The sequence below is a fragment of the Larus michahellis genome, chromosome 2, assembly GCF_964199755.1.
Source record: "Larus michahellis chromosome 2, bLarMic1.1, whole genome shotgun sequence".
Lineage (NCBI taxonomy): Eukaryota > Metazoa > Chordata > Aves > Charadriiformes > Laridae > Larus > Larus michahellis.
Genome location: NC_133897.1, coordinates 10,337,488 through 10,599,347, shown reverse-complemented (window position 1 = coordinate 10,599,347; position 261,860 = coordinate 10,337,488). Strand labels below are relative to the sequence as shown.

The window sequence follows — 261,860 nt, the reverse complement described above, 5'->3', positions numbered from 1 at the left end:
TGGTCTGTGGAAATATATTATTTTCCTTCCCTAAACCATTTCCTTATCAGCAGGGCGTTACTAGGACCTGAGCTTAAAATGTACCGTTCGATACACAGGGATCACCGAGATCATCAAGGAAGCAGGATTTGTGGTTCTTGGGGAATTCTACACTTTTGATATTTGGTTTTGTTCTGACTAAAAAGAAATCGCAAAACATTGTAAAACTTTCTGAGAAACTACGGCTTTGAAAATATGCTGTCAAGTCAACTAAAAGTATTTTCTTGCAGTTTGGATTAAAATGCTTTGCTGTGTAAAATTTTTTTACAAAGCCAGTTCTGCAATGAAAAGGAGAGTATTTAATCCCAGGACTGTCAGAACTCCCCTCTGAGCGATTGCTGAGGGGCAGCCGATCACGCCGGGGGTTGGCCACCGCTGACCTCTCCCTCTCGACACTGACGTCCTCCTTGCGTGGCTCCCTCCAGATGCTGCCTCCCACTTCTCCGCTACCCCTCCCCAACCCCGCAGCGCAGACCCGGACCCCCATCCTCATCCTCCCAGTGCCTCCTCGCCTCCCACCACCCTCTCTCTCCTCCCAGCTTTAGCATCTCCGGCTCTGCAGTCCCCCCACCTGCCTCCATCACGTCCGGCTCTGAATTTCCCTGCAAGCCCTCGTTGCAGGTGTGGTACCCAGGGTGCGCGGTGAGCATCACTCACCCGGCTCCTTCCTCACTCGCCTCGGCCCGTTTCCCTCGCTGCGGTTGGGTCTGACACCTCGCTCCTCCGGGACTGGCTGCTGCAGCCCGCGGGAGGCAGAAAAAGCGATGACAGGGAGGGAATTCCTGCTGAGTTCCCGACCCGGGTTGTCTCCGGAGCAGAGGCAGTCCCTGGGAAATGCGGCGAAGGAGGCTGCGTATCTCGTGGAGGAGCCACTTCCTAAAGTTTTATGATTTGGGCAAAGGCTGGGTGTGTGGGATCGATGACAGGAGGTGTCCCCCCGTGCCAGGGGGGCCTGACCTGAACCAGCTGCGGCCGTAAATCACGGCTTGATGGGAGTGCAAACACCCGCCCTGGAAAGCCTTTGAGCCGGGCGAAACAATGCCATTATTTCTTAACCTGGCTCTTAGAGATGGCTGAGGCATTTTTGCTGACTTAAAAAAAAAAAAAAATAAAAAAATAAAAAGCAGGCAGGTATTTTAGCTCAGGAATTTCAGCCCGCATGGATCAAATGTGGTGAAATTAGAAGCAAGTAAAAACAGGTCTTAGAAGGGGTGGTTTTTTGGGCATATTTACTCACAGGCAAAATCAGCGGCTCTGCCAGTGGCAGCAATAATTCCGGCAGGGGAAATACAGTGTCGCTCCCGCCCCTTAGGGAGACGCCGTGGTACAAGGCTCAAGGGAAAAATGCAGCAGCATCGACGGGAACTGTGTTGGATTTTATATTGACAACACACCTGTATATCTTCAGAATATTTTCCATCATTTTATTTGCACGAGTCATTCTCCCACGTAAATATCTCCGCTGTAATCAGCAGAGCTGCACGAGCAAAGAAAATTAGCTCTGCTCTTAAAATCAAGCATTTCATATTGAAGTTAATAATATGAACTCTAAATTATTTTTTAGCCTTCTATAAACAAGATCACGCTGTAGAAATTTTAATCAGAGATGTTATTAATTCCATTACCTTCTTGTAATTGTTTCCTATCCTTAACATGGGAAAAACGATGCTACAAAGTGCTACCTGTCCCCAGAAAATTATAGGTGCCACAACGAGTTGCCACGTTCTGCACAAATAAGCCAGTAAAGCAAAGAAACCGCTTAGATTTATCTATTTTATTTGTGTTTGATATTTTCAGTGTGTCTGCATTTTAAATGTATTTTAATGTAAAGGTTAATGGAGTTTTAATAAAGGGCAGATGGCCACTCTAATTGCAGAACACCCAGCATACTCTTTTAAAAACCTCTTTAGCTGGCTAGACAGATATTAATAATTCTGAATGCCATTAGAAAAAGCAGAGGTTTGAATCAAATGATTCTTCGAAGTTAAATTTATTATTCAACCAAAACTGCAATCATTGCATACATTTTGCAAAGAAAAATTGTATTATCAATATATTTCCCATCAAGTGATCCTGTGAACTGTGAATTATCTATTATCTATAGCTAAATTATATATACGGAAGCACCAAATGTTGAACTTCCTATTATATATTGTTTTTTTAATCCAGATGTCAACTTCCAGCCTTTTTTTTTTTTAAACTCTCTAAACATCTCGCTAGCCGCACAGTCTCCTCCCTGCTTCACTAATTTGATCTTTTTTTTTTTTTTTGGCAAGAGCGTGATTCCCGGGTCACATAGCATTATGCATGCTAATCCCTGGTACGTGTCTTAAAAAAAAAAAAAAGAAAGAAAAAAAGGAAATAAAAAGCACGAGCTATTTTGTACTAGGCCCCGTGCCAAGCGGAGCCTCCTGCCTCCAGAAAATAGGGTGAAAGCAGGCTGTTCCTATGAATATCTTCAGAGCAGCCAGTTCACGGGGAGCGGAAGGTGGATAAATGCCACAAGGGAATGAGGAAGCCCCAGGTACAAATCCCATGGGTTTTATCACCAAAATAATTTGATTCTTTGAGCGCTCAGGCGCTTCAGAGTCCCAATTAAATCCTCGGGAGCTCTGGTGCGAATCTGACGTCACAGCAGAATAACGGTGTGTTTCAGGTGTAACACCTGCAATAGCTTAAACTGGACAGCAATTTTCTGCTTTGGAAATAATGTCTATTAACCTCTTCCTGCCCCCACTGCGGACCCCTCCGCACGAGCCCGTGTACGCCATAACCATCGCCGTCACCCTCTGAAAGTAGCAGTTACGTTAACAAGGTTTTGAAATATTGGCTGGAAGGCAGTTTGGGGCTCTACAATGGAAGAGAAGTAAGTTTTATATCATTTTATGAATGGACATTAATCAATGCTATATCACAATGAGAGTCTTACGGAATCACATATTACAATCTCCTAAATCGCACGAGGAACTCGCCGTGATTAATGTTGCTACAACGACATTTGATACAATTAATAGTGGGAGCGGTTCACATTTAGGTTTTACCACATTAGGTGCTTTTTCTGAGCCCGCCGTGGATGAGAGAGACCTTTGGAGCCCAGGCCAAGAAACAATAGTATTTATCACATTATTAATCTGCCCTTATGATTCATCTTTTATCCTTCCTGACATTTATGTTATTCCTCTGACATGCACACCAGAGGCCCAAACAGTCCTGGAGCTGAACAATGTGAAGGCGAAGGAAATCTTCATGTGTCTCCTGGAGAGGTGGCAGGTATCACGCTTCCCATCCACATGGATCTGTTATTTCTCCAAATAATTCCTCTAAAATCAATTGCAAGATGCTTTGCCCCATTGGAGAGGAGTCCCATGGGGGCAGGGCTGGGGACTGAGGTTGGCACCACCTGAATCTCAGAAGTTCAAGGCAGCCTCCAAGATCTACAGACCAAAGAAACTCCTGGGACACTCTTATTTGGAGGAACCAGTGAGACAAGGTAAGTTGGGGACGGCAAAGAGCAACTCTGCCTGCCACAGGGATGACTCCGAGACCAGCTTTTCTCTGCCCAAGCCCACAGCTGTCAGGGAGAGGTTCAGCATCACCCCAGACATGAGTGGGAGGTGACTTCTCAGTCCCAGGTGTTCAAGCACAAGTCAGTGAAGGGCCACCCTGGAAGCCCATTGGGATGAAGGATGTCCCAGGTACCTGTGTACAGACACAGTATCTGAGACAGGCAGCCCTCACAGTGTCCTTCACGTGCTGGGTGTAGGATGGGGTTGGACCTCTTGGACCAGGCAGGAGGCATCAGATGAAAGATGATGAACCAGGACACCTGGAGAGTTTGTGTCCATCTGCACCAAGGGGGAGCCCCAGGGAGAAGGGGGGCAGGGAATGAAGACAATGCTTGTTCCCCGCACTCCCACGCTGTCACAGCCCAGCCACCCCTGCCTGTCCCTCTCAGCGCTTCTGCCAGCCACCACCCTGGAGCCAGCCTGCTGCTGGGGGGCTGCTCCCTCAGCCTTGTGCATGTTCAGGGGCCCCCGGTGGGCTTGTCGTGTCCCCCCCATGCCTTGCAGCCTGGGGACAGAGCCAGCCCAGCTCACGGAGAAGGTGGGACTGCGTAGAGTTGTTGGCTGCTCTGGGAGGGGGGCTACACCGGGGGCAGGATGCCCCACGTTGCCCACCCTGTCTTTTAGGGCAGTTCTCGGGGGTCTTCCCCACAGGGGAGAGGGGACCAGAGAAGGTGAAAGAGCACCAGGCCCCCCATCTGCTTCTGATACAGGAGAGACACACATGTTCCCCTCTGCCCTGCATAGGCAGTGCTCGGGTGGGCCATGGGGGGGGCACACAGACCACCCCTACCAGGAGGGGGATGGTTATTTATTACCCCATTATATGTATTTAATAACTATTTAATACAGAACCACAGAATGGTCGGGGTTGGAAGGGACCTCTGGAGATCCTCTGGTCCAACCCCCTGCCAGAGCAGGGTCACCCAGAGCAGGTTGCACAGGAACGCGTCCAGGCGGGTTTGGAATGTCTCCGGAGACAGAGACTCCACCACCTCTCTGGGCAGCCTGTGCCAGGGCTCTGCCACCCTCAGGGTAAAGAAGTTCCTCCTCATGTTTAGGTGGAACCTCCTATGTTCAAGTTTGTGCCCGTTACCTCTTGTCCTGTCCCCGGGCACCACTGAAAAGAGCCTGGCCCCATCCTCCTGACACCCACCCTTTCAGTATTTGTAAGCGTTGATAAGGTCCCCCCTCAGCCGTCTTTTTTCCAGACTGAAGAGACCCAAATTCCTCAGCCTTTCTTCACGAGAGAGGCGTTCCAGTCCCCTCATCATCTTGGTAGCCCTTTGCTGCACCCACTCCAGCAGTTCCCTGTCCCAAATACCCCGTTATTCCCTCTCTAGTCCCCAGCACAGGCTCCTGCCGGGACAGGCAGCGGGGGGGGTCCCAGCGCAGCCCCTCGCCTGCTGCGCCTGCACTGGGGAGGGGGGGGGCTGCGCAGCGGAGGGTTTGCGGGGGGAGCCCCAAAAGCGTTTCGCAGCCCCCGTGGCACCCCGGGGCTGTGCTGGGGGGGCGGAGGGGGGACCAAACCAGACCAGACCAAACCAAACCAAACCAAACCAAACCAAACCAAACCACGCAGCTTTTCTCCAAAACCGCACGGTTTGTCCTTAACCCTCCGTTTCTTTGCGGCGCCGGCGGAAGAAGCGATTTTCGGGCACCTGCGCGGCGCGCAGCCACCGCGGCCGGGTCTCCGCGGAGCGCGGAGGGGCAGCGGTGCCGCCAGTCCCAAGCGCGTAAAATACCCGCGGTGTTCCCAAATGATGCATTTAGCCAGATGTTTAAGACGTATGAGAGAAGAGTAGTTAAAACCCACATTATATAGTTCTGCCTAGTCTAAAATTGCATGCGCTGACCCATATATTTTAAACTGTAAACGGACTCCAGTCATTTAAAATATTGCAACGTCGATAGGACTAATTAATTGGAAATAAGAAACGAAAGAATACAATTAAACGAGGAGAGAATCATTTTCTAATTTAATAGCGGGACATTTATAAAGATCACAAGCTAAAAGGCATCGAATGATCCTATCGACGGAGCGTTAAATCAGCACAGCTTGGGGGGGGGGGGGCACGGACACGGCCCCCCCCTCCTGCGGGAGGCCATTCCCACCTCGGCCCCCGCGCAGACCCGCACCCGCGGAAACCCCGCGCCGGCGGCACAGCGGCAGCTCCCCGTCTGCGCCGTGCCCTCAAATATTGTGATATTTTATTAGCCCCCATTTCCTAACAGTAATTTATTGCGATAAAACAGACACCCGAGGTCCTCTTAAATTGTCTTTTCATAATGAATAAATTTAAACTGGCTAATTAATATATAAACTAACCCAATTTGTCAGGTTGATTTGTATTTTAGTTAATTGTGAAAGTAATTACCACATGGGCAAATTAACAGCTTTCTGGAAATGACCAAGGCAGGGTTTTTATTTCCTTCCTGGGTGAAGAAAATTCATTTTTCCCAGCTCTTGATGTGATGAATAAAAGTCATAAATCTGGGTGATTGGTGCAGGCAGAGTCTAAATGGCTTCATATTTCATTTTAGGTTTAATAGAAATATTCATGCTCTGTTTTAATGAAATTAAATTGAAGGGGGGTGGACTGAGAGGCTGTCGGTCGGGGCTTAAAGAGGCAGCGCACATTTGGTGGGCTTTTTGTTGTTTTCCTGCGGATGAGCCAAAACTGCCAAGCTTTCTTTATTCCAGACGAACCGCGCCTGATGCGGGGATTCGCAGCAGGAGTGGAATTAAACGTAAAATTTTTGCTTGACTTGTTGTCTAAAGAGAGAGAAAGTCTAACGAGAAGCAAAACTTTGGAAGATGGTTTGTAGGAAAAAGAAAAAAAAAAAAAAAAGGAGGGAAAAAGTATCCCGGCCACCTAATGCAGGGACGGCTTTTTCCCCGAATGCGGGGATTTAGGGTAAAGAAAGATTTTTAGCAGCCCGTTTACAGACCGGCCCTTCTCTCCAGGACTGACATCTTGGAGTGCATTAAGCGCCTTTTTCCCGGGAGGGGACGTGCAGAGACGACCCCCCCGAGCAGCCAGGGCGCTGGCGGGGACCCAGCCGCCTTTGTGACCGGAGCTCTCCCGGGACCCCCATCACCTTTCCCGGCGGAAAGAAAAAAGTTTGACAGCGCATAGGCGTTTTCCGAGTACCTGAGGCTGGTTATGCCAACCCGAGTACCCGGAGGGGCTTGTTTTCTCCCCAGAAGAGCCGGCACCCACCTCCATGCCTGGGGCACCCCCCCGCCTGGGACCGGCCCCCCAGGCCAGGGAGCGGCCCCGGTGCGGGAGCCGCCCCCGCAGCCGGAGCCGCTCCGTAATGGATCTGATCTGTGACTTGTTGATTTCCCCTGAGCAAATAAGGCTTTGATGCAGTCCCGGCGAGAGTGGTTAGCTGATGAATTGACAAAAACTAATCAGCTTTATTGGGAAACAGGTTAAGGGCAGCAGAGTGTCAATAATTCTCCGCCTGACCCCCTCATCCATTAAGAGAGGCAGGCTGATTAGACCGAGAAGACCCTGTGCTTTTTGCACTGAAATTGCTTTCATAAACTCACCATTATTAGCAGTCAATGCAAGCGGCTAATTTAGAGGAGACATCCCGAGGATGTCACATTTATCAGGGAGGTTTATGTATCATTATCTCATTTACAGAATGTCGCAGTGTAATATGTGTTTTTGGCAATAACGCTGGCCCCGCGCCTGAGGTTCGTAACGGCTTCGGAGAGACCGACCGGCGTAGGGACACCGGGGTGGGGGGGTTTAATTCGGAAGAATTAAGACACCCCCCCACCGCAGGGCTCCGGGCGTTCCGCCGTTCCCACCGGGAACCGCGGCCGCCCGGGGTTCACTCCACGCCGCCCCCTGCGTGCACCCACCCCCTCCCGGCTTTTCAAAAGGCGAGATAGGCATCTGTTTGCCCACGGCCGGGGGAGCGGGGGCTCTGCTGAAAGGGGACCACCCGGAGGTGTCGGGGGTAGCGCGGTCCTTGCGCTATCTCCGCTAAGATAACCGCGCATTGTTGGCTCCCGGGCAATATACTGGATCAACACAGGTGCGGGAGCCGCGGGGAGTTCAGCCGTCCCGGATGCCCTGCGGCACCTGGAGAGGGGGAGGGAACACGCGGAACGGAGCGGGGAGGGAAGAAATAATAATAATAACAAAAGAACAAAACAAAAAAAAGGTGAAAATAATAAAAAATGAAAAAAGATAAAATAAAAATAAAAAAGGAAGGGAAAAAAAAAGAAAAGACGGAGAAAAAAATTGTATTCTATTTTAAAAAAATTTTTTAAAAAATTGAAAATCGAAATCTTTCTCTGAGCACTGAATATTCCCCCTCGGGCGGGAGGGCAGCCTGGGAGCGATGAGGAGGGTTAAGACGAGCGGCCCCGGCGGCGGGGGAGCCGGGCTGGCCCCGCTGGGGTGCTGCCGAAGGGCGGCGGGGGCGGATGGAGGACCCCGGCCGCCGCGCAGCCGCTCGGGGCCGGCTCGCTGCTGAGCTGAAGGTCTCTGGTCGCCGTGGGAGGGGGGCTTCTCCAAACGCACGTCCATCAGCCAAACGATGCCTGCATTTGGAAGCGCGGGGTGGCCGGACGGGGGGACGGGCCTGAGCCCGCCCCGGGAGGCGGTGATGGACCGAGGCCGGGGGGGGGATGCGATGCGGCCCCGGCCCTCGCCCCCCACCAGACGGTCCCGCTTTCGCCCCATCACCGCCTGGAGAAACGTTCACGGCATCGGCCACCCTGGCCGGCCACCTCGTCCGGCATCGCCCCCGGCCACCCGTCCCCACCCGTGCGGGGGACAGCCACACGCAGCCCTGCGCTCCCGGCTCCCCACTTACACGGGGTGATTTCCCCTGCAGCTCCGCTCCCTCCTCCACAAAACTGCACCCAGAAGGGGCCCAAAGCGGTCTCCGTATGTGCGGAACGACCCGCGCCCGGGGCGCGCCCGCGCAGCCCCGGCACCGCCGGCCCGGGCACGGTGGTACCGGCTCTGCCCGGTGACAGCCGCGCCCCCGTTTCCAGCGGGCTGGACATCCCCGTGCCAATAGGGGAAGGTGCACTGAAGGAAGGTGACCCTCGGCCCTGCCGGGATGCGGGGACGGAGGAGGCGGGTGCGGGTCCAATACCCGCCCCCCGGCCTCCGGAGTCGGTCATGGGGACAAGCCCCTGTTGGTGACACTGGCTGCCGTGGGACTGCCCCACGCGTGGGGCCCAAGGGGAATCGTAGTTCCAGCTGGGAGCCTCGGCGGAGGGCTGCCATCCCCGGGGCGGCCGCCGTGTTCCCCGGTCCCGGGCCCTGGGGCTGCCCCGGCCCCTGGCAGCCCGACGGTGGCCGGGGAAAACCCAAGCGGTTCATAAAAACGATCCTGGGACTCGGCGTCCCCCTCTCCTCCCCCGGTGCGCGGGGGCCTGCTGTGTCTCCGGGGTCCCCGCAGCGTGTGCGGGCTGCGCCCGGCTGCGTGTAGGGGTTCCCTGTGCGGGTGTTGTTGGGTGCGGGTGTTGTCTGGGTGCGGGTGGCTCCTCTGGGCCACGCGTGTGCGTGTGTGCGGTCGTGCCTCGGCTGTACAGGTGCGTCTGTGTGTCTGCCGTGCTTGTGTCGGCGTGTCTGTCCTGGTCGTGTCTGGGTGTCTGTTGTGGTTGTGTCTGTGTGTCTGCTGTGGTTGTGTCTGTGTGTCTGCTGTGCTTATGTCTGTCCCTTCTTGTGTCTGTCCGTCTGCTGTGTGCGAGTGAGTGTGTCCGGCGGCTCCAATCAGGGAGGTCAAGGAAAAACAGTCGGTGCAGGAGAGGAGGGGAGTCTCGGGGCACAGAGCAAAGGGTGCGTGTCCGTGTGTCTGTCTCTGTGTGCACACACGCCCCGCAGAGGTGCTCCGGGCCTTCTGCCCACGGACCCGTGGCAAGAAGGGAACGAGGAGCGAAGTTGTCGCATATTTTCTTTGCCGTGTTGCATTCCGGTTTTATTTATTTTTCCCTCTTTCTCCCTTTCTTTTCCCCTTTTCCTCTCTCCTTTTCATTGCTTTTATTTTTCCCACCCCAGGGCCCGGGGTGGTGGGGGGGGGGGTGGGGGGGCGGGCAGCACACTTTTGTCACGGTGACACCGGCAGCCCCGGGGGCTCAAGCCCCGCCGCCCCCCGTGTGCGAACCGGCTCCTCCCGCGGGGGTGTGACACGGCGGCGGGGCCGCGACACGGGCGCTTCCCGCATCCGAGCGCCTTCTCCCGGGGGCCGGCAAAGGCTGTCCGAGGGGAGAGCGTGTTTACCTTGGCAGCGCTCCGCGCCACAGCCTGACCTTCCCCTCACACCGCCTCTGCGGAGTCCCCGCCGCCCCCCCCCGGGGAAACGGGACCCCGGCGAAGGAGCGACCCCTCGCCCCGCGCTTTCCCGTTTCTGTCCGGGCCTGTTTGCCGTAGATAAGCGGGTCTAATAACACTGTTGACAAACCCGGGGGTTGGTGGCAGGCGTGACTCCCTGACCCGCAGGTGTTTATTCTTTCCGACTCGTTAAAAAGCGGCCGGCGGCGCGTTTACGGCAAATATTTGCCGTGCGCGGGAAGGGTGGTGGGACGCGGTCACCGAATACGCGGCGGGAACCGCCGCCGTGTGTGTGTGTGTGTGTGTGTGTGTGTGTGTGTGTGTGTGTGTCGGCCCCGCGGAGAGGAGCCGGACACCCGACTGTCCCCATGTGTGTCCCCCCCCGCGTTAACCCCCCGCCCCTCCGGAGTCCCCGGGGGTGGGAGGGAGGGGGCGGGACTCTCCGCCGTGACAGGTGGGCGGCGGGGCCAATGGCGGGCGAGGCCGCAGCCCGGCCGGCCCAATGGGGAGCCGCCTGCGGCCCTTGAAGGGGCGCGCCGGGGAGCGGGGCCGCACTGCCGCCCGCCGCCGCCGGGAGACACGGCCGGCCCGGGGCCGCCCGAACCGCCGCCGTTCCCCCTCCCCCCTTCCCTTCCCCCGTTCCCCAGCCCGCCGGCGCTCCCATGGAAAAATCCAAAAATTTCCGCATCGACGCGCTGCTGGCTGTCGACCCCCCCAAGGCGGCGGCGGCGGGGCAGAGCGCGCCGCTGGCCCTGGTCACCTCGCTGGGCGGCGGCGGCGGCGGCAGCAGCAGCAGCGGGAGCGGCAGCCCCCCGTCCTCCTCCTCCTCCTCTTCATCCTCCTCTTCATCCTCCTCCTCCTCCGAGCATCCCGCCGGCGGCCCCGCCGACTGCCTGCGCACAGACAGCCCCTCTCCGCCGCGCCTCCTGGCCGCCCACTGCGCCCTGGTCCCCAAACCGGGCTTTTTGCCCGGTACCGGCGCCGGTCCCCACCCGCATCACCACGCCTCGGCAGCCGGCATGGCCCTGGGACTGCACCCCGCGGCGCCCGGCGGGCCGGGCATGCCGGCGCAGGCGGCCCTCTACGGGCACCCGGTGTACGGGTACTCGGCGCTGGGCGGGCAGCACCCGGCTCTCTCCTACTCGTACTCGCAAGTGCAGGGAGCGCACCCGTCCCACCCCGCCGCCGACCCCATCAAGCTCAGCGCCGGCACCTTCCAGCTGGACCAGTGGCTGCGGGCCTCCACGGCCGGCATGATCCTGCCCAAAATGCCCGACTTCAACTGTGAGTATTCGCCTCCCTCTGCCCCGCCGGACGCGTCCCCTCCGTCCCCCGTTCCCGGTGCAAGGGGCCTTCCGGGAGCCGTCTCCTCCCTAGAGGGAAGAAGCACCCCCCTGCTGCCCCCCGTGTCAATGAGCTGGGGATTTAAACAGGCGGTGACTTTGTAATTTTTAATTTTAGTTTTTATGAGAAGGAGGAAACAGCGATCCGCCACGGGAAGCGGGGATGTGTGGGTCGCCTCGCCGTTCCCGGCCCCGCACAGCCTGGTTTTTCAGGGCAGGTTAAATAGGAAGGTGGCGAATCCGTTCCTGCCGTTGCGAACACCTTCTCCCACCGTTCACGGGGTGCAGAAGCCACCGGGGGTCGGAGGGGACAGGGCAGGAGCCACCATAGTCTCCCCCAAAAAGCCGGTCTCGGTGTATCGCCCCCTCAAAAGCGGAGTGGCAGGTCCCATCGCCCAGCCACCGTCCTAATTTTATTTCTCATCGGAAATGGTTTTATAATAATTACGGCAGGCTCCTCTAGGCAAACGGGTGTAGAGAGGATCGGGGGTAGCAAAAAATGTGGGGTTCTGCGTTCCCTGGAGATAATGAACGGGGATGAAATAGAGTCGGAAGAGTTTAGGTTTGGGATTAGGGAGGCTGGAAATGCTGCATTAAGGCAGAGAATCCGCAGCCCCAGGGAAGGCGCGGTGCTGAGCACTAGGCCTCACGGCGACGGGGACCTTTCGTGCATCTGTTTCAGGCAAAGATCATTTTCGGAGGTGTGAGCTCTCGGTGGGAACGGCCGATTTAACAATACCGGAGGTGTAGGTTTACGAAAATCACGCCAGGAAAAGAATTGCGATTTTTTTTTTTAATTTTTTTTTTTTTCCTTCTCGTACTCTGCACACACATTCGCAGACAAAAATGTCCATTGTTTTCTCTCGAATTGGGGCTGTTTAAACTGGAACATTCAGGAAGGAAAAAAAAAAAAATTAGGAGAGCTGTCAGAGCTCTGCCCCTCAAACAAGGTGCGGGGAAATAAATAACCGGAGAGAAACCAGAATGGAGCCTCGGAAAATCGCACCGCAGTGAGAAAATCTCCTGGGCGCTGCTGTCCGGGAGCGGACACTGTCCTATTCTCTCCCTGCCCGCTTTAGCGAGCGGGCTCCAAACGCGGCCGGGAGCCGGAGCTGCCAATTCTTAGTTTGTTTGGGTGTTTGTTTTTTTTTTTTGTTTTTGTTTTTTTTTTTTTCCTCCCCTAAACCAAATAAGCCAAAGTGCCAAAATGCTTCGAGAAATAAGCGGTAGTGGCCGCGACGCATCCCCGGGGGTGGCCGGGCCCCGCGAAGGGGCTCAGTACCCCCCGGTGCCCTCCCGCTGGCCCATCGCCATCTCTCGTTATTTATTTTTTTTTTTAATACAATCCTTTATTTTTATTATTATTCCTGAACGCGGAAACTACGGCGATTTTTTTTTTTTTTTTCATTCAAAGACAGTTTTTCGCCCCACGCTGCTGATTTATGCTCTGACGGCCGGCCGGTGCCCGGCGCTCCCAGCCCGCGGAGAGGCGCGGAGAGGCGCGGAGCAGCCCCCGGCCCGCCGGCAGCCCCCGGCCCGCCGGAGGGGTGCCCGCCTGCCATCCCCTTAATTAAAGCCGGAGGGCTGGGAGTGCGGCAGGTTTAACTAAGGCATTAAACGGAGCGAATTGCTGCTCCCCGGAGAGCCCGGTACCCCTTCGCCGCGACCCGTTTTATTGTCTCGCACTTGTTAGGCTCTTGGGAAATCAAGAGACATATTTTTTTTCTTTCTTTAAAAGATTTAATTTAATTATTTTTTTTTTTTTTTTGCCCCTGTGGGGGATCCCTTGACACTGTGCAAGCCGAGAAATCCCGGAGCCGGAGGGGCTGGACGAGATCCCTCCCTGGGTCCGTGATCCGGTGGATAACTCTCCATCCTTGCCTCAATCTCCTCCTCCATCATCTTTCCTGCCTCCCCTCTTCCAGCCTCCGTCCCGGGGGGTGCCCGGCCGCGGCGTGGGGGGCTCACCTCCGCCTCTCCTCTCCTTCCCCAGCCCAGGCGCAGTCCAACCTCCTGGGGAAGTGCCGCCGGCCCCGCACGGCCTTCACTAGCCAGCAGCTGCTGGAGCTGGAGCACCAGTTCAAGCTCAACAAGTACCTCTCCCGGCCAAAGCGCTTCGAGGTGGCCACGTCGCTGATGCTCACCGAGACGCAGGTGAGTCCCCCCGGCCCGGCGGGGGACGCTGCTGGGGATGGGGGGGCGATGGATGATGCAGTGTCTCTGTGTGTCCCTTCTCCCCAGGTGAAGATCTGGTTCCAGAACCGACGCATGAAGTGGAAGCGCAGCAAGAAGGCGAAGGAACAGGCGGCGCAGGAGGCCGAGAAGCAGAAGGGGGGCGGCGGGGAGGAGAAGGGGGATGAGGACCTGCTGCTGCCCGCCCCGGAGAAGAGCGGCGGGAGGAGGATGCGGGAGCTGCCCGACAGCGAGCCCGAGGACGAGGAAGAGGAGGAGGAGGAAGAGGAGGCGGCGGCGGCGGCGGCCGGGAGATGCTGCCCCTACCACTCCTCCGACTGCTCCGAGGGGGATGAAGAGGACACGCAGCCCCGGGGCCGGCACGGAGCCCCGGCACAGCCCCAGTGAGCCCCCCCCGCACGCTCCTCTCCCTCCAGCCGCGGGCTCTGCCCGTCCCCCCGGGGCTGGGGTGGGGGAGCCCCGCTGCTCCCGGGCGGCACCGGCCCCGCTCCCCCCTTGTGCCGATTTCTCCCTGCTTTGGAGGGGGATGGAGAAGAGGATCCCTCGCACGCTGGGCAGGGAAGAGGATTTACGGTGAATACAGTGTTATTATTGACTGAAAATCAGACAAAACTTGAGTCGCCCCCCTCCCTCCCTCTCACCCCATCCCTGCTCCCTGGAAGCGTGCTCCTTTCGCTGACTATTGGAAATGTTTTGTTCTTACTATATATCGGGAAAACTGTTTATGTCATGAACGTTAAAACTGCTGGAAATCTCAATACTGTCTTTATTTTTGTATATTGTATTTATATAAAAAAAAAGTTACCTCTACTTATGCATGCTAAATTATTCCCCAGGCCCTCCCACCTGCGCGATGGGGTGGAAAATAAACGGCGTTTTGTACTTGAGATGTATGAGCGCTCTGTGCGGCGGGGAGCGGGGGGACACGCTGGGCTCTCCCGGGCCGGGGGCTCCCCGTGCTCTGGGCGGTGCCGAAGCACCCGGGAAGAAGCGGGGAAGCGGATTTAATTCGGTGCCGCAGCCGTCGTGCAATATCGGACATCGAGAGGAGCTCCTCGGTACAGGGGAGGAATCAAGAAGAATTCCGCCCCCGCCCCGGGATCTGTTTTGCTACTTTCCAGGCCCCCCTGGCAGCAGAGCTGTGTGTCCCACCGGGTACCCGGGAAGCGGCGGCGACCCAGGGCTGGAGGAGGGGACGGGACGGACACCCGTGCAGCCACGGGCCCCCCCGGGAGCCGGGGCGTAAAAAAGGAGGGAGCAGCGCTGGTTTCCAGGGGCGGTTCGGCGGGAGGAAAGGGGCGAGGGGCTCCGCGCCCGCCCCGGTACGGAGGAAAGGAGCCCCCCCCACACCCCCCACGGCCGCCCCGGCAGCGAAGCGCGGGCTTTTCGATAACTGCGGGATTTATCTCGCCGATAAATTTTGCAGATCAATTCATCCTTGTCACCGCAGCTCTTCCCCAAATCAATTATAGCGAATTTAAATATAATCACTGGCTCATCCCCACCAGCTCGGGGCCACGTCTGGCAATTCATCCCCGCTAATGAATTACTACGGCGCGGCGAAGCTCCCGCTCCCGCGTAGGGCCGCGTATGGGGGGGTGGGGGGGCGGAGGGACCCGCCGGAGCCTGCAGTCCCCGGGTCCCCGCATCCCCCCGCATCCCAGGGGCCGCCGCTCCCCCGTAAATCCCCGGAGGATGAAGAGCTCCGAAATAAGGAGTGTTCCCACTCTTGTAAAAATAAAAAAAGCGCGATTTTTTACAACCTTGCGTTAACCTTTCACATGAGAGCAGCGTGGCCCCTCCAAACGGCCGCTGTAGCAACCCGTGCTGTACAGCACAGGCTGGCGGACACATGACATTATGGCATGAGATGACACGAAGGAAAAGAGTTGTCCATCGCGGAGAGCTCCGGGCGGCGCGGCTGGAGGTGGCATTTCGGGACGATGCAGTTGTAGGTGTCAGTTCAGCGGCCCGGCACCCCCAGCGCGCCGAGGGGATACGCCGTAAATCAGACATGTTCACGGTGTAAATCATAAATTTGGATGGATCCCACATGCCAGAAAACTTAGCTCGGGTTAAACTTGATTTGGGCTTGATCGATCCCTTCCCCCCCGCCTCCCGCAAGCAAAAAATCATGTCTGGGGTTCTGACTTAAATTTGTAAACGATTTCCCTTCGGCCACAGGTTAAGGAGATAGAAAAAATGAAAGCTTTAGTCGCCCTGCGATTTTCCACGCCGCTGGCTGCGGCTGCAGCTTCGTGGGTGAACCGCCGCGCAACGGCCGCGCAGGGCCGCGCAACGGCCGCGCAGCACCACGGCGGCTCCTCCGCCCTACACCCGGCGGCGCCTCCGAGTTACCTCCAGCAGCATTTACCTCCTCTTTACACCTTAAAATATCTGAACTACATCAATATCCGGAGGACGCATCGTTATCTTAAAAAAGTTAGCGACACATAAAATAATAAAAAAATCAAGAGGTGGCTGAGATCACGCACCCCCCCCCAAAAAAAAAAAGAAAGATACTCCCTCAGCCATTCATTTTCAATTAAGTACCAGCTAATTAAACTGGCAGACGTGCTCCTTTGGGCCAGAAATATGCTGTACACCCAAGAGGTGTGTGTCCAAACGTGTCTCGGCCCTATGAAAAATGGCCTTGCGGGGTACAGGCAACTATTCACGGACTCTGTATCAAAGTCCTACCGGTGTATTGTGTCTGTCTCAATAAAATTAATCTCTTTAAAGCCCAGCGTCTCACAAGAATACCTTCAGTGTTCCAGACTACAAGGGCAAATATGTTTTTCAGATTCTGTTTTTATGGACGGATTAAAGTTTATTTTCCATAATAGGGCACCTAATAAAACTCATAAAGCTCTGTCAGTCTTACAGCTGGTGGCCTCATTTAACACTTTCACTTCGTAAATCATTTTACAACTTACCAGGTGTTTCCAAAACTGAAAGGAGAGGAGGGGGGAAGAGAGCAAGGCGGGGGGGAGAAATTAAAATCACTTAAAATATAGATACGGTCCTTTGGCGGTGGGAGCGTTTGCATTGTCGCTTGGAAGGGCTTCAAAGAAGGTGTCGATCCCAACGGGGGAGAAAAGCCTTTTAATCAGGATTTCCCACGCTCTTTTGAAGTCAGGACCCTCGTCCCCACGAGCAGCGCAATCAAAGGCTCAGGGTGATTAGCGGGAGCCCGGTAACGTGGGCGACACGCTCCGCGCTCCCCTCCGCGCCCCCTCCCGGCCCGGGGCGGTGGGTGTCCCCTCCGGCGGGTGGGCGCCCCCCGGAGGATGGGTGTCCCCCGAGGAGGGGGGTGTCCCCGGAGGATGGGTGTCCCGGGGTTCCCCCCGGCCGGGCAGCATCCAAGGTGCCCCGTTATCTCCCGCCGCCCCAGGTCAGCCACAGGCCGGGCTGGGGACGGAGGGGACGCGTTCTCCGGCTGAGCATCACCCTGGGATCCCCCCTGCACCCACCCCCGGGGTGCCCCATTGGTGTTGGTGGGGTGGCGTTGCCTCGAAACCCAGGGCAGGCAGGGCTAGCAAGGCTTTAATCTAACCCCCCGTTTATAATTTCATGATTCGGTCGGTTCCCTCCCCCAGACACAGTAGGTAACAAGCCTCTTAAAACTTTCATTGCTGTACTTGAGAAGTGGTAAGTATGAACATGGACCTTTGCAAGACATTTTGCTTTAAAAAGCAACATGGTTTAGGCATGGATGTCATTAACTGGCAATTTCATAAGCATTAAGTGCTAAAACAAAAGAACCAAAATAGGATCCATATGTTCCAGGTAAACCTGCTAAAAGTCTTTCAAATGGGAAACCATAAATATATAATCCCCCTCAAACTCTCCACGAAACTGCTGGGAATGAAAAACTTCACTAGCAGAAAGCCTATTGATTATTTCTGAAGTCCAAACTGTTACGCTCATCCAAAACTGAGGGAGTAATGTCAGCTTTTTCTCCAGTTCTCAGGGAGACCCTGTCCCACGTTCCCTCCTCCTCCTCCCCTTATCCCCCTTCCCTTTGTGCCCCCCGGGCTGGCAGCAGAAGGGACAGAAATGGGAAGGTTACATGCCCACCGTTCCCCCAGTGACTACGAGTGGCTGCTTTGGACCCATGAATCCTTCCCGCCATGGATTAAATGAGGTGGTTTTGTCTTTTCTGGGACTTTTTGCTTATTTTTCTTGCCCCGAGGAGTGAAGGGTCTTGTAACATCTCCCCCAAAGAATCCTCTTCAAGGACGGTGGGCCCAGGAGTTATTTACTGTCTTGCTCTCCCCACTCTGAGGACTAAAGAGCTTTAATTTAACTGAAGTCCTGGGGCTCTCCCTGTTTGGAAATGGAAGTGCCTGCACGGAAATGGGATCACCTGCAATGTGTAGGAGGTCAGAGTGGTCATCTAGTAGTCTTTCTCTGATCACGAGCTACTATCAAAATTTGGTTTTCGGCTTCCTTTTGGAAAAGAAACAAGTTTTGCTGAGTTAAATCTAACTGGGCTGGTCTCTATAATCGGTAGATGAGAAGAATGATGCCCTTTTCCTCTTGTAAAACCAGCAGAGCCAGTGGCTTGCAATGAATTGTGTAGCTGGAAGGCTTAGCTCCATTTTACGGCTTGCAGGACATTCGTAAGCAGATCACAATTTCCTCTAATTAATCCATTATTTGAAATTATTATTCACAGGACTTCTGCTAATGTTCTTGGCTGATGGTAGCTTTTGGCAGGTGGGAGTTGTGTCTGAAGAAGGAGCACAGATGGACAATGCAGAAGCCTACAATTCGGCTGCCTCCCCTCTTCCCGCACAGAGGAGACAGGGACGGAGAATTCCTGTGCCCATCCAGCCCCGCTGGGCTGTGGGTACCATTTATTTCCATAAATACAAACGAAAGGCAGCCAGCATGGATTTAAACCTGGGGATGGGGCAGGGGAACGATCCCGATTCAGTACAACATCTCAAGGGATGGGGCAGATTGTCCATCGCTTGGTATCCCTGGATGCCCTTTCTGGAAAGTACGTGAAAGCCAAGCACAAGCCGCTGAGCCACCTCCGGTGCTAATTTCTGCAGTGTAATCGCGGCTGGCGATGCGCAGAGGTCTGCAGAGACGATCTAATGATTCTTTCTGGACTTCAACATGATGAATCTATAAAGCATGTATTGCTGTAGCAGCTAGGTGCAATTTTAGAAATGTTAATGAGTAATTACATAAAGGTTGTCCACAGTCATTGATGTTAATCACTGTTCTTTTGCCAGGGATAATTAAGATGACACTTCAGCAGCGTCAGCCAGTGGTTCCCGCTGTCTCTGCTGCCTCCTTCTCCCCTCCCAGCTCCTGCTGTGGCTCTCACCCTCCTTCAGGGATCTTCTTGACTACCTTCATCGCTCCCTCCCACACTCTTAGCCCCCCAACTTCTCCGAAGGGCCTGACTGACTGTGGGCTGAGGATTTTTAAGCTATATATGAGCATTTCACACGGTCTTGAGAGGGTGAGCTGAGGGTACCGGGAGAAGCAGGTTCAGGTGATGCGAGACAGTGATCTGCTGCCTCCGTGGTCCTGCCCAGAGCATCATGGCACTTGGCTCCGTTCTGCAGGTAATTTGCTTTGGCAACGTGTGCAGGTTACTTCACCTTTCTTCGTCCTTCACCTCATGAAACAGCTGGTCTTCCCACCCTTTTTGCCTTTTCGTGTGTCTTAGAAACCTCCGATGAAGTGATCACGGCCAGTGTTAATGGCTACAGAGGAGCTGGAATAACAAGTTGTGTAAGTATATAAAAGTTATAAATTTTATCCACATTTTCACTCTTCAGCCCGCCATCAGATGCTGTTCAGTGTAACGCAGGTTTTAGGTGATGCAAAGCTCATGGAGGAGGTTTTAGCAGAGGGGGGAGATCCTGTCTGTGCCACTGAAACGGGTGGCTGGGTTGGGCTGTGAGTTCAGCTCGCGCCTCTCCCGCAGATTTCCTGGGTAAATGAGCGAAACCAGCGTGCTGGTTCCCTGGCTGTAGGACAGCAAGGGGGGGAGTGTGTGACCTCTTCACCCGCAGGGATCACGGCGTCACGTTGAGATGGGAAGGCCAACTTAGGTGTCTAAAGTTGGATCACTCATGGAGAGAAGGAGCTCCCAGCAGCCTCCACCATGCACCATGAAAAAGATCTCTTCTGGTAACTCTGGAGGCGCCCAGAGAGGACACCTCTCTCATTAGTACGGTTCCTCATGGGTGCTCTTTGCTTTGGGGATGGGAAGAAGAAAGCTCTTTCATCAGCTAAGGATGGCAAGATACCTGAAACCCCCACTCCTTTATTCTTCCAGACCTTCATCTTTAGGACTGATAAATACATCCAGAGGTTGGATTTGAGGGTCGATTTTAGCAGCAGAGGAATACGGGATAACGTTGAAAAAGTTTAACGTGTTCTTCTGCAAAACCTGTTAATCCTGTGCCTCTGACAGCTCCACGCCAGCCCTGCGTAGCCCTGGCCCCTCCCTGGAGGAGGCCATTTCAGGGAAAGTTTTACTCACCATCCGTGAGGGTGTCAAAATCCTGTCTGGGAATAAAGATTTGCTCCTCCAGCCCTCAGCAGCCTGAAGCCCCCTTTAAACTCGCAAGGTTGGTGTAACGTTTCACAAAAGAAGGACAGCCTGAAAAACACCGATGGGTCTAGTGTCCCTCCAGATCCGATTCTCACGTGGCTTTCAGACCACAGATGAGAAAACCCAACCGATTCAAAACCCACAGCAGCTTTCCAGCCTACCTATTGCCTGCTGCTTGAGCTCTGAAGCGCTGGTGAAGAGCTCCCCGGGAGCCTCCCTCGACAGCCTTTATCATCGTAGGAAACGCTTACGATTCGCAATTGCTGTGCCTGCCTTTCTGCACTGCTTCCTAGTCTCTGCCAGACAGCACCTGCAGAACAAAAACCTTCAAGAGACCAACAGACTTATTTTCAAACCATTTAGTTAGGGAAATTTGGAAAGTAAACACCACCTAGTTAAGTTTTAAGGGTGAACTGAACTACAGAGTAAGGAAAAAAAAAACCCTCCATCCAGAATCTATAGCTTTGGCTGAGGAGGAGAGACGGTTTTGTGAATAAGATGCAAGCCCAGAAAATCCAATCAAGATGACTTATTGTTCCCCAAGGTGACACCGAGCATATCTCAGCTTATTGTCTCTATACTGGAAAAATGTGTTGCTCCATCCCCAGACTGTAACTGAAGGTGGTTCCCGCTGTGGGCTTCGTTGCCTCCTAACAATATTCCCTGTTATTTCGCGCCAGGGCCGTGTGTGCCTGCATGCCCAAGAGAGATTTGAGGGTCTGCTTACCGACTGAACGGTAAAAAGGTCCATAATGGAATTTTTAATGAAAAATGTGTCATGCTTGGAAATCTTTCACTTACGAAAATGAAACAACCATTTCACTGTTACTGACAAAAGGCTTTAAAGGAACTATTCAAAAAAGGTCTCTATTCGTAAGTTTTACTCTATACCTCTCATTCTAGCTACGTCATTTTTTAACGTATTCACTTTAAAGCTCTCCGTTTGCACAAAGTGAGCTCGTTTTGGTGCCTGAACCGTATTGTCCTAGGACACCAGTTTTAAGGAATTTTTGGTGCCAGCTGGCTCTCCCTAAGCTTATTCTTGACAGATGCTCATTTCATTTCCTTAAAGCTTTATTAGGGAAACCACGTGATATCCGATTCCGAATTGTGCATGCATTTAAATTAGCGGAAGGCTACTGGAATTAGTTTTAAAGCAAGGCTGCAGGTTGCACCAGAATTTGAGGACAGCAGGGCTGGTTTATACAGGCAGCTGTGATGTCCGTGCCTGCGGGCCTCACGGTAAACTAAGCTTTACTGGAGGGCGAAGGAAAGTTCCTCCAGGAGATGAAATCACAAAAAGTGGCATATGGTAAAAGAGTCATATCTCTCCCTCCAATTTCCTGAAATCCATCCAACCCAAAAAGTCTAGGGTAAAACTTACACCCCGCCCTTGGAAAAGCGACCCTACGAATCAAATTGTCTCCTGAAAACAAAAGTGCTTCACCTACTGCAGGAAAAAAAAAAATCACGTATTGGTTCTCGCACACACGGGATATAGCCGGGCACTAAGCTGCTATTGCACTCAACGCAGCAAAAAACGTGAGTATTAGAGCTGCCACTCGTGTATTTATTAAGCTGAAAGCACTGTCACGCACATTTAGCACCGCGCTGCTCCCGGGCTGGAAGTTTTCACGTGCAAAGTTCACCCATAAGAACAATGCGAATGAAACGATCCCAGATGTGCTTTAAGCACGGTATTGGGTTGCACACCTTCGCCAGCGCCAGGCAGGGCAGACCCGCTTGCATCTGCGCTTTTCCGAGCGCCGCTGATATCAACTCCTCATCCCCAGCGTGCAGGACAATGGAAAAACGTCAAGTTAAAAAAAAAAAGCCCTGCAGATACTTGGCCCATTCAGGTGCGGTGCTAAAACCCTGCCAAAAGGACTCGTGTATGATTTATCGGCATAACACTCCGGCCAAAGCTAAAAACCAGACTTTGCTGCCCTGTTAATTTTGATACAGAAAACAGAGAAAGTTTAAAACATCACTGTCCAGGTTAAAAGAAAACAAAAATTGAAACCCGTGATAATAGCTATAAGAGGATAGTGCTGTTTAAAGGGGGAATTGAAATCTTCTGCTATATAGCTAAAAAAAAATAAAATCAAACATCCGGCTTTTAGTTAGGTGCATCTAAAGCAAATCATGCTATATTTTCCACGGGCTTGTCAGGCGTAAGGATGAGCGCTGCAAGCTCTTGCTTCTCTGGTGTAGTGTGTCTTTACCAATTCAGAGCCCGTTTCTGCTCATGAAGTAGTAACTCCCCCAAATCTCCTTCATGGAAGAATTCTGGAACATTTTAAGTGGCATCTCTCTCATTGGAATGATCAGGGAATGTTTCTCATGGTGGTTTGATGTTGGCTAACAGATTAATACTCAATAGGAAGAAATCGCAACACACCGGCTGTCGTGTGTGTGGTATTGAACATTTATTCCACGGCAGGCAAAGCAAAACGTGTCCAAGCCCAGCGTAACTTCCCCAGCAGCCTCTGCCGGCAGACGGCGCTTCGTGGGCAGCTTTGCGGCACTTGGAGTTGCTGCTGCTACAGAGAGACCGCACAGCACCAACAGCCCTGCTATAAGGAGGAGACGCTTTGGCAGGGCTATGCCGGTGGCAAGTTTTTTCTCCAGGGTTAAAAATATGAGATATATATTAAAAAAATATATTTTTTATATATTATATATATTTTATAAATGTATACATACATTTATATATAGTATCTATACAATACATGATATAAAAATGCAATTTATATTTTAATATAAATACATGAAAAAATAAAATAATCTCAGCTTTCCTTTTCACGTGTGCCTTGTATCCTTGGGATGCGACTGGACCGCAGAAGCGAGAGCTTGCAGATGCGTACGGACAGTAACAGCATGCTCTGACAGGTCTTCCGCCTCCGTCAAGCTCCGGCAGTTTGGTCAGTGAAACCACGGAAAAAAATAAATTGTTAAACGTGGCAAAATCCAAGACTCAGGAATTCAAATTTATCTTAGAATTTTCAAATTTCTGTTTGGCAGTTATTCCTTCACAGAATCACAGCGAAAGGACAGGACTTATGCAGAATCACCTGCAGCAACTGTCCTTGTACCATGACTATGGCACTGTGGACTGGCAGCATATTTTGGCTGCTTTCCTGGAAAATTCAGGTTTTCAAAAAAATTTATGTTTATATATAAACGTGACAAATGGAAAAGCTGCAGGCAGGTAAAATCTGTTTTCTTCAGCAACAAAGCATAATAATGTAACTGTAAGTTTGAACAAAACCTAGTAGCTGTTTGGGATAAAAAAAATAGCTAATGCAAGTCTCTGTTTAAAAAAAAAAAAAGCGCAATTGTAATTTTAGAGTATAAGGTTAAAACCATCTCCTCTAATTGCATAGCAACACCTGCATCACACCGCCTCAGGCAGCTGCAGCAAGTGAATGGATTCAGACCCATAAAACACTATGGGTCTTTCCCCGGGCAGCAAAGCGTGGTCAGTTCTGGTCACCCAGGAAAGCGCTCGACCAAGGAACCGGCAGCCTGTCCCATTTAATTTAAGGAAGATGTTTCAGGATTTATCTCGAGGAGCAAAGTTGCCTCCATCTCCCAGCTACAGCAATGTGTTTCCATTTATGTATTATTAAACCACAAACACGTTGAAATGCTGGGTCTACCTAAACTCCTGCAAAAAAAGGTAATTAATTAGGTGGCTGCTGCAGTCTAGGGGGAGCAATTTTTACTCACCAAGGTCCCGTGCATTCCACAGCAGCCAGTTTCTAGGGGCTTGCACAGATTTTCTCCCGAGTCCAGCCTCCAAAACTAAAACAGGAGGTTCGGCACTGTTGTTTGCAAGGGAGCCGTTCGCATGCAGTCTCTGAAGTGGTGACTTTTGTATCCATCAAAATAGTGTCAGTTCTTCTGCTGCCCATACTTTTTTTAATGGGTATGAATTTTAGAAATATTTTAGCTAAATTTTTTTCCTCTTCTGCCTATGGCAAGTAAGATACAACTGAGGGGAAACGGCCAGTTTTGTATGCTTAAAAGCTGCCAACAATATGAAACAGGCTGAAGAAAGCATCTTGCTTTGTTCTTTGGATAGTAATCTCTTCGGTGTTAGTTGTTACCATGCTCGTGTAACCTGGGATTTTAATACTGGGTCTCTCTGGTCCCAGCACACCCTGTTCCCTACAACTTGCCCTCTCCAAAAGAGGAGAGGTGAGAAAAACAGCTCCCTGGCTGCTGGGGGAAGCGCTCCTCCGCCTGAAAACATTGCTCATACAACTGAGCAAGCAGAGTACTCTACATTCAACTCTTTGATTAAAAAAATAAAAAGAATTTTAAAAATCGTTGTCCATCTTTCTTGCTGCAGAACTGAAAATTTTCTGGAGGACGCCTATGGGAAACAAATTTTCCCAACAGGGACAGATCCAAAGCAGCTGAACAGATCAATTGTTATCAAACGCAATGAGGAGGCACCATAAGTGAGTGGACTATTGAACACTCGAGGGCAAGCCCGGTTACAGAAATAGGGCTGGCAGCTCCAGCACAGGTAGATTATGCCGATGTATACTGCAGACAATAAAGTGCTTCATCCTCTTCCCCCACTTTAAGGTCATTCCCTTCCTGGCAAGTCAGCTAGAGTAAAGCTAATACAAACAGCAAAGCCTTTAGAAAAATCTCAGTTTAATGTGTAGTGGTGAGGTGACAAAAGAAACAAACCATTAACACTGAGTGTTACCGAAAGAAATGTACATGATTTTTTTTTTTTTTAAAACATCTGAACAGAAAATGCGAGCAAATTCTTAAGGAAGGTATTCTCCTACTGAAAGACTCATACTGATATTCTTTATGCCTAGAAAAATCTGATTAACACAAGTGATTAGGCAACTCCGATTTTAAAGTCACGAAAATCAGGCTAAAAGAGCAATAAAACTATGCTGTGATCTCTAAGCCCAATATAATTGGGCAAAGTCAGATCTTCAAGTCGTTTTACTACAGCTTTGCATCCAACTGACCGACAGTCAGGTAAACAATTCACAGAATTAGAAGGTAACTTCAACACTTTAAGAAAAAAGTTGTTTTCTTCCAAAACTGACTCACCCGTACTCATGCCATCTAGTGGCCTGTTTCTTCAGGCAAATACGACAATTAGTTACCAAAAGCCTCTGGCTAAGGCTGCTTCTTTAACAGTGGTCAGTATTATGCTATTGTTTTAAATGAAAGGTTAGAATATGCAACACAGAACGCTACTGCTGACTGGGAGTATCATACAAGAGAAACTCCTGCTCTTCTCCAGATACTACCCAGCAACATGAAGCACTCATGCTAAAAAGGGACGTGACAAAAGAATACATTTTCCCTTTCTTCAAAAAGGCCGTGTATCACCTTCAATTAAACCTGTAACTAGTGCATAGGGCCAAGTAACTTTACGTCAAAAAACAGATCCTTTAGAGTAACATGGCTCTCCTCATTCTCAATTATTTGGGTTTGAAAGACTAACAAAGCTTTGCATCTTCATACAGACTCAGTTTTTCTAAATGTTTTATTAGAAAAACAGAACTATAGCTTCAATTTGGGTTCTTTTGCTTGCAAAGCCTTGTTTGCTAGTTCAACTCTTTCTTTTAATAAGCTAACTTCTTCAGGATTTTTTTGAGCTTGTGCATTTTTCAGTAAGAAGTGAGTAAGGAAGAGTTTCAAGCTTTCCCGTAGCATTCCCAGTTTGGGGTTGTCAGATACCCTGTAAAGATACAGATCAAAAATAGTATTTAGTCTTCTATTGTTTCAGAAGTTTAATTATTTTCTTTATCTTCTTCAAACAGAGACATAGAAAAAAATCCAATTTATAAAAGGAGCCTTCCTGAAGAGGATTTCAAATTACCAGCAAGCCTACGTTGGTTTGGCAAACAGCCCAAACACACTCAACATACAGTTGTTCCACAACAATAAAATGGAATATTCAAGGCTTAGACTTCATGCAAATGATTACATTACAGCAAAAAATGAGGCAAACACCATGTTTGAGCTTCCTTGTGTTGCAGCCTAACGGTTGAAACATTGTTACCTAATTTTTTCTAGCTTTATTCAACATTGCAAGTTTAGTACCACAAAATCATGGAATAGCGGAATAACTTAAGTCGGAAAGGATGTCGGCAGGTCATCTTGTCTGATTCCCTGTTTAAAAGCTGGACCAACATCCAGGTGTGGTCCAGCTGCTCAGAGCCCTAAGCATCTCCAAGGATGGAGATTTTGCAGCAAACCTGGCCATATACAAAAATAAGATTTTTCCAGACAATGTTAATTTAAAAAAAATAAATCCTCCAAACCTTTCCCTCATTTGTATTTCTTTATTTCTCCTTCTTACACTAAAGATACCTTCTAGCAAAGACTGCTGGGAGAGTGAATCCCACTGCACACAGCTGGTAAAGCAATAAGGAAAGCAAGTTAATGACAGAGCTCTGCCCATGAAAATCCTACGACCGAAGCGATACATTGAGTACCTGGAAGCCTTATTTTGTATAACACTTCTGAGTTGTATCTATATCACAGCCTGCACTAACACACAAGTGATACGCTTCCCCCCCCCACTCACCCAGGAGAGCTTACTTTTTAAGGTTTGGATGGCTGATCTTTGGGAGAGGCACGGTATAATTCCAAACAAAATAAGCAAACTTCTTATCTTAATTACTACTCACCAAGGGTTCCCTGGAGATCTCTCTGATCACTTACCTCACAAAAATGTCACAAAGTTCTTCAGGATCTGTTTTGATTAACAGCATGCTTAATACTTGTCGCAAGAAGCGGACTTTGGGTTTATCTAGTTCGCTAAATTCGATTACCTAGTAGGGAGAGAGGGAGAATCAGATTAATTCAAGCATTTCAAACAGCTGAATTCTCTTCTAAATGAACAGCTTTAAGCACACCAACTGACCTCCCATATATACCGAGTCTTAAGTTTGGCACAGCTAAAAAGCGTAGCACAAAATCCACCGACAAAGCCTGTTAATGAAGGGGCCTCAGTTCCAACTCTGGATACTCTAAAGAAAATAATCTTACCATTGCTCTAGATATAGAGCTATAGACTTTCTGTATGCTTGGGTCACCACAGGTTCCCTTTTCTCCAAATTATAGCAGTACTGTGATCAATTGGATTAATATAGTAATTTTATAAAATGTTTTGCCTTAGCTTATGACCATGAATAGCTTAAGTACCAGCTGGGTAACAGAGAAAATACAGTTTCCACAGGACTAGCAAACATAAGGAAAACACAGACATATTTTGAAAAGAAAACACACCAACCTTGAGAACTGAAAGTGGCAACGATTTTGTCCTTAATAAGTGAGCCAACAGTGAAACCAAGTTGGAGACAGCAGCAGCTGACAGGTTTTCTAAGTCTTTGATTTTGTCCCAAATACTAAACTGAAATGTCACCTAGGTGTCAACGGAAAAAAAATTCCTACAAATCAAGTGACTGTTTAAATAAGTAACAACATAACAAAACCTTTTGACCTTCTATTCTTTATGACCCCTCTGTTAATTAACACAGATGCTTGATTAGACTGTTCAATTCTTTTAAAATGTGTAAAACAGAGAAAAGCAAAGCTTCTGCAGTAGTTATTTTATTTCCTATTCAGATCTGACCATGAGTACGCCTTACCGAATGCATAGCTATAATGGCAGAATTTTTCCTCCAAACCAAGATCCTACCAGGTATGCATTAATCTTCAGGTATTTAATAACTGTCTTCCAAACCACGATAATGACAAAGTAGAAACAGATTTTTCTTCACCTGAAATCGTCTGTCACATTCACAAAACTTGCCAGCCAAAAATGCATAGAAGGGGTTATATGTCTTCTCCTGTAGGCAGCAGTAAAGGATAACATGAACAATTTCTCTCTCCTGCTTATCTTTCAGTCCAAGCCTAAAATTTAGCAAGAGAACGAGAACCATTTAGTAAGGAAAAAAATTACTGCCACAAAGTAAGAGCTACAGTCAGCATCAGAGAGTAATACTTAAAAAAATACCCTCCAAACATCACATTAAATTTTACTTGTCAGAAAGTTCTTACAAAGTCTTTAAAATGCTGAATGGAGTCAAACCCTTAAGACAGCAGGCTAAATCAGTATCCCAGTATGGCAAGATGGAAATACTGCAGTATTATTAGCGTTAAAGGAGTGGCTGCAAAAGTAAGACCATTAACAGGCAGAAGTGCAATGATACAAGTATAATTACCCCCTGTGGAAGGAAAGATGGCCCACTCCATGTTTATAGCTCTCCAGGAAGAAAAACAGAGGAGAGGGCACTGTCATCATGCAGTCTTGTGCCTTTGAACGCAGCAGTAGTACTGCAGCAAGCGCTGCTGCACGGTGTACCAATACAACGCTTAAATAATAAAACAAGAACGCTGTTCTTGTAGGACTGACTCTGTTGCGGTTATCTCACACTTGTACCTATGGTCATAGAAGCAAAACCAGCCTTTGGAACAGTATAAACCTATCGAGAGAACCATTCCCAGGGCCCTTCACTTCTGTGGTACTTACTAGGACTAAGAAAATATTTTAAGATATTTTTTCTACTTGGTGATATGCATCTCTTCATCTCTAGGTCAACTCCATGCTACACGATACTTGAAACTCGTTATTGTTTGACAGTAGCCTAAGAGGATGTAGTCAATGATTTCAAACCACCTTAAATAAAAAAAAGCAGCAGCCTAAAGAAAAACATTACCAATGAGTACTTATGTTGGCTGCCTCAGCATAAAGGCCGAGGACTGAACAGCTTTCCCACTTGAACAGCTGACCAGCCTAAGAGAGGCCTGAGACACTTTGGCAGGGAATGGCAACTAACTCGCAATGCACCTGTTCTGTGAGTAATATGATTTAGCTTCCAGGGCTGTCAAATGCTTGGCAGCGTTAAAACCAATTAAAATGAAAAATGCTTCGTATTATAATCTGAAAAACGTCAAACAAAATTCTTTTCATTGCTTCAAGCTCAAGTTTCATATGGCGTTAGTAACTCAAGAGTATTTTCTAACTAAGTTTGACTCCACTGGAACTTACTTTACAGACAGTAGAGTAGAGTTTGTCATTGCTTGAGTCTAATACCCCCATTTGTATACACCTCCAGACATCAGCCATTGCATTTGACCACAGACACGTACCAGATTAACAGAAAAAATATTGTCTTCCAGCCAAAACCCCCCAGAATTTAAGGTTTTACAATATGAAAATCTGGGATGATTTCTAGGCTGACTGCTAATGCACAGTGAAAGCTTAGAAGTCTGCTTCTCCAAGAGAGACCAGCGCTATAAGCACTGTGCCTGTGATATAATTCGCTTGTTCTCTTATCAGCTAAGTTCTATCTGATTTTAATACAGAGCAACAAAAGCTGGTTTTTGTTTGTTTGTTTTAAATACACAGGTCTCAGCCACCAGACAGACATTTAATAGATGACTTGTGAAGTTACATTGCAATCACTAATTCGACACACCCTCCTTTTCCTCGTTCACCATCACTTCTATCATGACTTGCCTATCTAGGAAATATTCGTATTGCCAGATCATTGCAAGCAAGTAAATCAGCACTCTGACGTTCAACTTTGTTCTTACCTTCACTTCTTCACAGACCTAGCAGTATTTTCTCTTTCCAGACCTATCATTCCTAAACATCTAGATTTAAAAGTCAGGATTTGCCTTTCACTGCTGAGTTTCACCATAAGCCTGTACAGATTTCATAAACCTAATAATCTTAGGTAAAGAATATGCAACCACTTCACCTATTAAAATCATTCATGAGTGACAGTACTCCCACGGACTCGTGTGTCTCGATCACTTAAGAATTTCTCCCTGTATACGGGATAACTACCTCTGAAGTACATTATTTCTCACCAACAGAAGCCTGTCTCTAAGTATGTTAGTTATCATCAGCCGAAGTCCAAGACCATCATTGCCTTTAGACCAAAGACAGCAATACTCAAACCCACCTTTCAAAAGGCAGTTCATTGATTTTAGTAGATAGTCACATACTCTCTACCCTGAACTACACACCCCACTAAACAGGATATCCAAGATGTTTACAAGTTTCTATTTTTTGAGATGTAAATATTCTTCAAGTTCTTCACCTCTACAAAATAGCTTAAAAATTGCCCCTTCATCAAACTTAAGAAGCATTCATTCCCTGACATGCGTGAGTTTGTTGTTTGTGAAGGAGGTGCGGCCATTCAGCTGATGAAACAGATCAAGTCTCACTCTCTTCTCTTTGTCTCCAGTGATGTTCCCAGTTCTCCCTTTACACTGCCACTTCTGCAGTCACAAGCTGAGCCACTTCAGGGAGCTCTTGTGGCTTCAAACTAATTACTTTCTTTTGATGCAAGGAGAAAGACAAGCAGAACTATAGCAGCATGTATTTAAAATGGTTTAAATTACCACTTAACCGCACCTCAACTCTGCCAGAGATCCAGCAGCAGATCAATCAACAACTGCAGTTAAGATATTCCTTTCTGTATTCCTCAGGCTCTTGCTCATGAGACTGACATACAAATATAAATTCCCAAACACTCTGGAACGCATGTTCACATTGAAGTTAATTCCCTCACTGAAACTTCTGTGTACTTTCCATTATTCTCTCCCAGATGTGGGGAGATTTGAGAATTCCTCTCTCTGAGTTCGCTGTATAAAAATCAGTATCAACACACACCAGATAATCTGCAGACAGAGTTTTTCTGCCAAGGCTGTTTGTATACAGATATGTGTACTAATTTAAATAGCATGGATGAGAGTCAAGAATCAATTTGCAAATTGAACTACCAGGTCTTGGCAAGAACTGCAGCAGCAGCAGCTAATTTCTTTTAATTGAACAGGCCATATTAAGATATTGGAATGGCTCCATTACAGTCTTAAATCCAAGCTGTGTTTTGCAGAAGTGGCATTTAATCAAATATTAGTTGAGTTTATTACAAAGTCTGTTTTGGTTTGGTTAGCAAATTAAATAATTGCATGCCATCCTGGTAAGACAATTCCCTTAAATTACAAGGCTGCAATAGAAAAGTTCAGACGTGCTCTCTCCCCTCCCAGTTACTGTAGACTTAGAGTTAATATTCTGACAAACACAAAGAAAAGCTTAGTTTGAGCTTTTCCCTGATGGCATTTTCTTCTGAAGAACTGTTTGCCAAGTGGTAAGGAAACTGGTCTTAACATGAAATGTGACCCTGCAGCAAATCCAAAGCTAATAAATCCTGCAAGAGGAAAGCGGAGGTGCTAGAACGCTACCAGGTCATGCAAGTATGGACAGAGACCTATGAGATTGCTTAACAAGGCAGCAAGAAGCAAAGGAAGTGGCAGTTGTACAGAAATCCAGCAACAAAACCAAGAGATGTTCTGAAGGGGCTTCTAGTCTGTCTCTGCGAGGAAGCAAGCTTGCAACAGACTTCCATCTGCTAGACTGGGATGCACATCTTCAGTGCAAAAATATACAGGCTTCTTAAGTCAAAAGATGCTGTAAATCACAGTTACAGACATGAGTGACAATACCAGAGGCTACTCCTTTCCTCTGACTGCCAGTCAGTTCTGCCTGTCCCCTACTAGTCCTTACACCAGGATTTTGGTCCTTCTCCTACCCTTTTACCCTACGTGCATCCCTAGCTATGCACTTATTTAATTGTATTATCAATTAAATGCTCTTAAGCCCAGACCAGCAATATTATTTTTCCAATCCAGCTAATGCTATTCTTAGCTCTGGGCTGCCTTACGTGCCAGTCTGTACTTACCCGAGAAGCTTTTCAAAAGCATCCAGAAAGTCTTCACTTGTCATCAAGACACAGAAAATACTTCTCCTGATATCAGTGTTCATTCTCTGCTTACGAGCAAGCTCCATTATCTTTGAACTCACCTGAAAAAAATAATTAAATGCTAATGTATTTATGCTTGCTTTAAGAAAGCTACTTCTGCGCAGCCCTTAAGATGACCATTAATGAAGATCTCCAGTAAACTATGAAGCATCAATCCAAAGTCCTGAGCTTTTCTCCAGGGGCACAAGTATCATTAGGAGCTTTTTCAACTAGGGAAATATATTTTAATGTATTTTAATTGTGCCAATTATTTTAAAGACATGCTTCTCTAATGCAAGTCACCATGACCATCTCACCACACTACTTTTAGCATCAGCTTAGAAAGAAGCCACCCACAGACAGACACTACCTGTCAGAATTCATAGCAGCAAACCTGCTTTAGGTCAAGACTCTTCTTCCACTTACACAAGTTACTTCTGCAATTCCATAAGATAAGAAAAAACACACTATACCACAACATTTGTAGTAACAGCTCTTACAAAGTACATGAGTACAACATTTTGGAAAGTGTAAGAGCAGAATTTATAGTACAAAATCTTAAGTCTTACAAGAGCCCATGAAGGTTTTTTTGGTGGGCTCTGAAATGAACTTATTCACCTGTGTGAAGAATATTCAAAAATTCACACTTAGACTTATAAGTAGCACTGCTTGGATTTACCTTTCCTATATGCAGTTTTTGCTGAGTCTTCTTGTTTGTATCATCGATCATTGGTGCTCCACTCCAGGATGACCCTACGATCCACCAGCGACCAACCTGATCAGCACTGAGGAGAGATTCCAGGGAGACACGGAGTTGAGTTTCTTTTCCGCTGCTGCGAACCTTGAATTACAAAATACAAAAAACCCCAAAATCTTTTATTTGAAGCTTTCTTTACCAAAAAACAACAAAAAGGGAGATATCAAATACTTTATTTATTTTAAATTACTTTAAACAAATAACTTATTCTCCATAAAAGTCCTCACATGTTTCCCCCCAGTCTTTAATTTCAGTCAGCAACCGGAAAAGAATTTACAAGTTTCCCATATGCTCTAATTTCTCAAATACAGTAAATTGCTTAAATCTGCATTTAGAAGCTCTTGATTTTTTTTTTATTTAAAAACCAAAGAGATAATAAATTAAAAAGTAGCCATCTTCCAATCATAAAACTTGATTAGAATTCAGACTTGATGCTGACATTCAAAATTAGTTGCAGCCTTTATAATCTGGTCATGATTTTCCTTTCAAATACTTGCGATCAAACAAAATGACATGACAAACTGCCTTAAGTTTTGTACAATTAAAACTACAAAAAGCTTAAACTCTTTGAACAAAATAAGAATTTTCAACAACAGAGTCTAGAAGCGTTGCCTGGCCTATTATCACTGATGTGCTTATCCTGCACTTACAAATTTCTGAAAAATAAAATGCTCTAGGTGTTGTAGACAAGCAGTGTGACTTTCAGGTTGGAGATACATGGACTCTAAAGTCAGATTCAAGTCCTGTGAAAATGAATTAGTTCTCAATCCAGAGAGACAATTACTTTCATGCATTTTACACTGGGTTGTTCTGGACAAACTGTCCCCTCTCCACCAAAAAAATCCCAAGAGAGAAATATCCAGGTATTCAGAAGTATTAAGACTTCCAAAATAATTCTGATGAAGTTAGGAGCAGGTGTCTGCATCCAAAATCTACGGAAAAAAGAACTTGTCATAATGACTCATTTCTTCTGCACAATCATTAAACATCCCACAATCTCTTTTTCAAGCATAGGACTCTGAGGCAAAGTCTTTGGCTAAGTCCCTTCGCAAACTGTTCTGCAGAAGGCTGGTTGTCTGCTGACTTAACTTGGACACAGGAGATAATGATCTAAGAAGTGATTTTTGTCCACAAGAGTTTCAAGACTGTTAAACAAACTGAAAAATACTATAGCCCATCAAGCTGACGTACAATACAAATGATTACGTCTGGTTTAAGAATAGCTATACCACATATGTCAAGAAAGTTCTCACCAGTGTTCTTTGCAATTTGCGGAGTCTTTCAACTGGTTCAGGATCATATCCAGGAATCTTACGCATGTCATTATTCCTCAGTGCCAACATAGTCTCCAGCATAAAGCGAACCTATTGGGAAAATAAATATTTCTGTAGATTACGTGCTATTTATTTAGTAGAGAGAGTACTTTGAAATTACTATTCTGTGAGAATAAGCAGCTCAGCTAGCAATACACACCAAAATTTAGATTACGTGAATGGAAATACAGAGAAGGATGTTTACTTTAACTCTTATTATGTTCGTGTTGAACCTTCAATTCAAAGCTTAATCTGCTAAACACCATGCCCCAGCAACCATTTTTTGAAGTGTACAAAGTATCACAAAACAGAAGCACTGTCCACTGCATAAGACAGAAAACTGTCCCAGTCTCACCCATTACAAGCAGTTTGGTGTCTGTGTCCTAAGAACTAATGGAGAAAGACAGACAAGAAGAATGCAAATAACTGAATGCAACAACTGAACGCTAATGGTAACTTACAATTTAAACAGACTGTAGCAGAAAACATTGGTAAATGAACATGTGTCCAAGAGCTTATTAAAGTCTATTCATAATAAACAGAAAATCTTTAAAACACACACATACCCTAGTCTGATCCTGGAATTTCTTCTCTGCTGTGTTTGCTTTCCTCTGGGCTTCAGTAATCAGCTCCTTCAAAGCCAACGCATCATCTTTTCTTAAGGAAAAGCCCACGTTTTTCAGAAGAAACAAAATCAACTCAATCTCTTTTTCAGTGAAAGCGCTAACAAGCTGTTTCAGAATATCAAAGATCAGCAGGGAATGAACCACATGGAAGTTATACAGATGAGCAATCAAGGCAAGCAGATTTTCACATTCTTTCCCTTCAGCGTCACTTTTACAGATTTCATCAAATTTCTTCACCACGGCTTCCAAAAAGTGAGCACCAACCTGGCAATAGTTCCATTAAAAGAGGGGGGAGGGGGGAAAATCCAGCAGTTAACCATAAGTAGATTTTACAGACATCTGTAAAACATTCATTTTTGGGGCACTGCCACTATTAATTTTAAAGAAATATTGTTGCTCTTCTCAACCAATACGGATGTTCTACATTTACATATACAAATATCTAAGTGGTGTGACATTTTCTTAAAGTATATGTTATTTACACCTCATATATGCCATACAGTTGCCTTTTAAAGTCTGTGCAAAAAAAGCAAATGTTATGAACTTACAGTACACACACATCAGAATTTGTTTACATAATTTTAATGAACACATATTAGCACCTTCCCAGCTGCCAGGCTGGCGTGCTGTTACTGCTAGTCATTCATCCAGTAAAAGCTGGATGTCAAAAAGAAAATGCATCACAGAGTTCAGCATTCTGGAACAAAACCTTTAACAGGGTGATAAAAAATAAAATTGTAAAACAACCCCCAACATACCAAGTTTTCACAGTTGCTGAGCATGAGCTTAGGCTGATTTTGAAGTGAGGATTAAGTCTTAGCCATTTCTCAGCGGTACTAAACAAGACACCCTCCCGCAATGACTATGGTGCTGTGAAAACCAGAAGTTCCAGTAGCAGTACTGACTTGTATTATGGGCCTTGACCAGCTTAGATTTTAACTATCCAATGACCATATTGCATAAATGTATAAACACAGTTATTGGAATCCCAAGTTCTGCATCGCTCAAACTAATCTTAAATGCAGCTGTACTATTACGCTTTTGTGTAATACATATTCTACACTTTTACAGAAAAAATAGTGAGGCTTCATAGTATACCTAAATACTTATGTTCAAAGATGCTGCGTAAGAGAGTCAGTAGCACAGAAGACAGTCTGGGTATCATCTATTTCTAATACCTATTAGTATATCTATATTTAAAACCTATTACTAGGTATTTTGCAAAGTTTCAACTTCTAAAAAGATTATGTTTCTCTTCTTAAAACAGCAGTGTAATATTACATTATATTTGCAGTGAGAACTGCCTTTCAAGTGTCAAAGAGGAAAAAAAAATTAATGGCAAGGCTGCATGGAGCAAGCTGCTGTAATTGCAGCCATCTGATATTTTGTATGCTTTCAGAGACAGCATTCAGGTCACTACATGACAAACTGAAGAACTTGCATCAATACATCTTTTGCATTGAGATGCAGAAAGAAAACTTAACTTGATGGGAACACGGGGCTGAAACACCTCAGTATCCTGAAAGACGTTTCACTAAAATTAGCTAAAATCTTCCCGTTGACATCAGTAGTTTCAGCTTCTTCTTAATAGTAAGCAAGAGATATTTTATCTCAATCATTCATCAGGCTTAAAAACACAAAAGAAAAACCTCCAAAAAATCTGGCATGCTTTTTGAAGTTTTTTATATTCTGGAGTCATTGATATACCTAGTTAATTCTGCTGATGATTTGCATGATTTGGCTTAAAAAAGGACTTTTTTCACTGATGTAAAAGGAATTGTGTAACTGTAGCACTTTCCTTATCTGGATACACATCGTTCAACAACAGCCTCATATAGCCAAGAGAACGGTGATGGATTAGTGTAATTAAAGAGAAGAAAATTCAAAGCTTAAAAAATTCAGTTATATGGATGCAGAAAGATTTTGATGAAAAAAATTAGGTTTTTATAACTGACCTGTGGTAACTCATGGAGAAAATAAATTAATCAGATAAAGCAACAGACTTGGTCCCTTTCACTTGCGGACACTGAGCAAATAAGCTACAAATACTGATGAAATTCAACTAGAGATGGTTTTTAGTGATATACAATCAAAAACTAAAAGGCGATTCAAACAAAATACCAAGGAAAACACTCTACAATATGTATTATTAAACAAAATTAGTCCCAAGCACAAGAATTACCTCCACTCCTACATTATGATGAAGAATGCTGACCAAAAGGACATGCTCCATCATCAATCTTGAAGGCATGGCAACTGCAGTCACACAAGCATTCATGAGAATATCTGTCAGAGTTTCATTCATGTCCTTTCTGCTGTTGGCCATGTAGAGGTCTTCCATCTGTCCACTAATGGAGGGCAAATTCGGTTCGCTCAACCTATTGAGAAACAATATCCAATGTTCACTTTTTCTTCTCTTTACATGGTTCCACAATTTTCAGTTCACCCAATTTACTCTATTCTTTTCAGAGAGACCAGCTCGGCTTAAGAAGAAACATTGAGAAGATGACTGGAGGGGACGTTTTGTATTTTACTGTGTTTACTAAACTAAAAAAAAATACAACATATGTTTAATTCTGGGGTTATTGGGTTTTTTTTTTAGTATTTACATATTAAAAACAGATTAGCAGCAGTATTTACAAAGCACTGTCAATGTGCTTACTGTCACGCTGAACAATCTTATTAAGAAAACAGACTTTGTTCTTAGCAGTTGTAACTATGGCACATCGCAGTCTTTGGAGAAACTGAGTATGAAAATACCTTACATTTTTCTAACATATAAGGTTAAATCAAATCCTAAACGACTGAGCAAACTGCATACTCTATTTTACAGAAGTCTGCATTTTACAGATAACATAGATAAAATGCCTATAGATTTCTTATTTTAAAAATACTCCAAAATTAAAATGTGTGACACTATTAATTACTTTTTCTGTTCTTCAGTACTGTAAGCTATGAAGTTTTGCTCCTCCTCAGTTGTAGTATTGCAGAAATTTAATTGTATTTCATTTAAAAAAAAAGAAAATCATGGGGTTTTGGGGGTGTTTATAACTCCCACTATGACGTTTTTTTATCGGCATATTCCAACTGACAGTGAATTATACCTAGCACTTGCAGGCAACTGCTGTGGGGAATTCTGCCCAATCTTAAATTTATTTTCTAGATTTTTCAACTTCTATAATGACCAACTTTGAAAAATTTATATCAACAAAGACAATTATTATTAAGGATAGCAGACATGATTGCCAACTTAAAATCAGTTTGTGAAGAAAAAAAGTCACATCCTTGCCACTTTTCTTTGAATGATGAGCACTGTCACATTGAACCAGAAAGATTAACGACTTTCCTTATTACATTACCTATTAATGAGGCCATTCACCATTTTCTTCAGTCTTCCCAATTCTTCTCTTTTCTTGTCATCTAGTATCTCCTGAGATTTCCTTACTTGAGGGGGAACATACTTCGTAGCACTGTGATTATGACTCTTATCAGGAAAACAATAAAGTAAGATACCAAATGAGACTAGCATTTTAAATATTTGAACACAAATATTAATTTCTATTTAAGATTAATATACCAAACTTTTAGTTAAGTATATATTTTACCGTCTAATAACCAATGACAAAGGAACAACTTCACATAGAAAAGAAGCATACAAGTTACTGCTTATGACCAACTCAACAGCGGCAAAAAGCCTCTTCCCTTTACATGAAGTTTTCTTTAAGCTAATGTTATTAAAACGTGGCATCTTAGGTCTTGGTTTTATCCAGGCTTTATCAGTTGCAGAGATACTAACAGTTTAAGTTTGCGCCATGCAGGCTACAAGACCTAGCACAGGCAGAACTCCAGGGATCATAGAATTGTCCAGGTTGGAAGGGACCTTTAAGATCGTCTAGTCCAACCATCAACCCAACTCGGCCAAAACCACCACTAAGCCATGTCTCTCAGCACCACGTCTACCCATCTTTTAAATACCTCCAGGGACAGAGATTCCATCACTTCCCCAGGCAGCCTGTTCCAATGTTTGATAACCCTTTTGGTGAAAAAATTTTTACTAATATCCAGTCTAAATCTCCCCTGGTGTAACTTGAGGCTGTTTCCTCTTGTCCTATCGCCTGTTACTTGGGAGAAGAGACTGATGCCACCTCTCTACAACCTCCTTTTTGGTAGTTGTAGAGAGTGATAAGGTCTCCCCTCAGCCTTCATTTCTCCAAGCTGAACAGCCCCAGATCCCTCAGCCACTAGATCATCCAAAAGCGAAACACCAGTTTGCAACAGACAGTAATTTTAACATAAGCTCTCTTTGCTCTTAGCAGTAGTGCTCGTATCCAGGTTGTGACATGTCCCTTGAGAAGCAGGTTTGTGTTATCTGATGCGAACACCCTACCTCCTCCTCCTCTTCTTCCTCCTCGTCTTCGCCTGGGGGCTCGCTGGCCTCTGACCCCCCGCCGTCCTCGGGGGACGAGCTGTCACTCTCCCACTGTCCCTCCACATCATCCCCGTCGGAGGAGTCTGAAGCGTCTTCTGGATCCTCCTCCTCCTCGTCCTCCCTCAGCCCCGGCGGGTCCTCGGCCGGCGCGGGCCGGCCCTTTTCCCGCGGCCCCGGGGCCTCCTCCTCGTCGCTGCTCTCGCAGAGCTGGCTGAGGCCGGCCCGGGAGCCCAGGGCGCCCAGCACATAGCCCAGCCCGTCCCGCAGGAAGCTCTGAGGCACCTTCTCGAACGCGGTCCCCTCCTGCTTCTTCTTGCGGCGCTTGCCCAGCCCCAGCCGCCGCTCCAGGCGCCGGATCTCCTTCTCCTCCTCCTCGTTGGCCTCCAGTAGGGCCCGCTTCCGCGCCGAGACGGTTACGGCGGCGGGGGGAGCCAAACGGGTTGGCGAGGCCGGCCCCGGCCGCTGCTTCCCGGTGGCGGCGGGCGAGGCCGGGGCTCTGAGCCGCGCGGCAGGAGTCGGCTTGGCCGGAGTCGGCTTGGCCGGAGCCGCCTTAGCAGGGGCCGCCTTAGCAGGGGCCGGCTTGGCCAGAGCCGGCTTGGCCGGGGCGGCGGGAGCCTCCACCGGCTCGCCGCGTTGGAGGCGGCGGCGGCGGCTCCGCTTAAGCCTGCGCTTCTCTTTCCTTGCGTCCCGGCGGCTCCTGCGGTTCTGCCTCTCCGCGTCTTTCAGCGGGAGCAACGGCGGCTGGTCGCCAGCTGCCTGCACGAACTCCTGCACCGAGTGCCACAGCCTGGCCAGCTTCCCGCCGCGGCGAGCGCGGGCGGCCGCTGGCCGCTTCATCTTTCCCCTGGCCACGCCGCCCTTGGGCGCCGCCATCTTGGGGAAGAGCCCACCTTCCCCTTCCGCCCCGCCGCCGCCATTTCGGGCAGCAGCGCCCCCTGCCGCGCACTGGCCGCCGGGCGGCCCCGCAGGCCCGCCCAACTCCGGCGGGCTGGGGTTCACTTGAAACCTGTACCAAAGCCGCTAAATCCGTCGAGATCCGCCCTTTTTTTTTTTTTTAAATTAATACATATTGAAGGCAATGTAAGGCTTGTCCGTCGTGTTACAGAAGGGACTGGAGCAATTCGTCCCTCATAGCCCTGGCTGCGGTCGTAAGGCCCTAATGCCCATGAGGCTCTCACGGGGCTGCAGGATCTGAGGGACATCAGCACCTCTGGCCTCTCCTCCACCTGCCCTATCCCCCATGTTAAACCCTTTCCAGCCCTGCCAAGCTCCGGTGTCTCTTCCTGAGCATGCCAGGGACAACCTCCGTGTCTATGGCCTCTGCTCTGTCCTGACTTCTCTTGGGGCATTTCCATCCACAGCCGCATGTGGGATGAGGTGATGTGGCTGCTAGGACCGGTGGCCCCTGCCACAGGGAGGGGATCATCCCCGCTCTGCCTGGCCGGTCGTACACAGCAGGTGACAACTTGTCTGTCATTTATGTGATCAGAGGGAATTAAATGTCCCATGGCAGTTCGCTGCTGTCAGCAGGAAAACCAATTGGTTAGTCTTATTTATAGTCTCTTTGCTGTACTCTAGGCTTATGCAACCTGCTGGGTTTGTGTCTGTGTCTGTGTCCTGTCCTCCCACCAGCTTGAACTCTAGTGCCCATTTCAGTCATGTCCGACAGATGCCTGGAGTTCTCCAAAACACTGAATTTCCCCAAGTTTCATCAAAATAGGTGGCTGGGTAGAGGAAAGAATTTCTCAGCTGAAGAAAGTGCTACAAGATGATCTTGGACCTCAGCAGACACCAGAAAACACAAATGAAAGCCAGGACACATGTCCCACTTTCAGAAAAAGGGTCAGTCTTGAAACTCCTGTGGGGACCAAATTCATAGGAAGTCAGGCCTCATTATTTTATTCTTTGGTGTTGCACTCCTGACCTCTGTTGAACAATGAAGTACTACACAGGACTTGTATTTTACCTGAAAATTTAATACGGTTTTATTATTCAGAAGATTATTTTTGTCTTTCTGTGCATGTTTCCATATTCTGTCATTACATCATATGTCCTAGATGACCCATGCTTCAGAAATCCAGCTTTCTCAAGGCTGATGCATAATGAATCTTTCACCCTCAGTGACAAAATATGTTGCATTGATTTGTCAAGGCATTCCTTTTGCTACATTTTAAACTATATATTATTCTATAATTTATCGCTGGGACGCTCTTTATTAATGCACAGACAGCTCACATGCATTTCACATCCTATTTATAGATTTATTGATAACAGTAATACAGCAGCATGCCAGAATGCTAGATAAATACAGCTGAATATAACTTGAGAAAATATTAGATGCTTTTAAAACTCCAATATTTGCATCTTCCTACTGTCTCATCATGTAATTTGTCATTCAGGCCAACAGAGGTTTCCAATAATGGGATGTTTCATTTACCTTAAAAGAGAGAAAATGTCAATATTTGCCTTCTTCAGTATATCACAACACAAATCAAAATACGGAAAGCATGTATTTTGCTGAACTCCATAATCCCAAATTTAGGTGAAAATGGGTGTGCTACTTTTGCAAAAAAATATGCTGATACAATTATTATCACCTGTTTGTGAAGTAAAAATACTTTCTAAGAATCAAAGCAGTATTTCAGACAATATAAATATCATCAAGAAAATGTAATATGGAAAGAAATATCAGTCTGCTTAATAGACTAATTCAGCATTCAAATCTAGTGATGCCATATCTAAATAAATACACTACAACAAATATTTCAGATACTGTCCTGGAATATTGTGGTTCATTATTTTACATTTACTAATTTGGCTTCAAGTACCAGGTAAATACAGTTGTCTTAAAACCTAAAATGTGAATAATTAGGAACTCCTTCCAATTTTCCTGTGTTGTCTAAATACCAGAAAAGGGGAGAAATCCAGTTTCCATTTTACAAATTTCACATTTAGATCTCTGCATCACATGGGCGTCACTTACCAAATAGGAACTCTGAACTGAGGGAGCATTTTGTAATTGTTCTTTGTTTTGACAGCGATCCCACAGCAGAGAACAAGCCGCAAGGGCAGGTTTCGCATTTAGGATGAAATTGAACATAATGGCATGATTCACTGGAAATGAACGTTCATATAGAATTGTTGCTTCAGTAAATTTTTGCTTCCTGCTGCGATAATCTTTGTCAACAGATTTCCTTTTCTATTAAATTACATTCATGGATTATTTTTTTCCCCTTCTGCAGAATAAGCGGAATACAATTCCTTTAGCTGTCTGTCTGCTATTGTCTCCTGGTGACCTCCCACATGCCATGAAAATGTGATTTAGTGACTACATAATATACATAGGTAGATTCTGTCTGTTTTGTAATTTGCAACTATTGAGAATATTGTGCTATTTATCACCACAGGAAATATCAAAGCAGCACCATACTTTTAGACCGACCTCATAGGGTCATTCTTTGTTCTCATCAATGGAGGAAACAGCCTGATTCATGTAAGAATATCGCTTTACATCCAAAGCCTTTTTTGACTATGCAGACTGAAAGCTTTGTGGCAAGATGAATTTATTCTAAGCAGTGAGAGCCTCAGAACAGCGCAAGTTACTTGAGGACTCTGCTGTGCATCTCTAGGCACGACATTCATCTACTTGAGGTATTGTTTCCCCCCATGTCATACTGTCACCACTGGGATCAGCAGAACTGAAATTTGGTCTTGTGTGAAAGGGAAGGGCTGCTGGGAGAGATTGTCTGTGGAAGGATACTTTTCCTCTGGAAAACATTTTCCGAAGTCGCAAGGCAGTACAAAGTTGTTGGCTCTTCAAATGTACATCAGTTCCATCTATTTCAGAAAGTATTGGCAGATGAGGAACGTTATTTCCTTAGTATTATGAAGACACATCCCTGTTGCTCAGAATGTTGGTGTGTTGTTTTGGTTTTTTTTTTTCCAGAGGGTATGTGCTAAGCAATTTCTGAAAGCTCGGTCCTTATAGAGCTTAAATGTCAGGCATGATGAAAAATGAACTACACAAATACTCTAGAAAAATCTCTGGTCTGGCACTTATTCCCACAGTTTCCACAATCTTTGTACCTGACCTGGGGCTAGTCATTTATCTTCTCCATGCTGCTTTTGTAAAAAATGAGTTCTTTTCCCTCATTCTGAGACTAAGGCCATTCAAATATATCTTCCCGTATCTCCGGGTTTGCCTGTTGAAGAAGTTACCACCCACAGCACCTTCCCTTAAGGGCGTTTAATTACTGCCTCTTTTCTGGGGCTGCCCCAACAGATTTGCTGACTGAAAGCTGTCTGCTGAGTTTTTCATATAATTCTGTCTGCTGAGTTTTTCATATAATTGCTTTCTTTTTGTCACTGAGATCAATGTCCTTTCAGTCAGTGCTGACTGGTGATGCTCACTGACTAGTTAGTTTAAGCTAACTTAGGCTGCTTTGATCGAGACAAATTAGGAAGTAACCGTATGAGTAGCTCTGCAAGAGGATGCCTGTATCTCCCACCTCTCCCAAAAAAGCAGCAGAGCAGCTGAAAGTGGTAACCTCAGCTGGCAAAACTAGAGTAGGGAGATGTGTATTCACTGACTTTAATCATTAATGTCTTTTAGTTCATTGGAAGGAAGGAGTGGGCACTAAAGGTTATTATTTAGATAAATGATCCAAAAGACAAGCATAAAAAAGACAGATATTCTGGGTGAAAGCAGAAACCCATTTCCCCAATCCATTAGCATTTTTAGTTTTAAACTATAAGGAGATTATCTAATATGTGACACAAGGATTACTGAAAAAATGTGATCAGATGACTTTCTTGTTATTAAAAGGAAGAGGTAGGTTGCAACTAAAATGAGCTTTTAAATTAGTCCTTTGTGCACATCACTGTTAAAAAAACAATTATAAATCAGGATAGCGTCATTGATCAGTGTCCCACATTATGGCACTTTGCATTTCCTATATGAAATTTTTATAATCAAAGTTTCTGTGCCAAGAAATGTAAGTCTTTATGGGAGACTTACTCTATACTGAATGCTGACCTTATCTAAGGAACACTTGTATTATATTGTCATTTACAAGGTAGTTTTCATCAAAAAAAAGGTAAATATTTAACAAGGGACACTTCCTTTTCCATCTGTTCTTTCTCCTTTGTTGTAGATTGCTTAGCTTTAATATACCAATTGTAATTCTATTCCCTGAAGACCAGTCTCTTTATTTTTATTAGCTATTTCTTTAATTCTGACAAGGCAACTCTAAAAAAAGAATACTCGGAAGTAGGTGTGACACTCTGGAATAAATACCTATGAATGTTTGAATTCAACATACAAATCCCCTAAAATTAACAGTTACTGTTACTTCGTAAAAATCACCTTTTACCTGCTTATTTATCTATAAAAAGTGAAAACACTGGCAAGAATAAGTATTATGCCACCGACACAGGAGCAATTGCAACAGGAGTAGTGTGCGTTGTTACTGTTCATCCCACTGCTAACACTGTCTTTTCTGGACATGGTGCAAGGTGATTGTTTTCAGGGACAATTAATTTCCAGCTGCTTTTTCTAGCTCAGTGGGGTGCTGCTAGCTATTAACAAAGGTCTTAACTGCATTTTTCCCGAGGCTTTGCTAAACATGCAGAATATGATATGTATCTGAGCCAAATACAGTGAAATATTTGGAGGTCTTTCTGGGATGACAGCAAACTTTGGATCTGGTAACTTATACTGTGACAACATCGATTTGTTGGTTGCCATTCCACATCTTAATCTCAGTTACTATAATGCATTATGTTATTGTTTGTAATGTAGCGTTAATTTAATATACAATTCCTGTTCAGGAACTCCTTACCTGACCATAACCAGAGTGCAGCAGTGACTTGTGCGTACCACATTTCTAGTTAAAGACCCTTCTCTCAAAGTACTTTGAAATAGCAACACTGATTTAACCCTGACAGAAAAGATAGATAGAGTGATTCTCCCTCAGTTTAGAGACATATACAGCAGAGCCAGTCACCCTACTGTTTATAGTCAAATGGAGAGAAATAGTCACTTTCAGAGAAAAATCTCATCTAATCCATTTTAGGCTTCTGATTCAGGATGAGATGGACGGTGCCTTAGACTCTATTAACCTGATGGTTTAGATCTCCGCTGATTTATAAGGGAGTCTCTATATAAACCTTATAAGGCTTAGATGCAGGCAACTGCATTGTAGATACCTAGTTAGGTGGTGCGTACGCAAAGGACAAGAAAACACATACACATGAGCTTGAATAACCTCATCTTTTTACAGTTTGTGTCTGGTACATATCTGACATTAGAAACCACCTGAATCTGCTCCTACACCTGCTAACACCCCTTTCAAGCAATCGTCGTCTTTCAAGACTGCAGTTTTGTGGCTACTTTAGGACAACCTCAATCTGCCATACGCTTGTCCAGGTAATGCATTTCCTCATCCTTCTTCATGTTAACACCAGGATTTGTGGCATAATCCACCAAATCCAAGATTTGATCCAAACAAAACTAATAAATTTTTCAATTGGGCTATGTTAATTTCCTGATTCAGCTACAGAAAGAGGTACTTAGCAATGGGAAAGTGAAGAGAACTGCTCCTTCCAATGATAGCACAGACCAGGATCACCCTAAATCAGTTATGAAACTACACAATTAGCAGATTACAAAAATTATTAAATCAGGGTAGCCTGCTGGTAGGACAGTTATTTCCAATGCTGCTCTAAAGGGGAATTCATTACTCTTAACAACTACAGCTGGTCCTTCTGTTGTGCAATCTGTAAGCGTGTACACCTGTGCCCAATATAAAATAGGTTTTGAAACACAGGTAAAAACAGGAGCAATTACAAAAGCCCCTTTTGTATAATTACGTTGTTTATCATGAAAGGATTTGTCTTTTTTGCACTCCTGAATAATTTTGCCAAAAAATAGCATAACAACAAGTAAGCTAACATTAAGAAACAAATCCCTACACAACTGGATTACGTATGTGTATGCCTAGGGAGCTGGCTGGTTCTGTACAGCTTGAGTTTTCTTTTTCTCAGTGGAAATTTCCTGCTTGCTTACTGGTGGCAAAGGTATGATATCTGTTTTTAGGACAATCCACATTTGTCTGGATGCACTTTCAGAGTGGTGGTGTTAAGCTTACTGCAGCTCATTCCTGTACGTAATCATGGGAAAACACACACTTAAAATGAGGTACGTGTTGGTGTCATTTAAAATATTATGATTACAGAAATCAACTGAAGAGACATTTTTATTCTTCATCTTATAATTGCAGTTGTAAATTCTTAACTGCAGGTGCCATATTTTCATTAAGTGTTTAAATAAATCCTCACAATATGGGGCCCTGATCCCTGATGGGGGACTCCTGCAGCACCATAATGAAAAAGAAACAACAAGAATAAGCAACTGTGCCCTTGCTTACAAGCCATACCAAGATGTTTGTTTGAATTCTAGCTCTTTAATTAATCCTGGGTCCTGCATGTTAGTGATTCCAGTTCTAAGACCTGTTACCAGTGCAGTGATATTACTGCCTGGTTTTGAGGTCTGTAGACAAAAGAGTAAACTTGAAGAGTAGCATACTGGCAATTTGACCATATATATATGTGTTAATTTTTTTTCAGTAGAGAGGATAATTAAATGTATAATAATACATGGCAATATTGATGATGTTACCTGTCTACAGATGAGCTACCTATATGCAGGACTCATTTCCTTCCTTGGCATTCAGAGAAGTAGAACACCACAGGCTATGTGATCCTAATGCTGCTTTGTAAATTGATTGCGGCTTCTTTCCATTTCAATTTCAGTAGAAAGAAACTTGATCTAATGTGTTTGAACACAGGACCAAAGACCAGATACAACTGAGTTCCAGTCCTGACACAGTAACATCCTCTTTGTAGCCTCAGGCAAGTCATTAAATCTTTGAATTTTGAAGCTTCAAATTTTGTTATGTAAAATAATTATAAAGATGTTATGGTGTTAACCTGAGCCACGTTAGTGGTGGGAGAACTGTTTAGATGTTCTTTGTAAAGGATAGTAAAGAAGGAGGGTGCTAGGCAAGAAGTGTTATTACAGATACATCCAAGCAGCAACATTCAGGCACTGAACCTAACCTGGGTGTCCCTAAAGATGAAAGAGCACTGGGATTTAGCGTTCAATATGACCTTGATTATTTTTTTATTCACAGAAGCAAGCGGTTAACCTGTTTTGTTAGAGATTTGGAATTTCTTATTCTTCCATAGCTTTCACATGCCCAAGTTCAATTGCTTTTTCCCATCAGCAGAAAAGGTCATTCTCATTAGGAAACAAATAACGCAAATTGGATTAATTCAATTTGCATATTCAAATATGCAAACGAGCACACTTCTCATTTTTCTTCCCAAGTACTGACCTCTGAGTCAAATGGAATTTCTTCTACTCTGAGCTGAAAGTGAACTTCTATACAATAAAGATGATTGGGTATCACAGGGCATCTGACATATTTTATCTAATTGTGATTACAGATATTTGATGTTGGACAGAAAGAAAGCCTGTGGCTGGATTTCACAAGAATGAAAAATTAGAAGTCAGCCTAGATTCCAGTTTTTGTGTAGAAACAGAGGTGATTAAGCGAAATTATTAGACCTGTTCAAGGCCAACATAAAAAATTGTTTTAAAGACCAGTGCTTAAGATTGATGTTACCAGCAGCCTCTTGATGCAGACTGGGAATGTAGCCATGGAACAATCCCAACCTCCAGCAATAAGGATACAGAGATTCAAGGTCACTTGCAAGCTGAGATGCTTTATATAGCACATTTCAATGCTTGCTTACATTCTGGACTGACCATAGGTTCTTATAGTACCAAGGATTGTCCTTTTATTAGGTAATCACTATGAGTGATTATTAGATGAGAAAAATCTTGCCATCATTACCTGTGATGGACAATACACTATTATTCTGCAATAGAATTTAAAAACATTGTCTCGTTTTATTCTTTAGTAACTAAGTTGAATAAGGGTGTGATCCAGTATTACTCTCCAGTTCCTTCAAAAATAATTACACACTAAAAATGGTAATACATCAAAAATTTAATTACATTAAAAGTGCTTACTAATGTTTTGTTATTACTCTGTTTAATCTTGGCATCTGCATGCCATCCATTAATTTATTTCAGTAAAAACTATAGGTCACATTGTGAAGTTCTTATTATATTTCTATGTAGTCAAAACTCCCTTTTTTTTTTCCGTGGAGTGTAGCTTCAGTGAAGACATTGATTTGGGGTACATGGCTTTGTGTATGCAGCGATGCATCTAGCAGAGGAAGGTAACTAAGATGGTGCTTTAGTTTGTGTATATTTCAGATTTCTATATAATTTTTTTCAATTTATAATACTTAAACTTATTAGTTCTTGTACTTATATCAAGCAGCCATTTAAATAAATAAAAAAAGGACTTTATTTGGGGCACAGGCTTCAATGCTGTTTTTGAAAAAATATAAACGGCATAATAAAATGATACACTGAAGAGACACTTCAACAGTAATTAAACTATATTTTTGTTTCTTTCGTATACATACTCCTACAAACTCATATGAAAGAATACTATAAGCTGCTGCTTCTTTATAAAGACAAGAATACTCTTTTCAGAAAAGTCAATACACAGTGATTTTGTCAAAAAAGAAAAGGCAATACCAGTATCTTGATTCAAATTAATTCAGCGTACAACTTAGTATATTTTGGCTCTTGTAAAGAAATTATATAGAGGACACTATGCAACACTGTCTTCTGCACCAGCTTATTTTAATACTGGGGTAACCATATTTTTCAGATAACTTTAAATATAAATAAAAATAAGCACACACACATATAAATAGGTACATAAGTACACAGACATACATTATGTATAAGTATCCATAAAATATATAAATGCATTTAATGATTTTAAAACGTACCCTTTAAAATCTATTGTATGAGTGAATCTTTAAACAAATTCTTCCAAAAAATGCAATAAACTTGTCCCGCTGACTTTGTGCATAAGTATTTCCCATTCCGTAACGTAAGACAGGAAGAACGATCTGAAAATTATGGTCTATAGTTATTTCTTGACTCATGAATCTTTTATGAGGATTGTGCATGTGTAGAGCAAAAGGACAATATAGTTTCTCACATTTTCTAGTACTCTCAGTACTAAAAATGGCAAGGGCCAGACAGAAGAATATAGCTGTGATTGCTTTGAGTGTGCAGTGTAGCTCACAAGCATTTCTCTCTGTAACAGTGGTGGCCGGAGTGGCTCCCTCTGCTCCGTTATATCATTCCTTCTGCTGTGTGAACATGGAATGAACTGGCTCAGAGAATTCATTCTGATTACATTTTTCATTTTTGCTAGGTTATTTTCCCCAGGTGTGTCTGGCCATGTATTACTGTGTCAATACTGCTGAAGAGGTAGTGGGAACATATTGAACAAGAACAAAGCTGGACAGGATCAGCGCTACAGCCCTAGAGGTACTTGCTTAGGTACTTTTACGAAGTGCTGAAGTGAAATCCTCACTTGAGTTTTTCAGAAGCTCCATGGAGATTATTAGCCTGCAGTAATATAAAAATCAATTAGATGTAGGGAACTTGGAGTTGGTACAGTGTCTGCTGCAGGATTACTTCACCAATGCCAAATTATGTGAAAAATTTTATAATACGAACAGACAAAATAGTTTTTGATTCAGTTATTCTGTAAGGGTCTTTAGGCCACAGAGAAGGAATTTGAGGCTTCCTTCAGAGCTATTTGACAGGAAAGCTGATGTTCCCTCAAACCTGTCATGACTCAAGGCACGACCAGAAAATATGAAGGGTAGAAGGATGTACCAGTAGATCCTGCTGCCTGGTGATGGTGTTGAAGATGGGAGTCAGTGGTGGGGATGTAAGACAGAGGAAGGGAAGGAGTATGGATGGCATTTCAGCCATTGAAAAATTGTACCTCACTAAGGCGCTGCTAGTGTTTTACTGTGGTGCGTGGGGTGAAGAGAACTTGGAAAGGTTATGAGTTCGCTGCTGTGCTACCTCTACCACTACAATAGAAAATCCAAACATATGTCTAGCATGTAGTGTTATTTAGGACAACATCAGTGTTCAGTAATGATTTCCCTTACAGATTTACTGGCAGCCTGAAAGCATTCAAGACTCAACGTCACTTTGGTAATAGAGTTGAAATGCGGAGAAGACCCATCTGAGAGAGTTTGGTTGTTTTCTTACTTTGTTGATGATATGCAGGTGTTAATACACAATGAGACAGCAAATAGGTCTGAAATTATATTTTCATTATGCTAATTCTGGGAGCATGCAACTATAAATGGATGCAAGCATGCTGTGGGCTAGGGTTTAAAAAAAGTGATCGTATCAGGTCAGTGTATGCCCAGAGTAATAGCACTTGGATACCCACAATGATAACAGGACAGAGTGCGGTATGGGGAGGTGCCTGTCAGGCTACAGAAACCGCATTCAGCGCAGACATGGCTGCGTAAACAGTAAAACTCTGCCATGTGCTATGCAGCATTATCTGTACTTCAAAGAATACATCCTATGCAATACTTCATCAGTGACTGCAAACTGCAGAGTTATTTCCTATGATTTGTTGTTTCTCCTAGTCAGGATGAAGTGACCCCTTTGTATCCAGGTTTCCCAGTGTGCCTTATAGTGACTTTTAATGTAGGCTTTTAGTGTATATTTAGCTTTTGACAAATTAACCAACAATACCAAAAATATTGTTTCTGTAAAAGCAATTAAGTTTTGAGACATTGACACACAAAATGCAAAACAATACGAATGTATCCTCTGTAACCTTGTTAATTTTGTACTATCCCTACAGTTTAAGTAAGTGATTACTCACAGAATGACATGATTTAGAAACAAAAGACCATCTGTCTCAAACAGATGACACCTTTGTAACCTTATCAGTACTGAAAACAGAAAAACTAGATTCTGCAAGTTTATCAGTAACCAGTTTATAGGGAATATGCTTCAAAGAAGAATGAATGGATGGTGTACCTGGTTTTACATTGAAAAGTAGGTCTTGTCTTTGTCTCTCTGCTTCTCTAAAAGCTCTGCAGCCTTCTCTCCTTCCATGTATCATACAGAGTCAGTGTATTGTGGTGAACTAAGGTCATCAGCAGCCCTGAACTTGTCAAATGGTGGGCCATATGGAGCTCTATGCTTTTTTTCTATATAAGGTGGGACCAGAATTTTGGGAAAGCCTGACTGCAACAGCCATATCAATGTGGAACATGTGAAAAATTGGGGGAACTGGCTAGAGGTAATAAAACTGAAGAACACCTATAGCAAGGCCAAAGGTAGGATTATCTCCTTGGCCCAGGGAGAAGATGCACTCCTGTGTCAGTTAGTAGTTATTACAGGTTGAGCCATGCATGACCACATCTTTGATGAGAAATGGGGTCAGTGACCATTACCACACACTGATGGAGATGAAAGGATGAATATTTACACTTTTAACCTTACGTGGATAAGGCTGGGAGTTGTCCCACTCCTCTCATACCGGCCATTAACAGCGTGTAGGAGAGCAGGGTGTACCTGGTCAGGCAAAGACGGCATCTTATACAGTTCATCAAGTTCAAGATGTATCTTGAAAGCCAGTAATGTAGGCAGACCTTCCCCTCTGCTGCTCCTCTGTTGAAAGACCAGGAGATGCATACCTTTTCCATGTGTAGGATTCAGCTGACAGGGAGAGGGCTTGGGATGACTTCATCCAGGCCATGGATGAGATTTACTGAGGGAATGGCAAACAGACAGGCCAAGGAATAGTGGCATTGTCATGAAGAACTTTTGGCCCTGCTTGCACACCTCTGTTTGGAGCACAGGAAAACCTGAGACAGAATAAGATGGTGGCATTGCATATCCACGATGGCATAGCCTGAACCCACCTCATTGGGAGCAATTGACAGGGTCTGCTTCTATAGTTGACTTATCCGGGATTCAGGTGCCTCCATGAATCCCCCTGTCTAGGCAGCAACCTCAGATATCAGGCTATTAAGAGGCTTTCAGGTATCAATGATATTTGAGTAGACAATACAGGCAGAAGAAGGGACAGAGAGAGCATCTGCAACATTTCTAAAATAGTTGGTGGCATCCCTAGCTTTATGAGATCAGGAGAAAGGGATGCACCAGGACATCATAGCAGCTGACTGATGCCCATACCCTACCACTCTTAAACTGTGATATTGGGTTTTTATTTTTTTTTTTATTTAGCACATAGACTGGCATGTCCATCCCTTTAGAATCCATGTCCCTCCTTTAGAGTTACAGTACCTATAGAGATGTATGCACAGGAACTTTCCCATAGGGTTGCTCACAGCTCCAGGTTACCTTTAGAATCCTGGTGGATACTAAGCCCAGCCACAGAGGCAGATCGCAGCCCTGACGGCTTCTGCAACACCCTCATACCCAGAGTAATTCCTGTTCCCCAGCACCTTCAGTGGGGACCAGGCAGGGTGAGGGTTTTTTTAGCTGGATGTGGCTAATCTTTTCCACCTACCCAGAGGTCAGTGGGTGGATGTGGCATAGGTGGATGTTCCTGGTGGAGCTGGTCAGGGGCCTTTTGGGACATTTAGGGCCCTGCCAACCTGTCCAAGCGAACAGGCTGAGTGTGGTCTCTGCTTGTACTTTGACTGTACTTTGAGAGATTCCAGTTATCCCAAGGAACACAGGAAGACAGAACTATGTCTTTCAGCGTGTGATAAGTGTCTGCCTAGTTTGGTCTGGCTTCAGGAAGAAGGGCTGACCTTTATGAGATATTTTCTCTTGTGGTTTTCTCAGTCATCTTTTTAAATGTGACCTGGCATTCAAGGCACAGTCCTTAGCAATAACCTCTCTATGCAAGTCAGAATAGGTGAATTGAAGAAAGCGGATGATGGATGAGAAGTGTGTGGACAGTAGTTTCTAGACAAATCTTGGATTCGGAGTGTTTGTACGACAGCTGCATACTTTACTGTATGTGGTGTAAGTGGACCTCTCCTTTTGCACAAGCCAAGGCTTATGACTCAATAAAATTGAGAAAAAAAACTAAGCAGGCACAGTGTGATAGTGACTTTCAACGTGCTGCCTTATGGAATGGAATGAAGCTGTATCAGCGGAAGTTCAGACTGGACATTAGGAAAAGGTTCTTCATTGAGAGGGTGGTTGGTGACTGGAACAGGCTCCCCGGGGAAGTGGTCACAGCACCAAGCCTGTCAGAGTTCAATGAGCACCTGGATGACGCTCTTAGTCATAGGGTTTAGTTTTAGGTAGTTCTGCGAGGAGCACGGATTTGGACTTGATGATCCTTATGGTCCCTTCTAACTCGAGATATTCTATGGTTGATTCTATGTGACACGCCACATGTAAAATATGGTCAAATACGATATATCTGCCTCGTAGCATAGACATATATGAAATATTCAGCACGAGGTATCTCTGCAGTTGCTATCGCTGGCAGGGTGTGTATAATTTGAATCTAATGTATGGCTTACAGGGCCTAAAATTAGGAAGATAAAAATACTTTAGAGTTGCATGAATCACAACCTATTCCTTCTTCTATCCTCTCACTTTCAAGACAGTATGAAATCTCTGGAGTGCTCCATTCAAATACTTAGATATACCCAAATGTTTAAAGTCACTAGAGATGGCTTTTGCTTTTATATGAGGGCCAGAGGACTATATATCATCCCAGGGGTTGAGGATCCTGCCATATTTTTGTTACTTGGAGGTGTAATTACTGTAATGTAGCATCTACTTGAGAAAGGAAGTCAAACTCTCAAGAACAAATTAGCTAATGTCACATTACTGGCATGATTTTTGTTAAAAGGCCTGCTAGATCTGAGTCCAGTTTCTGAAAATAAGTATCGCCTTATGTTATAAAATAATCTATTCTCATGATGTCAGCATTTTCTGATATACTGCTGGTGGAATGGATGAGTGCTATATGTTCTGTGGATCAAATACTGATCATCGGAGCTCTCCTTAGAGCGTAGTCTGTGATGGGATGAGTGCATAAAGTTCTCCTGGTCAGGAGATCAGACTTGACAGTTGTAGTGTCCCTTTTTGGCCTTCCAGCCTTTGATGCTAGCAATAAGCTTATATAGCAAAGAGAAACTTTAGCATGGCAAATGGCAGATACCGTAAAAGTGCGTTTTACATATGACTGTTGCATGAAGGGATACCTGATGAAATTTATTTGCAATGTCCTTGAACAACATTGAATTCTCCAGATTAGGTGGTGCCTGTGGAGCAAACCTATTCATTTTGCTAATGAGACAGAGGAGGAAGATAAAGATTTAAAAAATGCCTGGCATCATATTTTATTAGTCACCCAATATAATTATTGACAGGGATCGAGGATGTTAAGTTCCAGAAAAGGACTACTTATTATCTTAACACTCCTGAGATGCATTAAACACATTTGAATTTAATTAGAAAGGAGTATCCATGATTTAAGAATAAATCTTGCGCCTATTAATTTTAGAAATTAAGATGATTTATTTCCTTTAAAATTTCTAGCATTTTGGATAAAAGTCCTTCATAAAAGGTGCATGGCTTACTTTCAAAGACTAAATTTATACAACGTGGTTTTGTCAACCAGACTGAAAAACGGTTCTAGTTTAATACTGGATAGATTTTTGAAATGCTTTCCATGTGATATTTAACAATACAGTCATCTTAGTCATGATGAGTCAGATACTGAGTTTAAGTGAGAAAAATAAAATGATTTAACTAATACCAATGGTTTTTATTGTTTAAAGATTTGTCAGTGCAATGCATTTACTCCAAAAATTGTGAAATTTCATTTCTCAAAACTATGTAACTAACAAAAAATAACTTGAGGGTAGTTTAGAATGAGCACAGATCGTCCAGCAGATTAATGATTTCATTATTTTTTGTTAAAGGACAATGAGTACAGCCATGTTAAGTAGTCAGGAACCGATAGTACGTGTGAATATTTGCATTTTCATCATTTATAATACAGCTAACGTATGGTCACATGTTTTAGAATCAATAGTAAATTGGCAGACTAAGATGTCTAATGAAAGATATCGAATGGCCCACAAATCAAAGAAGAGAAACAATGAAAGGTAAACAGTCAGCAAAACTCGCAGAGAAAGCACAGGTGTACTGATGGGTGAGACCCTATAGCCTGTGCAGCATGTTGTGTAGATGTAATGCTATAGTGCTACATATGCAACAAACCGAGGTGGAGCAGAGGCTGGAGTCAATTTAAATGGAACTAAGTAAGCGCTTAAAGAATGGGAACTAAACATAGATTGAAGAGAAAGCACAACAGTGAAGAAAGCACCTGTTCTGTAAGAACAGAAAAATTATGTGTGACACTGGTTTCAGAGACTTATGCTGCTGCTATTATTCAACCAGTGGCAAAACAACATTAAAGCTTCTAATGATTATTTGCTAACACAAAAAATACTGGCTTGGCTCTCAAATAACTCTTTTGGATTCCATTATGAGGTTGCCATGGAACCCACCCATGATATTGGCGAGCTCGTATTCCATATGGGCAAACATAACACTTGATACCAGCAAAATATGTATTATATGTACTTAGTACGTCAGGAAGTCCTCAAAGACAAGAAAAATTATAAGGAAAATGGTTTTGGATAAAAAAAAAATGGGATGCAAATGATTTTTTTTTTTAAAAGGATGTATTTATTCTCGTCGACAAATCACTGCTAATACTACTGGCAGATGACACAAAAAAGTTGGCAAATACTGGAAGTAACAGAGTGGTAAATTACAAAGATAAACTAATCATACAGAGCAATCTGAAATATTTGGGAAGCAGAAAACAAAAGAGGCTTCAGTTCCATGAATGTCCATGGATGCACCAGGAACAAGGAGTCAAGGTCCTGTCTACAGAACCAGGGCTATGTCTGTAGAATAATGATTCAGAATAAAAATTATGCGTGGCTGCTGGTGGGTATGAGCAAAGTTCAGAGGTAGCCACTATTTTCTACCTGAAGGAAATGATTGCTATAGCATTTGGATTACAACGCCCCTAAAACTGGCTTTACTGTATATAAACAAGTAAGTGGACATGACAACCCAAAACAAAGATAAAGAGCTGTTATTCTTACTTTGGGTCCACCATGAGGAAGCCTTTTACCTACAGCCAGACCTCTGATAGCAGGAAGACAGGAGTAGACACAAGTTTCTTCGATTGCACATCCCGTTTGCTTCTGGGAAGTAATCATGTTTTTTCACCTCTGAAGCTGCGTGGTGTTTTCCTCTATAATGACTAAAAAGGTCTGTAATAGCATAAAATAAGGAGGTGTTTTACATCTGTTCATAGAATTGATAAAATCAAGCCTAGAATACTGTTTTCAGTTCTTTTGCTTGTGTTTTAACAGATATGTTAAAAGTTTGAAGAGAATTCAGGGAAGAAAAAAAAATAGGTTCATGGTTAAGAAAAATCTTCAAAGAGTAGATTTACTTAGAGTAAATCTTTTTAACTGCCTGAAAAGGAGATTTTGAGGTGAATTGTGATTATCAGGAAATATCAAGTATTAAAGTTTTTAGTTGTAGCTGGGAAGGACAGAACAAGAACCATAGTTAGAAGCTGAAGGCAGTAAAATTCAAATCAGAAATAAGGCATGATTTTTAATACAGATGGTAATTAAATATTAAACACACCATAAAGAGAAGTAATGAGTTTTCAGTGTTTTGATCCATCCACTCTAGCTGAACACCTTTCAGAGGCTGATTGAATCAAACACTAATTTCTGGGCTCAAAACAGACACGGTAAAAGTAAGGCTTTTTTTTGTTGCAGGGTTTTGTGGTGGTTTGGTTTGAATTTGGTTTGGTTTTGATTCTTCAACTCTGTAATAATATTGACCCTGGCAGGAGTTTAGGAGTTCTACCAATAAATACCTACTTGAAGAATCAGCCGAATCAGCCAAATCAGCCATGGATAGACAGCATGGAGCAGACGTCCCCGGCCTTGTTCATATCTGTATAGCAGGTGAACTTTGAGTTTTATTTGCAGTCACATGTCATTGAATATTTTCTTTTATCTCATTCCTAACTGAGTTTAAGCTGCAATGTGGTGGGTTGGTTTTTTGTTTTGTTTTGGTTTGTTTTTTTTTTTTGTTTTTTTTTTTTTTTTTCCTTTGAGCAGTGTTTTGAATCCTCACAGTGGGACATGAAAGACACAGTAAAAGTGCAAGGAAGCAAAATGAGTTTTCGGTCACTTCATGCTGCCTAGATATGGAACTCAAACTGTTCTAACTTCATGACATGATTTATGCTTCCTTTATGTAACAACGCCGAGCTCCTGCAGAGTTTATGCTTCTGACTATAAACTCTGCAGCGGTCTGACTCTGGGCTTCTATCAGTGAAGCAAAGGTAAGGACCAGAAGGAGTTTTATTCATCACTGAATCCAGTTCCTTGGTTATTGAAAGCAATCTCCTAAACTTTTTATAAATGGACAAAGCTCTAAGTTAAAAGTAGTGGAGATGTTTTACGCAAATGCTCATTTCAAAAGCTTGTTCAAAACTGTATTACTTCGATGAATCATTTTTTTCCTTCTGTTTTTTTTGGGTGTAGATTCATCACACATCAATATATTGATGAATAGATACACCATATCCAGCACATACCTATGTGAGTCTATACTGAACTAGTTTAGATCATTTTTTTGGTGTCAAAATTCGCATTTTTAATTTAATTTTCTTTCCCTTGACTGTTTCAAAAATATATAAGTATTATGCCGTAATATAGCATTTAGCTGGGGAGTTAGTGTTACTGGGTTGACACAATGAAGATACAGGCTGGAAATATTTGGAACAAAAAAAATCATACTTTTTTATTTTAAAAAAGCAAACAAATATAAAGAAAGTACGAATAGAATTGAAGTGCCAGTCAGCAATATTTCAAGTTGAATCCAGATCCAAGTCTGATGGTTCTGACTTTCTCAAATTCTAATGCAATTCTTGCTATGCTTTATCTTACCCAATACAAGACATTGAAATGATCACCCATTATGTATGTAATTATGATAGCATAACATTTCTTTTATACCATGATCAAGTTATTTTAACTTTTCAGTCTTTCTTTTTGTCTTTGTAATTGGCTTCCGTGTATGTAAAGTGCTGGGTATCATCTGTGGCGTCTGTGTACCCTAAGTTCTCTTTAAAATCAATGGTCACTCTCAGCAACATACTAAATTGTGCTTCAGGCATCAATCTGGCCAATTCTTAGTGATATCTTGCATGTAATCATATAAGTAGTCATGTTAACTGGGAGAATAACTTCCTATTTTCTGTGTAGTCCAAGCTGCATTTGGCTGAATAATGACTGGAAAAGAAGGCATCACCTGTTCAAATGCTGCTAGATAAATTGAGATTTAAAGGCATGGTGCCAATTTCACATTTACAGTCAAAGACGGTGATCTAAAATCCATTGACAAATTCTGTGGGAACCTTCCCAGTGAAACAGTTCCAACTTTAGCAACTTCAATTCTAGCCAATTCAACTAATTGTATTAGCGTGAATATCCCCACATTTTTCTGGAGAATCTCAGAGATAATCCAGTGTGCATAAAACCCTCCTTGGGGATTCAGGATACCAGGCACTTACTGGTTTACCCAAAAGCTGAAAAACTGTTCATTTAAAACTAGGCTGAAAAAGAATAAACTGAGCAAAATCTATTAACTTTGCTCAACTTCTATGCTGAGGGGTTAGGCATCACTATATGTAAGTTTAATAGAAGTCTGTTTTTCATTACTGCCTCTGTGTTTGTATATCTGTACATTAGCAACTTGAGAAAATGTTTTATTTGCACCTAAGTCATGTCTAGATTAAACCTAGACCAAGCTTCTTAGAGTTACCGAGGATGTCCTAAGAATTACTGAGGAAGTCCTAAGAATTGCTGAGGATAGTCCCTCCAGCCCTTTGTTACGGCTGAAGTATGGAGGAACAACATAAAGGCTTTTAACCGCCTTCTGGTGCAAGGTACCTCAGGCTTAATTTTCGAGGTTTTTCTTTTGGTATGCTTCAAAATACTACTTTTGTACTCCCATCAAAAAAATCAACGGGTTCATCAGTCAGCCTTCTCGTCAGTTTGCAACAGCTGCCTACTCTAGACTGCACTTCCTTCAATATAAATAGATTTTGCAGTGGTGGCTACCATGTCCTTCCTTCGTGATGTAGACACCTTGGAACTGAGCAATAACATCTGTCCAAGAAAGGATCAAAGCTAGGGGGTTTTTTTTGGGTTTTTTTTGTTTTGTTTTTTTTTTCTCTCCGGTCTTCTTAGCAAATATGAATGTGTATCATGTTTCTGATGATTCATCTGCTAGAAATGGAAGAAAGAACTTGCCAGTCCATAGTATGAGACATATTTATATCTCCTCCTTGGGTATATTTCAAATATATTAATATATTTATATATATATTTATATTATATACATTTTATACATATATTTCAAATATATTAAAAAGAAAACATACAGCCCAAGTAGAAGCTGAAGGTTCAATTCTGCTAAGCTTTAAACTTAATTTTGTTTCTATAAGAGCTACAAAAGTACAGCTCATTTTCCTTACAACCTTCTATTCCAGAGCAGTGTTTACTATGTCTTCACATAAAGTTAGAAATATATTAAATCCTTGATGCCTAGATGCAATGCTCAGACCTCCTTAATGAAGTAAACTTCGTTTCAGATTCAACAAGCTGCTAGATTTCCCAGGTAGCTCAGGAACTAAATCTCAGCTCTGGCCCAGATTCCAAACAACTGGCAGCAGGCGTTGGTATTTACTGGCAGAGATTCCCCAAGAGCCTATGGCATGCCCTGGCCTAAGCTGTGTTCCTTCTCTTGACTCCTAACTACGGCTTTTGCTGTCTCTTCTTCCCCAAACTGCCTCACTCTTCCGTCTGCTTCTTGTGGGTCATCCTTGTTGCCTGGGTCAGCTTGCTGCTTGCCTGTGGCCTGAACTCCAGCAACGCTCCTCGTTTGTCTTGGTGCTAGTATGTGTATTTTAACATACTGATTGCTGGCCTAATCTCTGATTGTTCCCATTTTTCCCCTTTGACTGGACCATCTTGTCTCCCCTGTTCTTAGCTCTGGTTTGTTCTGGCTCCAACAGTTTTTGTTCCTCATGCCCTGCTTCTAACACCATTGCAATTTATTGCGTAGGTCTTTATATAGGATGATGAAAAGTGGGAATCTGTCTGTTCTGTATAAGCGTTAAGCAAGATGCTTTGTAAGAAAAGAGGGTTTCTCTTTGAGACATAATTTCTATAGGCGACTCTGAGAGAATTTGATTGCTCTGGGGACAGGTTCTTGCATACCAAACAGCTGTCTGCTTTTTCCAGTTGTATTTGTTATTATAATAGAAGATATTACTTCTACCTATAAACCTTGGCTTCAGTTACACTGTTCCCTCTGGACTAAGTCTGGAGAGAATAACAGCCGTAGCCACTCTTACAAGCCAAAGTCTCATGTGAAGTTCCTCTTGGCAGCTACAGATGCTTTCACCGCTTTCAGCATCGCAAGAAGAAATGGTGATTGAAGATAAGTGGGAATAGCTGAAGAAAAAAACCCAGCTGAGTAATAATATTGTCCATCAGATACAATCTAGTGCTGCTCGGGGAGTAGCTGTCAAGTAGGACAGCTTTTCCTGAGAATAATCTCTCTGCCCCCTGCTCCTCCAGGTCTGCTTCTAGTGGTCCTCTCCTGTTCCTACAGCCTAGTGAATGCCTAGAAAGTCTCCCTCCTCAAGCAGGGGGCTTCAGAAGGAGAGAGAGTGGGGATATCTCTGACCTCTTGCCCCCATGGCGTGATTCTGCCTGCAAATACCTCATCTGTTCTTCCAGAGTATCAGAAGAACGAGGGTGAAACCGTGGCTGTGCTGAAGCTGAAGGACGTTCTGCATCCATTCAGAACTGCAAGAAGTACGTTAGGCAGTCAAAGATTACTTTTCTAACCCTAGAATTCAGTAAGTACTTCACCATCTGCGTTTAATCAAGAAAATGGGCCAGAGGCTGGGAAGCGAATATAATTGAATTGTGGTTGGCGTGGACATCATGTATAATATATCAATCCGTGTAAACAGGCAGAAAGTGATGATCCTTATTTTTGATACTCCCTTGGAATTACATTATGTATTTGGATAGAAACGAGTGTTTGATTTGCTAAATCACCATCTATAATTTATAGTGTGTCCTAGATTACTAGGTTTTTTGTGTATATTTAGGCAGTTGATCTACTTGCAAACTTGGAAACAAAGACAATTGCGTGTGTGTGTGGAGGGATTGGGGAGCAGCTGGGAGACCGGGCCTTTGCACTGCAGCACAACACCAACACAAAGCTGCTCCAGACAAGCGCAACACGAGTTTTAACTTCACTTTTAAGTACAATCTTCCAAACCCTGGTGCATCCGCGGGCGTTCAGCCCGACCAGGGCACCCCCGGCCTGTCCCGCCCCCGCCTCGGCCACGCCCCCTTCAGCCGAACTCCCGCCTTCCTTCAGCCACGCCCCCGGGCATTGGTTCGCGCTCCCTTCGCTCAAAGACAAGCCCCGCCCCTTCCCCCGCCCCCGCCTCGGGGAGGGTTGACCACGCCTCCCGCCCGCTAGCCCCGCCTCCCCCCCGGGCGGTTGGGGCGGGGCCGCGGTGTGCGCGGGGACGCTGCGTGGTGACGCAGCAGGAGGGGTTGAGGCGGCACTGCCCGCCCTTCCTCCACCTCTTCCTCCTCCTCTTGCCGCTCCGCACCCGCCGGTCAGTGACAGAGCGGCGGACCCAGCCGCCAGCGCCGCCGCCGGGGCCCCGCAGCCGCCGCTGGGCCCGGGGGAGCAGCCGGCGCTGCCGCTGGCCATGGTGGCCCGCCTGCCGCCGGGGGGGCAGGAGCAGGCGCGGCGGCGGCGGCCGCCATTGCGCGCGGGGGCCGTGGGACTATGAAGGATGGAAGCAGACGAGGTGACGATCCGCGAGCAGAACTTCCACAGCCAAGTGCGGGAGTACACGGTAGGCGACGCCGCCCCCGCACCGCCCTGCCCTCCCCCATGCCTCCCTGACCTGTCACTGCGGTGCCCCGGCGGCCGCGCTGCCTCCGGACCCCCGCCTTGGTCTGCCCTCCTCGCCCCCTCCCCCCCCGGTTGGGCAGCCGTGGGGTTGTCCCGCTCTTTCCCTCTTTCCCTGCTTTTCCCCTTGCCCCGGCTCCCGTGTCCAGATTGGCTCTGGTGGGCTGTCCCGTGTGGACTGCGCGGTGCGAGCATCTCCCCCTCCGGGCTGGGGGCGAGGGCGGGCTGTGAGGACCCCCGCTCTCAGCCGGCGTGGGTTTTCCTCTGCCTGTGACTTCAACGGAAAGGGGAAAGGCTGTGCATGTGTGCAGGACACGGTGTGCTCCTGACCCTGCTCCTGTCCCCTGTGTTACGTGTTCAACCCCTCAGCCTTCGAGTGCAGCCCTGTTACTGCACGGTGCGCGTGGGGTTTCGTGTTATCGCTTGTGACACGAACATCCTCCTGCCTTTTCCTGCGCTGTTTGCAGCGGATGCGTGTAACCTCCGTGTTTTCCCTAACCCTTGGTGTCGTTCCCAGTGCTGCTGCGTGCCCCGCGCTCTCCAAGCCGAGCGACGTAGAGCAGATAAGCAGTGCCCGTGCTGTCCCGTCTCCCTCAGCCTTCTGTAGTCAAGTGCAACACTGCACCGTGCGTGCAGATGGAGAGAGCTGTTGTGGTTTCCTCTCCGACTGCCTCATAAGTGTTTTCGGGACTATTGAAAGCTGAAAGAGGTGTTTTGATGGGGCGTATCTCTCTTCTGCCTCAGTTCAAGGAAGGAAATATGTGTTGCATGTAGGAGACGTGCAGTGTTGTCTTCTGTGCACGTGCTATCCTAACTCAGCTGGGTAGTTGCATTCTCGTTGCAGTTACTGCTGGTTAAGAGAGAATAGACTTATTGAATTAAAATATGATTTCATAATTTAGCTTCAATTATTTTTCAGCTGTATTGGGAGACAAATACCACTGTTAACTGATTTATGTAGGTCTATAGCTAGGTTATTTGATAAAAGAGACTTGCTTGGATCCGTTGTGTTAGTTGCTTTTCTGTATTTTACAAATCCATATGTTAACACCTTCTTTCATCTGGTAAAGTATTAGATTTCTGGGATGTTTTTTTTCTGAAGAGTGCAAAACAAGTCTGTATGAAGAGAATTGTCACTTTAGGAGACTTTTCTGGACCTTCTCTTTTCTGTGAGTTGGTGTAGCTTATGTCATGAGAGCCAAGACCAGTGGAGGGGCATAAAAAGGAATATACTTTTTCGTAAAGAAGTCTTTAAGCATTATCTCCTTTGTGCTACGAAAACACAAGTGTATACACAAATTGTGCATCTCTTCTGGATGCTAGCATCTGTCTCTTCCTCAGTGTCTGTTTTCTCATTTGTATTTCTTTGTGCGCTAATGATCTGTTTAGGTCCACCAGGGTCTTGTTTTGATACATCGTATGCTACGTATTGTGCTTTTGTAACTATCAGGATGCACACATTTTGAGTCTGTAGGAATGTCTCTGTGCAGCCTCTCCAGATACTGTTACGAATAGTGAAGGTCTGTTGAATTGTTAAAGAACTAGCTCATCTATACTGCAGCTGCTTCTGTTAAGCTACTTCAGCCCATCTAGAGTAACTGGTAACTCTTCCTGTTGGTGTAGTCACGTAAGAAATCATGTAAGACGTCAACAACTCAAATTTTAGAGGTGCAATGTTGCTTTGTTTGGACAGGGGAGGCAGAATATTCTTGCTCTTGAAACCGTACTTTGATCTTTAATATTAATGACAAGGTATCTGTGTTAATGTTTAATCAATGGGAATAAAAATAATAATAACAATTGTGCCTTTTAAATCATGCATTGGTACAGTTGTGATGTTGTCTTTAATTTATGTTGGAAGACCGGAGGGTTTTAAGAGTGCATAAGCTGCTGCCATCCACAGCTGAGAGTATGCAACCTTCTTCTGGCTCTCGCATTGCTGCAAAAGCATATTGCAAGTGTGATTACACTTGTGGTTAGTTTAAGCATAACAAAGTACACAGTATGTTGTTTACATGTAGCATTATGCTAAACATTCCTGGCCTTGCTGGTCATGAAGTTACATGGTGACTATAATTTCTTAAAATATGCAAATAAACAGTTGTTGTGTGGGTAGTGGGTATAATCACCAGTCCTTCAGCTGGAGGAGGGAACATATTCCACGTTCTGACACGTGCACAAGGCTTTCATTCCAGCTGCAGGTGAGCTGGGGGCAGGGGAGAAGTTAATAGGAGGATTTGATGTTTGTTATGTAATATTACGCAGCCAAACTCCACTAATACGCCTGTAAGAAGTAAGTGAAGTTTATGGAATTTGATAGTATTGTCTTTGGAGACCTAGTTGTGTGGCCCAGTCTTTACTGGAAGCTAAAATGGTATATTCATGAGAGAACAGAAATCAAAATAAGTTGATGTAGTTGAAAAGAAAACCCTTTTCACTTTTCTTTTACAAATTTTCTTCATGTTATTTGAATAGATATAGAATTTCTACGTTGTGCTTTCTGATGGAGTCCTAAGGGCACACTAAGCTTAACTTCAGTGTAATGCTTGACTTCTGTTTCATCTAGTCTCTCTTTGTAGCTGGCAAGCTACAAAGTTTTCCATAAAGTTGTGTTCCATAACAAAAATCCAAGGCTTGTTATTCTTTTGCGGGTGGTGCCTGTTCTTTCTGTAGGTGCCAACTTCTGCTAATTCCACATTGAAAAGACAAATGTTTCTGACACATGTTTACTGATTGAGCAAGGGTGGAAGATTATTTTTTTTTTTTTAAATAAATCCTTCATCTGCTTTTGAGGTGACTGTCTCTGATTTAATGCTTAATTTAACTCAGGCCCGTTCACTCTTGACCTCATTTGGAGTGTCTGTATGGTACCTGTTTTTATTTTTTTTTTTTCAAAAGGGTGCCAGTTTGCAAGAAAATAATCTGTCTTGTGTTTTGTTGCTTCACGAGGATGATCTTTTATTAATAGGAGGTTAACTCCCCTGTTAACTAGGTTAAGCCCCTAGTTTCGGCGTGGCTTTTCAAATGTGAATCTGCTGTGTTGAGGATCTGTTGTTTGGATCAGTTATTGAAAACACCCGGTCTCTTTCAGGCAAACACCCGGTCTCTTTCAGGCTTGTATGAACTTTAAAATTCAGATTCGGTAAGGTAAACATGGAGACTGAGAACTGATGACTCGGTTTAAGAGTCATGGCACAGCCATGAGTTTGCTCTAAGTCAGTGAGTGCCTTTACTTCAGTAAAGCCAGAGTCATACTCAGTTCTAACTAAAAAGGGCATCTTTCTGAAAAGCAGCTTTAGTTGGTTACAATATGTAGAAGTGTCTGTGTTCTGTACTTGAGCAGCATCCATATGAAGGAGTTGTAAAGGCCAGACAATGTTCTGTGCTGGTCTGATACTATCTGTTATTTTTGTACCGTTAATTAGTTGCCTTTCTTGATCCTTTAGGTTCATTTATAGTTTGCTGAGATCTTGCACATCCATGGAAGATACTTAAGCTTTTAGGGGACTGCTTTTCTCTTGTGTCCTGTTGTTATGTCTGTTTATACAACATAATTATAAAGTGTTCTGGTTTCAGCTAGTGTTAGTGTGAACTGTTTATTTCAAACACAAATTATGTAAGTGCAGTGGTTCAGTCTCTTTGTGTTCCCTGGGTTTACTTTTTAGAATATTCTTACACTCTTTTTTTTTTTCTAGTTTGAGTCTTCTATTCTGCAATATTAGTTTGTATTTTTAAAATTCAGTTCTACTTTTTGTTGTTATTTTTCCATTTACATGATGTGGGATTTTCTATTTGTGAAAATATACACATACACTTGGTTATGAGGTTTCCTTGGCAAAATAAATACACTGTGCTTGCATTTGTAGTGTGGGGAAAACTGTGGAAGAAAACAATTTGATGACCATGGAATTATTAGTTAGAAAGCTTAAGAACAAACATAGTGTGTTTGGAAATGACTTTATTATATTAAATACGTTATGAAAAAAATCAGTCCTGGTAGAATAAGTTCAAATAAAAAAAAATTGCTATTATAACTCTAATTGCTTCATACAAGTCCAGGCAGATGTTGAAACTGGTGTAATATATAGTTTTATGATTAATGTCAGATGCTTCAATTTGAAGGACTGAATGTTTTCGGGGTGGAAGCTTCAGATGCTAGATATTTGGTGAAGCCTAGTTTCTCTACTTTCTAATGCAATTTCCTCTACGAGAAGGCTTTTTTTTAATTTTAAATCGTACCACTTTTAAATAGTAAGGGTTTTTTTTTTTGTTACAGGTGATACAATGGTTATTTAGTGTGTGTGTAAATCTGAATCTAAAAATACTTTTCAGCAGTTTAGAAAGGCCTTTTTAGGTAGTTGCAACTGCGTCATGTCTTTGACTTTTGTTTGCAACTTCACACTAATACCACTGACTTTGTTTTCTTCTCTGATTTCTTTTTGTGCCTTTTGTCCTCTTGTCCTGTTTTTGGGGTAGAGAGGTGTTCAAGATTCTTCTGTATGAACTAGTGCAGTGTGGATACTGCTGGCGTTTGTCCCCTATGTGTCTGTAAAATGAGAAAGGTGATTTGAGCACTGGGCTCCTGTTGGTAGTGTGCTCCTGTTCCTGACCAGTTCTGCTTGCTTAAATTTATTCCCCAGGCAAAGTATGTAATCCTCACAGACCCTTTTTTATGCCAGAAGTGATGATATTCTGATAGTGCGCCAGGAAGAAAATGCTAATTAGAAGCATGGGTGATTTTTAAGGACAAACTTATTACAAATACTGTAACCTGGTCTAGTGGGAGGTGTCCCTGCCCATGGCAGGGGGGTTGTAGCTAGATGATCTTTAAGGTCCCTTCCAACTCAAAGCATTCTATGAAGTGTTTTTGTTTTGAATGTTTATGCAAATTTATCTTCAAGAAAATTGATGCCTTTCAATTTTTGTATCCATACACTGAAAGTTGAGGAATAATTTATATCTTACATGGGTTCTTGTATCTCAAAAATAACTTCACCTAGGTTTCTCAGTATTGCTTCTTTTTAAAAAAAAATTTTTTTGGAAAAGAACTATAACTGAATAAAGGAGTGTTTGTGGTAGTGGCATGAGATGTAAGGCTGAAAGACTGGTGGGCATTTATCATAATTACATATATAAAATGTTGGCATCATTCTGTCCTCTTAAAAATATACCTTTACTTGTAAACATGGGTGCTGTACTGAACTTTAAGAACTGGTGAGTCATCTTCTGGCTGCTGGTCCTAAGGATCAGCATTGGTGGATCCATCTGGAATCAATCGGCATCTCCAAATACTTGGCATAGACAAGTGGATAGAGATATGCTTATCCCAAAACAGGAACAACTTCTGGCGAGTTCCACTTTTTCCATTTACATAAAATAAACATGAAAGGCTGAAGTGTAAAAAGCTGCTATTAGTTACAGTTCAAGATAATTCCTTTTGAATACTTGAATGTTTCTTTGTGGTAGCAGTTGACCAAAAGGGCAGCACACTTCATGGAAGATACAGACGTCTGTTTTAAGAAAATTTAGATTAAGGTGTAAATTAGATTTGAGAAAAATCTAATGAAAAGTGAAATAACTGACAGCAAACAAAACCAGCTATTGATTACAAGACCACAGACAGCACAATCCAAAATCTTGGATTTTGTTTGGGTAGCTGGCTATGTAGTAGAGGGACTGGATAAGATGGCAGGATGTAACTGGGAGATCGTAGGGTTTTAATGAACATCTCTATCTTTGCTGTGATGTAGGGATGCTGAGTGTGATTGACTTTATAAGCAGAAAACCTTCTGGAAAGAAGTGTTTTCAGAGATGTGGAGGATGGTTGAGGGGTGGGTGAAGCGGAGAGCAGAGCAGCAGAGGACATGGTAGTAATGTCAGAGCGGAAAGAGAATCTGAAGCACGTTGCCGGTGAAGTTCTGGTAAGAAGGCGAGAGTTCAGTTCTGGTGACACAGATGGAAATTTGGGTTAAGGAAGGCTATCTAAAGAAAACACTTCATTCCATATAAGCTTACTGCTTTTATTTGAAGATTATGTAAATTTTTTTTTTTAATTGCAGTGCTTTCTCCTTTCCTGTCTTTCACCCTTCCCTATTTAATTTGGTATTAATCCTCATTTAGGAGGGCAGTGATGACTCTCGCTGAGAAAGTCTCAACTTCTGCAATATTCTCTGCTCTCTCTGTGCCCTCATCCTTACCTTGAAAACCACTGAAATTTTCCTGTAAACATGTGCTGTCAAATCACTGGGGACACTGACTTCTTGGTGACGTTAATGTGCAAGAATTTACATCATTTATAACACAGGAACAGGAGAGACTTTGAAAGTCATGATTGTAGTTTATGTTTTTATGCATATAATAATTAATGGTGTTGGTTGTTGCATCACTCTAAAATGTAAGCATACAGCTAGGTAGAGATGACCTGGAATAAGTTACTGTTGTAACCCACTTATTAGTAATTCACGTGACAAGTGAAACTGCTTCATACTTTCAGCAGCTTTGATCTGTTACTTTTTGGGGCCCAATTTACTCTCATGAAGATGGTGACAAAACTCATGTTGATGTTTTATCAGCTTGGTGTTGAATATGTATTGTAGTGTTGCTGAGCTGCTTCCCACACAGAGGTTTCTAGTTTCTCGATTACCTGAATATATTAAAAGTTGTTTCTAACAACCGTCAACATGGTTCCAAGAAAAAGCCCAGTGCTTTTTACTGTTTTAATATTTGATCGCGTTGTTAATAATTTGGCTTTGAAAATTTTGATTAACTGGAAAATATTATTTTACTGAACTTTGTTTCGGTTTCTCTATTTCCATATCATGTGTGGTCTCCACAGCAAGTAGTATGTGTATAAATGGCGTTGAAGTCTGTATGGCGGAGTTTAATATACAGAGGACAGAAGCAGAGTATATGTGTGACTTCCACCCCCTACCGCCCTGCCTTTAACTTCTTGGCTTATAGTGGTGTGGTTTCCAGTGTTAGGCTCCAAAATTGTCATCAAAACGTGGTGCTTCACAGTTTCAGTGTTGGTATAAAGTGCTTGTTTATGCCTTGAGTCTCCCATTTTTTCCATTACCTAACTGTGCTTTCTATTTTTAACATATCTAGCTGATGGAAAGAATTGATGCTGATGAGTTTGTGTTGAGTTTGACAATAGTAACAAGTCTAAAATATTTGCTGAGTTTAAAACTGTGATAACTCACATCCAGTAGAGAGTCTGTATAATTGGTGAAAATTATGAAAACATAGAAGTATTGCAGTTTAAATATGTTTGAGTTTTGGGAATGGGGGTGAAAAGGAAGATAAGCTACTTAAAAATTCTACAGTATGTATGTGTTGAGAAGACAAGGAAGAGGATTTTCATGAGTTAAGAGGAGAAAATTCGTTAGCTCTGTTTTCTAAGATAGTTATGTATCTTGCCCTGGAAATTAATATTAGCCAAAGAAACTGTCTTAACACAAATTGTTTACCGAGTTCGTATTAATGAGACTTTTGAGGTTATATTTTTATTTTAGAAAAGAATTTTTAATGGAATGACTCTGTGAAGTTTTAATATAACCGATTATTATACCATGGCTGTAAAATGTTGAGTAATACCTTCAGTCAGTGGCAGAATGTTAGGGTGATCGAGGTTGCTGCTATTGGTGTTCATTCTAGAGGGTGTTTTTAAATCTTGCACTAATGCTGACAAATATTCCTGAATCAGATTTTAATGGCATTGCTGTAGCCCATACAGGTCACAGGAAAAATGACTCGCAGTCATTTTTTGAGGGGTTTTTGAGTGTATTACTGGGTATAGAATACATTACCCTGAACAAAGGTATCTTGGGCCTATTACTAAGGGTCGTGGAGGTGTCATAAGGTATTTTTTCCCCTTTACCCAGCATCATAAATACATTCCCATTAAGTATATAAAAGGGGAAGTAAAAGCTAACACTTGTATATTGATTTGAATTCCTTCATTACTTTGAAGTGGGGCTTTGCTCCTGGTGTAGTTAACGTGCAGGTAGTTTTAAGCGAGTGACATATGGAAGTTACCTTCTGAAGGGCTAGAGAGGCTGTTTTTATTTTAATCTTCAGCTGAGCGTTGTTTCTAGCACATGGGATATGTTCTTGGATGTTTTGTACTTTCTGTTAGGTCATGGAATTTTTTCCTAGATGAACAAGTCTGGGCACCCAGCCTTTGAACCACTTACGATTTCTTTGTGACTTAGGAACCAACTAAAAAAGTGGGTCAACCTCTTGCACACCTCTTGTCTTAAGTCAGGGAGGAGTCCTGAGAGGAGACCATACATGCGGGGGAAATCATAGGTGTGGAGGGTTGTGTTAATGAGTAAAATTAATCTGTAGTCATAAGAAGTATTTGACATTTTCTCATAAGCTTGGATTTAGCGTGTCATGCTAAGTGTATAAGGCTGACTAGATTATAGTGAACTTAATTTAAGCATACAGCGCAGTTTTTAAGAATAAATAGTTAATATCTCATTTTGAGAAAAATGAGATGTCCAAAGCAGATGATATTATGAATGCCAAGGTCAAACTGAGAGCATAGCTAAAAATTTTCGTTTTCTTCAGTATGCATAGTTTATTATGGGTAGCTTACTGTTAACACATCTAAACTAGGTGGAATACCTTGTTTGCTTTTTAGATGTCAATGGGATAGTGGAGTTGTTAGAAATAGATGAAGCAGAACTGCTTGTCTCCACCTGTATTTTCTTGCTGTTTATTCCTGACATCCTTTTCACAAGTAAACAAAAGTCGTTGCCAAGTGGGACAGTAGGAGGAAGCTTTTTAGTTGCCATGTGGCATTTTAATGCACATTTAAAATACTTCAGCAGCATGAGAGCGGTAAGAGATGGGTGTACAATGTCATATTTACTTGTTTTCTGTTGTAGAAATCAAAATCCAGAAGAGCAACACTATTACTTTTCTGTAGGTAGTAATCACAGTCAAGCAAAACACTGATAGTTCCGTTTGCAGCTCTTAAACATGTTCTTAGACATATTCTACAGGGTGATGTTACCCAGGGTGACCTCTACCTTCTCTTCTCTCTGTGCTGTTTTTTCTATGTAAGGGAAAAGGACACATTCTGTAAAGTAAACAGCAAGAAGTGGGGATATTCTTCGTTACGTCATTTTGTTTTTTTTTCTTGCGTACTCTTTGCATAGAAATGCTGGTGGATATAACACCAGTAACATTTTTGTTTTAATACTGACACAGCCGCTACTTTATTTTAAAGTTATTTCCTTCCTTCCCTTATTCTGTAGTTTTTTGGAGCTTCTTGATCTTTTGATTCCTACCTAGTATAGTAAAACACGATTCATTTCTTGTCTGTTTTGCTTCTCCAGATTTACTCTCCCTGTTCTAAATGCTAGTATGCAAACAAGTGGGAGGAAATGATCGCTTGTCTGCTTTGATGCTTTTCAAGTGGAACTGTTGAACCTGTGTTTCATACTTTGAAGTGTGTTATATCAAAGAACGTTACTAAGGTGTCCTGGTTTGAGGTAGAACAGAACCAACTTTCTGTACAGTAATTTTACTTCTTAGCTAAGCTTCTTCTAACTCCCTGAAACTATCAGCATATTCTGCAGAAAACACTTTGTTCTCAGAGTGCTAAGACCTGATTATGCCACGGAGTGGTACACAGAGAGGCTCTTGCTTATACTTATTGCTATAACAACCAAGGTCAGCTGATTTCATTATTTGCCCCATTGGAAGGTTGGAACCGGAAAACCGTAGAGGGGTTGCATGTGCAGGGAAGAGTGGACAGGACAGGTGACCCAGAACTGACCAACAGGGTATTCCATCCCATCTGCCCCATGCTCAGTATAAAAGCTGAGGGATCAAAGGGTCAGCCTCTTTCTTCAATGGCTGATGTCTGAGGAGGACCCTGTCTGTCTGCCTGCCTTTGATCCTGATCTGTGTGTTCCTGACTCCAGCTCTGGAATCCAGTTCCCATCCATCGCTGAGTCCAGTCTGGGACTTCCCCAGTGCCTGCCAGTGATGTCACCCTGGGAGCTTGATACGGTTTTGTATATATTGTATTTATTTCATTATTTCCTTTTTATTTTATTATTAATATTTCATTAAAGTAGTTTGGTTTCTTCTAAACTTGTAAATCTCTTTATCTCTCCTCCTTCTCTCCTTGGAGGGAAAGGCTGGGGGGAGAGCATCTGTTGTCTCGTAATTGGCCAATTCGTCCCAAACCACAACATAAGGTCTGTGACTTCTTTCTGCAAAGGAGTTCTGTGGTGGTTCCTTACTGCTAGGAGGTGTCGTTCTGTAAGACGTCCAGCTTTTTCATAGTGGGAGGACATCCCTGATGTAGTCCTACAGGGGACTGTGTTTACTTTTAGACACATCCATAATACTCTCAAACACACTCATAAATAACCTGGAGTATGGTATGAATTATGAGGTGACAAAATTTCTAATGGTGCTACTTTATTCAGGATTGTAGAAAAGAAGGCTGACTGGACCCCAGCCTCCTGCTCAGAGCAGTGTCATATATGAGATCAGACTAGATTACTTGGGGCTTGAAAACCTCCAGGGATGGAGATTGTACAGCCTTGCTGGGCAACTGGTTCCACTGCCTGGCCCTCCTCATGGAGTGGATTTCTCCTTACCTCCAGTCTCATCCTCCCAACATGCACCACAGTCAAGAGCCCTGCTCTGCCTTCTTAATGACCTCCTCCTCATAGGTACTGGCAAGCTGCTATCAGGTTCTTTTGAAACCTTGTTGTCCTCAGGCTGAACAGGCTGAGGTCCTTCAGCCTGTCTGCACCAAGCAAGTGTTCCAGCCTCCCGACCATCTTGGTGATCCTCCTTGCTGCAATTACCAATGTCTTTCCTATATTGAAGCGTCAAAATTGGGCGCAGCAACTACATGTGACCTGATGAATGCTGACTGGAGAGAGATAATTACTTCCCATGATTATGTGCTTCTGGTACCATAGCCCAAGTTGCTCTTGGGAGTGCTTGCTGCCACACCGATTTACAGGTATTGAACAATTACTGGTCCACGCAGCTGTATGCTTTCTTCCTAGTATAAACTACAGCTATATGTCCTGCACAGCAGTTGGGAAGAATATCACGCTATATAAGTAGAAGCTGTTGATCTTCCTGTACACAAAAATGCAGCTTTCAATGCACGCACATGAATTACAATTGTGAGGAATGGTCGTATCCTGTGCATCAGGGGAAAAAAAAAATACCTTGTGCATTTTGAGCATATTCCTTCTTAGCATGAAAGTGTAGCCCTAGCACTTGCAAGAGATGTTTTACCAATCCGAGGCATGAATTTCAGTGCTAAAGTGTTAAAGATCATCCACACAGACAAATTAATGTCAGCTGATCTTTAGAAACCATCAGTAGGATAAGTAAAATGGAATGTGACTTACTTCAGACCTTTATCGCATGTTTTTAATGCTAGACTCTTCAGTGCCAGCCCCTTAGGTGCACATAGTTATGAACTGAAATGCATGGTGGTTTATCTCTAGCTCTGTTCTGACAGGAGCTGAGAGCTGTCTGGTACAGATCCAAAAGTATGACTTGGATCATACTTGGATGACTTTGGATGACAGATTCAAAAGTATGACTTTATGGAAGAGCTGGATACAAGATACCTAAGAATGTAGTGCAGTGCATCTCCAGAAGTAGCCTCTCTTGGCACGTTTAGTGCGTAATCTAAGCAGAATCATAAAGCACTTCCTTTTCCAAATGAAGATTAGCAACTCCAGGGGAAGACAGGTTTCTTTTGCATGTCCTACCAGAGGTTGTAATTAGTCCATGAAAAGAAATGTAAGTGAACTATATGCTCGAGGTTTGAAGACTTCTTAATGTGCCACCTGTTAAAAGGGAGCCCCTAGATGTAGCATAGAATCTATGCATTTTGCTTTCAGTTACTGAGTGGTGTGGGGAACACAAAAAAGACATTAATAATAAAGAATTGCTTTGCTTGACTGTTTCGCTATAGCCATATAAAATCCTCAAACTCCTTTTAATTTCCTTTATATTTTGATGCAGCTGGTCAAATGGGGACTGAGTGTATTTCCCCTATAATGTGGCAATGTACCGTAGCTGGTCTTCAAGTAGCTTCCCAGGAGCAGTCTAACTGTGACAACAGATCCACAACTGCTTTGCCCCTCTGTAAAGTTGGAATGAATTTAAGGAAATAAATTTCAAGATTAGAAGTTACTATTTGCTTGTTTGGTTTTTGTGTGGGGTTTTTTTTTTTTTGTTTTTAAGTTGACACTATTGGGAATGTGAGAAATCCTTATTCATTGTAGTTGTGTACATTCTCTGCATGGTGTCTTCACTGTCTCCTCAAGTCAAACCTGGAAGAGCTTCATTTGAGCTCCAGTGAAAAGCCCCTTGCAGAGGACATGGCGTTATGAGGAATATAGCATGTCCTACATTTCCTGCATTTGCATCATCCGTAGCTTTTGTCAGCTCTTACCGTAGAGATGGGGGATGGCATAAACCACTGCTTTTTGATTGAAAACGTGGCTTCAACAATGTATTCCAATATTGGCTCCAATACTGTTGCATAATAGTTTTCTGAAGAAAAGATTGAATTTAATGAACGTAGTCTTCTCTTTCACTGAAGATATCAATGTAGCTTTGTGTATGTTGATCTCTTTTGATTAGTGCCCTATTTCAGTATGACTACCTATGCCTTTTAAAAAGTGATTAGAAATTAAATTTGGCAGATAATTTAGGGTACTATGAATGTACGTATATGTGAATTTGCCTTCTTCTAAGGTTTTTAAGAAAGTCAAATTAGGAGTTGTTAAGAACTGTATTTTCTGAAGACACATGACTATAGATAGTTTCTTTTGCATGTGCCAAGGGCTGTATCCAGGAAATGCATTGAAAGGTATTTCTTAAACTCAAGTCACTGTGCCGTAGTAGAAGAGCTGTAAAGTGAATAAGAAACTGGCTGTAGTGTACGTGACAATAGTGTTGTATTTGGGGGAAAAAAGATACTATACAGTTTCCTTAAGTATCAGCCTTAAGAGCAATCTTGCTCAACTTAGATGAAAATGAAGTAAAGCATTCTGTTGTTAGCACAAAACCAGCTCTCTAGGAGGTGTAGTCAGTACAAAGGAGGGTTGGAACATGGTGCAGAAAGGACTTGATTACCCCCAAATAATAGATATAGTATGAAATTAAGGTGTGGTTTTTAAAAGAAAAAAAGATGTGTTGATGAACTTGAACCCTAAAAATGGGTTTCTGCTGTAACTTGAGAGCTGCTCTGCTGGAAGCAATCGGGGAGGACAGCATGAATGGATTCAGTGATGGGAGGATAATGCAAAGTTCCTAGCATGATTCTTAAGTAAATATGCTGAAGTATTTTCAGGACAGAAAGGAAGGCTTAGTGTTGTTATATGTGGCCACAAGATCTTACCTGGAGTACTGCGTACAAGTCCAGTCATTCTTAACTGAGAAACGTGAACTGAAGCTAGAACAAGTAGAAACAAGAGCTGTATTTTTTTTTTTTTTTTTGCAGTACAAAAGATCCTGAAACAAAGAGCAGCATGAGGAATAAGAATCCAGGGTTGCAGTGTGACAGGACAGTGGAATCTATTCTTTAGCTGTCATGGACAACACATTCCTTTTCCCCAGCTTAACTGAGTTCCACTCTAAAAATAGTTAGGATACTGGCTTTTGCTACTCCCTTCAGAAAGCTGTTCAGAACACATGGTTAGAAACACTTCAGGATCACAGGTTTCACTAAGTAATTGAGACTGAATCAATGTGTCTGAGTTTGCTTATTGACTTGGTCAGTATGAAGGACTTCTAATTTACGGATTCTCTTTTTTTAAGCTCCTAAAGCTTTCACTGATTAGAATTTACTTCTTTTCTTGCTGATCACTTTAAAATTATGTGAATTTTCAATAATAAACAACTTTAGTGTATTTACAAAACTGTTCTTGGTTCGGACAGAAGTAGAGGGATAATTACACCAAGATATATAGTTACACCTTATTGCTGAGTTGCAAAGTAGCTGTCATCTAAAACTAGAAATAAAACATTTGACAGTTTGTGTTACTGGACAGCTTTCATCTGCCCTCAAAATACCTTAGTTATCTCAGTGGTACCTTATAAGTAGAGACCCACATTTTCATTGTAACCTTGCTATCACAGATAGAATGAAGGTCATCTATTTTATTCGAAGATGCAAACAAGATTGTGGTAATTTTTATTCTTGTCTTAAACTCATTTTTGGTTTAATTTTATTTAAACACGTCTTTATTTTACACAGGGGCAGTGTTATTTGGGTCTGACAGATTTTTAAAGAATTTTACTGACCCTGTATACGTGATACCTAATTTTCAAAAGTGGATGCCTAAAATTAGATGTCTCTGTCTGTAGCCTTGGTCTAGTTTTCAGAGGAACTGGAAACTTAGAGAAGGACTCTTTCAGCTCTGGCATTGCGTTTTCCGATACTGACAGGACAAGCTGTGTCAGAGTACTCTGAAAACCCGAGGCTATTCTCAGGTTCCTTTGTTCCTGATTCAAAAATACACCAGCATATTTTTTTATTGAATCGTAATAAAATTCTTTATTAATAGAATTAGTTATTTGAAGAATTAAATTCTTTATCAAGACCCTTTCCTCTTTGAAGTGTCCTCTGGAAAGTTGGAGTGGTGAACTCTATTCAGATTAAATATTTGAGTTCAGAGATCTAGTTATGCAATCTAATTTTCAGCATCTATATTTCAGATATCACCAGTGTGTGTTGCCTGCGCAGAGAATGAGCTCAGCAGCCACTTTCAGACCTGTGGCACCATAATACTTCTGGGGGACATCTGTAGGGCAGTTGCAGGCACCCAAATACCAAGCTCAGATGCTTGGCTATGCTTTGTTTTTTTTATCTAAAATGTCTGACTACAGAGAGATAAATAACTCTCCCAGTTTATTTTTATTAGTATTTCTTAAAGTCTGTCTTTCCTGATTGATACATTCGTTCACCTTCTAATTCTGCTGATTTGTATGTAATATGGTTATTTAGATGTAAATTTTTAAGGGCTATCATCACTACCTTCGCTTTCACTTTTTACTTTCACTTAGGGTAGCTTTTTTGCTCCTGACTTTTTTTTTAAGACACTGAGTTCTTAAAAGCAACAAATCTTTAAATGATTGATTAAATAAATACTTCAGCTATTGCCCGGTGAAGTAGTTTTGCAATTCCAGATCATAAAGGAGACTAAAGCTTGGATTGAAATAGAACACATTTAGCAAAAGCACACAACATTTAGCAAGAACACAGAAGCAAAAACCCTGTACAGATAATAGGGCAAACTGACTTTAATAGTGAAAACTGCTACAACAGTTTTGCCTCATTCAGTTGGCGAACTGCTCTGTGTTAAGACTTACGAGGTGGCTACTGGTGTTGTGCACAAGCAAAAGGGTCTTAACAGTTTGGGCTAGCTCAGGTACCTTCTCAGCCTGTGGGGTGCAGGTAATCCAGTTCCCGCTGGCTACCAGAAAGCAGAGTATGCTGCTGTTAGTAGCACTGTTCGCTGTGACTGCTCGGGTACTAGTGAAGGCAAAGAGCCGCAGCGTCACGGGATGGCATACTTCGTTCTTGTTCATTTCTGACTGACTCATGTTTTTAATAGGTATTAACAAACAAGATTAAGGAAGCAGCGTTGAGCCACTTATGCCTCATTCAGAGGCAAATGTTTTGTTTTTTCTTTTTGTTTCCCACAAAGGCTTGGAGGGTTAAAACTGTCTTGCTGTTTGATTCTTTTCCTTCAAGATTGCCAACATGTTTGTAGGTGTTTTGGTTGTCTTACCTTATTGTATTGAAGTTCTAGTGCCAAATTTTAGAAACAACTCGATGCAAGTCACGCTGGGCTCAAGGTGCATCTGACCTAAATAAGCTACCTGCCTTATGAGGAGGGAAACTGTGCCCTTGGCCTCCGAGTGTAAAGGAAACGTGTTTGACTAGTTCATGCTTGGACATCCGCTGTAGGCAGATGAGTCCCTCTTGTGCATATTGTCTCCTGGAATTTGTTTGATTCCAGACATGATGGAAACAGTAAACATAACTGCTTTCCTTACACGTATGTTGCTAGTGTACTCCAAAATAGATCTTCAAGAGCCCATTGTATAAAATACGATTACCCTTAGGTTACGAGTGAAGGGGATACAAAGTGTGGTAACTTTTACAACTCAAGTGCATTCAAACTTCAAAAAACAACCCAGGCAACCCTGCCCCTCCCTCTCCCAAACAAAAAATTGCACTGTAAATAATTCTTAAAATTTCTTAATTTTAGAGTAAAACTTGCTGGCCATATAATTGATCTAATACCTGTTACTCTAAACTGTTCTTATTGGTTTAACTTTCTATTAATAAGATATGAAACATAACTGTTGACACTTACATGGAGTTTTGTTGATCTGAATTCAGTTTTAAATTGTTGATACTGGATTTTCTGTTTATTTTATTATAATCCAGGCATTTCTTCACAACATAATAAATGCAATTTATTTTTTTCCAGATCTGTTTTCTCCTATTTGCTGTTCTCTACATAGTTTCCTACTTCATAATCACAAGATACAAAAGGAAAGCAGGTAAGCATAGACTTTTTTTAAACATATTCAAAAATAATTTTGTTTTTCAAGTGAATAGGTGATTTTTTTTTTTCCTTTCTGCCTCCACAAGGAAAGCGGAAGGACTAGATATCTGACCAACTGTGTTTCTTAGGCTGCTGGTCTATGGCAGCCTGGGCCGATCTGTTTGTGTATGCTGCCGTCTTGCCATTCTTCTGCTCCCTTTGTCCCCAAGCCATGAGTTTCCATCACTTCCCTTGTGCCCATCTGGCACTTCTCAGACCCTTCAGGGTGCCTTCTAATATCACTGACCAAGCGAGGGAGAGCACTGGAGCATCTTGGAAAAGGATCAGTGAGTGCTGTAGCTGGAACTCTGTGATTGAGAGAGACTGGGTGGCTGTTATGGAGGTGGTCTGGATGGCCACAGTCAGGTCTTCTGTTGTGGCTCTGTGGCAGCCTAAATTTTATCTGTTTTGAGAGGGAAGAAAGGGGAGAATTGCAAGTAGATGCTTCTGCCTCACTTGCCTTTAGATCTTGTTGTTCTCCTTTTATGTCAGTTTTTCCAGAGTAAGTATCTTCAGGCTGTGTTCTAGCATCAAAACCAAGTTCAGAGCTTTAACTGGTAAAGTGAAAAGGTTTCCAGTAACACAGAAGGGAAGTAGCAGATTTCTTAAAAAAATCCTGCTTTGCTCAGGTATAGTTATTTCAGTGTTCTTAGCCTCTTCCTTATGACTTCACCACTGAAGTCTTATTCCTTGAGATAATTCTGTATTTTTTTCCTTTAGAAACATTGTCTTTCTGAAACTAGTCTATAGGAATCCCTGTCATTTTCTTCTAAAGACAAATAGCATAAAAATCTGTATAAAATGGCAGAATCTTTGACTCTTGACAGCCTATCTGGGACCTTGGTGCTTAGTAATACTCAGTTGGTCATGCTGGAGAAGCATTCTGATGCATGATGATCTTGGCACTTTGAACTTGAATGGAAACTGTTTATTGAACTGTAGTGGCCTGTGTTATGATAGAGCTGCTTTCATAGATGGATTCATGTTTAGGAAAGTAAACTCTTCAGGAAATTTAATATGTTTAAAAAAAAAAAAGTGCACCCCTTTAAACATAGGAAATAGTTAAACAAGTAAGATGAATACTGATACGTATTTTGGATACTACAAAGCTGTTACCATTTGGAGACAGGGAAGAACAGGGAAGGGGGAAATGGTTTGGCAAACAGTACTGGATGTAAAGAGACTTTTATTACCTTTTTGGCAGCTGATCTCATCAGCTAGTGAGAAGAACTGCTCTGCAGCTGTCCTGACTTCATGAAAGCTCTGTGAGCATTTAGTGAGGCAAACTTTGTAGCCTGCTCTAGGATCTTCCTGATGAGACATGTTTGAGGAGTTAATATGTCTGGAATTCTTTCAGGACAAATTGTTTGCTGTTTCTACAATAAACTTTTTAGCCAGAATGATTCATAAGGGACCTTGACTTAGTCTCTCAAAACACCATGAGATTCCCATCAAAAAAACCCAGAAACTATAACCCAATCTACTTTTCACAGAAGAATTTCGAAATAGCATGCTGTTAGTGGCTACATGTTTATTTCCAGTGTGTGCCAAGACTCTTAAGAACTTGGAACACCTGGCTGTATTTATTCTAGGTTTTTAAAATACATTTGAGTTACCTCTCATGGAAAACCTGGGAGACGCAAAAGAAGAAAGCTGACTCTAAAATTATTTCACATGTAGAAATGCATACATTTGTGTAGAGATGTGTGTAGAGAAGGCTATAAAGAACAAATTAAGGATATATTAGTGATTGACCTCTGAATTAAATGTTGATAATATTTCAAAAAGTTGGAGTATTAATTCAGGAATAAATGAACAAAAATAATCTAAACTGTGAGATACCAGAAGGGAAGCCATGGTATCTTTAATCTAAAACAAGAACAACTCTCCTTTCCCCCTCTCCCAAATCCCCAGGAGTCAGGAGGAGGGATGAGTAAGGGGAAGCAACTGAGTGGTCATCGCTACTCTTCTGTGTACACTTTCTTATTTTAAAAATACATTAATACCGAAAGTGAAACATCTATTTAGGGATTTATAGCAGTAGTTAATATGGGCTTGTTGCCCTCCGTGGTTTCAGAGATGCCCAAAGAGAAAGTTCCTTGCAGCAGCCATGGTAGTAGTAGTCTGAAAGCTTGTTTGACGTAGGGCCCCCTGGAAGATGTTTCCAAGAAGTTTTGATCTGGATATTTAAATAAAGGGAAGTAACTTCATAGTTAAAGTCAGGCAAAAAAAAAAAAAGAAAAAAATATTCACTTTTGGTAGGAATGTTTTTAAAATATAGGTGCTAATAAATTGTTTTAGTAATTCTAAATTTTAATTGTAAATTAAAATCATTCCTATGTATATATGTTTTAGCCTGAGGAAAGATGACTAAGTATTGAATATAACCTGCTGTAATTTAATTTTCAGATGAGCAAGAGGATGAAGATGCCATCGTTAATAGAATATCGTATGTATAGCTCTTCTTTGCAGAATGCTTTTTCCTGAATATATTGCCGTATGCTTCCAAATAAATAACAGTCCACTTTAAATGTGACAGTAAATAGATTGCTAGAGGTCAGAGGAAAAAGATTTGATCAAGTGGCACCTTGTATTATGGAAGGCATGACAAGAAGCAAGGCAGTTTGGTCCAGGGCTCTTTTTCACCTGTGGTTTTCCTGGTAGGCATGAAGTTGGCCAGAATATTGCATGAGGACCTGGTGCAAGAGGTGGAGTTCAGTGCAAGACCTGCACCTAAATGTAGGTCTCTAAAATATAGGTGTTTATCGGGGAGGTAGGCGTTTAGGTTCCCACCGCAGTTAATGGAAGCTCTGTGAAGGGTGGCAATGGATCCTGGAAAGAAAGTTAGCTCACCCTGAAGTAGACAACTGTATTTGATCATCTTAAAGCTTAAAAAAAGAATAACAAATGGAAGACAAGCACTTGCCAGACCTGCTGGTCTGCCAGCATCTCTGTCCTCTTCCTGTTCCTTTGTAAAGCTAGATATTAATCTCTCCTGTTTAAATGTGTCTCAAGATTTACAGAACATCTGTGAGCTGTTGCTGCCCTCTCAGTGGTTTGCTAAACTATATGCACTTGCTACTTGCTTATTACAATGTTCATAGTTCTCCCGTGGTGGTACTGTCATCCTCTTGGAAGGAGAGCTCATTGAATATTTTATTGATTTGTCTTGTACCCTGGGAAAGTGCCGAGTACATTGCAAGCTGTTCACTTTTAGTCGTGCATTTGTGGCAGGCTTGAAAGATGTACAAAGATGATGTAAATCTTAGGCGCGCTTCTCCCAGTATTGTCTGACACCAATACTTTTTATGAATTTGGAATACTTACTTGACACAAGGTCTACTTCAGATCTAGAGAAAAATTATGTACTTTTAAATGTTAGGAAGCTCTTCCCTCTCTGGTAGAGAAGCACCTCTCCTGTGCTTTTAAGACTACAGTGAAGGCTTTTCTAGATTGAATGATTTTCATAGCAGCTGTGGTCTTAGCCTGGTTCTGAATTTTTCAATATTCAAAGAATAAAATTTGTGTTGTTAACTGTTATCCCCCCTCCATCTATTTTCTAGGTTAGCTTTAAAATACAACAAATATCAATTGTAAATACTGTGTTCTTCATGCGAAAAGAGTGTAAGACAAGATTAGCACTTCCATCAGACTAATAGCCTTTTGTTAAGTGTTGTTATAAATACAAAATGCTGCTTGCTCTTTCAGCCTAAGCTTTCTTATTTCTTAAGTGTGCATGTTACTTTCCAAAAAGCAGTAACTGTCAAACATATGCAGATTGATATTTCTTTGCATAGCATAATCATCAGGAGTTTAGAGGCTGGTGGGGGGAGAAAAGAAAACCAAACTGCTGTAGGACCTTGAAAGGCTGTAGTTTGTTAGGTTTCACAATTCTGGCTTAGAATACTCAAACATCCTTAAATAAAAGGAAAAAAAATACCTCACCAACCACCAATAAAAACATAATAATATTTTTAAATTAAACTAGTCAACCAGACTTTCTTCTGTACGGTAAGTATTGTGAGAATGAAAAATGGATTTGTAGACTGCTAAGGAAAAGATCTCTGTAAGCGACTTACTGACATTCCTGTTGTAGGGATGATCTATTTAAGCTTATCTTTTTTTGTCATGCAATTTTTTTGAGAATTACTTCTGATTTTATTCTAGCATTGGATTAGTTCTGTAGGAATGTTTTTGTTTGAAGAACAAATGTTTTTTTGAAGAACACAGTGCTTTTTAATGCCACAAGATGGCATTTGGTATATTGTATTTGGGATCTAAAAAGAATAAGCTTAAATATTTTAAATAATTCTGACAGTTTCTCGGTATTGACTTTACAGCTATCAGAAAACACCAAGCTATTAGATGATACTCTAATAACTACTTTGAAATAAAAGCAATTTTTTTCAGTTTGGTGTTAAAATATTTCCTTATGGATAATTGTACTCAGTTTTTAGATATTAACAAGCTGCTCTGCTATTAAAAATTGTAGTAAGAATATAAAAATGGATTTTTTTCGTTATGAGTATTTATGTGGAAAATGAAAACTAAAATAGGAGGCTTATGAAAAGATAGTCCATGAACTCCAATAATTTAACCTGCGTATGTCATTGGAATTGAATACATGCAAGTCCCAAGAGAATAATTGTGGTAGTTGGTAAAAGCTAATTATTTTTACTGGATTCTGTAAACTACCTGGTATTTGAAATTTGCCTTGTGGAAGTTACAGTTTCTCCTGCCCTTTTACAATATAAGGATGTGTTGCCTTCAGATGCTGATTAATAGGTAGGCTAACTACTTTTCTTTTTCCCCTGTTCAGAGCATGTTGGTGGTAACAGTGGTACATTTCTTTAAATTTCAGGCTGTTCTTGAGCACCTTCACTCTAGCAGTTTCAGCTGGTGCAGTCCTGCTTCTACCTTTCTCAATAATCAGCAATGAGATCCTGCTTTCTTTTCCACAAAACTACTATATTCAGTGGTTAAATGGCTCACTAATTCATGGTTAGTACTCAGCATAATGTAATTAAAATGGATGTCTTCATTATACGTGCACAGATATGTTCTTATTTTCAAACTAATAACTCCATTTTCATTTAAGAATCTAATTGAATTGTTAATATGTTATTGGCTGGTTAGTTGTGCTGCTGTGTGATATATTGCAAAAGTCTGTCTTAACTGTTCTGTTGTTTGTTTGGTTTTTTTAAGAATTATGCTGACTTGATGGAATTAAACCAAATTCACTGCTTTGAATATTAATGTAGAATAAGAGCTACTAGAAGCTAACTTGAAAACACGCTGTCAAACTTCTTCCTTGTGTGTTCATGCAAGATTCATAAGCCTCTGTCTTTATGATGATACATATAAATTTATTCTCAAAATAAAAAAAACTGTTTTAAGAAACTTGCTAGCTATGAGCAGTTGGGATTAGATACAGTTACCTTCAGCTGTTAGTGATTTATTTTTAAACAAGGGAAATTACAGAATGTAAGTGTATTTGGTATAGTAAAGAGACACAATAAAAATAAGCTATTTCAAGGAAAGCGCGATGCAAGAAAAAAAATATTACTTGTACAAGGTGCCTTGGCATCTGTCAGAGTGAGTTTTGCATGCTTTCCAATATTGGTTAATGTGCTTATGGCTATGACATGCATAACGGATACTAATATTTGAAAATAATTTGGACACTTCCACGTATCTAGGGGAAATAACTGGTGGAAACAGGACATTCTTTAATAGATTTGGCTGAAGAGAGGACATAGTACCTTCACTATGTAAAACATTTTATTTAATTTGGAACAAATAATTTACAAGTTAACTGTGGTGTCCTTTTTCTGCTCTTGTGAAGAGATAGTAATTAGGCTTTGGAGGATTTTTCTCTGTAAAATGTATGCTTTCTGCTAAATGTCTGATAATACAGATAGCAAATTCATGGATTTCCAGGTCCCTAATGTGCAAGGGTGGGTTTTTTGTTTTGTGGGTGGTTTGTTTTTGTTTTTTTTTTTTTAGTTTTGAGATTAAAGTTGTTCACAATAAATTAAATGTGGATAAGTGAAGACAGGAAATAAAGCATATTGTCTGTCATCTTTCTGAAACTAGTTGAGTATTTTTTGTGTTATCTGGACAGTAAAAGAATTTTTTACTTTTTTTTAAACCAATGAATAAGGAGCTGACTGTAGGTACGGTGGTCAATGGTGACCCTAGCTCTGGTGAGTTTAAGACCTGAGAAAAGCGAGGACGGAAAATAGTAGAATAAAGACATTAGATTTTGAGAGAGTAGACTTTGTCCTCTTTAGGAGATGTGTATGTGAGACCTTACTGAAGAGTGCCCTGAAGGCAAAGGAAGCCAGGAGAGATGCTTACTTTCAAGGATAACCTTCAAGTACCATAATGTGCACTTTGGTGTGCAAGAAAATGAGCAGCTGTAATAGGAGGCCAGCTTGGCTTAATGGGGAACTCCTGAGCTCAAAACCAAAAAGAAAGTGTACAGAAGGTAGAAGTAGGTATGAACTGCCCGCGAGGGGTATAGAAATATCACCTTTGTTAATAAATGGTGTGAAATTAGGAAAGCCAGGGCACAGCTGGGTTTGCAAGTGATGAGGGGTTTGTCTAGAGCCAGTTTCTTCCCTGGAGCATGCAGTGTGGGGCAAGAAGCAATGTTTGCAGGACATAAAGCAACAGTTCTTCACAGTGGAGATGGTTGAACACTGGAAAAGGTTGTCCAGAGAGACTGGGAGATCTAAATCCTTAGAAGTTTTCCAAAACTCAGCTGGGTAAAGCCCCGAGCAACCTGATTGTACCTGCACCTGAGCTGTTTTAAGCAACAGATCAGACTACATGACTTCAGAGGTTCTTTCTAGTTGAGTTGTTCTATGATCTGTTTTGTCACACATCATGGGGGGGGATTGCTAATTTTGTATGTCTCCTAGTTGGAAGAAAAAATCCTGGCTAATTCTCATTTTTTCACACAGATTTAGCTGCTCAGACATATTTATATTCTTTACTCCCAGACATGGAAAAAAAATACTTAATGGAAAATAATTTCTTCTGTGTCTGAACTGACTTTAGAAAAGCTACAATAAAATATTCCAGAGTGAAAATAATATAACAACCAATTCAGAAATTTTCACTGACGGAGTTGCTACAGTACTTGAGAGAAAATGGGTTAGTTAGAAATCTGCTGGAAAAAGTAGCTGTCACATAGGAACATCTTTGAATTTTCCAATGACCATCTTTTGATTTTAATGTGATAATCTCTTGAAAGTACTACTTTATACATGCATGGTATAATTTATATTTCATAAGTCCAATGGTAACGGCTAGCGAGGAAGTAAATTCAGCATCTTGGTGTTTCCAAGTTTGACTGTGTATTGCAAAGCTTACGCTAGGGTTAGATGTGACTGAACTAAACCAAGATTTACCACAGTTGATGTGAAGACTTCAGAAACATCAGTAGATTTGTTTGGATCTGACCATCGGCTTCTCTTACTGCAACTTGACAAAAATGGGTGTACTGTTATTTCCGAGCATTACCTTGGGGAAGGGCTCCCTCTTGTGGTGTTCACTAGGTTTGCACGGTAGCATCGCATTGCTTTGTAAAAACCTATTCCGGGTAGTGGCAATACCTTTTTGAAGTTAGTTATGAAATACCTGTGCAAGTTTGGAGAACTGATAGTGCTGTCAGAAGCACTCAAATTCAGAAAATGTTCATATCTCCATAGTACTCCGTCTAGCGTAGCCTTCACGTACTGTTTGCTTACTGCTTTGCGAATGTTATCAAGTGGGAAAATTTGTATTGCTTTTAAAAAAACGCTTTGGTTTTGCTAGATTTATCAATTACAGATATAGTCTGAGGTACTTGAATGTAGCATTAAGGGTTTTTATGCTGTAGACTGTTGCATTAGTTGTGGCACATAGAAAAATAGAAAATATATGCCTCTAACTTATGGAACCAGGCAGAAAGCCCATGCCTGGCTCCAGTATAAACATTCTGACCTAATGCGTGTTGAACTAAGGCCAGCAATACTTCTGACAGCTCTGTGTTCACTTTTGCTGTTGTTGGGCGCAACCACCAGGTGGGGGTAAAACGTAATGAAACAGCTATGAATAAGATGAAAAATTGCTGTGAGGGTATAATCTTTTTGCCAAAGTCTGAGAGATTTTTAATTTTTGTGTTTTATTAACTTATTTTATGGGGGATATTCTGAGGTCTCTAAATAGCACAAAAAAAAAAAATAAATTCCTATATGCTCCTTAAAGCTTCTATATTATGTTGGTATCTGCAAGTCTCTCCCCATGCAATTTTATGATGCAGTCAGTGTAGTAGGAAATAGTTATTTTTCTGGGTCTATTTTAATTTGATTTCTGAACTATCAAGTTAGGATAAGAAATACTGTAGGGGCAGAAGAGGGCCCTGTATGCTCCTTCCGTTGAGGAAAGTGTGTATGTGTGTCAGCAGCAGTACGGCACTGTCCTTGCCTCTCATAACTTTACATGCATGCTGTAGCTCTGTAGTTTAGTATTCTGGTTCCTATCAGCTGCTAATGTTCAATTTCTGGATTTTCACTTTTTAAAAATCATCCTGGATGTGTACTACTCTTTCCTCCCTTAAAATGTTCTGTATATACTCTGTAGCTCCTAAGCACTGTTTTACGTTGTAGACATGTAATAGGACTGCTGAAATTAGGACAACCAGCTATTCAGTTTTGCATTAGATAACTCAATGCATTATCTGTCTTCAGTTAGAGAAAACGGCTGAAATAAAAACCCTCACCCCATCTAATAGCGTTTCTACTAACACTGGCATCTTAATTTTCTGGAGGAAAAAAAAAACAGACAAAAAAGAAAATAGGCAGAGTGCTTGAGTTAATGTATCCCTGGTAAGGGCCGTTAATGAGATTCTTGCTGATGTTGCTATGTGTGAATGTTTCTTGAATGGTAACAGGAGCTTCCTGGCTAAGCAAATTCAAAAGGAAAAATCCCCCTCTTTGTTAACTGGAGTTTAGCCACCTTTAGGCAGTCTGTTTTCTTTAGCAATTGAGTATTATATTTCACGCATCTCTTGTAGTTTTCTTATTTTGTTTTCTGTTGCTTATTTGGCTAAGTTTGGTTCCTGGTGTCCTGGTGCTGTCAATTCCTGAAAAAGTACATTTCTTGGCCCCCCGCCTCCCCCCTCGTTTTTATTTTTCCTTGAAATTTAAATAATTTCATTTAGGGAGAAAGGAAGTATATATGGTGAAAGCACCTTTTTTTTTTTTAAGGGGGGTGTAGGTGAAGATAACTGCTAACTATTTTATATTTGCAACTAAATACAGGAATATCTCTCAATAATGAATTCCCCAGACATGCAGTAAATGTATCTTTCATTCTCTATTCTTTCTAAAATGGGCGATTTCAAAGAAAATGAACAAGCCTGTACATGAGAATAAAAAAAATAATAAACAAAGCTGTTAGTTCAGATTTTCTTATCGTGGGGGGTGTTCTTTTTTGGATTTCAGGTGATGTAATATAGTCCTGCAGAATTGTGAAAATGTGTGTGTTTTGGGGAAGGTGGGGGGACTAAGCCTGTTTTTCTCAACTACAAAATAAAAGCTGTGTTTTTAGGATGCAGACCATGTGACACTAGTTAAACCTGTTAGATACTAAATTGCAGGTAAGCTTCTGCTTTTATAAAGAAGAAACACTGCATCCTGCATAACTTCTGATAGGATGATGATGAGCTCATATTGAGGCACCAGAAACGCTGTTCAGAAAGTGTTCAGCTTAGAAAATCTTAATGGAGCAGATACCCCTAATGGGTATCACATGATCAGTTATCACTTCAGGTTGTTTTCTAAACCTTTTCCCTTCCTGCAGATGTCACATGTGTCTTACAGATGTCCTAGTTTTAGTCAGTTGTTGATTTTTCACCTAGATCACGGGATGGTTGAGGTTGGAAGGGACCTCTGGAAATCGTCTGGTCTGACCCCCTTGCTCAAAGCAGGGTCCATTAGAGAAGACTGCTGAAGGCAGTGCCCATTTGGGTTTTGAATCTGTTGAAGGATAGAGATTACAAACCTCTATGGGCAGCCTGCAGTGTTTGATTATGCTCACGATTGAAAAAGTTTGGGGTTTATTTTTGTTACCTCTTATGTTTCAGTAGATTTTCTGGTTTTTCAATTCATGGTCATTGCCTCTTCTCCGTTCACTGGATAGCACCGTGAAGAGTCCGATTCTATTTTCCTTTCCCTCTCCCAGATCAGATATTTATAATACATTGATAAGATCTCCCCAAGTCCTCTCTTCTCAAGGCTAAACAATTCTGGCTTTCATAGCCTCTCCTTGTATGACAGGTCTCCAATCCGTTAATCATCTTTGTGGTCCTTTGCTGGACTCACTCCAGTGTGGCCATGTCTGTCTTGTACAGAGGAGCCCACAACTGGATGCAGTGCTCCAGATGTGTGCCACCAGCGCTGAGCAGAGAGCAAGGACCACCTCCCACGACCTGCTGGCAACACTTCTAATGCAGCCCAGGATGCTGTTGGACACCTTTGCTGCAATGGCACGTTGCTGGCTCATGTTCAACTTGGTGTCTGTCAGAACCTCTAAGGCCTTTTCTACAGAGTTGCTTTTGGGACGATTGGTCCCCAGTGTGCTCTCTGACCATTTGTCCAGCCTGTCTGAGGTTTATCTGAGTGCCAGGCCACTGTTCCTCCCCATCTTGTATTTTCAGCAAACTTGCTGAAGATGTGCTCTCTCCCATCATCCGGGTCATTAATGAAATGTTAAACCAGTATCAATGCCCTGGGTTATACCAGTGGGTGACTGGCTTCCAGCCTGACTTTGTACTGCTGGTCACAACCCTCTGAGCCCAGATGCTCAGCCGATTTTCTGTCTGCCTCAGAGTCTACTTCCCTAGCCCATACTTCGTTAATTAGACGATGAGGAGATTTACAGGAGATGATGTTGAAAGCTTTACTAAAGTTGAGATAAACAACATCCACTGCTCTTCTCTTGCCCACCGAGCCAATCGCCTCATTGTGGAAGGCTGCTGTTGCTGTTACTGTGGTACCTTCTTCTGATTTGGAGGTGATAATGGCATTTGTGTATTGCTCATGTTAAAATCCATGATTTGTCAAAGTTTCTTTTGAGGAAAAAATATGGGAGAAAGTGAGTACACAGAACCAAATTTTGTGAGGTTTGCCAATAGTAGTAAAATGCGTTTTGTCCTGGAAACTTTTAAAATGGTTATCTAACGAGCCTTCAGTAGGGTATTGTGGAAGTAGTCCATCTGAGTTTGCAGTCTGTCTCCCAAGATTTCAGACTTTTGCTGCTATTTAAGATGGTATCCAATTTTTGCTTGAAGATCACTAGGCAGGGAAATAGGTATTTTTCAGCAATGACCTGTAAATAACTATGTATCCATAAAAGCCTGGCTTCTATTAGCACTTGTATGTATACTACATTGTTATATGTAAGGGAGGAAGATGTAATATCTTTAACTTTTAAAGCTGGGAAACTTATAATGTAAACTTGTTCTTCTTTGTTGCAGGTTTATGGAATCTTGCTTCTCTTTTTTCAAACTTATGTTTGTTTGTGTTGATGCCCTTTGCCTTTTTCTTCCTGGAATCGGAAGGGTTTGCTGGCTTAAAAAAGGTAGGAAAATACTGTTAAATACAGAGTAATGACAGTATATATTCCATTTTCAGCCCTCTTTTCTGATGAAACTGAAACTACAAATTTGGGAGGGTTTGGTGCTGGGATGTGTGTGCTCATGTGAATGTGTATATACGCGTGTGCTCTTGCACAAGCAGGTAAAGCGACTATACAGCATGTGGCTGTGAGTAAGCATGAGGGGAAGAAAAAAAGTCCTTGAAAAGCCATGTAACTGAGATCAAGAAAATGACTGAACTCATGTCTGTCTGTCTTTTTTTTTTTAATAATGAAATGTTTTAATCAAGATTTTATGTTTTGGAAAATGATTCTGTTGGGATGCTAAAAGGAGAGAAGGTTCTATAAATGCACTAGAAATAAAATAATAAGAGAAAGAAGTACAGGCTTTGTACTAATGGGAAAGGTGAGTAAATAACAGATGACCTAGAGAAAACACACTTGACTTGTGAGTTTGAAAGATTATAAACATCCCAAAAAAGGTTCAAGTGTGATCAGTATTAATAGTAATATGTTAAGAAAACTCTCTTAAATGGGTAGAGGATAACTAAAATTACTCAACTTGATTGAATATATTCAAGTTGAGGGCTGAGTATTTCAGAGAAGTATGGAATTTGGCAAAGCAATTTCTGAACAATAAGATGATAATTACATTAATATGTGAACTAAAGAAATATAATGAAAAATTACTATAATGGGATGCACAGCAAAAGGAGTTTCAAATCATAAATATCAAATTAAGCTGGAACGACTGTCTGGGGACCAATTGTAGCACGTTTTCATTAATCTTTATAATTCAAATGATTACACTTTTGTTTTTAATGATACTACACTTGAGGGAATTCTGTGCCCTTCGGATGACAGTTATTGGAAAGCAAAGGATCTTGAAAAGTGGTCTGAAATCAGGAAAACGAAATGCATTAAAGATGGATGCAAAAGACTAAGTCGTTGGTGGATTGCACATACCGTAAATCAACGAGGGGATGATTGTGGTGGGAAGGAAAATATCATTCCCAATTGCATTGACAGGAATTGGCATGGAGGAGAGGAAGTTGCAGTTTTTGTTCTTGGTGGAGTTGGGATAAAATCAACTGAAGTACTGCATTCAGTTTGGGATTTCAGGGCTTCTCTCTAAGAGAGAAAACATAGGGTAGCAAAAAAACCCCAAAACCTTAGAAAGTACAGCCTGAAGAAAACTTTAATTTGGAGAGAATAATGTGACGAAGCAGAGACTTTATGCTGTAGCTGAAGCTACCAGGGGATTACACGGACTGAGCAATATAGCTGTGTCAAAAGGACCCTGCAGGACCCAACCAAGATGTTGTGTAAATACTTGTTTGGTGTAGTCTGTTCTGAGCTCCTTGATGCTACTGCTGTGTTCCTTGGTATTGACTGAACTGTGGATGTATCCAAGTTAACTTCAATTACCAGTTTGAATGACTAAGCTAATGAGTTCAGCTTCAAAGGAGCTTGGTGGTGGACTACTGTGTGTAACTGTGCCTATCCAACTTGGCTGGAAAACACTCTCCTCTCTTCGTCTTCCTTCACTTTGGGTATCTATAGGGCTAAGAAAATTCTTAGCATCTCATTTTGTCCTTCCAGTTTTCAGCTGGAGGCCTTTTGACTCGTAAGTGTCTAGCTGCAGCTAAGGTATATGTTTTTTTCTAAAATAGAAATGTTACTGATTTTTGTGGGTTTGTGTATCCTGCAGTCCAACCAAGACCAAGGATTCTCTGCATTAGTGTACCATGTACGGTACTGCTGGTGTGTCCTCTTGACTTGTAGATTTCTGTTGGCTCCAACAGATGCATTGTGTATTCTAGCTGTGTTAAACTTGCACTTTGCATAAAACTTTAAACTTATGATACTGGCTATCAGTAAATCCCACTGAGGATAAATTGAATTACTGTTGCATGTTTCGACTTGGAAGCACTTGTAACTCCAGATGAGATGCATCTATCTGCAGGTGTCAGGAAGAAGGCAATTGTTGGTGCTTTAGAGTAGTTTTCCTTCTTCATGGGAGTAGGTGAAATCAGATTTTAGTATTAAAACCCACCTATTGTGTTGGGGGGGAAACACCCAATTTTAGGATGTTTTGTTACTTTGACTTCTCCTGGATGTTTTTGGTACAGCCCAGAAGCCAAATGTGATTCCTACTACAGGTACTCAAGGCCTTTGCCTGGTGTCTTTTCTACCTGGCTGCTCTGTTTAAAAGTATCCAAAATGGATGCAGACATATACTGAATTGTTTTGAGTGAGCCCTAAAACTATTGGTGAAGATGTAGGAATTGTAGTTCATTTTTATACAAACGTACCATATCTTTAGTTACTTTTCTTACAAAGTAAGTGGCACATGTCACTTCCGGACTAAGTTGATAGTTAAAAATCAAGTGTTCTGTCCAAACTCTGATGCACATAAATGATTTTACTTGTAATAAGTAATATATATATTTTAAAGAGTTACATCATGTAATAGGGTGATTGGAGTCTGGGAAGATTTATGGTTAATTGAACGCAGGATTACGTGTAAGCTTTTCAGTTCTAGAATCTGTGAAGGATACTTACCATCTCTTTTGCTTTCCTTAGATTTTGGCACACTGTTTATCTCTTTTCAGAGAAGATTTTGAGACCATGGTTACTTTGTAGAATTCTGGTACTCTTAACAAATTATTTTGGTTTGGTTGCACTTGTGTGAGTTTTGGTTTTTTTTAAATTGTCCTATTTTGTCATTCATCACATCAGACTAATGGGCCAGAGAGATAAAAAGTCATTCAAAAGCTATTACTGTTAACTGACAAAATCAGATTTTAGTGATCTCAATTTAAAATAACATTTCATACATTTGGCAAAACTTGCAGCATTTAAGACAAGAGCGATCTACTGTAAATGTGAAGACATTCAATAAGAAGGTTTGGCACAGGATATGTAATCTTTCAGTTGTGATTTGGATGCAAGGAGTAGGGAAAGCAGTTGATTCTAGATACCCAGCTCAGCTCAAAATTTGGATAAATAGACTGTTCCAGTGGAAGCTTTTATGCAGGTCATCTTGAATTTGTTATAGAATTACCTTCCTTCCAATGAATAAATAGTTCACTTGAGATTGAGGTGTGCCTAGTCAAGATGTCTGTTCAAAGATGTTCATGTAAAAGTTACATGTTGGATTTTAATAGAAGTTCTGAAAAGGATTAAGAGATTCATATCTGAAATTGAATGGATTTTTTAATTTTCAGTACATTTCTTTGTTCATCTTATATTGTGACAGTAATGTTAGTCATTATCATACATAGGCCTAACCCCCGAAGTTTTTAGCCATCTGTTTGAGTGTTTATCGTAGATTGTGTTATAAAAGTTGATTTTTATGTATTCACTGTAATGTGAACTTTTTGCAAGCTATGATATTCCATATAGCTCATAGGTTACTATTACAAACTTGGTGTAACTTTGCTTTACATGTTCTTGTAAGGAAGCATTGCCCCCTTAACTGTTTAAGTTTCATGAATCAGAATGGATTTGATTATCCATTTTCCAATTTACTATGGCTCCTTTTCTTGGTTGCTAGTATACTTTCTAAAAGGCACATGGCCCCTCTTATAGACTCTCTTCGATTCCCCAGGGCAACAGTTTAAAACAACCAAGGACTTGCATATTGTGCAGAGGAGAGAAATACGGAAATCGGACACTCACCATGGACGGATGCAGTGTTGTACTGAAAAATCAAACTGATTCTCTGCCTCGTTTTTAATTAAAACCACTATGTTAATTCAAAAAGGACGTTTTGGGCCTAAGGGGGTTGACCATGCCCTTTTAAAGAGCTTAAGTGCTCTTCCTTGCCATAGTTTATTTCCATTTAATGTCAGTTGCAGACTTCGGTTATCAGGAAAATAATTACAAAAACAATAGTGGAAGTGTATAATATATGTATATCTCTGTGTACATATGTGTACATGCTGTGTGTGTATTTATGCAGACATGTATTTTCATGCACGTGTGTGAATTAAGTGTTTCAAGACTGTTGAAGCAGTTGGAGGTCATTGTGGTAGATTACACCTCACTGGTGCTAGTAACTGAGCTATTGGAATACTTGAAGTAACTTTAATCTCCTGCATCAATATTAAAAACTTTCATATCTTTCTGTATTCTTCTTGTCTTCCTGTGTAGAGTCTGTGCATGAAGTTTTATTTTTGTTTAGATACTTTTCCAGTTCTTTGTCACTGGCCTTCTCAAATTGTGTAGTACAGTTATGAAACAAAGGTGTCAACCATGTTTCTTAATGTCAGAATTAACCCCATTCTTTATTATTCTCTCCAAAAAAGGAAAATTGTGGTATTTGCAGTTGAGCATCTGTAGTTCACAGTGCTGATGTTTCCATGTGTGGTAACAGACTGCGCAGAAAAGTGCATGTGTGCTGCTGTGTGGAGGCAGGCATTTCTGAGGAGATAATTGCTGTATCTTTGACCTTTAAAATATGCTTTCTCTTGATGTAACTTCAACTGAAATTTGTATTTGTTTGAAGTTGACAAAGATAAAGACGTTTAGGAGTAATTTCCTTGTAAGAAAATACAAATAGTGCAATTTACTGCCGTGAGAAACTGGAATAACTAGGTATTGCATAATCACGAGTGTAGAGTTTTAAAAAGGCTTTATGAAGTATTTTACCTTAATACTGATCTTTGAACTTGAAGTCATGGCATAAAGTTTAACATGAGCGACAGCAACATCCTGACCAATTATCCAAATTATCCAGACATCCCAAAATGTTCAAGAACACAACACACAGAGTCTGTGGATTAAGAGGTTAACTCCTGGAACATCAAAAGAAGTGCATGATAATAAAAACAAATAGTACAAAAATTTGAGGTAACTTCCTTGCTTAATTAATTAGGTAGACCAGGTGGAAGCGAAGAGGCCAGAGCTGGTGCTCAGAATGTCTATAAAGCTGAGCAACATGACAGCACAATGGAGGAGGAACAAAGATTTTTTTAATATACTTCTATCCTGTGTCACAGTTTGAAATTGTCCTGGTTTATGTCCCTTTTGGCAAACTTACATAAAAGTGACCCTGTACTGTATTTTATGACCAGATGACTTTTTTCCCAGTGGCTAATTTGTATCAGACCCCCATCTTAAAGAGACACAGAAATGAGTAGGAAGTCCAAGCCGGTTTGTCTCAATGAGCTTTCATTGCATGCTTTCATTATTTTTGCTCGTTTTTGCCACTGATCATCCATAAATTGTTGGAAATGAGTGATTAAGGAAGTGCTGCTTAGTGTTAGTGGCACATGCACATTCTTGGTATGTTTTTTGTGGGTGAGAGGAAATCGCGTACTGCACAAACAAAAAGGAAAACTCCTGCTGGGAACCTTTCAAGGAAATTTAACTTGCATAATGTTTTGATCTTGGTGTTTATTACAGAAAATAAGAGTAATATTTCACCAGCTATTGTTATGTGTCAGCTAGTCTCTCCATCTGCTTGCCTTTCCTTGATATCTCTTCCCAAATTCTCATGGAGTTTATTTTAATAAAAACACCACTTAAAAAAGTACCAGTTTTTTCATACACTTAAGGCAGGTGAAGACGGGCCAGTGTTCAGAACAGTTTATTGCCTGGTGCTCGCTACTGTATAAAGATTTGGCTGTCAGGACTGCAAATTCCTGCCTGTGTTAGCAGTTGCAGCTTAACCCGTGCAAGGAAAATGTGGTGTGTAGGTTCCCTTTCAAAGAGTGAAATACAGTGGTTTCTGCTGTTAAAGGCAGATTTCTTCCCTTGCCCTCTCTCTCTCATGGGAGCACGGCTTTAACAAATGTGTTTCACAAAGAAAATTACTTATTTGGGGAGGGAATGAAACATTGAAGCTCTGCGAAAATACAGTTACTAACATTTTTTTGAAACTGCTTTTTTTGCTGTAAAGATAAGCTTTAAGTTAACTTGCTGAACAGCCGCAGTGCGTACAGCTTCCGACTCCTCAATATTTGATGTGATTCACTCTGTATTTATCAATAGTAATGACTTCTCCTAGTCATGTTACTGTGTAATAAGACTGAACTAGGCTTAAGTTTCTAATGGGTTGTGTTGCAGTGCATTGTGTTTGCAAACTCTAGGTAACTAAACATAGTAATAAGCATGAGTGAAAAATAAACCTGCTGCTTTTTCCTTCCTTGGTGGGTACAGAAATTCTAATTTCTGTATTTTTCCACGTAGAAAAGCTGTACTCCCCAGTTTTGCTGTGTATACCAGCAGAACTCTGGTACAACTGTAAGTGTAAAGCACTGTAAAATACATTTTCGGTATGTGATAAAGCCAGTCTAGTAAGTATGTTCAAAGTTAGTTTTGAAATATTTCCTTTTAGAAAATTTTTTGCTAGTCTCAAGCAGTATTCCATGGAAAGCAATTGTTCTTATAATACAGAATTATTGTGGCTTGGAAAGTGGCTTTGGGAATCCTTTCCAATATGAGATTATCTCTAATTAAAACCAGTCAGTTTTCTAAATTTGTCTTGATTTTTCTGGAAAAGTGATTTGGAGAGTACAAGACACTTGAACCTTGTTTGGAAACAGCATTTGAGTTGGTGTTTTATGCTTGCATGTATGTCTGACTGCGATACCCACAGGCCACTGTGTGTAATGGCTCACCAAGTAGTCTCAAGGTACCCAGTTAACAGTGTATGTTTATTTGGCATTTAAGCTCATATTTATTTGTCTATAAAATCATTCAACATGAGCTGAGACTTTAGTGCTCTGATCTCCATGAAATGTTTACTAGTATGTAGCTGAATTATCGTGCACTGTATTACAACCCATTTATTCATTCCATTAGTAATACCAGAGACAAAAGTTATTTAATCAGTCACATCAAAGGCAGCTGTTTAGTTTTGTATTTTTGACATAAGCTAACATCTTAAGTTCAAATATGAAATACAGTTCTTTAAACTGGAGTGATTTAAAATGACACCATTTAAAATTTATTGGACTTTTTTTGTTGTTGTTCAGGAGCAGATACTGATTATTCTGGGATTTGGATTTGGCAAGTGGTTTGATCAGGGTTTTTTCTTCTCCCTATTAAAATAAAAGCATGCTTACCTGGTAGTTATACAAATCCATAACAATCTGTAAAATGTAAGGTGGATAGTTAAAGACTATATTTAGTGGTAGATCTTTCATTAAGAATGGTGCATATCTTGGCTCTTTGTATGCTTCCTGCTTCCGCTGATGTCCGTGTGTACGACCATTCGTACGTAGGTAAATGTAGAGTGTGTATATAACTTGTAATGTAGAGGACAGACACATCTAATATTAAATTTGAGAAGAGCTTTATTTATAAAAAATGGCAGGAAGTGGAAGATGAGAAGGTTTAGCATACTTGTTAGCATGTCACATTGACAAGTGTCTACACTAAACTCTGAAAACATGTTAAAATTATAGCTTTACACTACCAGGTCCTTTATTTGCAGTTCTGCAGAGGGGAAAAAAAATAAATCTTACCTCACAGGTATATTTCAGCAAAATAGTCTGAAAAGAGTTATGTGAGTGTATGGCCTGCTTTTGAGGACCTGTGATTGGAATATGTGGAATATGTAACTATACTGTAGATTAGCATGAGATGAAAATACCTTTATCTGTAAAAGTATTGCAGGGATGTCTGGTTTTCTGTCCTTTCACAATGACTCTAAGACAAAGTTAAGGTAAAGACTGTAAGAACCTGAAAATTACTACAGTTAGGTGAAAAAGAGGTCGGGAATGTTGGTTGTATTTGCTTTTGTATTACAAAGCCTAGTCTTCAGCATGCATAACTGTTTTTTTTTTTTTGGTGTCTGTATTCAGACATTTAGGAACAAAGGCTGTGCAGGACAGGTAATGCGTGTGTATTCTTTGGGCCATGTCACGTTTTATTGAGAGCAAGATAAAAAGAAATCCAAGAATTGGTGGCTAGGAAAGAGAAACTTGTGACTGTTGAGGAATAATGGCTTAAAGTGAATTTGTTTTGTAGATATATAAAACATTTTATAAGGTTTTATAAGATGTCTTGCTTAAGTCAGTTGGGGACGTTATCTGTCCTTTTTATTTTACCATAAAGAGATCTGTGGTTTGTTGAATATATGTAACAGTTCTGTATCTGGGGACAGCTGAGGGGGAAATAAGTGGATGTTGGTTGTTGCACACATTGGATCAAGATGTGATGAGATGTGATCTGTGCTCCGTTTCATTGAAGTAGTTAAATGTCAGTTGGTTGCTTTCATAAATTAGAATGTACCTCTTTTAAAGAGGCCTCGGCGTAAGTTACAAAAACGTAGGCTAACAGGAGATAAGCTAATGCTAGAGTTTATTCGGCATAGCTTTTCTGCACTACCTGCCTCACTGCGACTTCATTAGCTGAGCAATGATTCAGCCTTTCTGCAGGAGTTTATGGGCTTGAGATTATAATTACTTTTTTGACTAACTCTTTAATGTAGATAGAAAAGCAAAATGCGTCAGGTTGGTCTCTCTTCTTGCAACATTTTTGTGTATTTGAGCTATGGAAATTAGTAGAGTAACAAGATGAAACAGGGATTGTTAGTAATATTGGGGTAAAAATACTGTGCAAATAAAATCCCAAACACCCGTAGTGTTATTTCAAAATATGGTTCTCTGATCGTTACTTTTCTAGCATACCGTGAGAAACTGGATGAGATGACATGCACTATGAGTAGGTAGTCATCAGTAAAACTAATTAGTTTTAGAAGCTAGCACTGGAGCATTAGTTATTCCACCTCATCTGAGCCAGGAACGAAGTGCGTTGCTGAACTCTTGTGCTTTCCCCACTCCTACATCGTTCTGAACTTGTACATTTTTGCTGAATTTAGCATGCTTAGTTTTGTGGAATTTCCAGAGTTCTTTGCTAAAAACTTTTAACATGTAGCTGAAAGCCTGCAAATGGAATAAGGCGTGAATATTTTTCTCTGCTGCTCTCTTAGTGATTAAATCGAGTGTGTTTTGGGGTTGTTTTTTTGTTACAGTTTTTATTTGTTACTAGGATAACTTATGGAGTACTGCATGAGTAAAAATAGACATGCTAAGTATTTCTACTACTGGTAAAGCGTACAGATGGTACAGTTACCAATACTAAGCTTGAAAATTTTCATTTTATGATTGATGTAAACTGAAGCACTGGGTTTTCGAATACTTTTTATTTTTTTTTTCCCTGAGATACTTTTTTTAGGCAGAAATGAGTAGTTTTCAAATTTTGTTTGGATAGAGCATTCTTAATGCCCTCTATAGACCCTTCTGTTTGTGGCAGACGATATCTAAAAATCCTGAAATGTATTTCTTCATTTTTTATTATTGCCAGTTTATCATATAAGTCATAAAACTATTTAATTTAAACTAGAAAATTTTGCCATTCTTTGGGAAGGGGTTATTCACACATGCAGCATCCCTGAAATGGCTGTGATTGAGGGGATCCAGAAGCCCCCTCTCCTAGTCACAGGAAAAAGGCAGATGCCTCTAAGAATTGGGCATGTCTGAGTTAGAGGCTTCAAGAAGGCAATATGAACACGTTTCCATCTCAGTATTTGCGTTCCTTTTATTAAATGGTAAGAAACATTAAATTAATCTGCTGCTGTTTTTATTTGAGCATGGTGATTTTTTTTTTATAAAAATGGCTGGTTTGTGCATGAGGAATATTTTATTAAGATTTGAATACTGGAATATTTGCACATTAGTCTGTGTTCTCATTTGAGTCTTCATTGACACCAAGAAGTGACCTTTCAGAACAAACAAAAACATTGTATCTATTTTAAGTCTCTTTATGCACTTTTGTTACTTCATACAAAAATGAAAAAAGACTTTACAGATTTAATAGAAATGTCATTTTAATTCACAGAGATGAAAATTGCCGTATAATTTCATATTGATAGTGGCAAGTTTTAATGTAAATATCTTAATCATATAAAGGTATGAAACAATTTTCTAATTGGCTTCCTTTTATTAAATGAGGCTTTACTAGGTAAACACAACTTCTAATTCCCTCTCTAAAAACAATGGGTTTTTTTCATTATTACTGATAACCAGCAGTAGTAAGAATTTGTAAGGCAGCCAACAACTTTATTTACAAAGGAGGAGAGGAAGAAGGACCAGTGAGTTTGTCTCCCATCCCTGACCATCTTATTTTTTTTATTTTTGAAATTTTTTTCTTTTTTTTTGGTGTAGCTTTTTGAAGGATTTCCCAGCTTATTAAAAGGAGCTTCCAGCAGTTTGGTGCTCTGGCCAATTCCTAGATGTGTGCCTTCTTTCTGATCTTGTTTACCCTTGCAGATGGTTAGTAATAGACATTGACACCAAAAAAACTCCAGGTTTATCTTTATTTTAGAACTTTAATAGTGACCTGTGTATTTCTACGTGTCATTTGCTTTTGGGAACTGTCTTGGTGGTTTCTTTCTGCTAGAAACACAATGGCAAATTCCAAGTTTTTCTTTATACTTTTGCATTACTTAATCCTCTGCTAAGCTACAAAGAAGTTGGAAAATATCTATTTATCTTCCTATCGCTCCAGTCTAGCAGGAAAGATTCTTTCTGATCCAAAAGTAAATGATTAGAGGGAGACTCATAGTGTCAGAAATCCCGCAGCTCCCATGTTGTTGTTGCAGGTGGCTTTGGAAAGTCTGGGAAACTTGGTAGGTGGAGGGAGTGGACCATCTAAGAGCTAATTAGCGAGGGCTGGGCTAGGAAATGGAACAACAGAGCAAACTTGGGGGGGGAAGGGGTAGCATTGGGACAGTCATCACTTTACTTGGTGTGTGCTTTTGTTTCTTACTTCCCTTCCCCCCAGAAAGGTTTGGGTTGTATGCTTTTACTACACTGTAAATAGATCCGCATACATCCTTTTTAATGAGAGCTTAGACATAATCCTGGTGGTTTGGGTTTTTTTTGTTTGTTTGGGTTTTTTCCCCAGTAGTTTCTTTCTGCAAAGGAGGTTAGGGCAGGCTGCAGCAGGGTAGTCACATACATCTGACGGCTGCAGGCTGTGCTTACTTTATTCCAGCTAGTAGGTGTTTGCATTTTCTCTGATATTCTGTCTAGCTTTTCCTCGTTTGAAGAAATTGGTATGTCTTCTGTTACAAAATTTGGAAGGAATGTTTCTCTAATACACTATTTCTATGTTAAATATGCCGGAATGATACCTAGATGTAGAAGAGTGAAGTGTATGCTCTTTCCTTAAGCAATTTGAATCCATGTATTTGAAACAATGCCTTAACTGCTAGGCAAAAAGTGAATCTCACATTATCGTTTTCACTGGAGTCCATCTTGTATTGGATAATTAAATAGATACTAGGGAAAAAAGGAGAAAGAAATGTGTTTTATCTCAGTCGCAAGGATGCAAGTCTGCAAAGAGCCTGTCTTGGTTCTTAGGTTATTTCAGTGAGTTATTTGTATGCAGTGATGTCAATAGGAAAGTTTGATGGATATGGACCCCAAAATACACTGTAACACTGTGGTTTGGATACTCTTCTGGGACATTGGAGAAGTGGGCCTAAGTTTTCTTTGGCAGAGGAGTCACTCCAGTGGGTGTGCTGCATCCTGGATAGATGTCCTTTTCACCAGTCTACTAAATAAAGGCATCTTTTTTTTGACCTCTCGTTGAGGTCAAAAATTGGTCCTTCATTTCCAACTTGGCAGGCATAATTCTTATGCGTATTGCTACATGTCTTTAGCCAATACCCAAAGAATTAATCATGGTTTTTTCCTTCAAGTTCCTTTAACTTTCATTTTGTTTTTCTCACGTTCATTTTAATCTTAAAATCCCCATAGGCTCGAAGGATTCTGTGAGGGAAGAGGTGGTGTGGGACAAGACACAGTCAGCACTGGTTACAGTTTGAAGTCTTTGGTTCTTGCGTGGAGACTTTTTTTCTGATTGCTTGACTCGTATGCCTGAATATATTATTTCTTGATTAAAATTTTTTAGTTTGCTCTGTGAGGGTTCTGAGTCATTGGCTTCTGCATTTTTAAAATGAACTGAGTTTTCCTAAAACTACAGCTTCTGTTTTTGACTTGGTAATTTGTTGTAATCTCCTAAGGTAATGATTCCTTTACTAAATATCAGTGTGCTAAATGTAGTATGTGTTTCCATGCTACCTGATGGAAAATGGGTCTCCTTTACATAAAAAAAAAATACTTCTGCATTGCCTTGAATAGGTCAGAACAAAGATTGCTCCAAGTATGGTTTTTAACCATAGAAATGGTTAGAATGCATGAAGATGATCTCTTAGCTAATGCTCACAAATTGAGAAGGTTGGGGGGGGTATCCCATGCTAAAAATGTAAATGATGTTAATACATAAAATACATAACATCCCCAACCTCATACCTGCTGTAATTCTCATGGGTTTTTTAGTGCCTCCGTTTGTTTTCCGTGGATGTTAGCTCGCGTGTTTGTTGCAGTCAGCCTCTTGCTGAACAAACCTTAAGGTTACTAAGACTCCTTTTTGTCACATGAAAACAATGGGCTTCATGCGTGCTTTAAATGTGCCATGATTGCAGAAATGTTTCCCAGGCTTTCCCTGTGGGTCAGGGCATAGTGTAAAAAGTAGTGTTTACCTACCTTGCAAGAGGTCAAGATGTCCAAGCAGAACTGTGTTCAAATATTCAGCACCATAGAAACTTTGTTAGAACTCTCTGGTTTTGTGTGTAACGTTGTAATTTTTACTTCATTGATAATAACTCTTTTGATTATTTTTTTTCTCCACAACTTGCAACCAAATTAAAATGTAGAATTAACTAGAATTAACAAAAGTCATACTGTGTTGTACGTTAGTGATGTAGTTCCAAAACTGTCCATCTGGTAGGAACTAATAATTTGTTTATCAGAATAACTATAACCAGGTAATGTTCCAAGAAAGAAACATTTTTTTCTTGAGGTAGGGGTGGGGCTGTACAAACCTCAAGATCCTTAGAATGTGTTTGTAGGACAGCTTTCACTTGTAGAGAGCTTCAAATGCTCTATTTGTTCATCTTTTATTTTTGTGGGGTTTTTTTTCCTCTCCCCTCGTTAGTGTACAGGGAAGATGACAGATATTACTGTACTTCTGGCAAGTTCCAGGCTGCTGGGGTTGATGTATTAAACGTCTTCTCTTTAAGAAAATATTTCACTTGGTTAAGCACTCACGTTGAAAAACTCGGTGGATTTTGAAAATGTGAGTAAAAAGTGTAGGTGAGCTGTTGTGCCTAAACTGTGAAACTTTGATGTTTATAAAAAAGAAAAAAAGGAGGGGGTTAAAGTGTATAATGTGCCAGTCTTTTTTTCCCGATTTTCTTGATAAACAGTTTAATTGTAACTTCTATCAGATTATAATAACTAGCTTCCAAAAGTTTTTGTTGACCATATTTTATTTTTTTAATAATCCACATGAGACTCGTTTTATGTGTCAAGTTGGCCTCTATGATGCCAAGCTTCCGCTTCCGTGACAATAGGGAACCACGCAGGTAATTCACTTTCAGAAGTCCATTTTGCCTTATGGATTATCTGAAACTCACTTGAGGAAACTGCAAGCTGTTGGATGTGTTTTTGTTTTCCCGCTTAGCAGTTACCAAAGACCATTTTTCGTGCCTGTAGTGCTGGAAGCAATGACAGTTCATGTTTTGGTCTAGATACATACCTTCATGGAAAAAGCCTTTAAAATTGAGCTACTAAAACTAAAATCACTGTCTAGCAAGAGACGCGCCACCTTCCTTCACATTGCGGTTCATGCTTCCCAAAGGAGGGCCCTAATTGAGTCTATCCTGGGAACAACATTCCTCTTATATTTGGACCTACAGAGAAACATATGTGTGAATTGAAGACCAAAGATCAGGTGGTTCTTCTCAACACTTCTACCTTTCTTTTAGCTCACATTATTGCTGTCCCTTTCCCTTTTGCTCTTTCCGTTTCACATCCAGTTCATCTCTCTCTCCTCCTTGGTGTTTGATAGCCTTCCCTCTTCTCTCCATATCCCTTGGGAGCAGGAGCAGCACCTACAGAAGTGAGAATGCTTTCTGAGCCCCTTTTCTATAATAAAAAAATGTGTTCATGTCATGCTTGTTTTTGGAGATCTTCAGGGAGTGTCTGAAGGAATAACCATTGTCTACATTGCTTCATTCATTTCCTTTGAGGACTATGTGTCCTGGTTACAGATTCAGATTTTTCTAATCTTCCTGACTGGCAAATAATCTTTCGAATCCTAGGTTTTATTCTAGACAAGCTTTTTTTGAAAGCAATATTTTTTTTTCTAGGTCCTCCTACATCCCTTATTTCTTTCCCAGTCTTCTCTCCTTGTGCACACAAATGTAAGCTGAAGTCACAGCAGTATTCTTAGTGTATAGCAGTGAAAGTAAGAAAACCCAACCACCTTAACTTGTATTTCTATTCCCCATTTAATTTTATAGTTTCAAGCTCAATTACATTTTGTGCAGTTTGTGATTTTCTTTTTGATATCTGGTATATGTAGCACTGTAAAAATTATTATTTTTTTTTTTTAAATCTTGGTGTGGGTTGTTGGTTTGTTGTTTTTTTGTTACCTCTTCAGCTTAACCAGTATCCCAGCAGTAACTGACCAAGAGAAAGTAAGGGATTTGACCTCATTAAAATTAATGTGCTAACAGAAGTACTGCAGGGGCCAGCTTGCCTTACTGAAAAGAGAGCAAGTGTGTTGCCTGAGCTCACTCTTCTCGTTTAGAATTGTCTTATCACCATATTTTAAAACAACACAATTTAGCCTGAGGTGGAAGGGAACATTTAAAATTATTTCTAAAGACTGTGGTTGTGTTCGTCTTGTAAGTCTACAGCATGGGAGAGTTATTTAAGGCTGTGTAGTTAATGCTGTACTGAAACCTGGGTTTTAATTGATAGTGGTGCCAAGGTACCACTTATACCACCAAGGTACTCCTTATACCCTCCTTAATAGGCTGTGCAGACATTTTATAATTTGTTTCAGTCTGCATCTTATGTTTGAATTCTTCTTTAAATACTAGAACATAGGGTAGATGTGAACCAGTCTTTTTCCCTCACTGTGTCAATACCCTGGAGGTATCCTTCTGGTGTTCACTGTGTGATTCGTGCTTGGTTTGGAGATAAGGAAATTCCTCCTCCCTTAAAACAGATTTAACTGCAAGTGGAATTGCATTAAAATAATTCATACGAAGTGAATTAACTTTGGTATCTTCATTCTGTTTGTAATGAAGGACACCTCAAGAATGAAGTAGTACGTGTGTTACCAAATGTGGGTTTGAAAGTTGAGATCTAGAACAACTTTCTGAAAAACCTGATGCAAGCTGGTTGGTTGTATAACACTTGCTTTCCTTGTTTTCCGCCTGTCAGAACCATTAGGAAAAGACGACTAGGTGAAGACTCGGACAACTTAGTTTTCCTTCTCAAATACAATACAGAAAACTAAAAATACAAAGCATTTTCCCATTCTTCTTTCTTATAATCAGTTTAGTTTCTGTAGGAATGTTAAGCAGTGATCCCAGGAGCTCAGGAGCTGTTTTCTCCTGATTAAACAGTCGAACTGGAAACCTCTGATGTAAAAGGTGACTGTTCCCTGCTCCTTCCCTTACCTGCCCCTGTATGTGTACATACGTGTGCGAGTGCACACACACTGAACTTTCTGGGTAGGTCACCTCCTTCATTCGTGTGGCAACAGTTTCCTTTGGTTCCATCTGCACACTGACAATGAGGAATCAAAGCACTCTTCCAATTGATTCCATCGCAGTCACTTTTTTGACACTAAGATTTAGTGCTGTATTACTATTTTTTTTTCCTTGCTTACTTAGAATGCTAATCTGGAGTAGTCCTACATACCTACACTACATGTTTTTTCATAGTGTACTCATTTGTTAATTCTGTACTCGAGACAGATACGATGGTGTAGACTGAAGATGAACAATAAACGTACTTTTACAAGCTGATTTGAAATCTCCATTTTTTAGATGGGATTGTCACTGTTTTTGAAGGTGGCAGACTCTAATGCTCCTTTTCACACAAAAAAATGTGAGGAATAAATGGTTTCAAAAAGTGCAACAAGTATTATGTGAAATAGAAGTGGCAGTGTCTTCTGTGCCATGAAGATATGCCGTGACATTTGGTTCATCTAAGAAATCTGAGTAATATAATGGAGCTGTGGGAGAGAAGGGAAATGACTCAAAGACGAAATGTTAAGCCAAAACCAAAATGTCAGCGAAGAAGTTTTTGCTCAGAAAAAAGAATTAAAAATCCAGCATTGAATTTCAATGGTTATTTGCATAGCTCTGCTTTCATTGAAAGAAAATGAAACGTTGCTTGTATTTACCTGTGTTTTCTCTGTGCTCTGTCAGGAGTGTAGATTTTTGCCCAGCTCTTAAATTAGTGATGTTACTAATGATAATGTTCAAGTGCTAAATGTTTCACCTAAACAAACAAAATTACCTTCAGCAAAAATAAGTAGTAAGGGTGCCTAAGGCTCACCTCTCACTTCTTTTCTGTGATTCTCCAGAATTTTTCTGTGTGCCTGTGGTGGGAAATTGTGTACCTTTCATTCCTTACAAGTAGCAGCTAATAGGTACGCTAATGTAAGTAAGTACGAACTAATGGGCCTGGAACATTAATGTTTTAATAGGGCACAGTCTTACGGATGCCTAATTGAGATTAAGTATTTACCTATAGGCTTTAAGCATCTTAATTTTTAATTTTTCTTAATCCTGGACTGTTACCAGGTATTCATTAGTGCCTATGACAGAATGTTTCTATCTAGTCACTTCATTGAAGTTCTTCAAAATATTACTATTTTACTATTTTTAAATGATCATCAGTGTGTGAATCCTATTGTCTATGTGCACTGTGGAATGTAGCAATCGTTCCACCCTTGGAGTTAACGTGTCAGTCCTGCTTTTCAATGCATATGTGAGACTGCAGCATTGCTCATGTGTCACATAGGTGCAGAAACAGGTGTAACTAGTGAGAACAGGAGATTGGTCCAATTTTCTGAGAATCAAAGATTATTCAAACTAGCATGGAACCCAAAAACCAGGGAAGGCTCGTTAGGCAGCTAACTGGCTTTTTCTAGAGTTTGTGCCAGTGGTACTTCTGGCCAAAAGCAGTGGTTACGTCCGAGTACGTGCTGTGGTCATCTCTCTTTTTGAGACAGAGTGTTATTTGTATTGTCCTGGTCTTACCTGACTTTGTATTACTTGCAGTAAATGTGAAAAAGTTATTTACAATTGACTGTATCCATCACAGTGTATTTCTTCTTTATCTGTTTTGACAATTGTGCTACTCCATCCAAGGGAGGAGGATTTGGTGTTCAGGTTGCCATGTAAAATGAAATATTTTACAGGTTTGTCCAGAAGAATCTATTGCTGTGAAATCTGAAGTCAGAGAGCCTGAGATTTGTGCATGTGTCTTGTAGTAGGGAAGTCAGGAATCCACTTTCTGTGGCTAAGGCTTTCAGAAACTGAGAAGGCAGCTTTATGTTTTCCTCTGCCTAGGAGAGGAAAGGAGCCTTCAAGGCTTTTCGAAAGCTTGAAGCAGATCTCTGTGCGTGCATCCTTGAATGTTTTGGGTTTTCTTCTAGTCCTGTAACTTCCTTCTGTTGTAAGGTGAAGGCTCTATATCAATGCTAAGTACTTAGACCGTAATCTGGTTGTTTCCTGGTAATTTATTGCTCAAGTTCAAAACTTTAATAATAGACATGTGGCTATTTAATCTTCAAATATATATATTTGGCTTAGATGCTCACCTTCAAAATAACTCATGGAAGGCTGAAGGCTAGTTTCTGAGAACTACAAAAATAACCTTTTTTAATAACTTTTAACAACCTCAAAGTCACTTTTATTGTACACAAAATACATTTTAGGAGTAAATCTATATCCTATCCATAATGCCTTTAATTTGAATTTTGGTGTTTGAGATCCTTTACGAGTTGGACTTGATCTGCCCACTTAACCTTACGGGGAATTTGGTGAAGGGCTTTTTTTGTCTGTTTTTCCTTCATGCCACCATAGCTGTTCTGCAGAGGGTTGATGGTGGAGAGGAACTGGTGTGCTAGACGAGATAAGTGCTCACGGTTAGGATGCCTCATTCGTGGTGGGATGCAGTAGTTATGTAGGGAGGCATAATTTTCAGGGTAAATGTCATGGAAAGATTACCCTCTTGCATTAAGCAGTGAGGGAAGAGGTGATAAAAGTAGACAAATAATAAAGTAAAACAAGCTTTCAGCTTTTAACTATAAAGTAGACTTTTCATTGGAATATACACAAATTGGGATGAATCTGTGTAAGGAACAAGAGATGGAGTTTGTTTGTGGAGATGTATACTGGCAAATGAAAAATAAAAGTAAAATTGTTATGTGAACAGCAATCTGATGGTCCGTTAATAGCAAGGATGACTGAAGAAAGTGTCCGAATAACTCTGTTGCTTAAAAATACAGTAAACAACGATAAAAAAAATTAACTAAATATAACTTTGTGTATTATTTGGTATATTTACACTTGCAAATCTACCACTCAACTATTAGAGTGTTGTTACATTTCTAGACTGGAGCGAATGCTGTGACACATAACCTTGTAGGCCTGCGATTTGCGTGTGTTGGAAGCGAGACGTTGGTGTTCCGCTCAGCTGGGAGGTTTTGGAGGCGGCTGCAGCAGCAGAGCGTGGGCAGAGTCGGGGCGGGCAGTAACGCCGAGCGTACGCTTGAGGGCTCTGAAGACTGCGAGGAACGGCGCAAGAAGCCATTGCCGTTGAAGAATGTATTTTAACTAAATTGGTGCATTGTACCTGCGCAGGGTTTAATGCTTGCGGGGCCATTTGGCTGTTTGCCATAATTGGCTTTCCATTCCCTTGATTGGAATCATAGATAAAAATTTGCTAATCCACTTTCTTTGCTGAAAGTATTAGAAAAGTAATCCATCTTTTAAAAATGCTCAAGCAAAATCATATGGTATAAAGAATACTTTATGGAATAATGAGATTAATGAGAATTGTGAGGCATATGCAATTTAAAACATTTTTCTGTGGTTTTAAGGGGAAAAATGCAATCTGGGCACTATAAAGCCATAAGTACTTCCTTTTTTATGCGCTGCCTTTTAAATGTGCATTACATGTTATGCTTTTGTCTACACGTTAAAACGTGAGTATATATTTAGGAAGAAGGAACTGCTATTTGTTTGTATTTTTCTTATGTTTGAAAATACCCGATTCTAAGTTCTTGGCTGTGTTCTTCCCTCCCTCTCCCCTCTTCTGCCCACAGGGCATCAGAGCACGCATTTTGGAAACCCTTGTAATGCTTATTCTTCTTGCACTGCTTATCCTTGGCATCGTATGGGTGGCTTCAGCGCTCATAGACAATGATGCTGCCAGTATGGAGTCTTTGTATGGTATGGAATTCAAAAAAACCACCACAGTAGTTTAATTTTAATTGTGGAAATGGATGTTTTCAATTAAATGTCTTTCTAGAAAATGCTATATGAGTATTGCACAGCTTGTGAAGAAGCTGTATTAGTTTAGTCAATACCATTTTTGCTTTTAAATCTGTTTTTAGCGTGCTGAGAAGTTCCATGCTCATGTGGACATGACGTAGGTTAAAACCAAGTGATTTAAGTGCAATGGAAATAAAAACTGAAGATATTTTTCAAGCTAAAGTACTTGGGGATTTAGTTGCCTACAGGAGATTATTAACTGAGTAATTCTTAATTTATTCTTGAAAATACAATTGTTCATTCCTGAATGCTTACAAAAAGAAGTGAATTCAGTTGTACTTGTGACATAAGTAGCCTATTTGTAATAAGCTAAGACTGTGCTCAATATTTTCTTTACAGACCTCTGGGAATTCTACCTCCCGTATTTATATTCCTGTATATCACTGATGGGATGCTTGTTACTTCTGTGTAAGTATTTTCTTGATTATTCTAAAAGATGAATGATTTTATGTATTATTTTTTTTTAAAGATCAAAGGAAGATTTTGTTGTGAAAACTAAGATTGTGGAAGTTAAGAGTGTGAATTTTTTTTATTATTAAGTTTAAATTTAGATGTAAACTTATTAGGTTTGAGTTCTGAAGTTTGTACAAACGCTACCTTACATTTTTAGGTTTTGATGGACTTCACGCCTCACCCAAAATAATTTCAACTTCTAACTTTTTAAAGCAGGTATTTGAAAAATAGGGACTCCATTCTGCAAAGAAAAACACAATTTTGAAATGAAATGTCTGCAGGAGGTCAGTAGTGTGGAGAGGAAGTTAGTTTGGAACGCTTAGTTTGTCCTATATTGAGTAAATGATCCTTCTTCCTTTTTTTAATTGAAAATCTCCCTGTATAGACAGAAGTTGGAACACAGTGCAATTAGCTTTCGTAATCACCAGACTGGTACCTGGCCAGTCTGGAGGTCAGTTATAAGATTGCATATAAAACAGTAAAAAAAACCCAACCAACCAAACAAACCCCAACCTTATACTGACTGCTCCTAACCGGAGGTCAGTCATCCGTGTTTAGGGGGATAAGAAAGATGATGGAAGGCTCCAAATCCCACTTACAATTTCAGCACCCCCCACCTCCCGCCCTCCTCAAATAACTTCTAGAAAATTGCTGAAAGGGGGGCAGAACAGCTCCCTTCCAAGATTATCGTGTTTTCACCTCTTCTTCAGGCTTTATAGTTTACAGCTAACGCTTACAGGGCTGTCACTGTGGAGAAAGGGTGGGGAATGATAGATTAAACCAAAACTGAGCAGATCTGCATGAAAGGTGCTGCTCAGAGAGACCTCGGTGAGTCTCCTTAGGTTCTCTGTACGTGGAGGTTTGTAAATCCACGGCAATGGAGGGAGGCTGGCGGGGGGGAAGTAAAAAAAAAAAAAAAAAAAAAGGCACCAAGTGGTTCTGAATGTCTGCTGTGGGCTGTTCAAGAGTGGGGTTCGCACAAGTTGCTGAACGTTTTAACGGGGATGTCAGCTTACAAACTTCCTACATCTGATTTGCAGTTCGTGTCAGCGGAGCTGGAAACACAGAGTGTACTCTGGGGCTATTGTAATCCAGTTCACCATTAAATAACTGGGATTAAATGCTAATTTTGGGAAGTTATTTGTAGTTTGTACAAGCAAATCACTGAAGTTATTTAAGGCCCTCCAAGCTGGTTATAACTGTGTAGCTGAACGGACAGCATCCAGCACGTGGGAAAGTGGTGGATGCTGGGGGGGTTTCATTAGATCTTCAGCTGGCCTAGTTGCGGAGGCAGCGGATGAGTGAGGCTTATTGCAGTGGTGATTTGGAGCATCGCTTCCTTTCTCTTTTCTCCTTTTCCCGCAGGCTTCCTCTGTAGTAGAAAAGAGTAGCTGAAGCTAGCCTTTTTGAATACTCTTGTGTTTTTCCTGTGATACATAGTAGTTGTAGTGAAACACTAGTTAATAAAAATAAATCTAATCCTCACTATAAAATCTTGTGTGCTTTTCCTTTCTTTGGCAATACTGTTTTATTATAATGGAAACTAAATGTATGTTCTCATCCATGCTGTTACAAATTCCTTCCATCTCCTACAGGCTGTGGTGTTTGAAGGCTGTTCTCCCTAAACTGTTGATTTTTACTAATCACTTTCTATTATCATGATTTGAGCCCTTCTCCCAACAAGCATATATGCACCATACCTGAAAACCATCACAGGCTACAATCAAAAAGGGCCAGTTGTTGTTTCTTAGAAAAGTAGCTTAAAATCTGGTAGCTGAGCCTACTATGAACTGAAGCTGCAGTATAACTTTGAGAGCAAAGCAGCTTCATGATCTCTTGACCCGTGCTAGTAGATTCAATGCACCTGAGATGTTCTCCAGTGCTGTGGCTAAGTAGTGTTGTTCCATCCGTGATATTGCGGTTTGCAGAAGGTGGCTGTGCACGTATTGCCGCGTGATAATGGTTCCTGGACTGCCTGAACTCCACAACTGCACCTGGGAATTGTTTGGGAAAGCGCTAACTGGCCCAGGGCAAATCATGCCAGGGGTAGTTCTAGCAATTTACTGGTGTAGACAATCAAGTCTTAATGCCCAGGAATGTATCCTGGCACTACTGAATTTACTAGTATAGACATAGCCTCTGGTTCCTCATGCTTTGAATAAATAATTACTTGAGCAAGTTTAAGATATCTGATTATATGGTGTTCCTTGTTGAATAAAAAAAAAAGGCAGTTATGCTCTTGGAGGGGAGAGATGCTTGTCTGTTCAAAATTCATATGATAGTAATGTGTTTGAAAGTTTGTATGGGAGTTTGAAGGTCTTGCAGTTCTCTTCAAAACCATACTTAGTTATATGTGGAATAGCATATTTGAACATCCAAATAAAAATCGGGTTTTGACTGACAAATGACTGGTTTGCGTGATCTTTCTTCCTCTGCAGTATGCACGCCAGTGGGACTTTCACGGATGTTTACAGTAATGGGTCAGTTACTGGTGAAGCCAACAGTAAGTGTTACACAAATCTGTCCTCGTGTGCTATCCGTTAGAAGGTGGATAGCATTAGGGTACTTTCCGACAGAATGCTTACACTTCCACGTAATTCTCTCTTCAGTTCATCAGATTTTCTACAGTCAATGTTTGGGTACTTGTTTAAAAACTTTTATATAGGACAGAAGTCTCTTTTTTTCACAGGAAAAGGGTTTTTTTAATAGTATAGATCTCCTCTGATTTTTCCAGTTTACATAACTGCTACTAACATTAATATTTATTGCCAGTGTTACCTACTACGTCTGTTTTGCAAATACCTGAAAAGCGTGGGCTTGTTCTGAGTTCAGGAGCAAAGGATGCAAGATTAACTAAGGCTGGATAACAAGAAGGGTACCTGGGGGTACGCTCGGATGGGTGAAACGTAGGTCGTTGGCATGCGTAAGAACTTCTTATCCGTAGATACTCTGCTGTTCCTGTGCTGAATGCTGTGAGGGAACGGTGAAGTACAAGTACATACAAGTGCTCTAGTGACTTTGCTGTCATGTTTCCTAGTTTATATTTACTAAAATTTGGGTGCACTTAGGCATTCCTTTTCATTAATCAGTTCAATCCTGAAAATACTAAGAAAATATATAGTCTTCTACTATCTATAAGCTTTAAACCCAAAACACCTGAAAGCATGGTAGGCAGACTTCGTTTATTTGGTTTTAGCTTCCAATAGCAATTTATATTTGCTTGAAATATTGGTTTATGTGAAAAGTCACTTCTTAATATACTTTTTCAAAAACTGAAGTTATTTTTGTTTAAATCAAATTGAGTGTGAAGGTTGATATGATTTGAATATGGGTCAGGTGTACTGTCCCTTCCCCTGTTCCCTAAATGTCTTTAGTTTGAAACAACATAAGAGCTTTAACCTGAAGTGGAAACTTAACAGAAAGTTTGCTTCCAGTAAAGAAATAGGTCTGTAACAGAATGGAATAATCTTTTGTGGAGTTCTTATTTGTTACCGGTATTGTAAAGTTGTGGACTATATATTTAAGATACAGGTTACTAGAACAAAATGAACTTGACTGGGTTAGCTCGGTCAGAAAAACAAGCGACTCTGATACTCAGTTCAGCTCATGTTTCTGTTTCCAAATACAGATCCTTGAAGACCTAGATGAGCAGATGTATATCATCACGTTAGAGGAAGAAGCAATTCAGAGGAGGCTTAATGGTACGCTTGTTCTGATCCTGCTTCAAATACAGTATTTAAAGTAGAGTGATTCTGGTCAGGAGTGTTGATCCTCACTGTTATGTAGTCTCTTCTCTCAAAATAGAAATTTTCAACATTTTAGTACGTAACAAGTGTTATAGGCTTACATTTCGTCGCTCACTGTTCAAGATTGGCTCGTGTGTGTGCGGTTTGCTTTGGTTTTGTTTTTAACATGTTTGTTAGCTCCAATATGTGAATATTCTGAGACTGAGGAAGCAAATTGAGTAGTTGACCAGACCCACCACCCTTACTGCAAAACAGTTTGGATTGGTAAATGACCGTACTTTAGCCTTGCCTGGAGAACAATGAATTTACATGAGCAAGAGGCTCTACTTCCTGCACTAGGAGTTTTGGTTTTTATTTGGAGGATTTCTTCGGTTTCAGTTCATTATTATTTAGAATCTTAGGTAATAACTCATTAAAGATCAGAGCAGTCCTTTATATTCTAGGAGATATTTGATGAATTTAGTAATTTAAATAATTCTATTAATGAACAGCTATACAAATGTCTTAGACGTCTTGTATTTAGTATTACAATTTTGCACTTCTTGATAAGGTGTTTCTGTTTTGAAGTATTTCAAAAACAGTATGAAGCTTTGGCTTTCTAGAGAAAGAGTATTGCAGCATGGCAGGCACCAATTACGGAAAATGTATCGATTCTATAAACCTGGAAATCATGTTGTACAAATTTTCTTCTGAATTGCTTTTAACAGCATGGGTAAGCGATCCATCCACAATTTATACAATTCCTTCAGGTTGGAAAACCGAAGATATTCATGTCATGACACATCCGTTGTTATGTTGTCTTATGACTTATTTTAGCCTTAATTTTCCTAATTTCCTGCCTTTCTCTCTGACTCTTCAGTCTTCTGTCGTATATCTCAACCTTTCCTTCTTTCAAGTCTCCTCACCTCATCCTTGGTCAGGGAAAGTACCTTTGATAACAGTAGATCATGGTGGTCGTCTTTATTGCAGTGTTTAAAATCTGTGGAGGAGTAGTGACTTTTGTGCTAAAGTCAGGCAGGGTTTCAGTTTAAAAGCAGTGTTCACCTTTGCTGTTTTAGAAGCTTAGGTTTTTACACTGACACGTGTATATATACACATTCACATACAGACATGCAAAAAGGTGCATGCAGTGAGTGTCTTTGAAGCTGGGATGGAGTAATTATAATTGTTCTGAGTGTTTGATGTTAGCTAGCAACTGTAAAATATTTGTTACTGAATGTTTAATGTTGTCATGGTGACTGTGCTTATGCGCAAGAAAAGCGATACAGAAAAATGACCCAATGGTTATTCAGGTATCTATTAGAAGTAGTGCCAAGTGGTTTCCGCTATTCAGGTGGAGAATATGATTATTTAGTTGATGATTGTCTGCTGTTTTTCTGCATAGAAGTCTATGCAACAGTTGTTTGTATTGTAATTTAGTAATATCACTCGTGAGGTGGACCTAGTCTGTAGGCATCTACTGATTGGATCTGGATTAAGGACCTGTGCAGGTGGCTCCCCCAGCCACTAGCCGAAAGACTGCGTTGTCTTGCAGCGAATCCGTTAGTATTCAAGGTAAAGTGGAACTGCAACCCACCCGTGTTCCCCGGAGCTCTCACCAGCCTGCTCTTGAGAGGTGAAAGATGTGGGGCTTAAATGTCTTTTGACAGGAGAGGGAACTGAATTCTTCTGTTTCATGTGCTGAAGGAATGGTATTGACACCACCATCTGAAGGAATGCTTGAAAACCCATATTCTGGTGTACAGAGAAAATTAATGGACTTAAGCAGAAAAGTAAATAGAAGTCTAAACTTGGATATAGCATGTAGGTGGAGGGCAATGTGTTATAAGCACTAGAAGATACTCTGCAGGATTTTTGTGAGTAATTATTTAAGTAATTTTAAGCATGGTTCCCATTTATGTGGCAAACGTGGAAAGCTTCATCTTCGCTGCCAAAAGTCTTTCTAATACATACAGATTATGCCAGAAAAATAGATACTGTTTTTGCCAGAACTATGAAGACTCATGATTATCATGTTTATTGCATTTTTAAAAAATTTGTACAAATGGAGGTGTGGTGCTAATTACATCAATAAAGGTAGTGCTATGATGTTAGAGGCAGGAATCTGTGACTTAACCCACAGATTGTGTAAGTATTTTTGTTGCTGTATCGGAGTAGATATATTAAGCTACACACTTCCCATGCCCCGGCTGTTGAAACTCTTCCACAGTTGTGGTAGTGGCAATATATGTGCTTAAGTAACCCTGCTGGACAGTTTAGCAGTAAAGTCTTCTGAAATATGTACTCTGTTTATATGTATAACCAAAGAATTGAGTTTTTATTAAAAATGAAGAGGACCAGAGCACAGGCTTAAGCAATACTTGGTGGTTGTCAGTGCTGATTTTTCTTCTTGGTGGAATAATTGCTACGACACTCCTAGCACTGCTTTGCCCTGCCCTAATTAATGTTTCCTCAGACAATGCCTGGACATAGGAAGGGTGTAGCATGAATCGCTGTTCCCACTGGATAGTCTGGGTAAAGCCTCTGTTTTCAGACAACAAAAAAAAGTTTAGCTGTGTGAGCTGGTGCCTTCTTGATTCGTATAGATGTAACCGTTGTGGCGGTGATGCTGCTGATAGTATTCTGTAAAGCTCTTCATATTTGAAAATAAATCGAACTGTGAAGCTGCTTATCTTCTTTGCGGAAACTAATTTTCTTCCTTCTCAGATGTCTGCAGTGCATAACTGAAAATCGGAGGAGGAGGGAGGGGAAAGTTTGATCGTGTTATCTACCCTAGTATTTTTATCTATTGAAGAGATACTGGGCTTTGGGAAAATGTTTGTTTCCAGTGTATTATATTTCAGTACCCACATCACTCCTACAGTCGAAGAATAAAGCTGGGACTTTTTTATATTAAAAGAAAAAAGTTGCCTTCAGCTATTAGTTTTCCTGAATCCAAAGAGACGGGTGGGGTAGGATCAAAAATACTTACTTGATCAAAGTTATTGGCTCTGAAGGTATCCTTACCTATGTAAGAAAGATGAAAGGTGTTGTTTTTATTGCACGCTAGTAACAGTGTAATTTTGAACTAATTGGTGTTGAACTGCCAATCACCTAGGGGGAATGCAAATAGATACTCTTACAATTTCCTTTGAGGTACTGAAATCTTATGTCGGGGCTGGAAGAAAAACAGAATAATACCGTTAAATTGACCTTAAATGAGCTGCTTTGTGGCTTTCGTGGAGAATCCCTTCTAACTTTTCATTGCTAGTCCAAACAAGCCTTGTCTACCAATTTGATTTATTGGCTAGACAGCGCTGACATTGAACTTTGTGCGTGTTTGAAATAAAGCTAATGTTATAGAGCTTTTAAGAATTTAGCTGCATCCTTTTCAAATACTCTTTTGACTGATCTGAAACTTTGCCTTCCCCTCTCATAAAATATCCTTTTGTATAGCAACCTGTTGTTTGCTACTATTTTTAAGGAGGAACTAGAACAGCACGTAAATATGATTCAGAATGTCTACTCAAGTGTCTCCTAGGGACCTAATGTGATCATGCTGACTTTGTTGGAATGACTCCCGTGAATATCAGTGTTTTGAGCTCTAGATTTTTATATTGAGGGGAGGAAACAACATATATCTTGAATAAAGCTTTTCCTCAGAGACCCCTAAATCAATTATGGAGAAGAACATGTCAGATGCTAACTTGAGTTTTCTTACTTTTTCAGCTGTTCCCTTTAAAGTTCTTGAGACTTTTTCCCCCAAGCTCTCTAGCTGTCCTTTTTCTTAACTCGTAATTAATTAGTCATTCCATAAAACAAATGTCTTAAACTTTTTTTGGAGGGAATGCATGAGCACAAAAGCTTATTTTTATGATGTTGATAAGATTTGGGTTTGGTTTTTTTTTAAAAAAAAATCTTTTTCTAAAAAAGCCCATATTATGCTTACTTATTTAAAAAACACCGAGAAATTAAACTGACATTTACATTGCAGGCACTTCAAGTGAACTAATGCTGTTACAAAACAGTATTTGTAGGTCCTACTGGTTAGTCCTGGGATTTGAGATATTTATGTACTTGAAGCCACTGTAAATACTACCGCATACACATTATATCACTGGTATCAGAGATAAATGTTTAGGCTTAGCACAGAGGTTACATGTTATATGCAAAACTGTGTGTAGAAGAAGCAGGTAATTAAACACTTAAAAATTAATTCTTGAAACAGTTGGATGCCTCATTGATAATTCGACTGCATTGAACGAATCAGTATGAATACTCGGAAGAAAAAAGAGTAAAAGTTTAAAAAAACAACAAGAAATACTTTCGTGTGTCTTGGTTTTCAGGTAGGAATTCACTGTGCTGGAATATGGAGAAAGTGCGGGCTGGATGGGATGAGAAATTTACCTTCTGTCCTTGTATTGAGATTGCTGGATGGATGAGCAGAGACCAGAAAATAAGGAAATGATGAGACTGGACTATAGAGTAGTGTGAGTGTGCCAGCAACCCAAGCGCTGTTTAGTTTTTGTAGGCAAATGATCAAGATATGAGATAAAAACCTGGACAAGACTACTAATCTCACAGAAATTTATTAGAGAGTGTTTAAAAAAAAAAAAGTGCCTGGAATGTAGTGCTTTTACAGGTTACTCTGCAATCAAAGGTGAGGCTGAGGGTAGGGAATGGCCGACAGGTGAAGGGTGTCAATGTAAAATCAAGAAAGATGACAAGAGAGAGGACTTATTTTATTAAAGCCTTGAACTGTCACTGCCACAGTGTTTTTGCAGAGTGAGATTGGCCTGGAATGGACAGGAAAATATGAGCCCTCTTAACTTATTTTTGGAAACTTATATTCAGAAATAAAAGGTATGATACTGGGGTAAAGATGAGAGTGGAGAATGTTTCTAACTTATCCCGGGAAACATATTTCCAGTTTGTGATTGCAAAGAGTGAAAGCTAAAGCAGAAATGATGAGATCAGAACTGAAATAGTAGATCAGTTAGATGACTATCAGTAGATAGTCAGCATTTCAGAGCTGTGTCATTGCTTGAACATTGGTCAGTGTTTGTAGAGGAACTGGAATCACGAAGAGAAACCAGTATGCTTGCACTGGAGAAGGTGGGTGTTTGGAAGAGGACGGAAGGTTGAGGAGAAAAAGGAGGAAGGGGGGAAAAAGGTCTGGGTTTCCTAGAGCCCATGTAGGGATAGGAGGAAGAGTTGCTGAGCAACTTTTGGGAAGAAAATTAGCAAGGGAGAGAGGAATTAATATTACGGTTGTCAGTTTTGAGCTGGTGTAGAGGAGAGAGTTTGAGGAGTTGCACAACAGTGAGACATGCATGCGCTGTAAGCTGTGAAAAGGAAAGAATATGGTCTCATGGGCGATTGTGAGGAGGGTCTGATTGTGGTTGTCGGAGGGAGCTCTGCGGCACAGAGAGACTGACCAAATCAGGCGAACTGATATGAGCAGAAAAAAGATAACGTCGAGCAGAAGATATGTCGACAAGCCAAGTCAGCAGTATGGAAACGGAGTTTGCTGAGTAAAAGGGACTGGGGAAGGGGAGGGAGAGGCAGCAGCTGAAACTGGAGGTCCAGCCACCAGCTTATTTGGTTTGGAGGCAAAAGTCTGCTTTGTCTTTAAGTTGATAAATAATAATGGTCTTGAAGGGCATCCAGAGATTCTTTACATCTTGATATACAAATCAGAGAGACATACAAGAATGAGGCATTTGAGCCATGCTGTGTCAAGCTGCCACACCATAACTGGTTTTTGGACCTGTGCGACAGTTCAGCAGTAGCTGGTCAACAGAATAGGCAGGGATCACAGAAGGTCATACCGTGAAACCTCTGGTGTGTTGAACTCCTCTGGTTAGACACAGTTAGAAGGTTCTTGACTAAGCCTCTGTTTTTTTTTTTTTTTGAAAAGTAGTTGAAGAGTCTCTGAAAAACACCTACAGTTTAAAGCCGCAAGTGTTAATGTGATGCTTCCTAAATCTGAAATGTCACGGTGTGTCTTACAGTACTGTGGTTAGGCTCATCCAAAAGAAAATACTGTCTTCTCTTTTAAAAGGCGTATCTTCCATGGTGGAATACCAGACAGCAGAGTTGGAACGAGAGCTTGAAAAAGTGAAAAGCAAGAAAACGAATTTAGGTAACAAAATTTTTTTCTACTGTTTCATGTGGATTGCAGTTTAATAAATGACCTTAAGATGCGGTGTTTAGCTTGTAGCAGTCACTCAGTTGATTCCAGTTTGTTCTTAACGAAACATGTGCATTTGCAGTCCTTTCAAATTGTCATAGTTTCTACAAATACAGCGCATGGAATCATTACGCCCCTCTAACAAACAAATTTAAGTAGAGAGTCTGATTTGGATCTTATTTTTAACACAACTTTAGAGAAAGTGTAACACTTAACTTCCCTGCATGGAGCTCAATAGCACAGTCTTTTCACAGAATCACGGAATCTTCATGGTTGGAAAGGACCCTTAAGATCATCGAGTCCAACCAAAAACCCTTCAATCTCGTATTGATATGATTATGATTATTTGGGATAATCTAAGACATTACTTTCCTCTCTGTTTTTTGAATTATTTCTATAGAAATCAAATTGTGTTTAAGAACACTAAAATAATTCTTAGGAGGCTTGTGTCTTTTAAAACTGAAAAGCGATGCTTTTGGCAATGGCAGCCACTCAACAGGAATCTCCTTACTTATTCAAAGGCTTGCAGGATTTTTCATTTATCAGTGTGTTATGTGCAAAGCCAAGACTAAAAAAAGTGGTTGGGTTTTCTTTTTAGACGTACTGGTGATGTCCAGTGCCTTAGTCTTGTCTTTCTTGCCTTATGTTACAAGAGGAAAATACTGGTTAAATATTTGAAATACCCTTCTGTCCCTTTAGGTCATACTAAAATATGCCTGTAAACAGCATATTTTTAAATTCAGTTTGTTTAAAACTTTTCAAAATTGCTTTATGCCAGGGAAAGAAAATGTTATGGTGAAACGTGCTTGTAAACAAGAAAGAAAAATCTACTTCTGTGTGTCTCCCCGGCCTTTCTCTTAAGAGGCTTCCTGGTTTTGGCATTGCTTTGTACAGCTCTTCGGGGTGGGTGTTTTTATGAACTGGTTGGTGTCGGGTCAAGATAAGATTCCTTTTGTTACCTATAGTTATAATGAGCTTATAGATACCTAAATGATTTTTACTTGTTTTATTCTATGGTGATCTACAGTATTAAGCTTCTCTTTTTCTATCCTGAACAGAACGGCGGAAGAAAGCTTCTGCTTGGGAAAGGAATTTAGTCTATCCAGCTGTTATGATATTGCTACTGATTGAGACAGTAAGAATTTGTGCCTTTTTTTTTTTAATTTTTCCCCAGCAAAAAGTACAAAGAATTCTTCGATCATTTGAGGCAATAGTTTTAAAATTTTTGAGTGATGTCTTTAAGGAACAAACTTCCTTTCTTGACCATTTTAAAAGAATTTAATGTTATGAAATCTGGTGAGGATAAATGTGTACGCTTTTAAAAACGTGGAATACTTTTAAATAACAAGACTGTTTCTACTTCTTTATAGTCCATCTCAGTCCTCTTAGTTGCTCTCAACATTCTTTACCTGTTGGTTGATGAGACTGCAATGCCAAAGGGATCAGGGGTAAAGTAAACTTCTCTTATGATTTTTATAATTTTAGAAATGTTTTGGAGCCCTTACAAAAGTGCAAGTGAGAACTTCTGCTTTGATAACATTGAAACTAATGAGCCTCAACCCTTCTAGGTTGCAGTCTTGTGTGTGCGTAATCAGCTATTATGTGACATGTTCTAATGAGTTCTCCATAAAACTAGTCCAGAATCTTTATGAAGATACAGAGATTTAGTAAAGTAAACCGGTAGTTTGGAGTTTGCATTTTACTCACGTCTCCTATTTTTATGTGGTCTAGAAATGTTCAATTTAAGGAACTATGTTAAAAAAATAAGTGTGAAAAGCCTGTCTTCTGTTTGTGTCCCTCTTACGAAACATGACAGTTTTTTTTTCTCCTTTGTGATAAAAATATTTCAAGAAAGTAAAGAACAGCAGATTGAGTAGTAGTGTCTTTAATCATGAGGGTTTTTTTTTATTAACTCGGTAGCGCTTTGCCCTGTGTACAGCTGTATACGAGCTTGCCGAGCTGTAAAAGGTTTTTAGTGATGATAGCTGCTCTGCCTGTGGTATTGCAAACAACTAGAAATGCCTTCTTTTGCGACCTCTTCTTTTAGTTTCCCAAGTGATGGAGTATGTGTAAAATGCAGCATGGTGGGTAGATGCAGTGTGAATAAAATGAGAATCTTTATACCTTCTGTTTTAGTATACGTTGCGCTCGGGTCTGAAAGCTGGCTGCTGCAACTGCACGGGGTGGGGGACTCGCAGGTTAGACCATCAGAATGCTCCTTAAATACTGAATTGAGAAAAGGCTGTATCTCATAGAAGTTATTTTATTTTTTTTTTTTGGTCCTAGTAGAAGCTAACTTTCTGAACAGTTGCATGTATCTTCTTAAATTATGCAAAGTATTTTTTTCCTTGTAGGGGCCTGGAATAGGAAATGCCTCCCTCTCCACCTTTGGTTTTGTGGGAGCAGCACTTGAAATCATTTTGATTTTGTATCCTTTCTTTAAGAACTCTGTCTGTTAACAAGTATTCTGTCTAGTTTTCTGGGACACTGGTAATTTACTAAGACACTTGCCTGGAGAGAAGAAAGAGATAGGTCAGTCCTTCTCAAGCACTCGAAGTGTTTTTGTTATTTTTCTTTGGTTCTTAAGACTTTTAGGACACTGCTGAGAACTTGAGTGAAACTTGCATTCCTTGGAGGTTCCTTTTTCCTTGATTCTCACAGCTATCTTATGGTATCCTCTGTCGTCGGCTTCTACAGTCTTCGCTTTTTTGAAAATTTCACTCCCAGGAAGGATGACACGACTATGACAAAGGTAAGGTAAAGTCTGTGATGGTGATGGCCCCCTCCTGTCTTTCTTGCCACCCAAGACAAACTGACTCCTTTAGTTAGTAATTGCCCTGAATGGCTCATTTGCAGTGATCAGTATTTGTTTGTAAGCTGCGTAAACACAAACTGGAAGATTTTCAAAATGCTGAATGAGTGGGAAAAAGGATGTGCTCTGTTTAGTTTGGATGGCATCCATTCACTTGTGAAAAGCCGGGAACAGCAGAGCTTGTTAACTGGCTATAGAAAAGCTAGTGAAAGAACTTTTTTTCAAAGGAAACGTATTGCTAATGAGTAACTTTGATTGTGCTAACTGTACTTCAGGGAGCTTGTTTGAAATCTGAAGAACTTGGTTGCTCGAAGTAATACAGACGAAGTAATTCAAATTTGAATAATTAAACTAAGACTGAGGAGGTCTATTCAGCAACATTTTGCAGTCTGAGGCTAATTTGACTTTCCACAATTTAGCTCTGGCTTCAGAATAACAAACGCTGTTACCTTACGCGGAGGAACATGCTCAGGGGTTTGGCAAAATATTCCCACAGCTGACAAGGGGAGGTGATCAGTAACCAAGGAACAGATGTTGAATTTAATTATTTTTTCAACGTGTTTCATTGTTTGGTGTGTTTGGGTTTGTTTTTTTTTTTTTAAGTAATAGATAAAAACATTTTTACCATAAATTTGTAGAAGTGAGACAGTAGATAAACACATAGAATGGTTATAGGAGACAGATAGTAGGGAGTTGGAATGTTCTTAATGTTTTCTATTGTTTGTTTACAGTACACCGGGAATAGCGTAGAAATAAAGTAGGTAGATATTTGTGCGCTCACTGTTTCAGTAAGTTTTCTGGTGTTTTCTTTTGGACTTTGATAGAATTAGAGCTGAAGAAAGTGATCCCTTGTGAGAGAAAGTTTCAATTACTCTTTATAAAGGCTTCACAAAAACTAGAGTAAAATCTAACAGCTGTGAATTTTTTCGTACTATTTAAAGTAGTCAACAGGCATTCAGTTGAAAGGAAGCTCTTTGTTGTAATTTTTTAAATAATGCTAATCCTCCAAGCAGTTACATACAAAGCTTAAGCTGATACATCAGTCATCTATTCGAAGTCCGTGGAATGGTTCTTTTGTAAAAAGTTTGCAGGAATTAAGTAAACAGTCGACGCTTTGCAACATCGTAGTTGTGAATTATTTCGAACCTAAGCATACGTAACACTTTGATTAAAAGCAAATGATTACATATTTGATTATTTTTTTTAACTCTCCTCTTGAATCATCTTGCGTAACACTATACGGAGGAGCGTGACAGAAGTAAGCAGGACTAACCATGTTATTGTAAATTGCTTTAGCTTCAGGATGAAGAATGTAATTTTCAGGAATTCTTTTTCATCTTGAAGCCCTGTTTTTCTCCCCCCGCCCCCCTTCAGGAATCCCATTTATAGTTTTAAATTTATAATTTAAATGTCATTTGTCATTTTCAAACAGATCATTGGAAACTGTGTCTCAATCTTGGTGCTAAGCTCTGCATTGCCAGTGATGTCAAGGACACTGGGTGAGTGAAATGGGAGTATAAAACATTGTAATAAGGGAAGTTTAATTGAGTTTAAGAAAAAAACAAACAAAACCCAAACAGTCTGTAGCTGTACCTCTTACAGTATGTATTTAATTTGCCATCACTTTCAATAGAAAGAGCATGTATGTGTTGCCGCCTTTTCTACACCAACATGAGCTGTCGAACATACATTCTACGTACATGAATTGCAGAACATACGTTCTAAAAAAAAGCAGCTAAGCATTTTCTAGAGAAAATGTTCTTTTAAAAAGGTAGGTCAGATGTTAAACTTGTTAAAACAGGAGATGGTGAGAAGAAAAGGTATGGAGACCACTTGTTTAGGGTAGTATAAAATAGTTGCGTGTTCACTGTGAAATTATAGTGCTCAGTTTTTGTGGAAAAAATACATTTGGGGATTTCAGGTATAAAATTTGAAATAATGTTGAGTGCAAATGTCTCTTTAAAAACAGTTAATGACTCATTATTTTGAAAGCTTTTTTTTTATCAGAAATTTCATTTCAATATCATTTCAATTTCATTTCATATCAAGCTACTTTCATTTTCCCTAAAATAATCTGCTTGCATTCTTTGTCACTTAGGTTTCCAAATATAAAAATTTGGAATCTGGCATAGTAGAACTGAAGTTTTGATCTTGTTGTTAAGAACTGGCCGTAGCATGTGAATTCGAACAACTATTTTAACCAGTTGGAAAGACGAAATATTCTGTATCTTCTCTTTGTTTAATTAGGTAATCTTCAACTTCAGTTCTTGAAGTTAGATTGCAAGGCTGTTACGTGTTTAAGTAGTGCAGAATACTTGCAGCTAATGTGGATTCCATTGGGAACATTAAACAGAACAAAACAAAAATCTTCACCTGGGGCTGTACAAGTCTTAGGTACAAGTTCAGGAGTTTTAAGCTCAGGCCCACAGAGCAGTAACGTGTACCCAGCGGTTCTGTAGCTGGTTTCTTTTTCAACCAGAATTCTGTCAAATCAAGAGCGGTTAGTATTTTCCAGTAAGCTAGACTGTACATGTTCATGCCATGTGTATCTATAGGTGATGAGTTTTATTACATTTGCTAGATCACTTTTATAACAAACAAAAAACCACCTCTAATGCATTTTGGAGGATTGAATCTTAAACATTCTAGAGCTTATGTTTTAAAAATCTGTAGTAAAACTTCACAAAAATGCAAAAGTATAATTCAAGTATTTAACTAGTGCAGTTTTTAAATACAGCCAGTATAATAAAGATCTAAGAAGCAAACCAGTTCTAGCACTTAGAGCAAGATGTTATGTTGAAAAGTTAGTGTTTTAGAACAGAATTTTAACGTTAGTATTGTGTCCACTAAGTTACTGCATTCATCACGTAAAAATAAAAATATAAAAAAATCATTGTTAATGATCTGTGAGATTAACAGTTGATAATAAACGGATTCTGTGGAAGTAAGTATACATGCTGGGTGCATTGTTGTCTCATAGGAAACAGATTAATGGTAAAACTCACTTAAAAAAAGACTGACAAATGAAATTCCTGAATAGTTTGCCATAGAGATAAATAAAAGAAGAAAAAAGATGGAACAATTAACACACAGCTAACAAATGCACAGTCACAGCTGTCCAAACAGGATTAATAGAGTGTATTAGAGTACAGTGAGTCATGTGGTGCTTTGCAAAAATATCGACATGTGTTGCACTACGTGCGCCCGCCCTGTGGCACTGAATAGATGAAAAGAAATAAATATGTTAAGCAGATTCATAGTCTTTTCACTTTATTAAAAAAAACCCAAAAACGAGTTTCTGGACTATTCATAAGAGACTAGACTTTATCATTATGGGAAAGGTAAAAAAGCAGAAGTTATCCAATACATGTAGTGACCCTTTTCAAGCTTTAAAAATGGAAATACGAGAATTTTTTGTGTGTGTTTCATAGCATTCTCATTAAATGTGTAGGTGGTGGATGTCTCTAATCATCTGTCATTCTTTTGGAACTCCGGGAGAGTTTTTACTAAAATAAGTTATTTTTACTGAAAGAAGTTAACTGATCTTTTCCAGAACTTTTCAGCCTTTTAGCAGTCCTTCTTGAAAAAAGTTTCCCACCAGCACCATATTGCTAACCACTGTGGAACAAATGGGGAGCAGAGAATAGCCAGGAATACAGCAACAAACACCACTGAATTTTCTAATATAGAAAAGTATTTCTAGTATTCTTCTCCTGATTTTTATAATTAAGTAAATAGTGACTTTAAACTTACTTGTATGTACAGTCTAAAAAACATAGTTGTTTTTTTTTTTTAACCTGAACAATTCTTTATTTGGTAAATTGTCACCAACCTTATTGGATATCCATGTGTGTCCACCAGGGATGTGGCTTTCTGCTCAGTTACTGAGTAGTCTTTCAGATTGCAGTCTTGGGAATTTTTTTCTCCCACAAGCTTACAAAATGATATTCTGTCAGATTTTTTTTTTTCTGATGAGCAGTGACTTTCTTTTTTTATTTGGAAGAGGAAAATGAATGGAGAGGACAGGGAGAGGAAAATGAAGAGGACAATATTTTTCCCACCTGCTCGAACAGAAGTGTCAGGCTTTATTTTCGTTTGTCCTCATAACGCCTGCTCTCACGCTCGCTATTCTTCTGAATCCCTTTGCGTCAAGGAGTGTTTTTGCTTTTCCAGAGAACTCTGTAGTGGGTGCTCTCGCTGTTTGTTTCGTTTCCTTTAAAGGTCTGGAAGCCTATGCATTGGAACTTGACTTTCTCAATTTTCTTGCAGCTCTGTAGTCTGAGTAAAACACTCTCTGCTTCCTTGAAAATATTCTTAAGGACGCTGTCTGTTTGCTTTCAAGTGTGAAAGCAACTCCGCGGTTACTATCCTTCATCTGTTTACTGGTTGATTCAGGCAGCCAGTTTCCTCTTCTTGTGTTAAGACCTTTTGTGCTTTTTGATTTTTCTCCTGCCTCTCTTGTTATTTCGATCAGCTTCTGTAATTTTTTATTTTTTTTGCTTTATCCTTTGAAAGTTCTCCTCCTTTTCACTTTCTTTATTTTGGTGTGTTTTTCTTAGATGCTATATTTGATTTCCCTATTTTTTTTATTGAATTGACTGATGCAGAGTACAAGAGGAGCGTGTGCCATTTAACATTGTGATAGCTGGCTGGAAGCCTTGGCTGTCGAGGTACAATGAGATTCATATGTGCCAGGTTTCCCATTGAAAGGAAGGTAACTGGCCCTTAGTTCTCTTCTGTTTCTCTTCATTTATTATCACTGTTGAAGTCACAGTTCTTAAAGCCCCCAAAAGTTTTTAAAATAAGGTGATAGAAAACTCACTTCCAGGAATGTCAGAGACAGGGTTGTTATTCTGATTGTCTTCTGATTTCTGCTGCCATGTTAGTTCGGGGCCGAGGTGAGCTCCCTTCCTTCGCACTGTGGGAGCACACATCACTGTGCCATCATCTGTGCCAAAAGTTGTGGGGGTTTGGGGAATATAATGGCTCATCAATCCTAGACAGCTAATATTGCTATTCTGCCCTTTATTCACTGCAGTCCTTGATGTAGACTTGGCAGAGGAACAACCCATGGTGGTTCTTCTGCCTTCTGGGGTAGACCCTATAGCTTGTAGGCACTTCCACGTTTTGGAAAACTTTTTCTCCCTTAGCTGTAGTGATTGACTGGCCTTTGATCAGCACAAAGCCCAAGCGTCAGTGGATTGGGGTCTGCTGTGAAGACAGCCTGTCAGCACTGTCTTTCAGCCAAACTCTTTCCCCTCTGCGCAAATGCTCTGTGGCTCCAGTGGTGGGTAGGTCTGGGAGAAGAACTGCAGCTGGAAAGATGTCCCAAACTTCCGTTTCAAAAGCAGTGGCTCTGAAGAAACACTTACAAAGGCTTAGTGTTTACTGTAAGATGTTTTGGCTCTCGTGGAAAAGCTTTTTGCTACCTGTATTTTTTTTTAATAAGAAAGCCCACGGTGCATTTCATCCTTTTCTGGAATAGATAAGGATTTTGTAGAAACTGAGATTTCAAGCAGTTCATACTAATACTGATTATTTCCTAGGTATATTTATTGAAATTATAAAAGCAGAATTCTTATCTAGAATAGACAATTTACTTCCACTCACATTATTCAAGGATTTTACCAGGAAACTTAACAAACATTTTGATAAGTGTGTCTTACAGTTCTATAGTGCTCCATGAAGGGGAAAATGACCTTAAGAAGATTGTCTTGTGTGTTTAGCCATGTCTCTTATAGCGTGTTGTCTGAAAGAATTTTGTTTCCATATGTAAAAAGTAATAGAATTAAACATTTGTTTCTTAAAAAATGTAATCAAGTTTTTGATATAAATCTTAAATGCAATTTTAACAGGAATCACCAGATTTGATCTTCTTGGAGACTTCGGAAGGTTTAACTGGCTGGGAAACTTCTATATTGTATTATCTTACAACTTGCTCTTTGCTATCATGACAACGTTATGTCTGGTCAGAAAGTTCACCTCCGCTGTGCGAGAAGAGCTCCTGAAGGCATTAGGTAATATTGCCCTGAAAATTGAGTTGGTCCTTGAACGTTTCCTTTCTCCAGCACTGATACCTTGATGTTAAAGTTCTGTTACGACCCCCAGAAACCTTTTCTTTGGTAGAAGTTTCTATAAGCTAAGGTGAGAATGCATAGCTTTGTGTTACTCTTTCGAAGAGTCAAGAGTGAAGGTACAATGTTGATCTTAATGATACGTCCATGCACTTATTGATCTGCAATTAAATTTTCAGCCTTTAGAGAGCACAGAAACTTTCCCATCGCTACTGAGCAATTATTCCAAAATAAAACTTCAACTTGGGTGTGGGTTGGCTTTTTTTCTTTTTTGTTCAAACCAACTTCTTAATTCCCTAAAAGAGGTTAGTAGAAGTCTTAGCTGCTTTGTTGTGATGCGTTTTTTTGAGCACTACATGTTCAGAAAATGGTTGTACAGAACGTACATGATCTCAGTAACTGACTGAGTAAAACCTGTACTTGATGTAATCAAAATTTTGATCAAATTGTGCACTCACGTTTCTTGGTTGTAGAAGAAAGGCTTGAAACATATTTGATACTAAAAGGATAAAAAGTACATATTTAGTAATTGAGTTGTTACTACATTTTATCTTTACCAATTAATGAAGCTCCTATGTATTTAGAGCCCTGGAGTAGTATTTGATTAAATTGAGGGAACTAATGGGGAAACTTCAGTATTTATAACTGCAGATTCAGCTTGTGGTGTCTGAAAGGTACTTATGTTTTCTCTGATTACTGCTTTCCAGAGTTGTGACCCTGGGAAACAAAATCCAAGCGCTTCCTGGAACACAACTCTACTGGCGGCAATTAAGTTAAAATCAGACCTACTAAATAGGGAAATACAAACTGTCTGATAGTGTAGGATTAAAACAAGCCATTCTGTGACTTTTGTTTTTTATGTTGAGTTTTGAAGCACCAGGGGACTGATTAGTGGGCCAAGGGTTTGTAAATCGGGTTTGACCTTTTTTTTTTTTATGCTGAAAATATTTTCAGAGAAGCTCTGTTGTTGATTGAGACAGATGATGCAAGTGTGATGTATTTGACGTTATCCCCAGCTTTTAGTTGAGGTCATTTTATGAGAAGACCTTGATTCATCCCTTTCAGTTGACTTGCATAATCCTTTTCTTTTGTGTGCAACTGTTTTGACTGTAAAAGTATTACTACTTATAACGTAATGGCTGTTGCAGAGCTCTGACGGAAATAAATTAACATCAGTCTGCGTGGGCTTACAGCAACAGCTCTGGTAAAACTTTAAAGTTTCTGTCTCAAGGCAAAGGATTTAAAAGATTTATCTTGATAATTCGTGGCTGTATTAAACATATAGAGTTTAATAAAAAAACACGTTGAAAGCAGATGAACACGCTTCAAAATGCAGGTGTAGTAGGATGTAGCCGGTGTAGCAGTCACTGGATGGCATCATTCTAGTGGGTGTTTTAGGGATTTGTGTTGGCCTCTTGCCATCACATGTTGTGGGACTGTTGTGTAAATATTGTGATCAAAATGGAAGAGCAAAGTAATTGGTAAAAGGTTTGCATTTGACACAGGCAGGGAGTTACAAATCCCGAGGAGCGCAGGTTCCTGACACAAATCGGGTTTGTTTTCAACGCTATGTGTAACAGCGTCTTAAAAAACGTCACCTGGAATTCAAAGAATGGTAACCAAAGCTTGTGTGCTCGTTTCTCCCCCATGCTGAAAACTCTGATAGCGAGGACTAGAGGTTGGTGGAGCATCATAGGTAATTAGTGGAAGCTAAATTCCTGCTGCAGGCCTGTGACCAAAAGAATTCATGTCATATTGGGACTTACAAATAATATGATATTGAGCAGATTTTGGTTTTTTTAGTAATGCAGTCAATTTTGGAATTCCAATGGTGCAAGCAATTTAACTTGGGACGTCACGGCGCTTCAGTAAAACATTCAGTATAGCCTGTGCTGAATGAATAAGAAGCTTTTTCCATTTTTGATCCTTAATTTTAGAGACTTGATGGAAGACTTCAGAGAGAGACTGTAGCACGCAAGGAAAGAATGACGTTGTGTTTTTTGTGAATAAAATATGGTTAAATTTACCATCTTTCCCCTGCTCCTCCCAAAAAAGAGTAGTTTAATTACTTGCCTGGGGCAAGATGGGCAAGCATTCACAGTAGAGACATATGCAGTAAGAACAAATGGCTGGAAACGGAGATACACAAATTAGTAATAACATAGGCTTAAAAAATATTATTAGACGTATAAATGGTTTAGAGAGGTGATGTGCTCATCACCAGTGATCTGAAGATAAGAAATGGATGCTGTTCAGAAAGATGCTGTAGTTAAAAGAAACGTTGTAGGTAATTATTTTGGTCTTTGTAGGTTGACGGCGTAAAGGATTGCAAGTCTTTCTCGGTTCTTAACGTCTAAGTCTGATTCAAGCACCGTGCAGTCAGGCTTCTCTCACTTCCCTGTCTACCTGTTGTCTTGGGCTTTTCTCCCTTAAAACACAACTGAGGGCATTTCCCAGAAGGCATTCTTACCTGAGCTAGAATGTCAGTCCTTGTCTTGGGCAAACGTGAAGTCCATAATCACAAAGTAGAGCTTGGTTTGTATGTATTCTTTTGGACGCCTGAATGCACGAGACATGGGAGAGTTTCAGTTTTTCCTTCTTGCTTAATGTTTTGCAGGATTAGATAAACTTCACCTGTCAAACAATCCCAGAGACTCGGAGACAAAGCCGTCTGCAAATGGGCATCAGAAAACACTGTGATTAACAATCACCTGCAATCAACAGAGCTGAAAACGTCAACCTCATGGCATTCCTGTCATCTCATCAGCATTTTTATATTGATTTTATTTGTTGATAATTTGGGTCCAGCCTTGTCTCATTTTTTGATGCTGTGTGCTTCTGAGGAAGTTAGGTATATCAGATTCTTCTCTTTCCAGTGAACTTTTGGTCTGCTTGTTTATTTCCCAGTTAGTTAATGCAGGAGGTGCCTTGAAGACTGGAAGCTGAGGAGAATAATGCATTCCTTTTTCTTTGTTGACAGTCTCACATCTTTAGATATAAACCTGGTACCATTTGAATGCACAGTACCTCCTGTGTGACACAGACACAGCTACACAGAATAACTTTGGGACTTGGTTAAAACAAAAAAAGAAAAAAAAAAAAGAAAAAAAATGATACACTTGACGCCCTGTATGACCCTTACTGGAAATGTAAACTACCTGGAGTAGGTATCCTTGGCGGTAGATGACCGGTTCCACTGAGGCTGTGTTAAAAGTGACAGTAACCGGTAGAGATCACGGCTCCGTTGGCGCTGGATGCAGTAGGCTGTCCGTAGTCTAATGTCGCGAAGCTTTCGCGGGAGGCCAGTGTTTTCAGCGTTCTGGTCTTAGCTCCCCATGCCAGGTTGCTTTACTGGTAGCCAGACAGTGTCTTATCGAATAGAGCGAAGTACAAGATGAAGATTAACTTCAGTGTTAAATCTGAGCCTAGTATGCTTTGTAAAAAGCTGTGTAGACCCCCTGTCACAGCTCTTACAGTTCTGTAAGCTATTGTGCCGCGGAGGTCACTTACCCTACTACGTACACCCCTGTAAAATTCTTTATGAACTACTGTGTATAAGCAGTACTTGTAATCAATGCAAGTAGCACAGGCCGAGGAGGCTGCAATTGCAGTTTTTTTTACAATCTTCTTTAATTTGAAGTAAATTATTTCTCTGAATTTATACTATAGTTACCAGGATTTCTGTTCAGTGGCGTAATCCAGTATCTTTCGCTAGCCTGTTTTTTAATGTACACATGAACATGTATATAGGCCTATATGTGTAGATACCGTAAATGAAATTCTAAGCTTATAGAGATGCGGTAGGTGGCTTGGTAAGTAAAACTTGCGTGTTCAATCTCGGTCGTATGAATTTCTGTGGTGTTAGAGTTTAACTGCTTGGAGGCCTTGTATTCAGGATGGCGTCGGTGGGTGGTAGCGTCCTTTTCCTTAGAATTACTGCAGCCTTAGGGGTCCTTTAAGCAGTCTAGAGTAAAGAAAAAACCAACCACCAACAAAAGCCCAAGTAAGTATTCAAAATCTGGTTGCGTTTTTGTCCTGCTCTGCCACAAGTAATCTGCAAACAGCTTGGAATGGGGACACCTTCAGTGTGTGCCGGTTACGTAGTGAGTCAGATAACGTTCCTGTTTATTTCCTCTTCCTGTACAACGAGTCTGGCTGTAGTTTGAGGTCTTACCCGTGAGCAGGCGGTGACAACCGGTTAGCTCTCCAGCGTGGTTCCGAAATGAGCTAAACCTCGTGTCAGAAACTCTTTGGCTGTTCTCCTGAGATGCCTGCTCTGGGCTGCAGACCTCATTGCTCTCTCTGTAAACGTGAGCTTTTATTTTATTTACTCCCCCCCTCCCCGGAGTGCTTCAAAAATCAAGCTCCCGTATACACGAGGATTTCTTCTTTTCTTTTTTTTTTTTTTTTTTGCAGCTGCCTTTTCTGACTTGAACTGGGGCACAATGTAAATACTGCTGTAGTAAATATGAAGCTAGAGAGTTCCTCTTTTTTGTGTGTGTGCGATTAGTATAAATTCAAGGCTTATGAAACTGCCTATTGATGTGTTGTACTGAGTCTTGGAAGACTTAAAGTAAAATTGCTTGATTTCACTAAGATTTACAAGCATCTTTTCTGTTGTTTGAGTTTAATGCTGACGTTTTAGTGAGAAATCTTTATATGAGTCAAAGTTCTGCAACCAAGAACAGAGCGCTGTAATTAAAAGTTGTTTTAAAATGTGTTTACATTTAAAATATTGAAAGATTTATTATTAGGGACGTCATTCAGGTATTCTCAGAGCTTGTAGCCTTATGTATTAGAATTATAGTTAAAAAAAACCCTAAAAAGTATCCACTTGTCCATGCAAGTGATACAATTGTCCTCGTGTCTTAATGGGGCTGGGGAATTGTGGTGTGCGAGGCTAGTTAGCTGTATTAAAATATTTCTATTGCGGCTTTAAGACAATTATTTAAATACACTCTGCGGAACTGAAGAAATTAATTAAAGGAATGAATTCAGGGAGTGTGAACCAGCACAGATAGGTCTTGCTCTTTGTGCTTTTGGAGAGATGCTTGTCCTGGCATCAGTGACCCAAGAACATGGAAAAAGATGGGATTATAACGCGTATGTGGCTTCTGAAAGTGAGCCGGGCAGTTCCTTAAACTGAGCAGAGACAGTTCCCGCTGACAAGCTCACGGGTTTCAGGCAGGACTTTACAACTCTCTTTCCAAACCGATGTTACAGCCTTGCCCGTTCCCGGTCCCGCTGCGGGCAGATGTTCGGGTCGAGGCAGCGTTAGTGAAGAGTTTATGCTGGAACGCGGAAGACGGTTAAGATGCCGTGAGGCTTCCAAGGTGGATGAGGAATTCGGCACTACCTTGTGCGATTAAGGACTGTTCTGTTTCAAAATCAGCTGTTCATATTGTGACACTGTCCATGTTAAAATATACCTTTGGCCTTGAAAATGACATGCTTGTGCAAAACTTCTTTACAAATACAGTGCTACAAATATACTACGTGTAAGATACAGGTCACTATATACTTTTCACAGAAGCATATGGTCACTTAAATACAAGCAACTGGTAATTCATTAATGGATATTGCCGATACATTCCTAGTATTTTGACTCATGTAGAGTCAGGTGGTCTATACCTTCAAGGTATATACAGCTGATCTTAGTAACATTAACATCTGCCTCACTTCTTATGAGGCAAAAAGCACATAAATGCTTCCATCTTCACCTAGATACCACACAAGACCAAAAATTAGACGTAAACTAAGTGTTTTAAGTTAGCCGTTTCTTGGCTTTATTCTGTGTTGGTAGCACAATATTAGATGCAGTGGCAGAACTGTAATATTGTGGGATTTCTAAGTGTAAAGCACACATACTTATCACTTTAAGCTAAAAAATAGTAGTATTGGTTACTGTACAAGTAACAGGTTTTGCATTCACAGGAAGCTTTGTTTACTGTCTGTAATGTGATGTTTATCTTTGGCCCTGTTCCTCCGATACCTCTTACCCTGTCGACTGTTTTAGTGTCATAGAAATTAAAGGATTTGACGAGTTGTTTTCCTTGTCTGCTTCCGAAGTTCCAGAGGCTGGTGCTGCCTGGGGTGGACACGTCGGCGGGTGCTGCGGGGTGACGCTTTCTCCGGCCTGTCACCAGGAGTGACCAGTGCGAAGGGGGCTGCAGCCCTCCTCTGTCCCGCCGGCGCTCTCCTGCTGGCCCGTACGTCTCTGCAGCCGCTGATGCCACTTCAGGGGCTCGCATCTGCCCACTGCTGCGTAGCAAAGATGAGGTGGCCCTTTTCATAAAGAATTTACAATCTCAATTAGAGGAATAAGGTAGAAACAAAAAGCAATTGGTTCTTCATGCATCTGACTTTCCTTGAATTTTTGAAGAATGTTCTGGGTTATTTTTCTTTCTTTTCCTCCTCTTCCAGAAGCGGGATGGGCTCAGGTGGCGTCCGTGCAGGAGCTGAGCCTTGTGCTTAGTGGACTAGCATCTACCATTTTGAAATAACAAATACAGGAAAACAGCTAAATCCTGTTATTTTAAAACCAGAGTATTTGTAAACCAGCAATTTTTTTAATCTAGGGAAAGGCATTTAAGCAGAGACAGTACACTCTGGCCATGTTAATAACCTCTTTAAAAAGAAATGTGCTTAGTTTTGTTTAAAAAAGAGTTGATGTGAACTGTGAACCTTTAAGGAAATAAGATCCCCTACCCCCTAGCGTTAGTGTTTCTGTTGTTGGTTTAGTGCTGGCTGGAGACGATATAGCAAACGCTACCTTCCTCCCCGGCCCCTCTATTTCAGGAGCCAAAACCTTGAGCTGAATATCGAGCGTACCGTTGGTGAAGGGGCAGGTTATTTCAGTCGCATTTAACAGCATTGGAACTTTACAAAGATGCTGCTTTTGAATTCATCCCATTCAGGGAGAGCAATGGAAGCCAACAGCCATCACCCAGGTGGTGAGGACCTCTGCCACCACCTTCTGCCTTGCCCAGCGCTGTTACCTCAGGCAAACAGCCTCTGGCGCTGCCACAGGAGGCGGTGATGCTCCATTTCTGCCCAAGGCGTGGGGAGATCAGCCCGTGGTTTGTCCATCTGCCGCACACAGTTCTAGCTGCGGAACTGGGGTACTTCCGACTGGGATCGCAGACTCTCAGGGTTCTCAGGTGATGGCTGTGCGTGTTCTTCAACTGTAGCTCTTCACTTTCAGCTCTGTTTTCATTGGGACTAAGAAATCCTTCAGGATTTCCTGGTGGTGCGTTTGTGCGGGCCCTTCTGCGTTTGAATGGCTCCTTGCTCTCTCCAGAACGCTGCACGGTTCTGGGTAGACCACGCAGAATCACAGAACGGTAGCGGTTGGAAGGGACCTCTGGAGACCATCTAGTCCACATCCAGAGAGAATCTGCTACAAGTTTTGATCTAACAACTAAAGCCTGACAATACTGGTAGAACTGTAAGAAGGAGAACACATCTTGTGGGGAATTAACACTAAATGTGGCTTCCAGAGTCCCCACTGTGCCTGATAACTGGGGGGTGGAAATGACACGGAGCTCACCTGTGCAGTCTGTTTTCAATGCTTTTTCTAGTCAATCTTTAAAATTCCATGTTGCTAAAATTATATCTAAAATCCTTAGGTTCATGAAATTCAGGGGCTGATGAAACTTTTTTTCCTAAATCTGGACTTAATTCTTGAAGACGTCTAACATCTTGGCTTGCTTTACTCTATGTTTTCAAGTCGTTCTCTACCTTACTCAGTGACGTTGATGTTAAGAACAGATTCTTTTCTTGACGTAAACAAAATGTGAAATAACAGAATAAGAAGAATCTGCGTAGGTGCGTAAGAACACACACCAGCAGGAAACTTAAATGGGAAGGGTTTTTTTTTTTTGAAACATTTCACAGTTGAAGCACCTCAGACTATTCTTTCAAAGAGTGAGAAGAAACACGTGTATCGTTAGTATATGAAAGTTAATTGTATGTTCTCCAAATATGCCAGTAATTCACTAGCATTGAAAAGAACTTTGTAAGTTCTTCTAAAAACTGGTTTTGTGTTTCACAGGGCAACAGTATCCTTGACTTTAGATTTGCAGACGCCTGTGAACTTGTGAAGATGCCTCTTGGTAGCAGAAAACCTGAGGATGCTTGCTTGTTCTGTGTCACCACATTTTTTTGAAGTAACTTTTTCATTGTTTTGCTCATAGATTATTATAGAAGGTGACTCCACACAGGGAAAGTGATAGTGTAAGAAATATCTTGTAAATGTTGACAATCCTGACACATCTAAAGCCAAGGGATTTAAAAGCTGTGTCTGCATTAAGACCTCACATAAATATAGAAGTGAGGGAATCCCAGTTTTTAAAGACTTCAGGTATCCACCTGTTCATTTGTACCTACCTGAGCACTTTGCGATACTGCTTCTAAATGTTTGTTGTATATTAACCTCAGCGTTGCTTTTGCTTCTACGCCCCATTACAGTAAGTTTTATAGTCGGCATCACTGGATGAAGCTGCTTTCACAAACAGCGCTTTATTTTGCACTCCTATGTTCAGTGCTCCCACAGATACCAGCTAGTGCAGTATTGGGGCACTTGCTTTGATTTTTGACGTATTTCTTTTCCTGCATGATCTATACAAAAACAGTCCCTGCTTAGAAATGTTCTTCCAGTAAGAAAACATTAGTATTTATTCATTCGTTTGTCCTTGATCTGTTTTTTACCACTAGAGACCATTAAAACAATCCTGTCATTAGAGCGGGTCCTCTAACAACTTACCAAGAGCTCATGAAATCTGAATTAGGCGTGAGGTGGGAATGGTTTAGTCATTGCATATAGAAGTGCTTTTAACCTTCAGTGGTGTGAGGGAGCCGGGCCCCCTCTCGGTGAGAGCGCGGTGCTCGTACAGCTGGTTTCAGCTGGCGGTTACTGCTGGCGTTCCCTGGAACCGCTCCACTTACCTTCCTTGGAATTTGTAGAGAAAGGCTGCAGCTCCCGACGTGCCTTCCTGCCTCACTCCACTGGAGATGGAGACGCATCGTTCCCGTGTGCCGGCGCTGCGTAACTCGCGTTTTGATCAAAGTCAAACTTTGTGTGGTGCCAAGGTGACTCTCCACGCGTTTTCTGTGCCTCCTGTGCTTCATGCGTATGAGCATGTTCTGGACCTTCTCTCTCCATGTAAAATGACCGTTCAGAAACGCGGGGTGATGGCGGTTCCTGTATTGTGAATACGATGGATGTGTTTAAATGCTTAAGGAGAAAATTAACTGGTGCATGACTTCTGTTTTCCCACTCTGGGCCAAAATAGACTCACAAAATTCAGTGCAAGTAACCAAGTAACTTTCTCCTCCTGGGCTTTATGTAACAAAACCAAGTTGGGCCACTTTTTTTTTTTTTTAAGTAGGTGTCAGTATTTGTCTTATTTGGCCTGACTTCTATTGCTTTAAAAACAAATGGATAGAAAATGAAGATACATTTGGGTCACGGATTTGAAATCTTAAAGTCTATGAGACATGTACACAAAAAAAAAAAGGCTGGATTTCCTTGTGGGATTAGGGACCCAACCCTGCATTACCTAAACAGAAAATGCACATTGCTCTCATCTTCATGAAGCTTTGGCGCTGAAATTCCCGCTGAGGAGACAGAGAATGTTGTGAGAGCGCTGCTGGCCTCTCGTCGGGTGGGATCAGCTTCGCGTGGACCTGGGTGACGCGACCGTAAAACCACAGGTTTCTATGTTTCTGTGGATGTTGTGGCTGCCGGCGCTGTGACAATGGCAGCAGACAGCTTCTGTCACGGACTTCCAGGTTTTTCACTGCAGTGTTACTGGTTCAGATTTCCATTCACAAAAAAAAAAAAAAATAAATTACGCACAATCTGAAGGGCGTGTGAGGCTGAGGGATGTTAACTGGAATCGGTGTCCCCTCGTGTCCGGTTTGTGCTTAGGGCTCCGTAAACTCTACGGTCTTGAGCACCTGGGGTTTCTTTCACATGGCTGTATCGTGGAGCTGAAAAACTACGCTTTTAGAGTTATTTCTGTGTACACACCTTCTCCCCACCAAACCCTTCCCCGTTTATTTTTCGGTCATCCAGAAATATGTTTTATAATGCTCTCAGCTGCGGATACTTTGCTGTGCTACAAAACTCAATGAAAACACTTGCTGCCTTAGTCAGGTTGAATTTTTTGTGAAAAGCAGTGGTAATGTGGTTTTTTTTGTTTGTTTGAAATGTTACACAGAATGTTTTGTAGGAATATTTTTTTTTTTACTGTGTTTTCAATAAAGTTAAAGTGTGATTCATAGTGGAGTTATGCTTTTTTTTTTTTACATTTTATTTTAAGCAATGGAAGAAAAAAATCTCTGAGGTATTCTAAATTATCCTGTCAATAGTTGGTGTGAATAGTGGTATTCCTCTCTCTTCTTCTTTCCTCCCCCCAGTTTAACGTGCTTTTGAGATTCTCAAATGGTCAGGTCTTTAAAATACGTGGTGTGTGGTATGTGATGGAGACTCCTGTATGTTCGGAGGCGTTACAGCCCTCTGTTTAAGACGGGTGCACAATTAATTTGAACCCTCTACTTTAGGGGAGTGGGGTTGGTTTACAGAAGATTATGCGGATTATGTAATATGTTTTCATTAGCTTAATTTTCAATAGTTTAATAGTTTGACTGAAGGGCAAATTTTCTGCATTAAAAACTTGACCACTCTGATTCCTAAACGATTTGAAACTTAACCAGCTTCAGACTTTCCATTTCACGGGAGATTTTAGGCCATTTTTGAAGTTCAAGAATCATGTGGCTGGAAGGGACCTGCCGAGTATCAAACACAGATACGTTATTCCCGGTATTTAACCAGCCTGGCCGGGGCTCTCTGCTGTATGTTCCACTGTTTAATTGTCTGAGGTTTCCTAAATGTCAAATGTGAGCGGCCCTTGCCACACTTCAAGCTTTAATTTTGTTCTCAAGCGTCTGTAGTGAGACAAGCCTTTCTGCTTGCATCAGCTCTTCCCACACCTGAGAGGTTACATTTCCCTTCAGCTCCTGTGTTAGAAGTGATCCCCGATTCCCTCTGCTGTTGCACACAGGCCTCGCGTCACCCTCTGCTGCCTGTGGGGACCCTCCTGTGTTTCTAGAAATGCAGGGCTCAGAACTGGACACAGAAACCTCCAGCTTGAGCTTTACAGCTTGAGCTGGAACTCAGTTGGCTTGATGTGATTCTCTTCTTGGCATATCCCATGTCAAATACCAGTTCTTTTTAAGTAGTTTGTACCAGGTTTGGTTTTTTTTTTCTGGTAAATGAAGTGAAACTAATGTCTGCAGCTCCACGGGATTTCTTCCCTCCTCCCCAGTTTCAAGACAGGTTTATCAGTTCCTGGCCCTTTGGAGTGTGACACGTTCTCCACAAGTTCCTAGAGGGAGCCCAGCAGACAGCCTTCTGGCTGCCTAAAAGCAGAGTCGATTGGCAACTGATCTGTAAAAGACTTTTTCTCTAATGGTTCTGTAGTACAGCCTTTCCCACTTCAGCTGAAGACTGCAAAGCCACACAGCCGGTACTGTGGTGACCACCTCACTTGATGTGTGACATAATTTGATCCTGTCGTATTATTTGTAAGTTCTCTATCATTTGCGTAGTTAATCAGATATTGCCTTTTTATGCAAAATGAATTTTCGTGTTACCTTGGTACGTTGCTACTTCATTTTGCTTTAGCTTCTGACTTCTGTTTTTATGTGCTCCTACTTCTCTTATGTGTGATCTGTGGTGACCTGATTTAGTTCCAGCACTGCAGAGCTGAAAAGTCATAACTGTGTTTTTATTTCTCTTGAAGTGTCCAGTACTTACTGGTTGCATGGTTCTCTGAAGTTCTAAAACAATCCTGCATCTTTGAGGGCTACTTTTATCTACCTACAGCACTCTGGAGTTGGTCTGAGTCGTTCAAGCAGAAGCAGCAGCCAGGGTTCGAGTTAGTAAACGTGGCTGAAGGGGGAAAAAAAAAAAAAAAAAAAAAGTGTTTCTTGCTACAACAACCAGTTGCAGCCATGGCAGTCCTTGTGAGGGGAACATGTGTTGCAACAAATGGGGTGTAAAAACCGGGTGAGAGATACCAGTGGGGTATTGCTGAATGAGCACAAGGCCTGGAACAACTGCGGCTCATCTCTGGGAAAGGGAAATGCAAATGGAGGAAGGTGGGAGTGACCGAGGGAGGAAGAATAAAAATGCTGGAAAACCAAAGATGAAACTGAATATAAAGATGAAGCAACAGCACCCTTCTAACTCTTATTTCTCTAAATACAAGGCGAGTACCATTGTCCATACAAAATCATTTATTCTTGGAAGATACGGCTTGAAAAGTCTCTGAAGAACTACAGGTGTTGTCAGCTACCATCTAGGAGGTAGTTCGTTATGAGCTGTAGGCATCAACATTTGAGGATTTTCTTTTGATAATATGAGCGACATAAAGGACAAACATGTCGCTCTCCCAAGGAAAACTCTTCAAATGCTTGAAGACAGGGATGATGAAACAAATGTGAACAAGAAAGCAGAACAACCTGTCGTGAAAACTGATCGCTGTTACCAGAAGAGAGATGGGCAGGATGAACCGTAGGACTGAGTGGCATGATACAGATTGGACAGTCAAATATCTCTTGCCGAAATGCCTGAGTAAAAACAAACAAACTTGTAGTGAAACAATGGAAGCTAAGTATAGCAGCAATATGCTAATTCACATCTTCAAATTTTAGGACTGTAATGTGTTTTGAGAAACAATTAACACTCTGATTCTCAGTTTTGTCTACAGCGTCTTTGGGCTCTTTGACTGAGTAGCAGAGAGCTGCTGCTGAGGTAAGTCCCTGAACTGTAAAAAGTTTTTAATATTTTTGATTTAGAAGAGATGGACGAAAACGTCAGAAAACAGGAAATGCTCAATTGTGCTGAAAAGACTGCCATCCCTCCAAAGAGCATAAAAGAGCTTATAAATGCAAAAATACTTAAAAAAAAAAAAAAGTGCCAACTAACCTGCATCTGGATCTTCTCCCAGTCAGTTTCACTTACTAATATTTGTTTTCCTTCCGACTGCTGGAACACATCTCGACTTGCGGCTATAGAAGAATCTATCTCAGAAAAAAATTCATCTAGGTTGATGTCGTAAGAACTCAACAGGCGATTGCTGATCTGCTGAACCTGAAAAGAACATCGATGGCTGTTAGATTTGGAGTTATTTACAGGTAGTCCATGTGTGGATGAATGGTGAGCAACTGGACAAGTTGCATGGTCTATGGAATCTTGTTCCAGTTTCAGCTGGTGTCCAGACCTGACTTAGAGTTAAAAGCATCAGGTCCCAGATGGACCACTATTTTTCAGAGAAAACACAGGACTTTCATCACTGAACTTTCCCAAGACAGAGGTGCTGTTCTCAACCCGTATGGGTGCAGCACAGAGTGTTAAGAGATAGAAGCGTAGAACTCGGCTGAGCGTTGGTTACTTGATGGGAAAACACAGCATCCGCTGTGGGGTTAATTAAAGACATGATAAGCAATGAGAGAAGCGTGGTCTTAGGTCTTGTCCTTGGCATAGACTTAAATATGTTTCTGCATATTGCACGTAGGCATAGCATTCTGTTCATTTTGTCTGAAGATGTTCCTGTCAGTGCTCAGCAAAATAAATACCTAAAAGCAGTGAATGCTATTCTTGAACTTAATCATCTCCTTGAGTGCTGTCCCCGCTCACTGTGGCCACTTTCTCTCATTGCTACCACGATATCTGAAAGTTCCTTCAGGAGCCACACAAGTCTTAGACTTGACTTTTGTGACTCCGCTTGTAAATGCCTTCAGCAGTTTTCAGGACCATTTCAACCATGTAGCGTGAGCCTTCCTCTCCATGCATTTCCTGGGAGTGAGAACTTGATAGGAAAAGAGGGAGGATGGGATGGGAAGTGGGAGGTGAGGTGGCAGAAGGGTTGTTGTCAAGGTCAGACAGCCTTATGGTACCTCAACACTTCCCTGTTGTTTCATTTAACTTTTTTTTTTGGTAGATTTTCTCTACTGGGACATGCGTTCCCTTACAACTGCTGAAGTGACCCCTCATAGCATATATCAGAATATTCAAAGTGAACTCTTCCAGACCCAAAGGAATCAAGAGCCCAAAACCCCCCCAAACACTATCTGAAAAGCTCACTTAATGTTCTAAGATTTCATTAAACTTTGAATTTCCTAAGTTGCTTTCTAAAACTATGAAAAAAATCATCAGTTAATTTAAAAAAAAGTCCACATAATATGCACATATGAAAGTGGCTTCCAGTGGAACCTATGAAGTTTCTCAATAAAGACTTTAGAGAGAAACATTAGAAGTGTCTAGTTAAGGGAAATGGTGAAAACCATCAAGTAGGGCAAGCTGTTTGCTTCTTGACATTAGATTCTATCCTGTGTATTTCTTTTTATTTTATGGTCTGATTCACTGCTAATTGAGACAAATTATGACTTAATGTATTTCCAAATGATCCTTAACACAACAGTATATTGAAAGGATGTATCCATCTGTCAGTACAAATCAGATTTAGTTACCTTGTTAGTTAATGCTGATGTATCAATGTCATGTAACTTAAAAAAAGGAAAAAAGTAATCCCACAAAACCCGTTGTATAGCGTGTGTATTTAAACCACAACGTGCTGGGAAAAGCAGCAGCCCCTTCTGTACTCTGTGAGAGAATTCCATGTCCAGCAACAAGCAGATGGGTAATCTTGTGCTGCCCTCATGACTCTTCACTGAAAAGAAAGAAAACCCGATTCTGTGCCACGCAAAGGTGCACACTGACCTTCAGTGGTATGTGTAAAACAGAAATCAGACAAACAAGAATCCCACCGCAGGCCTCCTTCAATATTTACACTTTGTGGTCTCCAAACAATCCCAAACCATGACACTGTGGGCTTCCTGAATGAGACGTGAAATACTAATGCACTACACTTTAATCAGGTTATGTCTTTAATATTTTAATGTGATTATGTATTTAATTAAGCAAGTAAGTTTTATCTGAACTGTTGTTACCAATGTTCTAAAAATGCTATTCCACATTGCAATTTTAACTGCTCTTAGTGATTTCATTTTAAAATTGGCTTCAGGAAGAATAGGGTAGGATTACACCTAAACCTTATCGAATTCACGGTTTCTGTTCAACATCAAGTAAAGGTTGATCCATTTGAGAAAACTTTTGGTCCTGATTTATGCTCGGTCTTCATCTATATTGGGATCAAACTTGAACAGACCTGAACTGTTTCCATAAGAATGGGGGATGTAACAGAAAGCCAGAGCAGCCATGACGATGCTTTCTAATAGGCTCTTGGGACCCGAAATTTGAGGAGACGCAACTATGTTTTAACTCTGCCATTATCCAGTGTCTGTGAATGTGAGAGCAACACAGCCAGCATGTGGCCAGTTCCAGGACTCGGCCTGTCCTTGTGACTGCTGCGAAAGCTAACCAGCCCACGGAGCTGAAAGCAGGGGGCTGAGAGGGGCTGGGGCTGCACTGAGCCAGCAGTGCCCCCCTTCTCTCTCTGCCTGCGCTGCTTGTTCCTTTCTCCCTTGTCAGGGAGAAGCCCTGTCTCTGCTTCCTCCCTGAGCTTGCACTTGTGCTTCTCTTCCCCATTTCACTAAGTGATCCTAAAAGTCCTCTCACGAGCCTTCTTGAGCAGAAACTGTAAGACAGGAAAACTCTTCTCCTGCCTGACAAGAGAATCTATTAAGTTCCCCTGCTGCTAAGATACTATCTGCTTTGAGCTACTCCCGTATTTTCTGCAGTATGACCTGACCCAACCCATATCCATCAATCAGCAAATAATGGCTAAGGTTGGGAAGAAAAAAAAAGTGTAACTGGAATTTAACCCCAAATTTTTGCTAACTGGCAAATAAGTTTGAACTATAAATGTGAACAGAAAGGAAATAAGCATTTTGTATAATTCGTTAGTTATACATGTTCTACAATTTAAATTTAAATTCTGCTGTGTTTTAATGCATAACCTTTATGAATAACCTTTTTTCCCCTTAGAACAACCAAAACTGATTAATTGAATTTATTTCTGAAAACACCAAACCTCTACATTTTATGTCTGTGAGTTCTTAAAACTTGAATAGAATGGCACAGACTGACTATTTGAAATTCTCTATTGGTATGCAAAACTACATCACTCATCTGTACAGCAGCACAAGACTATGATAAAATAAAATGATGAAACAAAGCACCAAGGTGAACTTTGTCCACAGGGAAGCCTTTTTAAGTGATCCAATGTCAGCAAATTGCTTACTAATGTGTTGACTTATGGCAACCCTCAAAAGTAAAATGAAAAGGCTGGAATTTACAGCATATCAATGAATCAGTTGATAAGCTTTTACTGGTTTAATATCCTCCTGGTTTTGCTGCTTGGAGCCACTTCAAGTTAGCAACAGAATGTTTACCATCTCCATGTGATAAAGGAAGTCAAAGGACTAAACAAATTCCAGGACCATTATACTGTTTGGTGAGATTTAAATTAAAATCTTTGGGAGAAATCACGCGGAGGCGGAAGGAAGAAACTAAAGTCAACTACATCATTTCACAATGACTTACCTTGCTTCCCAAACAATGGCAAGATTTTTAGCAAAGCTGGAGATAATGTAATGCATTTGAAAAGATTTAATTGCACCAATAAAAGACTATACCACAATTAAATGACATACAGAAGTGACATTTATAGGTAAGATCAAAGAAATTCACTACCTAACATGCTGAAGCAACACTCTGCTTTCTGTGTATAGTAGTGCTAAAAAGTAGTCTACTTTGCTTTCCGTGACCTGCCTTATCTCCTTTGATCTATATTATTAAAAATTTTAATGATAGGTGTAATAAGGGCTACTGTAGCACCCTGAAACAAGTAATATGTGTCCTTCCTAATACTAATATTTCAGATGTTATTTTTTATTTTGTGATATTTATTTAAGCATATGCAACTTGATGTTTAAGGTTTATGATCCTTCCAGTGGAGGTAGGGTTATTAAAAATTACTTTTTCTTTTTTTTTTTTCCCCTCCCAATTGTGATGCCATTTGATTATGCTAATGTGTAGGGAGTGACATTTTGAAAGCACAGCACAAGCCTGAGAGGCAAAATTTATTTTAGAAAAGCTTTTTAGCATCTGGAAATGGATAGCTCCTTGTGAAAAATTTCTTCAGTGTTTTCGTTAACCAACACTTAAAAGTATAAGAGCAAACAGCAGGAAAACTCATCTGTAATTCCCACTTGAAAGCCAGTAAGAAAAATAAGTATATATCCTTTAATCACAATTGGTACTGAATTCATTTAAACCTGGCTGATCCATATGAGAAGACTTTATAAATTTGTTCTTAATAGAATGTAAGAAATTAGAGCCCATTTTGTTCCCTGCAAAATCCTGAAGCGTTACATATGAGAATGATTTCCTAATGCTGTGGACTATATATGGAAACTATGCTAAATGAAGACCTTCCCATGGCTTATAATCATGTGATGAGGTGTGGGCAGTCTATCAGGCTGTTTCTCTGTAAAACAGGTATCTAAGATAGGGCCCTAAAAGCTCACTTAGCACTGTAGGTAGCTTGGTAGACTGCTGTACTGGAGCCATCTGAAGTCCAGTGAGAGAAACGTTAACAAATGACACTCAGCTGCAACTTCCAGTGTATTTAGAGGCCTTCCTCAACTTCCCTTTACTGAGACCCTGTTTATAGCTAAGCATGGCTATAGGCCCACAGAAAATCGACAACCTTATTGGGAAATAAGCACCCAACTGTTTCCCCAGTCTTCCATGCAGAAAACTCTAAGTGTTTCTGTTGTCTGTTCTCATCGTGCTACTCGAGGACAGTCACAGTCCACTGAAGGATTCACTTCTTCCAAACTTAAGTGTTTGAGCACTTTCGAGTGTAACATTAGCCTTCTTCAGTTACCTCCATATTCATTTTCTCTGTTACAGGGAAGGACTTTGCATTGATTGCAAAGGTAGCATAGCAACCAGCAAAGCTGTCTCAGTGTTAAGGCTGGGAACAGTGTTTCCCCTCTCCCGCCTGCCACTGTTACCACACAAGCAGAACACTGGTACCAGTTTTGTTGCAACAGTCTGACAGATCCCACTAGGGTACTGATCTTACTATCATACATAAAGGCATAATACAGCAAGAGGGGGTCTTTGCCTCCAAAGCTCTTCTCCAACAGGATACAACCAAGTAAGCATGAGAAATAATGACAGACAATAACAAGCCTTTTTCTGTCAAGAACTCTTCTGTTTTAACTAAAGCAGTGATTTAAAAAAAAAAAACAAAAACACACAAAACCACACAAACCAAACAACTGATTTAAGTATTGTTTTAAACCTAGCACTGATTTAGCTTGCAACTTGGGGTCAGAGTATCTTCCTAGTTGCACGCATTAGCTATATTTAAATGGCTGTCCTGTGTGGCTTCGTTAATCTCTGTTAACCAGGCTGTTTGGTAATCTGGACTGGGAGATGGCATCTCCCGCTCCATGAGGGACGGTTTGGTAATTGCCGAGGATGTGTCAGAGCAGTTTTTGTTACTGAAAAGCTGAGCTGGGCTAGGCGTTACTAAACCACGGGAAAACTGGAAGTTGGCAAAGGAGAATTTGAGGGTTGCACAGGGACTCTGCAGCAGCTGAGTGCTTAAAGGCTGGCAGGGTCATTGCACCTGATTTGGCCTCGTTTGTATTGGGTCAGGACCCTAATTTACTACAGTCTGATTTGCATCTGAGCAGAAGTTAGAGAAGGGCAAAGTTATGGCATGGAACCATCCAGTTCAGCATCCAGTGAGGGAATAATGACAGTGAAAAGAAATTATGATTGTTTATGGATTTATTTGTTTCTCCCCTTACTATACCCTCTTCATATAATTCTATAGGAAAACAGATTACTGCAATTTATCAAAAAGAGATGGGAAATACAGAGCCTCACAAAAAGCCCACTATTGTTGGCCTATGCCTCCAGTGCTGCCTGTTTGATATGAATAAGAAGGACTAAATGAAAAAGTAGAGAGCTGATATTTAGGAGTTTTGATTTAAGGGAGCCAAATCAGACCAAAGAAGCAAATGAACATACCTTTTCCTCAAAGAATTGCTTTCTTAACTTGCTATCTTTAGGAGGCACTGTTCTTCTCAAGTTTTTATACCATTTCCTAACAATATATCCCCTCCAGGAAGCTTGAATTCTGTAAGACACAATTTTGCTCAAGAAGAGGAAACTCAAATTTATATAATTTTACTGTTTATATGAAACAATCATTTTATGCATTTTTTAAACATTGACTTTTGTAGTGCATTCGTTCTGTCTAGTTTCTTATTATATTAAAGTTTTACCACATTTAGAACATTACTTAGAAATAAATATTGTCCAGTGACAACACCTGTAGAAGGAGTAAGGCTTACCTAGTAGCGCACTTTATTTTAAACAAGCGTGCCCCATCATGTATTACTCTGGTGTGATACTGCTCCTTTCTACACATCGGACAAGATTTTTTACCTGTAAATTTTTCAAAGGCTTTCAGACATGCCTGAAAAAATAACTGCAATCACTTACAATATATTTCATATCATTGGAACAGATAAAACAGGATAGATTACAGAATGTAAAAACAGTTTATTCATCAATCCATGAACACTATAAAAGATGCACATTTTATAATTAAAATGTTAAGAGAATTTTGTAGATCTCCATATAGTTGCATGAAATGTCATGAATTAAACTATTCCCGCTTAGTATACAAATGTATAGCTCAGTAACAAACTACGGTTTTGGTTTTAATAAAGGTAATAAAATGCAATAAAGTGCCTCATCATAAAATAGTCTTAAATTATATTTCTTACCATAAAAATCTGAAATCAAAATTACTTTTCAAGATGATTACACTTAATTCATTAAGCTACTCACTTAAGTAGTTTAATTAAAATACTCATGTATTACGTGCTTGAATAGTTATATAAAAATGTACTCACTTTATGGAATACATGGGAACATGAAAGCAGCACCTGTTTTTCAAAGGGAAAAACCAACAAAACCAACCTGACTTCAAACCGTTCTAAAAGCTGAAAAGTAAAAAATGCTGACAAGAAAAATTCTGACTGCCTGAAAGGTCATTATTTTCTTTTTGTTACTACTGCGGTTTTTCTGGTGAAAATAAAACTAGTCTTCTATAGAAATTACTTAATATATTACATCTTAAATGAATGTGAATTTTGAATTAAAAACACATGGAATGGCAGAAAGTGAGAAATGCCAACTGCTATTGACTGGAGGAAAAGATTATAAAACAAGTACTTAAAATGAAAGCTGATTCACTTTTGTCCCTTTTCCCCACAGAGACGTTAAATTTCAAGAAGTGATATACATCAAATGCAGCATTTCACACATACAAAAAAAAAAAAAACCAACCAAAAAAGAAAAGAGAAAGCATGTTCACAGGCTACAAGAAAACTTCACCTTTATCTGACCTAAATTCCCACCAAATGCTGACGATCTCCACCCTGACAAAAGATATAGAGTTGGACAAAAAAGGCAGTTGGCTCTTAGAGGAAGGAAAAACTGGGAAAGGAGTGAAAACCAGAACAAGTAGTGTGCACTATTGAGCTGGCAAACACAAAAGGATTAATGGCTAGCAGCCAGCTGAAGGGAAAGCTTTCAGATACAGTGGCTTTTTTCCCTTGAGGGAGGAAAGCTAACGAAACACCGAGGACAAAAAGAATTCCAGAGGCATTTCCCTTTTTGTGCCAAATCTAAAGTAACCTTCTTAATGAGTGCTGTCTTTTGCTCTCTCTTGTCAAGCTTTAGACTTTCAGGGTAGCCAGAAATTGGCAGAATGGTCTTTTGCCAGATCCATCCCACCTGTCTGTGGACAATTGTACACCTTCAGTTAATGTTGCTGTAAAAGGAAGCAAAAGCCCTGTACGTAAGGTTATTGAAAGACCTCAATTCACATTACAAACTTGGCTGTAAAAAGTCTTCAAGAAAAATTAAAAAGGGAACAGGCAGAAAAAAACCCCATAAAATGCAATGTGGAAAGAAACTTGCAAGCAGGTGGGATAATTCTTGTAATTACCATCATCACTTCTCTGAAGCAGCCCTCTTTTCAATCAGTCCCTTGTCCCTTTTGCTTAACATTTTTAAGATGACAGAATCTAATAAAGCATGATGTATTTATGCTTATGCTACAAACATGCATTGAATAAAGCCATCAAGGTAAAATGTAAGCATTTCTTCTGATAACCTAAGGAAGCAACTGACTGGTATTAGGAGCACACCTACTTCCATTTTCCAAACAGAAATAACTATTGAACTAAACTTCAAAGTAACAAAACTTGTGAGAAAACAAAATATATCTTAAATTTTATGATTAGTGAATATTTACCATTCTGATGAATCAAGGCTAGGATTGTATCTAACAGGAGTTTAAATGAAGCAAAAAATAGCCTATACCTGCTTTTAACTTCAGAAGTGAACAAACGTTACCAACCTTTCTCTACCACATCACGTCCAAAATACTTTCAGAGTTCACTACTGATAGCTGGGTCCAGCTATTAAATGCTAAATGCTGTCTTAAAGTAGAATAATGTCTTTCCTTTCTTCCTAGCCGTAACTCTGGAAAAAAATTTTTACATACGATTGTGTAGTCCCCACAATTATACAGTTATACGTGTACCTGAGGCTGAAGCGCAAATTCTTCCCTGCATATTGCACAAGGCTGCATGGAGTCTCCATGCTGTATGGATCTCTGCTTTATTCTTCCCCATTCTTCAGCAGTAAGTGGCAAGGAAGGAGGCTCAACTAGGCCTAATTTCTGAGCTGTAGACAACAACAAATCACTTAATAATACCTATTGGCAGATGTAGATAACGCATTTTCTTCATGTAAAATTAATCGATGAGGCACTTATTTAAAAATACTTTATACAGATACTTCATATAAATCTATCATCAGACAAACCACTGGCAGGCAACATACTTCTTACTATTAGTTGGCTATTAGTAATTGTCAGAACCTCTTTAATATACAGAATGTACAGGAAATTTTTAAATGTAAACTTTTATTTGCTGAGTAATTTGAATTTATTTTGATACCTTTCCACAGCCATTACAATGGGGAATATTAACTACACAATGCAACAATACACAGTAACGTAATTTTGTTTGTACAACCACAATCTCTGTTAGAATTAATTTCTGAAAGTTTCTTCAACATCACATTTTTGTATTCTCAAAAATAAAAATAAACAAAATGGTATAATAAAAAACTGTTGCTGGTGCGAAATGCTGAAGCGTATTGAGACTGTGAGAGATACAAGAGAAATAAAAAGCATAAAGAAACAAAGAGATGGTCACAAGACACCAGTGATGGCCTTGCTGCATGTCCATGTGAAATCTCTGTCTTCTCAAAAAAGGAATCAGCGAAAATACATACAATATTTACCCTCGTCCCCACATATGGCAGATAAAGTCCAGTGTCAGTATCTCAGTAGTAAAAAAAGATGCTAATAGGTACAGCAAAGACTGGATCTTTGTCATCTTTGAAGACCAGAGGAAGCAGCTTGTATGGACTGACCAAAGCCAATGGAGGAATGTCCAAGGTATATGTAATAAGCCAATAACGTGAGTCCATGACAAGGCCTCAACAGTATTTGCTAAAATGAAAGGAGGGACATGCAATAGTTGGAATGCAAGCTGATGACACCTAGATGAGTTTTAGTTCTAAATGGGAAGGAAAGGGTCAACTCTTTCATTCAGACCAAAATCTTTTTATAAACCGGACATTAATAAGCAGCCCTTATTTGTTCTGTGTAAGCTTTCAAAACCCCCATCAGACAGACTGTGTGTCCAAACCCATTATACTAGTTAGTTATGAAGAGAAAAGGAATCCTAAAAAACCAAAGAAAGAAGGGGGTTTTGGTGATCCCCTTGCTCAAATATCTGATTATTCTAGGATAGGATTTGTTCATTTTTGAGACAAAAATTCCGCTCCTGAGTTCATCCATCTACAGATGTATATCGTTAGTCATTTAAAATTTGCACAATACTGTCTTTGATCTTCTTAAAGAGCTTTTGTGATGTACTAAAGGAATTATAAGAAATACTTCCCTTTAGTTGAACTACCTGCCTAACCTACTTCCTCGTGAGGTCATGACATCCTTCAAACATAAATCAATTTGATTCCGTATCTTAGAACAACAAGATGGCTTTGAGATTTCAAGCTGGGTCAGTTTATGCTTTTGGAACAACATGGAAAGTGCTTTCTCTACATATGGTTTGGTTCACATACACCCCACCTTCTTACTTTTGTTACCCTTGTAAAGGTATCAAGTCAAAGGTAAGCAATGCATGTAAACCTGTGTAGCAAAAGAAAATTTGGAGCAATGAATGCTGTAGATTACACCGGTGGTCACAGATGAATTGTGTTAGAGGCACGAGATGTTTTAATTCCTGGACAACTCATACCCAGATGCAAATACGGCACCTCCACATGTGCGGAGCTCACAGCTCTGCCTGCAGGCTACGGGCTAGAATTCAAACCACTCCATGTCAAGCAGAAGAGCACGTATGTATGTATTTACGGCATCATAATTTCAGAATGTAAAATACACACTGTATTAACATAAAATAGCATTGTCTATTGATTTTGGTGCAGTAAAATGCTTTTATCTGGTGCTCCTGGTGGTGAAAAATAATTTGAGGTTTAAGAGAAATATGAAGGATCCTGCAAACTTTTTAGAGTCTAAAAACTAGTTTAGAACATATATTTTGCTTAAAGCTTATGCATGAATTGCTGAAATTGGTAGCTGAGTGACAAGGAAGTTTTCCTATCCAGGAGTGCTTTCCCTCTTGACCATTCAACTCTTGAAGAGCATATTTTGCACAGAACAGTGTTCCTGCTACAAAAGAAGACTCAAATTATAAAATACATGACAAAAGTTTCCATAAAAACACATATCAAGTTTCATCTGACAGTAGTACCCAAAAGCATCAGTGACTGAGTAAGGAAACAAGATCCCGTTCTGATAGACCAATATACACAAGCGATGGTCTTTATGATGAGAAAATCTCGATACCCAGGGAGCGAACAAGCTAGCAAACCAGTCACAGCATGAAAGGCAGTATCACAACAAAAAATGCCTACCCTTGATTTTCTTCCAAGCACAGTGGTCAGAGACTGTTTTAAGGAAGACAACAAGATGGCTTTGTGGAAAGCCTTTTGTATACCCCCAGGGTAAGAAGAAAATGCTTATTTAAAACTTTCACAAATGGATGATTAAAGCTGCCAAATAGGAAGAAATTGGCGGCAAAACCTATCTTCTAAATAATATAAACCAGATGGGACATTTGTGAGGGACAGGTTATACAGGTGTTTAGAAGGAAAGCTTTTGTACAACATAGTTGATGAACGAAAACTGGCAGCAGGACACACATGCAAGGACACGTGGTTGAAGCAAAAGGCTCTATGAAGATATTCTCAAAACAGCACTTTGAATAAATACGAGCAATTAAATCCTACATTTATCACAGCTCGAGACATCCAAGCTTTCATCCTTATGCATCGTTTACAAGCCCAACCCATTTACTGACACACCCATTTACAACCAAGTGAGTTATTTATCCTAAAATGAACAGTAGCGAAGTAATTACATACCTTAACCTCTAAACTATTATCATTTGATTTTAGTATTCAGGTCTCTATTGAGAAAAATTTAATGATAGAGGCCTGTGAGATTTTGTTTAGTTACCCACAAACTCAAGGAGAAATAGTTACATTAAATTACATTTTCAAACTTGTTTCACAGCTGTAAGTTTTAAACCCCACAGTTCTTATTAAGAAGAGAAAGCTTAACACAAGCATTTTAAAATAATGTGAGACTATAGGTGAAAAACTAATAAGCAAAACCCAGAAACAATTGCAATTTAAAAAAATCTTTCAGCACATTCTTTCGAATCTCTTGCACAAGCATTCATATGGGACATTTCAGTCAATGCTGTGATTTAAAGAGAAAATACTTTGTCTTTCTTATAATTGCAGAGAACATGCTCACACTTGGGCTGCATTTTTTCACCACAACCTTCAGCTTCCATAATCACTCATTATTTATATTTGCGCTAACCCCAGTACCTCTCTGCTCTTTTTTCCCCCCACTATTCTCTCTTCTTTCAAACTCCTCTTCAAAATGAACCAGAGAAAAAACCCTCCTATCTTTAGAACTATATCCATGTAAACATAGTAATAATCACCACGTCTTACTACCTTTGTCCTATCACTTGTTACACTCACTTGTTGTGTATTATCTTAAGTTACCCTCTTAACCTTCAGCTGATTCCAAGAGGCAGATGCCTGTGCTTGTACGGAGCCTCATTGATTTACATGGTTCTCTTTAGAGCCGGGACTACTGTGACAGTTACTATAGCAAAGGCAACATGATCTTCAGAGAGGCCTAAGGGCATTTGTATGAAGAAGAGTAAATAAAACAATTATTAATGATGATGAAAGTTTATTATGCTTAAAACTGCAAATTGTTGAGCTGGAAGGTCCTTTAAGAAAAGCCTAATCAAGACAACTAAAAGGATGGAGACAAGAAGATGTTCATGGCAAGAATACTGTAGAAACATTTCGAAAAGGGAAATACAAGACCGAAACCGATAGACGGGAAGCACATTTAGACTCCTGGTCTGATAAGATGCTCCCTGGCTTTGTTTTTTTAAGCAATATTGTCTGTCGCTGCTGTAAAACTGTATTATTATAATACTATTTAAAAGTGAGTTTTCTCACTAGGCATCATTCCAAGCCCTCACATCTGTGACTTTTATCTTGTTGCATGTTTGCTTCTAAATTTGAAAAAGGTATTTAACTACAGGTGTTAATTCTTCTCGGGTTTAGCCTCAGGACCATTGTAAAAACAAACCTTTTTAACTTTGAGTAAAGGTGGGTATATATTAACAAAGAATACATTTAACGCAGTGCTAGTAAATGTCTCTTTACTGAATAAGGAATAAACCAAACCATTTTAAATAGACTTAAAAAAAATCTTAATATCAAAACATTCCCCAAAATAAATACAATATCTAAATCACTGGTGTTTGCTTGAGAATATAAGGTAAAGAAAGCTATGACAGTCAATATAAAAAACACATTTAAAAAGTGTAAAAGACTTCCCACCTCGTCATGAAGAATTCTTCATGAAGATGCACTAGCTTCTGAATTTTTACCTTTGTTGTCACAAGAATAATATTTTTAATACATTTTAGATAAGAAAAGACACTTTCAAGTCACTAATGGCAATTCTATTGTTTAAATGAGTGTTTACCTGATGGCATAAACTGCTGAATTTGTACAAATTCCAAAATAATATTTTATGCTTTTTAGCATTAAATTATCTTATTGAACACAAAGCTTCTTCATTTTAGTTTATTTTACATAAAAACAAAAATCTACAATTCAGAATATAATGGTTTACCTAATGTTAGCTGTGGAGGACTGGGATCAAGAACATACTCCGTTTCTGCATCTTCTGTGTTTTTGTGGCGAGTGCTCTTTTTTCTTAGTCCAGTATCTACTACTGCTCTGACCATTTCTTTGCTCACAGGTTTGTAAATGTTCTTGATATTCCTTGTCCTTGACTTAAAAGGATCTGCTAGTGAAAGATCTTGGAGCTGATGACAGCATATTATATGATCCTGTAAAGCAACTGCAGAAATTGCTATCGTCTCTCGTTTGGAGGAGCAGCCCTAAAAAGAAAAAAGAAAAGTAAATAATTATTGTTATAAATGACTTTAAAACATATATATTATACTAAATTAAAAGAAATTCTGCTCTTAGCCAATGTTTTTGACTTGTCAAGTCTTTTATACACATGCATCTCCAATACTCGAAGCCTAACATACAATTACCATAATATAAAATTTAAGATTGATGTTTCTGACACATCCTAGTTTTAACTTATAAAAAGTAAAATGAAATCTTTGATTTATCATTTATATTAAATAAAATAGCAGTAATTTTTAAGTTTTAATTACTAAGCCCATAATTATTATATGCAATAAACTCATTATGGACTACAAAAGTTTGGCATGCCCAAACACATTTTTACTTCAATATAATTAAAAACAATCCCAAAGGCTAACCTTGCCTTCCAGAACCCTGAATATAAACAAGAATATATTATTTTTATGCGGGGAATGGGCTTATATATCTATTCCTCCATTTCGCCCCACCCTTCTGCCATATTTTAAAAGACGTGAAATCGTACCTTGTAAAAATCACGATGCTCCATTGATTTCCAAAGATGCTCCATCCATTTCCATAAGATGCTCCAACATCTTTAGCTGATTTTACAAGAGTCATGTGGCTCTACAAACAGACATGTACAAGAACTTGAATATTTCTCAGCAGAAACAGCCTCTTTGATAGCAGATGAGAAACCTACAGTTTCACTTGTTTTCTCCTAGGCCTACCATTGGAGACAGTTTAACACGTATTCCAGGCACAGAAGTTAACTCTGGATCCATAAACCACCAACCGTGCCCGGCAGCCTCATCTCACCCCCAGTGGACTGCCCTTAACGTACACAGAATAGCTTCAAAATGAATGGAATGGCGGTAATCACAAATTTCAAGCTGAACTGAGGAAAAAAATATGGCCGTTGCAATAAACACCATTGACCTGTTCTGCCAGATAAGTTTATTGTAGACAAGGAAGCCTGTGATACAGAGCGCAAGGATGAGGTTAGCAACCCATTTGGGGATGAAGCTGCTCCGCTGCAACCTCACCATCCTTATCACTCCTCAGCAGGGAAACCTGCGGCGCGGTGTGGCTCGGCAGGGGAGAGGAGGCTGGCAGAGGGCAAGGTGACACCCTGTAACACTGGCTGTGGCAAACAGGAGCCACCGCTTACGACCATACTGCTCTGTTCAGTGCACAGTTGTTCCTCCTGCTACCACAGCCAACCGTGCGCTTCCCCAATCAGGACACTTGACCGCCTTCCACCTCTGAGTGACCAGAGTGGCACTGCTGTCACCGCCACAGCCCCTCACAGTGCTGTCCCCGGGCAGGAAGAGCGCCTCGGGCCCTGCCTGCCAGCCGGGCCACCTCACCGCACCGCTGCCCCTGGCCTCGCACCAGCGCCCTGCCCCCGGCCTTGTTGCTCTTTTTTACCATTTTTACCTCACGACCCTCGCCCGGACCGAGGGCCTTCCGCCGCGGGGGCCCCCGCCTCCGCGCCTCCCGCCGCCGGGGCCCCGTTGCCAGGCAACGCCGCTCCCCGGCCTGGCGGCGGCGGGCGAGCGGGAAGACGCGGTGAGGGAGGGCGGCTCGGGCCCCGCCTCGCCTGAGGGGCCGCCGGGGCCCCGCTCCCGGGCCGGCCCCAGCGGCCGCTCGCAGGGATCACCTTGCCGATTTTCTCTCAACAGCGAAGCTGCGCGCTTCCGTCTGTCCCCACCTTCCTGTGGTTAGTGTGGTGGTCTCGCCTTTAGCTCCAGCGTCTGCGTTGTAATGTGGGTAGTGTTCGTAGTGCACAATAATGGCTGCTCTGCCCTCTGTGTGCATTGTAACTTGAAGACTGCTTTTCACTCTGCATGTTTTTCAATTTTTAATGAGTGTTTTTAACTTCTGTGCTGTGTTTAACCTGGCAGGTGGTCAGATGAGAGGGAGGCCCAGTAATTATTACACATGGAAGGACTTCCTTCACCAGTGGCCTTCTGGCAGAGCTCTCCAGCTTCTCAAAGCTTTCCAGTGATGGTTCAAGGCCAGGCTGGATGGGGCTTTGAGCAGCCTGGTCTAGTGGGAGGTGTCCCTGCCCATGGCAGGGGGGTTGGAACTAGATGATCTTTGAGGTCCCTTCCAACCCAAACCATTCCATGATTCTGTGGTGGCAGGCAGGCACAGCCCGGCCATCTGCTCCAGTAGCCTCCCTGGTTAGTGATGAACATTGAGTGAATGCTGAGTCACTATTTGTGCTACATTGGGGCCAGCTGGTTGTTGATCTGTGATCCTCTGGGGATCAGTTCAGTCACGGGTGGCTCTGGCATAAAAAACACCTTTAAGGTGATTATTTTGATAGTTGTGACAGCGCCTCTTCCATAAGTATGGCTGGGTGGGGATTTACATTTTCTTGTCCATTTAGCAAAGTCACGGTGGCCCCTTTGAAATTATGCACTGGTGGCTTTAAATTCTAAGGGAAGCTACATCACTGCCTTGCTGGGTGACCTGTGTTTTTGTCAATTCTATAGTCACCATTATTAAAAAATAATTTCTACACAAAGAGAACAGTGAGCGCTGTCCATATGGATCAAACCCAAGATCCCTGTCACCTAGTGTCCCATCTTTGGCCATGGCACCAAGCGGATGGCTCGGGGAGACTGTGAGAGTGGGATCAGTGTGCAGCAGCAGCAGCTCCACCAGGGACTTCCCAGGCTTCAGAGCATGGCTTCCTCAGCCAGAAGCACTGCCCTTATTTTTAATAACCATTGGTGTGTTCCTTTCAGATCCAGACCTGTGCAAAGGTACTTTTAGCTCCTAGTAGGAGTGTAGGCTTCCTCTGGCTATTTTCCTGGTTATTCTCACTTGGTGGCCCTTTATTTCTCAGAGGAAGACAGGCACAGATGCTGCCTCAAGTTCAGGTGTGCCATTTCTTTAATCTTCTGGGTTTAAATAGTTGTCAGAGTCCTTCTCAGCTGCTACTGACTTGAGAGATTCATTTTTTTGTGAAACTGACATTATCTGAGCAAAACCAGTGAGGCTGTACTGAGAGTAATCCTTCAAGCAGCATATAAATGGAGTGATTAAGCCACTGGATGCACTTATTCGCTGTAATTATAAGTAATTACTTTAAAGTCAAATCTGCAAATGAGAATACCTCTGTGTACTGTAGGGGAAGATGTAAAAAGCAACTGAAGTGGCTACCTTTAAAATGACATTAAATCACTGACTGTTTCTAAAGACAAAAATAAAAAGATAAAAAAATGGTTTTTAAACTCTTGAACTTGCAAGTTAGCCTGACACCAAATCTGACTCAGTAATACCATAATGGGATATTTTACAATATAAACTTTTGAAGATTTTTAATAATAAATTTTAATTAGGAAATAAAGTAGAAAACTTGATTTTCTGCTGTCTAAAATTTCAGTGAAAGTGTAAACACTGTAATATTTGCAAAAATAAACCCACTGATGTCTAGAAAAAGCATTATTATGTATCAATTTGAATACAAAGATACTGAAAAATAGCTCTCGTACCTACTTTGGTTTCACTGTTTTATGCTTGGACGTGGATCAGCATTCTTCTATTTTCAGTATTTTCAGCAATATTTCAGTATTGCATTACTTTTTTTTTTTTCTTTTTTACTTTTTTTTTTAGGAATCCTTGACTGAGTTTCTTAAAGTTGCTAATAAGCTTCTTTTAAAATAACGTTTGCCTTCTCTTCATTTCTGTCATACCTCATTAGGGTGATCCTATACACATGTATACTTAATTAAGGCTTTTCATTAAAATAAGCCTTTAATCCAGAGGTGCTGGGCCTTAATTGAAACTCAGAGAAGATTAGTGTCGTCTCTTATTTTGGTTTTCACTTTTACTGTACTTCCTACTGCTTCTAAACTGCACTGTCTGTATTAGTCTTAGCTGATACATGGTCAGGAAGAAATTAAAATTCATACTGCAGTCTTCTGGAGAGTAACATGGTTCAGTAATTGCCATTTCTTATTAAGTGCCACCTTTTACCAAGGGCCTCCACTTCAAATGCAAAAGGTTGCTTTAAACACTCCAAGGACATTAACATAATGAACACGCTGCCTGTTTTGAAGGTGACTAATAAGTGATGAATGATACCTGTTTTTATCCATATGTATGATTTTAAAATGTTAATTGTATGTTTAAATAGTGCTGAAATCGTGGATCTATCTAGAATGGTTCAGTTTTACAGAATTCTTTTTAAGAAGATTTAGGAAAAATGAGAATTTTATCCACAGGTTACTAGCGCTCAACTGAGGTACCATACGGTGTAGAAAGTTTTAAAGCCTTTTTGAAGAAGTAAGACGGAGATTCAACAGCTACTAGCTGAAGAGCTAATCCATTTTCTTCTTGTAGAGCTGCAACTGAGCATGGTATTGCTAATTAGGAGAGGCAGGTGGCCTGCTGCCATCAATGCCAAGAGACTAACTTCTCAGGAAGAGCTGATAAATTGTGTGAGTTGAATAAATTTGATACAGAAACAGCAATACTAGAGCAAAGGTTTAAAGTAAACTTTCTAATATAGCAACTGTAATGAGCTTCACTGAAACTGCATCTTCATACTGTGATATTGTCTGTAATATGTTTTTACACTGCCATGTTAGAGGACTATAATAAAAATATAATATATTTGAAAGGAATGTAGAAGTAACCTTTGTGAAGGTTACTTCAAATTGATCAATATTTGAATGGTGGTTTTAAAAAAAAGAACTCATTATAAAAATGTACATTGACATGATGAGTAAAGCCTGTGTCACAAACAGCAAGAATGGTGAGTGCTGTACCTTTCGTAAGCTTATCCCTGGAAGGGATGTTGTGTAGTATTGCTGCAGTGATGTTGGGCTGTGTTATTGTCTCCAAAACAAGCTCCAGGGTGTGGACAGTGAATAGGATGGGTAATGACCTTTGCACACATAAAGATATAGATTTTTTTTTTTTTCGCACTGGAAATAAGGACATTTATGCTGTTGAAATTGTACAAGCCAATAATTCTTCTAAGAATCAAGTGCACTGCTGTCATAAATGATGAGAGCTGAGTCTGAATGCGTTAATGAGGAATTCCAGCTTGAAATATTCTGCTGGCTGAGGAAGGCAGGTTTTGGCAAATCTGCACATGTGAGCCATGTCTTTGACTCAGCAAGGAACACCATGTCGCAGAGCTTTGTAGTTGCCCAGTTAAAGGTTTTTTTTAAGAGAACTGAGTCAGACATCCTTAATTATAAAAATACAGTGTCTGCTCTTTCTTCTCAGAAGTTTGAAAGTGTTTTACCTCACTTACTACTTGTTCACATATATATTAAACATATATATTTGTTTATATGTATGTGTACACACACATAGTATGTATTTTTGGTTGTTGTGTTATTTGTTTACTTTTTGCATTTTCTGTCAATTTCTACTAACTTTCAGGCATGTGCTTCCAACACAGTAGGAAAGCTGCATAGCTTAGGTTTGTAAGGGTAGTAGAGATGTTATTAGGTCCCATTTAAAGCCCTTTCAAGTCAGTGAAAAGGCTGTCAGTGGTTTATAGTTGAATTCAAAATCTGTTCTTATAAGAAATTAAGCTTTTCCACCCCGAGAGGAAATATTATTTAAAGGGGAAATTTAAAGGGGAAGTGTATGTGCGTTTCTGGAACAAAATTTTTTTTACTCTAATAATGCACTTACTAGTAAGGCTTTATATATTTTAAGTGCTTTATATTTGTAAAAACTTTCAAATATTTTAGAAGAATGCATTGGATATTACTTAGGTAATGATACTGTAAAAAAACCAGAACACCTGGTTTGCAATATTTCTGATGCCTGTGTATTAACTGTGTGTGTGTGTAATACTGTAGATGTATGACTCTTCAGTTTTGGATGTATCTGTGAAGTGCTGCCTGTGCAATTTCCAGTTAGATGAATATTTGCTTAATGCAGACATTTTCCACTTTGTGGGAAGTCCGTTTAATTATGTAAAGGGTGAATTTTCTACAGATGTGTACTATAGAGTACAAGCCTCGAATTCATACCATTGTCAGCATTTAATGCACTGGTATTGTTTCTTCCTCTCTGTTTGTCTTTGGAGAGGTCCTCATTCCTTGAGGATGAAGTAAAGCTCTGGTTCCATCGCTGCGGTCTTCAGAATTAGCACTGAAAACACAGGATTCTTTTCCTGGGTTGATGAAAGTAATTTCTTGTTTGCTGTGTCAAACAAAGCATGCTATTTGTCACATTGTGGTTTGTGTATCTTTTAAGAAGCTTTCAACTTTGATCTGAGTCAAGGTACACTCAGTAGCACAGATGACAGAAGTAACAAACCAGTGATGTGCATTGTCATTCATACAAACTCTTTAAGTCAACAAATACTGAGACTTAGATGTAGAAAACCATATTGCTTTTGAGGGGGCTTGTGCATTCTTGTGAGAAAACGCAGACCTTTGCTTTTCTTGTTTCAGACAAAGGTGTGGAACAATTTATTAGTTAAGGATTCAGTTCAGTGTCTGCAATCAAAAGGTGCCTCTTCTAGTCCAGATTCTGGCCTTTGCTTATATTTTCTAGGTAAACAGTTTCATTTAAAAGACATTGTAGAGGTGGGCTCAGTAGCACATAAAAGCTGCTTTCTTCAAACTGTCATCACAGAGGTTTTCAGAGCGTGCTTTTAATACTTCCAGCACTGGTGTTTGTGTCTCTTTTGCCCTCCCTGTCTCTCTTTTTATGTTAAATGCTATTTGAAACAGGGGTGTTTTTTTAAATGCAACTTTCTCCTCCTTTTTACCTCATGTGTCTGTAGGGAAATTCACCTTTTGTGTAACAAGACAAGGGGTTAGAAAACTGTTTCACAAAATTACTATTTTAAGAGGATGTAAAAGAGACAATTATAACAAACAAGCAGTTGTTTCAAATGGTTGTGTGATTCTGAAAGCCACATGTTAAAAGTTTCAGGTTTGAGGTGCAATTTGATCATCCAGTCTGACCTTCTAAGATTGTGCAAGGAATTTTATGCAGTTAGCAAAGTTTAGAACTTTAAACATTTGTTTGATTAAAACATATCTTTCAGAAAGCCATTCAGCTTTCATCTAAAAATTTCATAACTTGAGGGGTGTTGTTTGTTCAAGTGGTTAATCATCGTGACTGTTACTCTTTATTATATCTCATTTGAATTTGTCTGGCATCAGCTTTGAGCCATTTGCTCTTTTTATGCCTTTCTCAGCTAGGCTGAAGAGCTCTTTATTAACTGGTATTTTCTCCTTGAAAAGATACATTAACAATGTCATCAAGTCATCCCTCAATTTTTGTTGCTAATCTGAATATATTGGGTTTGTCAGACCACTCTTGAGACATTTGCCTAAGCCTAGAATATTTTCCTTTTTTCCACCCTGTGGAAATAATTTGCATTATAAAAATTTTCGACTTTAAAAAATTACAATACCTGAACAATATGGTATTCTGTTCTTTGTTTCATCAACAACTTGTGCAAAGCAAAGATGTTTCTTGTTCTTGCTTATTACTATACGTTTCCTGATAGAACAAAAGTGTATGCAGCAAAAAACATTCTTTACAAGAAAGAGTATTTTTCCATAATTTTGCTTTTCTCTTCTTGATATTTTCAGACGAAAACGTCCCGTTTCTTATGTGCCTCTCGTCTTTGCAAAATATACCCAGGAGTAGGAGATACGGTAAGCAATTGCAACTGCGTTGCAGCAAAAGCGAAAAGACATATTTAATGAGGAACATTTCAATAAAATAATAAAACTTATAAATACTGATATAAGGAGCTTAAAAGAAACTCTGGGTAAAGCTTAATGTCTGGCATCAAGATAATATAATTTATCGCTTGTGAAATATGGTGCTCATGAGAAAAATCAATGAGCTACAATAATTCATTTCTGTATACTGTGTAGGAAGGACGGACTGGAATGTGGAAGTGGGAGGTTGTTCTATAAATTCCATAGGTTTTTTTTTTCCAGTCAAAAAAGTGAAGAGTGTCTGGGACTGTAGAGAATATGTGGGCTAAATACTGCCTTGAATAGGTTAAGTACGACAATAAAGAGCACAAAGCAAAGACTTTTATTCTCCAATGGGACTTTAAGGAGAATGTGAGTAGAGGTAGGTGACACCATCCAATGTCATGTCAAAATGTGATACACAACACAATGTAAGCTAAACACCTTATAAATCTAAGGTTTCTAACACATCTAAAACTTGGAATGTGACTCTGTGTGTATTTTAAATAAGTTTTAAAAAATTATTTCAAAGCCACATCACTGTAATACGAGTGTAATTAATCTCAAATAAGTTAGAGGAAATTTGAAGAATGTTTAGAATTACAGTGACAATGTGCTGGAAATGCATGAGGAGCCACCAGGGCGCAAAGGGAACAAACTGAAAAGACAAAGAGCTTATGCAGAAACAATGTATTTTGGTTGCTTAGAACTTCAGCAGAGCAGATCATAAAAAACTACATGCCCTAGCGTCTGGTATTTACAAACAGCAAGTGTTGCCAAAAGCAGTGATGTATAGACAGGGTTTGCAACAACCCATGGAATTAAATGACAGTGAAAGTCAGAACATGTGGCATTCATCCAAGGAATCTGAAGGAGCTAAGGAATTGCTCTCTGAATTCCTATTAAAACTTAGGTAATTAATCAGCAAAATGTGATACAATAGAGGAAAACTGAAGGTAGCCAGCTTCATACAAAACTGTTTTTGGGGAAATGGTTTTGAGAATGATTCCAGGAATTGGAATGGGGAACCTTTCATTGGTGTCAGGAAAAGCAATTGATAAAATCATTAAAGATAAAAAAACCTATAAAGAACCTGGATGGAGGATAATACTAAGGAGAAATAACTGTGACTGTTGCAACAGTATATCTTGCTGCTCCAGCCTTATAGTATATTTTAAAGGTTAACAATTTAATGGAGAAGGTTGGCAACACAAGTACGTATGTAGTTTTATCAAAAAGATCTGAGTTACACAAAAAATACTAGATGAGGTTTTAGACAGTAACTAGTAACACGACTAATCATAAAAAAAAGAACTTGATAATTAAGGCAACGCAAATAAAGCCAATGTGGGGAAAAAATAGGTTGGTGATAGAAAGCAAAAGATTGCATCAGAAAAATAAACCAATCAGTCGACTGTCTAAGGATCATTGTGGACGTGTTCAAACTGCCATCGAGGCAGAGCACGTGCCACCTCTTGCTCTGAGGCTGTGCAGAATGTGGGTCTCGTTGCCGGAGCGGCCAGGCAGGCTGCGCTCCGCGCTTCCCTTCCCGCAGCACGCCAGGTCCTGGAGGTGCAGCAGGCTGCGACAGCGCTGGAACGAAGATTTTTATGCTGCACCCTGTTGTGAATTCTCTGTTCGCAGGAGAGGCTGGAAGTGGTGACTAACAACATCCCAATTTGCTGATGAAACAAAATAAAGCATTTTATCACTACGTTTCTAAGATAAAAAACCCAACCTCAAATACAGGAAGGGTCAAGGGGGAAAATAGAAGTGATTAGAGGCATGTGGGGAGCTTCTTTACAAGTAAATTAATAAGAATGGTCCAGATTTGCAGCTGATGAAAATTGGCACGGTTCCACTAGAATCAGTGGCACTGTGCCAATTTACACCAGCAGAGAATCTACCCCAATGTCTTTTCAAAATGAAAGAACAGGGTGATTATAGCAGAGACCTACAGTAAAAGAGCAACATAATTACAAAAGCGAGGCTTCGAAGGTTAGGAAGTGCCAGAATTGATACTATGTGTGTCTTTAGAGATGCATTCTTTTTTCAGTGTTGGTTACGATCAGTTTTTACAGACAATGCAAAGTTGCTTACTATATTTTGCTGTAGAATGTATACTTCTCCCGTCTTATCCCAGTCTGCTCCAGTCTAGCCTTTTCTCCCAGTTCCTATTCTATACTCCATTGGCATCAAGGAGGTTTTTTTAACTACTCTGCTTAGGCATCACAAAGCGAAAAGGGGAGCAGTGAGAGCACAGGAGGCAGCTCGAATGCCCCTACTGCTGTCAAGATGTGCCTGCACATCTGCTGTCTTGCCCAAATTAGCTTTAAGGTGGGGAGCTCACCTCCTGCCGCTAAGTCTCTGCAACATACAGCTTAGTGGGAGCTGCAAAATCTTTCTGGAAAACTGAGTTATCACGTAGGTGGTTGGCGCACACTGAGCTTGGAGGCAGACCTGGTGATGTTGTTAAACTGCCTGGGTTGTATTGCCCAGATGTGTATCCACAGATCTTGGGCAGCAGTGTAAGACTAAATCCATAAGCTTTTCTGATCTCAGTCCTTGTTCTTCTTATACCAGTATCCTCTGGTTGCAGAAAAGGTCCTGCGTAGAATTTCAGGACAAGGGTAGAGAACAGTCAGCTGCTGGGGTTAAAATATGGTCGATCGGGTTTTATTTTCAGAGCTCTGGGAGGATAGAACATGTTAGCAGTAGACAGAGGCTTTAAATCTGCCCTTGAGCATATATAGAAGGACGTGCCCAGATTTTGTCTCTTTTCTGCAATTGTCACACCAACAATATCAGTGAAAGGCATGAGTTTTTGAATGTAGACAGAACAGTTTTTCCACTTACATAGAAGGTTTTACAGAAACTTTCCAGAAAATTTTCTTCCCGAGACAGAAACCTGGCATGGAAAACAACTGAAGTTTGGCAAGGTTGTAAGCAACTGAAAAGATGTAATGAAGTGGTGTTAAACCACTTAATTATAAACATAGTTACCAGCTAAATAATTTGTGTAGTGAAGACGTGCTTGATGAAGTTAATTGCACTTCCTGATGCTACCTGAAATAAAAGGTGAATTAATGAGAGGGAAACACAAAGTTAATGAGAACTAATAAGATACAAGAAAATGTGCATATAGATACATCCACACGGGGGAGAAAGAGAGGGGATCCACATTGCTTCTGTAGGGCAAGCTACTGCATAGAGTAGTGATTCTTTCTATAATTCATTTTTTCCCTGTAAGATTTAAGTTTGTTTTACCAGTCACCATTGCTTTATAAACTGTGATTACAGTCTTTCTTGCTCATCTCATTTGCTCTTGCCTCTTCACCTTATTATTATTTTTTTTGGTTTGGCCTGAGTGGAAAGTCGTTTGAGGAGTCAACATGCTCATCTCAGAGCAGAGAGGAGGAGAGGGTTTCCATAGACCCTGGCTATGCATTTGCTTGGCATTGTTTGTGGCTATTATCGCCTTGGGTGTGTATCCAGCTTGACAAGGGTATAAGCCATTTTGGGGGGATAGGTGTTATTGAAGAACAGTTACAGATGAGATCATTAGTATCCAAAATGATTTGTTTCTAGCCATAGTAACTCTGGCTGCTATACAAGTTCAGGTAAAACCAGGATTTTTCTCTTAGCACTGTATTGCACAATAATAGATCTTTTTAAGGGATTGTTTCTTCTAAAACAGAAGTCACTTAATATTTTAGAGACTGGTTACTGCGCTATTGGTGCACTCTGATGCCCTAGTATTTCTAATTTTAAATTATTTTTTCTCTCAATTTTTAATAGAATTTTTAAATTTCTATTTTAAATGCCTGTTGAAATGTCTATTTAATTTCTATTTTAATTTCTTATTAAAACAGAGTTAAAAGATAGTAAAGCTTCATGTTTTTACTCCCTTTAACGTTTCCTTAATGACCCTGATATTTCTAATCAGAGTTTATCTCAAAGGTGGAAGAACCAATAAATGATTTGTTGTATAGGAGACACAAATGCTGTTGCTAATGATGTGGTACTGTGCCTGTGTGAGGCTTATGTGTCTGAGAGAAAATAAGTATTCATTCCAGGTATATCTGTTAATCTAACAAAAGTTATTAAGTCTTTTTACATATATTATCTCTCCTAAGCAGAGGTTTGCATATTTATTTTTTTTTCCTAAAGACTATACTTTGGATTTGGAAGAATGAGGAAAACCAGACATTCTGTCAAAAAAAAAAATGCTAACATTTATGGTAGTCTGTACAATTAAAAAAGTAAATCACAATTTAGGTTTAGCCTTTACACTGTCAATACTGGTGGAAAGGTAGCTGAGTAGTTCTTGTTGAATGAGATTTTCTCTAATGTTTAAGCCACCAATAAAACCCCCAGTTAAGCCCTTCATAGGAAACTTAAGAATTGACTGATGGGAGTCACATGGTTAAATCAGTGCTTGTTATTCATAATTTATTCAATGGTTGATGGAAAAAAATTGTCCAATTATTTGACAAATACTGCTTGGCAAGATGATTTACAGAGAATAATGCAAGTATTTGTTGAAGAATTTAAAGTGACAAAAAATGCCAAAATTACGGCCTTTATTCTCAATGCAGTGATTAGAGCTGATTGAATGATATTCAGACAGTTTGACTAATTTTGAATAGTCCTTACACAGGCAATATTCCCATTGACTTCAGCTGGAATTTTGCCAGAGTAAGGACTACAGGATTGGGCCTTTGAGTGTAAATGTCTTGAAAGGGTCCCTTTATAAAGCAGCAGCTTAAATTCTGAACTGCAATGAAAACCCATTTTCACTTTTCTCTGTTACTTTGCCTGTTCTGTGGAATTGCTCTGTATGAATGTTAATCCCATTCCCTCTTTATCAGCAGAGGGTGCTATGGGAGTTTTGTGCTCTCAGGTAGCCTTTTGTTTATGCACAGTTCAATCTAATTTAAGTTGAACTGACCATTTCAATGGGAGTCAAGTGTGTATTTAAATGGTGTGTGGGAGAGCCATAATTTAATGGCAAACCATTTCCTTAATTGATTCAAGTTAAAGAAGGGAGACATTTTAAAGTGGGTAGTTTCAGATTCCTGGCCTCTACCCCCATACCCTCCTAAATGGGTCACTGAACATGGTCTTATACTCTGACGTGATAAATGATAGCATTTTCATGTGTTTTTGAAAGGCAGGTTCAGTATTCCAAGTTACTAGAAATGTATAATGAACTAATATTTTTGAATATAAAGTTCAGTGACTTTTTAAAGTTCCTGATTTTTTTTTTAATACTAGTAAGACTTTATGACAAAAAGGTGTTTACAAATCCCTGACATGGAAATACTCAAAAGTGGAAAAATGGTTTTTGGTAAACCAGAATATCATATGCTTTGTTACAAGTGTGTTAAGGTTGTAAAGTCAAGTGTAGAGAAAGCAGAAAATACATAGGCAGCCTTAATTCTGGTAATTTTTCCGATTGTTCATCCACATCCTGGCAGGGATATTAAATTACATGATTGTATAGCTACTTTTTTCTATGAGTTGTCTGCGCCTTTAACATATACAATAGACAACACTGAATAGGAGCTTTATGAAATGTTTCTTTTTATCTGAATTGCTCAGTGTATGCCACTGCACGCCATTCCATCCAGCATTGAATGCATGATTATCAACTTCCTCAAGTACCTTTCTATAGTGCTACCATAAGAGGGTTGTTTATTAATCCTTTGATTAATCACTGTTTAATGTATTTTAGCTATTTAACGCACAGTGACAGAAAAAATCATGAAAGGCAAAGTAAAAGTGATCACTAATTTTATCAATCCAGTTTGAGATGTCTTAAACCTGATACGTTTCAGAATATTTTGCACTTTTTGTAGCGAAAGCAGATGTGTAGCTGAGTCCTCCTGCAGTTCTGAATTCTCAACCCTTTCATAAATCAGATCCTGTGATCTGAGAAAATCTGGTGTTTCAGAAAGTCAGGATCAGACAGTCAGAGTTCAGCAGTGAAAAGTTCAGGGTGATCTTTTCACCATCATATAGGCTGTGGTCAAAGCTGAGCAGACTTCTGTAGTTGAGGATGACATTTTTAAACCTTAAGACCATGTTTTTTCCTTTCCTCATGCGCTGCCTGTTTTTCAACTCTTGCTGTAAATGAGAGAGGATCTTAAAGATGACAGTCTCATTTCCTGTGTAATTGTGATGGGTTCCCAGACTATTGGCCTCCTGGTACACTGAGTGAAATGGCTTCAAGTGGATGAACATCTAATAGTTAAAAACTACCGAGGTTCTGAAGTAAATTTATGGAGGGAATCCAGAGTGTTGGGTTGTTTTGTTTTGTGTTGTTTTTTCCCAGCCTTAATATTTATAATGTCACCCTGTGGAGGGAAATAAAACTTCAGAATTGTTGGAAAGGTTGTCAGGCTGCACTTTAGAAACATACTGATTGCCTGAGACACTGGCAAGGCCATAACCCTTAGATGCACTGGACAGTCTGCTGCCATTTGTTGTTCTTTGTTATGTGGCACAGCTTCTGCTGTGCACTTTGTAATCCAATCATCCCCAAACTTTTCTACCTGTTCCTCATTCCACTGTGATAATTTGCAATATTCCTTTCTAACCATGACCAAGGAGAGGAAGGATAACAGACAGAGGCAATAAAAAACACAGAAGGGAGAAAATTTACTGCTTTCAGGCAGTGGGCCTGGTGGCTACACACAGGCAGAAAGGCTTGCAAAGCTCTGCTGGGGGATGGACCTGCAATTTGGGAGGACGTGGCACACACATTTCAGCTGGCCCAAAAGGTTTAAGTGGGTGGACAGTGCTTCTTATTATCTGCTCTACAGTCAACATTTCCACTCAAGTCCGTGTGGGCAGATTTGTAGAAGCTCATTACTTGGCTGAATTCGTGGATTTTTTCACAAGAACAACAGAATATTGCCACTATGGCAACTGATATGCCATGTTTCCAGATCCTGATCTGAGTCATGGAGGGAGCTGTAGCATCTCCACCAAACAGCTGTAAAAGGTGTTTTTTATTTAAAAAAAAAAGGGGGAGGTGGGAGGGAATGGGGGAAGCAATGCATTCATCCTCTCATCCCTGAGAAAGTGAAGAATTGTTTTAGGTCAGCATTTCTCAAAAAGTTTGGCCTTAGTCAGAGCTATTTTCAGAACTTTCAGCCCAAACCCTTACAGTTTGGGGAAGCTGTGAACTACTGGAAATATGGTCTTTTAATGGGAAGTGTGACACAGCCTTGTTTAAGAGCACTGTCCTCTGCAGACAGTGCGTTCTGTACTGTAAACCTTAATCTTCTGGCAGTGAGAATGTTTTGTTCATTATTTTTGTAGTGCCTCCTAACTCCCTTAGAAATACATATTTTCATTTGCTCCAGTCCTTGTTAGTTTTACTCCCAGGCAAATTTGGTTTCCTCTGGCATCATCAAAAGCCTTTTTATGTTTGAGTTTTTTTAAATAGCCATTTGAAACCCAAAGGTGACTTCTGTATTGTTTGAGGCTACAGCTAGAACAGGTGTAAGATGATGAATTTCCCAAAAATGTGTGTAATAATATAAAAAACTGTTTGCTTTCTAAATTGAAGACTATCCATCTTTTTTGTTTGATACTGTTGCTAATCAGTGTGCTTCACTTCCAAATGTATTTAACTGGAAATTTTGCTTATTGCTCATTTTCACTGTCGTATTCTCAGTGTTTCCAATAATAGAATTTTCTTGTGGGTCAAGTTAATGTCATTCTTGCTTACTGGTCGCTAGAAGGTTGTCTTCCTTTCCAGCTACTAAGGAATAAGGACATTATTGTTAAGGCTGTTATTACTGTGGCATAGCTTTTAAGTACAGAAATGAAGGATTTCTGTATTTAGGTAGATATTCAGGAAAAGGGATATAATACTCTTCTTATACCAAGTGCCAGAGGAAAAGATTTGGCTTGTTTATTTGCATATATTCAGCGAATTGGAAGAGGATTTTAAGTGGTGATCTGTACTAGAACAACACAGATGCAGAAAAAGTCTAAGTGAAAGAACTGAACCGTAGAAGATTTCCTCGGAAATCTCTTACCCCATTAGATTGTTCATCCTGAAGGGAATAGTAAAACGCAGTCAGTGACCAAGCCCGTCATTGCTTGAGTAGAAAACAAAGCTATGCAAGTCGTGTTTGTATCCATACTTCCACCGTGGAAGAGCGAGCGGTCAGATTTGGTTATGCTAAAGCTCTTATTTTCTTAGGGCCTGACCCATGCCTTTAGTTTGCTTAAAACCGACATTTCCTATGTAATGACTGCATTGTCACTCAGGGCCTTATCTGAAAAAATGCTTGAGCATGCGCTTAACTTCCAGCTTGTGATCCAGCCTGCTCATTTAACATAAACATTTGAACGTAGGTAAGATTCACTTCCCAGTTGGACCCTGTGGCTTCATGACAGTTGCCTGCAATAAGAGTGAGTTAGTGTCTGAGGTGTATTGCTTGGACAGTCTTTGCTAGGAGCTTTCGATGGTGGGCTGTGAGAGTTTATTTAGTGTTACATCTTTAGAGATGACCATATTAGGCATCCCAAATAATTTTATTATTCAAATATTGTGTATGTTTTTCTGTTTCCAAGGCCAAAAGGCCTTCTTAAAAAAGTCTCTAAACAAAACCTTGGCTTCTCAAGTAATTTTAAAATTAGTAATTCTAAGAGGAAGTGTTATCTATAGCTATGTATGTTCAGATATGTGATAACTTTTAGTTGATAAGGTGCATGAAATTTTTTACAAATAAGGGACTGGTCCCTGCACTAGTGAAGGCAGTGTTATCTTGTAATTTGCTTTTGTGTACCAAGAACATTTTGTAGACCATTTTTATTATACCCGTTGAGAAGGTTAAGTGAAGACAGAGATTTTTCATTGCATGCAAGTGTTAGGATGTGTATGTGTTTTTACTACCTCTATAATTCTCTTTAAGAGTTGCTGAGCACTGAAACATACGCAGTCAGGAGAGAATAAACTGATAAATATGTACTTGTTCATCAGGAGGAGCTTTCTTGCAAAGTTCTGTAGCATAGAAAATGTTTTGTTTTATTCAGTTTTACTGTTGTAAAAGTCTCTTTAACCTGCATTTCTGCAGGTTGCAATAAGGATGCTAACAATTTCCCCATCTGGTTTCCTAGTTTGTTCAGATCACTGACAGACTTGATACTGCTCTTTCCTTTTCTTTATTTTAATTGTTGCTAAGCTTTTCTACCATGCTGTGTGCTCTTATTTTATGTTATACTCAGTGTGAGCAGAAGCTGTCCTCATATTGATCCTTGTGGTGACTTGCCAATCACTTTTCCTTGCCTTACACTTTTCCATTCACAAGGACCTTCTTTCTTTACTATCCTCGCAGTCCAATAAACAGCTCTTTCCCAGCGCTGGGGATGTTTAACTTTTAGATTAGGGCATCAAAAGGCCTTAAATCTCAGGCAAAATATTTCCAAATCTGTTTAATATTGGCATTTATTAGATCCACACTGTCTATAGTCAGTCACTTGGATAACACAACAAAATCAAAAGGCCTGGATGTTAAGAGGGCAAAGCATTTACAGCGTAAATTGGGAAAAGTGCAAAAGTGGGTGCTCACCTTCTGATAAATCTTTATGAATAAACCCTTTGCAAATAAAACAAAACAAATTGTAAAAACAATTTGTAAAAACAAATTGAAAAAAAAAAGTGTAAGGTTTTTCTTCATAGGGTTCAGTGTGTTCACTAGTTACCTTGCCAGCTTCTGTCAGGAGGAACCAGGCAAAAGAGGACTCCTTGCATATATGTGCTGGACGTATGCTACTGTGATTGCTCCTTATTTCGCAATAAAGCCTTTAAGGAACTGGGACTTAAAATTCCAAATCCCACCAATCTGCTGTTTCCTTGATGCTAAAGGCAGACTGATTGAGAACTACCAAAATATACCCCCATTCAATAAACAGTGTTGGAAATTCCAGTTTCCTCTGCTTATGGAAGCTTAGACTTAGTCCAAAGGCCACCTGAGCTCATTATGTATTGTATTATCTCCCAGTGCCTTTATCCTAGGAATTCCAGGAAGTCATTTATCTCATGATACAATAGCCTTTGGTCAACAGTTTGTACCCTTTGTACAAAAAGTAGATAATGGCCAGTACTAACAATATTGTCCTGGGAGTATGGGTTGTAAATCCCTCCCAGGAAGTCCGGCAAATACTTGGGTATTCAGCATGAGTATTTGAGCTAACTTCATTGAAGGTGGCTTATGGCTTTGTGCGTGGCATTGACAGTGGTGTAGACATTGTGCCAATGCACATGAAGTTTGAGTAGATGTTTGCCAGCATAAACTCCACTCATTTAATTACTGACCACATTTCTCTAATGTGGAAAAATGTGGTGGAGAAAATTGTCCACAGTACACTAGCAATTCCATTACCATTCTTGAATGTTAGTCAAGGACAGCTGACACTTTGTCATCATGAATAGTATTTCATAATGCTGATGTTATCAGGTTGCTGCTTAATTCCTCATCTGTCACCTTCGACCTTATGCTAGTGCTGGCTGAATAAATACACACCGTTCCTTTGTAAGCATTTTTAGAACGGTCAAGGAATTTTCTTATATTCCAGTTTCTCTGTTTGTAGTTACCCACTATCATTCTTTAAAGAGCCTGTTGATGTCGTATTTGTATCATCCACGTAAGTGAAAGAACATAGCTGATATTTGAAATTCAGAAACATGGAGTGTTTTGATGTTCACTTTTCCTTGTCCTGCTGTGTTTAAAAAAACAAAACAATTCAGCTTGTGTTACCTTTTTGTTTAGTGCTTGGAGAACCCTTGAGAATTACTTTCCTGGAGATTGATGCCTGTTGTTCAGTCTCAGCTGAATCTGAATGAGTACTATTGGCACAGGTAGGGGAAGCAAACACTATTTGTTACACTGTACTATCCCTTCCCTCTTCCTCGAAGACTGTGTTAAAACCAGCAACCCTGGAGAGATACGGTATGGATCTGGACATGGAGATCCATGATTCACACAGCCTTATCTCCACTCATTTGGTGCTTTCCGTTGCTTGAGAATCCTTGGAAGCCTAAAGGCAACAAGCAGCAAGAGTTAGGATTCAGGTGGAGTTTGGGCTGTAAGAATTTGGACCATGAGATATTACAAGCTGAAGTATGACCACCAATGTATTTCCTAGAGATACTGATGTGATTAATCAGAGGGGAAAGGAGCTGGTTTTTGTTAATGACTTTAGAGACATAAAATACTCAAATAGTAAGATAGTAACAGCACCTTGCAGCATCTTGTGACTTGAGATTGGAATGGCCAGCTTAGAAGTGACAAGATCTGTATTACTTCAGACATGGGGATCTCAGAGGTATGTCTTATTAACAGTCTGTTCTTTCTCAGATCTTTATTACTATGTTCCTGTGTATCTGCCGTAATGAAACTCTTAAATGAACTAAATTCATTGGAAGCCACCTCTGAAAAACACAGCAAATTTTCTTGAGTATCCAACTCTAAAGACTCCAAGAGTGTAAAAACGCTTCGTTATGTTTTCATTGGGAAGTGGGAAAAGGATTCTGTGTTTTACATCCAAACCCCGTTTTAATGCTCTGCAGTACAAGTGAGCCAAGGAGCGCTGTTTGTCAGTAGTAACATTCTTAAATAAAATACAGAAATATTTTTTGATGTCTTTGCAATCTGCCCAGTACCTTCAGATGGATTTGGCTTGGATCATGAACAGTATCCTATATCCAACCCTTAAGCAATGACATGATGTTACATAATGTTATATTTTGTTGGCAGTCCTAAAACTTTTCTTTTCTGGAAAGAAATTTCCCAGGCTGTATTCTCACAAGAAGTATGTTTTAATATGGATCACCCTGCTCCTTTTTTCTTCTGTTCAAAGAAAATGTCAGCTCTCTTTACAATTGTCCAGGAAGCATTTGTAAGGGGTTAAGTGATACTACAAATATTCCTTAATTGAGTTTAGATGCATTCCATGCATTTTTACACCAGCATCAAAGAAAACATCTTTCCAAAGATAAGCAGCTTCTTCTCATATTTCAAAAAATCATCACGTATTTTCATCAAGCTTTCAGGAATGAAAGCTACTGGACTGCAGTGTTGTCATAATAAAAAAGAAAGGTGCACACAGAGGTACCGTGATCCAAAGGTGACAAGTGCTGAACAAATAGCGCATGAAGACGTCTTCCTAGCTGACAGCATTCGTCTCCATCAGTTATTGCTCTTGTACTGGTTCAGAGATGTTTGATCAACTTTCAAATGATTATCCTGGCAGGAGCAGGTGAAAGCAGTCATGATACTTTGATTCAGAGTAAAGTACAAGGTAGTCTGAAGGAACCTTTCATTAGCAGTTGATACTCAGTTGACAGTGAGATTCATATGAGGAAGATGGGATGAAAACAGTTTTTCGTTTCCCTCCTTTGTAAGAGAGGTTTGGCGAGGGTCGTATGAGTGTAGCGAACTTGTACTTACTGACTTGTATATTACGCATATGGTATTCAGATTTACCACTGCAAGACATGAGTGTAGAAGGGAGGCCTTCTATTCCTTTTGTACCATTTGTTTGTTTGCATATAAGATTTTAAATTAAGTGACATGATTATTCTTTCACTAGGGTTTAATTTTTAAAAGCAACTTTCAAACACACCTATTCCTGTGATAAAACCAATGGAATTGTCTGTGTGCAATTTTAAAGCTCTCCAGTTTCAAGAAGCTCACACTAAAACCCAAGCTAAACCTTCCCAACAAGAAGTTGATCATATGGGTAGCAATAATATTATCCAATTAAATAAATCTTTTTTTCACTTTATAAATGATTTGGCGGATTGATTCCAATTACTGTGAGTGATTTTTTTTTTTATAAGTATTCACCAAATCATTCATGGCAATTTAATTTCATTTTATGACTGCTTCTGTGCTATTTCCCTGCTGTATCTTTGTTTTTCACCATATACTTTGGGGTTGGTTACCTAGTGCACATGATAATGGTTTTGCTTTCTGAATAGGTTACATAGAGCTGTTGATGCACATCCTAAGGTGTTCACATCAAGTATGAGTTTTGAAACATTCTCTGTTCGTGCAAATGAAAATGAGTTTGTGTGAATATGCCGGAATGATGAATAAAGAGATTAGAAACCTAGTTAGTTTGAATAGTTTTTGGACTATGAATACTTCCCCTCCCTCCCCGCCCCCATATTTAACCAGCTCTAGTGTTAAATAATTTAATTTTATTGAATAACAAGTTTTAAATTGTCAGCACTGAAGCAGATGAGGTCATGCCAGTAACTGCAGTGGGGTTATGGTTTCACTGTATGTTTCATTTAAAAACTCTTGGAACCTGCTTTTTTTTTTTTAATATTTTCATTCAAAGACACTTTAAACAAACATAAAGGAATAAAGGCTCCATAATACCAATGAGAATCGGACCAGTAGTGTATTTTCATATCGCTAATATAGAATCATAGAATGGTTTGGGTTGGAAGGGACCTTAAAGATCATCTAGTCCCAACCCCCCTGCCATGGGCAGGGACACCTCCCACTAGACCAGGTTGCTCAGAGCCCCATCCAGCCTGGCCTTGAACGCCTCTTTTCAGCATTCATCTGATTTCTTTGTCTCATAATTTCATGCACCTTCCATTTCTTTCACCTGACATCCTACCGTTTGTGTCTTTTATTCTGTGTCCATCTCTTCATCACCTCTGATACTTTACAGTATTATTTGACCCTAAACTTTGGGTGACATAACCTAGCCTAATCAGATGGTTGGGTTTAGCTGCCTACTAATGTTAGCTGCTGACAGTTGATATCCTATACACATTTGAGAAGAAATGTCTTTTGTATTATACCACTTTACATTTTACTTTTGCATTTTATCAAATATTCATATTTTATCACTATTATAACCTATTAAAAATTCTCTCCTCTGCTATAGGAAAATGTGATTTTTAAAAGTAAATAGATGTTTATGCAGGCTTTAATGGTTGTAATTTTTGCAGTTCCTCCTTCCAGTTTTGTCAGAGACAAACTCTTCAATTGTTCTGTGTCTTCCCTGAACCATGAATTGTCAAGAGTGAGGTAAGATTGAACGATGTTGGTGCATTGTGAGGGGTGAAGGCTGATTGGAGAAGTTGATCTGTGAAATAGAGTAGAGAGGGTAAAAATGGCAAGCAAAATAATAATTTGAATTTTTTGCTGTGCCACGTTTACACAGTTGCATCAAAACTGGATTAGCTCCTCACTGGACTAAAAGATAATGAGATATTAAAAAAAAATCTGCATAGGTAGATTCTACAGGACCTCTTCTGCTTTTTTATATTAAACCCAGGAACTCATATGAGTAAGTTACGTTTTCTGGAATACCTTCTCAGTTTCTCCTGCAATTGAACAAGACCTACCATGAGTCATGTTTAATTACTTATAAAGTTGTGAAAGGGTTCCATACCTTATCCTGGATGGATGCCTTGGCATAATATTCTTAAATAAGCTTGTGAAAATAGAGTTCTCTTCTGGTTTCAATAAATAGTTACAGTGAATACAATTAGCTGAAATGTGCTCCTACAGGCAAAGCCCTCAACAAAATATTTCTTTAGAGACAAAATTGTCAGGAGCTGAAAGGCCTCAGCACCTTTTGTGGCTGTTGTTCTGGGGTTGTACAGTCCGGTTCGTAGTGCACGTCTGATTGAGAGCCATGATATCTTCAAAGTTTATTATCTTTGTTGTCCATTTTTACGGTCTTTGTTCACTGCACTTGCAAATACCCCTCCTATGTCCTGACAACTTCTTTAGCAAAAAAGAAGTGTACAAGGAAAAGCCTCAAGTCATTTGGGTTTTATTTGCTGTAATAACGAGATGCATTGTTGACTCTCCATTGTTTTTCGGTGAGAAAACTTTGTTCGAATATACCTCACATTGCTTGGTTGTAGTGTGGTGCTCGGGTTAGCTGTTATAAATTAAACATACAGTATTTGCCTTGTAGGGGATACCTGGTTCTTGATGCAATGGGTATGAAGAAATTAATAATCTTTCCCCTGATTCTCATCAGTGGTCTCTTGATTCTGATCTAGTTTCTGACTGCACTGGCAAGCTTCTTAAAAATAGGAATAATTTGTGAGACACATTTTCTGAGGGTATTTTGAATATGAATGAATTTTGACACAAGAAGGTGGACACTGAAAGGGGAAACTTTGAAATTCCAACCCATACCATTCCACCAAATGCCTAATTCTCTATTACATGTCACAAAGTTTGAGAATCTTTTTTTTTTTTTTGACAGTGGCACATTAGAGGGCAACTTAGAGTCTTTGATCCATAAAATGTCCGTATTCGCTCTCAATGTAAAATGAAGAAAGAATATAAATCCCAAAGGCAACTAAAAATACATCAGTAAGACTTTCAGGCGCTATAACAATTGAAGAAGTGGGGGTCTTTTCAGAGAAGCAGCATTTTTCATTCCCATAACAGATTTACTGGTCATCTTGAGGGTGTACCATTTCAGATGAAACTGAAGCAGCACACAGCAAAATGCATCACAGATTTGGGGCATCTTGGCTGTAAAAGCGTTTTTCCTTACGGTGACATCCCCTGCAGTGCAGAGGCCTGCCCAGTTTCAACTGTCTTTAAGTAATGGCAAGACATTACAGTGATAGCAGAGACACAGAAGATTCTTGCACTAGAAAATTTGTAGTAAAAAGCTGTTATTTGTCACCTGTGTTTACTCTGTATCCTTTTGCCTGCACAGCTGAAGTGGTCATTATTGTTATCAAATGTCGTCCCATTTCTCAGTGTGATGTCCAGCACTTTATGGCCACTGGGAGAGGTCACGTTTGGAAAATGCTTGGTCGCTCCAATGCCTTTGGGTTGTTACGTACTGTAGAATTCTTGAAGTTTAACCTGACTTTTTTCTTTACTTCACCATGTCTATTTTCCTTCACTGAGGTTAACTCCAAGGATTTTTTTTTGGCCTTCCTCTGAGAAAGGAGGACACCCAAGACTTTTCTTACTGTTTACGTACATAAAAAAGTGAAGACAGATCAGGCAGAAAATTTAAATGCCGCCACTTGCATTATCTAAAATTGTAAATCCCTACAAAGCAAGGCTAATTAAAGTTCCTGTCTTCAGGAACTGCCTATTCGTACTCTGTCTTACTACAAAAATGCCGGGTACGTGGGGGATTAGTGAGTGCCTGCATTATCAGATATCTGGCATCAAGTAACTGAGCAAGATGTCCAAACTTCTGTGATTCATTGGAGTTGTTTATATTTTTCCAGCTGGAGTAGGCATTCCTCAGCTCTGGCAAAGCAGGGAGGGAAGTACACTACACCTCCAAATCCCGTTTACTTTCTCCTTTCCCACAGGAGACAATCACTTTGTTGAGAGACAAGGTGGTTAGAAGTTAATTGCAATTTAATTACCCTTCATGTATACCTTTGCAACTGAAGGAAAAGGCAGCCTCTGAGTTACTATCTTCATGCTTTCAAAAATAGCCCAGTGAGGCTTTCAAAAGAGGTCTGTAAAATTGGGGTGCACTTTTTACACATGCAGTCAAGCGAGGCCCCCAGTCTTGCTCTTACAAGTGCTATGGGGAAGCATGGTTTTATTTTGTGAAAGATATCGTGTCTCTGATTAAAACTGTAAGATTTCTGAGACAAGCTAGATATTTTCAGCAATCAATTAACACAATACTAATGAAAATATTCCTAGTTTTATTTATTATTTCTGTGACGTTGACATGTAGGGTAAGGTCTTCTTTCCTCCAGGTGCTGTACAAATATGAAATAAATAGGCAGCCCCTCTCCAAAAGAACTTAAAATCTTAAATATTCTCTTAAGGGGAAAATTTTCAGTTAAACCTCTGAAAATCTAACCTATTCAGTGGCCATGGTCTGTTTTAAAAACGTTATAGTTATTAGGCTGATAAAGACTGCCTTTTAGCAGGTTTTTATTGTGCCATTAACTTGAAAATACCGTTATTGTAACATGATTTTTATTATTACAGTCAAAGATTGGCTTGATTTTATGGGATTGGGTGTAATTGGGTTTTGTAGAAGCCTCTATAGTGAAGTTCAAATATTTATCTGAATTCAAAAGCACGTGTGGTGGTATAAGACTGTAGTTTACTCAATATACCTGGTACAGAGGTGGGGTGAAAATATGTGTAACAAAGTAAATGTTAAAACCAGCATTTTCTGGGGAAGATTGATGTGTAGTAGGTATAGCAGAAGACTGAGTTTCAGGAATCAACTGCTGGTTTTTTTGTTGTTTTCATTGTAAAATGCTTTAAATTCTTGTGTGAAAAGGCCTATGTAAATGCTTAGTATTGGCTTGTTCCCATTTCTTCCACTAGCTTCTTGTTTAACTAGGGACTAATAATCACTTAGCTTTTGTATTGCTGAGTTTACTCATGACTGTATTCACTATCAGTATTTTGTCCGAGGTATCTTTAAGTTCCATTTCTTTTTGAATCTGAAGATAAAAGGCTTCGTTTTAATAACTGTCTAATTCCTGACAAATTAAGTAGAACAGTACACATTTTTTATAGTGTCTTCTATTAAAAATACTAAGCCCTGAATGTATTTTGCAGGCATATGTTTTCTCCTTCATATTTAAAGAACGGGAAAGAAAGATGTATGCTACTAGAATTTTTGAAATACAAGAAAAGTTGATGGTAATACATTTGGTGTGTCTACAAACAGTTCTCTGCAAGGCTCTGAAGCCTGTGGACTACTCATTTTAAACTGCAAACCACAAAATTTAACCTTGGATGCCCTTTGGGATCGTTTGGCACGACCTGAACAAAGTCCTCAAGGCAAGCGACAAGAATAATACTTTGTGCTTACAATGCCTTCCCACCGGAATAGCTCTTAGTAGTGCATTTTACAGATGTGGAAATTGGAATACAGAGGAAAGGGGAGGCTCTAATGCAATGAGAGACTAAAGCACATCTTTATTATGAATGATTGTTCTTTAACTTAAAATTGAGCATGTGCTAACGTGTTCTGCTGGTCTGGGACTGAATTGCTTGTTTAAGGTCATACAGCAGACAGTTCCAGCATTAAGACTATTGGAATCTGTTGATTCTCACTACTCTGCTCTTTTCCTAGATTGTGGATAACATCAACAGCAGAGATGAGAAAATGCAGTCATCAGAAAAGAATAAACCTGACCAGCAGGTGGTTAACACTTTTACAGAATATGACATTTTCCATCTTTATTAACATTAAACAACCAAGAGACACTGATGGTCATGGAAGAGAATATACTATGAGAAAAAAATGCAGTTAAGGGCATTCTGTGCGCAACATGTGCGTTGAAGAAAGACAGTTGAACTCTCCTGAGAAGACTAAAGTCTTTAGTTAATAGTGTGACGTTGCGATGTGATGTGGTTATTATGCTCTTTGACGTTAATCCTCAATAATGCTGACTAAAGTTTTGTGCATGCAGCTATATGAAATAAATATGTGCATTTGCCATAGAATTCCTGCAGATCAACAACTTTTGTAACAAAAAGGTATATAGCGTTCAACAGACATTTTAACAATAACATACTTTTTTGCTTTTATAGAGATGATGTAAATTGTTTGGTGCAGCGTGTTTGTACAGCTAAGATATTTTATTGAGATCAGGTTGCCCCAAAGTCCATCTTTGGGCTTTGGAAGGGACCAAATGGCTTCTGAAGGTTTTGGTGGTTTTTTTTTTTTTTTTTGACAGGATTAAAGAATGTAAAGGACTATTTGTACTAAACAGATTAAGCTGTTAGTAAACATGTCCCCTTTAAATTAAGTGGTGGCGAGGACAAAGAAAGTGCTTTGTTGTTGTCAGATGGATTTGTCTTAAGTCAAATGGGCAAACAAGTTAAACATCAGTCCTCTTTAAATCCCTAATGGCTGTGCAGATTAAATCTCAAAAGGTCTGTAAAATGAGTAAAAAAATTAAATTGCTTTACTTCTTCCTGTCGTTTACTTTAGCTAAAGCATTTTTCTTCTTTCTTTTCTTCTTTCTGCTCTTTTTTCTTCTCATCCAGCTTTAGACAACTTTGTTTTCAAACTGCATTAGCATACAGACAAATATTAAACTAGAATTTCACTTCTCTGCAGTCTTGTCACTTGTGATGAATACATCCTTGCTCCATAAGTGCTGGTGACACGTCATTGTGGCAGCTTCTGCCTCTCAACAGAAGGATAATTAATCTTGCTATCAACACTCCTAAAGAGGGGTAGCTAGTTTTATTCCGTAGAGCTGCTTTGTGTGGGGTGGGATTCCTTCATTTGAAATGGCTGCCTGTGAATCATGGCCTTCCTGTGATTAGCTTTTCGTTAATGCTGGGAGTGTTGATCTGTGTGGGAACAACAAAACGAGCAAGCTTTGTGCTGTTCTGACCTGGCACTTTTATGCCTTAATAAAGTGGATGGGTGCAGCGTGCAATTCAGAAAAGATGCCAAGAACTGAGGTGGCCTCGTAGGAGTGTGGAAGTGAATTCAAGGTGTCATTCTGTGTCGTCTTCTTCCATCCAACTGACTACAGTGAAAATTTCAGTGGTTTGATTTCTGGCAGGAAAAGATCCGGGGTGAACATGTTGCTTTTACATCCCAGCTATGAGTGTGAAAACATTTTCTGTGCGCATCCAACAGCTGTCAGCATCAGAAGTATTAGGAAGGGGACAGACTGCTAAGCATTTAAGACTGAGTTTTCACAACTTTTTCCCCCATGAATTTCATTATTCCAGCAGCTCTGTGATGATGAAAATCCAACCAACGGAGTATTTGCTCCAGTTGGATTTTCATTCAGTTTATTAATGATAAAGAAGCCCAACTTCATGCATATTAAAGGAGTGTTGATTGAAGGTCACAGAGGTGTTAGCTGTGGTGTCCTGGCTAAATTCCAGTTGGCTAATTACAATCTGCCTTCCTAAAGCTCTCTTGTAGTTTCATTATTTAGATCATTAGCTCTTTATATTTTGTTCCAAACTCTTAGTAGCATGGCTTTATTTTTGTTAAAGAGCTTTCACTGTTGAGCATGTTGGTTCGTAAGAAGGAAAATGGTGAAGCCAACTTTCTGCCTCTTTGAATGCAATATCAGTGATACAGATATAGGGTTTAAGTGGGAATACATCTAACACCAGTAAAAAGCTACTGAGGCATGTTTTACAAGGTCATGTCACACTCTGTGACTGTCATTTGCTGTACTAGAATCAGATGGCACATATACGGAAAGGTGTATCTTTTTGCTGTTTTCTTCCCGTTATCTAAACACATCATTTGACATGATTTTCCCCCCCACGCTTTCATTTTGAATTGCATGCTACTTACTCCTGCTTGTCTGATGCTTTCTACCCTTCTGTCAAGTGTCCTTTTTTTGCAAAGGTTTGTTGAACCAAGCAGGTCAGATGGACAATCTCTTTTTGCTGCTTGTCTCATACCAGTTGCTTTTTCCAAAGTCGTGTGAGCTATCTGTGGCCCTTCTAAAGGGATCATGCTGTGAAATACATATGAATATATTTTCTATTTGGCAGTGCAGAATACGATTGCCCTCCACTCCAGACAAATCTCTGTTTGGTCAGGCCTCCCAAAGCTTTCTGTAGTAGAAAGATGGGTTCTGCACTCAGTTCTGTACTTGGTTCTGAACTCAAGCAGTTGTGTTGCAGCTTGCAGAGCTGATCCAGAAAGTTAAGGGGCATTTGGTATCTGCAATATCGTTTTCACACTTAACAGGGGTCACACATCAATGGTGTTGTCTGGTAGTAACAGACTGAGATCAAATTTGGCTGTGGTTTGTCCTGACTTTACTCTTATACTCCACTCATGACTTTTGGTTGCTGAAGGTCCACTGTGAACATTGATGGAGGAGAAGCAGTGAAGCAGCTATTTAGAAATGGGTTCAAATGCAGTTGAAATAATTGGCTCTAGAGATTAGGTCCATGCTCTTAATTGAAAAAGGGAAAGAAAATGATTTATCAATTATTCAAGATGTTTTCTTTGTACAAACCATTGAGGTTTTTTGTAAGTATTTGTGTCTCAATATAGTGTTTTTATTGAACTATTAAATGTAATTAGAAACCAAAGGTAAATGGTGTCTTAGTCAAGAAAGCCACATAGGAGCTGAGTGGTGTCTGTAGCATTCTGAGCACTGTCAGTTCCTCACGAAGCCTATCTAAGGGTGATTAGCTCTTTACTCACACTTACTTCAGCTTGTTTCTAACGAATGATGATTTACCATTTTGCTAAATGCTAAGCAGCATTTGTTTGACAGAGTGCAAAGTGCAGCCTTAGAGAAAAGCAGGTAAAAATTCACTACAAAGGGCCTGTCAAAATACTTCTAAAATACACTGTCATAGTGTTAAACAATTTATTAATAAGCCTGTTAATACCCAAGGATTTTTTTGTGCGTGTCTTGAGGTTCTGCTAAAAACATCAGTGTTTAAGATGCTATCCACACAGGCTTAATGCCAGGGAAAGCAATCCCATTAAATTGGACCTCATAAATATTTCATGAGGGCCAATTTAAAATTAATCTTGGCATGAAGCCAAACCAGGCAGTATATTTGCTACTGTATTAAAAAGAAGCGGCAGATGAGGTATTTTTTTTCACAATAGTAATCTGACTGGATTTTTGCACAATCCTAACAATATTTTTAATAATACAGCTGTTGGTTTTGGCAGGAAGAAATGCATTTCTTTCATCACCCGTTCATGCAAGAATCATACTGCAACTAGTGTATTTTAAATGTAATCATTCTAGAAGATGATTTTTTTTCTAGTGATGAAATCTCTTGTTTTCTGAAAAAAAATTCACCTTGTTACTTGAAAGGAAATAGATAAGTCAGTTCTGTAATTTAACAGGGATAGATGTAGGTTTCTTTGGGAAAGGGCTATGAAGTAGTCAATTTTCAAAAGGGATTTTGGCACGTTGGAGGTTTTCAATGTGATTTGAGTCTGAAGTACCTAAGTCAATTGGGAAATAAAGTTTAGATTTTTAAGTAATTTTGAGAGGATTGTGAAATTTAACTCTGGTCACAGTGTGAGTAGGCAAATTGGAAGAACTGTGGTTTGAAGCAGTTGAGACCCAGTAAAAATATATCCCTAGGTATGATCGAAATCTTCTAAGAAAGCCTTTATATATTTTGCAGAGACAATGTGTCCTGATTTAATGCCTCTTTGAGTCACTTGGGGTTTTAATTGGTGGGTAAAGAATCAGAACACATAAGACATAGTCAGAGAAAGGGCAACACATTTACTTTGCTCATTTAGGAGATCAGATGCTTCTGGGGGACTGCCTGATGGGAAAAGAATTCAGGCTGCAAAAACAGAATTTCAAAAAGAAAAAGCCTCCTACTCTTAGCAATAAGCTGCAGATGAAGTTTGTAAATAATTGCTCATTTTTTACAAGAATATTAGGAGACTGTTTTCTGTCCTTCACATATAGCTTGTTCCCCTAATCTGTGACCAAATTCCAGTCCCAAGAATTTCCCTTATATGTTTGGAAAATACTTAAAACTGCGTGTGTGAGCAAAGGGAATAAATAATAAATACAATGACAACATAAAAGCTGGAGTAACAGTTTGTGTTGTATGGCTTTAAAACTGGTTTGAGGATGAAGAAGAAAGCCTTTTATGCTGGAATAAATTCTGGGAGACACTGGTAAGGAACAAGATTACAGGGTGTTTAGAGATGTGCGTTTCAATAAGGAGCAATCACCATTCATATGCATACGTTTCATTTAAATGCATTATATACACTAGCAGATTGGGAGGCAATCCTGAGACATTGAACATAATTTATTTGGATTTGAAGAAAGCCTTTGCTTTTGTGCCTTACAATGGATTTGATTTACTAAGTCAGGAGACATAGTGGAAGCAAATTCAAATGGACTTGCATTTGTCTGAGGAAAGGGAAAGAGCAATAACATCAATGTGGAAATGGACAAAGGTAATGTGTAGGAAATGGCATGGAGTTCAGCTTACCTGACTTGCTGCCTGAAATTCTTGTTTAAGAGTAACAGAGTGAAAGAGAAGAGGATGCTTCTTCAGGTAGCAACTTGTGCCTTCTGTTTTAGGGATGAATTGCATCCTCTTGTGAAGGTGCTGTTCTACCCCATTTACTATAGAGTCTAGAGACCTGGCTTGGGCTGGATGCCTCATCTGAAATTAGAAGAGGTGAATTACCTAGACTTACGCAAAGTGTTTGACACTGTCCTGCATGACATCCTGGTCCCTAAATTGGAAAGGCATGGATTTGATGGATGGACCACTCAGTGGATAAGGAACTGGCTAGATGGCCACACTCAAAGGGTTGTGGTCAATGCCTCGATGTCCAAGTGGAAACCAGTGATGAGTGGCACTCCTCAGGGGTCAGTACTGGGAGCAGTGCTGTTTAACATCTTTGTTGGTGACACGGACAGTGGGATTGAGTGCACCCTCAGCAAGTTTGGGAAGGGAGTGAAATGTCAAGGTCCCTCTAGATGGTATCCCTTCCCTCTGGCACCACACAGCTTGGTGTCATGGGCAGACTTGCTGAGGGTGGACTCAATTCCACTGTCCATGTCTCCGACAAAGGTGTTAAACAGCACTGCTCCCAGTATTGACCCCCAAGGAGTGCCCCTCATCACTGGTTTCCACTTGGACATCGAGCCGACATCTGTTGAGCAGAAAGACAAATTTGCGGTAATTGGGAAGTTCACCCACTCAAAATGACAGAGGAGGTAGAAAGGCTGGAGTCTGATAGTTAGCAACGGGATGACTGTGATTCACCAAAGTGACTGTGGAAAAGGCAAATACAAAGTCTCAGACATGGTATTTCCAGTAGTGATAAAGAGTTTTAATGTCATCACAAAAAGCATTGTTAAAGCCTAGCAAACACCATGCTGTAAGTGTATATATCTTCTCTCTGTAAACCAATGAAGGGAGGAAAAACACTAGTGCTGTTGAAGACAGCAGATAATGTTGGCATTAAAACAAATGGGCTTAATCATCCATGAGTAAGGCTGGCAATACGAACAACATTTTTAAGTGTCAGAAAGAGCAGTTAAGGTTCTGGAGCCACCTCCCATTACAAACTGTGGTGAGATAAAAATTTAAATAGCTTAATGATGGAGCATGCTCAGTTTATAAAAAAGTATAATGCAGTAGCCTATGACAGGTCACACTATGTCCCAAGAGCTTTCTTCTAGTAAACACACTACTAAAATAAAAAGAGGTGGGATTCAGATGCCTAACCATAGGTATCTAGTGCTTTTTGAGATACCTTAGGATACCATGGCTGGCCTTCAGCTGCCGTTCCTGAAGGGTGTAGGTCTCTCAAATCTTGTGTCATACCTGATGGGTGTCAGGTGGATGCTTCAGAGTCTCTATGGTATCTCAAATGTCACTAGATGCTTGTGTCTAGGCAACTGAATCAAGCCCTGAAAGTCAATAGAGGAGAAGTTAGGAAAATTAAACTTAGCTTTGCTTATCTCTGGTTTGTATTTCTTGTGAAATACAAGCACGTTATGCTGATATAGTGTGCTCTTGCATCAGCTCATTAGCTTTGATATGTGTTTAAGTTTTTTGGGGTTTGTTTTTGTGAACTCATTAGAAATGAAGGCATCAAAACTATATGAAATATAGTTTGTGAGTTATGTAAAGACATATCTATTGCTGCCAAATGCTAAACTATGCTGTAGAGGACAATATAGGAGCAGCCAACAGGAAATTTTATACAACACAAACATTTTTTATCACAATCAGGAGTCTATACTGTCCCATTGCCTTCTGCAACTCTTTCTTCAGTAACCGGTGTTCTCTCACATTTTAAACTGAGGGGTAAACAGTGACATTTCCAACCTTACTTAAATGTGTCAGCATCCTGAGGTGTGATTATACATCTTTTGTAATAGCATTACAGTGTAAGACCATTTTAGATCTTTGATACCAAAGAATGTTTGTCTTAAATTAATAAAACATAGGATGAGTCCAAAGCCAACTGAAATGAATAAAATTAGTTGAATGTTATATTGATTTAGTGAGATTTAGAACAAGCTATGCATATGGAAATAGGATTAATTATTTTTTATTGACTGCAACATAAATGGAGAAAATTCTCCAAGAAGAGGTAGAGGTGCCCTTAGAAGTGGGACTGGATGACATTTAGTGGAACTCTGGAGCTGATATTAGATAAATTTGGCACTCTGTGAAAGCAGATCAGCATTCCATTCAAGTTGTCATGCTCCCCTTTCAAAAACAGACTTTTATCTTTTGCCTTCAGAAGGAAAGCATGTGATTTTTGCAACCAGGTGTTTCTGACCATATGCCAATATTATTAATATCAACATCTTAATAATGTTATTAGAAGATTATCCACCATGCATAAGGACCTACATAGCATTTGCAATTTCATATGTTAATGAGCTTTGGGGATAAGATGGAAGTTGAAATAGATTTGTATCTCCACAATAGCATGCAGGGTCCTGACAGTGTGCTACTGTTTCTCCATTATGTGGGATAAGATTTATACCAGACTACCAGCAAACAAAGTCGATAGCATTATCTTTGACTATATATTTTATAGGGGAATTTTTTGAATAGAAGGAACTTGCTTGATACTAGATAAGATTTTCTGTGGAAATTATGGAGCTTCATCTCTGGTATCCCAGTTGTAAGCTACACCTGGAAAAGGAAAAAGCATTTGACTGAGCGGAGTGGCAATGTCTACTTATGATAGTTCAAGAATGTTTATGGGATACGGGTGAGGTACCCTGTAATATCAGAGTTTTCATTTTGGGAAGTGATTTAGTTTCAGTTCTGGCAATGCTTTACTGTTGATTCTATTTGTTCTGTCTTTGGAGTTTCAGGGATGAGGCCATTGCAGAACTATGGGTTTATGGCTCTGCTAAGTCAAATCTACATTAGTGATTTAGATATTCAATGCATTTGTGAACCAAAGATATTTTAGATTTTCCATGGCAAATCTAAATTCAGCCAACATTTTAATTTTGACTCACTTTATGGTGTGGGATTTTCTCTGTCTATGAAATCTATTTCATTTCCCTCCTCTTCCTGCTTTGAAGTAAACCAGCAAACCACATTGCCTTTAGACTGATTTTCTCTATAGATGTATTTTTAGATTGACTGGTGTTACCCTGTTATTCCTTAACTTACAATCTCCTTTGTTTCCTTTCATAGTTAGATGGCCCTAATGTGGGCCTAAATTTTGATATATTTACATTTCTATATGCAGTCCTTTTCCTTTTTTATAATAGATACTGTGATAAGTCTTAAGAGACAATGAATGTAATTTGAGTACTTACCGTCTAGAACACATTCTTGATTTAAATGAATTAATAAATAAAAGTTCTCTTGTGCAAAATTCACGGTTCAGTTTAGGCTAAGTAAATATGAAATGTTAAAGCATAGCGGTAGGAAAAGCCAATTTGGACCCCTATTTTGCAGATATACAATGTGATTACATTTAGGCTTAGTAGAAAACAAACCATTACCTGCATAGACAGGCTTAGAGGAGCTGTTTCTTTCCTGAATTTCATGTTTTTTATGTAGTAGAGATAAACACGTATTCCCAAGTGGAGTGAAATGTCTTTTTAACTCTCTTTGGAATCTCAAATTTGAAATTACATTGTTCTTCTGCTGTAAATGGGTATAGACAGGTAATACAAGGCCAGGTGAATTTTATCAAGGAGGCATTTTTATTAATTTGGCATGCTTACAAAATGCTTTTATTCTGGATGGCAATCAAAGCTCTGAGATTTGAACTAATGTCAAACCCTTAGGACAACTTCTTGGTATTACCACATAGCATGATGCTTGCAGAAAGCTGCAGAAATCTAGCAAGTATCACGTGTTCAATGAGTTTGGCATACTTAAAGGATTCTTTTGGTTCCCTGAGAGTGAATTGCAGGGGAGAATTAGACCTTCATTTTCACAAATATGAGTGGCTACAATTCTCAGTTCTGATAAAGGATTATATATGAAAGTAAAATTTAAATGTATCTGATTTTAAATGTTGCAGGGAAGTAAATTTTAAATGTTATCTGTTTTTAAATGTTGCAGGGAATATGAGGGACTTCATACATGTGCTTAGAGGTAGGATTAAGTATTTCTCAGATATGGTTTTATTCCCGAGATCAAGATTTCTTGAAACAGGACTTTGTGATTTACTCTGTTTAAGACCACATCAGCCATAGATACTTTCCCAAGCATCCATAGCATGTTATGGGTAAGACGAGAGATACCCATGATTTTATGCATCCATGATAAGCCAAATGGCTTGTATTTCTAGTAATGGTGAAGTTTTTATTCCATAGATGAAGAAGGAGAGGGAGAGAATTTGATAAATAATTGAGTTTGTTCCAAACAAATTGGGTGGCACAAAGTAAGGAATATACATGAAAGGTGGTGAAGAGGATGGATTTGCCAGAGCTAAGAAGTGTAGGAGGAGATGAAAGTAGAGATGTGGCTTTGAAAGAAAGCTTTGAAAGAAAGAAGAAGAAACATGGATGTGGGAGATTTGAGGAGACACACTGAAAGAGAGGAGCCGTAGGGAGCTGAGTTTCTAGTGCAACTGAGCTTGAAGGGTTGAAAGTGAGAATGTGTTACGGAAAAAGGGAAATTAGGTTGAGTCTTAGCAGTGAGGATGAAAATACAGGACACAGCTGGAGATGTAGAAAGTGGAGAAGCTTCAGGGTCTGGATAGGAGAGCTCCAGAACGGAAAATGATGGGGACTTCAGCAATAAAAAGGCTGGTGTCATCAAACAAATAATAAGGAAAAGAAATGCAATATTATTAATATTGGGTCATATTCTCTTTGAGTTAAATGGCCTTTACCAAAGAGAGTTTACCTACTGAGGTGTACTACTAAGTGATCCTGAGGATTAATGATATCATAAAAATATAGACATCTTAGGTATAGCAGGATCTGTAGAAAGTGGAGAGATAAACCTTTCGGGTATGGCAGAGGAGGTCATCTGAGAAACTGAGGGGAGTAATTAGCCTGGAGGACGTTGTCTGAGAAAAATTCAAGTGAAGAGCTTCAGAATGCAAACTGAGAAATGTCACTGTTTTTTTTTTAATGAGTTTGGCCTTTCCTAAAGACTTGCAAGAGACATTTATTGCACCAAGCAACTGCTAGTATGCTAGTGCACTACAGGTACAGGAGCAGAAAGACTGGTTTTAGAACAGATGAAATTGCCCCTTGAGAAAAATGGGTGACAGTGTGCACTTTGAATTTCGTTTTTAAAAATTGATTAAATCAATTTACCTCTTCCATTAAACCATAAACAAGTTGAATCCTAATCTCATTTTATCAACGCTCTAGGATTTTAGGAAAAAAATTGGATTTTGCCTCAACTGTATTTTGATGAATCAGCATGCATTTTGAGAAACTTCATATCTAGGCAGACAGGGCTGCATTTTTGTTTTGTTTTACAAAGTGTGTGTGTTGGTTGTAGGCATGTTCAAATAGACTTTATATTTAATCTAGACCACCACATTTCAGGAAATGATATAGCATAAAGTACGTAGTTTCTACTCTCCTCTGTATTTATAAATAGGAAATCACTGACTGTGATTTGTATTGGTTTCTTAAAAGTAGCTGGAGAGTAAAGGTACTTCAAAGAAGTGTGGGTGTTCAGTATCTTTTTGGTTCTCAAAAAATTTTTTTAGCCTCTTGCACAGGTTTCATTTACATTGCTCTTTCTCAGCATTAAAAAAAGGATTAGGAGAAAGCTGGTGACTTTTTGAGGACTTCACCATATTACCTTGCTTCTATAATCACATTGACTTAAATCAACTGATTTACTCCACTCTGAAACTAAGTAAGCCCTACTCAGCCTTATCGTACATATTTATCAGCACAGTTCTGTTTTAAAACATTATTGGCTGTAGCAATTACAGTCTTCATAATTTATGATATTATAATATAAGCTCTTTTTTGCCTGGAGCTCTATAATTTATTTACGTGTGTTTTTATTTACATAACATATTTATTACTTATGAAAGACACTTCGGTGGTAATGCTGAAGAGCGAGAACATGGCATGCATGCACAGAAGATTGGTTTTAAGGTATATGCCTTCTTCTTTGAGATCATCTTGCCAAGCTGGTGGGTTCCAAGCAGCATCCAGAAAAGATTCATTCCTTTCTTCCGACTCAGTCTATTCCCATTTTAGCAAATTACTATATCAATGGCATGTTTTCAACATGCTCTCTGTGTGTCTATTTAGCATTTGGACTTCTGTTGATACCAATAGGACTATATGGCTCAATTTCTGTCTGTCTGTTCAGAAATACATATCCAAGAAATTGCGACCATTTAGAAATATGTTTGATATCGGTAGAGAGAGTCACCTTCTAAAAGTTCTGTTTGCTGCATTATAAACATTCCAGGGCTGAGTAATATGGAGCTGTAAATCTTGAAAATAGTACCAATGAATATCAAGTCATTGCTCAATGCCTCCAGATTCCTAATTTGATTGTATATTTGTGAGGAATAGTGCACCTTCTTGCTTAATTTTTCTGAGTTATGAGACCCTCAACGTAGTGTCTAGATTCCATAAGCTGTTGGTGCTCCATGAAATTTATCTTCTCTTAGCCAACTAGACAAACATTGAATACTAAAGAAGCAAAACTAAGGTGCTGGTCCTGGTTTGAAGAAGTTAACAGCTATAAATGTTAAAGTCAGTAACTGAATTTAGCAAAAGCGCTCCCAGAAACCTAACTGGTTTCTGCATATTTGCAGTATAAGACTATGTGTAGTGTGAAATTCATGTTCCTTGCATGTAAGAGTACTTCCAACATGTATGTGCAGTCCCATGGAAATCAGCAGAAAAACTAAAACAGGTAATTGTTCTCAAGTTGAGCCTCTGCTTATGATAAGAGTAGTGGGTGGATCTCAATGCAAACAAAAGCTTCTCAATACACAAGAATGTGGCTTCCGTGGACACATCATCATAATGAAAATCTTACACTTACTCTGTATCTTAAATTCCAATGGAATATCAAGAGTTCTCAAAATGTGATCAATAAGCTAGCCTTAAAATATGACATATTGAAATACAACATAGTGTCTTGCTTTTAAAAATGAATGGGATCAATACATTTTGTTTAGATGTCCACAATCATGGAATTGATTAATCTTTAATTCTGAAGGGTAAGTGAAAGTGCCTGAAACATTTAATATAATAATACATTAAGACGATCACTATAAACGGAGTGAACCCTATGCCCTAGAGATGCCAGGAAGGAACGTGTTTTTCATAGGTAATGCTTGTTGCTCTGGAAGCAGTGTTTCTTCTGCAGGTCGTACGCCCAGCACGACATATTAATGTTACTGCATTTCTTTTTAGTATTGCTGATTGCGTGATATTCAAGCGTGATTTTTGCTTTGGTTCAGCAAGGTGGCGTGTCATCATGGGCTTCCATGCTCATGCGTGAGTTGCAGATAAAGAACTAAACAATAATTGAAGCTCAGAGTGAAAACGTTGGCACCATGTTTCGGCACTGTAACTTTAGGTGGTTCCTTGCTTAGACTGTGGCGGCTGGGTAGGAGGGTTCTGCTAAGAAGTTGATATGGCAAAAAATATCATGCTTGACTTAAGCAGACTGCAGTGTCCGTGACAATCAGTGGAAGAGTTGTACAGTATATAGCAGGAAATATTTTTTTCTCTTTTTTTTTTTCTTTTTTCCCCAGTCGGTGTGATCACAACTGTTAGGAGATCCTAGGTCAGCTCTGTCAGGGTCTACATATAAGTTATCACTATCGAACATGGACTTCTGTGTCAGGCAGAGTGTTGCATTATAGAATATTTTACTCATGCTACTCATACGAGGGAAGGAGATAGTCCCACTTTGCAAACAAACTTGCCTCGGCTGTAAATGTTTATGGAACACTTTCTTCCTGAAGTGAGTATTATGTATTTAATTATAGATAGTACAAGATGATTTGTACCACTCTGAAGCAAAGCTGGTTAAAAACAACCAGCTAATAAAAACTGAATAAAAAGTGATGTCCCAGCAAATTGTGTCTCTAATATAACCTTAATAATCCTTCCACTGCCTTCTAAATAGTATATTTGTTTTGAAAAATGTTATTTTGGGTGAGTCAGAGCAATTTGTGAATTTGGGTTAGAGTGAATATGTCTTCCTGAAGAAACTATCACGAAAAAGAGTCATGCTTCATTGTAATTACACAGTCATGCCTTATACACTTTACGGTACCCATGCCAAGATTTGAGAGCTTATTTGCTAATTGCAGATGAATATGCCACTTCATTAATTAGGTGCTACACACCCTCAATTGTATGTATCTATCATAATGATTTAATTTATAGGGATACATTTGTCTGGATAATTTATTGTCCATGGAGGGAGGTAAATCACACTGTTTATTTAAGGCATCTAATTTAGGTGTGATTTAGGACACCAGAAGTTAGGAACTTCAGTTTCCTGTGTTAGGGGAGAGTAGCAGGTACCTCCAGAGGTCATCCATATGCATCTGGACGCATGAGCACACTCCTCCTTGCGAGCAGTAGTGATGAAATTGTAGACTTTATCTTATGAAACAGGATGAGTTCTAATCGTGAGGCATTCTCACGAGTTGCCAGAGCCTTGGATTCGATTCCTCCTCATGCTAGTCTTTTTGTGTGTCCACGGAGGCACCTAAGCTCGTCCTCTCTCTCTTTCTGCGTCCAGCTCCTATCAGCAAAGTGAGTGTCCTCAGTCCTACAAGCTGACGGTCATCTGTATATTGAAAATCTGATTCTTACTTGCTGAAATTTGATTGTCATTTTGTACGCTCTTTGGGACAACATAGAGTTTCCTTATTTTCTCTCCTGTATCATTATCTGCATGCCATAGAAAAACATGAATCATCTGTGCTTTAGGAATGACCATAACTGGAACATAGAAATGATTTGGAATATATATGCGTGTGTGTGTGTGTATGCAGCTAGATATAAGCTTAAATATACGGTACAGGGCATTGCAAAGGCAAAGTGATGTACATAGTGTTACTGTTTTTAATACAAGCCTTTTGAGAGTTAGCAGTTTTTGTGTGAAATGTCTATGATCATAAAGATTTTTAAATTAAAATTTTTGCTGAGCTTTGGAGAGGGATCTCACTTAGAAAGTATTCCCCCAAATGAAACTAAAACCAGACAAACAATAGCTACATATAAAAGAAAAGTATTGGTATACATTCTGTTACTGTAACTTCGTTAAGTTTACTAAGGTTGCTTATGGTGTAGTTGTCAGAATATATTTGCTTCCCAATGACATGTAAATAAATAACAAATCATGTGAATACATTTTAGATCTTAATATTGTTAAAGAATTGATTTACTAAATACATAATTTGATGGTTTTAATTAATAATATGCTGTAGTGTGGAGTTCTGTCAGAGTGACCCTAAGGTCAAGACCTGTAGTTTATGGACTATTAATTAGCCATTAAGTCATTCGCTCATCTGACCTGCAAATCTATCAGATTGATGGATAGCAGGGACCTTTATGTTCCTAATAGGTATTCTATTTAACTTTCAAAATTTTCAAGCAAAGTTTGATCACTGAGTAAAATGAAGTGAGAAGAGAGCTTAACAATTTTTTAAGGCTATTTCATCACCTTTCACTTGAAAGCAGATATTAATTTGAAGAATACCATTGCTGTCTTCACTGTTCTCCCAGGACTACTGACGGAACAGTGCAACTAGTACCTTAATTTCTTTTCTTTAGAAAGAGGAAATCAAAATCATTTTTACAGATCTTTTGAATGCGTAATATCAAGCATAAATTTTAATTGCACTTCATTTACTAAGTGGTGCATTACCTCATCCTTTGGTTTTAACAATGGATTTTCTATAAATCTTCATATGGTTAAACATGATAAACTGCTCAACATATCATGGAACATGGCAGTGCTTATTAGCACTTGAGAAGTTATTGATTGCTTATCTTGATTAATCTTTTATGGGTCTCTGTAGTATTAATTCCACAGAAAAGACTTTGGAAGTTCTGTAGCATTAGTCTCCTCATTCATACATTTGCCTTCAATTACATGGATTTCTCTGACTGCTCTTGCTAGATTAATTATAACCTCTTTGTCACCAGATCTCGCTTTCAGTTTATCAAGAATTAGAATTTTAATGAAAAATACATATTTAAAAGATTCTAAGAAAGAGTGGCATTAATGAGACGAGATGTTTCCTGCAATTTGGTAGAAGGAAGGAATTCTTAGGTTTCTGGCATAAGGAGGAGAAGTGAGTATCAATTTTGGAGGCACAGTTTATGATGTATGGGTTTTGCCAGATATTCAGCTGCTTCATTTCAGATACAGCCTGGGAAGTTTCCTCTCATAATTTAACTTAATGACGAAGCTTCTTTATAACAAGCAGTATCAGCTTTACCATAAAGAAGAGGAAGATTCAGTTTGCTCGCCAGGTTTGTCTGGGGGAAGGTAGGCAAGGACACAAGACCTGTCTAGATAAATGCTGAGTGTGTCCTTGAGGGTAGGTTTCCTGTGTCCCAGAGAAGTACCTGCTCTACTCATCTAGAATCTCTTGCCTCTCATTTTTAAAGTGGATTTTAATTTTTAAAATCTTAATGTGTTTGCATCTTCTTTCTGGTGCAGAGTGAAAATAAATTTCATGATTCAAATTTCATCATGTCTTTGGTTTTGGACAGTCCTAAAGTCAAAGAGCATAACATACACGGAAGTCACTTGTAGGCATTAGGACTTGGTAAACAGAGGTCACTTGAACAAAAATATCCTGACCACAGATTTGAGAAACTACTTCAAGCCACAAGATCCCAACAATTTAATATTCCAGTTTTAATTTGATAGAATGTCATTGTTTCATGGTCAACTACTGATGAATACTTGGGTGCTGTGTGGTTTGCTGTCACCGTCTCAGTGAATTTTTGGTCTCAATCTCTGCTTTCCCTCTACTCTCGTTTTGCAGTCACTCTAGTTATGCATTTAATGAGCGCTGGGATTTGGGGAGCAGGGGAAGAGAAGGCTTTGCAGCCACTCAGTGCCCAGCCTGGACTGTTACGTGGCAGCATTATGGACTTTGCATTTGCTATCTTTTGTATAAAGACATTAAAGAAACCTACATCTAGCATATGTGTATATGGAACCCTTAGTGGATTGTACAGTTATGGAGGAGTCCTAATCTGATGCTGTGAAACAACAACAGGAGTATGTAGATGTTTCCAATGATTTACAACGGGGTTGATCCTGCTCCAGTTCAGGAGAATGGAAAAACTGTCGCTGTCTGGAATGGGCAGGGGTCAAACTGGTGTCGTGGCAGCACCACTTGTGATGATCTCACTTTCTTACAGATCTAAACCATTGGCAGGAGCAACAGAGCTCTGAAGTAAACAAACAAAAACCCCATAGCAATAAAAGGCTAGCTTTATTCTGATGTTAACATCATATTGAAAGAGTAATGAGTCATTCACCTTATTAATAATGGGCAGATTTTCAATACTAGCATATGTTATTGTCATCAATCCCTGTTGCATGTGTAGGAGCTGGAGTACAGCCAAAAGGAGAGGAGGAGTAGAAAGGACCCTCGGTTTCATAGGTTAAAAGAACAAAAAGAAAAAGATAGAAAGCAAATGAGCTCAATTCCTGTTTCTGTTTAAGTTGAAATGAAAACATCTTTTGACCTTGAAAAGGCCAATTTTTCACCCTGCATCAGGACTTTTCCCTTTTCTGCAATGTGCAGTGCTGGCTGTTGAGAGCTCTGCCGCCTTCGTAGATGTGCTGTGAGCGGCTTAACTAATCCTGGTAAAGGGCTTCACATGGACGGTACCATGAGAGTGCAAATCATGGACAATATTGCTGTCTGACTGACTACGCACAGACATCATGGACTCTCATGCCTGCATTGTCCTCCTAGGAATATTTTGTATTACTTGTCAGTTCTGAAAGCTGTTGAACAATAACTACTGAATATTAACAAAGTTATTACATAGGGAGACCAAGTCAGTCCATCCAGATACCCTGAACAAAGAAATGGATCTGTGGTGTCTTCCTGTGTCTAGTTTTATCAATCACATCATGAGGACAAAGATTTCACCAAACGAATCCCTCCGATTTCACATAGTGTCAGAAAGGGCTTAAATGCAGATATTTTATTGTATAGGGATGTGCAGGCCGCACAGATAGGTAACGACCTGCTATGAAATTCTCAGTAAGTTGGCATAAAATAGGATTTATACCTAGGCTGTATATTAAATGGATACATTAACCAAAAGATCCCTATAGGGGAAAAGAAGTGGGCCATGACTCTCATGTAGCCTGAGGGTCATGGCAGCAGCTGCAGAGCAATTGTTCTTTGTGTCGTGCAAAATGTTCATCTTCTCTTGTTTCTACCCGGGCCTCTACAGGGGGAGAAAGATTTTATTCTCTAATAGTATTGGGGAAGTTATTCCAGTAATTTTCAAAGGGTAAATAAATGATGTTTATTATTAAGCTATACCGTCAATTAAAAAAAAATAAAATTCAGTCTGAAAGAATCCTCAAGTTTGTTTAACTTATTTTGAAAAACCAGATCAGAGAAATGACTTTCAAATGCAAGATGGTCATGTTATGTTTCTAAATTAGTCTCAGTATCAACATTATATGAGAGCGGCTGCATTTTTCAAGTTGGCTTTCTGAACTTCGTAAGCAAATTTGATAAATAGGTAACTGAAGCGAAGAGCTGCAAATACTAGGCATGTCTGTATGAGCAAATGTGGAATTTGCCTAGGGAAAAGTTTAGTTTAAGATTCAGTGAGTTGGTTTAAAATTTTACTCTTTATCTGTACAATGTTTGTAGGCAGGAGCCTTCAGCTTCTACTTTAAAGTACACAGAAACGTGCGCATGCAACACCAGGGTGTTTCCTGAAGGTGCTGTGCTGTCCCTGTCCTGGGCAACACTTGTGTTCTCTCACAGCCCTTTAACATCTGCTTGCTCAGAACATCTGCACCATATACCAGCCATCTCTACCATCACTCTAAAGGTGCAGCGTCCCTTTAAAATCAGTTAGGGAAGTCATGTGAAATACTTCGCAATTTTTGCTGTTTGAAGACCTTTGCAGTTAGGTGGTTTTACTGTGCTGCACTGTGGTTTTTTGCTTAATGAAAGACGCTTTTACTTATAAAAATAATTTTTTGTAGGAAGGCTTTTTTGCTCAAAATCATGCTACACAACATCAGAAATGAACATGTTAAAAATTAATTTTCACTTACAATCTCTTCACTTAAAGGGTAACACATAATTCTCATAATACTCACTTGAACTTAATGTTTTCCTGTCTTCTAATGGACAGTAATTGAGAGGGATCCATCATCTAAATTATACTGTAGTGCAGGGAATCACTTAGAAAAATGGTGCTATAAACTGGAATCTCTATGGTGAAAATCAATCCCTGGAAGCTGGTTAGTTTTAAGGAAAGATATTACCTATCTGCTAGTCTTATATGTAGCTTTATTGTGTTTATAATAATTTGCAAATGGAGTTTAAGTCCTTCATTTTTCTAATATGAAGTAAAAAGATGGCCTTCATACTACAATTTTTTTTTGTTTCCACACACTTCTGTGGAAGACTGTGTCCTCTTCACTGACATACGTGTGTACAGTTTGCAAGATTTTAAGGATGTCCTTACAATGTTAGTTAACAAACATTTTTTTTCTGCTGAGGGTTTCAAGAAGGGTCCAAGAAGTCCTTTCTTATTCACGTTGGCTCCATAAGTTATTCTAAGTGACTGCATTTTACTAAGTTGTGGGGAAATCCTAGGAAATAAAACCTGAAGTAGGAACACTATTGTTCTTCCCTGCTGCACAAGGGAATCTTCTCTGGCTTGAATCCTTCTGGTGTAGCAGAACTTGGTCCTTTTCTGTTGAGAGATCAGCAAAACAACTGTGGGAAAAGCCTGCAGGACATCTGGAGGAAGCCCTTAAGTCATGGGTTGTCAAGTGTTTGAGAGTATATTTTTGGAGAGGGGTCATTTTGTACCAGCCCAATCCTTAGCCATCTCCTTCTGACTGCTAGCCGGGGCCTGTTACCAGGGTTATGGATGCCACCCTACCAGCATGCCTATTCCCCAGTTCTAGTCTAATGACGTAAAAGGAGAGGTAAAAGGATGGATGGATGGATGGATGGATGGATGGATAGATAGATGGATGGACGGATGCATGCCCAGGGAACTGCTTCCCCAAATCCAGCCTCCAGACACTTATTTTCCAGATATTTGGTGCATTCCTTCCAGCTGTCATTAATGTCCAATAGCTTCACGTCCCAAGTAGGTGAGACAGAGACAGCAGCAGTCAGTGGGACCTAGGAATATATGCATGCCAAGGACGTGTTCTCCACATACTTTTTGTGTGTCCTCCGTGCCACTTACAATCAAAGAGGGAGTTGAACTGACCAAGAGCTCATGACCGTTATTGAGAAAGTTTAATACAAGGGTCCTGAGACTGTCATATAAACGTGATCAAATATCTGTGCTCCTTATGTATGTTTTAATGAATGTAGTGCAAAACACTTCTATTTTATTTTCTGTGTTTTGCAGCTGGAACTTTGAGATGTGGTTGAAAAAATTTAGCTGAAGTAATTTAGGAAATCTGTGGAAGACCCAGCAATAAATGCAGTCCTGAATCCCAGTCCAATAATCTAACCAGAAAATATCTCTTCTCTTCATAGTCTCTTACAAACTCCAAGGGCCAGTAGGGCTAGCTGAAAACTTCAGCAATATGTACTGGATACCATATTTGAAAATTATTAAGAAATTCATCATAAAAGACAGAAATGAGTCTCCATTGACCAGCTCTGACCTTGAAATATCCTTCTCCCCTGACACATCAGTTTTCGTTTTCAATAGCCGTGAGAAACATCTTTCTCTGAGAAAACATGGATATTCCTTTTGCCAGTTTCTAAGCAAAACACAAAGCAATTTTAAAAGCTGTCAGCTACAATGACTGCTTCAGGTTAAAAAATACCCTTTGTTTTTCCAGTAACTACTAATGGTTTAAAGCACTTTCATAAAAATCTTCTGCACTTTGGGGAAAGGACTAGTTTTATTTATCTTTATTGGAAAAAAACCCCAAACATCCCTCCAAAAATCCAGCAGCCTTGATATATGAAGGATTTCCTTGTGCCATAACCTTTTTTTTTATTCCCCAGATTTAGACAGAGACAGCATGACAGTGTCTGGTGCTATTCTTCTCCTTGCCACTTATGTATGCTTCCTCACAGACTATGATATCACAACTCATTAATCAGGCAGCAGGCTGGCTCGAGTGAGATCAGAGCGTGGGCCAATGCCAGTGCTCCTTTCCTCTGATTCATCAGGTGATTTTTTCTATTTTTTTTTTACCTTAGTGTGATCACAGAAGTGTATAAATAGGAACAGTATTCAATATTTTATCCGCAGGCTAAATTTAAAGGTTTCATTGAGATCAGGTGTATGAGATGGGCTGAGCATCTAAAGTAAGATTTGTCAAGCAGATAAATCAGGTGGCAATTACTAAAATACTGTGTAACTAGAGAGGTTTTGTTTAAGGGCATAAGGGAGTCTGTGCCAGCTTTTATAAAGAAATGTGAAAAGAAATAAGGAGTCTTCGCTTGCTTTACATTCATATGTAGGGGCTGACCTATTTGCTCTGTTTTCTGTTAGTGAACTGCAGAAGGCGGATCACTAACCAATGTCCAGACCTGCTAGCTGAGTTACCTGGCTGCAAAGAAAAAAGCCAAATAGTTCCAAAGTCAGGCACGATGTTCCCCTGAATGGATTTATTAGGAGGCTCCAGGTTTTGTCCTTAACACTACTCAAATCACATTACTATTTCCAAAGTACTAGGGAGCATAATCCCAAGGATAACTGTTGGCACTTGAAGAAAATAAGCTGTTGCTAAAGGAAGGCAAAGAAATTTTGACAGATATTTTGCTGGTTTAACTTGCATCTTTGTGTCCCCTTGCGAGTGCGGAAAAGAAGCCAGGGAGGTGATAGAGTTCATGGCCCTATTGCAAAAGGTTGTCCATCGTATTGGAGTCCAGTTTTTTTTACTCTCCAGGTGGAGCATCTTGGGCAAATAAGCATCCAGCCTCTTCCAGGTTGGCTGGTTTGTTGCAATGTGACAGCAGTGCTAGGACATTCCTTCTGTTTTTCAGATATTCACTTAAATGTTACGTTCCTCTATGTCTGTTCTGAAGAACTGCAGGAAAGGACAGTGGTTAAGGACTAAACCATAGCTGCCTCCTTTGCAGAGCAAAGGCTCTCAAGGCAGATAAGGAACACAGCAAGAGGAGCAAGGAGTAAGCTGTTTACGGCCTACAGATGACAATCTGACACAACAGTGTCTGGGATAACACAGAGAAGTACATTGCAGTTTTTTCACTTTTCACGATGTATCCTGGGGAGGCTGTATCATTGCCAGCAAGAGCTAAGATGAGGCCCTACAAAGTGCAGAAAAAATACTCATCGTTTTGATTTAGAAGACATATTTCCATCTTAGTTAAAGCAAAAATCTTTGCTTTTCAGGAATATCTGACTGGCCCAGGCTACTGAGTCTGCACATTCACAGGGCAAACCAGTATTGATTAACAGTGAGTCCCCAGGTGTTGATTCTGACTCCTGGATGAGCTTTTTGTTTTTACTTCCATGGCAATAGCTTGGCAGTAGCTTAGTTGCAGCTGAGTTGTGTAAAAGAGAACACAAGTGTTATCCTGTGGCACAATGGGTTCATGAATTGTGGATTTGAGGATGAACTGTTGTCAAATCATCTGGCAATCTAGTTCTCAAAAGAAGTCTCCTTTCTTCCTGTATCTTGATTATTATGAGCTTTTCTACTTACTTTTCTTACTATGACCTTTTTTACTTTCTTCCTGTCCATCCCACTTCTTTGTTGCAGCCGCTACAAAAACCTTCCTTGCGTATCTTTCCAGCGTTTTTTATTCTTCAGAGACCTCATTTTTTCCCGCTTCAAAATATTCAGACTTTGCATTAAACCTTTTCCACCCTTTTCACACCTCTGTCTGTGCCATTCTATGTGCTCTTACCTAATTTCTCCAGCTTCCTTTGAAGCTAGCCAAATCCATTTCCCCACATGTCCTTGTTATTTTCTCTTCTCTGATACAGAGAATTCTGGTCTATATCTCTCTATTCTTTGTGACTTATTTAATATATATTTCTGACATACACGTTAGAGGGAACTAGCTCACAAGCCTTAAGTAGAAGGCTATAGATGCATAGCAGTGTTTATGTTAGCATAAAAAGTAATCTGGGAAAAAAAAGGTCTTGATCAGTCCAAGCCTTTGCTTGTGCATTATGTTACTTCTTCCTTTCACTCCATACTTGGTTTGTACGCAGTCTCAGATTCTAAGCTCTTAAGGCAATCCAATTAAAAATATTTGTCCAGCACCTTGCACCAGATACATCACGGGGGCTGTGGTCGGCCTTGCCGATCACCAGTACCAGTGGCGGCCTGCGTGCCTCCAGCATTCAGGGGTTCTGCTCATTTCCCCAGTGTCAAATCGAGCTGTTCTGTGTTTACAATGATTTAAATCAAAGTTGAATTTGGCCCAAATTTTAGTAAAACATTCTTTCTAAAGTATCACAGTGAAGTCAATACTCTTATTGTTTCCTGCTGTGTCTTTATTTGCATGTTAATGGCAGATTATTGTTGTCTTTTCCAGTGTACTTCCCCAGAGACTTTATGCATGTTTTTATTGATTAGTTCCTCTTCATTTAACATTTAAATGGATATTTTCAAAGTGGTGCAAAATTATAATAGTGTGTTTGCTCAAGGCATTTAACTGTGGTATTAGCAGAATCATCCAAGTCTGCTGATTATGCATGCTCTGTACAAAAGAGTTTAAGGACTGCAGTGCAGACCTGCAATTAGGTCTGAGTTACACAAGCAAATGAATCCTGGGCCAAAAGCACCCATCATCTCGTTTATCTTCCTCAAATGTTAATGCAGATGAAGTATGAAAGTAGAAAGTGCACAATAACGTAAGAAGAAAATAGAACTGAGTTTATACAGTCTTAAAAAAAGTTTTTCATTTTAGTCCAGTTTATATAAATGTTGTATGTTGATAGTATACATTATCTAAGTTATCTCTTTCTGTTGTTGGAGAAACTTGGTAGTGGAGGCTCTTCAAAAATGAGGTTTTGTTTGGTGAGCGTGCACACATTGAATGTATGTAGTAGAGAAAATTTTGGCTATGTGAACATCCACTGTAATGACTGGTTTGTGTCTTTACTATGGTAGACTGCAATCTCACCGTATTATATGAAACTCATCCAGCCTCCTCAGTATCTGAGTAGAAGAAAGTTTCAGCAAGTTACATTTTATTTCAGCAAGTTACATTTTATTTATCTAGTGGTTTTTTTGGGCACATGTAGGGAGTATTTGGGGGATCTACTGGCCTTGCAAATTGACTTTCTTCATTGTTTCTACAGGGGGAGCAGAAACAATACTTTTTCCCTGCTGTTTCTGAGAGTCCTGAAGATATGGTCGGGCCTTATTCCTTCTGAGTTAATCATACTTCTAGCCAGTGCTCTTAAATAGTCTCAGGGTCCCATTGGGTGTCTGCCAGCAGATCCAGCTGTCAGTCCTAACCTGTTGGAAACACAAGTGACACAACAGACACTTTCACAACAGACAAACCCAGCTCTTCTGGCTGAATTCAACTTTGTTAATTGTGTGAGACCTTAACAGACTCCTGTGGTCTTTTTTTCTACAATGTTTGTCTTCCTTTCCCTGTGCTAAGGTGCAATAAATTTAATTCTGCTCAACAGTTGCTCAGTTTTGCCCAAAATGTCCTTCAGGGCTGAGGAGGGAGTCCTGCTTGGAAAGCATCCTGGTGCCTGGGAGAGATGGTGCTACCTTTATCAACAATGTTCTGTTGGTGTGTTTCTTACTTCACAATACGTTTTGCCATTAATGTTTCAGCAGATTGTATATCAGAAACTAGAAAGCTATGAACAATCCTACAGTCATGACAGAATAGGCACTTTGTGGACAGTAGGGTGATAGACATAGCTCACGTGATGTCGAGGAGTTAAATGGCAAAGCTCTGAGTGATCTCTGTGTGGGATGGATGCACAGCCTACACAGGTAACTGCCTCTTGGGGCAAAATGGAAGTTTTCACCCAATCCTGTGGAATTGGTGGAGCTTACACTTGAAAAGTTTTGTACGAAGAAAACCAATTCAGATTTCAAATAAAGGGACTTAGTCTGTTAAAACTGTCATATTCCTTGAATGCCTAATCTAATGTTCTTTAAGACCAACATTTTAATGCACTGTGATTATTTCACTGGGTGCATTTGTATTTGTCAGGATGCTTAAATGACTGAATCTCAGTCCTTCTTTGGTGGCTGTAAGGACAAGTATCCAGAGTCCTTCCTGGGCTGGGCTGTTCAGAAACCCGCAGCAGAAGGAAGGTGAGGGGTCCCAGCTGCTGCTCTGCAGAGTCTTCTGTCAAGGAAGGAGGCAAACGCAGAGCTGGAGTCCTTCCTGCAGCAGGTGTCTTCTGTTCAAGAGGACATTACGGATCTCTTCCCTTTATGCATTATAGAAGAGTCTGTTAAAGTTGGTTTAAACCAGTCAGACCAGGTATGTAACATAGCTAAAGCCTAGCAAAGTGGGGCACTGAAATTGTGGTCTTGCTGGTTGCTGTGGCACAAAGTCACACATTGCTTACAGAATCTGAAATTACGTAAGGCTTGGTTAAAGGTAGGGGTTTTGCCTTTAACTCTGCATTTCCTGGCTGTTGTCAGCTTAAAGCAAGCCCTAATGTTATTTACCGTAGTTTAGTGTGTGGATTGCATCAAAGTGGGTTATATATTGATTGCTCAAACCTCAAAGCTCTGGAGGTAAATCTCTACTGAGAAGTGTCAGAACTTCAGTTAATGCACGTATTGATAGGCACAAGATGTCACTATTGTGCTTACTGCAGAGATAACATTTGTGTTGAAATTTTAATGCCCATAATGTTTAGCCTTTCTAGACTATGGCAAGCTAATCAAAGAACCTTCTCTGGTATATAAATCACTGCACACTACTGAAAATTGTAGACAAGATAAATCAAGATTTTCGATCAATTCAGTCTTCAATCATTTCCAGCAGCACAGAAAATATAATCCATGTTGTACTTACAGTTTGATAGCACGGAGATGTTTAACATCAAGGCTGGAGATTAACAGTGACAAGTTATATTGTGGAGAATGTGAAAGGGTGTTTAGACTGAAATATTAATTTCTAGATTGATGTAGAACTCCATAATTGAGGCCATAAATCAGTGCTAAAATCAGATGGATTATGCATCATCTAAGCTAATACTCTAGGTCAACATGTTCAAAAACTAGTCCACATTTTCAAAATCTGGAAATTAATGTAGGAAGGTGGATCTGGTTTTGCACAATGTATTATATTCTCAAACTTTGGTAGCATTCACCACAGTAGAAGAAAAGGGATTTTTTTCTCTTCTGCTTCTCTTCTTTTGAAGACTTCTGAAGTGTTTTATTACAAGTTCTGTATCTAATCAATAAAGGAGGTGGTTTATTTGTAATGAGCACCTTATTGTACGGTTCAGTCTCTTTTGCTGTTTGTGAGTTATCTGCGTATAGTTTTTGACCTTCAACATTTGTGCATTATATGGAAAGATTTATTTGGATACATTCTAGCTTATGGACTGCACTTACCTTGAAATCAGAGTTTATCAGTATCTGGTGTTTATTGTGCATGATTGGTCACCAAGGGCACGTGGTATTTTTTAATTTTTTTTTCAGTTTCTGTGTTGAAAACCACAGAAAGCTTTTAAGCTGGAGCTACTTCTGCCTGGGAATTTAGGTCCACAGTCGATAAAGATGTACAGAATAATCATTATACAGTTGAAGTCTTCTCCAGTATCAATAATGGAGGTGTGTCCAGGGTAGACATTTTCAGTGATAACTGGAAAGGAAAATCCTATTTTTTTTTTTAAAACCACCTGTTTTCACAAAGGAATTTCTTGCACATTTGCCAGCGGAGGGCTGCATTGGTATACTGTCCTACGTTTAGGGTCTAACGTGTCTCACAAATGTTTTTTTCTCTTAAAGTAGATAGGAAGTGTGTAGCTGGTCAGAACTACATCTCCCAAAATACAATTAATTTAAAAAAATTAAAATAGAAAACTTCTGCTGGTGTGAGCTGCAAAGTGGCGTGCTGGGAGTTGTAGTGTTGGCTGGCAAAGCAGTGTCATAAAAACCCAAGAGTGGCTATACATAGTGTTTTATCAAATGTAATTGCTTTGGGTTACCCTATGAAAGACTTTTGGCCGAGTAATCTCTATTATCATTATTTTTGTCAATGGGACAAGAATCATGCATTCAGAGATTGAGTGCTTGATTTCCCTTCATGTTACAGGTGGCTCTCCAAAACTGATGGGGCAAAAATGGTTCACTGCCCTGGCTGGACAAGAGGAACAATGCATCGTGGTTTTGGCATGATACATTTTGGGCAGATTAGAAAATACTCTGCTAATTAGGGGAATTCCAGGCACGTACAGGAAGCATATTTCAATAACCCACGATTATGCTGGGTTTCATGTAAAGCTATTTGTTTGGCTGCCAAAGTGTTTTATGGTGGGATGCCAACTGTAATATATTCAGAACTCGAGCTAAAAAAAACCCTCCAAACTTTGATGCTTGATGAGTTCATAGGATGGGAACACAAAGACAAAGAACCTTGAAAACCTCAACATGAATAATTAAGGTAAATAGACAGACTGTTCTGTATTGTGATTAAAACATAAGGAACTTTTGGGCATTACATAGCTATCTAGAAATTCAAAACTTCTTAAAACAAAAGCATGTACTGTAGTATCTCTATTATCTAACTATTACACTACACAATTTATTATGAGCTGTCTTACTTGCCTGTCCTTTGAGGAAGGAGCGCGCTGCCATTCCAGCATTATTTCCAGCCTCAGAGAATTACTGGCATCCTTTGAAAATACATTGAAATAAAAGTCACTGGCAAGTTAAAGTTTTCAAAAGAATCCTTGAGGTGGAGCAAAAAATACATAAGAAAATATATTTTTGAGTATATTATATGCATTTAGGAGTATATAGCAGAGTTTTGTAACAACCAAAACCTGTAAGTTCATCCTTGAAGTGGTAACTGAATCTATGCCAGGGTATCCAAAGCTCTTACAGAGCAGTGAGATTTTGACAAATGGTTGTAGGAAAAAAAAAGAAAAGTGAAAAAATAAGAGGAGAAAGACAATAAGCCGCATTGTTGCTGGATGCTGAAAGAACATGTACAATAAGCCAGTACAACAGAGCTGGCATTTCTTAAAACCGCAGGTGATGGGTAAGGACTGGCTGGAGCCTGAGTCCAGGCTTTGCTATTTCAAGTCCTGGTTTTAAAACACTTAAACAATTTGGGGTGAAAGCCCAGCCCTGGCTGCGATTGCTATCTCTGCCTGCCGAGAACCTTCCAGGTTGGGTGCACCTGGGTGAATGCAACTTTTCAGAGTCACTTGCCAGGTGCTTCTCCTCCAGCCCGCTCCAGCGAGTGCGTGGGGTACTGCAGCAGCCTGGAAAGCCCAAGAGTGAGCTGCAGAGAGGCAACAGGACCGCAGAAAATGGGTGAATTCCCCCGTGCTTTGGTTTTGGAGGTTGGGACAGAGGTGATTGATTGCCAGGTCTGCATGTGTCAGGGCTTCTTCTGACCTTTCCCAGGGCAGGCTGAAATAGCCTCTGCCTCAGGACGGGAGCAATCCTGCACAGGAGTCAGCCGGCGCAGCACTCCAGGCGTACGCCAGAAATAAAAGAGTGCAACAGCATCTGCACGCCCGCTCTCCCCCTGGGCCCGGCATAATGAGTGTGGCCGGGGAAGGAGGGTGTGGTGTCAGCCAGCTGCCGAATTAATTAATTGGGAGCTGGAAATACATGGAGTGACTCAAGGGCTGCTTTGGGGTGCACACTGGGGGATGGATTTGACACTGACCAGAGCCAAGGAGCCACAGGCTGGGCTGATAGCAGCTGGTATGCCCTTCTGAGGTGACTTTCTAAGATACCGCTGAGGGCCTGGCTCCCAAAATAGTTTTAATAGGTTGCAAATTTTGGTCGTTGTTAATTGCTTTGTTTATAATCTAAATCTGCGGGTCCGTTCTGTTTTAATGAATTCGTTGTCAAACTGCAGCTAAAACGTTAGTCTGATGTCTGTTTTCGTTGCTTCTGCCTGGGATATGGTGTAAAAATGTAAATAGCTGTTTCCTTTCTCTGGTGAAGGAGCAGCAGGATCCGTGGAGAGCAGGACTGTACAATAAAAGCAATATTGGGATTAAAAGACAGAAGAGGAGTCTGCAGTGCCATGTCTCCCTCCTGCCTCCATTGTAAACTTTTTGTTTAGTCTTAGTGAAATCCTTTGAGCACTGTTTAGCTCCTTTTCCCCACGTGTGTAAAGGCTGATCTCCGGAATTACAAACCGCAGAGGTATAATACAGCGTATTCTTCTTGTGTCAGGCCCTCCAAGAGAAGGTGCTAAGGGAAATGAAAGATCATTTTTATTTTATTGTGTCATTCAGCACCTAGCATCGGAAAAATTCTGCTGCTGCAGTTTTGCTTTCTGCAGAGGTTGAATCTGTGGCACGGGCATGAAACAAATTCCTAGATAGGTGCATAATCGCACCGAGATCGGGCTCACCGTAGCTAGAATGCACTTTTGTTGTTTTAACCTACAGGGCCATGCTGGTTCACCCACAAGGACTGGAGTGGGCTCTCCTGCTGCCTGAGCAGGGTCATTTGCAGCATCTTCAAAGATGATGAGCAGAGGAGGATGAATAGGGAGATGCGATCTGCTTGTTCTGCTTCCAAGTACTAGGAATATTGTGTGTGTTCTCCCTTTTAAATGTGTGGTTTCTGATCTGGTGCTGGTTGGAGGTGATGCATTAGACTCTCTGCTGGCCTAGACTGCAAGAGCAAGTAGCATCCTCCATCCACTGGCTCTGCTCCTTCCTGACGGACTAACAGAGGGTCAGGAGGAGAAACACAGGCCATCAGCTCTCCCCCCTAAAGACAGGTGATTTACATCACAAAGCTCCTAGAAATGCTCCAAAACTAGGAAGTCACCAGTTCCTTCTGCCCACCTTTTTCCTCTTGTGGACATCACTCTTCTTGGATGAAGGCTGGGAAAGGTGCCCGTGTACCAACTTCTCAGCAGCTGCTTCTACGGGTCAGGTGTTGCGTGCCATTGGTTTCAGCTGAAGCTGATGTGCCAACGTGTGAAACAGTGGCACTCGCTTGTCTATAGCCACTGCAGTCTGTCCCTGGCAGAGGAGCCCCGTGGACAGCTTGGACTGTGCCAGTGCCAGTGCACGAGATTCATAATCTGTGCAGAAATCCCAAGTATAAAAAAACTCCCTTAGCCAGGATAATGGGGTGGGAGGAGGAAGAAAGAGGCGATGCGATAACCCAGATAAAGCCAGAAGACAGACAATGCGAAGCCTTTATAAAGCCTTTATAAATTAGGGCACAAGAACAAATTTAGTACCTCTGCTTAGAAAAAAAAAACATTTCTTTTCAGAGAATGAGAGTGGCACTGATCGGAATAGTGGAAATTGTGCCAAAGTTGACAAACATGGAAAATTACTCGATCCTTTTATTTGTTCATGAACCTTGACAATATTTCAGTTTCCATGGCAATGCTCTCTTAGGGATGAAACCCTTCTCATCATGAGAGCGTCATCCAAAGCTGGCTTGGGAGGAGAAGAGGAGAGGTGACTGATGGGGATCCTGAGGCCAAATTCTTCCGTGAGCCACAACAAGGCTGTGGGTTGGCCCAAAGCTGGAGGGGACCTGACAGTCAGGTCTGCGATCCGCCTGATGACAGAGCCTGTCCTTGGGTGGGTGGGTGGAGGTGGGCAAGGGGCACAGGCAGCTCTTGCCACAGTTCCAGCCACTGACTCTGAACATCTGGGGAGCTGCCAGGAGCACGCACTGCTGGGGCTCTTGAGTCTGAAGTTGTAGCACTTAACTTCCTAGAACATTGTGCGTGTTTGTGTACCTGCAATAGCCATTTATAAATCATTTATAATCCTGGCATGCTCCTCAGCCTGCAGATGAAAAGGGAATTTCAATCCAAGATGGGGTTTGCCACGATGTTGCAATAATTTTTCTTTTCTGTGCATCATTTCTATAAGGCTCTGTCAATCAAAAAGTTCAATGTCTTCATTATTCTGTAGGTGCATGTCGTGCTTGAGGGGAACACTAGCAGGCTCAGTGTTGGGACTTGCCCCGAAACAGCAATAGAGGTAGCTTCACGGAGAATCAACAGAAGCTTATCTGTACTACAGGTCTTTTCTGGAACGTCAAAGTAACATCTTAAGTTCAGAAGCCCTTAATGAACACACCAGACCAAATTCTGCTTCAGAATATGCATGTGCGGCTCCTATTGAAGTAAATGGGCACTCTGCCTGCAGCTGAGATAAGGATCTGGCTTGTAGCGAAGCTTAAAGAGGTATACACTGGGTTTTAATGGACTGTCGCCTACAACAGAATTTATTTTGAAGCTTTTTTCAGTTATTTCTAGTGTTGCAATGGGCGGACTTCCCTTATTTTGCTGCTACATCTTCTGCATACTGGTTTAATAAGGTATAGAAATGGAAATAAAGCAATCCAACCAGATAGTTTATTGTGGTTTCTTTAAGGCAATGTCAAGATATTTTACAAGCTTGCAAAATTACATTTATTACACTCCAATCATCTGGCAGACCGTAAACACTCCTGAATATTTCTGTTGGAGGAATGGCATTTTTTTAAAAAACCTAGATAGGGAATATGAGTTTGTTTGAAGAATGAGTGAATTTGCCTCAACATCTTTTCATTTTCCTTTAATTTGGCCTGTTTAGCCTTTAAGAGCTGTGCCTCCGACATCTGTTTTTTCTTTGCTGACACCATTCAGGCAAGTAATCAAGGAAAAGTCTGCCATTGCTTTGCACTGCCCTAAATGTGTGTGTATTTGTGTGCGTTTGGAAATTACAAACATTTTCCAAGGAGGAAAAGCAGTGAGATGTAAGAAAGAAATGATGAAACAGGAATAACAAGGTAACAAATAAAAGAAATTACAAAGGTAGTAAGTCAAAATAATGGAAGTTAAGAAAAAAAGAACAACCCACACAAATATAAATGTTATAATAAGGAAACATATATAAACAATATTAAACTTAGAGGTGTGAGTCCATTTCCCCTCACAAAACCTAAACACAGGACTTTTTGGGACACCGTACCTGTGTTGGAAGTGTGACATAGTAATCGTAGGGCCGAAAGTGAGTGTGGAGCCCAGCTACTGGTCCTGCCATGCTGCATCCTTTCTTTAACGCTTTTACTTCAGAGGATGCTGATCTTTCTCCTGCAGCAGAGGATTAGTAATTCTGACCCAGGATCAATGTCCAGGGCTCCAGGGCTCCACTGGAATGTGTCACTTATTTACTGTGCAGGCAATTCATAAGCAAATGTACTATACAAATACGCCACATTTGAACAGTCACATATGCTAAATCCATGGAGAAAGCTAGAGCTAATACAGCCTTTCATATACTTACATATGGGAGCAGCCTGTGACATGCGTAAATAACAAATGAGCTCTTTCCTAAAGGGGAACTCATAGTAGGAAAGTCAAGACTTCTTAAAGTTTTTCTTAAATTCAGAGTTTAAGACTTTACTATAAGTGTCAGCATGTTTAATGCCACTGTCAGTCTGTGAGCATGCCAAGTGTGGGCTGGGTATTTCTTCAAGATTTTGAATAAATTGTGGTTTTGTGCAGATGCACACATTTATCATTTTTGAGCTTTATAATTTATAAATGCATCATGTCTTTGACGACTTGGAAATACTGCTTCTCTCAGTAAGGTTATAAATCCTGCTGTACAGCAACAAGGCGGTAGATGTGTAAAACCTCTGCGGTGGACCCAGTTCTCGTTGTCTGGGTATGTTTGGGGAATACAAGTGGACAATGTTTCAGAAAAGGTTTTGCCAATCACATATGATTCGGCTAATGAGGAGCCAGTGATGAGAAAGGAGTAGGTCCACCAACAGCAGAATTTATAAGGTCTAATTTATTTGAATTTTTTATCTTGTACAATGAACAGTCCCATCTCTCAGCTCATACATGCAAAACTAATGTAATTGTGCCATATCTTTTCTCGCAGTGGGAGCAAAAGATTCATTCAAGTACCTGTCCTCAGGGTGATTGCCCACTTTCATGAAGGCATTTATGAACTTTACTTTTTAGAATCTCTGCTCCTCTTTCAGATAAGATTGAAATTTTCCAGCATCTTTAGTGGCCATGAGGAACTGGATAAACATTGTTTCCGTAATACACCGAAGTATAGGAAAAGAAGAAGAAAAATCCAAACGTCAACAACACAAATTTTTATGAGTTGAAAAAGATGTGAAGGAAAAAGCTTTCAAAAATGGCAGAAAAGGGAAAGATGCTTCATATTTTGGGCTTAAAACTTAAAATTCTGTAAGGGAAACAAATGGATCTATAAAAGTGGTGAGAAATGATATCAACAAATGCTCCAAAATACCAGGTGAATGGTATCCATGTTGGAGTCTGTGTATCCCACTGTTTTCAGGAGTCTGAGCTTGTGCACCCAAAATCATGTACTATTTTGGTAACTTTGCTGGGCAATATCCATAATATTTTTCATGGTGGAAAGGTGGTGTATCAAACACAGCGTTATATAGGGAGAACCTGATGCCTATTTTGTGATCAGATGGAAAGAGACTGGTGAGCCGTAATTGCAGAAGCTCTGGGAGATTGTTGGTCTTTATTTTTCACTCCAAGGAACAGACATTTGTTTGCAAGCTTTTATGGAATTAATATTGACAAACATAAACACACTCAAGTTCTCAGAAATGCAATTGTAGCAAGTGAAAGTCTGATTCAAAATATTTATAGCATAATTTAAATAGACTGAAGAGCAGGTAAGAGAAACACAGTGCAATTATGGAGCTGAGCAGAAAAGCTTTCCTCATAAAAATATAATAGGGATGATTTAGAAATATGATTATCATTAATAAAATTCAGGAGTTATACAATGAACTTAAGACACAACCAAAGCTTAAGATGTGCCCAGACTATTTAACAGATTAGAAAATGTGAGCAAAGATTTTTGCAAGGTGTTAGCATATTCCAGTGAAGACACGGAAAGGAAGAAAGGATAAACATTGGAAAAAAATCCCTCGTTGTCTAATCTCACTGACTTGTCCCTGGCTCTGGTGATTTTTGGGAGTGATACAGGGTTTCAGTTACAGGAAGTTTTGTCACACTGATTTTTCTGTTAATGTTTCAAATACAACCAGCACAAGTTCTTGCAAGGACCCTGAGTCCTAAGTCAAGTACTGTTACCTGCTTGACAGCTTAATATTCCCAGGCCTAGGACTTCTGCCAGGAGAACATATGAGTGAAGTGGGGACAAGGATATTTGTTATTCATCCATGCAGAAAGTATTTCCATCAGAACTTCACAAACTGAAAGCAAATTGAAAGAAAAGGAGGTATTAGGGAGATAGAAAGGGTAGATGAACGAGTCAAGAGTATTTTAAGGATGATTATGTTGAGTACTGAAATTTTTTTTCCCAGTTCTTCAAGATCTGTGATACCTGAAAAGACAGGGAAAAATGCGTATTTTTTTGTCTTTGTAAAAAGCACTCCCTAGAGGTGGGATTCAGCCTGGCCTGTGCACTCCCGATTTTAGCTGGATAAATTGCAGTTCTAGGGAACGCTGTCCAGGAGCCACCCGAGTTGTTGCCCACTGCTTTCTGCTGATGTCTGCCGCTTCTGAGCTTCATGAGCTTTCCTTCCTGGTTATCCCTGCCTCTGCTCTGCTCTGCTCCTGGGAGGCTCACCCCCTGGCTCACTCCCTAGACCCTGGAAGATTCAGCAACTATATAAAATAGCCACGCAGGGAGGCAGGGGTGATGCCTGAATATAGTGTCAAGGAATTATCAAAGAAGGACGGCTTTGGCTCCAAGAATCTATACCAGCCTTAGTTTTCTCAGTTTGGAGGTTAAAAGTAGCAGGGGAAAATAGAAATGCTCACCCAGGCTTTTTTAATAGATCTGGAGTGGGGAGCAAGGCTGTTTTCCTATCTACTGTGTTTTTTCCTGCTGTCTCATTCTGGTTAATTGGGTAACTCTTGGTTCTTTGAAAGCACTTTGATTCGCCATATGAGCACTGGAAGTATAATAAAATCAGTCTGTTTAAGAGTGTGTCTGGAAATGGTGATAAACAGTCCGTTCTCTGCTCTGTGGTTCGTTACATCTATGGATCTCAGCGAGTTCCCAGCCACTGCTGGAGGCCAGCTGAATACAGTGGTGTTATGGAGGTGTTGATTATTCATTTTTTTCTTGGGATGTTCACAAAGTTTATTAAACTAAAGGCATTGCACAATGTGCAGTGAATAAGTAGAGAAATAGAGTCAGATGCCAGAAAGGACTGGTCTTTCTCCTCGGATCAGCTTCAGGTGCCTTCCCAGCACAGGCGTCCTGAAATGGGGAAGCAAAGAGAGTGAATCTCTGATCAGAAGAGCTTTGCTGTGCACAGGATGTCAAACAAAGAGCATTTGCTGATAAATTTGTAAGATGAAAAAGAGATGGAGATCAGTGCCTAGAAGTTCACTTGCGCTGAATCGTAACCCCGTGTTAAGTGGTGGTAGGAGGGAGGGAGTGATGCAGGTACAGGGTGATGAGATTGTTTTGGATCATGGCTGCGTTTGGACAGGGTGATGTGTACTAGGATCTGCCCCCAGTACTAAATAGCTTAGGGATGGTGTGCCAGCTGAACTGGGAGTGATAGCTGTTAATGGAGCTAAAAGTGTCAAAAAGATATGGACAAGGCATTTTGATGGTGCGTGTCTTTCAACTCTGCTTCTGATTTTCCAGTCCTAGGTTTAACCCTTTGGAAATCAGACCTTGGTAGAACACAGGGGTTGTTCTTTTACCCTAATATTATCAGATGAAAATTTATGTGAATGACAAAAAAGACAAAGGGAAGGGTCAAATAGCAAGGCATTGTACAAGGAATAGCATTAAAGTCTGTCCTATGCCCAGAGTCCATCACCCCCACAAGCTGCGGGGCTGGCAAGGGCTGGGCCACATGCTTGTCACCAGGCTGCAAGGACCAGTAGGGGGGACAGGGGAGAATAGTGTCCCTGGGCATATTTGGTGAGTGTATGAAAGGAGGGCAAGCCTACGAGGATTCACATTTGTAGCATGTAGCCAGATTTCAAGGAAAGTTTTTGGGTGCTGCATGTCTAACGCTGTCAAGGCCCTTTAAAAATCCCAGCCTTCGTGTCTAAATTAACAAACAATTCATTCACATTTTGCTATTTAGAGGAAAAGTGCAGAGTGGACTTGGTTATTTGATACTAATTATTTAGCAGGTATAAAAGCGTATTCAAGTCCCTAATCTCCTTTCTGAGCAGGCAGGCATGCTCATGTTCAAATAGTTGCATAACTTGCCCATCTCCAGTTGACAAACCCTCCTAACTTTGTTTTCAGATCTAATGCAACCCCACCCCCGGACAAGCTGTGCGCATACATGGCCCATAGTCGATCTTGCTGTTAACCTCAGCCTCTTTTCTCTGCTCTTCCTGCCCTTTGTTGCCTGCTTTCCATATATATTTAAAATACCAGCTGTTGAGGAAGGGGCTGCTCCAGCATTTGTACAGTGCCTGACACTTTGGGATTATCAGGGCTTTTGGTAAGAGAAATGAATGAAAAAGTTCAGGACTAAGTTTTGTACTGACTTGAGACGTGAGAGAATTTCACTGCTAGATCTCTCTCTGCCTCTGTCTCTCTGTCTCTCTCCATACATCTATATATGTGTACATCTATATCTGTAAATGTCGATATACATCTGTTTGTGTTTGTGCGTGTATATGTCTGAATAGCCAGTATGTAGTACCAGGACTATATAGCAGAGATCCTGGATGCTGTGAGACGAACACAGCTTGCTTTGATATGAATTGTGACAGGTTTCTCATTGGCAGGTCTTTCCTTTGACTGTTCACATCTTCCATTCGGTGAAAACTGACCATAGTCAGGGGGATCACAGACGATTCAAATCAAAATAAAACTTGGGCTGAGCCTGATACTGGGAATTTTTGCTGAATTAGGCATAAATTAGATGTTATCTCCCAGCCAGTTACGGTGATACTGAAAGCAGATACTTCAAACTGTTTGCAGTGTGGGAGAGTGCCTAATCTTCTTTTGTATAATTTAAAAACCAACCCAGGGACAGGGTTGTGGTTTCAAGTTGTGGATGTAACAGACACAGTATTTATCTGGGTGCTGAGGAGGTCAAGGAAATAAAGCAATCTTCTTTCAGCTCTGTGCATTATTACCACAAACAATAGCCTGCTGGCACAAAACAAGTTTTAATTGATTGTTGTTATTGATTTTACAGGAAGCAAAGCAGAAGAAATACAACTTGATTTTTGTAAGCCATGGTGACCTGAAAAATACAAAGGAGAAAAAGAGAATATAAAGCGCTCTCATATTTTGCCCAGTTCCGTGAGTTTGCAGCTGTGGACTCCATAAAAGCCCTCTCCATTAATTCTCTATTTATGTATTTTGACCATATTGATTTTCTCTTTATATAATCTCCATCTGAAAGTTTTATTCAGATTGTCCGTTCTGTGCTGTCGCTGTGCATATCAGGCTCATTCGTTATGGCCAGTAATTTAAACATATCTCTTCCTTTTTTCCCTTTCTGCCTGCCTCAAACCAGGTGGGGAAGAAAAAGCTGCACATAAAAGTTTTAGGCCAATTGGTACCACGACTCGCTCGTTTCTGCTGATCATCACTTTCTGGAGCATTTTCTGTTCAGGCTGAATCCCAGCTATGGGATTTATTTCTGCTCAGGCTGCTCTACCAGTGCCTGGCTGGGAGCAGAAGTCCTGGGCTGTGAATAATCATGGGCTGCCTGAATAATCATAGCAACCCAGTTAATTAGCCCAGGTGGGCTGGCTGGTGTTCAGCAGGGGGACCTTACCTGTAGTTAGCCTTTCTCCTGGTCAGGAAGGGAGGAGATGGTGAAGTTCATGAGATGCTGCTCAGATTTGCTCTTTTCCCAAGCTCCTCTTGGGCATGGATTAGGAGGCAAAATGAGTGAAGAAGGAGGATTTTATTGGTGGTGGATAAGAAAGTTTTTGCAGATGCTGAGTTGAAAGAGAGGAATTTTCTCACCATTCAGTCTTACATCTTAATTTTATGGATTTTGGGGTAGGTGTGTGACAGGAGGAAGATATTGATGGTAGTGGCAGTGCTTGGCACTTCTACAAGAGGAGCTAGTGATTCCTTGAATTTTAGGTAGACTCTAAATATATATATGGAATTAATAAAGTCATATGGATAGTATAATTCCACAAAGCTTTAAAATGATTAACAACACCGAGAATGCTATCATGGATTTTACTATAATCATTATTAACCTAATTAATATTATTATTAATAGTATTAATTGTGTTATCAGCTTACCCAGTATCTGTCCTCAGGGACTGTAAAGTGCTTTCCAAATGCAGAAAACAAAGATGGTTACAGCCACAAAGATCTGAAAATTAGTGTAAGTCCCTCTCTTTCCTTTCCCCCTTCTTACATTTAAATGTTATTTTATTGTGGCTTGGAATATTTATACAACAGTAGTAAAAATCCTACTGTCTTGTTTAAATTTGCATTCTGGTGTTTATTCCTTTACTTACATTTGCAAGATTTTCTTCTTGGCAGCAATGACTAAAAGCTTCCTCTCTTCCAAAAATAATAATTGAAATAGTATGACTCTGGGAGCTGAGCTTTGGAGGAAAACATTAAGCTTTTACAGACCCCATTTTAAACTAAATCTTTAGTTATTTACAAATTACTGGTTTTAAGGCAATGAAAAATGATGAATTATTATCCATATCCCCAGATGAAACCTCCTGTGGCGCTGCTTTACTCAGACAGAGCCCTGATATTTCTGTCCATAGCAGCTTGGCAACAGTATTCTTCCCAGAATGATATACAAGAGACAAAAAAAAAAAAGGATTTCTTTTTGCTTTTGCAGCACCCACCCAACTTTCCCACCAAGTGATCTGTTGTTAACGTGCAGGAAATCCCAATGAATGCACATCATTTGGTGAAAGAATGACAGCAGACACCACAGCTATCCTTAGCAAGCATCCACCTGCTCCCGTGGTGTCTTTTTAAAGCAAGTTCAGCTTACCTCTTCTCCTCTTAGTTTTCCTTTGCTTAATTGCAGGTGATGATTCCAAAGAAGCCTTCACCTGTTTGAGTGCGCTTTCATCTTTCTAGACAAAGCAGGCTTGGGCTTGGTGCTTGATCTGTGGCATAGTTAGGGCCTTTGGTATTAAAGGCGTTGGGATCACCCTGAGGCTTTTAAGGTTTTAGGGTTAAATTGATGAGCGTGTATAAAATGTAAGCTTTGTTGTTTGCCAGAGTTTTTCAGCATTTGTTATTCTTTTTTTTCGTTAAGAAACCATGGGACTATACTGCATTCCTCAACTGCCTCTTGCCTATTAAACTACGCCGTCAAACGGAGACCTCTTCGACTTGCGTGAAACTTCTGATTCGTTATATTGCCTTTAATCCTCAACAGCTATCTAACTTAGCTGGGATGTCCAGGTATGCCTCTGTACCCGACCTGGATATCTGTTTCACTGTTCGTTTCATTTGTGCTGTACCTACTGGATAACAAGCGTTTGGTAAACTGTAGAGCTGTGAGACACATCAGCTTCTGACCACTTGAGCCTGCACTTTGACTGCTATTCTGTCTTCTCAGTTGTGGCTACCAGCATTTAGGAATTCAGAGCTGTTCCATGGAAAAGTCATATCAAAACCCAAACAGTTCACAAACACCTTTTTTTTGTGTGTTTCTTCCAGTCTTTTTTTAAAGTAGGGTTAAATTGACCAAAGGCCCAGTGGAAAGTAATGCCCTGACCTTGACTGTTGGTGAACAGCTTTAAGGAGTGCTGCCCATCAGTGCTCAAAATGAAAGCTGTTGCTTCTAAAAAGAGGCCATTCCTGGGTTTCTGGCTGAGATCCTAATACCTTGGCTGCATCTGCTGTGAAACAGTTCCCCCCACCCCAGCAAGTCCTGGTGGCAAGACTGGCCCTATTAAGGTAATTGTTCTCCTTTGGGAGAGGGGACAAGTAGTGGCTTTAGTGAAAACGATTTCAGCAAAATTTGCAAAGTCGTAACTGAAATTAAAAGCTGGGTAAAATGGTATTTTTCTCATTATTTTTTTCCTCCTTCCTCACCCATTTGTATATGTTGCATGGGGGAATTTACTTATTTTCTTAGATGAGGTTTGAGATAAAGTTTCCTCTGGCAATTCCCAAAAGTTTTGGATGCCTTGCATAGTATAATGTGGGTGACATGCCCATCCCAAACTTTCTCCTGTATCTTCACAGGCAATTCCTTCACATCAAGGCCCAGAAAAGCTTTTGTAAAACATGGTCGGACAGGCAAGTTACTGCAGCTTAATGTGTTCTTGTTCTTCATCCACACCAAACGTGAAGTAAACTGGGAGAATAAGTTACCATGTGTGTTTGGTTTCATGGTGGTAGTTTAAAAGAATATGTGTTATCTAGAACTTCTAAGACAACATTTTTATGGTTAAAAACATATATATGTATATATATACATATATAACATACATATAGCTTATACAGTTATCATGTCTCAGCTGATTGGTGGTAGTTCATAAAACTTCAGTAAGCCAGTTGTGACTTTCTGTTCATTCTAGCGGTAAGGGCAGGACTGTGCATGGTGCCCACACATATGCTTAAAAGGGAGAACATTTTTTTCAACAGGGAGTAAAATGGAAATCAGTGAAGATCTAAATGCAAAAAAGGACAGCGTGTTAACTCTGCTGGTGGTGATGCTAGAGGCATTGTCTGGCTTTACCATTTGCCCCTTGTGTCTTAGCGGTGTGCAGACACCAGTTTGGGGGCAGATGCAACATCTCAGGAGGAAGGCAGAAGTCCCTCTTGTCTAAGCAGCCACGGAGATTCTGACCACCAGGCTGCTACTCGGTCACATAGGTTGCTTCTAGACACGGTCACTAGGGTAGAGCTTCTCTCTGTGCTAACTTCAGAACTGCTTCTTACCAACTTCGTAAACTTAAGACCTAGATAAGTAAGGCCAGACTTGGAATTACTTTGCTTTTTATATTAGACATTGGCACATGTTCATGTTATGCTATTGTCTCCTGAAACAGTCTTCTCCTCCTAAAGGCTATAGGTTTATAGACCCTGATTCATCTCTTAACTTTTGCTTTGCCAAGTGAAACCCTTTGGGCTTCCTAAGTCTTTTTTTGTAAGTCAGATTTCTGATCCTTTAATTATTTTTATAGGCCTGCTCTGAACCTTCTCCAATTGTCTCGGTGCGGACTGTAGAAGTGGATTCAACATTTCAGCAGTGCTCTTTCTCAATGCCACGTTCAAAGACATATTTTCCTGTAATGTTTCCAAGCCCCCTTACCTACAGCATGAAAAAGGAGGGCCAAGAGATTGTCCAAGTTATACACGGAGGCAATTAGATGGAGGTGTTAACATGTGAATTTGGCTGACCAACTAGCGCCTAGAAGTGCGTGGCTGATGGGGGGTCTGTAGGCTTTGTTGACTGCACTGATCAGATCTCCATTGACTAAGCTGAGAACCAAAGTTTACAGGTAGGCACCAACATACAGGTACCTGAATTTGCAGCTGAGTCTCTCTCTGGGTGGTATGTAAAGGTATGCATGGCAAAACTGTTGAATATATGTATAAATATACATAAAATTAGTAAGTTTTTTATGGCAAAAAAAGTACTTTTAAATAATTACAAACTGTTCCTAGTTAAGACTACTGGCTGCAAATCTGTGCCATGCCTATGAACGGCCTGAAAGTGCGGTGTTTTCTTGACCTTCCTTGATGAAATGATCTGGAGTCAAGTTCTCCTCACCCAAACTTATACCCTTCAACTGACTTCAAAGGAGATGAATGAGTCGCTCAGCAGGGCAGAATACAGGCTTGTTATTCCTGCAACACATTCTATATGTCATTAATACCCTTCTTCTTATCTGACTCTTCTAATAGTCAACTAAATTTTAAGTGTTTTATACAGTTGGTTCATTATTATTTTTTTGCGTTTAAAACTTGGGAAGGGTATTTTTCCCTTCCCTTCTGTTTATATTTACATTTTCAGATAGTACATATACAGCCTAATCATATCACTTTGAAAGTGATATAGAAAGTTGTGCTCTCTTACTCAATCAGATTTAATCAGTTTGGATGGATTCCAAGTACTAAGCATTAATCTCACTTAAACCAAACTCCTGATAGTTCATCTAGCCTGAGTATTCATGTCAAAGACATAAAACAATCTCCTTTAATGCCCACAGTACTTTTTAAATTGAGCTTTCACCGTCTGTTAATAAAACCTGCTTTGTACTGCTGGTTGTGTTCTGTGGAATGTGTCAGGGGTGAGTTTCTCTTTCCCTCCAATTCTTAAAGGCCTTCTTTTTTTTCAAAACTATATGAAAATTATGCAATATAGTAACAAGGAATTAGTCACACCTTGGCAGAATCTCCATTATCTTGGCTCACATCAAAGGGAAGGAGAGAAGCGTGGTCCTTACAAGCTTATAGCATTCCTTTGCCTTGGAGTCCCACTCTGTGATGACAACTAAATTGGACACTGATGCTTACTTTTTTTTCAACATGTGGGTGTAAAGCACATTGACCTTGCAGTTGACTCTTTTAGAGCACCTTTCATCATGGGCCCAAGCCCACAGCGTGATGCAGAGCTCTCTGTTGACTTTCAGGAGTCCCTGGGGAGGATTATTCGGAAGCAAGAGCTCCTGAACTGAAGTCCCTCTTTGATGGCCTCCGTATTTCAGCATGGCACATTATTAATCCTGGGAATGGTACTGTGGTGCTTCCTTATCAAACTGTTACGGAGATCATGCTCAACATAAATGGTGCCTTAAGATGACATTTTGTATGATTCAGCCCTTTAAGGTCATAATTTACAACAACGGGCGAGTGAACTACAAATTAAAAAGGGCAAGAGTAACAACTTGTGTTTCTCTGGGGCATGCTTTTCAGAGCACACTGCTGGCTTTACCGACTGCTGCTGCTGTCAGGAGTGAGCTAGATGTATTTGATTCTAGCTTTACCTCGGAAAGCAGGTGAGGTGTGTGCATTAGATCGTTTTAAAAGTCATGGCTAGGCTTGTTTTCTATGATTCTGCATAAAAGTAAATGAAAAAGAAAAGTGTTTTTGATTTGAAGGTTGGATCAAGTTTCATTCTTGATGAGCAAGAGACTTGATTGTCAACATACTTGAGCTATGACACTGGGGTCTAGGCAATGAATAGGCATCCAGGTACACATTTATTCTCCACAAGAAAGAGGCTCTGGGCATTGGGATATTTTGGAAAAGTTTTGCAATTAGGGAAATAGTTGCTTGACCTTCTGACTACCCCAAGACAAAAAGTATTTCAGAGCAATCTCAGAGGTTTTGATGGTTACAGGACAAGTACAGGAAAAGTATGAACTGTCAAAAGGCTGCCACACTCAACCCTTCCCTAGTGCCAAGCCCTCTTTTCCCAGAAACCTGCTTCCCTGGGCCGTGGAGAAGTGGTCCCATAGCACCTGGCCTTGATGCGAATGCCAGTCCGAAGGTACTAGTTGTCAACCAAGGTATGAGCACTGTATGCTGTCCCCCTGTTAGTGCGGTACTTAATTTATTGTCTACTTTAAGAATAAGGTTGCAAAACCTCCAAGAAAGCAGTATGGCTTGCAGCCCTGCAGGTTGTGAAAATCTCTGCTGTCTCTACCTTCATACTGGGACATCCATCCCTGAGACTCGCTTTCAAGGCAGGCTGCTGTGGAAACAAAGACAAAATTCATTTATACTTGAAAACTGGGTAAAGCCACCCCCACCTCTCGTTTTGCAAATCTCTTTCTATCCTCTCAGGACCAGGAGGAAATCTGCAATGGGAAAGCTGATGACGTTGAGCTGACTTGTCTTCAGGCTTGCTCTTGAGATGAGGCACATGCTTATCTGGGTTAAAAAAGCTGTCGTCTAGCTCAGCTCCAGTCCAAATTCACATCTTCTGGTATGCAGGAACTTAAAAGAAGGGCCAGTTCTGCTCTCTTTATGCTGACTGCAAACTGGGGCTAATACACTGAAGGCTGTGAAGCTGTTTTAAAGTAGCTATGGCAAAATCTAGCTGAGATTATTATTATGATGGTGATTTTATGAGTTTCAAAATATAACTTGAACATGGATTTCACTTAGCAGATGTGTTAAATAACAAAATATACCCTGGAATTCAATTTGTATTTGATTGCACAATAGCTAATTTCTTCAGCTACTTTTTCAGCTTCCTCTTAACACTTGTGTTTTTGCTTGTAAGTTTTTTGTTTGGATATAATGAGGCTTTGTGTCTCCTGATTCCTTATCTTATGTGGGTGGTAGAAAAATTACTCTGCTGCTCCAATATTTGTGGTTGTGTGGGGCAGGTGGTTTCACGCAGAGCTGTGCAAAATGTCTGTAGTAAATAAAAAAAAAAAGAAGGGGAAGCCTCTTTCCCTGAGATTTCTTTATACACCTGGAACCTCTACTGCAAACCCCAGGGACCCAGAAGAAGAGCTGGTTTCAGGGATGGAGAGGCCCCTTGCCAATCTTTGCAGCTTCCGGCGACTTGGAGCTGGTTTGGGTTTTTGTTGTGCATCGCAGGCCAGCAGGTCTTGGAATTCCAGCTGCCTCCTGCATCGCCCAAGGGTCCCACTCCTCTCTCCTTTTGGGCTCCAGGCACCATTTTCTCCCACCCCTCCCAAGACTCATGCATGGAACAGGTCAAGACTAGCTCTTTGGGACTTGTGTTCAAATGCGAGACGCGGCATAAGTCTGTGTGACCTGAAGTGTCAGTATTGTGGCTCCTTGCACAACGAGCATGTTGAGCAGGCACAGAGGTGGATCCTGGATGTTTGTCAGCTGTAAAAAACAGATTCTGTCTAGATACTCTGTTGGATATTGCTCACAGCTAGCTGGGGAACAGACCAGGTGTAATACTTTCAAATTAGATAATGTTTAAGATTTGATGTTGCAACCTAAGGACACTAGGAATTTAAGTCATATACCAAAGCAAATTTCTCAGGAAACATTTCGTCCACTTGTTAATGGTAAACTCCAGGACTCAGGCATTAGGATCTTCATCCCAGAGAGTTTGTAAGGTTTGAAATTTGCACTTTATGGACTTTCAGTTGTCTCTGGAGCTTCACGCTAGCACCTTCTGTGACTGCCATGACATCCCACACAGAATAACTGCTGCTCTGCTGTCTGTACACATTACAGCAAGGCTGATTTCTGGAGATCTGAAATCATGGATCCTGCTTGAAGACACGTGTCTTTGGTGAGCTTAATGTGGATCTCTGCCTTGAGCCAGAGGCCCATGCACAGTTTGCCTGCCTTCCTTGGTCAAAAGTAGTGAAGAGAAGGCAATGCAACTCTGAAAATCCTGCTTGGTCCAGGGGCATCTCATTAATCCCTATCACAGCACAGCCTCTTCCTCAACCACTTGTGTCCACTGGTGTTGCATCCAGCAGGTTGATCTGGCAACATTTCTTCTCTCCTAGTTTGTTATCCTCATTCCTAGGTGGGACTCGGAGGCTTTCTTCAAATCATATGACAAGTTTTATATAAGGTTGTGTGATGGGACAGCAGACCCACCAGTCAATACAGCACGGAGCCCTCCAGCCACCTCTGCCCTGCTCTCCATGGAACATCACCACCACTTTGCTCCCTATACCTTTGGGTACTGGACCGCAAACCAGGACATCAAACAGCAGCAGGAAAAACTATACAGTAGCATAGGTCAGTATTAAATCCAGACCTAGCTGTGGAGGAGCTCAAGGCAGGAGCCCACCTGGTGAGCTGGATGCTCAGTGCCTGAGATTTGACAAGTCTAAGAACATTTTCCTTGATACTGGGTCTTGAATCTGGAATAAGGTGACAATTTGTGTCGAGACCATCCTGTATAGACTCATATATGCACTAAGGCATGCCACATTTGCTAAAACTACTTAAATCCTTGCTTTTATGGATGTATGTATGAACCTTAATATATTTTTTCAATTATATACTTGACATGTACAGAATTTATTTATTTAAATGATGATATTTTTAAGCCCAGCAGTTGATATTTCTCATACAACAAGGCAGGGGTAGGACTGTGGAGCAGTAAACTGTACTGTTACACTTGGATGGTACAATATCAAGCTGACAGAGAGGTGAGATTTTTGCTTCTGGACTTCAGAAGGTCAAAATTAGTGCGGGAACTTTTCCCAGTGGTGGCAGCTGTAAATGTCAGGGAGAATTGCATTTCCAGCAGCTTCCCAGGACAGATTTTCACAGTCAGAACCATTTATTTATTGTGTACTGTTAGAAAACATGATAAAAGAGAACTGGGTATCAGTTTGAGGTGTTTTTTGGGATGAAGAACAGAGGCGTATAAGCAAGGGACTGCAAGGAAAACTTTCATTTCAGTTATATTTGGTGTGTGAATGAAAAGAACACCCAAAGCAGGCACTGATCAAACACATACTTATTTAAAAGTAGGAGACTGGAAATTTGAAATGTCTGTGTGGCATTTGTGAAAATGCCATGGTCCTAAATATGACTATTAATAACATAAATATTTGTCTATGACAATGTCAAATTCAATTTGCTGTAATAACTCAGGTACATAATAACATGGCACGTGGATTCCACAGCACACCACACACAACTTTGTATCTATGTGATAAACTGCTTAAAGAGCTGATGTGCTGTATTTATTATGTATCCTTGAGATGTTCATGGACAGTCTACGCCGGACACTTCACTAGAGACTTCTGAATGGTTCGGATGTTTTTAAATGAAAAAACAGTGATCGTCTCCACCAAACGTGGGTCATAACTTGAAATCTCAAGAGACCTAACAGAATTATAAACAAGAACTGTAGCGAGATGTTTCAGTGCCAGCAAGTCTCCACTCCTGTGATCTCTCTGGATACCCCTGCTCCCCGTCATGGCCCATCCCACCCAACAAAGGTCTGCAACATTAGCAACTAGATACTAGCTGGTGACACAATACAGAATAGAAGGCTTAAGGTAGCACTGGGGATGTTTTTTATTTTCCATATTTTGTTTTAGAGACACCTTAACTGGTATTTTCTCTGCTGACCTGTTGGAGAACCTCAGGAGTGCAGATGTGTGCTTATCTGAGCAATAACATAGTCAGCCACCTTCAAAGGGAAGGGTGGGTAAGGGCCTATCTCAGCAAGAAGTAAGGGGTGGAGAAAAAGCACATTCACAAATATGTCCTATTTTTAAATGTCTAGCACTCATTGTTTCCTGTTAAAAATGACTAAAGGAAGGAATGTGACTCTCTTGGTATTTTACTGGGGAATTAAAATGTTGACAGATGTAGGTGGCAAAAGCCTGCACTGGTAATGCAACCACCTCCTCTTTCACTGCCAGTTTCCTTCTTTAATGATTTTTTACTTACAGTGGAGCAACTTGGATAAGTTGAATTGCCACAAATTTTCTTCAGGGCCTGACAGACTAGTGGAAGGAGTTGGTGGCTTGTGTTTGTAGGCTCTCAGGTTCCTTTGGCGTAGGAGCTTTCCATGCCCCCTATAGAAGATCCAGCGGGTGAGCTTGTGATAGCTCGTGCATGTACTTGACAAATCACGCCAATCCTTCTCCAGCTTCCAGAGGAGACCCCTCACAGGCTTGAGAAGTTCTGTATCCCAGGGAAGGTAGTAACCTCCTTCTGAAGCCTGTCAACTACAACATCCACACAGGTACTACAACCTCCTGATAATTTAACAGCACATGATTGATACAAATCTGGATGCTGCCTGGAAGTTAAAACTTACATAATAACTATTAAAGAATAGACCAGTCTTAAATGTCCAAAGAGTCATTTTGCAATCTTAGACTCACAGAAACGTCATTAATGTAACAGAGCATTGTCTTCAGTGAACCAAAACATTCTATTTAATGCCAAGTGCCATTATCTCACTGACATCACATTTTGGTATCCTTTAGTTCATTCATATATACATCAAGATTTGTACTTAAAAAAACTCTACAGCCCGTCTCAGAGTCTGGTTCAAGACTGCTCTGAAAATGTGGTTATAGGATCAGCTTAAGAACCCAGAGCAGTACTGAATGGTGCATATTGATTTAAATGTCATCATGATTATTTTAGGTTAAATGGAAGATCTCTGGAGCTTCTGAGGTACATTGTCTGCCTGGTATGTAGGTGACATTTCTGTATCATAAAAAAGAATTACTCCTCAGAAACAAAAGGATTCAGAAAATTCTGGCAAATAACTTTCTGCAAACATGACAGATTTTTCTAAGGAAAAAATAACTGTTAGATTAACTCTTTTTAACTTTGAAAATTTCTTTAGGTTTCTTGCTAAATATAGGTTATATATGGTATCATGGGTGTTTTGATAACTTCCCAGTATGCCTGCTTAAGCCTCCCATTCCCTGTGATCTGTACAAAATCCACATGGGCTTGATTGTGCCACTATTTTCCCATGTATGCAATGAATTTGAAAAGCTGTTGGTCTGAGCAGGCACCCATAAACCCCACTTTTCACTTTTCCTACTTAGACGTCCCTGTCCACACAAGGTCAGAGGCAGCAGAGAAGTAGATGTCTTGGCTCTGATTGTCTTTTCCTGCATTGTAAAATATGGATAGGACAGGCTGTCCACCTGGGGATGCTGGGAGCATTAAACACCAGCTGGGAGCATGCCCTAACATGCTACAACTTGTACAAAGGTTGCTAAGTGACTTAAATCCATTGCACAGAATTGAACCATATAGCCTCAAAACAGCAGAACCTGACTTAGTTTCTAGTAACTCATTAAAATGACTCTACAATTCTTTTGATGTTCTGTACTAGTCTGGTCACATTCCTTTCTGTTTTATAGCACGGTAATAACAACATTCTTGTAAACAGTCATATAAACTCTAACCTTCATATTGCTCTCTTCAGATCATCTGAAAGCATTTTTACATTGGGATTTGGTGTTCTTACCCCCATAAAGCATATCCCACCCTAATAACCCACGCCATCAAAGGAGCAGGGGGTGAAAAAAGGGATGCAAAAGTCGATTGCTGCTGGGTCACTTGCAGCCAAACCATTCTGCAAAGGCAGAAATTTCTTGCAATCATTACTTTTGTTGTTCAGAGCTATTGGGGTTTCCATTCTCTTCCAGAGGAAGCTCTTCTGTAGGCAGACAGACTCTAGCCTGGATGTTTGTCGGTTGGTGCCTACCCTTCAATGATCAGCAGCCTGTGCTCTCTCCATCGTTATCAATACGTTGTCATCCCCTGCTTGTGCAGATCTACAACCTGGGGTAACATTTTCCGGGAGCTCAAGTTCTGTATTATGTGGCTGGCAAGGGAGAATTACAGAAACAGAGAAGGCCTCGGAGGCAAAAAAAAAGAAGCCACTCTGGTTTAGCCATGCTTGTCCACTGATAGCATCAGATAAAAGGCAAACGACTGACTTTAGCTACAGAAGTGTGTGCTGTATGTGCTGTAAGGAGGATAGACAGCACTTTCCAGATGTCTCTGGCCAAAGGCTTGGCACTTAAGCATTTGCTCAAACAAAAGGGCCAAGGATAAGGGACTGCACCCTTTGCAAACAACACGGCACATGGACATGCACTCACATGCAAAGAATTTACATCGGCTGAACAGTTTTCCAGGCAGTCAGTAAATATGACTTATGCCTTCTCTTCCTCCATCAATAGTTTAAACAACGTGGGAGCAAAACCAGATACAATGATCTTCCTGACACAGTAAAAGACAAGGAAAGTTTTCACACATTTTAACATTTCCTCAGCTTTGCTGCCTTCTTTTCTTACCCTCTGTTTCTTTCTTGTTGTTAATTTTTTAAAATTTTTTTCTTAATCCAAGACAACTCTGCATTTTCCTTTGGGCTGTCCAGTTGGAGCAGAGAAACAAAGTAATGTGCTGTGAACCTGTCACAGAGCATAAAAAGGAAGCTGTAAATACTCAACTGAACGAACTGCCAACAATCTCTAAACAAGCAATGTGTTACACAGCATATCTGTTGAAGGGTGGTACATTTATAGTAGTTTCAATCTGTTGGAGAATTACTTGCAAGTAGAAAAGAAAAGAAAAAAACAGCTAGATTTGACAGATAAATTTTTCACAGTGTTACCCTTTGTTTATAGACCTTCTCTCCTTTTAGTGTACCCTAGAGCAAATCTCTGCCTTTTCAAAGGGCCACGCCATTGTTCAACTGAAACGTTGTTATTTCTTCTCTCAAGTTTGATTAAATTACTTGGCACTCAGACAGAAGTTGATAATAATACAAACGCAGTGATCAAGGTGGCAGATGTGCCGTTATTCTTTTAATGGCAAATAACTAATTCTTCGAGCTGTGGCTACGCAGTTTTAAAGTGATACAGGGGCTAAGCGGTTAACGTTGCAGCCAGTTTTACATTTGTTAATTGAAATGGGATTGAGAACATATTGGGGAACGTTTAAATAATTGCTTTCCTTAGAAAATATAGTCTGGCAGTTGGCTTGTGGGTGAAGCGTGTGTAGAGATTGCCGAGATTAGGGCCAGGGAGGCAAGCGGAGGTCTCGGGCAGCCGGCTGACAGCGCCTGTGCAGCTACAGGGGCTCAGCTGCCTTGCAGGAACTTGCTCCCATATCTGAGCCCTAGGATAAAAGGTGTATTTTTAAAATGCGCGAGCTAAAATGTTTTAATTAACACCTGTTAAAGCCCTGGAAAAAGCAGTGCAAAGTATTTGCTGGTATATGAACCGATGGAAGAGTGGCCAAATTAGGTGAAGGAGTCAAGGGAAACATCGGGACCCAAAAGGTTTAAAAGGATGTAGCAGTGACAAAAGTGACTCCTGCACCCTCCCTGAGGAGATTAAAGTAGCCACGGTTTGAGTGAGGATCAGAAACCAGGGATTTCAAATATATTAGCTCAAATGCTTGAGCTAATAAGTTTTAAAATAAATCTTTTCTAGACTACACAAGCCCTGAGGGAAGAGCAAAGAGATTAAGGTAAAAATAGAAAACATGAAGTGTCTAATAATGAGCCACACCTGTTTAGCGACGTTTCCCTATCTCTGGTCTGGTCTATACCCCGTTTTTTTGTATCAGTGTGACTGGCTTGACCAGGAAAGTGTTTTTCTAAGGGACTGGGAGGATGAGCAGGTTACCGTAAGAGAGCCGCATGACGGTGGTGAAGGTCCCGAGGACAGCCACCGAGTTGTCTGCAGAAGATATTTCCCTCTTGATTACCCCAGTACCGGAGGAGTTTTGGTTGTTTCATGTGTAGATAAAAATAAGGACTTTTTAAGAAGATCTAAAAATGATTTAATAATTTAATTATTTAATTACTTGGAGACAAGTGGTTTTCATTTACTACAATGGATCCCAATCTTGTTGGCCTCCAGGCTTTATTGTACTGTAAATATTATTACTCATAATAAAAACTAACCTAACGTTTTTCCCCAAAACTCTTAGCTTTGGTCTTCAGCTGCTGATGCTGGTTCAAATTGGAAGAGGAAGTAGGTAAAAAACACCAAAGAAGCCTTCTTTGTTATTTCACAGACCCCAAAGTCCAGCTCCAGAGAAGCACCCCGCAAGCTGCAAGTCTTCTCCAATCCATCCTTCTTGCCTACCATGAGAGCTGTCACAACCTGTGGTGATGTCTGACTTTGCCCATGGCTGTACTTTGCATTGCTATGGGGCAGCCCCTATGTAGGACATACCGGCTACAACAGCAGGTAACTCATAACGTTACACCCATGTCTTTACTTTGGAGCTGTGGGGTTTTTTATCGTTATAGCCAGATTTTATAATTATAGACATTATCATTCCTTCCTGAAAAATACAGAGAGCCTTTAAAAGGGGTATCAAAGGTTAGGCCAGACTAGGGGAAGTTCAGTTTTCAGACCTGAGAATTTGTGTGATTTGTATAAAGCCAGAAGACCTTTCTCCCCTGTTCATGGCCAATTATTTAGCTAGTAGAAACCTGTGTGTCTCCCTTACCCCCAGAGAAGCTACAGAAGCTTGGGCATCTGAGCGCCTGGGATGACATCCTGGTTTTACTGAAGTCAGCAGGAGTTTTGCCACTGGCAACTCCTCCTTAGAGTTTACCCCACGCCCTTGTCGGAGCAAGCAATAATCCTGGTGAAACTGTAGGACAAATGCAGTCACAGTAGTACAGTACAAATAGAGACATAAATTATGTTTGGGGTTAAGAGGTGTTGATGAATATATATTAGATAGCTTACATAATATAGCAAAGTTGCCACAGAGACTTTTTTTCCTTACACCTTCTTATACCCTTGTCTCTGTCTCTTCCTTTTACAAACTAGCTATTCAATTCTACTAATGTGAAGGGTGAGGAAGCATTTATTCGCTTATGTTGATTTTTAACAGTTTATTGCAATATACTTCATAGCATCATCTCAGCCGTCTGTTTGTCTGATCAGGGTGGAGGTGTAGGCTCCATCAACAGATTATTAGAATAGACCTGAATTTGGTTATGTGTCATTGCGGTAATAAGGCTTAGTTCTTCATTTATAAGTGATTTGCACACAAACACTTTATTAATCCCCATACAAATCCTATTGAGAGGAAAATACTGTATTTTCCAGAACACTTTTCTGATATGTATAAATCTTATATAGTACAATTAGAAAGCAAATGAGACAAGTCAAAAGCAGAGAAGAGAAGGAATCAGGAACCCTATAGAAGTGATTTTTATGCTCCTGTTTTCATAGTACAGGGCCATCTGGTGATCGTTAAGTGTGAGATGACAGCTTGGGCTTGGTTTCATGGGCAACTGAGCTGAGCTGATGCCTGACCAAAAGGAGAGGTGATTTCCCACCACCTTCCTGTTACTCCCTTCATCACTTTTTCCTCCATCCTTCCCTTTCCCAGGTTCAAAGTCCCACTCCTTTGACACCAGCGTTGGTATAGTTGGATTCTGCTATAAACCAGTTAGAATTCATTAAAGCAGCAGAAGTCTTTTTCGTTTTCTTGTGGAGTTTATTTTCTGCTGGGTTAGTGAGTTGAACTGGCTCAAAGGTGACACCCGAAGTGGTGCCAAATTAATAACAGCAGTGAGGGAGAACAAGGAATTGACTGAGGAAGAGAAGGAACTTCTCTATTTTGGTGGCAATGAGTTGTCGGGCTGGCTCATCCCGTGTCATTAAATTGTAGCTTGAATATACAAGTTCATTTCTGCTGAAAAGGTCACTTCTGATTCCTTCTCCTCTCTGGACTCCTGGCAGATTTCTGCTAGTTTGGTGAGATGAAATGGCTCACCAGAAGGTGAGAAGAGCTCCTGACACCTTGCATTGAAGTGGAAAGGAGGAGGAGGTCCCCTTAGGTGGCAAAGCATTACACCAGATCAGCAAGCACAACTAATTACACCCTAAGTTTCTTGTCCAAGACCACATGGGAAATCTGTGCCAGAATAGAAAGCTGCTCTCCTTTCTTGTAAGAGCAAGAAAATTACTGTACCCTTAAAATCTCAGGATCTTGCTTCTACTAGTCCAGCCAGAATTAGGTGGTTTAAAGGACAGTGATGGTTCCCCACAGGTATAGGATGCTTTGTCCAGCATCTCAACTGATCCTGCTTTCTATAAATCAGAGAACATTTTAACTTGAAAGCATGGGATTATTAGTCCTTTTCCTAATTTTTCAGTTAAAACAGTTGTTCTGAAAAGTTCTGACTCCAAAACCATCTGAAAATTGAATGAATTTTACTGAGTTCTCAGTGTTGGGGATGTCCTTTGACAGTGAGTTCCAGAGGCAGAATAGGTGAAAAAGTCTTTCCCTCTTATCAGTTCTGAATTTGCCATCTCTTATTTTCACTGAACACTCCCTGTTCCTTAGGGTTTGTGGCAGGGTGAACAAACTTTCCCAGCTCACGCCGTCACGCCGAACCACGAGACCCACGCTCCTGCCCGCGCTCCCTCTTGCTGGGTGGCTGCTGGGCAGCATTATAAATCAAGGATCCTGAATCCGATCCCGACTTCCGCACTGATTCCCTCTGTCATCTCAGTGACTCAGATTACCTGTTTGCCTCCGTATAGCTGCTTGCAAAAGGAGATAATGATACTTGTCTAACTGACAAGGGTATTGTGGGATGATTTATCTCATTAAAGGGAGTGAAGTGCCTAATGCAACTGCTTCTTTGTAGAAATGAAACGTATTTTTTAGAACTCGAGCGTCCTTCCCTGTGGCAGCCTATTCTCTGCGTGCGCACCAGATGGCACTGCGTTGCAGGTTCAATGACTGCACAGACGGCAACTGCCTTTTAATTTGTATAATAGGCACAACTGATAACTATTCTTTTCTATCCACACAAGAATTACGTCAAACAATCTGGAAAAATATAAAAATGTGTTATACTATATTTCACAGATTTTTAAGATTTTTTTTTTTTTTTTTTTTTTTTAGAAGAAGAAGAACTTGGCTCATCTCCCTTCGTTCAAATGAGAGAAGGTCTTCAAAACCCACCAAGGCACCGTCAGCCACCATTTCTGGTCATGGAGACTGAGAAGTACCATACCATAAATTGCAATTTGGCTTGCTCTTTTCTTGACCATAACTACACGGTATACATAATACATGAATCTAATAATAAACCCCAGGACTTACATAGTTCATTTAGGATAATCAAAATGCACTTTCACAGAGGTATTAATAAGATTTATAATTATTTACATATTGTCTCCGGGGAGGAATGGGAGCTGTTAAACAATTTGCTCGCATACAAGCAGTACAGTTGTAACATGGGCGAGAAAAGAACTCCACTTTTTTTCGCCTCGGTCTCTTACAAGCCTGCATTGCTGCCAATATTCCCATTTCTAGTTTATATGTGAAATGATAAGAAGAAATGGAATGCTTCAAGGGGAAGGGACTGTTGTATCCACATTGTAATTTTCATAGACCTGCGTTAAAACACAATTTATCTTTATTGCTCACATAGAGGTGATATATAGCCTCGCACAGTAAATAGGCAAGGTGGACTTTGTGGTAAAATTTAAACTTACTTTAACATTTTCTTGGGTTATAAAACTATTCCTCCCTTTGGCACCTTATTTAGAGATTAACATGTATCCTTTCCACATGGTATTTTCAATGCTGCAGTTCATGTACACCTGCTTTTCGTGTCTTGCCTTTTAGTGTTGGAGCTGAGGAACTGTCAAAGGAACGAAGTGTATATATTGTATTTTTTTCAGTGCATGTAGGTTTTGAAAACCCTGTTATCTTATTTGAGACATCACAGGGAAAGTATAAAAAGATCCAGAATATTGGTATGTGTCATTGGGGCTGTGTCATTGCATCGAACTTCATGGTGGCCTGTGAAGCTGTATGGGAAGAGTGAAACGTATCTCTGTGGACAAGGGCTTGCTCACGGGATCGTTGTTTTTCCTCTCCCCTAGTCTGGCAGGATGACAATCTGGGAGGAGGGCACAGGAATTTAGATAACAAGCGATCCCTGTGCTGTAGGAAGGGAAAAATACCTCAGCTTTTTGCATTCATCTAAATGTCATGACCTGACCTCTCTCCGCACGGCCTGGCAGCTTGCAAACCTGCCCTGAAGGTTACAGGTGGGAACAAGGCTGTGTCTGGCCGCCCCTCTGTACAGGGATGACACAGAGTAAGCAATAGCCTGTCTGGAAATCTGGCTGCCAGTGGCAACAGATGGGAATTTGGACTTTCACTACTGTTTTCTGAGGATTTGCCGAATGTCACCAGGTTTGTTGCTGGAATTGAAGGTCCATTGAAGCTGGATGTTCCAGGAGCCAGTCCTGGGGTTTCCAGCCTGCAAATGCTCCTCTGGAAAACAAAGAGTTCAGGACAAAGGTCTGGGACTTGTTTAGGATGGGACCTGAAGCTCAGGGGCCTAAATCCCCTTTGTACAAGTCCCTTTGGATGAGAAGGTAATCGAAGCCAAGACACTCTCGGTCCCTTCACACAAACTATCCCGACTCTGGGTCTAGGTTAGCACCACTTACTCCTTCCCACCTGAGTGAAGTCCAGGAACAGCTGAACTCCCTGGACCCTGGTCGCAGTAGTCAATGTTTGGTCCCTCAGATAGGGTTTAGAGGGGTTGTCCTCTGCTGCTGGTGTGGGCCACTGCACTGCTCAACCCTTCCGGCATGGAGCGACACGGAAATGGGAAATACTGACTCAGAGGGTGTTTTGCAGTCCTGAAGGTTGATTGTCAGTGCTAAAGAGCAAGCTGCCTTGTGATTTCTCTGCATCTGCTCCTCTTTTCTTTTTCAAGGTGAGCTTTTATGCCCCAGCTCATTTTACAGGTCTGTCCTTACTCCTAATGAAGCTAAAGGTAAAACTCCCACTAAGAGAAGCCTGTCCCGCATGTAGAAGCGGCCGAGGACTGATGGAAGCTTAATTACAACCATGACATCGTTGGCTATAAAGAGAGAAATAATTTAAAAAAGGGGAGATAAATTTTCTAACTAAAGCAGCTGTCCTTTCAAATTTGTTCTTAAATCAATAATAAAAAAAAAATTCTAAGTTTGTTCCCGTTTCTAAATAAATGTCTTACATAACAATAAAACCCACAAAGATTCATATGCATGGCAGTTCAAGACTGCTTTTGCAGAGTTTATTTAAGAAGCTCCAAAATAAACCTGAAGATAATCACACTTAGACCAAAGACATACTTTGGGTAAAATAAAAACAGTGCCACAGTAGTTATAATCTAGAAGTGACTGGGGTACAATAAAGTATAGTCACAACTAAATTATGTCTTGGACTGAAGTAGATACGTACTATTAATTGGATGTAGGCCCTTTAACCTTTTTGCAGGAAGCAAACTTGAGATCTAATAATTTTCGTAAAGATGAGCTTTCGGTTCTTCCAGTAATATTTCTGGGCTTTGAAAGGATCCTGACTTTCCATTGAGATTGTTTTGATGAGATTGGCTCTAATATTTCAACCATGCCAACAGAGCAGAGGTAAGAGAGGATAAAGGAGGGTGGAAGTTTGATTGCCTTATTCAAAGGATACAAATATCCTGCTGGTTGTGTCAGTGCTCTACTGCTCATGATTTTAAGGTACTTTGTTGCTAGACATTTTCATGGATGTGAAAAATTGTGGCAGAAGGGAGTGTTAGCTAATGATTCAAGTAACTCTACTTTAAAAGAAGTAACCTATTGGGAAGAAGTGGTGAAGGCAACAGTATTTATATCATACACAAAACGGATTAAAATTTAATTTCTCTGTTGAGTTCACCGCCTCTCATTACCATTAAGTGTGTCCAGACTAGGGTCCTAAATTAAGCTTTGTGCTTTTAAAATGTACAGGATGATATAATCCCACTCTCTAACAGATACCTCCTTTTTAGCAAACTGTTTTCGTTGTAACCCCAAACTAGTGCTGACTTCACTAAGAGAAGCTGAAACCCTAATTCAGGCTGATGAACCCACATCTGCAGTTTAAAAAGTAATGGGTGGTTTTGTGCGCCTTGCTTTTTTAGTGATAGATTTGTCTCAAAGGATCCAGGACCTCAAAGTGAGGTTTCTCCAAGGCTGGAATGAGACATCAGGAATGGACTTCATCAACCCTAACTCTTGCTTTGAAGAGTTTTGGAGGAACCTAAAGTGCTCCCGATGTGCAGTTTTCAACTGTCTAAAGTTATGGAAGGTGCCTCCCCATCATTCATTTCAAACTGATCATCCATTCTGTCTTGCAGGAGTTGTTCAGGGTGTGGTACTGTTGAGCAAAGTAGGAATAAGCAACTAAGAGTTAGTAACAACTTAAGCTGTCACCACCATTTCTTCAGCAAAGGTCTGGCCACAGTCAAAGAGGGTTAAGGTACACCTTATAACCTAATAACTGAAGTGGCCTAAGGGAATATACATACTTAATATGCATATATTATCTGGAGAACCAAGATTTAACAGCCACAAGCCATAAAAACTGAAATCCTTTAAGGACTGGCTGCAGGCGGGGAAACCACCACACGCTCACCAGTGGCCTGGATAAACATTTGCTATTAATTTCCTCTTATTGCTGGTGCGGTTTCATCCTAACAGCTGAAGTTTTATGAAGGATCAGATTTTGTTTCCTTGTAAAGAGAGTTAGAGAAATGCTTAAAAGCCAAAACAAATCTGAGTACTGAAGGGTGATGACATCTAACAGGTCTGCAAAAAACCACTACTGCTAGGCTCAGGCATTAATGCTCCACATATAGGAAAGGAGTTTAAATTGATAGCACATGAAATATAACTAAATATTCTTGAAGGTTAGGGCAGGTGCTATGCAATTATTCAATCTTTTACTAGCTGTCAATGGTTGTTTGTAAGTGAGGTCAACAAGATGTTTACTGTATGGTTGAATGCTTTGTTTGAAACAAAGATGTATGATCTTTGAATGAAGATATTAATGATGTGACAAAAAATCCTGAAAAAATAGTGCTTTCAATGGGAGCTACTGTTAAAGTCATGTACTAACAAGCTAGATGCCAAAACTAGCTGCGAGGAACATAATAATATAGATATTTGCTGCAAAAATAGAAAACAGGAAAAGCAATAAATCTGTTAATCTACTCAACTTTTTAAACTTAGTTTTGGATGTGAAGTTATAATTCTGTCTAATTATTATAGCTACTGATTTTCTTAATCAAATCAAAACTTCCTTTTTGGAGTTGTACACGTTCTTCCTAAGTACAGATGATGTTAACTTATCAAAAGCTTACTTCTATTTAATTTAAATCCCATTCCTCAAGTGTCCCATGTGACAATGCAAGCTCCACTATTAGGAAGAATAATAAAGGGAAAGTTTTTACTACAATTTCTAGTTGAGGGCTAGATTCAAAGAATTTCTATTTTTTGTATCATAATTCATGCTGATCATTGTAATGATAAATTTCAGTGACTTTTGAACATTACGTTCTCTAAATTATGGTTGTAGGTAATACACACAGACTAATGAAAACCCAAACACCAGCCTTCATCAAAAGTGTATTAGCTAATCTGTGAAGTCAAGCCACGAAAATCAAGGAATGGTAGAATTAAGGTTACCTTTGCAATCTTAATTTGGTTACTTTGGGTGTAATGAGTGGGCTGTAATTCTTAAGTATAGATCTATGTGTTGGTCCCCCTGCTGCTTCCCTTCCCTCTTTCAGTATTTCAGTACACAGACTGGCCCATGTTCCTTTAATGGGTAAGTAGTATTTCATTTTCTTTTTGCTATTCACTGTGTAACCTTGAGTCTTCTCTTGCTCCCTCCTGCCAGTTCCTGTTCTGAATTCGGCGTTATTATTTTTCTCTAGGCTTTCCTACAGCTTTCGGCTCTCTGCTTCCACAAAAAATAATGGATTTATTTTCACAGCAGCCCAACAGATGAGATATGGCATTAGCCTGACTCCACAGGTGGGGCATGGTGGCAGGCCAGAAATGTTTGCTGAATTTGAGTGCCCAGTTTCCGCTAGTTAGAGTTTGACTTTGCACAGCATGGAGCCGTATTTTATGTGATAGTTGACTGTGAGTGCTCAGCACTTCTGCAGCTCAGAGACCCCACAGTATCTAGTCAGGGACCCAGAAAATTAAGCTGTGCAATTTATAACTGTGAGAGAAAGAGCTGGTTTAAATTGCTTGCCTAGCTTCGCATAGGAGCTGAACAGCAGAAATACAACCAGCTCTCAAAGACAATGGTGAAACCATCCTCCCTTTTCTGGTAAGCCCTAGGAGCAGATTTAGTGAGAGAAGCTGTGAGCTGTAACCACCTTCTATTACCGTCCCTGATGTGATACCTGCAGTCCAGGTCATACCTGGGGAATGGCCATGCCACAGTGCATCTCTCATTACCATGCCTGAATCCTATTTATTTATTTATTGCTATTATAAGGCTTCTAGCTTTTGAAGTCCATATCCTACGGGCAGCAGTCTCCTTTTGTTATATGCTCCGATCTATCATCAGTGCCGTCCATTTTGTGCCCGGCAGGAGGGAGGAGTATATGATCATGCTATTAAAGATAATGCCTATGCAAAAAGGGATTGAATCAAGGCTGGAGAGGCAATTTGATTCTGGCACTTCCTCACATCTGATTGCAACTGCAAGATTCTTTTAACACAGTTTGAGGTATGTAATTTGCCATATTTAAAAAAAAAAAAAAAAGTAGAGTGCCAAAATAGGCATTTCATTGTGCAGCATCATAGTGACTCCCAGGAGAGCCAGCGGGGCTGGAGTCTGTGTTGGCCACTCAAAGCTCTGTTACTTCAGTTAATAGAGTAGCAACATTAATAATCACTAGTTACCAGTGTCCTGCTGAAAACACTAAGAGGCTTGTTTCCTATGAGGCAGGCTGGACAAGTTGTTAGTGGATCTTGCAGGTATTTCAGGGCAGCAGGGGATGGGCAAAGCACCAAAACTGTGTTTTCCACTCCACGTTCAGGAGGGGAGTTTGTTCTTGTCCTATTTTTCTAGATGCAACCACTTTTACTGTCCAAAGAAGACTGGGACAGGAACATTTAAGTGTCCATAAAGCCTTTGCCACATCCAGTTTGCTTAAGATTTCTCTGTTGCTGAGGAACTCCCAGCCTTCTTGCTCTGTCATCTTTAGTACTCCCTCCGATCTTCATAATAGTCTTTCCCAGCCATAACTTAAGGTCTCCTTTCTCGCTAGCTTCCCACACTCTGCATCTCCCCCTACAGGCTTTAGCCTCTCCACGTTCTCCATCTCCCCAAACAAATGTCCAGTCAGTTCCTCAGTTTGATTTTTTTCACTGGCCCCTATCTACTCCCTGTTCCTCCCCCATTCCAACTCAGAGACCTATTTCCATAATCTCCACCAAGGAGGTTGAAAGCATGGGTAACTCTGTCCTCTTGCATCTTGGGTACCCCAAAATGACTGGAAATAACCTGTAGTTACTTGTAGCAGCAACACAGTGTCAGATCTCCTTAGCTCCAACCTGAAATATTGGTGTTGTGGATGTACCTTCAGGGAATGACTGAGGTGTCAGAAGGGTCTACTGTTCATGTGTGATCTGTGGTTTTCTAATAGTTCCTTGGCGTAGATTTGTACAGAAATTATAAAGGTTGTGTTTCGGGGACAAGCCACATCTTAATGACAGAATTCAAGTATCTTTTCCAAAGCATACAGGCATTAAAGTTCTGAAAAAGGGAGGTTACCACAGGGTTTTAACCTAGACAAGGCAGGTATTTTTCCGTGGTCTTGTTCTTGGAAATAGCTTAACTGTTTTGGCTGAAGTTTTCCAAAGAAGATTTTTCAAGTTCAGACAGGTGTCTGCCGTGTCAGAGTTCAGCCTAGTCATCTGAAGTTTTGGGACACTGGGCGCCTAAAATGGGAAGAATCAAGTAATCTCAATAATTGTTGCTCCCAGCAATGTCTATGAAATTCTCATGCATTGTGCCTAGTTCACCTTCACATTTGTCCAGTTTTACAATGATCTAAATCCACAGAAATACAGGATGAGGAAACTGTGGAATATCCATGATAACTGATAGGCAGGGATATCAGCCAATGAAGACAGATGATATTTATGCAAACATGTTCATGAATAAGAATGGTATGTGCTTAAAAAATCCTTACAGTTGTTTGTTCAAATCCCATAAACATTTTCAAGCGGGCTTTTAAACCTAGACTAGTCTTTACAGATGTAAACTTCAGCAGTCATCCCAGAGCTAGGAAAATCTATTGTCATGCCTGTAAATAGTATCTGCTGATGCTATTTATTTCCTGAGTAAGTAGTTTGGTAAGAAATAAAACTGTAAAGCTAGTAATGGATTTTTCCCTGTTTTAGTCTTAATGACACTATGGTCAATACTACTTAAAATTGAGATGAAAACTTTGTTTACAGGTTGGAAGAGCTAAATTTTGTATACACTGTGGATAAAAAAAGCTTTTAAACTGCTCAAAATTATTAAGATCATGAAAAACAGCATATCAGCATTTCTCATCTTCACTCATTAAAACACTTTCTCTACAGTGTCTTTCAGGTCAGACTTTCTGAAGGTATTTGCAGAACTTCACATTAAACCACCTGTTGATTGCCTTTGTATGCTGGAAGCTTTTTGCATTACCGTTCATCTAGAAACTTAATTGCTTTAGATCATGACTTCTTAGGACTCAGAGTCACAATGGAATTACGGTAATCTAACAAAAAATCATGCACCAGTTAAGCAGGAATAAGGGCTCATGTGTATGGCCTTAGCCAGTGGCAAATGCGATGACTTTTTCCACTCTGAAAGAGTGTTACCTGAGATAATGTGCCTTGCAACAGGCTTGGGATCATGAACCTATGCGACATTGCCAATCGTTTTGGCTTGGCTGATTTTAAGAGGCTTTTAAAACTAAATTACTTTGTGAATCTGAGCCCTTGCTCACTTATAGTCCTGGGTAGATTGTGGTCCTACAAGCCTTTAAAATGCAGCTCCAAAAGATGGGGTCTATATGAGAAATTAGCTTAACGTGAGAACTTTGGAAAATCCTAAATGATGTCTCTGAAATTATGAGTATCATCTGATCTATCTCTCTGTAGATGAAAAAAAATCTGCTAATGACTTTGACCTTATGCTGACAGGTTTTTCTGTTGACTTGAATATTGTGGGAGTGGCAGCATAGTTAAAGCTGGAAATTCCCACCCATTTTTTACCGTCTCTCCCAGTAGACCAACAGATGTTCCTCATTAACTTTTAGCAGATAGATTTCTTGTTGATAACTTGGGGTTGTTTTTTTTTTTTTTTTTTTCATGGAGGAAGCTGGGAAGTGCCTTGCTGTGAAGCGCAGCTTTTAAAACACATCTCCATATCCCAGTTTTTTTGTAGAATTTCTAAAAAATATGTGGATTTCAAAGCATAGTGGTATGTCTTGTTGGTTGAGTCTTCAAGAGACTATTGATGTTCTAAAATTAAATGTAGAACATTAAGTAGTTTCTTGATTAACCAAATCTTCTTGTGCCTGAACCTCTCCTTGGTTTTATTAACTGTAAGAGGCCCTGCAATTTCCCTTGCAAAATTATTTGAAATTTTCATGTACCGAGGACTTTACAAATTAAAATTTACTGGCTCATGTGCTCCTGTAGTCATATCAGGAGGGTTTTGCCACTGGAGGCTTCTTTTGCTTGAAACAGGTCCTGCACAGAGTCTTCTCAGTGTGTCTCTCATCCCAGCCGGGACTTGGCAATTTTTGGCAATTTTCGGCAATTTTCTTGGCAATGAAAATGTTCCTTAACCAAAAATTGAATTTTTAAGTAAATAACTAAGAATGTTTTCTCCTGAAATCTTTCATAAAAGACACATATTTTTGTTATAAAATTTAATGTTTCCTGTCTCCATTAATGGTGGGTCACAATGAATGACCTGCCTGTAAGTAAAAGGCTGCTGTCCCATTTATTTCATCTGTTTAGTTGGTGTGTTGTTCAAGTCATCTGTCTCATCTCTTACATGTAAAGAATCCTGATGGTACTGGGGCTTCTGTGTGTTACAGAGACATGTAAACTATTAATACTAATGCTTACCTTTAGCTTCCTGCCAGAGCTGTATATTTTCGCTGTACCAACAAAGATGCCATCAGCTCTTGGCAGTTTAAATTACATTCAGGGTAACGGAGTCAGTGCTTTGGCCAATTAATAAAATTATGCTATTGACAAATGGCCAAAGAAGCGGTAATGTTTAATGCCTAATTGCTATCCGAACCACTGTACATGAGAAATTATATTATCCCCTATTAAAATATAAAACTGTGCATGCACGAGGACACACCACTACAAGTGCTCAGTGTTAGGGAGGTCGAAGACATGACTGATCTCCCGCATGTACATAGTTGTCAGTGCATGAGCAGAATGAACTTTACAGTTGAGTTTGAGCCCATCTGCGACCAAGTGCACACGTTCCTCAGCTAGACAGGGGGCATGTCAGTGGCCAGTCCAGTGTTTAAGCAAAAAGGCAGTGACATTTAACACATGAGCTAGGTTTCTCATCACTGTCTAGAAGCATCCTGTAGCCAAGAAGAAGAGTTGTCTCAGCAAAAAATTGACGCATGCTCCCTCAGATCAGCCTTGTCCTTGTCGTACCGCATTCTCCTGCTTTGGGTATGTCTCTTTAGGTTAGATGCTTTCCATCCCAAGGACTGCGAACTGAAGGCTTGTCTGGTGTCTAACACAGATGGCCACATCTCCCCTGGTCCGTAGGCAATTGCATAGCAAGCATAAGTAATAACAACCTGTAGCTAGCACACTTAACAGGCTTAGTCCTACTCTTTGGTCTTAGTGGAACTGCAGTATGGCTTTGGTCTTAGTCTACTGGCATATGGCTACTCCTTATTTCTGCTAGACAAGGGAAAACCTTCATCAAGAAACTCATAAATAAATCCATCCCTTTCCCCAGATTTCTCACCCCACGATAGCTCCCTGCCTTCTGAAACCTGTGAGAAAGCAATTTGCTGAAAGGCAAGTGTCTGTGGAGATGCGGGATCGTTTAGTGCTAGTTACCACCTCGGGCGTTTGGAAAGGCTCTGCTGCATGAGGTGCCTTTCAGAGATCTGAATATGAGCTAAACGAGTCCTGCATCTCTGCCTCTTAGCTCTGGGAATGCTAGGCGGGTAATTAAGAAATCACACGGCACAGGTGTGCCAGGTGAAGTTTGGTAGCTTGCTTTTGATCTAAATTGAGATGCTCTGGGGATTTAACTTCTTAAACAAAAAGGGCATAAATAAATAATCAGGATTTTTTTTTTTTTAAGGTTGGAACTTGCAGGCTATAAAATTTTGTCTTGGATGTACACAAGTAGGCAATGGTAGAAGATTGTTTAAGGCTAGGGCTTTGTTTTAAATGGGGGTGTTGTTTTCATTAACTTGGGTCTGATTAGTTTTTTCTCTGGGAATTTCCCCACTGATATAAACAGGAACAGTGTTTGGTTTTTGGGAACTAACTCAGGAATAAGTTATGAAAGTATCTTTAAAAATAGACCTTGAAAAACCAACAAACCAAACCAAAACCTGGAGTATTAATTATAACGCTGGAGTCACTCAGAGCATTTCTTTTTAATATTCATACTTGAAAATGAGACGGCTTTTAAGTCTGTAATGAGTCCTTCAGCGTACCACACTCTTGTTAGAGCATTACTTCATAGCTGGAAGCCAAGAAACAGGCTGACAATCAATTCTTAAATTATTCTAAGCCCACACAATAGCCTCTTGCCACAAAGTTTCGGCATGCTGCCTATTTTGCTACCATGTGGGTGGGGTGAGATTGGGATAAACAAGAACACAACTGCCCACTTTTGATTTTTCATCTTTGCTTAAGTTCAGTCTTGCACAGATAGTTTCTGTAAGTTTGAAATATTTCAGTGCCTCTCTTTCTTACACGATTCCCTGATAAAGCTGAGACCAAAAAGTCGTGTGAAAAAAGGTCTTCTTGTATTTTAGAGTTTGAATAAGAAAAGGAAGTGCCAGGAAATAAGACTATCGCTCTGAGAGGTTTAGCCTGGTTCTTTGGTCTTCTGAAGCAGGAAAGCTTTCATATACTTTCTCCAAACAAATTGGGTGGCTATCTCTGATCTATCAGAGTGCCCTTAAATTACTTCTTTTGATACCTTGGGGAAGAAAGATAGCGCAGGTGATGTCATAGGGCTCCTTCCAGCCCCGCCGTGTGATGCCGGCTCCTCTCCTCCAGAAAGCTACATGTGAGGGAGGTCATACGCAGTGTGGGCCTGTGGAAGAGCGCTGATACAAAGCAATAGCAAAAGCAGAAGCGGCACTCTTGCAACGCTGCAAATATGCTATAGTCAATTTTCAAATGTTAACTTTGTGCTTGGTTTTAAGTAAAGCAAAAGACCAATTCACATTGCGGGTTGAAACCTCTCTTCAGTCAGACTGTGGTAGTGGGTGTGATTTACAGCAGTACAGGACAGAGGGAAAGCCGAGATTGCAGGGTCCCTGTGTAATACATGGTTTTAGAGAAATGCCTAAGCCTGATGAAAACTAGGACTGGATGGAGGAGTTGGTCTGGAACTCTGAAATCCAGAGCTTGGTATAGATAGTGATTTTGCAAAGCCTGGATTCTGGTTTGGGTCAGGTAAAGAGAAAAATGGAAGTAGCAGAGAACTGCTCCAGAACCATTCTTCCTTTTTCCCTTTTGGTATGGTTTGGACTGCTGCTCCATCACATCTCCATCAAGAATAAAACATGATGTTGAGTTCTTTGCTGTGTAGTGTCCTGAGGGGAGAATCCATCCCCATACAACATTATCTTGCAGATGGTTGATTTGTTTTCCGCTGAAATCCTCTACTGTCACCCGTTAGGTTTATCATAAGAACAAGGTTGTTCTGTCACTTTTACTCTTAGGAAGTCTGGAGCATTAACAGGGGCTTCTTCCATCTCAATCATTCCATCACTTTCTCCTCGTCTCAGTCTTTGTCTAAGACCTGGAGATCAAAAATCAATTATTTTTATTAAAAAGCACTTCAAAACATTACCTCCTTCTGAAAGTTTAAAAAGGATTTTTTCCCCCTAAATATACTGTAGAGAGGAATACTTTTTTTCCCTACCAGCTGTAGTGCAGGGAAGTTCTGCCCCATTATATCATCCTTTCCTTCAGTTATCAGGGTACAGAATTCGCCTTTCTTCCTTTTTCACTGCTCACGAATATTTCCCACATCCCTTTCCCCCCAATTACGTGATGAGTAAATTAAAATGAAAGGGGAGCTTATTTCCAGCTAAACACCTTGAGTTTGGATTTCTCCCCAGCTGGTGTTTGTCCCCCCCGAGCTGTTGTATTTCTCACGAGAACAAAGATGTTCTGGTGTTTTGACTTTGAGGAGATCTGGAATATTAATGATAACACGGGAGTAGTGGGGAAATCTGGACCGTGAGTGAACTCAGCCTGTACTTCACTGCTGTCCCAGGCAATAGTCCCTCCCGTGGCATTGCAGGGGATTCTGCACTCACCCCACTGCTTCTGGTCTCCTAAGGGAAGAGATATTGCATGGGAGGAACTGCATTGAAGCAGTTCCCAGCTATGAAGACAACACTTTTGTCCTCACAGAGCACAAGGACTGCTTTCTTTTAGGCAGACTTCAATAAATATTTCTTCTCTTATCTCAGTAAAAATAAGAAAATGTGGTGAAACCACTTAGGGGACCTCAGTAAAAATGAGTTGGGTACACACTGGATGTGAATTTGACACATCTGAGAGTGTTACAAGCATATTTAGACAGATAATGCTGACCACTCCACCCTGGCTCTTCCCATGATGTGGGTTGGTGGGATGTGTCCCAAGGTAACTTGAGACTGAAGCTGCAGGGAGGAGCTGCACTCTGGCTAATAAAGGCCCTCATCAAGTTGTACAAGTGCAGACCCAGTTATGAGCTACAAAGCTCCTAGGTTAGGCTGATGCCTGGACATGCAGACATGAAAGATGGCTCCCACCAGAAGATAAGTGGTTCCGTATCACCTCCTTCTCAAGTTAAGGCTGGTTGAGTGTCTTCCTTTTCACAGAAAAGGTTAAAGCAGCCACTCCAATGTGCTCAAATGATGTGTGTTGCAATTGGCCCATTCATAAAAATGAGCAACCCGTGAGTTTAGCCTTATAGCCCCCTTCATGGAGAAATACAGGCACAGGCAGAGCCTGCCCCATTGGTAGCGTGCACAGGTTTCCAAGAGTCCATTAATGAGGGCCGCGGATGATAGACTCACAGAAACAACATGATCAGAGTCAATCACTGCTTTCACCATGTAGCCCAGAGTGTGGAGCCAGATGTCATCTTTGGATCAGACTCATACCAAGATCCTTCACCCCATCGTGTCAGTGTGTGGCTTCAGTGGCAGCATATTAATTGTCAGGAAAATTCCATTTCTTGTCCTGCTTAAACAGTGACGGCCCAAGCCCTGCTAAACACAGTGGGGACTCTCCTTGGTTTTGATGGACTTGTGATTTCTTACATCAGCAATATGCTCAGCAGTCGGAGATAATTATTCTCCCATTTTACACATAACAAATTGAATCTCAAAGAGCTTATGTGACTTCATGCCTCCACTGCAGCACTAATCCAAGGCAGTATTTCCCCAAATCAAAATGCCATTTCAAGGATTGCATAGGCTGGATTTGAGTTTAGAAACTTATTTAGGTGTCATAGATATGAGTATGTGAAATGAAGAGGCTGACAGTAGGATCTATGGTTCCTTAACATTTGCATGCATATACGCATGGGTTAGCAAGCATGTTTGTAAAAATATTTGTGCAGTATGAAACATTAAAGAAAACCATATAATTGTTTTAAAAAATGCAAACAATTGATCTTTTGATGTTTTCATGCATAGCTGAGTTTTTACTTTTAAGTAGGTACTATCACTAGTGTGCTCCTTTTGTTTATTACCTGGGCAAATTTGCCATTTGATAAAACAAAAAACAAATAAACAAAAATACCAAACAAAAAACACAACAAGTATGTTGCTGACTTATAGCCAGATCTCCCCCAGGTAAAAGGCTTATTTTCTTCTGTTTTGAAAATGAAATCTTAATCTAATTAGATCTTGGAGGAAAAATAGTTGTGATATGTTTTCTGTAGGTAAAATGACTTGCTTAATGTGCTTTGTTTACGTTACTGATTTTACAGTAAGTAATAAAATTTATTAGGGGTATTAACCATTTATAGAATCTGTTTGGCAATGGCTTTTTAATGAAGTATAATATTCTCTGGACATAGGTTAATAAAACACAGTATTACAATAACACAGGCTTTGTCAATAGGTCTCTGAAACATGGGAACATAAATTGATCTCAGTCCAGCTATATATGACTATTGATTTTGGTTGCAGACCAAGAATTGTGTCTTGTATTTATGTGTTTATACGCTGTAATTTTCCTACTCCTTCCATCAAAGCACTTCTCTTGTCCCACCACTTTCTGGGGTACGTGGACACGCTCTTCCCGTGGACTCCTGCTTCTAGTGCCCAAAGCTCAATAGCCTGGCAGCTCAGCACTATAAAAGGTCTAATACACAAGGCAGGTGAAGAGTTTAAAGATATAAGCTTGTGTTTGGAATTACACACAGAAAGAGACTGAAAGCAGGTGCAGGTTCCTAAGGGCCAAAGCAGAGTAGACCTTGGTAATCCAGATGGAAGGCACAAATGGCAGTGGTAAGGGTCTGCAACTCATGTGAGACGTCACAGCTTCTTGGCCATTAGTGTATGGGATAGAAAGAGAGCGCAAGGCTCAACATGCTTGTTTGGACATCCAGACATTGCTGAGCTTTCTGTATTATTCCAGCTTTGTAAATTCGTATTGATAAAAGAGGGACAACTGCCAGGAAAGGGCCAGGTGGTTTGTGCCATTTGATTTGATTGTTTCCCTGCCCATCAACAAATCTTTATACTGACACCGAAGAGGGGAACATTGCTGATGCATGGCACTAGAGTGTCTCTGGATACTGAGCCAGATTCTGAAGAGAGAACTAGCTCCTCTAAGCCTATTACACTAAAAGCTGCAGGAATTCCTATATCCACTATTGTCTCTGTGGTTTGTTTGCTAAGGAGAGTCTTGCATAGACCATAAATGTCAGCACATGCCATCCCCCTGAACCAGACAGCTGTTTTAGATGACCTCTAGACATATTTACAAGTACTTTCAAACATTTTGGAGTATAAATCATTCTGGTAGGGTATTGTTTACTGGCTACCTATTGTAATTATATAACCTGTAATAAACGAGTGGTCTAGATTGTCTACTGAAACAATAGAAAGTGACAATCAACATCATCATATCCTGCAGCAGAACACTCCTACCTCGTGTGGCAGGTCTGAAAAGCATTATGCAGCCCTTTCCACGGAGGCACTGGGAATGCGGCAAGGAGCTTTCTGCAGCTGTTAGGTGGAGTGCTATATCTTATAGAGAACTATTAGATATATATAAAAAAAATGTCAGCCGCTGGGCTTTTGTTAGATTAATGTCCTCTCCTTAACATGAATGCATAGAAGGTAGACCATGTGATTATGCAGGTATGGTAATTATCCTTCAAAGAGTTGGAAGGCTTTGACGTAACCCCTGTGTCCCAAATGTGCTGGTTCCAGCACTCGCTAGAGGGAAGAATAAGGACTTGAATCTGCCAGCCCTTCCCATGTGACAATCTCGTATTGTGCCTTATAAAATCTGACAAAATTGTAAATGACAGTAGCCTTTATAAGAACTAAAATGACTTAGCAGAGTTTGGTTTTTTTCTGATAAATAAATTCTCTGATGTGCTGTTCTAACATGCAGAGACATGCATGAACTATTGTAAGTACTCCAATTTATAAATGCTTCGCAACAGGCCACAACAAGCTAGCATCATCTTTTAAGTATTTTAAAATTATTTTTTTACATGTCTTTACAACATGTTATAATACATCTTATTATAAAGCAATTTCTTCGCTGCATATTAATTATTGTTCTCCAGCAGTATGTCTGCAGTGCTGTGACACTTGGCTGGAAATGTGAGGGCTGAACCAGCCTCACACCAGCTCACCAGTGGAGGAGAGCCCGTATTTATGGATCTCCATTCCAGAGCTCTCAGACAAAGACAACAGACATCCGGCATCCAATAATCCTGCCATTCTTTCAGTTATTTTGCTTTGACCAGATGTCCAGTCTGCTTTTACTACCCCATCAGCATTTTAACTTGTATCATTTTTGCATTGTTGTAAGTTGCAGTGGATGTTTTTGCCAAGAAGGGAGTAATCTGAATCACTAGAGATGATTAGAGACACATTTTTTTTGTCTAAGTCCTCAGATCCATCATGGAAGATAAGTCCATGGGTGATTAGTTTATGCCTGGGTCTTTTGGGGGAGAATTCTCATATGTATCAGGTCTTCAAATATTTTCCTATAAAGGAAGCTGTTTGGACCCTGAAGACACTGCCCAGTCCCCACCCACGCCTGCCCATGGGCCAGGAGTCCATTTCATCCCAGCATGGGTCTCTCAGACCATGTCCCAGCAATGCCAGAGGAGTGTGGGTTGCCAGCTCTTTCTCTGGCCCTGTCTCCTTCTGCTCCTGGCCGGACAGCTTGGATGACTCCTGGCCCTTGTCCATAGCTTGGTGTGTTGGGGGCTGCCAAAGGACCCCATTGCCAACTCTTCCCACTGCATCAGCCCTGATGGGACTGCGCCACTGAGCAGGGCTGGGACTGTGCTGGGTCTGGCTGAGCTCCCCAGCCTCTACAGTGCTGAAGCAGCCAGATTTTATAGTATTTCCTCTGAACTATCTTTCCCTACTTCTAGAAAGAATAGCAAGCGCAGTGCTGAAGTGCAGTCAGTGACATTAGACTTCTTTTCCAAACTTTGTAGGGCCATAAAGCTTCTCTCACAAACACAGACAGCTCCAACTGTCCCCAAGTCTGGCCCTCCTTTGTGTACTTTTAGGTCTAGGTCTGAGGATCATTAGGTTGTTTTTTTTTAGTGTGTGATTCAAGTGGAGTTTTGCCAAGAAGAAACGTTAATTTCAGTTTCTAATCATCAATAAGAACAGGTGTGTCAGGACATCTATGAATCAGTTGATCTGGGTTCTTATCCAATAAGGATATGCTTTTTAATATGAGGTCATACCAAACCCAGACACCTTTTTCTTTTTCTCTGTTCAGAAATCCTTCCCAGCTGCCAACAGACAAAGTCCAATCCCTTTGTACAGCAGAGGTACTGTGAACTAATGGTAGTGTCAAACCTCATTGTATACATCCGAGGAGAAAAACGTTAAATTTTCAAGATCAATGAAGATCATCTACTTTCATGATGCATTGTTCTCACTAGCAGTGATGTACGGGAAGCACCTGAGAATCAATCTGGAAACTTCTTTGGCCAGGACACAACAATATCTCTTGGTTGTTGCTGCGTGGTCTGGCAGCTGTTGCTGCTAATCTGGTTATCAGGGCCTGCAGGTGTATCCGTATTTACACAACTGGCTTCTAAGGACCTACATTTATCAAGTCGTGATTTATACTCTACAGATTGCTTGGGGTTTTTTGTTTTTTGCTTTTTTTAATTTTTTTTTTATTGAACATTGAGGATAAGACAGAATAAGGGAACCCTGGTCTTATTTTCATGTAGGTTGAAGGTTTATTAAATTCCTTTGCATCATTTTGCCTTCCTAGATGCTTCCCTGTCTTTGCTGGGATGAGTCGCTGTGGAGTGTTGGCGGCAGTGAGGATTAGGTACCACACACAGCTGTACGATCCATCGGAGCGTAGTGCTGCATCGGATCTATGCCACATGTTAGTACTGGATGCTGAGAGAGAGGATTTGTTATTTGGGTGCAATAGCCTATGAATATGGATCTCCTGCCTTCATGACCCCATGTGGTATCTCCTCCTGGCACTGCACGGAGCCGGGAGCTGGTATGGGGATCACTGCTGCCAGAATAGACATGCCCACTGCAGTCCCATCAGGTTGCATCCAGATAGGTGAACTTTCTGGCTTTCATTCCATGCTTTTCTCCCCTAGATCATAGGGAAGGCAAGGGTGGGTCTGGCAGACAGTGCCCTGAGCAATGGTTTATTTGAGGAGTCTGCAGGGTATACAAATGAATGCTCAGTGTTACACTGGGATAAGGAATAAAGGTACTGCACGCCATTTCAAATGCCCTTAAGTTTTCAGCAGGAAAGTGACTCTCAAGACTGTGTTTTTGGTTTACCAGGCATAATTCTGTATCTGTCAGCCCCATTAATAATGATTTTTTTCTTTTCCTGCCTCTGAAGGCATTTTGCTGCGGTCGTAAGGTCAGAGGTGAGGTTCTGGTTCTGGCAAAACTTCCACTAACTTCATTAGGTACCTGCCCGCTCCACAAATCACTTGAGCTAAGGACCGGATTTCCAGGAGAAATGGTACTTCTTGGAGTGACAGAGCCACTCTATGAGGTAGTTACATGTGTAATGTGAAATTATTGTCCAAATATAGTGTCTTTTTATTGGTGATTTTTTTTTTAGATTATTTTTTGTTCTTGATGATAACCTCAATTGCCCTGTGATATGACCAAAAGTTTATTGGCAGCTAGCTGTCTTTCATGTAAGTAAGATAATATTTTTATTCATCTTATTTCAAGTGACCTATAGACATTTTGATGGGTGCCATAATTTGCAGAGGAGTGAGATTGAAATTTTAGTTCTTACTAGACCTCTGAAGGCTCCTCTTTTTCTTTCTGTTCTTGAATCTCTCACTGAAGACCCTTTCACTTTGACGATCAAGCAGACCATTAATGGTGACTCTTCCAAAAATAAATGCTCATAAAAATGAACTAACCATAGCCAAGCAGAAATAAAAAAACCATCAAGCAGAAATATTGTGCTGGGTGCTAGAATCCATCCAAATTCATGACTCTGCTCTTCTTGGAATTCTGTTTAAATCAGAAATTCTGTCGGTAGTTATTCACTTCCATAATTTTCCAGTTTATGCACGGCTGCCCTTTTTAGATCTGAAGAGAACTATTGATTATTTCAGCGATGGAACAAAACCTTTTATGTTATCTTGCTTGTGGTTTCTGGTGAAGTTCTCAGGTCCATCCCACTGTAGATCTCAGAACAACTTTGTGGCTGCTTAGTGAGATGGGGGAAACATGCCCTTCTCGATCTCTTTGTCAAAAAGTTGGCTACCTGGAACTTGATACTCATGGAGCACAAACCTGTGCAGCAGATGGGACTGCTCATATGAGTGCTCTAGTTGATACTTAGTCTTCCTCCTGATGGTGGCCCTGATTAACCAGTTTCCTGCGGTGTGGAGATCAGTAATGGGGAAAGACAGAGAACTATTTAGTAATGGTGTTGTTCTCAGAACGGCCTACCTTTTGAGGACCACATTTATTCCTGTGTTGTAACTGGCAAAATAACGAGGAGGTGGATTTTGTGAGGCAGAGGGAGCCTTGCCATCTTCCATTCTGCAGTGCTGGGAGTGCGTCACAGTAGGACAGCCCGTCAGCACGGCGCGTCTGGAGGGCAACACACTGAGAGGTATTTCTGGGCTGGGGACAAGAATAATATGATGATGAGCTATTTGGGATATGGTTTTGCCTAAGTTGTTCCTCCCTGAGCCATGGCTCTGTTCCAGGACAATGATAGCAGGACAATGACTGTCACTTAGCAGAAACTTACTGTGAGTCAGAGGAGTAGAAAACAGGCTGGACTATATGTGGACGGCCTTAATTCTCCTTGAATCCCTGGGCCTAGGGAATAGCTGGCACCTCTGAAGGTCCATGAAGAGGTGACCTGGAGGACCTACTGAGAACTGGAGGAACTGCAGCTGCTGGGAAGCAGCAGGCGCAGGATTCATTGGAATGAGGCTGCCGTAATGGGAGCCTAAGTCGATACTGAGTTTTACAAAGCTCTGCTGAGTCCTGTCCCTCTATGCACAGCACATGCTCTCAATTGTTGCGAAGCGCTTTTTGCACTGACTCATGACCCACATTGGCAATACAAACAGGGACAGATCATTGCATTCATTTATGTATGTAGATAGACTGCTACTCCCTAGCACCGTTGAAATGCCTGTAAAAAAATATAAATCATGTACTGACAAATGTACACAAAGCGGGAGAAAAACCCAGGTAATATTTGATTGTGGTGTTGAGCCCCATTTCCGCAGCAGAGTTCCCTCTTTCAGCTGAAATGGGCCATTACTATATTACACTGCAAACTCTACAGAAATTCAAGGAAAATAAAGGGGCATTGTCATCGTATTGTCCTTCACTAACAAAAGGTACCTCCACTGTTTAAATAATATCCTTGGTCTTTGGCTCCGTGCATTATTTAATAATCTTGGAAACTTCTGTGACCTTTAAGCAATAGTAAACTGTGATTGCTTGACAAATAGGTCAATGTTTGTATAATAGTTGTGTCTTTGGAGGTACAAAAATATTCATCAGAATGCTTTGACTGGCTTCCCCCACCCTTCATTTCTTTGGCAGTTTTCCCGCAGCATTGCCCTCTGTTAAACATTATTCCACTTCAAGGGTATTTGCAGGACTAGGAAGCAGGCAGTATATTATGGTCCTTGAAAATACAGGGTGGGGGAAGCTCTATGTCTCCCAGACACACACTCACATGTGCACACACATATATGCCGTGAGTTACTGTTGGTAAGAAAGTATGTGTTAAAAAACGTCGATAAAATGATCGGGTATCTCATGTGCTAAGCACCTTGGTGTAGATACGTTGGATTTATTCCTGGTTAACAGGCCCCCTGTTTTAGGGGGATGATAAACTGGTATTTGCTGTTTGAAGGGCATACTTGAAAGCAAGGAACTGAGTTTGAACTTCTGGTTTTATTGTTAGCAGTGTTGGTTGCAGGGCCAGTTAAGCAAACATGTGGGCTCCTGCATGCTCCTTAGCAATACTTAAAGGGAAAGTTGTATTGACACATTCTCTGTTACTTAAGTTTGAATTAGGGTGATCATAAAAGTCAGAAGTGGGCTCGAACAAGAATATTGAAGAATGCAATAACTTCGCTCCGTGGCATTTTATATGAAAGTGTCTGTAGTTTCAGTGTCGACTGCTTAATGTTAAATGCCTCGGTAATATTTATTTCACACTGAAAAGTGTGCCCCAGCATAGCTGTGTAAGAATCATGAAATATCAGTTTCACTTAAAAAACCCAGATTTTTTCCACTGCAGTGCAATATGCATGCACAAATATAAGGACAAATATAAAGACGTAAATATGCATTATCATTATATATACCGTTCTGAGGAAGGCAAAACATGGAAAACAGCTCCAAGTTTTTGGATGTCATTGTAAATATTCTGCCTGGTTTTGCCTCTGTAACAGCGCACAGTCGTGTTTGTCAACATACAGTTATTGCACTCAAAAATGTTACCGTGCCACCTGCTACCAAAATTCAAATCCTGCTTCTTAAAGAGAAATCACACATGAAGCATTAGCATTTATTATTTAAAAACTCCTTAGTTGTGCTTCAAATCCTACCTCCTTCTGGAGCATCAAATGAAAAGACAGGAAGGACATTTCAATCACAGTTTTCAAGAAAACAACTAGAAAATTTTGATTTCAAATAAAGTTCTGGATCAGTCCATAAGCATTTTTTTGACCATAATATTGTGCGGAGTTGTCTATCAGACACCACTCGTTTAAGAGCTGAAGCCCATGTTGTGCCTGACTGGTGTGTATTATAGTAGATCTCAGGTCAAGGTCTGGTTTAACAATGAGGAAATCTTTCTAGCTTGGGGGGGGTTACACATACACTTGGCATATTTGAACGAAAGCATCTTTATCTGTTGGCTTTTTTTCCAAAGGCGGAAGCTCTCAACCCTTTCAACTTGAAGAGCGGCAGAAGGAGCCGTTGGCATTTCAGTGCCATCTTTGAGCTGGATCTCAAGGATAAATTCCTGCCCTCTGCTTGGCTCGCACCATTATTAATGCTCTAACTGGGACAGGCTCTGAAGTAGTTCTGACTCAGTAGTTCCCCATTAATTAATTAGTAATCCTCTATCAGAGAATACTGCCGGGTTACAACTGATAACGGATAACTCCTAAGTATTTATTGCATTCAATAAATAGAGGCTTCAAAGAAGCTACCTGGTAGTGAGGTGTAGGCTTTTGAATTTTTTCCAGTGTTAACGCAGTGAAAGGAAACTGTGAGCATTTTGTTATAATTTTTTTTTTTCTTTTGGAAAATGATGAACTTTAAAATATTTGTCTTTATTTCATTTTTAAGTGTTGGAAAAAAGTTTTCTCATGCGTTCTCCTAGGTTTATGCTTCGGCTAATAGCAGCCGGGCATTTTGCCTGGCAGCAAAGTGAAGCCACCTCTTAGCTAGAGGGGTGTATTCAGCAGGCAAACAAGAAGTCATACAGTTACTTTTGAGACGAAAGGACTTACAGGCAATGCTATACAAATTAGAACTCCAATGATACACTGCACTTCAGGGTCCCTTGATGAAACCATTTAGCACTGGTTTGGAAACTAAGGTCTTCAGGAGTGTAGTCCTAGTTCAGAAACAGGACACAGGTGCTGTAAAGTCCAGTGAAAGACCAACTACAAATGGACACACACTTAATGATCCCGGAGCAAATTGTGTTGTTATTCAGATAATGGTTGGGAAATAATGATCTACACCAATTGAGATCTGAAATCATAAAAAGGAAAAAGTGACTGAGGTAGCTGCTCTATTATGGTTAAGGTTTGAGTATATTAACACAGGAAAATTAATTCGTGTATTTACTCATTAGCGGTGAGTTCAAGCTGCAAATCATATATATTTACAAAATATTCACACTATTCTAAACATTTATTGAAGAATCAGTCAACTTGAGAAGGAGGATCTGAACATGTTTGGTTTTCTTCATCTTAGTATTTAAAGAATAACAAAATTTTCAGGAGAGAATATCCTAATACACAGACAATCTTATAAAACACAGAGTTTATGGAAAAAAAATCTGAGTGTGTAGAAGGTCAGGTATGGCAGGGAAAGCAGTTGTTTGCAAACAGTTGGAAATGTCCTCCTGAGTGTCACTTTTTATGATAATCCGCAGTTACTGAGGATATCTACATTTACAAGAAAATAAGGAAAATAAAGTAAAATAAATAATAAAGTAAAAAAAATCCTCTTAATAATTAGTGGTGTGCTTACTGGAACAAAAATGAAACTTTATAATAGAGCATTTGTCATCATCTTCCTCTCCTCTGTGCTGGCACCTCATGTTTCAGTTGCCGTCTTTCCTTATTTTGCCTGCTTTCATTCCTCTGCAGTCTCCACCATCTCTTCTCATTCTTTTTCCCTAATCTTCATCCTAATCTTCACCCTCCTCACACATCCATGCAGCCTTTCTGCCTCCTCCTGTTCACCCCAGCCATGGATTGCTCTTCGTCCATGGCCACTTTACTTAACTCAGGAGCGACATTCCTGGTGTAAAAATGGTAACACTATGTGGAATTTGTTCATACTCTCTTCTTCCAGCTCCTACATATCCCAAAGGCTTGGATTTATTTACCTTGCCTTGCTTCCAGGACTTCTCTTTCTTTGTGCAGCCCCTTGCTGTCTCATGTTCCCTGACGACACGGGGCCTGGCTGGGCATTTCTTTTTCCTGTTACTTCCACTACTTTCCTCCCAGCTCTTTCCACTTTGTCATTGATGTCATCAATATCTACTTAATTCCTGCTGATTTCTACTCAATTTCTCCCATACGCACAACACCTAGACTCTTTAACTTTCTGTTCAGCCCCACAACATCTTTCTCATTTGTTGTTCACCTTCATCTCTGATCTGATTCCCTCATGACATTTCACTGCGCCTGCACTATAACATCCTTGTTTCTTGTCATGATTGTGCCTGATCAGTTTTCCTTTTTCTTTTTTTTCCCTCCTCTGCCCCCTTTTTTTTTCTCCTCTTTTTTCTTTTGCCTCTTTTTTTCTTTTTGGCATCCATAAATGCAAACACTTCTTTATTATACCCACCAGAAATATTGTGGCAAAATCTCCTTAAACTCAGCTTTAAGCCATGTAACTTCTCCTTTGCATCCTTCTACTTCTGCCTCTTTTGAATTACCCCAAATGTAATCTATGTTCACACAATCACAGAATCACAGAATCTTCAGAGTTGGAAGGGACCTCTAGAGATCATCGAGTCCAACTCCCCTGCTAAAGCAGGATTGCCCAGAGCACATCCCTCAGGACTGCATCCAGGCGAGTCTTGAAAGTCTCCAGAGAAGGGGACTCCACACCCTCCCTGGGCAGCCTGTTCCAGTGCTCTGTCACCCTCACCGTAAAGAAGTTTTTCCGTGTATTTGAACGGAACTTCCTATGTTCCAGCTTGTGCCCATTGCCCCTCGTCCTGTCACTGGGAACCATTGAAAAGAGTCTGGCACCATCCTCCTTCAACCCACCCTTTAGATACTTGTATGCCATAATAAGGTCTCCCCTCAGCCTTCTCTTCTCCAGGCTAAAGAGTCCCAGCTCTCTCAGCCTTTCCTCATAAGGGAGATGCTCCAGTCCCTCAATCATCTTTGTTGCGCTTTGCTGGACTTGCTCCAGCAGTTCCCTGTCCCTCTTGAACTGGGGAACACAAAACTGGACTGGTTCACTTCAGGAGTCCTTCATAACCAGTTACTGCCTACCTACTACCCCTCATCCCAGTGGGTATACACCTGCAGTTGTTCCCAGACATCAGTCTTGAGCATCCTTCTTCAAATTCACAAGCATAAAATCAATTTTCCTATGATAATTTTAATTCTTGGGAGAAAATTCTTATCACCTCCTACAAAAAAAAATAAAGATCAATTGTTATTTTTAGCATCCCTACTGTTTAAGATCTCCTTTTCTGTGATACTTGCGAAATAGAAGTTAGGCCACTGGTATATAGAGATTTTCTGATTGACATTTTAATTTTCTTTATGTACTTTCATCCTTACTTCTATGGAAATGATAAATTGTGTATAGAAGAAGGTACAACAATCTTTTAGTTCAGTAGGTACAGCACTTACTGCAGTGGGGATCTTGTTTAATATATATTCAATGTTACATTATTGTTATTTTTCTTAGTGAAGTTTAACTTGATCAAATTCCTAGTGAAGCAAAGTAAAATTTTCCCAGCTCACAAAAGTAATACGACGCCTAAAACAATTGCAGAACAAGATTTCACATCTCTCTGCATCCTACAGTTATACCAGCATCTAATGAGCACTGTATTGTCCCCAAACTCCTGTATATGAGTGGAAAAATGTATTTCATTATAAGATAAATTTCAATAAGACATAAATGGCATTTTAATCAAATTAACTAACTTTGAGACAGTGGGAGAGTGTTGAAGGGGGCAGAGTATGATGTCCTCCCTTCCAAGCAACTCAAGTCACAGCACGTCCTGAAATCCACAAACCGGTTCTGCTCTGACGACACGCAGTGACCTTGGTGGAGAAAGAGTGGTTTTTCAAAAGGAAGTGTTGATTCACCAGGTTTAAAAACAGCCTTCAGGATTCCAGGAAAATGGATGCTAAGTGAAATATCAATTATAGTTTTTATGAGTAACATCTCTAACATGGAAGCTATTGCTTTTTAAATCCACCGTGATTCATACTAATAAATGAATATACCTTAAGTAATTGTTATTTTGCATACAGAGTTGCAGAGAACAGCTCAAAACGTACAGCAACTCTCTGAGTTGCTCAGTGGTGAAAAAGTAAGTAGAAAGGCAAGTAGATGAATTACTCGATTTACTCTGCACCTTTGGCATCTGTTGAAATTGATGGGAGCTGAAGACGTGTAGCATCTCACAGATCAAGGTTGTGTCACCAATTGTTATTTGGCCTCTTTCCCATTATGCAAACTAAGTACCTACAAAATCAGCCTTAAACTCATATGTGATAAAACTCAGCTCTGCATCCCATCTGAATCTTGCTAAATGTCCTATACACGGAGTCCCTTACAAGTGCAAACCAGAGTATAGCAGGATCGCTTTGTCTTGGGGGTGAACTAACATACCAGCTGTATTTATTTCTTGCGTGGCTCGTGGAAAGACATGCTACAGATACCTGTGATATTGTCTTTGGCAGCGGAGGAGATTGCCCCGGTGTGCCTGGATGTGTGCTCTCCGTGCAGAGCTGGAAGGGGCAGAATTGTTGTTCTGACTCCTTTTTGCCCTGCCCTGCCAGGGCAGCCAGCACTGCACGGGAGTGTCATACATCTCACAAACCTGGTCCGGATTTCAGCTATTGTACATGAGGGAAAGCTGATCAAATGACTTCTTCATGTACTGGGAAAAAAAATACAAAAGATAGGGATCTCAATTGTTTTTAAGCAGCCAAAGAACTAATTGAAAAATCATTACAAAGCGATAAATGTTTTTGTATGTGATGTCTATACATCAAGGCAATGAAACACTGGAACCAGAGAATGACATTTTTCTGACCTATCTAATATAAGAAGATGATCACAAGAAAGCGTAATTTAAAGAAAATACATTTATTTTCTTCCCCTCATATTGCTGTTGCTGTAAATTACTCTGCTGTGAAGGGAAATCAATTGTTATTGTGGCTGTTGAGTGCTTTTTGATAACATTCTTACACATGGCTTTTTGGTAAATGTTATTCTGAATTCAAACATCTTTATAAGTATCTTATGTGGACTATCTTATAACTTAGATATGATTCAAGTTATGCTTGTAAAATCTCCACTTAAAATGAATCTCCATGTGACAGGTAATTGGCTGCAGGCCCGTTTTTTGTTATTGATTTAACTTAATGCCAATGTACACAGGTGTGTTGGCGCGTTGTTCAAGCTTCCAAGGCACCCACATTTGGCAGGACAATAAATTGTTGCATAATAAGATTATTTTCCCCCTTCAGTCTTGAATCTTTTCAAAAGTTGTATTTTAAACCTTTGTA

At 40.5% G+C, this 261,860-nt stretch overlaps 4 protein-coding genes across 13 annotated transcripts; 2 read left to right on the top strand and 2 right to left on the bottom strand.

Annotated features, from left to right (window-relative positions):
• The first annotated feature begins 10,560 nt into the window (after positions 1–10,560).
• MNX1 (motor neuron and pancreas homeobox 1) lies at positions 10,561–14,264 on the top strand. The gene is made up of 3 exons (XM_074573416.1): positions 10,561–11,197; positions 13,250–13,410; positions 13,498–14,264. The coding sequence occupies exons 1-3, from the start codon at positions 10,576–10,578 to the stop codon at positions 13,834–13,836; spliced, it is 1,122 nt and encodes a 373-aa protein (XP_074429517.1). The 5' UTR covers positions 10,561–10,575; the 3' UTR covers positions 13,837–14,264.
• Positions 14,265–18,345: 4,081 nt separating this feature from the next.
• On the bottom strand, positions 18,346–40,459 carry NOM1 (nucleolar protein with MIF4G domain 1). 4 transcript variants are annotated; one of them, XR_012585423.1, is made up of 14 exons: positions 38,929–40,459; positions 37,901–38,025; positions 36,724–36,919; positions 34,482–34,805; positions 33,856–33,966; positions 32,525–32,686; positions 31,786–31,907; positions 27,811–27,943; positions 27,321–27,452; positions 26,750–26,859; positions 23,768–25,760; positions 20,197–20,360; positions 19,964–20,083; positions 18,346–19,189 (listed from the first exon to the last, which is right to left on the bottom strand). XR_012585423.1 is itself a non-coding variant. In XM_074574135.1 (11 exons), exons 1-11 carry the CDS (start codon positions 39,841–39,843, stop codon positions 25,583–25,585), a joined length of 2,508 nt encoding a protein of 835 aa, XP_074430236.1. In that variant the 5' UTR covers positions 39,844–40,459; the 3' UTR covers positions 22,493–25,582. The 4 variants fall into 4 exon arrangements, 1 of the variants encoding a protein (XP_074430236.1); XR_012585422.1 differs by having other exon boundaries at positions 19,964–20,360; XR_012585421.1 differs by lacking the exon at positions 19,964–20,083.
• A 21,154-nt stretch (positions 40,460–61,613) lies between these two features.
• Positions 61,614–133,597, top strand: LMBR1 (limb development membrane protein 1). 7 transcript variants are annotated; one of them, XM_074574127.1, is made up of 18 exons: positions 61,614–61,961; positions 78,529–78,601; positions 81,055–81,094; positions 83,507–83,646; positions 90,173–90,276; positions 108,803–109,015; positions 109,516–109,642; positions 110,084–110,152; positions 112,636–112,700; positions 113,826–113,898; positions 119,987–120,067; positions 121,174–121,250; positions 121,486–121,563; positions 122,470–122,543; positions 122,777–122,867; positions 124,360–124,426; positions 128,783–128,944; positions 131,619–133,597. In XM_074574127.1, the coding sequence occupies exons 1-18, from the start codon at positions 61,899–61,901 to the stop codon at positions 131,699–131,701; spliced, it is 1,680 nt and encodes a 559-aa protein (XP_074430228.1). In that variant the 5' UTR covers positions 61,614–61,898; the 3' UTR covers positions 131,702–133,597. The 7 variants fall into 7 exon arrangements, with proteins under 7 accessions (XP_074430228.1, XP_074430229.1, XP_074430232.1 ...); XM_074574128.1 differs by lacking the exon at positions 81,055–81,094; XM_074574131.1 differs by lacking the exon at positions 108,803–109,015.
• Positions 131,989–157,536, bottom strand: RNF32 (ring finger protein 32). Its single transcript, XM_074574134.1, has 9 exons — positions 157,447–157,536; positions 156,259–156,359; positions 155,467–155,737; positions 150,676–150,818; positions 148,976–149,008; positions 148,409–148,533; positions 148,083–148,191; positions 141,996–142,160; positions 131,989–141,637 (listed from the first exon to the last, which is right to left on the bottom strand). The coding sequence occupies exons 2-9, from the start codon at positions 156,301–156,303 to the stop codon at positions 141,398–141,400; spliced, it is 1,131 nt and encodes a 376-aa protein (XP_074430235.1). The 5' UTR covers positions 156,304–156,359; positions 157,447–157,536; the 3' UTR covers positions 131,989–141,397.
• Positions 157,537–261,860: the final 104,324 nt, after the last annotated feature.

What these genes read in the sequence shown, in the direction of transcription:
- LMBR1 (XM_074574127.1), top strand. Translation starts at nt 61,899, where the DNA reads ATGGAAGCAGACGAGGTGACGATCCGCGAGCAGAACTTCCACAGCCAA. An exon ending in AAGCAAGAAAACGAATTTAG is followed by an intron (nt 120,068 to 121,173) that starts GTAACAAAATTT and finishes TATCCTGAACAG; the next exon opens with AACGGCGGAAGAAAGCTTCT. An exon ending in CAATGCCAAAGGGATCAGGG is followed by an intron (nt 121,564 to 122,469) that starts GTAAAGTAAACT and finishes TTTTCCTTGTAG; the next exon opens with GGGCCTGGAATAGGAAATGC.
- NOM1 (XM_074574135.1), bottom strand. Translation starts at nt 39,843, where the DNA reads ATGGCGGCGCCCAAGGGCGGCGTGGCCAGGGGAAAGATGAAGCGGCCA. An exon ending in AAAAACTGCATATAGGAAAG is followed by an intron (nt 31,908 to 32,524) that starts GTAAATCCAAGC and finishes TATTTTTTTCAG; the next exon opens with GTGAGTTCAAAGATAATGGA. An exon ending in TGCCACTTTCAGTTCTCAAG is followed by an intron (nt 26,860 to 27,320) that starts GTTGGTGTGTTT and finishes TCTCCCTACTAG; the next exon opens with GTAATCGAATTTAGCGAACT.
- RNF32 (XM_074574134.1), bottom strand. Translation starts at nt 156,303, where the DNA reads ATGGAGCATCTTTGGAAATCAATGGAGCATCGTGATTTTTACAAG. An exon ending in AAAATAAAGTGCGCTACTAG is followed by an intron (nt 148,192 to 148,408) that starts GTAAGCCTTACT and finishes TGTGTCTTACAG; the next exon opens with AATTCAAGCTTCCTGGAGGG. An exon ending in AGCAATTCTTTGAGGAAAAG is followed by an intron (nt 142,161 to 148,082) that starts GTATGTTCATTT and finishes TGTTCTTTTCAG; the next exon opens with GTTCAGCAGATCAGCAATCG.
- MNX1 (XM_074573416.1), top strand. Translation starts at nt 10,576, where the DNA reads ATGGAAAAATCCAAAAATTTCCGCATCGACGCGCTGCTGGCTGTCGAC. An exon ending in CAAAATGCCCGACTTCAACT is followed by an intron (nt 11,198 to 13,249) that starts GTGAGTATTCGC and finishes CTCCTTCCCCAG; the next exon opens with CCCAGGCGCAGTCCAACCTC. An exon ending in TGATGCTCACCGAGACGCAG is followed by an intron (nt 13,411 to 13,497) that starts GTGAGTCCCCCC and finishes CCTTCTCCCCAG; the next exon opens with GTGAAGATCTGGTTCCAGAA.